At 42.2% G+C, this 288358-nt stretch overlaps 4 protein-coding genes and 1 non-coding gene across 12 annotated transcripts in view; 3 read left to right on the plus strand and 2 right to left on the minus strand.

Annotated features, from left to right (window-relative positions):
* The first annotated feature begins 8421 nt into the window (after nucleotides 1–8421).
* ADAMTSL2 (ADAMTS like 2) lies at nucleotides 8422–91802 on the plus strand. Of its 4 annotated transcripts, none has more exons than XM_033961067.1 (19): nucleotides 8422–8684; nucleotides 20896–21004; nucleotides 22649–22791; nucleotides 27396–27474; nucleotides 32546–32648; nucleotides 36399–36544; nucleotides 36649–36772; nucleotides 39253–39333; nucleotides 41136–41311; nucleotides 42289–42604; nucleotides 43991–44369; nucleotides 57407–57507; nucleotides 65738–65864; nucleotides 67830–68043; nucleotides 79583–79735; nucleotides 83847–84017; nucleotides 86602–86778; nucleotides 87769–87913; nucleotides 88582–91802. In XM_033961067.1, the coding sequence occupies exons 2-19, from the start codon at nucleotides 20897–20899 to the stop codon at nucleotides 88698–88700; spliced, it is 2862 nt and encodes a 953-aa protein (XP_033816958.1). In that variant the 5' UTR covers nucleotides 8422–8684; nucleotide 20896; the 3' UTR covers nucleotides 88701–91802. The 4 variants fall into 4 exon arrangements, with proteins under 4 accessions (XP_033816958.1, XP_033816960.1, XP_033816959.1 ...); XM_033961069.1 differs by having other exon boundaries at nucleotides 27396–27471; XM_033961068.1 differs by lacking the exon at nucleotides 8422–8684 and adding an exon at nucleotides 12408–12561.
* Nucleotides 91803–98180: 6378 nt separating this feature from the next.
* Nucleotides 98181–172406, minus strand: FAM163B (family with sequence similarity 163 member B). 3 transcript variants are annotated; one of them, XM_033960018.1, is made up of 3 exons: nucleotides 171876–172406; nucleotides 101509–101624; nucleotides 98181–99910 (listed from the first exon to the last, which is right to left on the minus strand). In XM_033960018.1, exons 2-3 carry the CDS (start codon nucleotides 101599–101601, stop codon nucleotides 99542–99544), a joined length of 462 nt encoding a protein of 153 aa, XP_033815909.1. In that variant the 5' UTR covers nucleotides 101602–101624; nucleotides 171876–172406; the 3' UTR covers nucleotides 98181–99541. The 3 variants fall into 3 exon arrangements, with proteins under 3 accessions (XP_033815909.1, XP_033815911.1, XP_033815912.1); XM_033960020.1 differs by lacking the exon at nucleotides 171876–172406 and adding an exon at nucleotides 117091–117240; XM_033960021.1 differs by lacking the exons at nucleotides 98181–99910; nucleotides 101509–101624; nucleotides 171876–172406 and adding exons at nucleotides 115264–116880; nucleotides 117091–117287.
* A 31194-nt stretch (nucleotides 172407–203600) lies between these two features.
* On the plus strand, nucleotides 203601–259354 carry DBH (dopamine beta-hydroxylase). The gene is made up of 12 exons (XM_033961990.1): nucleotides 203601–203936; nucleotides 205274–205420; nucleotides 207914–208171; nucleotides 214611–214787; nucleotides 214881–214980; nucleotides 217213–217379; nucleotides 226433–226576; nucleotides 229641–229679; nucleotides 235328–235387; nucleotides 236296–236423; nucleotides 241879–242038; nucleotides 258692–259354. The coding sequence occupies exons 1-12, from the start codon at nucleotides 203601–203603 to the stop codon at nucleotides 258833–258835; spliced, it is 1860 nt and encodes a 619-aa protein (XP_033817881.1). The 3' UTR covers nucleotides 258836–259354.
* On the plus strand, nucleotides 255138–255244 carry LOC117368777. Its single transcript, XR_004541024.1, has one exon. It is a non-coding gene; the product is annotated as a U6 spliceosomal RNA (small nuclear RNA).
* A 17350-nt stretch (nucleotides 259355–276704) lies between the features above and the next one.
* SARDH (sarcosine dehydrogenase) overlaps nucleotides 276705–288358 on the minus strand; it is a 117964-nt gene continuing 106310 nt past the window's right edge. For all 3 annotated transcript variants that reach the window (XM_033962032.1, XM_033962031.1, XM_033962030.1), the window contains 4 exons: nucleotides 287901–288063; nucleotides 287109–287277; nucleotides 280219–280354; nucleotides 276705–277284 (listed from right to left, as the gene is read on the minus strand). In XM_033962032.1, coding sequence (XP_033817923.1) covers nucleotides 277159–277284; nucleotides 280219–280354; nucleotides 287109–287277; nucleotides 287901–288063 — 594 coding nt within the window. In that variant the 3' untranslated portion in view covers nucleotides 276705–277158. The remainder of the gene's footprint in view (nucleotides 277285–280218; nucleotides 280355–287108; nucleotides 287278–287900; nucleotides 288064–288358) is intronic.

Raw genomic sequence — 288358 nt, forward strand, 5'->3', positions numbered from 1 at the left:
CAGTTGTTAAAAGCTGATAACAAACTGGCGTACTTGACCCCCATAAACTCTCGCCAACCAGCCTCATGTAGTAGCGGCTGCAGTCAGGAGGGGGAAGTTAGAACTAAATCATGAGCATTGCAGTCATCAATTTAGCCCTTATGACTTACTAAGGTTCTAATTGTGCCGGTCAATCTGGAAGGATTATTTCATTGAAATTTATTTTATTCTTTGGTATTTTAAATATGCTCATTTTTAAAATAAAGTAAAAATATAAAAGATGAACAAAAATGTATTCATAAAAGGATTTGTTCTGTAAAATTTGGACTCAGTCAAAAGGCTGCACATAGGGCTCCTTTTACAAAGGTGCGCTATCGTTTTTATCGCACGCACTGGATTAGTGCGTGCTATAGCGCGCGCTTGTCGAAAATCTACCACCTGCTCAAAAGGAGGCGGTAGCGGCTAGTGCACGTGGCAATTTAGAGCATGCTATTCCGCACGTTAAGCCCCTAGCGCACCTTCGTATAAGGAACCCTTAAAGACCTAGAAGGCTATAAGTTCCCCACCCCTGGTTTAGGGTGGTAGTTCCCAATTCTTTCCTGGAGGCACATCTTGCCAGTTGGGGTTTCAGGAATGAATATGCATGAGTTAAATTTGCATACAATGGAGATCCAATATATGGAAAACTTTTCATTTTAGGAATCCTGAAAACCCTATTGGCAATGGGTTTTGAGTAACCAAGAACTGACTGAGATATATACCATTCTTCTAGGGATGATTCTGGGAATGAACCAGAGGAGCTAAATTCTAAGGATTATATGAACTGTTTTGCACATTTTTTTGCCCAACAGCAGGCCTCTTACCTCACCCTGCTTGTACCTTAATAAAACCATTCCAGAATCTTATGTTCTTCTGCTTTTTTATCGCTTGTATTTAACTAAAATAAAATCATATGGAATTTGCTGACTGTCCTCCCCCTCCTTTTTACTAAGCCATGGTAGAGGTTTCTACCGTGATCCGCAGCACTACATGCTCCAACACTCATACTCTCCTTTTTACAAAACTATGTTAAGCTTTTTTATCGCCGGCCACGGTGCTATTAGCTCTGATGCTCCTAGGAATTCTATAAGCGTCAGAGCTAATACTGCCGCGGCCGGCAATAAAAAAGCCTAAGGCAGCTTCATAAAAGAGAGGACAAATTCCTATGAGCATCAGAGCATTTAGCACTCCAGGCTGCAGTAGAAACCTCTACCACAGCTTAGTAAAAAGGGGTGGGGTGGGGTTAATGTGTTAGTTAATGTTTCTTTCAAAACTCACAGAAAGGTCTTAGAGCAACCTACATGAGGAAGATAGATTTCCAATGTAGTTTATATAGAGATAATTTTTTTTTTTTTTTTTTTTAATATGGTTTCACCCAAGGACTCCTTTGTATTACAGATATGAAGAGTCTCGTGAGGTAGAGAGTTCTTCTAAACCAGCAGTCTCAAACTCGCGGCCCATGGGCCGCATGCGGCCCTGCAGGTGCTATTTTGCGGCCCACGGTCTGGACACGATGATCAGCTGCTCCCTTGCTGCAGTTGATTGTTCCGGTCACAGCTGCGGCCGGCGGCGGCTCCTCGCGCCATCCACACCAGCATTTCTCTTCCCCTTTCCCTTCCTTGTGGAGCAGCAATGTGTCTGGCCGGCTCCCTTGCTCATTCGATCATTCCGTTCAAAGTCGCGGGTGGCGGCTCCTCGCTCTATCCACTCCTGCATCGGAAGCCTCTCTGATGTCACAACATCAGAGAGGCTTCTGATGCAGGCGCGGATCTCGCGAGGAGCTGCCACCCGCGGCTTTGAATGGAACGATCGACTGAGCAAGGGAGCTGGCCAGACATGCTGCTGCTCCACAAGGAAGGGAACAGAAGGGGAGGGGAAAGAGAAATGCTTCTGCTGCATAGGAAAGGGGGACCCTAGGGAAATGCTGCTGCTGCTGCACAGAGAAAGGGAGAGGGAGGGAAGGGGGGAAGAGAAATGCCTCTGCTGCACAGGAAAGGGGGAAGGGAAATGCTGCTGCTGCTGCTGCTGCACAGGGAAAGGGAGAGGGAGGGAAAGGGGAAGAGAAATGCTTCTGCTGCACAGGAAAGGGGGAAGGGAAATGCTGCTTCTGTTGCTGCTGCAACAGAAAGAGAGGGAAAGAAGGAGAAGGAAGACAAGGGAGAGGACAGGAACAAGAGATGCCAAGTTCATGGGAGGGAGGGAAGGAAAGGAGATACCAGACCATGGAGGGGGAGGAAGAGATGCCAGGGCATGGGAGAGGGAAGGAGACAGATGCCAGACCAGGGGAAAGGAAGGAGGGAGTGAGAGAAAGGAAGGAAAGAGATGTCAGACCATGGAAATAGGACAGAAGAGAGAGATAGGAAGGTAAGGTAAGACATGAAAACGTAGATTTTGAAAAGATGATGGAGACAGAAAGGGACTTAAATTGCTTGTATGCCAATGCGAGGAGCCTAAGGACCAAAATGGGTGAACTAGAAGTCACGGCCAAAAAAGAGGACCTAGACGTCATTGGAATCACGGAAACATGGTGGAATGAGGAAAACAAATGGGACACAGTACTGCCAGGCTACAAACTCTTTAGAAGAGACAGGACTCACAAGAAGGGTGGAGGAATAACACTATATATAAAGGACACTATTCACTCGACCAGAGTTGATACGGCAACAAAGGCGGAAGGACTGGAATCATTATGGGTTAAATTACCAGGAAGAAATGGTTCTGACATAAAATTGGGACTGTACTATCGCCCACCTGGACAAACAGAAGCAAACGACAAGGAGCTGGAAGCAGAATTGAGGCGAGAATGCAAGAACGGAAACGTGATGGTAATGGGGGACTTTAACTTCCCCGGGATAGACTGGAGTATTGGAAACTCAAACTGGGAAACAGAATTCCTGGAGGCTGTGAGGGACTGCTTCATGGAACAGCTCGTTAAGGAACCAACGAGAGGGAATGTCACTCTCGACCTAATCCTCAGCGGGTTAGGGGACCAGCAAACGAAGTGGAGGTAGTAGGTCCACTAGGAAACAGCGACCCCAACATGATCCAGTACAAATTAGAAATAGGATCATCAAAAGGGAAGAAAACCACAGCAGCAACGCTCAACTTCAAGAAAGGGAACTATGACGCTATGAGAGCAATGGTGAGAAAGAAACTCAGAAACAGCTCGAGAAAAACAGAGACCGTGGAGAAAGCCTGGTCCCTATTCAAGGACACGGTGCAAGAAGCACAGAATCTGTACATCCCCAGCTTTAGAAAAGGGTGCAAAAAAAATCAAACAAAAGACCCGGTATGGATAACCAATGAAGTGAAGAAGGCAATAGAAGACAAGAAAAAATCATTCCGAAAATGGAAAAAGAACCAAACCGGGGAAAACTGGAAGGAACACAGGAAACACCAAAAAGAATGTCACCAAAAAGAATGTCCGAGTAGTCAGGAGAGCGAAAAGAGAATACAAAGAGAGACTGGCCGGGGAAGCCAGAAATTTCAAATTGTTCTTCAGATACGTTAAAGGGAAGCAGCCGGCGAGAGAGGAAGTAGGACCGTTGGATGATGGAGACAGAAAGGGAGTGGTAAAAGAGGAAAAAGAGGTAACTGATAGGTTAAACAAGTTCTTCTCGTCAGTCTTCACAAACGAGGACACATCCAATGTTCCAGAACCCAAAGAGATCTTCGATGGAGACCAAGAAGAAAAACTGTCGACAATAGAAGTAAGACATGAGGATGTCCTCCAACAAATAGATAGACTGAAAAGGGACAAATCACCGGGCCCGGACGGAATCCACCCAAGGGTATTAAAAGAACTAAGAAACGAAATAACGGAAATACTCCAACGAGTTTGCAACCTATCCTTGAAAACTGGGGGGATCCCGGAGGACTGGAAAATAGCAAATGTTACACCTATCTTTAAAAAGGGATCGAGAGGTGACCTGGGAAACTACAGGCCGGTATGATTGACTTCAGTTCCAGGCAAGATGGTAGAAGCACTGATAAAAGACAGCATCTGTGAGCACATAGAAAAAAATGGACTAATGAAAGCGAGCCAACATGGCTTCTGCAAAGGAAGATCGTGCCAAACGAACTTACTGCACTTGTTTGAAGGGATAAATAGCAAGATGGACAAAGGGGAACCCATAGACATTGTTTATCTCAACTTCCAGAAGGCCTTTGACAAAGTACCCCATGAGCGACTACTCAGGAAGCTGTGGAACCACGGGGTGGAAGGGGTCGTACACAGATGGTTTAAACACTGGATGGAAGGCAGGAAGCAAAGGGTTGGAGTGAAGGGACACTACTCGGACTGGAGGAGGGTCACGAGCGGTGTTCTGCAGGGGTCGGTACTTAGACCGCTGCTGTTCAATGTATTTATAAATGACCTAGAAACAGGGACGAAGTGTGAAGTTATAAAATTTGCAGATGACACTAAACTCTGTAACAGGGTTAGAACTGTGGAGGAATGTGAAGACCTACAAAGGGACCTGAACAAACTGGAGGAGTGGGCGAACAAATGGCAGATGAACTTCAGTGTAGAGAAATGCAAGGTCGTGCATATAGGGAAAAACCCCCCCGATGATCAGCTACATTAGTACTAGGGAGGGGATTAGTACTAGGGGAAAATAACCTTGAAAAAGACTTGGGTGTGCTGGTGGATACAACAATGAAGTCAACAGCACAGTGCGCAGCAGCCTCAAAGAAAGCAAACAGAATGTTGGGTATTATTAAGAAGGGTATCACAACCAGAACGAAGGAAGTTATCATGCCGCTGTATCGTGCGATGGTGCACCCGCACCTGGAGTACTGTGTCCAATATTGGTCACCATACCTAAAGAAGGACATGGCGATACTTGAGAGGGTTCAGAGAAGGGCGACAAAAATGATAAAAGGTATGGAAAACCTTTCATATGCAGACAGTTTAGAAAGACTGGGGCTCTTCTCCTTGGAGAAGCGGAGACTCAGAGGAGACATGATAGCGACATACAAGATCATGAAAGGCATAGAGAAGATGGAGAGGGACAGATTCTTTAGGCTATTGGGAACCACAAGAACAAGGGGGCACTCGGAGAAATTGAAAGGGGACAGGTTCAGAACCAATGCTAGGAAGTTCTTTTTCACTCAGAGGGTGGTGGACACCTGGAATGCGCTTCCGGAGGATGTGATAGGACAGAGTACATTACGAGGTTTCAAGGAGGGATTGGATAAATTCCTGAAGGACTCGGGGATTGAGGGATACAGATAGGGATAGAGATAGGACCAAGAGGATTAATAGATAGAAGGGAAAAGGGGAATGAAGGGTTTCAGACAGAAATCACTGTATAGGTCATGGACCTGATGGGCCGCCGCGGGAGCGGGCTGCTGAGCGCGATGGACCTCTGGTCTGACCCAGCGGAGGCAACTTCTTATGTTCTTAAAGAAGAAAAATTGAATATTAAGTTAATGGCAAAGATGGATGCAAGGCAGAAAGTGAAGACGGAGAGAAAAACAGTCAGAGGACAAGAAGGCCCTGTAAACATAGTTAAAAGCACAGAAAAATAAAGTCACCAGCCAACAAAGGTAGGGAAAATGTGTCAATTTTGAGAAAGAAAAGATATCAAACTTTAAATGTGAGGGCTGCAGAAAAAATAGTTAATGTCTTATTAAAGAAATGACAATTTTGCATAAGGTAAAACTCTTTATAGCTTATATATCTTTCCTTTTAACTGTTAAAGGAAAGTTTTATAAACTATAAAGAGTTTTACCTCATGCAAAATTGTCATTTCTTTAATAAGACATTAACTATTTTTTCTGTGGCCCTCTAAGTTTCTACAAATCCAAAATGTGGCCCCACAAAGGGTTAGAGTTTGAGACCACTGTTCTAAACTAAGCTTAGTGCTTCCCAGAACTCGACCATCATCCCAATGATTAGGGGTGCACCACCTTCTCCTCCCCCAATAAAAATGAGCTGAGATTGCAGGGAACTTAGCAGTTATTGAGCTTGATGCTTGTCAGGCTAATGATTTTCATGTGCTTTTCTTTTATGCTTGCACCACGCTAAGAGACTGAAGCAACTCTCAGAACTGTCTATAAGCCTATTTTCAGGGGAGGGAAAAGAAGTAATTAGGGAGAAGACGTATGTGATGTTTTCTCCTCCTATAAAATGTTTTATGCCAAGCTACTTACGCACTACATACCAGCTTGAAGTGAATATTTTTTTATACTGTACAGAGTGAGAATTCCCCCCCCCCCAAGAGATCCAGTGTTCTTCACCCAGTTCAGATAAGAACCAGCTTTCCTGGCTGACAGAGAGCAGAGGGCAGCTCCTGTGATGAGTCTGTCAGAGCTGTGCAGTTGAACTGACTCTGGTGTCCCTATAAACAAAGGCTGCCCTCATCTTCCCCAGATCGTCCATGGCCCTGCGCGCCATTTCAGAAGAGCTTGGTTTAATTAAGAGTTTCTATTGAACATTTATAGTTTTTATTTTTATTTTTTAAAAAAAGATGAAATACAACTGAACGAGGCCAACTTCTGAGAAATGAGTAGAGGCTTCCTAATGTCTGCACAGAACTAATTCTTTGCCGGGAAGGGGTAAAACGCGGACCTCACGGATCTGACGGACCTCGCGGATCTAAACCCGCGCATCCTTAAAAATGTGAGGTCCGTGCCACTTGTAGTTAGTTTCTGGCTCTGACAGACCTCAGTGACAATTTAGCGCTGACGGATCCGTCTCAGCATAGGGAGGGAAAAGTATTAGGATCCGTCAGTGCTAAAATATCATCGAGGCCTGTCAGAGCTGCGGACCTCAGATTTTAAAATTTACTGGGGCTGCAAGAAACCAGTTTAAAGGATTCGTTTTAGAGCCACCCCAGCACTAGTCTCTGGCTCTGACAGACCTCGGTGACATTTTAGCGCTGATGGATCCTAATACTTTTCCCTCCCTATGCTGAGACGGATCCGTCAGCGCTAAATTGTCACCGAGGTCTGTCAGAGCCAGAAACTAACTACAAGCCACACGGACCTCAGATTTTTAAGGACGTGTGGGTTTAGATCCGCGAGGTCCGTCAGTTCCGTGAGGTCGGCGTTTTACCCCTTCCCTTCTTTGCCCTTAAAATCAGCGAAAAATGATTGGAAAGGAATGAGGCATTAGAATAGAACAAAGAAGCCTGGGGTGGATGAATTTGTTGAGGGCCCCTAGGCACACAAGTACACTGGGCCCCCCTGCCCCGCCCCACCCCACCATGCGCCCGGGCAGAAACAGGAAGCTGCGTCAGAGGGAAGCTTTGGGCTAGCAGCACCGCTTGCAAAATTACAGTTCCCGTTGCCTTTCTTGTCTTACTTTCCGTCGATGGGGGGGAGGCTGCGTTGCCGATCGATGCTGGAGGGGTCCATCGCTGTGTGGGAAAAACCAATGTTGATGCCCTCCTTCATCGGGCCCCCCTGACCATTTTGGGCCCTAGGCACATGCCTACTTGGCCTATTGGTTAATCCTGCCCTGATTACTACAGTACAGGGATTATTTTCAGGATCTCGGAAGACTGACAAGTAAATTCAACTCACCTGGGTCATTCAAGTTCACCAGAAAAGCTTAAACCAAACTCTCCTGGGTGTGCTGATTCCTTTCCAGTCCTGTTCTGTATATGAGGAAATTATTTTTGATGCATTGCTGGCGGGGAGAGTATTGGTATTAATTTTGTTATTTAAGAAAACTTAATGCCAGTTTTATGATACAGGAACAGCCACTAATTTTTGTTTAGTTTATAGGTCATCCTAAAGTCACATGTTCATACACAACAAGAGAAGGCAGGATTTGCTGTTATTTAATTTTATGTAAAAACAATTGATTAGGATTTTCCCAAAGAAGCCAGTCCATAGCGGTGTACAACAGCATAACCCGTAACAGTAATCAAAATAGTATAATAAAAATGTTCCCCCCTAGTCAAATTCCCTAATTGGAATTACCTAAGTAGAAAAATATATTACCAGAAGGCGTCGCTAAGGGATTAAGCGTACCAAATTTGCAAAGCGCACTAGCAACACGTTCTGGAAGTTAGGTGCAGGGATTTAGTGCGTCTAATAGTCGGGAGTCAGGAATCAAGAATGCAGTTGAATGTCTTTACAATCGTTGCCTTACTCTGGATCTTCAGCACGAACAAAATTTACAAGACTAGATAAAAAAAATCTCTTCAACGTGATAGACATTAGAACCAAAACATGTGCTTCTCCATAATCAAGAAAGAGAGTCGCTCACTGCAGAACACCTGCAGTACAATCTGCTCAGCCCGGATTTTTTTTTTTTTTTTTTGGGGGGGGGGGGAGGGGGGGAAGAGGAGGCGAAGGGGAAGGGAAAGGTGTCAAACTCTTCCTGTCCCTCTGACAGCTATAAAGAGCCCAGGAGTAGCCCGGGACATCACTGCGAGTCTGGCTGGGTGCAAGCCCGACCTCTGACTTTAAAAGGCAAAGAAAGAGAAAACGATCGGAGGAAGAGAGGCGGAGTGAGACAGGAGGAAAGAAAATTCAGAGTGAACGTGTGGTAGGAGCGAAACTGATAGGGGGGATCCGGATTAATGTAGAGAGATTCTGCGAGGACGCTTTAATAGCCTAAGAACTTTTATGCCAAGGAGTTTGTTGTTGTTTTTTTTTTAAACTGTGTCCAGCACCTGCACCCCAGAGGACAGTCACTGCGATTCCTCAAGGTAGGGGAAGTCTAGACTGAACAAGTCTACACATGTTCAGAGCAGTAATTGCAGTAAGAAGAAAGCGATCGTTGCATGCTGTGTCCATGATTGTTGCATGTTAAACCGAAGACCTTATTTTCAGTGAAGTCTTTACTTTTTCAAATTCAAGTTTTAGCCTTCGGTTTTATGCGATGTAAAGAAAAGTGCCAGGACGTGACATTAGCAGTGATTCCCAACCCTGTCCTGGAGGAACACCAGGCCAATCGGGTTTTCAGGCTAGCCCTAATGAATATGCATGAGAGAGATTTGCATATGATGGAAGTGATAGGCATGCAAATTTGCTTCATGCATATTCATTAGGGCTAGCCTGAAAACCCGATTGGCCTGGTGTTCCTCCAGGACAGGGTTGGGAACCACTGCATTATAGGACCGTGGAATCCCTTAATAGGACGGTAACATGCACGTTAAATATTTATCAGCAGGTGTATGACGTGCACTTTTAATGAATCACCATTGCTCTTTACTTTGATTTTCCAGACGAGGCAGTACTAGTGGACACGCTGCACTGGGGTTTCTTAGTCTAGACCGGGGGTAGGCAATTCCGGTCCTCGAGAGCCGGAGCCAGGTCAGGTTTTCAGGATATCCACAATGAATATGCATGAGGTAGATTTGCATCTCAAGGAGGCAGTGCATGCAAATCTATCTCGTACAGATTCATTGTGAATATCCTGAAAACCTGACCTGGCTTTCAGGATATCCACAATGAATATGCATGAGGTAGATTTGCATCTCAAGGAGGCAGTGCATGCAAATCTATCTCGTACAGATTCATTGTGAATATCCTGAAAACCTGACCTGGCTTTCAGGATATCCACAATGAATATGCATGAGGTAGATTTGCATCTCAAGGAGGCAGTGCATGCAAATCTATCTCGTACATATTCATTGTGGATATCCTGAAAACCTGACCCGGCTTTCAGGATATCCACGATGAATATGCATGAGGTAGATTTGCATCTCAAGGAGGCAGTGCATGCAAATCTATCTCGTACAGATTCATTGTGGATATCCTGAAAACCTGACCTGGCTCCGGCTCTCGAGGACCGGAATTGCCTAACCCTAATCTAGACTAGAGAGTTGCACAGGGACAGAAATCCCACCCATCTCCGCCCGTCCCCATCAGGATCCTCTCCGTCCCCACCCATCCCTGTCAGGATCCTCTCCATCCACGCAAGGAATTACCTCCATCCCCACCCGTCCCCATAAAAAGCAGCAATAACTTCTGACAGGATCATCAATTCCACAGTTTCTTTTGAGTTTGCGCTGCTGTTTTCCTTGTGGAATCTCTTTGGTGGAACCCTTTTTTTGTTTTCCGTTCAGGTGATTAACTTATAAACCCCCTCTTTTACTAAGGCTGACGTGTCCATTATATTATATGGATGAACCCAGCTTCCAAAGCCTTCCATCCCCGTGGGAGTCCTGTTGGCTAGAGGGGGTGCCCGTGGGAGTCCCGTGGGTTAGGGGGATTCCCGCGGGAACCCCGCTCCCGTGCAGACCTCTAATCTAGACCAAAAACCTAAATAACTCTGTGTCAGTAAAGGTTAAGGAGTTGTCTACTTTTAGTTCCCTATTTCTTGCCCTCCTCTGGAATGAACCTGGAAGATGGACCTTCTACACTACAATGCCCATCGCTTTGATTTTGTTAGAAAGGTGTTTTATAAAGTTCCCAGTATACATAAACATAGAATGTGGTCTAAATATTGGTCACCAGGTCAGCCTAGCAGATTAACTTGTGTTAGATGTCTACAAAACTCTTGAATAATACGTAAGGGCACCAACCCTATGACCTGTTACTAAAATCTACCAACTAATCTACAGCCCTAAGGGGAGGGAAGGAGGGAGCAGTCTCAGACATTTCTCAAAGGTGACTTCTAAAGGTCAGATAGGGTCAGTTTAGATCAGTGGTTCTCAACCCTATCCTGGAGGACCACCAGGCCAGTTGGGTTTTTGGGATAGCCCTAATGAATATGCATGAGAGAGATTTGCATATAATGGAGGTGAGAGGCATGCATATCTGCCCCATGCATATTCATTTGCAAAGAGCAAAACAGACAGAGAAGCCAGAATAATTTTGTTCTGTAAGTTGCTAAGTTAATTTTGCGTTTAAAAATCTATGCAATCTATATAGGGTTGAGAACTACTGATTTAGATGATTCTGAGAGAGAGAGAGACTGCTTTGACTCTTTAATCCTGAAACTTGCTATGGCTGGGCTGACTTGGGAGAGCTATATTAATACCATCAAACCCCTGGATGGTTGTAATTGGAGTGTCCTATTGTGGTGCCAAATCCCAGCACTGGTTCCTACCAAGCTAGAACCACAAAGCGGTAGGCAGAAAGTCTGTCCCAAATAATCTAAAATAAAACCATGGTTCATTAATTTAATGTAGTTTTTGAAAATGTTCACTACTACTACTATTTTTCATTTCTGTAGTGCTACTAGATGTACACAGCGCTGTACATTAAAACATTCAAGAGACAGTCCCTGCTCAGTAGAGCTTACAATCTAATCAAACAGACAAAGAGAACAAGTAGGGGGTTAGGGAGTCTCTCAGGCATGAGTGCTTTACAAGTGTATAGGGGTTAGGAGTTAAAAGTGGGATTTATTAGTCTGGATTTGAATACTGCCGGGGAAGGAGCTTGACGAGATGTTGCAGGTAACATAAGGATACCTTTTTTTTTTCTTTTCATTCTGCCATAATTATGTTTCTTTGTTAAGGTCCTGCTAACTCCTTGAACAAAATTATTTCTATAATCCTTTTCTCTTTTTTTTTAAAAATCCCGTTGATGTTAGATTTTAACCAAATTGCAAACAAACTTTTCCAGTGCTGTCTTTTGGCTTTATACCAGAAGTGTCTGGAAGGCTTAATCAAAACCAAGTGTTAGGATATAGTCTGAGACACCTGTCCCTGGAAGGCCAGCCAAGAGCTTTGAGCTTCCATATATCACTGAATTATTGCATTTTTAAGCTATAATTTAAAACTTTAAGCTCGGAGGATGTAGAGAATGACTGCTGGGCACTCAGGTCAACAACATCATTTATCAAGTAAGCAATTTGGTTCTTAATGCCCTAATTTTTTTAAAATACATTTTGTTTTCTGTAACTGGACAGAGCACAGGACTAGGCATGTTGCAGTGTGAGTCTGTTCTAAGATATTCAATAACAAGGGCCAGCAGGAATCTGAAACAGGATTTTATATAGTATATCAGACTTTTCAGCTTTTTACAGTATGAGATGAGTAACATTTACTTTGTAAAAAGATCAGTGAGAATGTATATTAAACAGAAAATAGACAGACAATAAGAGCACCCTACCAGTTACCTGAACTCCTTACACTGAACAGTGACACCTCCTGGCCTTACAATGGATTGCAGGCTTTAACTTATGGTTGTTGAATATCTCAATGGGTAAAACTAGGGCTGCCAACTGACTCCTGATTTTTTTTTTTTTTAGAACAGGCTGATCCATTTTTGGGTTTACTTTCCTGCGTACTTGGATTTGGAGTCTCTCTCTTTTTTTTTTTTTTCTTAAGAAATATAATAAGGAAGTTAGAACAAGTCCTTGCAGTAGTAGAGTCTTGTTCTAAAAATCTAGCAATGGCTGGCAACTTTACAGCAAACTTCTGGGAACTCACACAAGTTCTAACCTCTGCCCTCCCACTGACCTTCTATAGAAAACCTTGGACAGATTGATGTTTTTGTGTATGTCCCAGTTTATTCAACTGTAAATTTCAACGGCTTTTCTTGACTACTCTATTGGGAACGTCTTGCAAATCTGGAACTCAGTTTCTACTCCTGAGGTGGATGTCTGTATATTTCCGAACAGCCGTAAATAAAGTGAGAAATTGCTCATATTTTCCTAATTACTCTTAAACATTTTTAGCCCACCCTTTTATGAAGCTGCACTAGACTTTTTTAGCGCCAGCCGTGGTGGTATTAAGCTCCGACGCTCATAGGAATTCTATGAGTGTCGGAGCTTTTACCGCCGTGGTTGGCGATAAAAAGGGGGAAAGTTAAATAGGAAGTGATTTTCTAAAATTGTTTTGTGTGCGCTTCTGTAAAATCTGATATGCACAAATTTTCCATCTTGGGGTATCCAAGGACACCCCCACAATGAGTTGTACAAGTTGTCCGAGTGCTGTTTCTGAGATTTCCGATTCCTCTTTTCAGAGCTGGAGAAGCCTGAACGGCATCTGTTCTGCTTTTTCTCTCCTATCCAATGAGTTCTTCGACGTGGGAGAAGACTCATTCTGGTGAATTATTACTGTCAGCACAAATGAGATTACTATTGAACTCCGTTCTTCCTGATGGTCACAGCAGGGTTACAATGACTATAGTTGTAAACTCATATAGCAATGAGAAGCTTTTCATAATGGTTTTATCATAAGTAGTTATTTTCTCATTTGCATTTTTTTTTTTTTTAAATAGCAGCAATATGGCAATTTGCATAATGGTAGGAATCTTTTGAATTGGGGTACATTTCTTATTCTCTATCTTCTTACCCATGGGAGAAGCCGGATCCAGACCTCTCTGAGCTCTCCTTTGGATCTCTGACTGTGAAATCACCTACGTCTAGTTTAAGGCAAAAGACATAGGGAATACTAAAGACTAATATCCATACTACTACCGTACTATATTACTATTTATTATTTCATTAGCACTACCAGGCACACACAGCACAGTACATTAAACATGCAAGAGACACTCCCTGCTCAAAAGGGTTCATAGACAACGGCGCGAAAGACAAAAGCGCGCGCCGACAATTGAGCGCAGTGCGGAGGTGCGCGCCGCACAAAATTACAGTTTTTAGGGGCTCCAACGGGGGTTTTGTTGGGGAACTCCCCCAGTTTACTTAATAGACATCGCGCCGGCGTTATGGGGGGTTTGGGGGGTTGTAACCCTCCACATTTTACTGTAAACTGAACTTTTTCCCTAAAAACAGGGAAAAAGTTAAGTTTTCAGTAAAATGTGGGGGGTTACAACCTCCATACCCCCCACAACGCCCCCACAACGCGGCGCGATGTCTATTAAGTAAAGTGTGGGGGGGTTACCCCCCACGCCCCCCTGTCGGAGCCCTAAAAACTGTAATTTAGAGCGGTGCGCGCCTCCGCACTGTGCTCAATTGTCTGGGCGCGCCTTTGTCCCGGCGCGCTTTTGACCTGACACCGCTCAAAAGAGTTTACAATCTAATTAGGACAGACAAACAGGGCAGAAGGGTGAATCTATACTATACAGATAGGGAATGATGAGGTAGATACGGTAGGGGCCTAAAGAGGGAATGCTTTATAAGTGGGTTGGGGTTAGGATTTAAGGGGCTAGGACAGGGGTGTGCAACTCCGGTCCTCGAGGGCCAGAATACAGTCGAGTTTTCAGAATTTCCCCAATGAATATGCATTGAAAGCAGTGCATGCAAATAGATCTCATGCATATTCATTGGGGAAAATCCTGAAAACCCAACTGGATTCTGGCCCTCAAGGACCAGAGTTGCCCACTCCTGGGCTAGGATGATTCATAGTGACTGTTTCATTGTAGCCGTTTCAGCGCAGTCATTTCAGGATGATGAACTAGCCACAATGATCGTCCTATTCTAAATCTGGGTCTTAACAATTAAGTGTTTGGAGGGATGCCTCCCACAGCCCCCCCAAATTATACCCTCCCTCTCCTCCCATGTCTGAGCCCCCTTCAGCCATTGGCACCCTTGCCCAGCTTGTCCTCTTCTATCACCACCTCCTAGCTGCCATTTTGCTCTGCTCTTGTGGTGCAGGGCTGGGCGCTCAATGAATCCCATGCACTGTCCTGCTGAAGTTGTCACTGACAGTTCCTCAGCACCCCTCCCAGTGAATGGGGCTTTGTGCGGTCCTCGGTGCTGCATCCCTTTGGCTTTGGGCTGCCAGACTTCTGTCACTGCCCCACTGTATGGGATGATTCTGAACAGCCATTTCAGCGTGGCTGTGATGAAACATCCCATGATGAATCATCCCATTCCACCCCCTAAAGGCAGCTTCAAAAAAGTGGGCTTTCAGTCTGAATTTGAATACCACCAGAGATGGAGCCTGACAAACCAAGTCAGGAGGTTTGTTCCAGGCATAAGGCTCAGCAAGGTAGAAGGAACGCAGTCGGGAGTTGGCAGTAGAGGAGACGGGTACAGATAAGAGAGAGTTACCTGATGAATGGAGTTCCCAGTGTGGAGTATAGGGAAAGAGGAGAGATACTGAGGAACTGCAGAGTGAATACACTAGTAGGAAAATAAGAGGAGTTTTGAACTGTTTGCGGAAATGGACAGGGAGCCAGTGAAGTGATTTGAGGAGAGGGGCAATGAGAGCATAACAACACTGGTAGAATACAAGACATGCAGCAGCATTCTGAACAGACTGAAGGGGAGAGAGATGGCTTAGTGGAACACCTGTGAGCAGGGCCGCCATCAGGGCAGTACCACCAGTCCTGCATTCAGGGGCCCGGAGCTGACAGGGGGCCCGGGCTCCCCCAGGGTCCTAGGCCACAGTCTAGGGGAAGGGGCGGTCCGCCCCACGTGGACAGGAGAGAGCTGGACGGGGGACCGCGGAGTTCAATACATCTCGAGCCGCGAGGCTCGTCTTCTGTTCCTGCCTGCCCTGCCGCTCACATATAGCCGATCGCAAGTGTTCCCCGATGTCAGCGCTGACGTCGGAGGGAGGGCTTAAGCAAATCCTGCCCTCCGACGTCAGCGCTGACGTCGGAGAAAACTTCCGGTTGGCTATTTGTGCGCGGCAGGGCAGGCAGGAACAGAAGACGAGCCTCGCGGCTCGAGATGTATTGAACTCCGCGGGTCCCCCGTCCAGCTCTCTCCTGTCCACGTGGGGTGGACCGCCCCTCCCCCTAGACTGTGGCCTAGGACCCTGGGGGAGCCCGGGCCCCCTGTCAGCTCCGGGCAGGAAACAGAAGACAAGCCTCGCAGCTTGAGCTTCGTTTTGCTGAGAAAGTTGCAAAGATGGGCTGGGAGGCAAACGCGGAACACAAAAGGGGGGAGGGAGTGCGTTTTGGACACAAGGCATGAACTTGGGAGAGAGGAAGGGAGGGAAAGAGATGCTGAGGTGGGGGAGAGAATGGGTTTTTGGACACAGAAGGCATGGACTTGGGAGAGAGGAAGGGAGGGAAAGAGATGCTGAGGTGGGGGAGGGAATGGGTTTTTGGACACAGAAGGCATGGACTTGGGAGAGAGGAAGGGAGGGAAAGAGATGCTGAGGTGGGGAGGGAATGGGTTTTTGGACACAGAAGGCATGGACTTGGGAGAGAGGAAGGGAGGGAAAGAGATGCTGAGGTGGGGGAGGGAATGGGTTTTTGGACACAGAAGGCATGGACTTGGGAGAGAGGAAGGGAGGGAAAGAGATGGTTGTGTACACGGGGAATAGAAGAAAGGAGAATTTTTGGTCATAGGGAGGGAGTGAGGTACAAAAGTGGCATACCAGGGTGGGGGGTGCGGTCCGCCCCGCCCTAGGTTTACGTCCCAAGGGGGTGCACAACTGGTCACCCTCCAGTGTTCTCCCTAGGCCGGCAAACTGCGGCTCTTTAGTCACTTGAGTGCCACCGCCGCCATTGGGAACAGGCAGCGCCGAGTTCGCCCTGCTTCTCTTCCCCGCGGGGCCGGCCAACTCTCACCACTCGTGTCAATTCTGACGTCAGAGAGGACGTTCTGGGCCAGCCAATCGCTGCCTGGCTGACCTAGAACGTCCTCTCCGACGTTAGAATTGACGTCGGGTGGCGAGAGTTGGTCGGCCCCGTGGGGAAGAGAAGCAGGGCGAACTCGGCGCTAGCCTGTTCCCAATGGCGGCAGTGACAGCCTATTCCCCAGTGGCGGTGGCAGCATTTTCCCAATGGTGGTGGCATAGGGGAGGGCAGGGAGAAAGAAAGAATGGGGGGACAGGAAGCCAGAAAAAAAGAAAGGGGGCAGGGTGAAACAAAGAAAAATGGGGCACGGAAAGAGAGAGAGAGAAAGACAGACATACAGAACGAAAGAGGGTGTGGAGAGAGAAAGAAGGGGGCAGGGTAAGAGAGAGAAAAACAGACATACAGAAAGAAAGGGGGTATGGAGAGAGAGAAAAAGAAAGAAGAGGCAGGGTGAAACAAAGAAAAAGTTTGGGGAGGGAATGAGGTCTGGAGGAGAGGAAGCATACAGGAGGCTGAAAGAAGGGAAGAAATATTGGATGCGCAGTCAGAAGAATAAAGTGCAACCAGAGACTGATGAAATTACCAAAGGTAGGAAAAATGGTTTTATTTTCAATTTAGTGATCAAAATGTGTCTGCTTTGAGAATTTATATATGCTGTCTATATTTTGCACTATGGCCCCCTTTTACTAAACCGCAATAGCGTTTTTTAGCGCAGGGAGCCTATGAGCGTTGAGAGCAGCGTGGGGGCATTCAACGCAGCTCCCTGTGCTAAAAACCGCTATCGCGTTTTAGTAAAAAGGGAGGGGGAATATTTGTCTATTTTTGTATAGTTGTTACTGAGGTGACATTGCATAAAGTCATCTGCCTTGACCTCTTTGAAAACCCGCGGAATATAAATGATAATTAACATTTTCTCTGCGTACAGCGTGCTTTGTGTTTTTAAAATTTTATTGTTGGTAGATCATTTTGACTTGGCCACAAAGGTAAGGGGGAGGGAGGGAGGGGAACTGCTGAAAGACATCTAGTAATCCTTGAAGGCTTGACTGTGCAGGGAATTTAATCATGTTTTGTTATGTGACTGGCATTATTTAGACTTTAATTTCTATGAATGAATAGAATGAAAATGATATAAATTACTTGCTTGTTTTTATGTTCGTGTGCTGAAGGAAAGTGGAGAGAGAGTGGGCTGAGGACGCTGAAGGGAAATGGGGAAGAGAGAATGGGGAGAAGACGCTGATTTATAAATTGACAATTGCACAGAATATTGTTTCTTTTTTATATTCATCCATAGCTGCATGTTAATGATGTGCTCATATGCACTTATTTATCATCATAACATATACATCATCATTAACATGCAGCTGTGGATGTGTAAGGACAGGCTGAGGAGGATGGATGGGAAGGAAGGAAGGTGCACATATCAACATATCGTACATTTTTAACATGCATAATGCAGCTATAGGCAAGCAGAGGAGGATGGGATCATACAGATGTGTATGTTCAGATATGCGCTCAGATGTGTAGTTTTTTTCTGATATATTTATTAAGCTTACAGTATTTATAAAAACACATTTAATACTTGTTACAAAAAATATTGTGCAATTGTGATCTACTTCTGGCCTACAAAGGGCAAAAGAAATCCTTAACTGAGATTTTACATTCAAAAGTGAATTATAGCTACTAGCACTATTATTTATTAGTTATTTATTATGCAGATGTTTGTTAGTTTGTTATTAGTTCAGTATTAGACATATGTTAGTTTAGAATAGATAGGTATAGATTAGTTTAGTTTAGGTTAGGTTAGGGCCCTGCTGAAAGAGTCTACCTTGACGTGGTTGCAGGCTTACAAATCTTTTGGTCAAAGAGTGCGGCGACAGAGAAAAGTATGTGTGTATTCGGCCCATGGAAGAAGGGGGAGTCGGGGGGGGGGGGAAGGGGTGCGTGGGGGGCCCAATAGGATTGCTCAGTAAGGGGCCCAGAAATTTCTGATGGCAGCCCTGCCTGTGAGAAGCAAGTTGAAGTAATCCAGAGAAGAGGTGATGAGGTTCTTGGCAGGTGTGCTCAGAAAGGAACAGCTGGATTTTAGCGATGTTGTAGAGAAACAGCAGGTTTTGGTGGTCTGTTGGATATGCGAAGAGAGGGAAAGAGATGAATCAAAGATGACCCCGAGGTTGTGAGCTGTTGAAGGAAGATGAGAGCCTTATCCACAGAAATAGAGAACGGAGGAAGTGAAGAGGTGGAATTAGGAGTTCTGTCTTGGCTATGTTTAATTTTAGAGGGCAGCAAGACATCCAGGTAGCAATGTCAGACAGGCAGGCTGAGACTTAGGCCTGGATTCCTGTAGAAATAGCAGGTGTAGAGAGGTAGATCTGCAAATTGTCAGCATAGAGGTGATACTGGAAGCTATGGGAAGAGATTAGAGCACCAAAGGAAAAATTATAGATGGAGAAAAGAAGAGGTCCCAAAATAGAATCCCGAGGTACACTGACTGATAGCGGAATGGTGGAAGATCCTCTAGAGCTTATGTTAAAAGTGTGATGAGAAAGGATAAGAAGAGATAACAGAGCCCTGAAACCCAAGCAAGGACAGCATATTGATAAGTAGGCAGTGATCTACAGTGTCAAAAGCCTTATACAGTGGTGCCTCACACAACGAACTTAATTGGTTCCAGGAGCAAGTTTGTTATGCGAAAAGTTCGTTATGTGAAACGCGTTTTCCCATAACAATACATGTTAAAAAAAATAATTCGTTCTGTAGCATAAAATATGCTAAGATGACATAAAAAAAGATAAATTTTTTGTTATTTTTATTTAGATACATCTAAAAACATACATCTCCCTGTCCTTTTACTTCCACTATCTTCCTATCCCATCTCTATTCCCTTTTGTCCCTCTCCCCATGATCAATCATCTCACCACCTCTCTCTTCCCTCACCTTCAGGGTTCAAGATTGCTTCCACTCTTTTTCCTGTTGTTCTCTCTGCCTGTCACCCTATGATTTAGCATCCCTTCTGCCCTTGTCCAATATTTCCCCTTCTCTCCCTCCCTCTCATCCCCTGCTCCAACATACCGTATTTCGACTGCCCTTCCATCCCCAGGCCTGCCAACTTCCACTCATTTACTGCTTTCTCCCACCTCTGCCAAAGCCCACCCCCCCCCCCCCCGCAGTGATCGGCAACACCAGGCACCCCCCCTCAATCGGCGAAACAGGGCCCCCCCTCGATCGGCGAAACAGGGCCCCCCTCGATCGGCGAAACAGGGCCCCCCCCTCGATCGGCGAAACAGGGCCGGCGACTGCTTTCTCCCGCTGCTGTTGAAGTCTGTAAACAACTTTAACACAAGCCACGGGGCTCTAACAGTGCGTATGCTGCCAACGGCTTCCTTCCTCCTTCCTCTCCCCTCATGATGTAACTTCCCATTTGGTTGATGGAGGAGGAGGATGGTAGCCGGTAGCGTCACGCACACTGCGCGGAAGGATGCAGCTCGGGCGACTTCGTTGTGTGAAACGAAGTCCGTTGTACGAATCAAGACAAGAAGTTCGTTGTGCGCAGCGTTCGCTGTGCGAGGCGTCCGTTATGCGAGGCACCACTGTATAGATCAAGGAGGATGGAATAGAGACCTTTGGATTTGGCTAGGAACAGGTCATTGGAGACTTTAGGACAATTTCTATAGAATAAAGAGGGTGAAAGTCCAATTAAAGAGGGTCAAGGATAGCTTGAGGTGAAAGAAAGTCAAGACAATGGCAGTGAACAGTACATTCAAGCAACTTGGATAAGAAGGGGAGGAGGGAGACAGGGTGATAGTTGGAGGGGCAGGTAGGGTCCAGTGAGGGTTTTTGAGGAGCGGAATAACTACAGCATGTTTGAAGACATTGGGCATAGTCACACTGGCGAGCAATAGGTTGAGGATATGGCAAATAAAGGGGATCATGGTAGATTAGTAGACAGATGGGGATGGGATCAGAAAAACAAGTATTGAGTTTGCAGAAGGAAAGAAAATGTGCAATTTCCTCTTCAGTGATTTCAAAGAAGGAAGAAAAGGTGACAGGGGTCGACAAAAGGTAGGCTTAGCAGACCAGAGGAGGGAGAGGTGGAGGTGATTTGGTCGAGAACTCAAGGTTAATCATGTTATGGAATCTTGTTATGGAAGCACTCAGCCATAGTCTGGGGAAAAAGAGGAGGGGTGCTTTGAGTAGAGAGCTGAGTGTGGCGAAGAGAGCTCTGATGTTTTTTGGGTGTGTGAGTATGATTTACCCAATAACCTATTAGTTTGCTTAGTGTCCTTATCTGTGTCAAAATTTAAGGGCTTTGATAAGATTACCAACCCATGTATGAACATCCTGGAGAGTAGATTCTTTATCTTTGGATGGAACTTCATATTCAAAAGTTTGAGAGAAGATTGTAAGCCTGAAGTTAAACTATCTAGAGCTGTTCAGGGCATTAGAATTTGGGATAGAACTTGGTCCCAGAAACTATTAAAGTGGTGGCATATTTGACATCGGGTCTAAAATGTCAATCTCTCTATACAGAATGAAGTGGAGCTGGAGGAAACTTTCAGGATTGGGTCACAGTTCTGGCCTAAGGTGGATTCTTCCCCTTGCTGTCTTCATGGGAAGTCCTGCTTTCGTTACATCACAGGTGAGTCATTGCAGGTGCTTAGAAATGACGTCTGGGCTTCCTTGCCCTTTGTTTTAGGAAAGGAACATATAATATATGGGTGAGAATTATGGTACAGAAACAAATGACATGCTCTTAATGTGACTCTACTGACTAATCTCTCCACCAAAATTCCTGAGCAAATCACTATGAATGAAAGAAAAAGCCTCAAGCTAACGGTGAGCCTATAAAGGCTCACCACCACCTCCCACATCATCGGCACAAAAAAACTTTCATTCATGTGATTAATGCCAATTGTTAAATAAACCTTTATGTAATCGCGTGGAAATGTGAAGTATTTTGAATCAAGTTGGGCAGACTAGATGGACCATTCAGGTCTTTATCTGCCGTCATCTACTATGTTACCATGTTACTATGTAATGAACAAATGAGGATCTCTGTGAATACTCAATGCTTTTATTGTCACTTTTTTAAACTCCTATTAGTACTAACATTTCATGGCAACTCTGCCGCTTCCTCAGGGCAAACTGGCCTCCTCTGTATTGCCCAACACAGTTGTAGCTTAACCGCTCCTTCTTTCCTTGTTCCTTGTCCTTGGTGGAAAGATTAGTAAGTAGATTGATTTTTCTACCACTCCTCTGTTTTTTTGACTATGCTCTTAATGTGATGCACTGACTAGTACCCTGTGTTATACCCAGTTACATTCAGTGTCTCCACAGAACTTTTGCCACATTGTACAATGTGTACCTTTATGTGTGCAATTATCCTTCCTGCTGAATCCAGCCCACTCTTGTCACCCATTCATTAAAATTTTTTTTTAAATAAATTTTGGTGTCCAGAGCAATGGACTCTATCTGTTCCTTAAACAAATACATCGTGTACTATATGTTACATGCGTAGTGGAAGGGGTAAAATGAGGACCTTACGGACCTCACGGATCTAAACCCGCACGTCTTTAAGAATCTGAAGTCTGTGTCACTTTTAGTCTCAGCATATGTTATGGGTCTGACAGACCTCTATGACAATTTAGCTCCGACGGATCCTAATGCTTTTCCCTCCCTATGCTGAGACTAAAAGTGATTTATCAATATCTGTTCTACTTTATAATGAGCAATCTATTAACAGTTTGTGTTGGTGGATCAGTATTTTCCTGTTCCACTTGCTGTTCTCATTCAAATTTTTGTTGTTGAATCAGCTTGCTTTTAATGACCCTCAGGGTTAGTCTATTTTGTATTCTGGTTCTACTTTGTAGGTTGCTTTTCTGTTTGAAAATAAAAATTGATTACACATAAATGGCATGGACCTCAGATTTTTAAGGACGTGTGGGTTTAGATCTGCGAGGTCCGCATTTTACCCCTTCCCCTTTCGTAGGGACAGATGTTCTAAAGAGGTATTCCTAATTTTGTGTCTATGGGGGAAGGAAGAATGCTAAGTACTTCAGGTTTGTAGTCCCTTAAAAAAAAAAAAGGATTCAGATATGAGCAGAAGCACCATTGTAAAAGCTTCTAGCTGTGTAAATATCCCACTTTCTTAATTGTTCAATCGAAGCATGCATCGATTTTCATTTCCCCTTATAAAGTATGGGCCAAACAGGTGCTTGGTGTCGGAACTCATTCTAACAGTAAGCCTATATTCATCTCTCTTCGAATCTGACATCCTGGGCAGGATACTGCACAGAATTCTAATAGCCTGGAGCAGGGGTCAGAAGTGACTGCACACTGGTGGGGAGAGTGGACCAAGTGGACTGCCTGTACAAGGACTTGTGGAGGGGGAGTGAAGTCCCAGGAGAGGCACTGCCTCCAGCAAAGGTACTGTCAAGATGCTGAAGAATCTGACACTGAGCAGGGAAAACTTGAAGCTTGTAGACCACAAGGCAGTTTTGAAGTCTTGTTAGTGTCTAGTGTCTTGTTAGTGTCTAGAGAGAATTCTGACGCAGTGAACCATTAATCTTTTTTAGCTACGCCTTCTAATCGGGACCCATTTGAACTGAAGCAATTAAATCGAACATTGATTTGTCTAATAAATGTTTTAGTCTCTGTACTTCATTTCCAGTTAAAACTTTACAGGCAATTCTATAAATGGGCTCCTCAGTCCAGGTGCCCCAATGCTATGTACTTGGATTCTATAAATAACGCCTAAACCTTAGGCACTGAGTAGTGTGGCGTTTGGACTTGATTCTATAAAAGTTAGGCACATTTTATGGAATCGCACCTAAATAGTCTTAGGCATTGATAGGTGTTCTAACCTTAGGTGCACCATATCTATGCCAGGGTTTTCTTGGCCTAAATGAGTAGGCCTAAGTCCAGAACACATGCCCACGATCTGCCCCTAACCATGTCTACATTCTGTTAGGCGCAAATGAATCTACTGTCTAATTAAGAACAATTTACATCAATTATGAGGTGCTAATTTTTAATTATTGGTGCTGATTAAGCCTTCTAAATAAGATAGGTGCCTACATCAGCTAGGCGTGCCGATTTATAGAATCGAGGCCTAAGTGTCGAATCTATAATGGTAGAAAACAAGAGAATGTGGTATTATAGTACCAAGATTCCATTACAGAATGCTAGCATAAGGTCGGCATTGGTGTGCCTGTGTGTTGGCTTTCCCTCATATGCTATGCCAATGGCAAGTGGAAGTTTGGTGCCTCTAGTACAGTGGTTCTTAACCTTGTTGGAGGTACTGAACCCCACCAGTTTCATATGCGTGTTCACCGAACCCTTCTTTATTCCCTTAGTGTTGCCGGAGCTAGACTAGAATTACTCAACTTGGCATTGCAAATCATGTAATTAGGACGCTGACTCCCATCACGTTCCGTTATACATGTGAATCCATATTGTACATATTCGTCCGACCACTTTCGTATTTTGCTCGACATAGTTAGTAAGGGATTAAAATATTAAGATAGGTATCACACGACGTACCATCACAACAGTTACAATTGGACTACTGTGCGCATCAAATCCCCTGCAGCACAGATAGGCCAAGCAATGTTGCGTGATCACCTGCAGCCAATTATGGACAAGCGGGGTGTATCATCACGAATCATAAGCGCTTCGGTCACGTTCAATCATCTATCAGTTAAATCACAAATTTTGATCAGGAATTGATTGATGTATATAAGGCGTTAGTTACAGATTGATAGATCAAGAAACCGAGTACACGATCAGTCTTGGTCAAAATCACTGAATAACTGATAGATGATTGAACGTGACCGAAGCGCTATATGAGTCAGAGGTGTGTTTTGACCTCCGCCGAACCCGCGAGACTGACTCACCGAACCCCTGGGGTTCGGTCGAACCCAGGTTAAGAACCACTGCTCTAGTATCAAATGATGTTTAGATTAGTTTATTTAAGTTTTTAATATACCGCCCTTCCCAAATAAAATCAGAAGGGTGTACAATAAAAACTGAATAAAATGTTAAACGGAAAGGAGCTCCAAATTAAGTAGGAGAGAGAGGAAAGGAGAAATAAAAAGGTCAGGTTTCAGTTCCAGATCCATTATTCTATAAACTACTGCCGTAGCTCTATAAATGGTGCTCAAAATTGTATATGCAAATTTGGGCATGAAGTTTAATTGATACAAGCCAATTAGTGCAGATAATTGGGAGCTGATAATCAATTATCAGCACCAATTGACATTAATTAAAATTCACACCCACATTTTTAGGCTCCAGAATCAGCCCATAAATTTTATGCACGGATCTGAAAAGAGTGTGTGGCCATTGGAGGGGCATGGGCAGATCAGGCTGTTGGGATTCTTGTGGACCTGGAAGACACACCCATGACCCACCCATGTTCCACCCACATGTATGCTCTCCTTGCAGTTAGGTACTAGATTCTATAAGAGGCATCTAAAGTTAGGCACTTTAATTCAATTATGAGCTTTAACAAGCTCATAATTGAAAAAAAAATTTGAATTGGCCAATAGGTGTCTACCTGATTCTGTAAAAGGTAGATGCCTAAATGGGTGTGTTTTGGGATGGAGACAAACATAGAACATAAGAAATGCCTCCGCTGGGTCAGACCTGAGGTCCATCGTGCCCAGCAGTCCGCTCACGCGGCGGCCCAACAGGTCCAGGACTCTATCTATATCCCTCTATCCCCTTTTCCAGCAGGAATTTGTCCAATCCTTTCTTAAACCCCAGTACTGTTCGCTGCCCTATAACGTCCTCTGGAAGCGCATTCCAGGTGTCCACCACACGTTGTGTAAAGAAGAACTTCCTAGCATTCGTTTTGAATCTGTCCCCTTTCAACTTTTCCGAATGCCCTCTAAGCGTGAAACCCTGGCCTACACTATTTGTTTATTCAATTTTCTATACTGTTCTCCCAGGGGAGCTCAGAACGGTTTACATGAGTTTGTTCAGGTACTTAAGCATTTCTCCCTGTCTGTCCCGGCGGGCTCACAATCTATCTAATGTACCTGGGGCAATGGGGGGGATTAAGTGACTTGCCCAGGGTCACAAGGAGCAGTGTGGGTTTAAACCCACAAATTCAGGGTACTGAAGCTGTAGCTCTAACCATGTTAGTGTGCTTAGGTTCCACCTAATGGAGTCTCCGTCAAAGCCTTCCCCAGCCCATCCTCAACTGAATGTTCATGTACGGGACACAGACGGTGCCCAGTACTGGCCTTATTAGTTCCTTCAGTATATACCTATTATTTTCTGATTAGAGATTCTCTGTGTTCATCTCACGCTTGTTTGAACTCTCCACCACCTCCCTCGAGAGCGTATTCCAAGCATCAACCACCCTCTCCATAAAGAAGCTTCAGCATGATCTAGCAAAAAAGTAATAGCTATGAGCACTTGAGCTTCATTTGTGTAGGAAGAATGACTGGATATTTGTGCATCAGGAGTGTTTGGGAGTAATTATGTATGTGTGATTGAATAGGGAGTAAACAGCATATATGTGATTATGTTGCAGTAGATATTTTTTTAATTTTCTTTTATTAAAGTTTCAATTTTTCATGATCACAAAAATCATACAGATTAAACAGTTACAAAAAAGGAAAAAAAAAAAAAAAATCAAACTATACAATATGAAAAAAATTTCCCTTTGTTCTGTTAGTTGGCTCACAATATGAGGGAAAGAGCTTTTAAAGAAGTTGGAATTTAGTAATTATTAAATCATTGTTAGGCAAGCAGACAAGCAAACCTGAAGATCACCTAGGACCTTTATATTACGAGCCTTCTTCTATGTTAACAGGGTTACTAGCATTTATCACATCTTGACAATTGTGAAGACTCAAAGAATACATATCTAGCTCCCTGAAAATTTATCAAGCATTTACAAGGAAATCTAAGTGCAAGAGTAGCTCCCAATTTTAGAACCTGAGGACGCAAAATCAAAAATGGTTTCCTTTTTTTTTTGGGTCACTCTGGATACATCTGGGTACATTCTGATCTTATGATTCAAACTCTTTATCTTTAAATTAAAAAAAAAATATTTTCAACAACCAATCTGTCAGATTCTAAAGCTAATTGAACCAAAAGTGTAGCTACCGATATCTGCTCAACAGTAGATATGATTTTATTTGCCAGTGTCCATGGAAGGGGGGTCCACCCCGGGTGCAGGCATCTGTCCTCTTCTGTGCCCCCCTCCTTCTTCTCCCCCCCCCCCCAATTGCCACGCTTCATGGCCTGGATGTCCAGATTGTAGATTTTTAAAAAAAATAAAAAATTTCTAGACTTATGGTCATATTTTCTTGCTGCCAATTTTGGACGTCATGTTTTGAAAATGCCATGATGGGTCACAGGGCTAGAAAGAGGAAAAGAGACGGGTGAGGTGGAGAAAGGGAGGCTACTCACATCCGGCAGGGAAGAGGAAAGGATATGAGTGTCTCTCTTCTCCAAACTGAAGAGATAGCCTTTTTCATGGGAGAGCCACAGCTTAATTTCTGGGGGAACAGCCTGAAATGCAGTTCCACCGGTTCTTTTCAGATTCCAGAGAAGCAGTGATGTGTAGCTCCTCTCTTACAAGCAGCCTACAAAGAAGAGGCGGGAAGGGGGATGAGCCTGGAAAAAATGGAGCGGAGAATGGTTATTCTACAGTGCTCCATAATCCAGACCCTCCTCCTTTTTTCCTAGTACCTGGCCCTCCTGCATCCTCCCCCAGTTTGACTTCCTGTTTGTCTACAAATTAAACCCTAGGGAAAGCAGTTCATGCCTTGTATCATTTCTGTCGCTCTGTCTGAACCTTTTCTACTTCTCCTATGTAATTGTTTTTTTCAGATAGGGTGATCAGAAGTGTTTGTGAGGGGTTTTGTGATTTAGTGGTGGTTTTTCTTTGTGGTTATAGTGAGAGATAAGTTTGCATTCCTCCATGTAACAGGAGGAATAAGCAGTGGGTTTTGGAATCTATGAAATGTAACAGAAGTTTCAACCATCTCTAACTTCTATTTTTTTTTTTTCAGGAGAAAGTCGGTCAATGGGGCTGGAAACAAAACCTGCTCTGGCACACCCAAGAGATATCAACTTTGCAAAACTGAGGTGGTAATATTTTATTCACCTTGTAAAAGTGTTAATAATGGATCTGTTGGTTGTTTAGTCTTGTACTTAAAAGTAAGGATACTTTTCACTAGTACCCAGGCATATCAGAGGACCAAAGCTTGAAAAATAGGCCAAAGAATACAAACTGCAGAAAACAAAGGTAAAAAAAAAAGCGGTAATGGTATATAACAAATAGCCTCATTGAAATTCTATGAGCATCGGAGCAGTTACCGCCACTGCCAGCGCTAAAACCCACGCTATGCGTTCGTAAAAGAGGGGGATAGTTATCTCTTCATGCCTATATTTTATTTTCATAAGATCTGCTAAAACCGAAAAAAGTAAAAATTGCAATTCATAAAAACAACACAAATGTAAACTAAACTAAACTAAACCTTAAGTTTGAATACCGCATCATCTCCATAAAGATAGAGCTCGGCACGGTTTACAGGTAAATTCAATAAATGAGGGAAGGGCATAATAAGAAATTAGAGGTTATGAAGAGGATAGCTAACTTTACATTTTAAATAGATAGCTTTACATTTTGGAGATAAGCCAGGTTTTCAGATGCTTTGGGAATAATTGGAATGAGCCTAGGTTCAGCAGCTGGGCAGGGAAGTTATTCCAAATCTCAGTGAATTTGAAGAAAAGGGATTTCCCTAATTTACCTGCATACATGACACCTTTTAAAGAGGGGAAAGATAGTTTAAGTTTGTAGGTAAACATTCCAAAGAGTAAAACACAAAAAAAAATCTTAAGCCACCAGACATGACTATGTTTCGCCTTCTGCCTACATTGGGGTGTATTTAATTTGTTTGCATGTATTATAGGTTTTTATTAAAATGACAATGATCACAAAACACATTTGTAGCATATAAATGGTGTATAAAATCCTTAACATTTATAAAAGGATACCATCACACGAGTTACCTTTATTGGTGTTGGAGGGGAGGGGGAGAAAAATGTCCATGAAACTTGGCGAGGTAAACTAAGGCAGCAACAACCCAACCATTTTCACATCAGGCAGCAGTGCACCAAGGGGATAATTTTGATCACCCTCCATATGGATTTTCCCAAACATGTAGACAATGTCTTTATTCCCTATACCCTTGTTTGACTTTTGCACTTCTCTCAAAGCAATTTGCTTTCCATTCCCCCACCTTCTAAAATTCAGCACGGAGACCACATGCACCCTATCTATGGAACCAGTTACTGATTAGCCTTGGAGCTGAAGCTTGCTATAGGAAATTCGGAGTGGATCTCAAAACCTGGTATTTTGCCCAGGCAGGCTTTTGACAAGGTCTAGGCATTTCACATAAAGCTGGAGATGGGTCCTCTCAAGGTTTGTCTCCTTGGATTGCGTCTACAAATTCTTCTTTTGCCATTCTCTGTTTATTTAATTCTGTGGCTTTTTTAAATCTTTCTTTATTGTTATGTACTGACCATTAACCCTTTTGTACACAATGTGCACCACTTTGTCATCATCGGCGAAAGGTGGTTACCGTATTTCCCCAACTATAGGCTGCAGAAAATGCCGAGTTACATTTTAAAACTGATAGATAAGCTGCCCCATGTTACTAGTCGTGGCTTATCTAACAGTTGCTAGTCGAAATGAGGCGGGCCGTGGCTTATCTAGAGGCACTGAACTTTTAAAAAAAAAATCATCCCCCCCGTACCTTTTTAAATCCCCCCCTTAAATCCCTCCCTTGCTGGACGGCTGCCTCCTCCAATCTCGCGGCCAGTGGTGCAGGGCAGGAGTAATCTTTTTGGCATCCAGCCTGGCCCTGCGCTGCTTCCTGAATGGCTGCCATCAGTTCTCGCAGGACTCGTGAGACTCAAGGGACTCACGAGAACTTATGGCAGTCATTCAAGAAGTGGCATGGGGCCAGGCCGGATGCCAAAAAGATCACTCCTACCCTGCTAAGCAACGGCAGCAGTCCTGAGCTGTAAACCCCCTTTCCTCCAGCCCCGAACCAGCAGCAGCGGTAGTGTTCCTGAACTGTGAATCCCCTTTCCCTCCAGCCCCGAAGCAGCGGAATGGTCCTGAGCCATGAACTCACCCTCCCTCTCTCTCCAGCCCCAAAGAACCAGCAGCAGTGATCCTGAGCCGCAAACCCCCTCCCTCCCTTTCCCGAAGCGTTAGCCAGTAAGCAGAGGCAGCACTGAAAACAGGCTGCTCGTGGCTAGCCCCAGCAAGGCCTAGCCTCTGACATATCACTTCTGACACGACAGAGGAAAGGCCGTGCCAACATTCAAATTTCCATGATGACTTCAGATGTTACAGCCAGTGCTAGTAGAGCAGCAAGTTGGTTCCTGAAGTAGCCTGGTGCTCAGTGTAGTGAACCATAGAGATGGGGACTCAGGCCCATACCCTACTCTAAATACTACCCTCCCACTCCTGAGAATTTCTCATTAGTGCAGTCTTTACTGAATCTGTTTATTAGGACTCATTCATAATCCACAAGGTCTTATCATAGGACCTACAGGGACCCCTGAGGAAGACATTATTGTCGAAACACAGACTGTGTTGGGCCCATAGTTCCCAGTGGATTGGTTCCTAGATATTTTTTTGTGGATTACTAAGTTGAACTTTTAATAAAGCCTACATCTGGAACATCAACTCTCCACAGAGTCTTGTTTCTGTTGGATTCCTTTTCTGTGGCATAACCAGGGTCAATTCTTTGCTTGCACAGTGTAGTGAACGATAGAGATGGGGACTCGGGCCCATACCCCACTCTAAATACTACCCTTGTAGTGGAACATGTGAGCCTTCCATACATACCCTGTCGTAATCCCTCTCTACTGACATATGGGTGTCACTGGCAGGCATAAGGGCTATTGGTGTTGTGTACAGTGTATTCTGGGTGGGTTTTGGAGGGCTATGGTGAGATGTGTACCTGGAACCTTTTATGTGAGGTTCACTGCAGTGCCCCCTAGGATGCTCCACTGCGCTGCTGGGGTGTCTGTGTGACCAGTCTACTAAACGTTCTGGCCCTCCCACATCTCAATGGCTTGTTCTGTGTGTGTTTTTCAAAACTGATTCAAAAAGATAGAGGCACTGAGCATAATAATATCTATGCTCAAAAAAATAAGATAAGACATTTTGCTGTTTTGAAAATGGGCATGTTTAGTACTGAACTTTTGAGTGTATTTTGCTAAATGTCTAAACTCTGATTTGGCTGTCATCAAAAATGCCCCTCCAGCTCCAGTAGTACACAAACTTAGACAGCTCCAAAAAAGATATAACTATGTACATGTACTGGAATATTTTGCATATCCACCCCACACATATACATTGCACCTATGGCCTGTGCACAGTGAATATATATAGTAAGAGGGTCATAATCGAAAGGGACATCTAAGTCCGCTTATGTCCATCTTACAAATCGTCCAAAGTAAAAAAAAACAACTTAAGATACATTTTCGAAAGATACGTCCAACTTTTTTTTTGTTTTAAAAATTATCTAATTATATGTCCTGCTGATCTGATCGTCCAAGCCACTAAATCGTCTATCTTTATACCACATTTTCGTCCAACTTTCTGTCCAAGTCCAAAATGCCTAGAACAAGCCCTGTTGGACGTGGGAGGGGTCTGCAAAGTGATGGACTGCACACCCAGACATGGCACCTAAATAGTGTGGTACCTTACAGGGCACTGCTGTGAACTTCACTAAAAGGGTGCCATGTCTTCTCCTCCCTACAGCTCCCTTATAGGTTATGGTGAGCCCCCCAAACCACCTCCAGAATCCCCTAGACCCACTTATCTACCGCCCCAATAGCCCTTATGGCTGCAGGAGCCACTTATATGCCAGTACAAAAGGGTTTTAGGGGTGTATAGGGGAGTGCACATGTTTAAGTATCAATGCAGTGATTACAGGGGCTTATGAGAATGGGTCCTCCTCTCCATAAGTCCCTAACCCATCCCTAAGACGACTTAAGCTGCCTCTGGGCTGGACGACTAGGCTTTCCTATGCCAGGCGGCTAGGTGATGATGACCTGGAGGCTGAATTTTAAAGTTATGATTAAAATTTTTATGGGAGGGTTGGTGAACACTGGGGTAGTATGTGGGGGTCTGTTTTATGTGTTTGCAGTACCTATCTGGTGACTTTAGGTGGATTTTTGTGACTTAGACCATGTTTTACATGGTCTAAGTCACAACGTCCAAGTGCCGTCTAGGCTCTGTTGTAAAACTTTCGGTTATACATGCTGTATGACTAAGTCTAAGCCGGCCCATGTCCACCCAACTCTCGCCCTCGACATGCCTCCCGAAACGCCCTGTTTAACTTTGGTCGTTCAGTGGCACTATGAAGGCCTAGGTCATTTAGAAATACGTCCAAAACCCATTTTTATTATTGGCACTTGGACGTTTTTGAGAAATGTTCGTCCAAGTGCCGACTTAGGCCGGTTTTTGGACGTTTTTCTCTTTCGATTATGAGCCCCTAAGTATATACCAGTTTGTCAGCATGCATTCTTATACACACACAAATTCAGCCACACTGTTTCCCCATTTACACCATGCATTACACATGAGAAATGTTTTTAAAAGTTATTCCTCAACTGTCTGCAAATACTTCACAAGTTAACAGTGGAAAGCTTTTTCAATTATTTTTGAAGATCTATATTTCCCTATTGGAACACTTCTAGTAACTGTGGATGAACACTGACCACACACTGGGCCTCTGGTTATGATATGAATGTATCTGAATGTGACAATAGCAAACATTTCTTGATCATAGGACCATTCCTATAGAATTTTTAAAAGTATGAATTGCACAAAGCAGTGCTCTTATAGTTTAATAGTTTTTTTTATTTATTGTCCGCTTTTATACAAAGCGGAGCACAGAAAAACATACATAATAAAATATAAAAACATAGTCCTAACAAACTGGGATATTGCACAAAATTTTTAAATGTTTTGATGTGGTTAAAATTGTATTATAAATAGTTTGGTTTGCATTTTGGTTCAGGATCCTTTTTTCTTTCATTGCATTCTGTTCCTATTGCTATTAACTGTGTTTATTACATGTGTGAATTAATTTTATTAATCAATTATTATCATGTTTAATTTTATTTAAAGGAATGTCCCAGGAATGGAAGGAGCTTTCGAGAAGAACAATGTTCATCATTCAATTCCCATATTTACAATGGGAGAAGCTATCAGTGGAAGTCATTGTATCCTGGTAACAAGCCATCATTTAGCATTTCTTTCTTGGAAAATGTGTAGCTAGGCAGTTGTCTTTGATATTTTTCCCTTTTGGAAGGGATCATCTGTGTCATGCTAAAATGACTCATGGGGAAGCCTGGGACACTCCTATTGCAGTGACATTGTGAAACTGTTGACCAGATATGGTCAGATCCCAACAGGTCTTGAAGGCACATTTAACAATTCTGATTTTCTAGATCACCTCTATAAAGAATATTCATGAGAGATTTGCCTGCATAGTCTACAAGGCCTGCAAATCTCTTGTCATGCCTATTCATTATGGATAAAAAAAACCCATCTAGTTAGGTATGCTTCAGTAGAGAAATTCAAATGTAGAAACCTCATGCAAAATATCAGAATGGGGCTCCCAGAGTAGGGCTGATATTATTAGAAGATATGGGAGCAGCCATAAGTGGGCTTCCTCCTTCCCCGGGCTACTTGGACAAAATCTACACCTCTGGTATGCTTCTAGGAGCATGTTCTATGTCATGTGATATTTCCATGAAAAGAATACCACATGGATACCGCTGTAACTATGTATCTGATAATTGCAGAATTGTGGAATTTATTGCATGAGTTGATAAAACTGATGTTAAAGTTTGATATAATAGAGGGTGTGTGTTATCGTAGCTTAAAGGACAAAGAAGTCAAAGTAATAATGTATAACTGGATGAGACTTCTCAGTATACAAATAAGCAACATATGTCTGGCTTATAAAGTAAGTAAAGTGTTCACATACACTCAGAATTGTGAAATTTGACCAAGAGCGTTAACGCCTATAGCCAAACCCACCGCCCCATCACTGTGTATGACTTATTTTGAAAAAGAGCTTGAAAAAGAACATACTGTTCAAATGCTCAACTAATTTTCAATGGCAAAAAGAGAGAAAGAAATTCCCACTTAGCTTTCAACTGTGTCAGCAGGTCCCGACATGGACCATGTTTTGAAATTCTTCCTCAAGGGACCCAGAGGGTGACGTAAACTGCTCAAAATGCCAAGGAAATAAGGGTAGTGTGATACGGGCAAAACACCTTGTAATCATATATATAACATACAAGGTGTTTTGCCCGTATCACACTACCCTTATTTCCTTGGCATTTTGAGCAGTTTACGTCACCCTCTGGGTCCCTTGAGGAAGAATTTCAAAACATGGTCCATGTCGGGACCTGCTGACACAGTTGAAAGCTAAGTGGGAATTTCTTTCTCTCTTTTTGCCATTGAAAATTAGTTGAGCATTTGAACAGTATGTTCTTTTTCAAGCTTTTTTTCAAAATAAGTCATACACAGTGATGGGGCGGTGGGTTTGGCTATAGGCGCTAACGCTCTTGGTAAAATTTCACAATTCTGAGTGTATGTGAACACTTTACTTACTTTATAAGCCAGACATATATTTTGCTTATTTGTATACTGAGACGTCTCATCCAGTTATATATTCCACTTCTCATAACATATCAGTGTGGATTACAATTAAAACTAATGTCCTCAGCCACCGAAAGGTGCTCTCCTGAGTCCCATTGGCTTGGTAGTACTACTCTGAAGCAATTAGTTTGATACTATATTTTATTCCATAGCTGAGATTAATGTTTTTATAAACAGAATTTTGATGGGGAAATTTCATCAATGTGTGTTATTGTTAAGATGGGTTATTTCACCACAAGTCGTACTATTAACACAGGGGCCAATTTTATCCAATGAGACCTTCTGCTAAAATAGCATGACTTGTGGTGAAATAACCCAACTTAACAATAGCACACATTGATGAATTCACCCCCTTAGTGCTTCTTAGGCAATGGTCTTAACATCATTCTGTCCCCCAAAAGACGGCTGATTCCTACCACCTCCTCTTTGTTTACTGCCTAGATCAGTGTTTTTAAATCTTTTTACACCCGTGGACTGGCAGAAATAAAAGAATTATTTTGTGGACCGGCAAACTACTAGGACTAAAATTTAAAAAGCCCGTTTCCACCCCATCTCCGCGAGCTCGGTCCCCGCAAACCATCTGATCCCATCCGCACAAGTCTCAGTTATGATTTTATATTGAATGTATTTTATTAAAGTATAAAAAGAAACAATATTCTGTACAATTGTCATTTTATAAATACAAATAATACAGAGCAAGGATCGACAAAACCTCGTCTCCCCTCCCCTTCACATATATCCCCTCTACTATCAAGAAAACGGAACAAGCCAAATTATTACAGAATGCTACACAGAAATATCATGCTAACAGAATACTGCAGTCACACATGACAGGAATAGTTTTAGGGGAGTGCAACTAGGGCAACTGCCCCCTGGTCAGAGAGCGACTTAAGCCAGCTGGAAGCTAAAGAAGCAATGCCTGGGCTTTGCAGTCCCCAGTTATGTCTAACACCAGCTCTAGCAGGATATATATTTCAAATCAGATATATTCTAATCACAAAATAGAAATAAAATTATTTTTTTCTACCTTTAGTTGTCTCTAGTTTCTGCTTTCATCTTCTTTTCACTCTCTTCCTTCCAGCGTCTGCCCTCTCTGTCTCTTCAATCCAGCATCTACCCCTTCCATCCACTGTCTGTCCTCTCCCCCTTCCATATGGTATCTGTTTTCTTTCTATACCCCTCTCCCCTTTCCATCCAGCCTGCGCCCCCTCTCTTCTTTTTACATGATTCATTCCAGTTTCACTGCTCTCTTCATTTTTATCTCTCCTACACCAGATCTACCATCGTTGTCCTTCTCTGCTTATTTTTCTGCTGACCCCTTCCTATCATCAATCTCTCTACTTTCTCATGCCTGTCTGTCCCCTTCCCCTCCTTTAATCTCCCTGCCAGCTGTTTCCTTCCTTTTTTCATTCTCCCTTCCCTCATCCTCCTGTCCAGCAGTAACTCTCTTTCCTTCCTCCCCTCCCAGCAGCATCTCTCCTTCTCCCTCTCCAGTAGCAGCTGTCCCTTTTTTTTCTCTTGCCCAGCAGCTTCCCAGACTCCTTTCCCTCCACCCCTCCCAGCAGCATCTCTCCTCCCTCTCCAGTAGCAGCTGTCCCTTTTTTTCCCTTGCCCAGCAGCTTCCCAGACTCCTTTCCCTCCTCCCCTCCCAGCAGTATCTCTCCTTTTCCCTCTCCGGTAGCAGCTGTCCCTTTTTTTCCCCTTGCCCAGCAGCTTCCCATACTTCAATAGTGGCTTTCTCCCCTCCCAGCAGCTCTCCTTACTTCCCAGCGCAGCGATTCAGGAAGGCAGCCTTGGGTCCTTTGTTGGGTCGCGCCGCCTCTGAGGAAAGAGGAAGTTGCATCATCAGAGGCAGCCGCGACTCAGCAAAAGCCCCGAGGCTGCCTTAGTGAATCGCTGCGCTGGGAAGTAAAGGAGAGCTGCAGAGAGGGGAGAAAGCCACTGTCGGAGGCTCCCCAAGATCTCTCTGTCCCAGCGTGGTCTTCAGCTGTTGATCTTGCCGGCCCTGCGCGGACCGGCAAGAAATTGAATTGAGTCAATCTCGCCGGCCCTGCGCGGACCGGCAAAAATTTCCTGCGGACCGGCGGTTGAAGAACAGTGGCCTAGATCTCTGCCAGGCAAAGAAAAGATCGTCCTCAATTGGATCCGAGCCTTTGCTTAGATCGGGCCCAACTGAGCATTTACTAGTATTTCATGAAATTTACTTCTATCTACCATAACACACAATTTAAAATTGTTGGTCTGCTGGCATCTTGGAAACCGATTTTGGGTCTCTATGTGCTGGTTCTGATTGTTCTTCTTGCCCTAGATGATTTTATGCACATATCAAGCAAGCCCTGTGACCTGCACTGCACCACTGCAGATGGCCAGAGACAGTTAATGGTCCAGGCACGGGATGGAACGTCTTGCAAATACAGCGATTACCGAGGTGTCTGTGTATCTGGAAAATGTGAGGTTGTTGAGACATTTACAGTATGAATCTTAACAGCAACATTCAAATGCCTCCAGATTGGACTTTGTCCACTCACCAGTGTTTTACCTACTGTTTTTCTCCCCAGCCCATCGGCTGTGATGGCATTCTGTTCTCCACTCATGCACTGGATAAATGTGGGGTTTGTCAGGGTGATGGGAGCAGTTGTATTCACATAACAGGAACCTACAGGAAAGGGGCATCTCATCTTGGTAAGGTTTCAGATTGTTTGTCTTTCATTCAGCTTACAACTAATGGTGGAACACCATGCTGAAAATTGAAGGCAAGAGCAGCTGAAAGCACCCTTATTTATTCAATTTTCTATACCATTATCCCAGGGGAGCTCAGAACGGTTTATATTAATTTATTCAGGTACTCAAACATTTTTTCCTGTCTGTCCCAGCGGGCTTACAATCTACCTGGGGCAATGGGAGGATTAAGTGATTTACCCAGGGTCACAAGGAGCAGCATGGGTTTGAACCCACAACCCCAGGGTGCTGAGGCTGTAGCTTTAACCACTGCGCCACACACACCCTTAACTGACCAACAAGATTTTTAGACCTGGCTATGAATCCTAATGCTTGAATCCTAGTGCCAGGTATGTTTTGTTTTCTAGTGAGTGTAGTGATGAAATTTTTGGGGTGAGGATTTTAGTGGAACACCACCGAGATAATTACTTTTGCATTCCTACATGCCTGTGCCTACTTGTTAACAAGTTTATGTTGATACTTGAGGAGCCCTGGTAAGACTAGTATTTTGGGCCAGAGGTGAACAGGATAGGAGGTGATGAATCATGATCCCATTAAACTCACTATATTATAAGAACAATAAAGACCCTTTTTGACCTCCTTGTGAATTAGTTTTCTTGAACCTGCCAGGAATTTTAAGAGCAAGTTTAATTTTATTTAATGTAAATTTCGACTGGAAGAATACAGAAAATATAACTTTTGATGCATATATTTCTGTGTGTTTAAAATGTTACTGCTATGTTCTGTTAATGATGCATCACTTCCTGTTTTGTAGATATTGTGTGGCCATAGAAATAAGTAAAATCATTGCTTTTTAGCATACAGCTAACCATAGATGCAGTTATCCTCATTCATGCTTGAAGTTAACCTTTTAATTGGCAGATGGTGGAAATGGCTGCTTTACGTAACAAGAGCAACAGTGCCAACTAATAGGCATTTGGAGATGCAGATGTCCCATAAGAGCCATAGAAACACATGTTGCTTCTAAGCAACGATGCCAAATAAAGGGTTAAGTCTGATGTCCTGGAAAGGGAGAATATCAGAACTGTATTACATAGAAAATCCCCTTCAGTTAAGTTTTACAGGGATCTTACCAATAGGTGGCAGTAATCCAAACACATGTTCCTTAATTGTAGGCAAGGTATTGCACCAGTAGCAGGGCAGGATTAACCCACTGCGGCAAACAAGTATGTTGGGCCCCTTTGAAATATAAATGTGTTTTAAATCTCCAACATATAAGGGCGCCCCAGTGGCATAGCGAGGGAAGGAGGTGCTCGGGGAGGTGGCACTCCCTGCACCCTCCTCGCCGCTCCGTCTGGGTTCCCCCCTGCTCCTTCCTGACTCCACACTCGCACTCTCCCTTCCCCCTGTACCTCTGTAAATCTTCGCCAGCATGAGTGACTTCTCCAGCATGTTGCTCACATTGGCATTGGGTTTCTCTCTAACATCACTTCCTGGCCCGCGACCTGGAAGTGATTCAGAAGGGAACCAGGCTGTTATGAGCAACAGGCAGGAGAAATTGCTTGCACTGGTGAAAATCTACAGAGGTATGGGGTGAAAAGGATGGCGTGAGCATAGTGTGGTGGGGCAGAGAGGTACCGGTGCCCCTCCTCCGAGTTGGCGCCTGGGGCGATCTACCCCCCCACCCTTAATACGCCACTGGTTCTGACTGCAGAAGTTGACCAGCAGAGGAGGAAACAGCAAGTAAGCACTGCTCTCGTATTCCTCCTGCTGACCAGAGGACAATGAACAGAGAGGGAAAATAGACTGACCTCTACAGGCAAAGGTTGTTCTGCTTTCTCACCTGCAATTCTTTCTGCCAGTAGCTGACATATCAGGGCAAAAATATAGCTTGGAAGCTATTAAATTAGTCCAAGCAATAGAGGATCAGTGGTCACACTTAAAAGAAAAAAAACCCCTCTATAAATAGCAAATAAATCTATTGCATACCAGTCAACACCTTTGTAGAGGAGGAAAAGGATCTGAGAAACTGACACAGACATTCAATTCAACTTTTGTCTGAGATTCACCAGTTTCAGTCTCTTTCATTGATCCTGAAAAAAGACTTCCTTTCACATTATCTGAACTGGTATACTGTGATTTCCAATCCTGAATGTCTGGAATCCTTTTGCTCCTCTCCAAAGTGATTGCTGGTATGCAATAGGCTTATTTGTTGTTTTAGAGCTATTGAATTAGAACATCTCAAAGGGCCCCTCAAACATTTGGGACCTAGGCACAAGCCTAGTTTGTCTGATTTATTCTTGCCTTGACCTGTAGGGCAATTCAGTTTCTCCAAGATCAGACTTATGAAAGCCCCCTCTTTCTTTCTTTCTTTTTTTTAACATGCATAGGATGTGCGACTGTACCATTAAACTGCTCTGCCCACAGTTATTCTTTCTAGCTGTTACAAGGTTTTCATTTCATTAATGTGTAGTTTTTCATAGGCTATTCTCTGGTTACACACATTCCTGCTGGTGCGAGAAATATCCAGATAGTAGAACGGAAGAAATCTGCTGATGTTCTAGGTATGTATGACCCGTGATTGTAGCCTAAAATGCTATATCCAGTTTTTAGCCATCTGTTGTCCATTTATTCAGCTGTTAAGTGGAAGAAGCGACTAGTGTTTAGGCCAGCAGGTTGCAAACCTGCAGAGGCCAGGGTTCAAATCCTGTTTCACCGACACACTGTCACCCTCCATTGCCTCGGATACAAACACAGGGCTCGATGTAATGAAGTGCAGTAAACTCTGTGTAGAGCTTAGTGCCAGGCTATCTGAACTTTCTGTCTGCATAGAACTTCAGATCTATCTGATAAATTTCTACGGAACCTGAAGGTAACTCATAATGAGCTACCAATGAAAATGAATGAGCTAAATCCAGATAAACAGCTTTTCAGCTATTGCATATCTAGGTCTGGCATTTGGCCAGGGTGTGGGTGAGAACAATAATAAAGGTGATTGTTGTGGGGCCTCATGCCACTGGGGGCTTTCAAGCCTGCTCAGAACTGACGGATGTACAGCCTGCTGTCAGACTTTGAGACCCCCTTACAAATGTTCAGCTCTGGGTACTAGCATGCTTAACATGGGCCCTTTATGGAAAAGTCGGTCAACTGGCTGTAATTTTTTAAACAAATCTGAGACAGTTCTTTGAGGGATATAATTTGCATAACCGTTTATCAAATTAATCATACATACATCTATCTGTAGTAAGTAAAGGTGTTCCTGAGGGCAAAATTGGGACAGAGTTGAAACTTGGATTTAAAAATCCCAAAATATTCATATACTGTATGCAAGTAAATGTGTGTGTAAAACTATATGAAGAAAGTTGTGTATACTACCTAGGTATAACTGTATACAGGGTCTTTTTTAATGGAATAATTTTCAGAGAGAAAGTATGTATCTGCTTTGTGCCTTTTGATTGCATAAATTAAGCAAGCTTTTGCCAAACTAACCTCAAAATGTATTGGGGGCTAGAACTAGGGTTATCGGATGTCCGATTTTCTCTTTACTTTTCAAAACACAGCATTTGTCTGGGTTTTGGAAAGCCCTGACTAGCTCCGGCTGCATCTTGAGGGCCTCTGAGCATGTGTGGATGATGTCACACACATCTGCGCATGCTCCAGGCCCTCCAGATGTGGCTAGAGCTCATCCAGAAGAAGAAAGGAAGCTTTGTGGGAGCAGGGCTTGGGGGTGGAACTGGGCGGGCCTGGAAGCAGAACTGGGCGGGGCTGGGGCAGAACAGGGTGTGGCCATGTGTCCAGGGTTTCCCGGAGAAAAATATGGTAACCCTAGCTAGAACAAGCAGCTTTGACATGTTGCTTATAGTGAAATGAAGTGAATAGATTATAAGGCCTTCATTTACACAAACAACACTATTCAAGATACTGGTTTATACGACTGCAGTCTAGGGCAGACGTGGGCAACTCTGGTCTTCGAGGGCCGGAATCCAATCGGGTGTTCAGGATTTCCCCAATGAAGTTGCCCATGTCTGGTGTAGAAGAGTAGTCTAATGGTTAGCACAATGGGCTGAGAACCTAGGAAACGAGGATTAATGCCCACTGTGACTCTATGTGATCCTGGGCAAGTCACTTAACACTCCAGTGCCCCAGGTACAATAATGTAGATATTTAGCCCACTAGAGAGAGAGTGCCCACATATAATAAATGTGAACCATTTTGGTTGTACCACAGAGAGGCAGAGCCATTTATACTGTATATCAAATACATGACCCTTTATCTGACTCTCCGATGAGGCTTTGAGCAGTTGCTTTGTTTTTTTTCCATCGGAAAGCCATACTAAAGTACCAGCTCTTCTGCTGCATTCTATTAGCTATTACAGATGAAGATGGTGTCTTCTTTTTCAATGGGAACTACAAGATGGACAGCCCAAAGAACTTCAACATTGCAGGCACCGTGTTTAAGTACAGAAGACCCATGGATGTCTATGAGACTGGCATTGAGTACATTGTAGCTCAAGGACCAACCAGCCAGGGCCTTAAAGTGATGGTATGTTTTACATGGAAGCCTGCAACCTAAACTAGAGAGTTTGATTCTTGTGTGTGTGTTAAGACAGGGCCAGTGTTGGGGTGAGGGGCAATGGCCCTGGGTCCTCGTGCTAGGGTTACCAGATTTTCGGGAATGAAAATTTGGACCTAAGGCTCCGCCCCCCCCAGGGCCCGCCCTGTTTTGCCCGAGTCACACCCTGTTTTGTCTCCAGCCCCGCCCCCTCAACCTGGTCGCTTGTCGGGAGGGCGTCTGTGCATGTGATGATGTCGCATCTGTGCATGCGATGGGCATTTGTGCATGCGATGATGTTGCACGCATGCACGTGCCATCACCGCATTGCATCCGCTCATGCGCAGATGCCGTCGCAACATTACTGCTACCTGGCAAGCTCTTCAAAACCCGGGCAAAGTGCCGGGTTTTGAAAAGCCGTCCGGACCCCCGGACATGTCCTCAAAGGACGTCCGGGGAAAGCCATCAACCCTACCTGAACCTGAGGAAGATAAGGTCTAATGACAGGCTTTGGAGCCCCCTCCCAAGTTCCTGTCTTGGGCACATCTAACAGCAGTTCTATGTTTAGGCCATGCTAATTATCAGTAGTTGGAATAAGGAGCTAGGAATATGAAACTGTCAATTCTCACTATCTGTTCTTTGTTTCTCTAACTAAACAAGTCTATTTTGAGTCCTGGATCCATTATTTGTAGGAGGCTCTTGTATGCTGCTGATTTCTTTCTGTTTTGTTTGCTTTTTGAGACTGGTGATGTGTGCCACAGCTACAAGGCAGAGACAGGCACAGGATGAAATGAGGTATAATTTCAGCTAATCCAGTGTTATCACTGGCTAACCTTTTCCTATAACAGGTTAATTACAACTTTTGTTTAGGAGGGTACCTATTTAAAATAGTCCAGTTCAGGTGGAATTCATTCATTGATCTATTACATAGAAAGAACAAAAAAAACTCTGAATTTGTCTTGTCTTAGGTATGGAACCAAAATGGTAAGACTCCCTCCATTACATTTGAATACACAATTCTGAGGAAGCCCCACACTAAGTACACCCCACCAATCCATTACACCTTTTCTGAAAGTGAAGAGAGCAAGGAGCTTGAAGACTTCATGCTGCAGAACACCACATTTTTTGGAAAGATCTCAAAAGGGACAGCAGTTCCAGAGAATCAGGGGTTAAGAGGGAAGGGCAGCTCGGAAGACATTGACTTGAGCGATGGCCAAGAAACCAATGAGGTATACGAGAAGACCGAAGAAATGGACTGTGAGACAAAAAGCAAAACTTTCAAAGGTATACTTGAATTTTGTACATTTGTGTTCAAATCTGTTTTTATTATTAATGAAGACAGCAAATACAGCCAATATATTCCAAAACGAACAATAATCAACGAATCACAATTTTCCAAGAGAATACCACCCACCCGAACCCGTCCCATCCAACCAAAACCTAAAACTCCTCTCCCCCACCCAATAGGTCAGTAAAGAAGGCGACCAAAATGTCTCAGACACTCCAGAGGCCCAGACTCTTGTGGCCCCTGGGCTATCCTAATAGTTTGTTCACTATTAGAGGAAAAAAAAAAAGGAAAACGCAGCATCTGATCCCGAGCACTAGCTCTACATGCAGCAGACTCCTTAAGAGAGAGTATTCAGAACGAGGCTACGACCTCGAGGGGATAGGGAAGTCAAATACCACAAATGAGCAAAAAACGATTAGGTCTGCGAGGGCAGCCCATTGTCTCACAGGCCTCCCACAAGGCCAAAGTATGCACCAAAGATCTCCAGCCCCCAAATGACGGCGGTTCGGATATAGTCCAAGATTGTAAGATACATTTGCGGGCAAAGAGACACCTTACGGCACCAGAGGGGACTCCTCTTGGGCAGACCTCTGAAAGCTCCTGGCAGGTCAAGAGCCAATTGCTCCACTGTACCGGAGAGGGCACATGAGAATAGGCATTGCATATAGTGCATTATAGACGCCCAAAAGGAACGAATAGTCCAGCAATCCCAGAAAGAGTGAACAAAAGTATTAGGTTCCCTGCCACACTTCAGACAGAAGCGAGGGAACGCCCCCAATTTTTTGTAACAGCACCTGGGTGCAATAAGCTCAATAAAGCACTCGAGCATAGCACTCCCTGAACACCGCTCTCGTTATCAACCTTAGGATCCCGCTCAGAGCACTGACATGAATTTTGTACATTTAATACATGCAAGGTTTTACTATATTGAGTATTTCAGATGATCTTGAAGATCCTAAAAACGTCAGGTTCTTTCCTACATATACACAAATCATCTACTTTTTAAAAATTATTATTATTGTTCTTCACACTGTAACACTTTAGTAGTGATTTTTGTTTGGTTGCAGCAGGATTCTCTGTCAAAGTCTTATTTTCCAAGTAGATTACTATGAAGAAACATTTGTCACCTGCATCTTTCAGGGTCTGATGGACTGTACCCTTGTCCTTGAGATGAGGCATTATGCTGTATGTCTTAAGTAGCAGCTTTTACATGGAACTTGGAAGTCAGAAATGAGAAGCCAGACAATGCAGTTTAGTGCTTTATAGTTCAGACTGTACCTAATAGCGATGCCACTTACTATTACGAATAAATAAAGAGAACCGAGTACTTCCAGTCCTTATCCATAGAAACTATTGTTTAGCCTCTATTTTCTTGAAAACAGGTTGCAACATAACTAGCAATGCGTACGTCATAACAGGAGAAGATCAGAGCTCCAAACCCAAGCTTGTCCCACAGGAATCTGAGTCAAACACTATTTTGAAGAAATTGGCAGACAAGACTTCTGACTCAAAAGAGCTGTCTGTGAACGTGACCGTAAAGACCCTCTTCTCCTCAGGAGAGACTCTCAATTCCTTGGAGTCCCATGCAGACAGTCTGTACCTGGACTATGATGAAAATGAGGGATTTGAATCATACAGCATCAATGGGACATTTCTTGAGATGACTAGTGACAAAATGATCAATACATCAGCAGAGACGCAGGTTTTCAGTGCTACTGCCTCCCCTTCCAACTTCTCAGTCAACAAGACGAACAGAGCAAGGTATACCTCTATCTATTCTTTCTCTGTTAATATTATGTAGTTCAATTTTGTTAGATTAATCAACTCCATATGTAATGAAATCACTCAAGGGGCAATTCTATAACTGGGTGCCTCAAATTTAGGCACCACAATGGGGCATGCTGGGTGCCAGTTTTATAATAGCACTTAGTTGTGCATAAGTGTTATTGAATACTACTATTTAACACTGTACACAGTGCTGTACATTTTGACAATTATAGGCAGTCCCTGCTCAGAAGAGCTTACAATCTAACTTGGACAGACAGACAGACATTACATATAGGGGTGGGGATGCAGAACCCAAGATGAAAGGAGTTAGGAGTTGAAAGCACTCAAAGAGGTAGGCTTTTAACTGGGCCTTGAACACTGCCAGAGACGGCGCCCATAAGTTAGTGGCAATCATTTATGCCAGTCAATGGCTGGTGTAAGTGGGCATGTCTAGGTGCACTAGGGCTGTCAAAAAAAACCCTAAAGTTGGGAAAACTGCAAATTGAAGTTTTTCCCATGAATTTGGTTGTGCGTGATCAGAAAATAGCTTTAAAAAAATGTTTTAAAGCCCATTGAAAAGATAGGCTGCTAATCTTTTCATAAACAAACTGACCTCGTAACAATCCAATTGCTGATTACATAAAGCTCCGTTTTTCTTAATTTGCTGTTATGTTGGCTTAATGGAGCAGATTTCTTGGTATTACAGCTGTAACTTATGTTTTCACACTCAGCAATGATACATTGATAAAAAGACATTTTATGCAAAAAAATCTAGCAGTGTTTTATTAAATGAACCTTCAATATCACCACTTTATTGTGGAAAATAACAGAAATTTAACATACTTTGCTAATAGCTAAACATGGCTTCAAAGCTGTTGAACACACCAGTGCAAAGGAGGCAAAACACTTCAAGCCTTCTTTCGATATATTAAGGGGAAACGACCTGCGAAGGAAGCGGTGGGATCGTTGGATGACCATGGAATAAAGGGAGTACTAAAGGACAAAGCCATTGCCGACAAACTGAACACATTTTTTTGCATCTGTATTTGCTGAAGAGGATATATACAATATACCAGAAGCTGACAGGCTATATGCAGGAAACAAAGACGGGAAACTGACAGAGCTGACGGTCAGTCTAGAAGAGGTATGCAGGCAGATTGATAGGCTTAAAAACGATAAATCCCTGGGACCGGATGGCATCTAGTCAAGGGTAATCAAGGAATTGAAAGGGGTTATAGTTGAACTGCTTCAACTAATAGCCAATCTGTCGATCAAATCAGGAAGGATTCCGGAAGATTGGAAAGTGGCGAATATTACGCCGATCTTCAAGAAAAGGGGGGGGGGGGGGGGTGGATCCAGGAAACTATAGACCTGTGAGTCTAACCTCAGTACCGGGAAAGATGATAGAGGTGCTGATAAAGGACCGCATCATTGATCACCTTGATAGACACAATCTGAGGACCAGCCAGCCCGGCTTTAGCAAAGGAAGATCTTGCATGACGAACTTACTGCACTTCTTCGAGGGAGTAAATAGGCAGATAGACAAGGGTGACCCAATCGACATTGTAAATCTGGATTTTCAAAAGGTGTTCGACAAGCATGAACGACTGCTTCGAAAAATTGCAAGCCATGGAATTGAGGGTGAAATACTCACGTGCATTATAAACTGATTAGTGGATAGGAAACAGAGTGGGGGTAAATGGACAATACTCGGAATGGAAAAGTGTCACGAGTGGAGTGCCGCAGGGTTCGGTGCTCGGGCCCGTTCTCTTCAACATATTTATAAATGACCTGGAAATTGGTATGACGAGCAAAGTGATTAAATTTGTGGACGATACAAAGTTATTCAGAGTAGTGAAGATACAGAAAGATTGCGAAGACCTGCAACGTGACATAAACATGCTCGAGGAATGGGCCATAACATGGCAAATAAAGTTTAACGTGGATAAGTGCAAGGTGATGCATGTCTGTAACAAATCTTATACATGAATACAGGATATCCGGTGCAGTACTTGGAGAGATCCCCCAGGAAAGAGACTTGGGAGTACTGGTAGACAAGTCAATGACCCCGTCCGCACAATGTGTGGTGGTGGTGAAAAGGGCAAACAGAATGCTAGAAATGATTAAGAAGGGGATCACAAACAGATCAGACAAGGTTATCATGCCGCTGTACCGGACCATGGTATGCCCCCACCTGGAATACTGCGCCCAGCACTGGTTGCCCTACGTGAAGAAGGACATTGTACTACTCGATAGGGTCCAGAGAAGACCGACTAAAATGGTTAAGGGGCTGGAGGAGTTGCCGTACAGTGAGAGATTATAGAAACTGGGCCTCTTCTCCCTTGAAAAGAGGAGACAGAGGGAACATGATCGAAATATTCAAGATAATGAAGGGAATAGACTTGGTAGATAAAGACAGGTTGTTCACCCTCTCCAAGGTAGGGAGAACAAGAAGGCACTCTCTAAAGTTGAAAGGGGATAGATTCCATTCGAACGTAAGGAAGTTCTTCACCCAGAGAGTGGTAGAAATCTGGAACGCTCTTCTGGAGGCTGTTATAGGGGAAAACACCCTCCAGGGATTCAAGATAAGGTTGGACAAGTTCCTGTTGAATCGGAACGTGCGCAGGTAAGGTTAGACTCAATCAGGGCACCGGTCTTTGACCTAAGGGCCACCGCATGAGCGGACTGCTGGGCATGATGGACCATTGGTCTGAACCAGCAGCAGCAGCAATTCTTATGAACAGTTTTGTTGGAGCAAGACAGTTTTCAAGCAGGTAAACCAAAGCATATCACTAGGAGACCTGGTTGGACCTGAATCGCATTTCTTGTTTCACAGTATTACCAATGAACGGTTGGCAAAGTCAGTGGACAGGTGGTCTAAAGATCCAAATTTCCATACTGCTGAACAGTTTGTCAACACAGTGAAGGTGGTTAACGACACAGCTGAGTGAGGCGTTAAACTGATAACTGTACAGCCAGTGACAAAGTCAGTTAGGGTTACCAGATTTTCCATCTGGAAAATCCAGACCCCCTAGACCTGCCCCCAGGCCCGCCCAGTCCCACTCATCCCTGCCCCCCCCTCCCCCGCTGCCTGTTCTCATCGGGCAGTACATCTGCGCATGTGCGGATGAGACGCAATGATGTCATGCCCGCGTGTGCGTGATGTCATCGTGTCATATCCATACATGCGCGGATGCCCTCCTACGCAAAGGAAAGCTTTTCAAAACCCGGACAAAGTGCCATTAGTGTGGGCAGTCTAGATGGGCCGTGGCACTTTTCTGCCGTCATGTTCTATGTTTCTATGTCTTAGAATGCCTAAGGTTGAAGTAGGCGTGGTTAATGCCGGAAATGACTGTAGGCATTCTAGGGCACCTCCATAGACTCGATTCTCATCAAAGGTAGGAGCCAGAAATGTAGGCCTTTAAAAACCCTGGCCCACATTTCTGGTGTTTACCTTTGACAAAAGCTGCAATTCTGTAAACTGTGCCGTTGCATGATTGACCCAAAATCAGTGGCCATTTTTAGGCAGCTGCCTATAACAGTGTCATTTACAAATCCAGCCCAAAATGTCTTTTTATCAATATATCACTGCAGAGTGTGAAAACATAAGCTATAGCCATAATACCAAGAAATTTGCTCCATAAAGCAAAAATGTAATGTAATGTAATTTATTTCTTATATACCGCTACATCCGTTAGGTTCTAAGCGGTTTACAGAAAATATATATTAAGATTAGAAATAAGAAAGGTACTTGAAAAATTCCCTTACTGTCCCGAAGGCTCACAATCTAACTAAAGTACCTGGAGGGTAATAGAGAAGTGAAAAGTAGAGTTAGAGGAAAAATAAAAATAAAATAAACATTTTAACAAGACAGCATTGATCTAAATACTTTGGAAGGTAGAAGAGAGGAGAGAAAGGAATAGAAGCAGAAGGGGGAGCCGTTGAACAGTAGAATTCTGGAGAAATTTAAATGATAGAAATAGAACAAAACAAAGACAAAAGGCAAAACAATAGATAAGATTAAAGATAAATCATAAGCTGGAAAGAAAAATAAAATAAAACTTTGTCTTCAATCCACGGTTTCAGCGTCAGTGATGAAGTGGAGCAAGTAAGTTTAGGATGAGCGATTGACGTTTCCAGAAAGGGCTTCTTCAGGGAAGAGACTTGGCAGACAGTCCCAGGATGCCTATGTCTCCTCCCCTGCGATGTTCTCCCGAATAATCGCGAATTAAAAAACAAAACAAAACGGAGCATTATGTAATTAGTGGCTTTGAACAACCCCAAGATGGGCTTTAAATAATGTTTGTAATGTATTTTCTGACCAAGCACAATCAAATTCATGGGAAAAACATCAATTTGCAGTTTTTCCATCTTTAGGGTTTTCTGGACAATATGTTGAGGCATAGTATTGTATAAGTTGTGCGCATTGTTTGGTGAAGTTCATGGACCACCCATGCTCTGCCCGTATGTAAAATCCCTTGTAGTCACATGTTATAGCACTTAGGCATTCTTATGGAATGCCACCTAGTGCATATCTGTGTTGTTACTGCTGATTGGTTGGTACCAATAATGCGCACAAGTGCTATTCTAGGTGTCCATTTATACAATTGCTTCCACAATGTTCTACCGTGGACGGGTTGTGATACTATGTATACATTTCACTCACATCCTTTTTATAATGTATATTTAGAACCCATCAGTGGTTGAGCTTTGTTTAAATATAATCCTTTGTCATATCTGGGTTGTACTAGTATTGGAAAATAAGCTATGACATGTACGAGGGCCATTTTTAAAGTAAGAATCATTTGCATATATTAACAAGCTAAATAGGTGCATTGGACTGGAACATTACTGGGAACATGTCCAGACTTGTCTGTAACCCTGCCTATCGGTGCCAAGCTTTTCAGTGCATCAGATGTAATTTCATAGAGGTATTTCATTAACCATGCCTATCATCAATCCCTCCAATTGTGAGGTGCGATCGGTGATTCATTTTTTTTAAATGCAAAGAACATTCGCCTAGCTGAAATTCATTGACAGCTAATTGAAGGGTATGGCGAAGGTGTAATGAATGAGGCAAATGTACGGAAATGGTGTTGGTTGTTTAATGAAGGGAGACCAAATGTGCACGATGAAGCAAGATCCAGACGACCGTTTGTCATCACCGAAGAACTGGAAACTGCAATGGTGTTTTGGAACTGGAAAGGCATTCTCCTGATTGATTTTCTGCCTCAAGGAGAATCCATAAATGCACAAAGGTACTGCAAAACCTTTAAAAGTTAGGGCAAGCTATACAGAACTGACGGCAAGGTCTGCTCACTAAGGGAGTGTGTTCGCTGCATGATAGCATGCATCCTCATGTTACTTGAAACACAGCAGAAGTGTTGCAGAAGTTCTCCTAGGACAAGCAGGATGAATCAGCCACATATGGCTGTTGTCCCAACAGCTCCCAATTTGCGGATAAGCTCTCCAATAGCTCAGAGAGATTTTTTTTTTTTTCTCTGAGCCCGTGCAGTGCCCGGGCCCCACTTGGCATGCCCGAGCCCTACCCATTTTCCCCTGCTTCCTCCTAATCCCCAGTCTTTAGTTTCCGCCCGTTCCCATTGGTCAGATTTTCTACAGCTCTCCATTACAACTTTTCTACTCATCACCTTGAAGATGCCTGAATCATCTAAAGAAACAACTGGGATGCAGGAGGAGGATGAAAACACTCGATCCTCATGAATTGTGCGCCCACTGATTGGATCCGGCGCTCGAGGTTTCCGTGTTGCTTGCATTGTGCGCACATGTCACCACGTGCACGCAAGCTAAGAAAGAGGGCACTGAGAGACTTCATGAAGAGAAGTGAGGCCCAAGAATCTTCCTCCAGCAGCCATCCTCATCGGAATGCAGCAGCAGGGGATCCACAAGCTACAGTGGCAAGGAGCCTCCAGGATGCCCTGGCTCAGCTAATCCCCCGCCTGCACTCGGCCCGCTAGAGAAATATCTCCAGGAGTCCCTGCATGTTGCCGCTTACAGCCAGCCTCTGCAGGGCAGCCGATAGGAATCTCACCAGACCGAGAGATCTCTCCAGGAGTCACTGCATGCTGCCGCGTAAAGCCAGCCTCTGCGGCCAGCAGATCGGGGTTTTCGCCCTCCAGACTGAGAGATCTCCCCCGGAGTTTTTGCATGCTGCTGCATAAAGCCAGCCTCTGCAAACAGCAGATTGGGGTTTTCAACCTCCAGACAGCATGCTGCCGCGTACAGCCAGCCTCTGCAGGGAGCCGATCGTGGTTCCCCCTCCAGCCTCAAAGGTAAGTTCTATCTGCTTGTTTTTGGGAAAACCTCTGATAATCTTTTGCAGCCCCGAGGGCTCTGCCCCACCCTCCTCCCAATCTGAATTTAAGGAGAAAGAAACTCCCATGCTTCTTTCCCTCGGAGGGGACCTGCAGACCTCTCCCACCAGTAGGAGACATGCTGCCCCAGAGTTCAGCTTGTAAAGGACATAAATGCACAAAGGTACTGCAAAACCTTTAAAAGTTACGGCAAGCTTTGCAGAACTGACGGCAAGGTCTGCTCACTAAGGGAGTGTGTCCGCTGCATGATAGCATGCATCCTCATGTCACTTGAAACACGGCAGAAGTGTTGCAGAAGTTTCAGTGCTTCATCGTGCACATTTGTTCTCCCTTCGTTAAACCAACACCATTTCCATACATTTGCCTCATTCATTACACCTTCCTATACACTTCAATTAGCTGTCGATGGATTTCAGCTAGGCAAATGTTCTTTACATTTGAAAAAGGAATCATCGATCGCACCTCACAATTGGAGGGATTGATGATAGCCACGGTTAATGAAATACCTCTGCGAAACTGTGGGCTCCTTTTACTAAGGTGCATTAGGGCCTTAACGCGCAGAATAGCGAGCGTTAAATTGCCATGCGCGCTAGACCTTAACGCCAGCATTGGGCTGGTGTTATTCTGGAAGCATACTGCGCGGTTTAGTGCACGGTAATTTTGTGCGTGTGCTAAAAACGCTAGTGCACCTTAGTAAAAGGAGACCTATGTCTGCTGCACTGAAAAGCTTGGCACTGATAGGCTGGGTTACAGACAAGCCTCGACATATTCCCGCTAATGTTCACATCCAAAGTGCCTACTTAGGTTGTTAATATACGCAAATGATTCTTACTTTAAAAATGTCCCTTGTATTTTGTCAGCAAAGGAGAGGCTCACTATTGGAGATGTCATTTTGAATGAGGAAGAACTTTCTCCATATGCAAAAATTGCCTTCTAACCAGAAATTTTTTAGATGCATTTTTGAAAACAAGATGGTGAATTATTCTGTGGAATGTGACATTCATGTTCTGCCACTGTTTAAACATGTATTTGATATATTTGACAAGATAAACTCGGATATGTGAAAACTCAATAATGTTCCAATACACACTTTCACAAGAAAGCTGCAAGAAATGTCATATACAATGTAAACAGTGCTGCTTTGGTTTAAATAGGATGTGTTTCAAAAAAAATGGAGGAAAAGCCTCAGACTGAAGCCCTCCCACCACCACAATGGTGGTCCAAGGTGGTTGGGTGATAACCTCACTGGCAAAAAACCTCCATTGCACTCCCAAAGTATAAAAACCTTAAGCAGGGCTGTCTATGCAAGGTGATAGAAGAAAGATGCTTTCAACTTATCTTCTTCTATCACCTTGAATAGACAGCCCTGCTTAAGGTTTTTATACTTTGGGAGTGCAATGGAGGTTTTTTGCCAATGAGGTTATCACCCAACCACCTTGGACCACCATTGTGGTGGTGGGAGGGCTTCAGTCTGAGGCTTTTCCTCCATTTTTTTTGAAACACATCCTATTTAAACCAAAGCAGCACTGTTTACGTTGTATATGACATTTCTTGCATCTTTCTTGTGAAAGTGTGTTTTGGTATATTTGACGCCATGCAAAATGACTGAAGATTGTGTTTTCCCAATCCCAAAGGGCTAATTGCTTTGATTTGAGTACAAAGAAGTGAAATAACTCCAAGTCACAGAAGAAGTGGTGGAGATCTCTGTTTCACAGCTCTGTGCTATAATCATTAGATTAGAATGTCAGCCTGGAATCTTTTGGGGGGAGGGGAAGAACAGTCATATCTTACAAATCATATCAGGTATGAAATGAAACGCAGTTTACCATGTCTTACTTCTCTGTCATAACAATACTCCTGATAACTGATTATAAAATGTTGAGTTGAGCTGGACTAGGTTTTATTTGGGACACAGAGAAGCCCTTGTCTGTGTATTATCAGCATTAAATCCCAGTGTTCACTTGTACCTCGTTCTTGGCTATAAAGCTCGTTTCTTCAATCTGGGCAGCCAAAACAGCATCTACAAAGCATATTTTCCCCTTCTTTCATAGCTCCAGCAAAGCCACAAAGGGTGTGACATACTGTCTAAGTATGGGGTGCTGTTCTTTGTAATGTTGCTTGCATCAGAAAGATGAACATGCGGAACATAAAAAAAAAAAATTCCAGACAGAATGCCCCATGACCTGGAACTTACCCATAACAACAAAAATCATATGTTCTGGTTGTTTTTAGAAGAACTCAACTGCTGTTTATTTTCAAATAACAATCCCTTCAAAAATGCCAAAATAAGAATTGTTATGTCTGCTTTGACATAGTCCTGACAGCAACTGTTCCCCTAGCAGGAGACATCTCTGGAATGGCCTTGAAAATGTTTTGGGTTTTTATTTTTTTGTGCAAGAATCTTGCTGAGATGAGAAGCTCTGCCCTCTCTATAAAATAAATAGAAGTTTACTGTCTTGCTGTTATGACAATATAAAAATGAAGTAATCATTCTGACTGCTAACCAGAGCTTCTGCTGCCTAGAAATTGTGCCAGCTGTGTATTTTGCCAAGCCAGAGGCAGCTGGGTATCAGGATATAACGATATAATTTTCATTTGATTTACCTAGGACAGGGTTCATCTCTTGTTGGTTCCTTCAAAACTGATCATTTGGTCAGATCTTTGTATATTTCTAGCTGGATAGCACGTGCCTAGAGGAGGTGACAGTCCTTTATCTGAGCTACAGACACACCCAGAACAAGCGAGTCTGTCCTGGATTTCCAAATTAGAGAATGACACGGGGAAAAATTTTCCCCCGTCCCCACGGGAGCTCATTTTCCCGTCCCATCCCAGCAAGCTTTTTTCCTGTCCCTACCCCATTCCTGCAAACTCCGTCCTCATCTGCACAAGCCTCAAGCACTTTAAAATCATAAGCTTCGAGGCTTGTGTGGTTAAGGCAGAGCTTACAGGAATGGGACAGGGACGGCGAGAAAACTCGAGGGGGCGGAGAAATTGAGTTCCTGCGGGGACGGGGGACAAATATGTCACCGTGTCGTTCTCTATTCCAAATATCATCTTGTTGAAAAGCCCCTGCGGCATTTTGACAAAACCAAGGCAGACTCACTAGTTGGGAAGGGGTAAAACGTGGACCTGACGGACCTGGCGGATCTAAACCCGTACGGCCTTAAAAATCTGAGGTCCGTGTCGGTCCGTGTCCGTGTCGCTTGTAGTTTCTGTGGCTGACAGACCTTGATGAGATTTTAGCGCTGACGGATCCATCTCAGCATAGGGAGGGAAAAGTGTTAGGATCCGTCAGTGCTAAAAAATCTCTTCGAGGTCTGTCAGAGCCAGAGACTAGTGCTGGAGCGGCAGAGCAGAAGCCAAGAGAGCGGGGAAAAGAAGTCTCCAAACTCCAGCACTAGTCTCTGGCTCTGACAGACCTCGAAGAGATTTTTTAGCGCTGACGGATCCTAACACTTTTCCCTCCCTATGCTGAGACGGATCCGTCAGCGCTAAAATCTCATTAAGGTCTGTCAGCGACAGAAACTACAAGCGACACGGACACGGACCGACACGGACCTCAGATTTTTAAGGCCGTACAGGTTTAGAACCGCCAGGTCCATCAGGTCCATGAGGTCCGCGTTTTACTCCTTCCCTCACTAGTTGAGTATGACCTAGAGGACAGGTGGTAAGCCTGGCCTGAGCAGTGTGAAGCATCTTGATTTATTTCTGAGCAGTCTCTGCTCCAGCCACTCTTTATTGCCAAGAGCAAGTCGCTGTAACTGCTATCAGAGAGAGACTATGTTCCAGACACAGGGGCCAAGGGACTAGGTTGTTTGATTGTACTTGCCAACATAGGCAGCTGTAAAGTTCAGGACAATATTTGGAACAAATAAGCAAAATTCCCTATTCATTTCTGTGCATTCTACATTTATCTTATTGTACTGTCTGTCTGCAATATTTTTAGACTCTGATAGATTACTTCTTTCTCGGAGCATCTGTCTGCCTGAAGCATGCAAATTTCAATACTATAAAAAGATGCCCAGAAATTAACCAAGTGCTCACTTCATTCCTTCTCGCTCTATGGTGAACAATCCTAAATGTCCCTCAGGGGTATTCTTTATGGAACTGCAGAGATGCTACATGAAATGGGATTTTTTTTTTTTTTAATAGCATCAAAATTATAAATGTATTCAAATTTAAGACCTGCATTATTTTTATAGTAAAGGTGCAGTGTCCTTTGTTGTACAGGAATATGATACTATAACTGTGCCATCAACTGACACAAGAGTTTTCAGTTGTCTGTTTTTAATCTGTAAAGCCTGGCTTTTGCTTTACTGTTTTACAAATGCAAAACCATATAGTACAGGAATACGGTGTAGACTGATAGGTGTTGAAATACCTTATATAAAAATAACCAAACTAAGAAAATTGTCTTGAAGATTTTTAAGCTGTAGAAATCTAATATTAGAGGTGTCTGGTATTTAATATGCTACAGTCGCTCTATTACTCATGCTATAAGCAGGTCTTCTGTATGACTGATTCATTTAGGACATCAAATCCATCAAATGAGCTTGGTGCGTTTATCAAACCAGGAAATTTAAAACATAAAAATACTTCAGAGATTAGTTTTCAGCTAAAGCCAGACCATATAAATGAGTGTGTTGCTAAGGAGAAAAGACATTTAAAGGAAAGCCCATTTTTCTTACTAGTAAATGAAAAGCAGCTTTGACTGATGGGCTTTATGTATAGTGGTTTGGACCAAGCATGTTCAGAGAATTTTATTCATGATACAGGAAAATAGGAACAGAAATATTAAGAATGGTAATATTTTATATCAAGCAGCACTTTCCAACACTTCAAACCTCCTTAATATTTGTCATGTCTCCAGAACGCTTCTCTCATCCATAACCTATGATAGAAGCCCCCTGAAAGAAGTTAGCTGTAAGCAGTAACAAGAAAATCCAGATGACTCAACCTACATTGGACAATTTTTGTCTCGTCTTCTTTTTCCAATGCATTCTAGAACTTTCCTCTTGTTTCAGAGAAACTCCCTCAAATGTTTGGATTTGAAAAACCTAGGTCAGAGAAGGACCACCTGGGCTTTCTGTGCCTCTCTTAATTGTGGTGCAATTTGGGCTCAGATACCCTGTTACACAGAACATTCTTCTACAATATCATGAAATATTCCTAGGACTGCACCTTGATTAATCACATTAAAATTTTTACCCCTCCCCCCTTTAATGAAGCCATGTTAGGCTCTTTTATCACCGGCCACAGCGGAATTAGCGCTGATGCTCATAGCAATTCTATGAACGTCAGAGCTAATACCTCCATGCCAGCGATGATAAAGCTTAATGCAGCTTTGTAAAAGGGGGGGGGGGAATAATTGCATAAAGCATCCCCCCTCACATTTCCTTCTATACTCGTACAGTGGCAAATATAGACAGCAGAAGTAAATTCTCAGAACCGACATGTTTTAATTACTAAAATGAAAATAAATCATTTTTCATATCTTTGTTGCTTGGTGATTTTAAAGACTGAACAAAATGATTAGAAAAATAAAATCACCAGGTAACAAAGGTAAGAAAAATGATTTTCATTTTAGTAATTAAAACATATCGGTTCTGAGAATTTACTTCTGCTGTCTATATTTGCCACTGTACGAGTATAGAAGGAAATGTGAGGGGGGGAGGAATGCTTTATGTGATTAAACATTTTAATTGTGATTAATCATGATTAATTGATGTGCAGCCCTAAATATTTCAAATGTATATAGAAAGTAGTAATGCATGAATTAAAATTGCCACTCATATAATTTCTTTTCTAAATGTTTGATTGCATGCCATAATCCAACATGAGAATTCCTTAGAGCAGCCATGGTATTACAAGTCATGATAATGGAGATCAATTGCTACACATAATGTGTGATGTCATTTATGACATCATAGTTAATGTGACCCAAGTAGACTAAGAATGCATGATATTTGCAACTCCCCAAGAACAACGGCTGCTGCCAAAAAGTTAGACTGGGCAGGGAGGGTGGAGAACCTTCTAAGAAATAGTACAAAAAATAGCAAATTAGCAGTCCAATAACACTGCCAATTTTCTGCACAATAGGTGGCATTGGTGCTTACTTTTTACTTTGCCAGGACCCCACCAGAAAGGTCAAGTAGAATTTTCTGATCACAGGCCAGTAGAACACCTTTTATTACTATCCATGCTCATAGGAATTATTGGATTGCCCTGCTAGGACAGTATCGATTAATTTGTAGAGGCTGTGATTGTTGTTTTGATAAAAGTCCAGATGGATCTCTTTTCATATGTGCCAGTGTAGTGATATAAGGCTCCTGGCTATAATACTCTGAAGTATATAGTAGAGATACTGCACCTTTAATACCTGTCTGCTGAGGTCAAGTATTTGTGCAGACAGTGAAAAACAAAGTTGTTATATTCTGAATTGTTTCTATATGTGGGTATTTTTATCCCATTCTCTCTGTTTCTAGACAGTGGAAGCTCTGCTTCTAACCAAGCTGGGGATTCTACTTGGGGAACAGGACAGGTATGTTGTAAAGAAACAAACACAAATCAATCAATCCATAAATCAATACATGAAAAGCAAGTTGTAACTTGATAAACCTGCTGGATTAGAGCTTTATCTATAAAAGTCTTTTTGTCGGTTTTGCTTTTGCTTTCTTCCTGTTTCCCGGTTGGTAGAAATCGAATGAAGATAAGGAAGGGCCAGGGTGTGAGTCCAGCCGATATGTACAGATGGAAACTTTCCTCTCATGAGCCCTGTAGTGCCACCTGCACCACAGGTAAGCATGATGGCATAACCCAATGAATAAAAGAACTCACATTCTACACACTCGGTGCTGCCTGAATTCTCTGGGTGGGTCCTTCACCAATTACCTCACTCCTGAAGAATGGCCTGGTATTCAAGTACTGGTGCCTTTTTTGCTAGATAAAAATGCACTGTACGTTAAAAAATCCAGAAGTACAGCATAGGTCCAAATGCTGCTCCTGGGAATGTCTCTGCCCATCATAGGTAAAACTATGCCTAAAATGGTATCAGGTACTTACTTTTACCTCCATATATACTGGGGAATTTTATAATGAATCATTGTTATGCATAAACCTGTCTTTAATGCATGTAAGTGGCTTTTAAAAGTATTCCCTTGCGGCATTAAATTACACAGACGTTCTGATTTTGACTGGAATGAGTTTCTGGATCTGAAAGAGGATTTTTCTTTCTTTTGGAGCAGACATGAGTCATTGGGGGTGAAGGAGACTGGTTCACTTGCTTTTCTTTATCTGGAACCTCACAACAGAGAATATATTAATGTAAAGAAGGATAACTGAGTAAATGGTGTTACCCTCTTTGCTGTTTGGTTCCTTCCTAATAAACCTTCAGAAGGTCTGATTCCTTGCACAGTTCTGAATAAGTCCAGTCTTTGCTAAAGGGATTAATTCCCTGCAACATCTGGAAAGGAGAACATTCCATTAAGGGGTCTTGTTTGCTGAGTATGCAGAGAGAGGGAGGTGGTGTGTGTGTTTTGTTTTTTTCTTTTTTTTCCCCTTTTGTTTGCTAAAGCGATACTTCATTCTTTCCTTTTTTTACCATAAGATCTGAGTGATGGCCAGCTTAAAAGGTTTGTACAATTTTGTGATGCATTTAAATACTCTATAACATATTTGAAAGAAATTGGGCTTGCAGAAAGCTTTGCGGGACATTTATCTCCCGAGGGCTAAAATATTTTAAAGATTTTTGGCTGCACAATAAAATAGTTAAGAAATGCTATATTCTTAAAAGGCCTCAGTTTATTTGATCTAATTTTAGAAATAGGTTTTGTAGTTCCCAAATAAAAAAAAGGGGGGTAGGCAAACACCAGCCTCCTTGTTCCTCATGGTTGTAATTTGTAAACTGAAGTACACCCAGTCCCAAGCTAAACTATCCCACTACATCCTGCTGAGAAGAAACCTTTCATTGCCCTCTTCTTCCAGTAGAGGTCATGGACAGAGAATACTCGGGACCTAACCCCAGGCTCCCCTGAACTTCAAGCACATTCCTTCTATGAATCACTCCTGACCCTCATCAGAGAGAATAGCCATTCTATAATTGTTACAGATTTACTGAGCCATGTGAAACATTTCAGGATCTAAAGCTGCCTTACCAGATGTGACTATAATTCTGGAAACAATGGCTGTGTAGATGAACCTAGTTTTTAAGGACAGAGGCCCCGATTCTCAAAAGCTTTCCATGCCAGTCAGACTCATTAAAACAGTCTTACTGGTACAGAAGCTCAGTTTGTGATGCTAGTACAGACCCTCATAGCAGCCACAAAAAGCCATATGCAATTACAAGGAGCTCATTAGTATTCTTGCGACGTATTAAAGGGAATGCTCCCCCCCATCCTTTAAGGAGATATTTTTTGCCAGCTCTGTGGGTAGCCGGGCACTTCCAATATTTTGGGACCTCACGTGACCAGGGCAAGCGTGCGGTCCAGGCATCTCTTCCCCTTCTATCCCTCTGCCTCCCAACCCCTCTCCTTCCCAGTCTAATTTCAATCTTTTTCAGAGGGGCCCCAGCACAGCAGCCATTATCACAAGCTTTTGGCACTGCCTCAAAGCTTTCCCTCTGCTGTGATCTGCCCCCACTCTGACACAACTTCCTATTTTCACGTGGGCAGATCACAGCAGAGGTAAAGCTTCGGGGCAGCACCGGCAGCTTGTGAGCATGGCTGCCATGTTGGGGCCCCTTACAAACAAGAAGATTGAAAGGAAACTGGGAAGGTGAGGGGAAGGGAGAGAGAGGGATCGAAGGTGGGGAGGGATGAGAGCAAGGGGAAACACAGACAGGAGGTAGGGAAGGAGAGAGAGATGCAAAAGGATGGGTGAGGAGAGAGATGCCAGGCTGTGGGAAGGAGAGGAGAAAGATGTCAGATCATGGGAGGAGAGAGGAGATGATGCACAGGGATGGAGGGGAATGGGAGAGAAAGGGAATAGGTGGTGCACAGGATGGAGGGGACGGGGAGAGAGAGAGAGGTAAGAGAGGGTGCACGGGGATGAAGGGGAAGGGGAGAGAGGTAAGAGAGGGTGCATAGGGATGGGGGGAAGGGGAGACAGAGGGAAGAGAGGGTGCACGGGGATGGAGGGGAAGGGGAGAGAGAGGGAAGACAGTGTGCAGGGATGGAGGGGAAGGGGAGAGAGAGGGAAGTGAGGGTTCACAGGAATAGAGAGGAAGGGGGAGAGGGAAATGAGGGTACACAGGGATAGAGGGGAAGGGGGAGGAAGGGAAAGGGAAGAGAGGGTATACAGGGATGGAGGGAAAGGGGAGAAAGGGAAGAGAGGTTGCACAGGAATGGAGGGAAAGGGGGAGAAAGGGAAGAGAGGTTGCACAGGGATGGAGAGAAAGGGGAAGAGAGGGTGTACAGGGATGGAGGGGAAGGGGGAGAGAGGAAAGAGTAGACAGATTTTGAGAAGAAAGCAGAAAAATGGAAAAAAGTTGAATGTTAAAAATTAAGGCCAAAGATGGATGTAGAGCTGAAAATGAAGGAGAGAAAAATAGCAAATGGATAAGAGGGCTCTGAAAGCACAGTTAAGGGTACAGACAGAAGGAAGTTCAACCAGAGACTGGGAAAAGGTAATTAGAAAAATAAAATCACCAGCCAACAAAAGTAGAGAATATGATTTTATTTTCAATTTAGTGATTGAAATGTGTAAGTTTTGAGAATTTATATCTTCTATCTCTATTTATCTCTATCTATCTTCTATTTATATTTTCTATCTATATTTCTATTTCTCTTGTGTTGTACTGCATGAAGAGTCTGGCATCTTAGGGTTTTGTCTGTGTATATTAGTACTTTTAAGTTGTGGCCCTGTATTTGTATAGGGATTATCTGTGCTCTGCATGTGTGACCAAGACCAGGTGTTCTGGTAGGAATGAATGTTGGGAAGCATACAGTGTAGTTTAATTTTGTGGTTAACCATTATGTATTGTTAATAAGATAATATTGTGTGTATATAAGATAAATGAATGGAAAAAATGGCGTTACAATTAGTATTATTATTATGGAGACGAAGTCAGGGCCAGAGCATGGGTGAGGTTTGGGGCTGGGCCAGTGGCGTACCTAGCATATGTGATACCCGGGGCCCATCATTTTTTGACACCCCCCCCCATCTGTATGAAAAACATGATTTTTAGTAACAATCCACACGTCATACATGAATACCTAGGAAAAGGCAGCATCTTACATACTGCAGTGAGCAGTACATCAATAAACCCATTGTAAAACTAAACAAGCCAGACTAGTACAGATCAATCCTACACAGTCAATCCTAACAGAAAACCATGTCTTTTTGAACACACAGAACACAGAAAACACCTTCGCCTAGTATGTAATCACAAACTAACCCCTCCCTCTTTTACAAAACTGTAGTGTGGTTTATAGCGATGGTAGTAACTGCTCAGATACCAATGCTAAAAAATGCTCTACAGTTTTGTAAATGGGGAGATAGAATAAAAATACGTAGACAAAGGTTAAACTGAAGCACCAAGAAGCTAGACTCTGCATACAATGCAACACCACAGAAACAGCGATGCATCTCACCTAAAGCACACAAATAAATAAATAAATATAATTTTTTTCTACCTTGTCTTTTCTGGTTTCTGCTTTCCTCATCTTTATGTCACTCTCTTCCTTTCATCCACTGTCTACCCTCTCTCTGCCCCTTCTATATGGCATGGTTTCTGCTTTCCTCATCTTTATGTCACTCTCTTCCTTTCATCCACTGTCTACCCTCTCTCTGCCCCTTCTATATGGCATCTTCTCTTTTTCTAGTTCTAGAAACTTTATGCATCCCCCTATTTCTAGAAACTTTGTGCATCTTCTCTCTTTCCCGTTCTAGAAACTTTATGCATCCCCCTTCCATTTCTCCCTTTACCCCCATTAGTCTGGCATCCATCTTCTTCCCTTCCCTCCTCCAATGGTCTGGCATTTCTCCTCTCCTCTTCTTCCCTTCCCTCTTCCACACCCAAATGGTCTGGCATTTCACTCTCTCCTCTCCTTTCCCCCCACTTCCATCAACATCGGTCCCTTTCTCTTCCTCCACCACACTTCCATACCACCCTAACCCCCTTTCTCACCCTTCACCATGATTCCATACCACCCGGACCCCCCTTTCTCACTTTCCACACCCTTCCATAACACCCTGACCCCCTTTCTCACCCTTCACCATGTTTCCATACCACCCTGAACCCCCTTTCTCACCCTCCACACCCTTCCATAACACCCTGACCCCCCTTTCTCTCCCTTCACCACCCTACTATGCTCCTTTCTTTCTCCATTTCAAGTTTCAAGTTTATTTGTTATTTGATTAATCGCCTATTACAAATACTAAGCGATGCACACATAATAAAATAAATTTCTAAAATGTACATAAAATAGATAGTAACGTTAACAAGGGTATAAAATCAGCAAAACAAACTAATTAAAACAAAACAAGCAAACAATAGGATAGGAGGGAAAGAAATACAATTTTAGATAGGAAAGAATCAACAATTAAAGGTAAAACCAAGTAGGAATGGGAGGACATCCCAAATCAGCAAGGTCCTGCGATGACTGCTTCTGCTCCAGATGGAAGAGGTAAATGACGTCGTAGGGGGCTGGGCCGGCAGACGCAGGGAATTGCAGCAAGATCCCGGGATGACTGCGGCTGCCGGTCCGCCCCTCCCCCCCCCCCCCCCGACGTCACTTACCTCTTCTGGAACAGAGGCGGTAGACGGCGCAGTCATTGCGGGACCTTAGTTCACTTCAGCGCGGCTGCCAACTCTACTCTGTTATAAGTACGGCAGCCGCGCTGAGGTGCTGTTTGAAGCAGCGCGGGAGGTTCCGTATCCAGCCGGCTGTGCACCCCCTTGGAGCGTGCACCCGGGGTGGACTGCCCCCCCCCTTGGTACGCCACTGGGCTGGGCTTTTGAGAACCCCTAATCATTTTGAAAAGTTGGCTCCTATGACATACACAACAGCTTTGCCCCCCCCCCAAAAAAAAAAAAACAAAAAAAAAAAAACACACAGCTAAGCATGCAGCCCCTGTACTCCCTGCTGTCTCATCTTGATCATGGCTCTGGAGCTGCAATTAGTTGAGTGGCAGGGGAAGCCCTGAAACCTCCGATCAGCGGCTTCAGGGAATCCTGTCAGCTCAGCTGATCATGGCTCTGGAGCTGCGATCAACTTGAGCTAGCAGGAGAGAGGACAGCAGCAGGAAAATGGAGCTGAAAATAGAGCCGATGGGGGGAGGGGGTGGGGAGAGAAACTATGCCTAGCGATGTGCTCTTTTGGGACTATTGTGATGAGCATCACCCTATAAATACCTGTTGGAAGTGATTTATTTATTATTACCATGTTGTCGGAGCTTTGAGCACTGGGGCCTTAGATTCTAGTTGCTTTCTCCTTAGGAAGGAGCTAGGCTGTGACATATTCCGATGCTGGAATTGCACAGTGTGCTGTAATCCATTGCCAAGGCTCGTGCTTGCATTTGTGAATGCAGGCCAGGCAGACAGACAACACAGGGATTCTTATTACCTGCAGTCACATCAATCTATTGGTTTCAGACCTTGGCCTCATATTGGACATAGCAATATTTATTCTGGCCAGAGATGGCAAGAAGCTGAGCTGTGCAACATTTCGCATTCTTGGACTTCACTGTGGGAGAAGGAACAGATGATTCTTGAAGGTTTTGTTGGGATACTTTAGAAATGTCATAATAGCCACAGACCATTGCAGTATTAATTTGTTTTTTTTGGGGGGGAGGGGTCTTCCCCTCTGATGTTAATTAATCCCATATTTCAGAGGCATCTAATGTGCGGCCTAGGGGCCAAAAGCATTCACTTGAGAATTTTAGTAAATTTAACAAAAAAACAAACCAAAGCCCTAATTAACTGGCACATGTGATTTTTAGTGGATATGAACTCAGAATGTCAGAAAAGATTCACAGATTTTGATGAGTATAAGCCATTCTATAAAAGGCTGAAATATTTATGCATCTTGCACACATGTAGATTTCTGATCATGTGGCCTGCTTTGGGGGGGAGGGGGAGACCTGGAAAGGCTAAAGTGGCTAGGACTCTTCAGGTCGGAGAGGAAATGGCTGAGGGGAGCTATGATAGAGGCAGGGCTGGATTAAAGAGTAGTCCAAGTAGGCCTGTGCCACGGGCCCAAAGAATTCAGGGACCCCGGTGTGCAGCTCCAATGATATCACGTCATCTACTGGATCCGGCATACACAGGAACAGGGACATACGATTAATCATGGTAACAAGAAAAAATGTTGCCAGAATTATCATGGCAAAAAGAGCATTTACCGTGTATTTTACCGTGTGGTATGCTTTCCAGTTCTGCTGCCCCTGCCACATGTATCACCTCTGCCTGAAGCAAATGGACTGCCTCCTTTGCCGTCCTTCCACTTCTCACAAGGCTACCATTATTGCTCCCCGCCCTCCAATGTCGCCTCTGAAGAGCACCATCATTAGTTTCATCTACCAGCATACATTGTGAGTAGAAAGGCGTGCCATTTTGGGGTAGACAGTGCGAGCAAGTAGTGGTGGACAGTGACGGACATTTGGTGAGCTTGTACAGCAGTGAGCAGGACCCCCAGTGCACGAGGACAAGCCAGGAGGAACAGTGAGAACCATAATGAGTCTCTCTGCGCTCAGGAGAACCATGTCTTTTGTTTTGTGTTCTTCCTTCCCCCTCTCGTGCAGGTCTGACATTTCCTTCCTTCCTCCCTCCTCCCCGCGGCCTTCCTAAGGCAGCGGCAGCAGTGTTGTAAACAGCCAGCCTAACAGGGCCTTTCCTCTGTGGCTTCTGCTTCTTTAGGAGGGCTAGGAAAAGAAGATGATGTTGGACATGCAGAGAGGGTGGACCACCAGTAAATAAATAAATGGGGATGTGGATAGGGGGGAAGGGGTGTAGTGCTGGGCAGGGAGTGGAGTATAAAGCGGGGCAGGGAGCCCAGTGTACTTGTGTGTCTGAGGCCCACCGAAGGATTAAACCTGTCTTGGATAGAGGTCTATAAAATCCTGAGTGGAGTAGAACAGGTAGATGTGAATTGCTTGCTTGCTGTTTCCAAAAATATTAGGACTAGGGGGCATGCTTGATGAAGCTACTAAGTTATAGATTTAAAACAAACCGGAGAAAATATTTCTTCACTCAACATGTAATTAAACTCTGGAATTCGTTCCCAGAGAATGTGGTGAAGGCAGTTAGTTCAGCAGAGTTTAAAAAAGGTTTGAATAATTTTCTAAAACAAAGTCCATATGCCATTATGAGATGGCTTGGGGAAATTCACTGCTTATTCCTAGGAAAAGCAGCATAATATCTGTTTTACTCCTTGGGATCTTACCAGGTATTTGTGACCTTGTTTGGCCATTGTTGGAAACGAGATACTGGGCTTGATAGACCTTTGGTCTGTCCCAGTATGGCAATTCGTATGTTATATTCTTAAAACTAAAAAAAAACAAAACCTAACTTTTCCCCCTCTTTTTACAAAAACCACAAAAGAGTTTTTTTTAGCATCAGCCTGTTCCTATAAGCATCGGGAGCAGCACAGAGCACTTAGTGTGCCAGCCGGCGCTAAAAACCGCTTTCGCGATTTTGTAAAAGGGGGGTTGGATACTTCTGCCATATGGTCTTAAGTATTCTTATTTAAAATATTTTAATTTACTTTTTATGGGGTCAGTACTTAGACGTGATTTATCTTTTATGTTTAATATTCAGTGGCCATATTTGTTTGGGTGGGATCAATGAATATATGATCCTAAATTTTAAACTGTTCAGTGAATACTCAAGAGCATGTATGAGCACAAGCAACACTGATGTATATAATTTTGATAGATGAACACTCTCTCTTGCCAAAACAAGTGTTTTCATACTCCTAACAAAGCCAGATTGTTTGGCCTGCAGGGCCAAGAACATTCTAAAACAACTCCAACCAAAAAATAATTTCTTTTCTCTCTCTCTCTCTCTCTCTCCCTTTTTCCTTCCAATAGGCGTGATGTCTACATATGCAATGTGTGTGCGTTATGATGGGGTTGAGGTAGAAGATTCATACTGTGATGCTTTGACCCGCCCTGAACCTGTCCAGGAATTCTGCATTGGACGGGAATGCCAGCCAAGGTATCTGATGAAGTAACCTTTCGTTCATGGAGCCCTCGAACAATAGATTCACAGATTGCCACCTGGTTGTGTTTCTGGACCACTTTTAAAGGCAGCTGCCTTGGGGGTGTAAGCATGCTAGCACAGGAACAATTTATTGTACCAAAATACATTAGCACCATAACCAGAAGGCAATTTTGGGGTGGGTTGTTGGGTAAATTAGGTGGGCACATATTACTGCTTCCTCATCCTCCCCCACCCCCCCCAAAAAAAAAAAAAATCCAACTGGCAGGGATCCCTAAGTCTTGCCAGCTGAAGACTCAGCAGCTTGCCAACCCCAGCATCCCACACATGCTCAGTTCTTACACATGAACTTAGCATGCGTGAAAATGGTATGTCTGTGGTGGCAGCATTGGTGTCATCGCACTGATGCTATCCACTGAGGTTATGTGAAGGGGATGGGTGGACTTCTGAGCTTTCAGCTGGTGGGACTTGGGAGTCCCTACCAGCTATGTGAATGGCATGCTGATGATGATTGGGCCTGAGGTAAAAATGAATGCACCCAGGCCCACGTATGGCTATGCCTAGGATTACCAGATTTTCCAAACAGAAAATTCAGACCCATGGCCCTGCCCCCCCTTGACCTGCACGAGCAATGAGCGATGTCGGATGGCTTTTGCGCATGCATTGGTGTGATGAAATGATGTCATACGCATGCCGTCCCGACGTCGCTCATTGCCAGAAGCTTTTCAAAACCCGGACATAGTGGCGGGTTTTGAAAAGCCGTCCAGATCCCCGGACATGTCCAGGGAAATCCGGACGTCTGGCATCATTTTTCACTCAAGCACTCCTGAATGCGTCCCTATCCTACTGTAAGCTTCTTCAGTGAAGAATGTTGTATCTTCATGTGAACAGATTCCACATGACTCCCTGCGTGGCATTTGCTTTCACCCTACTCTCCCATGCATCTTTTGTGTTCTTCTCTTCCTTTCTTCATCCTGTGATTAGTCGACCTTGTTCTCTGTCACTGATCTAGCAAAAGGTATGATTGAGCTATGATAGTACATTCCCTACTTGTGGGCAAAATCCTACTTTTAAACGACACCCTCTTCTGTAACTGGGGCAATAGAGGGTTACGTGGCTTGCCCGTGGTCACAAGGAGCCGAGTTGAGAATCAAACCCAGGTTCTCAGCTCACTGCACTAACCATTAAGCTAATCCTTCACAATGAACTGTGCTACTATGTCAATGTATATTGTTAGTAAATTAGGACCCTTATAAAATGGGTCCTTTGCTACATAATGGATGGCAGCACTTTTAAGTAAGACTATCCCTTCCATTATAAACCATTTGGAAACAAGAAAATGCCTACTGTATCTAGTGGGGTAGCGAGGGTGAGAGGCGCAGGGTGATGGGCCCCCCACCCATCCACTCCTTCCCCGCCCCCCTCCTGCTTGTACACCCCTTCCATTCCACCGTCCCTATTTAATGTTCCCAGCGTTTGCAGCAACCCCAACCTGCTTCTTTTGCCAGCGTTTGCTCTTCCTCTGACGTCACTTCCTAGCCATGGGTCCAGGAAGTGAAGTCAGAGGAAGATCCAACGCTGGCTTGAGCAGAAAGTTAGGGTTGCTGCCCGCGCAGGGAATGTTAGAGGTATGTGGGAAGGGGCGCACGCGCAATGATGGGGAAGGAGCAGGGAGGCGGAGAGGAAGACAGATACCGGCACACCCATCAAGACGGCGCCTGAGGCGAGCCGCCCCCCTGTCTCCCCTTACTACGTCACTCACTGTATCTAAATAAAACATGTGTTAACTCAGCTCCTTTATGTATCTGTTCTATAGATGAACATAAGCTTTGCTTTCCAGCTTAGTCAATGTATATTGCTTTTCATAAGGCTATTTTATTTTTTTTTTTTAAATAAAAGGTGTAATATTAGTGATTTAGTACCCAAGCCACATCATGTATCTCTAAATTTTGTTTCTCCTAGGTGGGAGACAAGCAGTTGGAGCGAGTGCTCCCGGACCTGTGGCGAAGGATACCAACTTCGCATTGTTCGCTGCTGGAAGATGATCTCGCCAGGGTTTGACAGCTCTGTGTACAACGACTTATGTGAAGCTGCAGATATCATCAAGCCTGAAGAACGCAAAATCTGCAAAAACCCTGCTTGTGGTCCACAGTGGGAAATGTCAGAGTGGTCAGAGGTAGGCAAGGTGTACTGAGAATATTTATATTTTGTATATATTTCCATAGGGCAGGACAGCTATTCCTTGCCTGCCATTGAGGCATTAACATGACATATCTTACTTATGCAGGGTCCTGACTGCTAAATGGCATCTACATGGAACTGTACAGCCCAAGATTTTCAATGAACAAATTGAGATATCCCTAGACATGGACATCAGAGAGAAAGGGAGCTGTTGAGAATAGTGAGGACCTATTGGGGATAGAAACTGTAGCTGGTTCTTTTATTACTGGCGGTGAAATGCCATAGGAATTGCTTTCCAGCTGGGAATGAATGTTTATTAGAAGCTTCTACACTTCCCCCTCCGCATTTGCGGTGATAGGGGAATGGCAAGGCAGCGAATAGAGAAAACCCGCAATAACTTTTTGTATGTTATTCGGGGGTTTCTGTTAAAAAAAAAATCTCCAAAAGACACAAAACCGCGAATAACCTAACCTGTTCCAGTAAAGAAAGTGCAGCTGGGAGCAGCGATTTTTCTCTGTGCAATGCCGGGAGCAGCGATTTCCTGTGATGTAAATTTGGGGGCGGGGCCTTCAATCGAAAAACCACGAATAACCATAACCACGGACCGCGAATACTGAGAGGGAAGTATATACTGCTACTAATGACTGGGTGGTCAATTCAAAGTGGTTTGCATGAATTTCAGTACATGTGTTGCAATACATGAGTTAATTATATGTGTATTTTACCTATATATATCATCTACGTAGCCTATAATATTATTATAGTTTCTGTATGTCATATATTCATCTTTCTTTGTATTAGTTGTGAATTCATCCTTTCGTGTTCCAAGTGGGTAGTAGCCTGCTGTTTCCTCCATGTTGTTATTCCCCCTAATTGTTCCTGTATTTGCTAAAGTGTTCTGTGAAGAGTATCATCTTTATTCCTTTCTTGAACTTTTTGGTGTCCTTTTCTAGTTATAGTTCCCTTGGAAGGGAGTTCCACCACATTGGGGCCATCACCGAGAACATTCTTTTCCTGACACTTTTGAAGGAGGGTTATTTCCAGTAGGTATTCTAGGTTTGAGGGTAGGGAGCTAGTTGGTTTATGGTTGTTGATTCTGTTTGCTCTAGAGCTCTTGTGCAACTCATATTAATTCAGTTTGCCTTTCTTATTAAGTAGAAAAAGGATTTTTAGAGGCGACTGAATGGTTCTGGGAGAACCCTGTTGGACTTGTCCTGCAGAATGTTCAGTAACTAGCAGCTCCTACTTTTGTAGTTCTGACCTGGCAGTGTTTACACATCTTCAAGACTAGTTTTCATCCTTGTCTGACTACATTTTGAATCATCTTTTCCTCCCTTAAATTGAATTGAAACATAACACAAATTGGGAATACAATTCAAAACAGTAATCAATGTGTGCGGGTAAATACACAGTAGAAGCCTTGTTAGGATAACTAGTGGCTGGCTAATGTTGATATTCTTCTTAAAAATATAGGAAGTAGGGGCTTAGTGGCCATGCTGTGCACTGTTATGTAGCAGTACCTGGGTTAGATTTCTATCTTAAGTCCTCTCTTTGAGTTGCCCAAAGCTTGGGATGCTGGAGAGGCATTTTCAGCCTGTGAGGGAAGGAGTCTTATCATGCAATAGCGACACTTAGGGGCCAAATTTAGGGCCCTGGGATGGCTCCCAGAAGAGGGTTGCAATAAAACCTCATGGGGAATACGGCAGTATAGAAAAAAGAATGAGGTAGAACAAATGAAGAGCATTAGATGTTCAAAGTATTTTATTGAAGAGACTCGACATGGCTTCCATCACGACCCCCGGCCATGTCAAAGTCTCTTCAATAAAGTACTTAATTTAAACATCTGGTGCTGTTTGTTTGTTGTACCTCACTCCCAAGAAGAGGAAAGTCATTGTGACTTCTCTATAAAATATGAGAAGATATAAAATGGGAGACAAATCTCCAAGTAATTGTGAGTGAAACTCAAGACAATGTTGTCTGATAGAAAAGTTGGTTCCAACTGAGCTAGAAATCCACTGAGCTAGAAATCCTAAGAAGCTTTTTTTTTTTTTTTTTTTTTTAAGGCTGATGTAGAAGTGAAGAAAGAAGAGTAGGGTCCCTAGTGGACCATGGGAAACTGTTACAATGCTTAGACGCAATTGGTATCAGAGGCGAGGTGCTAGACTGGTTCCGAGGTTTCCTTACGTCCTGCACTTATCAAGTATGCTTTAACTACAATCTATCTGAAACCTGGAGTAATCCATCTGGTGTTCCGCAGGGGTCTCCACTAACCCCACTGCTTTTCAATGTTTACATGTCATCACTAAGTGCGCAATTGTCCCAACTGGGTATAAAATTATTCAGTTATGCAGATGACTTCATGATCATTATCCAATTCATGACCTCTCTCTCCGAAGTCACTCCTATGGCAACAGAAGTACTAAATGTGATGGAACAATGGATGACTGAATTTAGATTGAAACTAAACTCAGAAAAAAAAATTTTTTTCATAGCCTCACCACTCCCACTTTACACCAAAACATCGCTGCGCATCAACAAACTCAGTTACCCTATCCAATCTACTATGAAGGTACTGGGTGTAATACTAGACCAGGGCCTAACCATGAAAGACCAGGTGGACTCTTTGGTCAGAAAGGGTTTTTTTTTTTAACTCTCTGGAAGCTTTGGTCCATTAGAGCATATTTTGATGCTTCATCATTCAGAATTCTGGTACAATCCCTTATACTGAGTCAACTTGATTATTGTAATATAGCCTATCTGGCAATTTCCCAGAAGAACTTGCAACGATTACAACTGGTGCAAAATGCAGTGATCAGGCTGATTTTGGGTTTGAAGAAGTTCAACCATATAACTCCTTCCTACCGACTCCTGCATTGGCTGCCGATGAAGTTTCAAACTCACGGCCCGGGGGCGACATACTATTTTGAGGCTCTCAGTATGTTTATCATAATCACAAAAATAAAATAAAACAGTTTCTTGATGATATGTTTCTTTAGCTATAAATTACAATATTATTATTAAGACTTAGCCAAAAGGAAAGATTTATAAAAGTATAAATAGTTTTACCTCACGCAAGATTGTTATTTCTTTAATGAAACGTTAACTATTTTTTCTGAGGCCCTCCAAGTACCGACAAATCCAAAATGTGGCCCTGCAAAGGGTTTGTGTTTGAGACCACAGTGTTCTAGATGTAACGCAATCAGAAAAACATTTAAAGTTAATCTAAGCTGAATTGTGTGAAACTAGGTACAGTTGGCATTAATTACAAAAGCCTGATTCAGAGAGGTCCACCGAGCTCAAAATCAAGTCAATGTGCTGGAACAGCACTTGCATGTTTGTCTACATTACAAAAGTATTGTGCAATCCATCTGCCTCTGACATGCACAAAAATTTAAGCACATTTAAAGGAATCCCAGTCTTCAGCCAGCACTCGGATATAGCCAGCAAAACCATCTTTGCTGAAGGCCGGTGTAATGCTGTTGAGAAATCTATGTAATTTGGCTACTGGCTTCCTTTACTCCATGTCTGATGCAGTTTCTTTTCAGGAAAATCATTTAGATGCATACAAATAAATGTGAACAAACAAAGTCCTAGAAAACAACAGGTCAGGCAGTCTACAAAATCCAAAATGGTGGTCAAAACAGCAGTTAGCCAAAATGTAGTAACCAAGGATAATTGTAGTGTAGACATATAAAACATATATTAAAACCCTCAGAAATATGAGTCTTTGTCCATTACAACAATAACTCCATTTTTGTCAGCTGCTTTTATTATAATGCTTTCATTCTGTCTCAAACTACTGATGGCTGCCTTTTCTTCCTTAGTGATATTGTCATAAATCCTTTTATTATTCTGGCTTTCGAGCAGTGCTATCTCTTTGAGTATAACTGTTTCATATGCCAGTATCAGTGGGTTGGCATTATTAGGTGGCAGCCATTTTTCACAAGATATATCAGTATTGCTGACTGTTTTAGATGAGAAATAATCAATGATCTTTAATTTATGGACAAACTTGAATAAGTCCACCCTGACATTAAAGGCGTTATATGAGGGAGTGGGTATAAAGGAGAGACATTAACTATTGTGGTTTTTGTTTCAGTTAATGTCTGAGATAACAAACACCCTATTTTAAAAAATTTTTTTTTTTTTTTACCACTTCTGGGCATTGTGGGCCAAATTCTATAAACGGTGTCCCGATTGTAGGTGGCCAACTGCTGCCTAACCAGCCAATCGGGACGCACATTTAAAAAACAAAACAAAAGATAAACACTTCCCGAGGCAGGCCGCCTACATTGTAGGTGCCTCTGGGAGCCTAGGGAGTTATGTAGGCCCACCTAAGCTCGCCTAAGGCTAGGTGTGTCTGTGCCTTGGCCCGGACGTAGCTTTAGGCGGCCCTATGTGCCTCCTTAGGCCTGAGGTAGATGCCTACAATGTAGGCCAGCAGGAGGGATGCTCAGGCCCTCCTGTCAGACCCCCCCCTCCGTACATCAACGGCAGGAGGGATGCCCAGTTCCTCCTGCTGGAACCTCCCCACCCCCGCCCCCATAAGCCTCCCCCCCGACTCCCTCCACCTTCCCGGAATCCCCCTACCTTCCTGCCTCCAGCCAGCTGGCCTGCCTTTTCCCGTGTGCGATTCTCAAAAGCCTTTTAGGCAGCTTCTGAGACTGGGCGTCCTATACAGAATCCAGCCCTGTATCTCCTCTTGTTTTTGAAACCGTTTTCTTAATCCTCCCCTTCTGCCCATACCCCTCATTCTGTTGTAGCTGAACTTCCTTTGATTGTTTATATGGGGGCTATTACTAAATAAATGTTCATTGCATCTTATGATTATCAGAATATGCAAAGAAAAGGAGCAGAAAATTTTGAGAGGAACTGGTGTTTTTGAAAGAGAACTATGAGGACTACAAGAAAAACTGTGAGCGGTTTGAAAGAGATTTACGACTTACGACATGTGAGGAATTTTGTAGGGATGACTTAGATTATAAAAATGGTAATGTATGCCCATGGTATTAAAATATGAATAAACAAAGAAATCGTGCAGCCTTTAAGAGAAATAATGAAGTATAGAAAAATAAATATCAAACAGATTTGAGAAACACTTTGAAAGTAGAGAAGCAGACACAATAGATTTCAGCTAAATAAACAAGCTAGTCCTGCTACACTAAGAGAGAAAAAAAAGATTTAGGAGTAACTCTGAGGTATTTGATGTGTCAGCTTCTCTTTATCCACTCCCCTGTGGGATAAGCAGGTTTTTCAGTTAGGACAACTAGGGAAACACAGATCCACTACGAATACCCCCCCCCCCACCCATATAAACAACCAAAGAGAATTTGGTTATGACAGATTGAGGGGTATGAGCAGAAGGGGAGGACTATGAAAACTGTTTTCAAAACAAGATGAGATACAATGCCCAGAAGTGGTAAACAAAAATAGGATAAGATATAATACAATAAAGGTCTCTCCTTTGTACCCACTCCCTCATGTAATGCCTTTAATGTCAGGGTGGACTTATTCAAGTTTGTCCATAAATTAAAGATCATTGCTTATTTCTCATCTAAAACAGTGAGCAATACCGATATATCTTGTGAAAAATGGCTGCCACCTAATAATGCCAATCCATTGATACGAAGTCAAAAATAAACACAGGGAAAGAGGTATATACAGTATATATACCACAAAATCAGAAATGGGGAGTGAAAGATATTTGTGTGTGATCAAAAACACTACCCTAAATTAACCATTGATTGTTGTTTAACAATGCTATACATATGTGAAGATTAGCTCAGAGACATGGAGGGGTCTTATGGAAGGAAAAAAAAAACCCCTTGTTCCGCTTCACCACCCAATCATTGCTACATCTTTCATACTTTTAAGCATATATTAGTGCCAAATTAATGTCAAATCAATACCAAATTAGTGAAAAAGTTTCAAAAACTCTTAACTTAAAGCTTGGTTTCAACGTGAACACGTTTCGTGCTTCTGCTTCAGGAAACCAAACGGTTTAGAATCCAGCCGCTCTGAACAGAATGTTTGGGCGGCAGGAGGTGATGAATCTTTAAAGCAGCTCATATACAGAAAGGACGCTCCCACATATTTCTTAATGCCACTGATACTTTTATATGAAACTCTGATACTCAGAGACAGGATGAAAGCAATCTATGTACTCTGTTTAGAAGTAAGATAAGCGGAATAATAAATTTTAAATAAACCTGGAAACTTGGAAAATATATATGTATTTTTATTGTCTGTACTACAATAAATTATCCTTGGTTACTGAATTTTGGCCAAACTACTGTTTTGACCATTATCAACATTTAATACATGATTATTTATTAAATTTTTGATATCTCTGTTCTCTTCAGTTCCAAGAGCACAGCTCTTAAAAGCTAGTTATGTAGAATTATTTTTTTATAATTATTTCTTTATTAGATTTCAAATTTTACATGATCATAACAAATCATAATATAATAACTGCAATGGAAAAATACAAATACAAAAATAAATAACAAGAAAATGACATTAACTTGTACAGTTAGATAGTCCACAATAGTAACGTGGGGCGGTGATAATAACGGAATTTACATACTTAAATTTCTAAGGAAAAGAAAAAGATGAGTGTCTTACTCTGGGTTGACATTTCATTCTTACAAAGTTATGCCTGAAGATTTAATGGGGTACTGGTAGGAACAACCTCTCTGCCAGCTATAAATTGAATTAATTGTGATACTTCAAAAAATATATATTTAACACCCTGGAGATTAAACAAGCATTTGCAAGGATATCTAAGAGTAAAAGTAGCCGCCAGCTTTATGACCCTACGTCATAGAAGCAAAAATTGCTTTCTCTTTTTTGGAGTAATCCTCGATACATCGGAAAACATTCCAATTTCTTATTCATAAACAATTTATCCTGATGTTTAAAAAAAATTTTTAACAACCACTCTCTGAGTCCAATGTAAACTGGACTGGGGAATGTGTGATGCAGTGGTTAAAGCTACAGCCTCAGCACCCTGAGGTTGTGAGTTCAACCCCATGCTGCTCCCTGTAACCCTGGGCAAGTCACTGAATTCCCTTTGTCCCAGGTACATTAGAGAGACAGGGACAAATGCTTGAGTACCTGAATAAATTAATGGAAACCGTACTGAGCTCTCCTGGGAGAACTGTATAGAAAATTGAATGAATGAATGAATTGTGAAGAGTTTCAGCCTCTGATAACCAGAGCTGGTATTGTGACATCATAATGCTTCTTTCCACCAATAAGAGCCAACCTCAACTGTGATGTCACAATGGCTTGATTGTCCTATACTTGGCTCACTTTACTCCATTTTGATTTCTAGAGTGATGCAGTGATTAAAGCACCAGCCTCAGCACCCTGAGGTTGTGGGTTCAACCCATGCTGCTCCTGGGCAAGTCGCTTAATCCCCCCCCATTGCCCCAGATACATTAGATAGATTGTGAGCCCGCTGGGACAGACAGGGAAAAATGCCTGAGTACCTGAATAAATTCATGTAAACCGTTCTGAGCTCCCCTGGGAGAATGGTATAGAAAAGTGAATTAAATAAATAAATAAATAAGAGTGGCCAAAGCCACCAGTTCAATCTCTGATTTTTCCAAACTGTCCATACAGAGATCTTGCTGCCCCTTCCCGGGTTTCTTCTTTTCAACTGGTAGATAATAAACTTTAGATATTAGGGGATAAGAAGATTCTGGAACTTTTAGAACCTCAGATAAATATCTCTTGAACATCTCAAGCGGTGTAATGGTAATTACTTTAGGAAAATTAATTAATCTGATATTCTGCCGTCTTGACATAGTTTCCAATATCTCAAGTTTAAAATTAATATTGTCACTATCTCTCACCATTAGTTGGCATTGGTTTTGTAATGTCCCAGTTTTAGTCTCTCGGTCTGTGTAATTTACTTCCAAATTTTCCACTCTGTCTTTTAATTTAGAAGACTCTGACAACACTCCAGCACAATGGGAAGTTAAGGTTTGTATCTGGGTTCCCAAAGATACTTGTAGTGAGGAAATAGCTTCCCATATAGAGTCCAGGTCAATAGTCGGTGGCAGAAGATACTGATGACCATGGTAGGACAGCTTCAATTGCCAGTGATGGTTCCTACTAGATATTATTTTTACTACTGATAAAGAGTGACAGTAACCTGTCATGGGAGAGATTGAAGAACCGCAACAGACTCTACCCCTCTACCAGCTGAATATTTGTGCAGACTGCAGCAGTGTGAACTGGCACAGGTTTTCACCTCTCTGCTGGCTAAAGGCTTGATGGCCAAACAGAGACTGAGATAGAGACATGGCAGGGACATAAAATAGCAGCACTCTGGAAGCAGCAGTAATAGAAGTCCTTCCTTCTGCATTTTAAAAAAAATCTTAAATCATTTTAAAGCCAAAAATAAGTGCAACATATATTTTACAAAGCAATAGATTCTAAATCACTCAGGGCTCCTTTTATCAAGCTGCGCTAGCGGGTTTAGTGCGCGTGACTTTTAATCACACGCTAACCCCCACGCTGGCCAAAAAACTACCGCCTGCTCAAGGCAGGTGTTAGCGGCTAGCGCGGCCGGCGGTTTAACGCACGCTATTGCACGCGTTAAACCGCTAGCGCGGCTTGATAAAAGGAGCCCTCAGTTTTACAGTACCTTAATATAGTTCCAGGCAGAATGGGTCCTGCACTCCCCCTCCTGTCTTCATAGCCGCACCGGATCGCAGCTGGGCTGGATACGTAGCCTGCGATGTCTGTGCCACACAGCCATCTCTTTCTCCCCGGTCTGCAGGTTGGGCTGCTCGTTTCTCCTCATTCCCTGCGTTGTCATGCCCAGGAAGGGAGTGTAACCGACCTGGAGCTCTTCGTTCTTCCAGAGAAAGACTGACTGCCTCAAGGGAGGACATGGAGTCCTCCGTTTGGCTCTCACCTCCAGCCAAGGACTTTTCTTCTGGCTTTGCAGTCAGCCCCTGCTCCACAAAGGCGTCCATGGGACCAGACAAACATTGGGCAGACCCGGGTTCAACAGGTAAGACCCGGGTCTTAGCCTTCCTCTTTACCATTAATAGGTAAAACTTTTTCTCCCGTGGCGTCCTGTCGAGCGCTTCAGGCAGCCATCTTGGATCAGTCTCTGCCTTCTTCCCCCCCCCCCGTAGTTATGTAGAATTATACCTCCTGTGCACCGCCTTGGTGACCCTCTTTATAAAGGTGGTTAATAAATTCCAATAAAGAAATAATACAGAACGGGTTCAATTAAACAATATCAACTGCAACTTGTTAGATATTTATTGCCAAGATCTGGGTTGTTGTAGCCCAGTGGTGTAACGAAGGAGGTTGGTAACCAGGATGGTGGTATCTGGCATCCCTCTCTTCCCCACCACGAGTGGCCCCTGCTCCCTTGTACCTCTTCAAATATTCACCAGCACAAGCCGTATCTTCCACCTGCTGCTCATACCAGCCTCAGGAGCTGGGGCCAGCACAAGCATCAACTAGAAGATACTGTTCGTGCTGGGAAACATTTAAAGAGGTACCGAGGGGAAGGGGGGTGCATAGAGGACATAAGAACATAAGAAACGCCTTCACCGGATCAGACCGAGGTCCATCTAGTCCGGCGATCCGTACAAGCGGCGGCCCATTTAGGTACTCCTTTATGGAGACCCGGATTTACCGTATTCCTCAATATGATATGCAAGAAGGTATGCATCCAACTTGCGCTTGAATCCCAGTACAGTAGTCTCCTCCACAACCTCCCCCGGGAGTGCATTCCAAGTATCCACCACGCACTGTGTGAAAGAAAACTTCCTGACATTTGTCCTGAACCTGCTGCCACTCAGTTTCAGGCTATGACCTCTTGTCCGTGTCACATGTGAAAATGTCAGTAATGCTGCTTCTTGGTCTATTTTATCAAATCCTTTTAATATTTTGAAAGTCTCAATCAAATCCCCTCTCAGTCTTCTCTTCTCAAGGGTAAACAGTCCCAGTTTCCTAACTCGATCTTTGTAGCTCAAATGTTCCATTCCTTTAATAAGTTTCGTGGCTCGCCTCTGCACTTTTTCCAGCAGAGTTATATCCTTTTTAAGGTATGGAGACCAGTGTTGGACACAGTATTCTAAGTGCGGTCTGACCATTGTTCTATAAAGTGGCAATATGACATCTTCCGATCTACTCGTAATCCCCTTCTTAATTATGCCCAACATCCTATTTGCTTTCTTCGCCGCCGCCGCACATTGTGCCGATGGCTTTAGGGTACTGTCAATCAGTACCCCCAAATCCCTTTCCTGTTCGCTTTTTGCTAACTTAACCCCCAACATCTTATACTCATGTTTCTTGTTTTTCTTTCCTAGATGCATCACCTTGCATTTGTTTATGTTAAAGTTCATCTGCCACTTTATCGCCCATGTTTCTAGCTGGTTCAGATCTTTCTGGAGGTCCTCGCAGTCCCTTTGGGAGCCAACCGCCCGACATAGTTTTGTATCATCAGCAAACTTTATTATATTGCATGTTGTTTCCTCTTCCAGGTCGTTTATAAAAATATTGAACCAGATAGGCCCAAGAACAGAGCCCTGGGGCACGCCGCTGGTCACTTTCTCCCAGTCCGAGAATTTCCCATTTATGCTAACCCTTTGCCTTCTGTTTTCAAGCCATTTGCCGATCCATCTGTGTACTTCACCTCCTATTCCATGGCTTAGTAGTTTCTTCATAAGCCTTGCATGAGGGACTTTGTCAAACGCTTTCTGAAAGTCCAAGGCAGTCTGCCCCTCCCTGCCCTTGTTATGCCACTGGCTGGACCAACCATCCATGAAGCGCAGGTTCCTATTTCTCACAGTAGCCAATCCAGGTAATGAATACCTGGTAAGAAATCGCAGAAAAGATCCCTTTCCTTGTTCTTTGGGCCCAGAGATGAACAATGGCTTTCCCTAATCCATATGGCTAATAAATGTATATGGGCTTTTCCTCTAGGAACTAGTCTAAACACAGCTATGCTTAAAGCCTTGGTCCTATCCCTCAGCAACCAAATATTACAGCTTAATTTTGTATTGTGTGATAAAACATTTTCTCTGCTTTGTTTTAGATTTGTTACTTTTTTTTAGCTTTAGAGAGTGTCTCCTACTTATTACTACAGTTTGGAAAAGTTAAACAACCATGTTTTGCGTACCTGTCCCATCTCTTATGCTGCTTTGTCTTTCTGGGTATTATTTTTATCAAATCACAATCAAATACTGTATTTTAAAACATTTTTATTTGAAATGTGCATAACTAATAAAATTCACACCTTGAACCGACATTTTAGCAATGATTGATATTTGTGTTATTCCTAATGCTAAAAGCAGAAAAATATAACCAACCCGTCAATATTCAAAATGATTTAAGAAGGTAGGAGAAGCTCCTGTTTGCTTAAATCATGCTCTACGGGCTGGCCATATTCAGCAACAATATCAGCTTTGAAGTGGGCTAGAAGGGCATTCCGAGGGTGAACTTGGGGAAGAGCCGGCAGCCCACTGTCTGCTTGTAATTTGATTGCTTTTCTTCAATAGTGCTCTGCAAAGTGTGGTGAAAAGAGCCTTGTGATGAGGGATGTACGATGCTCTGAAGATGAAATGTGTGATCTAGACACAAAGCCATCCACAGAGAAGAATTGCACAGGTTCACCCTGTGACCGACAGTGGACTGCCTCAGACTGGGGACCTGTGAGTAATTTTACAGGGAGTAATGGGCAATACCATGCAGAAATGTAGTCACTGTGCATTATAAAGCAGAAGCCTGAAGCTAAGAACCTCAAGAAGGAATTCAGATGGGTTCTTTAATCCTTTTATCTATTCCTTGCCTAGTGATTTCCATCTCCACCTCTTCCTTTGGGCTCCCAACTCAGTTGTGAACTGGGATTAGCAGCCAACACCATGACCACCTTCTGCAAATAATAGTCCTGCCAGAATTTAGCGCAAAAAAAATTTCAAAATTCTGCGCACAAAATTTGTAAATTCTGCAAGTTTATATGACATTTAAACAATATTTTCGCTAAATTATTTTCTAGAATTTCAGTACAATTTAGTATTTTAATTACATTATACTAGAGAAAACAAAGAGCCTTCTCAATTTGCTTGCTTACCCCCCATTTACAAAACCATGATAGCAGTTTTTAGCGCAAGCCAACACACTGAATGCTCTACGCTGCTCCCAACATTCATAGAGTTCCTATGAGCATTGGGAGCAGTGCAGAGCATTCAGCATGCCGGCCTATGCTAAAAACTGCTATCATGGTTTTGTAAAAGGTGGGGTTAGTGACTTTTTCTAGCAGAAGGTATCGAATTGAACAATGTAAAACTTGTCTCCACATCTCTGGAGTTGGAGACACCATTTATACAACTTGAAGGGCAGACTACATTGTGAACCAACCAACCACGCCCCCCTCCCTCAGATACCTTCTCTCACCCTGCTCCCCCCCATCATGGCAGCATCTCTCTCCCTGCTTCCCCCATCATGCCAGCATCTTCCTTCCCATTTGTTCTTAGCCAGCACTCCCTATCCTTCCTGAGCCAGCAACTCTCTTGCCCCTGCCTCCACAGCCAACGTCTTTCTCATCCCTGACTCCCCTAGCCAGCATTTTTCTTACCCCTGACCCCACCAACCAGCATCTCTTTAATTCCCAACTCCCCCCAGCCAGCATCTCTCTCTCATCCCTGACTCCCCCAGCCATCATCTATCTCTCTTACTCCGACTCCCCCAGCCAGCATCTCTCTCTCATCCCCGACTCCCCCAGCCATCATCTATCTCTCTTACCCCAACTCCCCCAGCCAGCATCTCTCTCCCCTCATTGTCCTCAATCCAACATTCCTCCACTACATCTGTGACGCTGATTCTAGTTAATGGCAACTTGCTGCCGGCTCTGCAGGCTTCCTTCTACCGCAGTCCCGCCAAAGAAAGAGGAAGTGACATCATTGCAAGGGTAGGATCACGGTAGAGGGAAGCCTGCAGAGCCCATGCAGGCTGCCTGAAAATGTTTCTGGCAGTGATATAGGCCACAGCACAGGAATGCAAACCCATCAGACACAAAAATCTGTGCAGACATCAGGTAATTCTACACAAACTATGCAGTAGCGTAGAATTCTGCCAGGAGTAAAATACTTGGGGTTTGTTTAAACCTATTTTAACATAACATTCTGCAGTATACCTTCTGGGTTTAATGTTGACAACAGTCAAGAAGACTGGTCACAAAATACATATAATAGCCTAGTTCATCAAAAATCTATGTTAATATCAAGTTTTATCTAACAAAAATTTCCTAAATAAGAACGGTATGTTTAATTTGACATCTAAAATATTTGTAAATATACGTTACATAGCAACAATTTCTTTATCATCTTATATGGGCTGACTGTTAGTTTTCTGGCCTCCTTATAGAACTCAGCTTTAATTATCTGACACTTTTGTGGGGGAGGGGGTGGGACATTACCTGGAAAGAACATTTGTGACCCAAAATGTTGAGAATGGACAATTGCTTATGGTCAAAAAAGGAAAGAAAAGAAGGGGGACACTTATTTTACATATCAAGGGGAACCACATTTATTTTTCATATCAAGGACTTGCTTTTAGACTTTGGAAAAACTGCTAATAAAACCATGAACCAACTTCCAGTTACAAAGACATCTCCTGTGCCTCTTTTTGTTGCTCCATGAAAAAAAAGTTACGTTTGAACTTCTCTAATGTTTATATTTTTTCACATAAAAGGATGGGGGTTTGGATTTTTGTATTAAAAATTGTTTGCTCTAACAGAATTCATTAAAACCTTATTTTTCTTTGTTTTTGGTGACTTTAGTCACTTTTTCCCTAAAGCTGGCCACACTTTTCAAAAGTCAGCAAGCTAAGGAGTTAGCTAAGCGGAGTTGCAGGCCAAAAATCATCCCCTTAGTATGGTCAGGGAAGAGAACGATGCACAAACATTTGAGGTCATTATTCAAAAACACTTATGCAGTTCCTTTTGAAACTTTGGTTGTTTGCTATTTTTGGTCAGTTGGTTGCTGGGGGACTGCTAATATTTACTACTTCTGCTTCAGTGCTGTTAGACATATGTGGAGCTGTACACAGACACCTAAGAGACAAATCCCTGCTTAAAGTTATAAAAAGAGCTCAAGCCTTACAGCTGAGCGAAGGGAGTTTCAAAGATGTGAATTAAGGTAACAGAAAGCAGTGTCTCTGGAAAAATCAAGCCAGAGCAAGTACTGCAGACTGGAAAGAATAAAGAGTGAGAGCCAGGATGTATGGGGAAAGAAGATCTGTCAGAGATGCTACATCTTTGCCAATAAAGAGATTAAAAAAAAAAAAAAAAGCAGCACTGAGGTGCAATACCTTTAAACATGAATAAGAATTTTGAATTTGAGACAGGCCAAAGGGGTTAACATAATCAGTGCAGGTGAACTACAGACCGGTGAGTCTGACCTCAGTTCCGGGGAAAATGGCGGAAGCACTGATAAAAGACAGCATCAATGAGCATTTTGAAAGAAATAAACTTCTAATCACAAGCCAACATGGTTTTTGCAAGGGGAGATCGTGCCTAACAAACTTACTGCACTTCTTCAAAGGAATTGACAAATGGATGGACAAAGGGGACCCCATAGACATCGTATATTTAGATTTCCAAAAAGCCTTTGACAAGGTACCCCATGAATGCCTACTTCGGAAACTGAAGAACCATGGGGGTGGAAGGAGACATACACAGACTGCTGGGCACGATGGACCTCTGGTCTGATTCAGCAGAGGCACTTCTTATGTATTGAGAAGTAGCTTAACAGCATCAACTGAATTAGCTGGAGGCACTTAAGGGGATACAAGGGGGAAACTGTTGTAAAGGGACTTGCAGCAATCCAGTTGTCAAAAGCAACACTAGACTAGGGTTACCAGATTTTAGTTAAATAAAATTGAGACCCATAGCCCCGCCCCAGCCCTGACCAGTTCCACCCCGTCATGCACATGTCACACTCCAGGCCCGCCCCCTCAACCTGTTCTCATTGGTCGGGAGGGCATCCCTGCATGCGCAGATGCCCTCCCAATGTGGTCCCAAAGAAGCAGCTTTTCAAAACCCAAAGTGCTGGGTTTTGAAAAGACATCCAAACGCCCGGCCATGCCCTCTAAAAAGAGGACATGTCCGGGTAAATCCAGACATCTGGTAACCCTACACTAGAATGAGTAACTCCTAAATGAGCTTGAGGGGGAGAACAGATCTGTCTGAATGTATACAATGGAGAGTAACAAACTACATTATCAATTTGTCACGCAGCAAAATTTTGAAGAGATAGCTCGGTGGAAGACTTGTGAGGAACAGGGTGCAGTAATCAAAGCAGGCAATAAGAGCATGGATAAGGTTTTTGGAAGGGACAAATTTTGGTGATATAGAGAAAACAGCATGTTGGATATGTGCAGAGAAAGAGGGAGAGGAGTCAAAGATGACCCCAAGTTCATATGGGGGAGTGAAAATCCTGCTCTTCGCTTTTTCTTTCAAGTTCGTGTATACCAGCAAAGAACAGCTGAAGGGCTGCTTTTACATTTTCTTTTTCAGTACACAGACCCCACAGTTGATGGCAGTTTGCTGATGAAAAGCAAATAAATGAACCCTGGTGTAAGCACAGGGGCGGGGAGGGGGGGGGGGGGAAGTAGGGCAAATGAGTCATACTCAATGTGATGGACAGTGTATAAGTACCATTTTATTTCACATCACTTTTTTTTAAGATTCATCAAATAATAATAATAAATTGTAGTTTCATATCCTACGGACTTGTTTTTCATAATTACCTTCTCTTATTCCAGTGCTCTGGAAGCTGTGGGCAGGGGAAAATGGTCCGACATGTCTACTGTAAGACAAGTGATGGGCGTGTGGTACCCGAGTCTCAATGTAACCTGGAAACAAAGCCCCATGCTATACACCCCTGTGGAGACAGGAACTGCCCTCCAGACTGGCTGGTGCAAGACTGGGAGAGGGTAAGGCTTATTGCACCCAACATATGACTTGCTGTACTGGGGTAGACCAAAGGTTCATCGAATAGAATGACAAAGTGGATTTCCCCAAGTCCATCTTAATAATGACTTATGGACTTTTGCTTTAGGAAATTATCCAAACCTTTTATAAACCCTGCTAAGCTAACTGCTTTCACCACATTCTCTGGCAACATATTCCAGAGTTTAATTGCATGTTGAGTGAAGAAATATTTTCTCTGGGTTTTTTTTTAAAATCTGCTACTTAGTAGCTTCATTGTATGCCCCCCCTAGTCCTAGTATTTTTGGAAAGAGTAAGCAAGCATTCATATGTACCTGTTCCACTTCACTCAGTATTTTATAGGCTTCTATCGTATCTTCCCTGAGCCTTGTTTTCTTCAGGCTCCACTACTGTCTAACTGGAATACACTGGACTGGCCCAAGGGGGTATCTGATGCTGCAGGCTATGTGCCACCACCACTAAGGGCAGCTCATAGCTGAAGGTCACCCCTTCCTCCCTGCAGTATCCAGTATTTCTCTTCCCCCCTCCCCATCCCATGAGATGTTCAGTGGTTTACTTCCCTTCCCTCAGGGACGACAGTACAGCAGTTATTTATAGATAGGGCTACCAGATTTTCCAACCACAGATGCCCTCCTGCCCAACAGTGATTTGTTGGAAGCTTTTCCTCAGACAAAAGGAGGACATGTCTGGGGTAATCCAGATGTCTGGTAACCCTATTTTTAGAAGATGCATCGTGGCTGGTATAAGGCCTTAAGCATCTGATCTTCTGACTCCCTCAACTCTGAACTTCCTGCTTTATAGAGGGAAGGAGCCAACAGCCTTGAGCATGCGTGGATGCTCAAGGCCTTGTGCTGGCTGTGATACATCTTCTATAGATGTTGACTGCCATATTGCTGCCCTGGAGGAAGGGTGGTAACATGCCGAACATCTCAGGTTGGAAAGAAGGATGCTGAAAACCAAGGTGGTGCTGCCATAGGCAGCTGGCTAGTGAATGGGCTGGTCCTGGAAAAACACCATCATTTATTAGCTGTGGTTTTATAAATCAAAGTATTGTATTACAAAAACTGGCACAAGCTCTGGTATAATAAAATGAAAGGAAGATATGTTACAAAAATTCTAAGATCTAGCAGACTTCAGTAAAGGTCTCTGAAGAAAAAACTCAAGGAGTAGGAATTTTCATTGGGTTCTGCAGGGAAGGAAGCTCAAAAGGAATGGAAGAAAATACTTTTCTCACTGGGAAGATAGTGGATACCCAGCACAGAGTTCACACAAGGTTCTAGGACCAAAGTAGTGGCAACATTCAACCATCTATGGCAGGGATGTCAAAGTCCCTCCTCGAGGGCCGCAATCCAGTCGGGTTTTCAGGATTTTCCCAATGAATATACATGAGATCTATTAGCATAGTGGTTCCCAACCCTGTCCTGGAGGACCACCAGACCAATCGGGTTTTCAGGCTAGCCCTAATGAATATGCATGGAGCAGATTTGCATGGCTGTTACTTCCATTATATGCAAATCTCTCTCATGCATATTCATTAGGGCTAGCCTGAAAACCTGATTGGCCTGGTGGTCCTTCAGGACAGGGTTGGGAACCACTGTATTAGCATACAATGAAAGCAGTGCATGCAAAAAGATCTTATGCATATTCATTGGGGAAATCCTGAAAACCCGACTGGATTGCGGCTCTCGAGGAGGGACTTTGACACTTCTGAGCTATGGAATATATTATAAAGGGGAATGTAGGACAATAACACTTTTCAAATAGCAACTTCCCAGTAAGTTTTCTTTTACATTGGTTGAACCATAAGACTACATGGACTTTCACCTGCATTGGTGATGAAAACACTGCATGTACTTTTCAATGGAGTAAAAAAGTGGTGGTGGTGGTGGTAGTGGGGCAGTAAAGCAGTGTTTCCGAAGTTGGTCCTGGAGTATCTCTTGCCAGTCAGGCTTTCAGGATATCCACAATGGATATGTATGATATTGATTTACATGCACTGCCTCCATTGTATACAAATGTCTTGCATGCATATTCATTGTGGATATCCTGAAAGCCTGACTGGCAAGGAGTGATTCCAGGGCCAACTTTGGAAACACTGGGGCAATGTATGCATGCAGAGGGGAAGAAAGATTTTAGACCTGGGGATTTACCCAGGTAACTTCAGTGGAAGATGGAAGAAATCACAGCCTAAGAACTATAACAAGAAAGTAGACACACACAAATAGGTAGACCAACTGGTCTTCTACTAACATCTTCTTTTATACTTGGACATACTGAAATCAAATGGAATTTCTCATGTTTAAAAAGTGATTCATGTGTTTGAGCCACTACTTGCTAAAACCTCACCAGATTATCCTGCTCACCTTCTAACTAAATAAAACGAGCCTCGTTTAGATCCTCATGTGTTTAAGTGTTCTTTCCTCCATTTCTTTAATGCGTTGTAATAAAGTAAAGTCATGAGAAAGACTGTCATTTAAGAAGCATTAAAATAAATCCTGTGTTGTAATTAGTCAATCTCTCTCATTTGCCTGTCCAAAATGCATCTTGAAACATCTTTTTCCTTCTTAGTGTAATACCACTTGTGGCAGAGGTGTGAAACAGAGGATTGTCCTGTGTGTTGAGATTGCAAATTGGAAAGTGAAGACTCTTAATCCTGCAGACTGTGATGCCACCAGTAAGGCCTTGGAAGAAACCACCTGCTTTGAGAGACCTTGTTTTAAGTGGTACACAACGCCATGGTCTGAGGTGAGGGGGAGAGGTTCTCTGTTCCACTGACCAAAGTGGTGTGTGACATTTTGGGTACAAGGATTCCAACTAATGCTGAATGCGTGATTGCCCTGATTGTTATGAGGCAGACTCATGGATAAAGAAAATCTAGCTCCATTGGTAGCACCTTGGAGCCCAAGGTCCTCACAGTCATTGAAAGGTTGATTTTTTTTTTTTTAAGTTTTGCTGTGTTCTAGTAATTGGAACCAATATGCCAGTCATTGTGCTGTGACTTATTTTCCCCCCTCCCCCCCATGCTAGCTCTCACCTTAACAGCTATCAATAGGGATTGGAGGGGGAGGGAGGCAGAAATGCAGTGAAGATTTACTAGCTGGATCTGCCAAAAGGCATTTATGTTCCATTATAGCTAACACTGAACATTTACTTCTTTCTTGGCATCAAGTATAGGCCCAGTGGTCAATCCCATGAAATAGGGAAGGACTTGTAGCAGAATGAACAAAAGGTTTTAATAGCACTGGCACAGCGTAATCCACTCTGGATCTTCCAGAGCTGTTGCTGTTATTGACCAATGGCCAGAAATGAATCGGATTTGGTAAACTGTGCCAAGGCAGCCACTGGGTGCATTGATGGCCTTTGCTGTTTATGAAACCTGCTGTGACCAGTTGGAACTGCATGCAGAGATGAAGGCAAATTTTCAGTTTCTTCAGGCTGCGATGCAGAATTGTCATATGGAGTGGGGGTTTTTTAGGAAGCGAAAAAGTTAATCCTTCAGTCTGTCTAAGGACTTGACTTTTGGAAGCATAGTGTTTTGAGTCAAAGTATTCAGCTTGATTTCTTCTGTAAACTAACTTGGACCTGCTCCATCCTACACACTACATTATGCTAGTCTCCTGCCATAAATTTCTATAGATTAAACCAGCACCACACTTATGACCTGGAGGTTTGATTCCAAGTCATATTCATACATCTTGACATCTCCTGTTCTAACATGAATTCTCTCTTGTCCAGTGCTCAAAAACCTGTGGTGTGGGTGTGAGAATGCGTGATGTGAAATGCTACCAGGGACAGGACATTGTACGTGGATGTGACCCACTGGTGAAACCTGTGAGTAAACAGACCTGCGACCTGCTGCCCTGTCCCACTGAGCCACCAGGTGAGAACCATGAAACATGACTCTTGAGTACAGATTACTGGACAATTCTAGAGCTTTATGCATATTATCAAAAGAATAAGGAAGAAGAAAGGAAAGAGCTCAATGTATGTATATACAGACAGTCGCCGAGTTACTATATACTGTATATATGTATGTATACACAGTCCCCGAGTTACAGACACCCGACTTAAATATGACTCATACTTAAGGACGTGGTTGCGGCTTCATTTAATTTTATTGAGTAGTATTTCCAATGGCATAGACTCCTACATTTCTCCTGCAGCAGATTCAGGAATGATGCATGGCCACATTAAGAAAATAACACTGGTAGGGGCAGTTTGCCCTTTTGTCAGCTGGGAGCAGAGCTAAACAGCAAGAATCTTAAAATCTACAAGTTTTGAGTTACATACAAATGTACAAGTTTTGAGTTACATACAGCTTTAAAAATGTAACTCGTTCTTAACCTGACTGCCTGTATCTCTAGGGATTATGGTGGTAACTACATGAGTGCTTTTAGGAAGATGTGAAATAAGGGGAGGGTATGACACAGGGTAACAACTTGCATTACTGAGAGAAAATACTTGGATGATCCTTGAAGCTGCAGCTTTACGAAGCAAGTACTCTGCCTTCTACCAGTTGACTGCCAATCTCCATTTGTTTGTCTCTAGATGACAGCTGTCAGGACCAGCCTGGTACCAACTGTGCTCTGGCAATCAAGGTGAATCTCTGCAGTCACTGGTATTACAGCAAAGCATGCTGCAGATCCTGCAGGACCACGTACTCCTAATGCAAACACAAAACTTACTCCCAGCCTCACCGTCGCTAAAGGAAGTAAGGGTAGTCTGCCTTCCTGCCAGGCATAAATCAGAGCGAAAAATAAATGCTCATTTATATTCTCCTGGCCCAAATCAACTATGCAAGTTATAGGAATCCAGGGAAATTCCATCAACATCTATGCTACTTTAGCATATGATGGGTGTACAGAAATAAGTTACTGAATAAAAATAAAAATGAATGGACCTATGATTTTACTGGACTAACTTAATGTGTTTCTAGGCTAGCTTTCAAAAGCCAAAACTCCTTTCCTCAGATCGGAACAGAAAAAGCAAAAAAAACGACAACAGTAGAAAACAAATTGGTCATAAAAAGCATTCAAGAGGAGATATTTCAATCGCTCCCTCCTCTTCAGACTAGCAGAGGGTGACAGGTAGTAGAACTTTATGGCTCCTAATGAATTAGAAAGTCCAGAACTATGGGCTCCTTTTACTAAGCTGCGTTAGGGCCTTAATGCGCGGAATGGCGCGCGCTACATTGCCGCACGCTAGACCTTAACGCCAGCATTGAGCTGGCGTTATTCTAGAAGCGTAGCGCGTGGTAATTTTGTGCGTGCGCTAAAAACGCTAGCGCACCTTAGTAAAAGGAGCCCTATGACTTGGTCTTTGTTCTTTCAAAGTATCTATCATTTAAACTTCAAAATTTGTATATTCCTGAATTGTTTTGACAAAATGTCTGAATTCTGATCATAAGATCACTAAGGCTATAATCTGGACCCTAGAATTGCTTATCGAGATGTCACTGTGGTGTCACTTGGTCTACTGTGTGGCATATGATCTTATGTCTATGCATGTTGATTCTTGCATTTAATATCTGGTCTATTTCACCTCTGTAGCATCCTACTTCACATTTTCTGAAGAAATTCTATTTGCTCTCCTCTCCTGTCTGTTGTCCTTCCTCTGTAGGTGAGAGTTGGGGTTCAGAGATATGTCCTACATATTTTGCAAGGTTTTTAAGTTATTGCCAGAAGTTTGCCCTTTTTTTTTTTAAAGAACTAATTTTTGTTTCAGATGAGATAGTTGTGAGAAGGCTAGTAGCAATGCAGCAAGAAATATTTCTGTCAATGACTCATCCTCCAGGTGTAGTAGCTGGAGGACTTATAATAATAATAATTAATTTTCTTATATACCGCCCCACCAGCAGTTCTGGGCGGTTCACAACAGTAAGACTGAAATTTCAGTTAGTTGTTTTTTTCAAAATTGTATTACTATCATAACTATTACATCATTAAATACATAATCAGATAAAAATACAGTTAATATAAAACATAATAAAAAGTACATCTGAAATGCGGAACCTAAAAAGAACACATCTTAAAGTCTCAACAATCTTATTTATCGAATAGATGTGTTTTCAATAATTTCCTAAATATAGGATAAGAATTGGCTTGAACAGACAGTGTTGTCAGCTCTGGCCTGAATGTCACTATGGGTACAGACAGTGAGGCTCATTTTCAAAGTACTTAGACACACAAAGTGCCATAGAAACCTACAGTATTTTGTGTGTCTAAGTGCTTTGAAAATGAGCCTCCGGGGGTTTATTTTCTTTGTACTGCAGTTGGTACTCATTGGGTGTTAAATGATGTAAGCTTCCTACTGGGTGTTAAGTGATGTAAGCTTCCTACAGATGATGATTGGGTTTGTGTTCTTTGAAGGATTGAGTCAGGAAATGTTCATTACTCTTTCTTGGATCAGAACTTCTAAATTATGGACTTTTTTTTGTATGTGAAGGGTGAAGCTGTATTTGTCAGTCAGGTTTCTATATATAGCAAATTTGTAGATAGTAGTCCACTTTGATAGGCCATGAAATTGCTACTGCCTGTCACCTTCTGATCAACACTGTTCTGTGCCCCCTCCCCCTTTCCCACTTTCATTGGAGTGCTTTTTATGATTCACTTATGTTTGAAGTATTGTTGTATATTGCTCATTCTGAGCAGAAGAAAGGAAAATTAATGTTTCTTGACTAGTTTTCAGGAGGTAAAGTAATTTTGCTAGTTTGCTTCATTTCTGTCCATTGACCCGGAAGGAATGTGTAGTTAGTTTTACCTAGGAGGCTGTAAAAGGGTCTACAGCTACCACAAATCTCATACAAGAATCATTTCATTTTTACAATAGTTTTTCAGTATATTTTAAAGGGTGGAGTATTATTGAAATTCCAGGCAGTGTGTGCCATCCTAGAGACATATGCAGGCTCATGACTTAAGCTATATTAGAAATACATTTTTTATAGAATGTAGTTCTCTATGTAACTGTCAAATGTCCCAGCAAAGGAAATAAAGGTGTTGGTTCTTTCTTTTTTTTTTAATTTCTTAGGCTATTTAACGACAATGAATACATTCTTTAGAAGAAGGCATGGGATTTCCTGAGAAGGATACGTCAAGTGACTTGTCCTCTCCAGGAAACAGGTGCCAGGGTCCCTGACCTGGATTAAAGTGATTTGTAAAATGTAGGTGTATACTTTAAGAGAATTATTATGTAATCAAATGTTAATTTCATACTGGTCAATATTCAAAAGCACTTATGCAGTCAGCATTGGGTGTTAATAATAAAACATGTATGCAGTTGTTTTTCTTTAATTCAGGCCCTGATAGCTTTTACTTACTTGAATTTAGGGATGCTAATTATGCAGTCTCCCTTTAAAGATTTAAGTTTAGGTAAGATTGTTGAAGCTGCAGTTCTAAATGGATAAGGCGTCTGAACATCAAGCAAAAAGGGTTTGAATACTGGCCCCATGATTTTTTATTTTAAAATGTAGGGCTCCTTTTACTAAACCGTAGCAGAACTTTTTACCGCAGGTCGGCGAGGTAAATGCTCCGCCGATCATTCAATTCCTATGAGCGTCATAGCTTTTACCTCGCTGGCCCACGGTAAAAAGCTCTACCACAGTTTAATAAAAGCCAGCGGTAATGTTGACATTTTACTTACTATATACAGATCATCTGTACCTGGAGTGGAAAGGACGGACCTAGGCTCTTATTTTAGTAAATCTAAGGAGTTTTTACACCCACAGCTCTGATTTCTATTCATATTTTAATAAAATGCTCATATTTATGGTAGCTGTTGATTTCTCATTGGTTTGAATGCTTAATTTTTTGGCTCATAAGGCCACAGGGACTCTTCAAAAGAGAAAAGTAAAACTATTACTATTCAGGAGCAAAGGTGGCCAGACAGACTTAGGTCTGCAATAGCAGCTTATAGATGTGACTGGCCAGCTTAGGAGTTAAGAATGAAAAGTAGCACTAGCTATCTAACTTGTTCTTCCCCCCCCAACCCCTCCCATAACTAAATTTTGGACCTGGCTAGAATCCAGCTGGATAAAATTTAGCTACCTATTAATACTTACTTATTTATCCACCCTTCTCTGCAGCCTGATTAATTTTCAAAGGCTTTGATCAAACAGGCTAAGTCTTTGCTAGCTACTTTAAATATTTCACTCATAAGCTGACAATTTACAAAGTATCTTACCTGTGTTAATCATCTGCCTGAATCAGGGGAAGAAAAGTACAATTATGTCATACTCCTAGTGGAAACCAAAAGAAACTCTGTGGAGTGATGATGTTCCTTAAATGGACTTTATTTGAAAATGTCAGTTCCAAAAGTACACTAAAATCATCCGCATAAAAGCCTTAAAGGACATAGTCTGCTTGGGATTCAGGACCCAAAATGGTCCGCGTTTCGACAAAAAGTCTTCAGGGGGTCCTATAAATAATGAGGAGTACGTTAAGAATATATTCACAGAATTCTAACTGAATTGGTGATAGTAGGGTATGTGTGTATTTGAGGGCCAGGAGGAGTTACAGTGCTTTATTTCCCCTGACCCAAACAGATGCCATTTTCAAATTTTAACATGTATTTCTCTAGTAAAACTCTATCTGCACAAACAAATAACCATACACAAGGTAATTTTAAAAGCCTGCGTGGTATTTAAATATGCAAACAGTGATTTTAGAAAGCTATTTACACATGTAAAAGCCACAGTCTGGACATTTTTGGAAGGAGGCAAACTTTTCTGGGCAGGCCAGAGAGAATGCATGTTATTTTCAATTTTACATAGGCAATACAAGTTTACGTTCATTAGGAAACTGGCATTTATATCTGCTCTTTTGAACCTGGGATAAGCCCTAGTGAAGGAGGAGGCAGTCTTGCTTGTCTCTCTGATGTTAAAATAAAAATCTGTGAGGGGGGTTTCATAATAGAGTAAAAGTTCTTTAGCTTGATTTTCATACTCAGCCAAGCCTAAATGTCAAGTTTTGTAAAAATCCAGAACTTACCATGTGATGCCTTCTTGTTTTTGGACAAGCTTGTAAAATGATTGCCCCCAGTAAACTTGCTGCACAAGATACAGTACAAGCACCCCCTAGATCCGCTTATATATATTTTACAAAAGGCTTTCTATTTGATTTAGCCTTTTGTAAAACAGCCAGGAAATTCTGTACTGTCTGTCTTGGGTGTCCTTTTTTCTTTAAGCACAAACAAAAAAAAGGAAGAACCAACAAAATCTGCAGTAAAAGGGTCGAAGACAAAACAAAGCAGGGAGAACTGCAGTAACATGTACAATGATACAGGCAAAGTTTATTAAAATAATTGTGGTTAAAAACAGCACCTTAAAATTAAACCACGGGACCCAACACGGTCTGTGTTTCGGTACACGCCTTCTTTCGAAATCTGTCAGCCCATGTACAAGCTGCTCTTCGACGTTCATCTTTACACATGCTTCAGCATGCTTTTTGCGGTTCAATTTGACTCCTTTCCAACCTAGGACCCCTGAAGAAGGCATGTAGAAACATAGAAAAAGGCGGCAGAAAAGGGCTATAGCCCACCAAGTCTGCCCATTCCAAGTATCCGCCCCCCTTAATTCACTCCCTTAAAGATCCCACGTGAGTATCCCATTTTTTCTTAAAAAATGTTGGGTCCCGTGATTTGACTTTAAGGTGCTGTTTTTAACCGCAATTATTTTTAATAAACTTTGCCTGTATTATTGTACATGTTACTGCAGTTCTCCTTGCTTTGCTTTGCCTTTTTCTTTAAGCTCCATATTGCACAAGATTTCTAATTTTACTAAGTTTCAAAGACAAAAGTGTTTATGTATCTTTACCTTATGAACTGGTGTAAAACCTGTGCCTTCAAAATACATGAGGCCTCTTTTCCTGTTGGAAAATTGTCCCCTAATCAATAACATCCAAGAAATTTTACATAATTTTTATGTGACAAACATGCTACAATTTCTTTTCAGTAAATTTGAGTATTTTGCTTTACATACCAACAAGTTTAGAATATAGCTGGGTACTGGTATGTGTGTGTGTACACTTTATGGAAAAAGAGGATGGTGGAAATACAAAGAAAAAGAATATTCTGTTACCTGTCAGATTTGCGCATTCAAAGCAGGGCTCTTCATGACATAGCCTACTACTACTACTACTTATCGCTTATATAGCGCTGAAAGGTGCACGCAGCGCTGAACACCCTGCTCGGAAGAGCTTACAATCTAATTTGGACAGACAGACATGATATATAGGGTTGGGGATGCAGAACCCAAGGTGAGAGGAGTTAGGAGTCGAAAGCACTCTCAAAGAGGTGGGCTTTTAACTGGGCCTTGAACACTGCTAGAGACGGAGCCTGCCATAGGGATTCAGGCAACCTCTAGATCAGGGATCTCAAAGTCCCTCCTTGAGGGCCGCAATCCAGTCAGGGTTTCAGGATTTCCCCAATGAATATGCATTGAAAGCAGTGCATGCACATAGATCTCAAGCATATTCATTGGGGAAATCCTGAAAACCCGACTGGATTGTGGCCCTCAAGGAGGGACTTTGAAACCCCTGCTCTAGATAGATATGTTTGATCATGTGACTACCATAAATTAATGGTAAGGCAAGGCATAGCGTTTGACCTCTTGGGATCCAGGCAAAGCAAAGAGGACTCAGAGCAGTAGCTCCATTCAGTCTTCCATATTCCACCAGCCTTTCAGGGTCAGGATTTTCTCAATGAATATGCTGAAGAGAGAATTCATGCACTGCTTCCAATATATGCAAATCTCTCTCATGCATATTTATTTTGAATATCCTGAAAACTTGACTGGAGTCTGAAGAACTAATAATAAGTCCTTGAATGCCTGCTTTGTGAATACAATATACATCTTACACCTTGCGCATGAAAACAAGGGTCAAGAACTTTATTCTTTTTGCTTTGTTCTGTTTCTCAGCAAGTCCAGAAATTTTATAAAACACGTCAACAATGAGCAATACATTAATTTACATGAAACTGTTGCTTATTTCCAAGGTATGCAAGGAAAAAAACAACACTCTCCACAGTCCCCAATAAAACAAGCCCCAGAAAAGCAGGCATTCCCAAACTAAACATACTTGCACAATAAAATGACAATTTCAAAGTCTGAGCATTTTAAAAGTCGTTATAGAACTGCACAAATTATGTCTGTAAAAACAGCAGACAACTGATAAGTGCCTTCACAAGCACCACCCCATTATATCATCCCATCCAAGTAATTAAAGACCCCTTTTAACAAAGCAGCAGCAGTGAGTCCTGGCACAGTAAATGCAATGTAGCCCATAGGAACTGAATAGGCTGCAGTGCATTTGCTGCCCCGGATTTGCTGCGGCTTTGTAAAAGGGGCCCTAAGTTATAACAGACCAACTAATCTAAAAGTACATGACAAATTATACGTAATTGACCTGTACCTGAACTACCTTCCACAAAATAAAAAATAGTAAACTATTTAATGCTAAAGCAAAAAATATACAAATTTCACAAATGAGCATTTATAACCAACCCAAGGTCAAAGATGACGATGCTTCTCTTACCTCCTATCTCCCACCCAAAAACGATAGATACAAAAAGTTTTAGAAAGGATGCCTAACTACCTGTTCTTGGCATGGAGAGCAGTTATTTATTAATAAATTTATTTATGTATAAACTTATATGCGGCATGATCCAGTTCATGCCTTCTTTATAAATGGCTTCAGCTATTCAAAATAGAGTCATAATGATGATTCCTATGAATATTTTTTTTTTTACTATGATGGGCAGTGAGTCATGCCCAATAAATGCAGCTGTTTCACTTGGTGCTGAGCATAGTACTCTCATTTGCTGCTTTAATCTTGTTATAAGTCCCAATTTTTCTATAAATGCATATTTAAAACACTCTTTAAATATTTACCCACCAACATTATTTTGTGCAAAAATCTTTTCAAAAAACGATTCCCCCCTTTTTTTACAAAACCATGAAAGCGGTTTTTAGCGCCTGCCAGCACGCTGAATGCTCTGTGCTGCTCCCGATGCTCATACAAACTAGAGAATGACACGGTGACAAAATTCATCACCGTCCCCGTGGATAACCGTGGGAAATAATCCCATGTCATTTTCTAGTGTCTATTTCAACCTCAGTCCTTCTACACCAGCATTCTTCAAAGCAAAGCTTGCGGGTCAGTGGTTGTGGCCATTCATACTCTGATTCTTATTTGAGCCAAGTATAGGATAATGAAGCCATTGTGACATCACTGATGAGGTTGGCTCTTAGGCACTGGTGGAATGAGGCTTTATGATGTCACAATCCCAGCTCTGGAATGTTGCTGCTCAATCTCAGCATTCTTCAGTGCAAGGCTTGAGGGTCAGTGGATGGGCCCATTCATTCTCTGATTCTTCCCTCTCTCCTTAAAGAATGACATGAAGATGGTTTCCCGCGGTTATCCGCGGGGACGGGAACGGTGATGAATTTTGTCACCGTGTCATTCTCTAATAAGAACTCTATGAGTATCAGAGCAGCGCAGATAATTCAGCGCACTGGCTGGCACTAAAAAACGCTTTCCCAGTTTTGTAAAAGGTGGGGAAGGTATATATAAATATGGCTTATTGACAACACATACAATTCCATAAAAAAGTCAATGCAATCGTGTTTTGAGCCACAGTTCTGCATTAGACATGGCTGTGTAGCGTTGTAAAGTTTCATAAGCATCAAAAAAATTAATAAAACAAAAAAAATTTTCTTTCAGAGAAAGCACACTTGTGTTCTCTTCACATAACCTGCTGGGCCACATAACCTGCAAGAAACAAGGTTTCTTGGTTTTTCTTTTTAAGGAATTTCTGTGATGCCTATGACATTTTACAACACTATACAGCGGTGGTCTCAAACTCGCGGCCCGCCAGGTACTATTTTGAGGCCCCCGGTATGTTTATCATAATCACAAAAGTAAAATAAAACAGTTTCTTGATCATATATCTCTTTAGCTATAAATTACAATATTATTATTAAGACTTAACCAAAAGGAAAGATTTATAAACTATAAAGAGTTCTACCTCATGCAAAATTGTCATTTCTTTAATAAGACATTAACTATTTTTTCTGAGGCCCTCCAAGTACCTACAAATCCAAAATGTGGCCCTGCAAAGGGTTTGAGTTTGAGACCACTGCTATACAGCCATGTAGGAGTGAAGGGTCACTACTCCGACTGGAGGAGGGTCACGAGTGGTGTCCCGCAGGGCTCGGTGCTCGGGCCGCTGCTATTTAATATCTTCATAAATGATCTAGAAACAGGAACGAAGTGCGAGATAATAAAATTTGCGGACGACACCAAACTATTTAATGGAGCTCGGACTACAGAGGACTGCGAAAAGTTGCAAAGGGACTTGAACAAATTAGAAGAATGGGCGGCGAAATGGCAGATGAAGTTCAACATTGAAAAATGTAAAGTATTACATGTGGGGAGCAGAAACTCGAGGTACAACTATACAATGGGAGGGATGTTATTGAATAAGAGTACCCAGGAAAGGGACTTGGGGGTAATGGTGGACATGACAATGAAGCCGTCGGTACAGTGTGCAGCGGCTGCTAAGAGAGCGAATAGAATGCTTGGTATAATCAAAAAGGGTATTACAGCCAGAACGAAAGAAGTTATCCTGCCGTTGTATCGGGCGATGGTGCGCCCGCATTTGGAGTACTGCGTCCAATATTGGTCGCCGTATCTTAAGAAGGATATGGCATTAGTCGAGAGGGTTCAAAGGAGAGCAACACGTCTGATAATAGGTATGGAAAACCTGTCATATTCTGAGAGATTGGAGAAGCTGGGTCTCTTTTCCCTGGAGAAGAGGAGACTTAGAGGGGATATGATAGAGACTTATAAGATCATGAAGGGCATAGAGAGAGTAGAGAGGGACAGATTCTTCGAACTTTCGAAAAATAAGAGAACAAGAGGGCATTCGGAAAAGTTGAAAGGGGACAGATTCAAAACAAATGCTAGGAAGTTCTTCTTTACCCAACGTGTGGTGGACACCTGGAATGCGCTTCCAGAGGACGTTATAAGGCAGAGTACGGTACTGGGGTTCAAGAAAGGATTGGACAAATTTCTACTGGAAATGGGGATAGAGGGGTATAGATAGAAGATTACTGCACAGGTCCTGGACCTGTTGGGCCGCCGCGTGAGCGGACTGCTGGGCACGATGGACCTCGGGTCTGACCCAGCAGAGGCATTTCTTATGTTCTTATGTTCTTATGTTCCAATGCCGAGCTATGACTCAAAGCATGATTGTTTTGGCTTTTTTAATGGAATTATTTGTGTTACCAATAAGTCATATTTATATATACCGGTAGTTTAAAAAAAAAAAGATTTTTGCACAAAATAATGCTGGTGAATAAATAATTAAAGTGTTTTAAACAGTGTGTTAGAGGTTTTTGTAATATTTCACTTCATTAAGACAAGAGAGATTTCTTTATAAATGGACCAGCATCTATAGCAATAACTAACGTCAACAGGGTTATAAAGCATTCTGGGAGAAACTAGATGCTTAGAAGGTTACCATACCCTTCATTATCCACAGAAGGTGTTACAGTGCATGTGGATCCTTTCCAGTACCTCCTTTTGGCATTGCAACAATCATGTCTGGGAAACTCAAATGAAAGGCAAAGCACCTCCCAAGCAATCAGTCTTTTACTGGACCAACACAAACATGTTAAAATATTATCGGCTGCTGGAACCAACAGCAACTTTGCATAAATTTCCATGTTGGTCTAAGTATGAAGTCATCCAAACCTGAAAAGAATCCACTTTCATTAGGATGAATGAAACTACTTGCCCTATGAAGTCCTGGCCTAGCACAGTGCTGCAAGAGGCAGAAGCAGGCATAAAAGGGAAAAATGAAATATTCCCCAATTATTTTCTGCTCTTGCAGGGGGAGGGGATGCAAGAAATTTGGATGTAGACAAGCAATGTAGAAAGGATGAATGGGAAAATATACTCTCGACCATACCCATTACAGTATGTTAGCATAGTAAAAGTGTCACATTCGCCTTTATGTCAGAAATCCTCAAAATTAGCCAAGCTAGAGTATATTAGAACTGAATTAATACTAAACAAATCTTTCTGTAACGGGGATAATGGATGTCTTAGCATGCTGACATGGACTTCGGCCTTTAATGACAAGACAAGAAGCACCTCCAGAGTGCAGAATTTGGACAATGTGAAACCAGCCAGTTCCATCCTGTGCTGGAAGCTTACAAATAACATCCCCCATCCCTGGACCAAATCATCCTTGTTTTGCATATAAAAAAGTGCACAGTATTAAAACTTCCCTCCAACATTTATATAAAAAAACTGTTCCCCCCCCCATTTCTGTATCCTGACTTCCATGAAGCCTGAACTCTCAGCACACCCTCTAACAGATTTAGTTAGCAATCTCTAGCTAATGTATAAATACATTCCAAAATTTTTCAACACATTTAATTAATTTGCTTTTTGCTCCCTGCTAATAAAAGCTGTGAGAAAGGATACCAAAGCAGTCCAGGTGTGACTCAGACATCCGTGCTTATGCTGCGGCTGCGAGAAAAGGCCTCTCGCATGGCCGACAGGCGGTTGGGGTTCAGCACCTGCAGATTGTTGGGGTTCACTGGCAGTTCAAGCTCCTCCTGGCTGATGGCCTTGTAGTTGATACGCTCACCCCCATTGTGCATCTCCTCTGGTTGCTGCACGAAGAAGGAGGGCTCACGGTGAGAGCAGCTGGGGCAGCGTGAGAGCTTCTTGCTGTACGGTGATGTGTATATAGACGGCCCATTGCTCAGTACTGCATTCTGGTTGCAGTGGCCCAGGGGAAAACGAGAGTGAAGTGCAAAATCAGGCTCTTCTTCATCCTCCTCGGACTCCTCCTTCTTACAGCAATAATACTGAGGTTGGAGAAAAGAGAAGGAAGTGAGATTCACCCCTAAACCACATTAGCGGCTGCTGCGCGGCAACAGCCCTGAAGCCCTTTAAATCTCTATGGGCTTCGGAGCCGCTAGTGCGGCTTTGTAAAAGAGGTGGTCAGTGTTGACATGCAAGTGAGCCCAGCCACCTTACCATTTCCCCCCAGCTAGGTGTACAGGCTTGACGGATGCACAACAATAAAGGGACATTTTCCTCAGCATCAAAAATTGTAAAAATGTCAAAACCTTAGCCCACAGATCAAACCAACTCATGCCTCAGCTCACATGTCAGTATCTATGAATAACAGAGGAGACTTAGAGGAGACATGATAGAAATCTTCAAGATCATGAAGGGTATAGAAAAAAATAGACAGGGACAGATTTTTCAAATTATGGGGAACCACAAGTACAAGGGGGCACTCAGAAAAATTGAAAGGGGAGAGGTTTAGAACAAACGCCAGGAAGTTCTTTTTCACACAGAGGGTGGTGGATACATGGAACGCGCTACTGGAGGATGTGATAAGCAGGAGCACGCTACAGGGCTTCAAAGAAGCTTTGGATAGGTACTTGGAGGACAAAGGGATTGAGGGGTACAGATAAGAGTAGAGGTAGATTATAGGGACAGGATTAGAAGAGGTAAGTTATAAAATTAGTCAGGGACCACTGTTCAGGCAATAGGCCTGATGGGCCGCCGCAGGAGCGGACCGCTGGGCAAGATGGACCTATGGTCTGCCTCAGCGAAGGCAACTCTTATGTTCAAGCCTTCTGCAAAGCAATGTACATATCTGCCTACTCTTTTACAGTTAACTGTGTGACTGAGGGCTTTTTTTTTTCCTAAGAAAATGGCACCTAGGGCCAGTTTAAAAAACAGTGAAGAATGAACTGTACTATTGCTAAAAAATGTGGCACAACAATCTCCTTTAATTAAAAAATGGTCTCCATTGGAAATACATTTGCAATCATTCCCCAGTCATCTCAATGCATAATAATCTCTTTTGCTTTACGTTTTGATAACATATATATATGGTATGTATTGAACGTCGTATTCTGTACCTGGAATCTCAAAGACATTATTGTTATGGTTACTTCTGATATATTGTATTTATTTTTTGAAAAATCGATAAAATTTCATGGAAAAAACCCCCCGAACTGTACATTAACTTTGTCTCTGGTGTGTATGGCAAAGCCATTAAAAACAGCAAATTTAGCACATGTACTAGGATTTAGTTTCTGATCTGCTGTAGAGCTGCCAAGCTGCCAGAAGAGAGCTTTTAAGAATGTCCTGAATCTTTGATAACCTCCATCCTTGTGCATTCTGTAATCTGCAGCTCTAATTTCAATGGGTGGGATCAAGGACTAAAACTATATTCACGCACTGGGGATGCAAGTTCAAAACCAAGACTTATGTCCCAAACCCCCTCCCCCCAAAAAAAAGCAAACTTGCTCCTAGAACTGGGTATCTTGGTAGCTCTGCACCCGTGCCTCATCGCCCACATAAACTGTTGCTGCCCAAATGCCATGGTTCTTTTGGTCACCACCCTCCCATCTCCTATGCACTTATACTACAAGCCATAACATACCTGAAGTCTACAATAGCAGAGTACCGCTATTATACAGAGCAGAATAACAGTCGCTAATATTCCACCTGTGATGACCACGGTCCCGGCTGTCATTCGACCTCTTCTCCATTAACCACCTGCAAGAAAGCAGAATGAAAGTTAGGATTACTGCACCAAACCATGCCAGTACATCCAAGGTAATCCTTTCAAAACCTTACTCAGATTAGGTTAACAGTAAGCAACACAGCCCTTTATGAATGTCACCTAGAACAATGCTAGGACAAGTGATGACAGAAGCACTAGGTTTTAGTTTGGGGGGGGGGAGGTTGACACAGTGGCAATGTCACACCGACAGTTTGTGACATTTGAAGATACTAAAGTGTGAAGGGTTTCCATCTTATGTTAGGATTTCTTAGAAGTGGGGAATCTTTAGTAGGGAGACAATGGGAAAATATGATGGGATTTGACCACAAAAAGAGAAATGAAGTCTTTTCTGAGGAAATAAGTCTTAGACAACTGGATCCCTCTAGTTACAAACTCCTATGTCGCTTGTTGGAACTTATAAAATCAATAGTCTACATGCATTTTTTAAAAATCTTACAAATATACAAGTGAAGCATCAGCGATATAAAAAAAATTTGGAAGAAAAACAGATATAATAAGAGAGGAAAGATAATTTCATCTTATCCGAATAAAGTCCTCAATTGTGCGGACAGAGGAATGCAAAGAAAATTAAGAAAGTCCAAATCTAATACAAATCGACAGACAGAAGGAAACAACATTTAAGGGCTGATTCTGCAAATGCCCTACCACCACCAAACTTCATTGTTTTAATTGGTGCACTAATTGCACCAATTAAAATCTTGTTAAACAATATAGGCGCCCGCAGGCAGCTACAAAAAGGGCACCGGAATTGAGTCTATGGAGGTGCCTAAGGTCATAGCGAGTGTGGTCTGGGGCGGAAATGACCTCAGGCACCATTAGACGTGATTCTCCATCAAAGGTAGGTGTTGGTAATATAGGCCTTTAAAACCCTACCCTACATTACCGACGCCTACCTTTAACGGGAGCCACGGTTCTACAAATATGATCGATATTGTTTTTGTAGGCGGCTGCCGATTATGGCGCTGTTTGCAGAATCAGCCCTTTAGTGTCCTGACCATGCCATTACTGACTGAAGGCTTACACAGACGACAAAAACAAAAACTGTGGATACAGATGTTCTGCAGATAATTTATTAAACACTGACATATAAAACCATGAAAATTCAATTTAAAAAGTACAATGATAAAAAATACTGTGATAAAAAGCCAACCGGAACCTACACGCCTTCCTCAGGGGTCCAATGGTTTGCAACCTCACATATAAAGAATTGGACTGAAAACAGTCTATTGTCTTTAGATATGTGAGCAAAGAACATCGCAGACAAGCTGAAGTAGCAAAAAAAAATGCTTGTCTGCGGTGTTCTTTGCTCACATGTTTAAAGACAATAGACGGTTTTCAGTCCAATTCTTTATAAGTGAGGTTGCAAACCATTGGACCCCTGAGGAAGGCGTGTTCGCTGAAACACGGACCGTGTAGGGTCCGGTTGGATTTTTATCACAGTATTTTTTATCATTGTACTTTTTTAATTGAACTTTCATGGTTTTATATGTCAGTGTTTAATAAATTATCTCCAGAACATCTGTATCCACAGTTTTTGTTTTTATCGGTGGATTGTTTTCACTGTGGATCATTGGATCTCCCCATTTTTCTTTGTTGTCTTACATAGACGACATCCTGATGTCTTAGGGATAATATCAGGTTAAAGGACAGTGGGTAAATGGTAAGATGGGATATAGCAGATCAGATATCACGAAAGCAGAACAAGAGGAATAAAAGAAGTAGATGACAGTATTTCTCCAAATAGCTGTGATACGGTCATTGTAATTGCTACATATTAAAACAATGGGCTTAACTCACAGTAATTGGCAGATGGTGAAACGTCTGCTTTACGTAACTTGATATTGAACAAGAGCAACAGGCATTTGGAGATACAGATCTCCCATAAGAGCCATAGAAGACACATGTTGTTTCTGAGCAGCAATGCCAAATAAAGGGTTAAGTAACACGTGACTGATTCATCTTTCATACATTCATTTAAGCCCTAGTCAAACATCTAGCTGTGATGAATTCCACAAGTTAAGTCTGAACCAGGTGAAGAAATGTTCCCCAGTTGCTCCTTCTATGCCTGCCATCTGGTGGTTTCATCAGAGGCCAATTACCGTTACCCATACCTTTCATTAATTTTCTGCACCTTAGGGAAGAAAACTAACATTCACAAGATACAGGATGAGTCGGCATACATTGTCACAAGCTCCCGTAGTGCATACGCCAACAAGGGGGGGGGGGGGGAAGGGGTTGACGAATTTCAAAAAATTGTTAAAACATCACCTCTTTTGTGAAATGAAGTATGGCTGACAGGATGCGTGAAGGAGTGGGAGGAGAGAGACGTTATCTGTGATCAATATTGCTTATGGCCCCAGCTATATTCTTTGTGTTAAATTGCCTTGCTTTAGATTGCTTTATGTATGATTTTATGCATGTCTGTTCTACTTATTATACATGTTTGCTTTGTGCTTCGCTTTGTATAAAGCAAATAATAAATAAATACAATACAATCCCTATCTGCTTTGTATATACATTTCTGAATATATTTAATTGTGGATTTTCAGTCTGTCCACATTTCTAGGCACTCAGCTAGCGACAACCTTCAGCCTGAGTAACAGATCCATTTACTAGGGCTTATAAAGACAATATTCTTGAGAGATATGCTAAATATATCTAAATTGCAATTACACAGAGAAATACATGCCTAGATATAGGGCATATGGTTGCTACCACGTGTATAATCTCTACCGTATGTCATACAGTTTAGGGAATGCTATTTTATAACAGGTCATTATCTCCCCCTAGTGTCTAACCTAGAACATGTCAATTCAGAACACCAGCTGCCTCCATGGAAGCCAAGTTCTTATACTATTGGGCATTCCTTGTACAGACACAATAGTAGCGATTTGTGCTACAAGATTACAAACAGATTTGGACCCTTCTTCCAAACAGCCTTTTAGTTATAGTGCCACCAGTTTATCAGATCTGGCAAAAGCTTGTCCATGGTGGCCTGTACAGACAGGACCGATTCATCTTGCATCTGTTGTATCTATTAGTCTATGGATACTTTTCACACTTTCTCTGCCTGCATCTAGAGTAGAGAGCTGCACGGGAACGGGGATGACGGGAATCCCGCGGGACCCGCGGGGATCCCGCGGGTTCCCCCTTTGGGTCACGGGGATCCCGTGGGGACGCCCCCTAGGGTCGCGGGGATCCCGTGGGGACGCCTCCGAGGGTCGCGGGGTTCCTGCGGGGTTGGATCGCAGCGGGGTTGGTCGAGCCGCGAGAAAAGTCTCCTCCTCCTTACCTGCCCTGTCGCAGCACACATCCGAATGGAAATCTTCCCGATGTCAGCGCTGACGTCGGAGGGAGGGCTTAAGCAAAGCCCTCCCTTCCTCCGACGTCAGCGCTGACATCAGGAAGACTTCCGGTCGGCTGTATGCGGCAGGGCAGGTAGGAAGAAGGCAATGGCGTACGAAAGAGGGGGGAGGGGGCGGATCGCCCCGGAGAATGTGCACAGCCGGTCAGATCCCCCGATCAACCGACAACAGGCCCGGCCGACAAATCTCCCTGCCCTGTAGCCGCGAATCTAAATTACCTCTTACAGCAGCTTCACTACTCCAGCTGCTGTAAGAAGGTAATTTAGATTCGCGGCTACAGGACAGGGAGATTTGTCCGACCGGGCCTGTTCTGTTGTCGGTCGGGTGCAAAAGCGCCACAAAGGTGGAGGCAGGGAGGGAGGAAAGGTGGAGTGGAGAAGAAAAGACGCTTAAGGGGGGAGAAGGCCGCTGAAAGTACTGGGGAAGACAAAGGGGTGGAAAAGAACGCTGAAAGGACATGGGGTAAACGGGAGAAAGGGGGGGAAGGACCCTGAAAGCACTGGGGAAGACAAAGGGGTGGAGAATGCCACTGAAAGGACATGGGGAAGACAGAGGGGGGAGAAGGCCGCTGAAAGGACATGGGGAAGGCAGAGAGGGGAGAAGGATGCTGCCTGACAGGACATGGGAAAGATGGTGGGGGAGAAGGACACTGAAAGGAAATGGGGAAGAGGGAATGGGAAGAAGACGCTGGCAGGAAAGAAGACAGAGATGCCAGACTATGGGGGGAGCGGAGGGAAAAAGATGGGTGCCAGACCAATTTGGGAGGGGGGAGAAAGGGAGAGGCACAGTAACAGAGCAAATGGAAGACACAGAGAGAAGAGAGACAGTGGATGGAAGGAATTGAATGAGAACATGAAGAAAGCAGAAACCAGGCAATAAAGGTAGGAAAAAAATTATTATTATTTTTTTTTTTTTGCTTAAGGATAAAGTAGTATATTAGTTGTGTTGATAAAAATTTATAAACATTAGAGGCTCTGGTAGAAACCCGTTTACAAAGTATGTATTCTTCCCAATTAATATTTCCAAATTAATAAAGTCTTTTTGCTTATTTTTAAATGGGTTTCTACCAGAGCCTTTAATTCAGTAGCATAATTAAATGAAATAACTATTTCTGTAGTTTATAGGGACAGGCGGGGACGTAGGGGATTCCTCGCGGGGACGGGTGGGGACGTAGGGGATTCCTCGCGGGGACGGGTGGGGACGGAGGGATTCCTCGCGGGGACGGGTGGGGACGGGTGGGAGTCCTCACGGGGACGGGTGGGGACGGGTGGGACTTTGGCGGGGACGGGTGGGATTTCTGTCCCCGCGCAACTCTCTAATCTAGAGATCATGTGTTTGTCTTACTAACATGCATATGAGCTTAAAAAACAAAACACATCTAATGGATCAAAAAGCATTTTGAATTTGATGCACAAGCTTCCAGTGTAAATCTCAGAAGCAGTCAAACTTTATCTAGAGCAGTGGTTCTTAACCTTGTTGGAGGTACTGAACCCCACCAGTTTCATATGCGTGTTCACTGAACCCTTCTTTATTGGAAAAATAAAATATGATTTTTATAAATTCAAAACATAGGTATACAGTGAGGGAAAAAATAATATCAATTTTGAAAACAAAAAAGTTCTCCTATATTTCGAATAATAATGCAATTAGGACGCTGACTCCCATCACATTCCGACCACTTTCGTATTTTGCTCGACATAGTTAGTAAGGGATTAAAATATTAAGATAGGTATCACACGACGTACCATCACAACAGTTACAATTCGACTACTGTGCGCATCAAATCCCCTACACCACAGATAGGCCAAGCGATGTTGCGTGATCACCTGCAGCCAATTATGGACAAGCGGGGCGTATCATCACGAATCATAAGCGCTTCGGTCACGTTCAATCATCTATCAGTTAAATCACAAATTTTGATCAGGAATTGATTGATGTATATAAGGCGTTAGTTACAGATTGATAGATCAAGAAACCGAGTACACGATCAGTCTTGATCAAAATCACTGAATCACTGATAGATGATTGAACGTGACCGAAGCGCTATATGAGTCAGAGGTGTGTTTTGACCTCCGCCGAACCCGAGAAACTGACTCACCGAACCCCTGGGGTTCGGTCGAATCCAGGTTAAGAACCACTGTGCTAGAGATTAGGGAATGGAGAGAGAATGATGTCAGAGACAACTAAAGAGAATGGGACTCATTTTTGAAAAATGCAGATGTCCACAAAATGGCATAAATCGACATTTGGACGTCCTAATTGCCAGGACATCCAAGTGCCGATCTTTGAAACCATCTGCTGTGCATCCAAAACTAAAAGGGATTGAATAAAGCGTTATCACTACTGAGAGAGTAGTGATACGCTTTATTCAACACCGTAGCCCACAGATCAGGCAAAAATTGCTGCGAACATTCATTTATCACCACCATCTTAGGGACTCCTGATGAAGACGTTTTGATCGAAACACCGACTGTGTCGGGTCCCTTTATTTACCTGAGGTGGTTTATTTGTGCGCAACAAATTGTTTATTGAAATAAATATTGCCTGCATCTTTGTACAGTGTTCGGCAGTTTTCTCTTTTGTTTTGGTTCCACTGTTTCTTTACTGCAGACCCGTTGGATCTTTCTCTTTTTTGTCCGATAAGTCTATGTAGCCAGTCTATTATAATGCAGACCTCCTCCCATGTCTAAAATGTGCTGATTTGGGCGTTTCTAACTAGAGAGTTGCGCGGGGACAGAAATCCCACCCGTCCCCACCCGTCCCCGCCAAAGTCCCACCCGTCCCCACCCATCCCCGTGAGGACTCCCACCCATCCCCACCCGTCCCCACGAGGAATCCCTCCGTCCCCACCCGTCCCCGTGAGGAATCCCCTCCGTCCCCGCCCGTCCCCGCGAGGAATCCCCTACATCCCCACCTGTCCCTATAAACTACAGAAATAGTTATTTCATTTAATTATGCTACTGAATTAAAGGCTCTGGTAGAAACCCATTTAAAAATAAGCAAAAAGACTTTATTAATTTGGAAATATTAATTGGGAAGAATACATACTTTGTAAACGGGTTTCTACCAGAGCCTCTAATGTTTATAAATTTTTATCAACACAACTAATATACTACTTTATCCTTAAGCAAAAAAAAAAAAAATAATAATAATTTTTTTCCTACCTTTATTGCCTGGTTTCTGCTTTCTTCATGTTCTCATTCAATTCCTTCCATCCACTGTCTCTCTTCTCTCTGTGTCTTCCATTTGCTCTGTTACTGTGCCTCTCCCTTTCTCCCCCCTCCCAAATTGGTCTGGCACCCATCTTTTTCCCTCCGTCCTCCCAACTGGCACCTCTGTCTTCTTCCCTACCAGCGTCTTCTTCCCATTCCCTCTTCCCCATTTCCTTTCAGTGTCCTTCTCCCCCACCATCTTCCCCATGTCCTGTCAGGCAGCATCCTTCTCCCCTCTCTGCCTTCCTCATGTCCTTTCAGCGGCCTTCTCCCCCCTCTGTCTTCCCCATGTCCTTTCAGTGGCATTCTCCACCCCTTTGTCTTCCCCAGTGCTTTCAGGGTCCTTCCCCCCCTCATCTCCCGTTTACCCCATGTCCTTTCAGCGTTCTTTTCCACCCCTTTGTCTTCCCCAGTGCTTTCAGCGGCCTTCTCCCCCCTTAAGCGTCTTTTCTTCTCCACTCCACCTTTCCTCCCTCCCTGCCCCTTACCTTTGTGGCGTTTCCGCACCCGACCGACAACAGAACAGGCCCGGTCGGACAAATCTCCCTGTCCTGTAGCCGCAAATCTAAATTACCTTCTTACAGCAGCTGGAGTAGTGAAGCTGCTGTAAGAGGTAATTTAGATTTGCGGCTACAGGGCAGGGAGATTTGTCGGCCGGGCCTGTTGTCAGTCGATCGGGGGACCTGACCGGCTATGCACATTCTTCGGGGCGGACCGCCCCCTCCCCCCTCTTTCGTTCGCCATTGCCTTCTCCCTACCTGCCCTGCCGCACACAGCCGACCGGAAGTCTTCCTGATGTCAGCGCTGACGTCGGAGGAAGGGAGGGCTTTGCTTAAGCCCTCCCTCCGACGTCAGCGCTGACATCGGGAAGATTTCCGTTCGGCTGTGTGCTGCGACAGGGCAGGTAAGGAGAAGGGGACTACCCTCGCGGCTCGACCAACCCCGCTGCGATCCAACCCCGCAGGAACCCCGCGACCCTCGGAGGCGTCCCCACGGGATCCCCGCGACCCTAGGGGGCGTCCCCACGGGATCCCCGTGACCCAAAGGGGGAACCCGTGGGATCCCCGCGGGTCCCGCGGGATTCCCGTCATCCCCGTTCCCGTGCAGCTCTCTATTTCTAACCTGAACGTTTTTGTGGTCGAAAAAGGTGAATAACTTTAGGCGTCCTTTAGGAATTTTCAGTGCTGCTGTATGCCCAGAGTGAAAAGGGGTGTTTTTGAAGGAGTGGTTAGGGTGGGAGGTAGGCAGGATGTGGGCTGACCTAGACTTGGTCTCCTGCAGTGATAATTAAAAGTTCAACAAGACTTCCTAGACTGAACTTATACGTTGTGACTTAGGCAATTTAAAAACAGGTACAAGTGCCCAGAAGGTATCAAAAGTGACCAAACAATCACTGCAAGGACAAAGTACAGACCCCCAAACACTCCACCAGTGATCACTGTCTCCCCCACCACCACCATAAAAAATCAAAATAGAAAAGTACATACCTGCCTCCAGAACATCAGCACCTGGCATAGGAAAGCCTAGTAGAGCTGCACAGAGATGTCTTATGTAGTCTGGGGGGTGGGCTAGTGAACCATAGAGAGGAGGACCCAGGCCCATAAGCCACTCTAACTGCTGCATTCATGGTGTGCACCCATCAAACCCTACTGTACTACCATATAGGTGGCACCTGCAGCCATAAGAGCTATTGGGGTGGTAGACAGGTGGGTATAGTAGGTTTTCGGGTGTTTTGGAGGGCTCTCCATAACCTATAAGGGAGCTGTGGTGAGATATTTATGTGGCACCCTTTTTATGAAGTTCACAGCAATGCCCTGTAGGAAGGGAAGGTAGGACATGGAAAAGTAGATTTTGAGAATGAAGCAGAAAAATTGAATGTTAAGTTAATGCCAAAGATGGATGCAACTATGTTTCCACTGTGGCAGGGACAAAGTAACTAAGGAGTCAGAAAAACGATTTAGTAAATAAACAAAGCAGACTGACTCTATATGTTAACACAACCCCAGAGCAGAACCTGCTATGCAAAAATATGGCTCAGAAAAATGTAACTCTAAAGAGGGAGAGGCAACCCCCTCTTAAGAAAAGAGTTTTATCTTTTAATCATTGCTTAATAAATGCAAAAGCAAGTCCCACTCAGGGATGTGAGTTGTAAAAAACTGAATAAATATCTTAATGTGAATCTGTGTATTTTCAAAAATTTTCAAACAATTTCAATGCTTGCATTCAGGTTGACACTGGACACTTTTATAATCAAGAGGTTGAAAATTAAAAGTACTTATCAGGGTCCCGACGCGGCCCCGTTTCAGTATCTGCCTCAGGAGACCCCGTCTGATGAATACTAGATATGGTAACAACCTTGAAAAAATTCAAAAAGTGTCTGAAATGCAAAGACAGACAAGTTAAAATGCAATAGATGTGGACTGAAACATTCAAAAGCCCCAACCCATGCACATTTCATAAAAACTTACGGCTAACCATAAGGACAGGAGCAAAATGCAGTACATACCGTTCTAGAAATGAAACATCTCTGTGCAACACAGAACGCCGGCATCCGCCGCGGTATTTAAACCGGCAAAAAGGTGGGAAACCGGACGTGCAGAACGTCATGACGTCACAACAATGCTGAATCGGACAAAAAACTTCAAAAATACTTCACGAGTACCAGACATGATTAGAGGAACGCTGCCCACTCGATCTCATTATTGAGACCATTTGGATGAAGAGTGTTGAGATCGTAGATCCATTTCTGTTCCTTTCTCCATAATGCACGAGCTATATCTCCCCCCCCCCCGAGTGTTACTGTAATGATCCAAAACTGTAAATCTCAGATCTGTTATGGCATGATGTGACATTTGCCAATGTTGTACAAGGGGGGCTTCCTGCACTGCGGTGCGTATACGACTCATATGTTCGCCAATCCGATGTTTCAAGCTGCGGATAGTGTTCCCCACATAAACAAGCTGGCACGGACAAGATATAGCATAAATGACATGATGAGAATCACAGTTAGTAGCGTGCTGAGTATACTTGCGCCGGGAAGGCAGTGACATTTGTTGAATAGTGACACTGAACTGACAATATTTACAATGGCCACATGGTGAGTGCTGACCTCTAATATAATTTGAAGCCGCGGAACTCAAAAATTGTGAGTGAGTAAGTTGTTGTTTGAAGTTGAGAGGTTTGGAAAAAGCAAATCTTGGAGCTTCTTGAAAAACCTCATGATACTGTAAGATAGGCCAATGCTGTTTAATAATCTTCTTGATTTGAAAGGCATGAGTCGAATAAGGCAAAACACACACCAATGGGTTGACATCAATTTTTTGTTGTGGTTGCAACAGTAACAATCTATTAGCATATAACCCACGTTTGTAGGCTTTCTTAAGCACAGACGGAGGATAGCCTTTTGCTAGAAATCTATGTTTCAGTTCATCCGCCTTATACACATATTCCTCCACCGTGGAACACAGTCTACGAAGACGTAAAAATTGTCCCGTGGGTATGTTGTTTCTCAAGTGTTTGGGATGAAAGCTATCATATTGCAACAAGTTGTTTCTATCCGTAGGTTTGCGAAAAATTGAAGTCTTAAACTGTCCATTAATAAGTGTGATGAAAATGTCCAAAAAAGCGACCTGATGAAAGTCCATGGTCATAGTAAATTGTAAATTGGAGTCGCGGTTATTGAGCCATTCACAAAAACACATTAAGTCCTCAGATGTACCAATCTTAGGAATAAAATAAATAACTGGAATACGTGGATGTTTGCAATGTAAATACCTAAATTCCTTATCAGTAATAACTCTTGATTCCAAAGCCTGTAGTAACACATGAGAAATGACATCTTGAATGGATTGTGTAGGATCATTTTGTAACAGAGTATAGTATGTGGAGTCACTTAATTGTCGTTGTGCCTCTCTAACGTAATCACTAGTGTCCTGAATAACTATTCCTCCACCTTTATCTGCTGAATGGATGACAATGTCAGTGTCTGATGCTAAAGACTTAACTGCTGCTTGCTGTTGTCTAGATAAGTTAAATCGTGTATGAACAGGACCAATTTCCAGTTGTTCTATGTCTCTTAATATCAAATCTTCAAAAGTCTGAATGTGTGGGTCGACTACCCCAGGAGGACACCACGAGGATTTCATATGTAATGCTGGACAAGCATTTGGAGATGAATCCACAGGACAAACAGAAATATCTTCTGAAAAGAAGAACTTTTTAAGCTTACAAGATCTTATAAATTTAAACATGGCCACCCTGGTGTCAAAGGGTACCGTTGGCCCCGTCTTATGTTCTAGATTCCACCAGTATGATTCAGTTTTTGTCTTCTCTCCAAAACATACCCACTCATGCCATATTACTGACTTTTGACATCTCGGCCTTATATACTAATATTCCTCAGAAAGAGGCCCTTGAGGTTATTAGAGTGGAGTTATTAGCTCAAGGTTTGTCTGTTACCAGGGTACAGTTGTTGCTTGATTTGGCTCAAATTGCTCTCAGCATGAACTATTTTCAGTTCGATTTGGAATTTTATCAACAAATTAAGGGCACAGCCATGGGGTCTAAAATGGCCCCTTCTATAGCCTGCCTTTATGTTTCCCAGTTTGAAAGTAAGTTTCTGTATCCTTCTGAGTATTGGAAGTTTTTTCTGTTTTGGAAGAGATATATTGATGACGTGTTGGCTGTTTGGATTGGTACATCTGAGGACTTAATGTGTTTTTGTGAATGGCTCAATAGCCGCGACTCCAATTTACAATTTACTATGACCATGGACTTTCATCAGGTCGCTTTTTTGGACATTTTCATCACACTTATTAATGGACAGTTTAAGACTTCAATTTTTCGCAAACCTACGGATAGAAACAACTTGTTGCAATATGATAGCTTTCATCCCAAACACTTGAGAAACAACATACCCACGGGACAATTTTTACGTCTTCGTAGACTGTGTTCCACGGTGGAGGAATATGTGTATAAGGCGGATGAACTGAAACATAGATTTCTAGCAAAAGGCTATCCTCCGTCTGTGCTTAAGAAAGCCTACAAACGTGGGTTATATGCTAATAGATTGTTACTGTTGCAACCACAACAAAAAATTGATGTCAACCCATTGGTGTGTGTTTTGCCTTATTCGACTCATGCCTTTCAAATCAAGAAGATTATTAAACAGCATTGGCCTATCTTACAGTATCATGAGGTTTTTCAAGAAGCTCCAAGATTTGCTTTTTCCAAACCTCTCAACTTCAAACAACAACTTACTCACTCACAATTTTTGAGTTCCGCGGCTTCAAATTATATTAGAGGTCAGCACTCACCATGTGGCCATTGTAAATATTGTCAGTTCAGTGTCACTATTCAACAAATGTCACTGCCTTCCCGGCGCAAGTATACTCAGCACGCTACTAACTGTGATTCTCATCATGTCATTTATGCTATATCTTGTCCGTGCCAGCTTGTTTATGTGGGGAACACTATCCGCAGCTTGAAACATCGGATTGGCGAACATATGAGTCGTATACGCACCGCAGTGCAGGAAGCCCCCCTTGTACAACATTGGCAAATGTCACATCATGCCATAACAGATCTGAGATTTACAGTTTTGGATCATTACAGTAACACTCGGGGGGGGAGATATAGCTCGTGCATTATGGAGAAAGGAACAGAAATGGATCTACGATCTCAACACTCTTCATCCAAATGGTCTCAATAATGAGATCGAGTGGGCAGCGTTCCTCTAATCATGTCTGGTACTCGTGAAGTATTTTTGAAGTTTTTTGTCCGATTCAGCATTGTTGTGACGTCATGACGTTCTGCACGTCCGGTTTCCCACCTTTTTGCCGGTTTAAATACCGCGGCGGATGCCGGCGTTCTGTGTTGCACAGAGATGTTTCATTTCTAGAACGGTATGTACTGCATTTTGCTCCTGTCCTTATGGTTAGCCGTAAGTTTTTATGAAATGTGCATGGGTTGGGGCTTTTGAATGTTTCAGTCCACATCTATTGCATTTTAACTTGTCTGTCTTTGCATTTCAGACACTTTTTGAATTTTTTCAAGGTTGTTACCATATCTAGTATTCATCAGACGGGGTCTCCTGAGGCAGATACTGAAACGGGGCCGCGTCGGGACCCTGATAAGTACTTTTAATTTTCAACCTCTTGATTATAAAAGTGTCCAGTGTCAACCTGAATGCAAGCATTGAAATTGTTTGAAAATTTTTGAAAATACACAGATTCACATTAAGATATTTATTCAGTTTTTTACAACTCACATCCCTGAGTGGGACTTGCTTTTGCATTTATTAAGCAATGATTAAAAGATAAAACTCTTTTCTTAAGAGGGGGTTGCCTCTCCCTCTTTAGAGTTACATTTTTCTGAGCCATATTTTTGCATAGCAGGTTCTGCTCTGGGGTTGTGTTAACATATAGAGTCAGTCTGCTTTGTTTATTTATTTAAAGATGGATGCAAGGCAGAAAGTGAAGGAGAGAAAAACAGTCAATGGACAAGAAGGCCCTGAAAACATAGTTAAAAGCACAGAAAAATAAAGTCACCAGACAGCAAAGGTAGGGAAAATGATTTTATTTTCCATATAGTGATAGAAATGTCAGAATTTATATCTGCTGTGTATATTGTGTGTATATAAAAAATGAATGGAAAAAAATTGCATTACAATTAGTAAAGGGGGCGGGATCTGGGGAAGAGCTTGGGTGAGTCTAGGGTGGAGCTTGGGAGGTCTGTGGTTGGGGTATTCATATCTGCTGTGTATATTGTGTGTATATGAAAAATGAATGGAAAAAAATTGCATTACAATTAGTAAAGGGGGCAGGATCTGGGGAAGAGCTTGGGTGGGTCTAAGGTGGAGCTTGGGAGGTCTGTGGTTGGGGTACTAAGTTGATATTTGTTAGACTTCACTTCTGGCACGCCCTACTGGCATTTCAGGGCCTGTCTGGAAGGCCTCTGCGCATGCGTGGATGTCGACGTGATTATGTCACGCATTCGTATGATGTCATCATGGTGAGGTCCATGCATTTCTGGCAGAGTGAATTCATGGGCGGACAAGGCCGAAGCAGCCTGTTTAAAGTGCTACCGACCCAACGCTGCTTAGGGAGGGATGTAGGGCTCTTTCGCGGTTGGCGGGATTGGAGGGAAGGATAGGGGTTCAACTGCATGGCGGGGACAGGTGCTTGCTTAAGTATAAGCCCCTTTAAGTATAATTTCTTAATTGCTCATGTCTAAAAAGTATAGAAAATGTCTGTTATTTCCATAAAACTTTGCTTTTGTGACCAGGATAGTCAAATTTTTCAATTTACCAATTTATAATGTGAAAACGCTGAATTTTTATCTTTTCATTCTTATAAAGTCATGAAAAGCAACATATTAATCACAATTAACATGTATTTATATTGACGTTATACAAAGATGACCACAGAAGATTTAGAAGTGAGTAGTTTTTCAGGATTTGCGATTATATTGTAAGTCACTTTCACGAATCAGCCCCCAGATGTAGTCTCCCATCATGTTGAAGAATGGTGTTACTTGATAATTAGTTTGGATGCAGTCTTGTTGAGGACCTGATAATATAATACTGTGACTTTGTATTTTCCTCTAATTGACGTATATCTTCTTTTAAAATGTTTATTTTATTATGTATGGAAATTTGTGAACTGCCTTGGATGAAGGTGGATTAAAAAATATTTTAAATTAAAAAAAAAAAAGTTCTCATTATATTGTCCTTGATAACGGCATTCGAAGTCCAGTATATCCTGGTAGAAGTATTTACCTTGCTCCTCCGAGTATGCTCCCATGGTCTCCTTGAATGTTTCAAGGTGAGCATCAAGGACATGAACTTTTAAGAGACTTCTCTGCGCCTAATAAAACCACCTTGGAGACCCATTAGGAATGCCACTAATTTGAAGTCTCCAATGACCTCTCAGCTGTACTCATCATACTTTAAGGTGCCTAGTAAGGTCTTGATGCTGTTGTAATCCTCTTTGAGGTGCACTGAGTGAGCCAGTGAAAGAGATGGGTATTTGTACCCGTTATGGAACAGGATGGCTTTGATGATCCTGGATAAGATGTCAATGAAGAGATGCCACTCTTTCAGGTTACAGATGATTCCAATTGTCTCAGACTGATTACATTGTGGCAGAAGCAGAGCCCATCTTGATGGGTGAAGAAGGTGGAAAAAGCTTGGTGACACTTCTTCTGATCTGTGACTTGCACACTTTCATCCAACAAGTTCTATTTCTTGAGCCTAGATGTCAAAAGCGCAGTGTTAGACTTGGTGAAGCCAAGATCTTTGATCAAGTCATTGAGGTCTTTTTGGTTTGGATAGTATGGATTTCTCTCATCAGCTGCACTGCTGATATTGTAAACTGGATCTGCAATATCTCCCTCACTCTCTAACTTGCTGCTCTCTTCTGAAGATAGCTGCTCTCTCTCAGCGGGAGTGGGTATGGGGAGCTCAGGGCAAAGTAGCACCCGGGCAATGAATGAAGGAATGTCCGAATATGTGATTGCAGATGCATGCTTGCCAGTTTGACATTTGGAAGGACCCACCAAGCAGAAGTAGCAGTTGCTTGAGTGGTCCATGGGTTCCCACCAAATTCTTGGGATAGCAAACTTCATGGCTCTCTTTTCCCCTCTGTATCCCTCTGTAGAACAAAATATAATTGTAGTAATTAAAACAATAAATTTATTTTACCTACGACTAATTTGTTTGAGATTCTCACAACATGTTTCATATATGATATATTTTCAAATATTGAAAATTTTTAAATGTATAGATTTTTAAAAATTAAACATTCTAAGAAATTTTATAGCAGAAAATTTTGCCATTCTATGGAGAAACAAAATTGTCTTACCTTCCAGAGTTTTTTGGGGCAGTGCTTGCATTTTAAGTGAAGTGCCCAAGATTTGTCTTGATCCCCAACAGGCATGCCGAAATATGTCTTGTAGGCATCATACATCTTAGCAGATGCTTCTGAGTACTTTTTCCCTCTTGTCTTGATAAATAGGCCACATTTATTGTCTTGATAAATAGGCCGCATACAAAAAGTAAAAGGGCCCCCCCCCCCTAAGTTTACTCAGGTAGAGATCAATCTGGAATGTTCTGCAAAAAAAAAAAAGAAAATATCAATGACCTGGTCATAAAAGCAAAGGGCTCCTTTTATCAAGCCGCGCTAGCGGGGTTAACGCGCGTGACTTTTCATCACGCGCTGGCCTAAAAACTACCGCCTGCTCAAGAGGAGGCGGTAGTGGCTAGTGCGGCCGGCGGTTTAATGCGCGCTATTACGTGCGTTAAACCGCTAGTGCGGCTCGATAAAAGGAGCCCAAAGTTTGAGGGGAACGATAGCCATTTTCCATACTTTGGGGGCAAAGGGAATTAACAAAGAACACTTATTAACCAGGAAAAAAACCCAATAAACTTTTATTGCACAATGTAACCATAGTAGATAGAGGTGAAGAGATGCTCCTGCTAATCTTGTGAAGGATTTTATCATTTTCAGAGGCTGTTTCTGTAACACTTTCATCATACTAAAAAATCACCAGTATGCAAGGAGAATAGCAGTATGTGAGCACCCATCTGCAAAGTAGTGGCTGTCCAAACTGCCTTTATGTTTGTTCTTAATTTCATGCACCACGGAGTCCTACATTCATACAATGTACACAAATAGTAAGAAATATAACCAGAGAACGAAGTACTTTGGAGCTCCCTAGAGGATGCAAACGAGGCTCTTGCAAAAAGAACACAGATATTCAGTTTGGTTCACAACAAACCACCTAGTACAGACTAGGGTTACCAGATTTTCCATTTGGAAAATTCGGACCCCTAGACCTGCCCCCAGTTCCACCCATCCCCGCCCCGTTATGCCCCAGTCCCGCCCCCCCCCCCCAATCAAGCAGGAGCGCATCCGTGCATGCGGCATATGACATCATCGCGTGACATCCTCGCATGCGCTCCTGCCTGACAGTGATTTGTTCCAAGCCGGGCTTTGAAAAGCTGTCTGGAGAAATCCGGATGCCTGGTGACCCTAGTACAGACTCTAGTGGTAACCTTTAAAGGCCACATGATTAGAATCTGCTTCAGGGTTTACTCATTACATGCTTATTGTAGCCCCTCTCTCCACCATCAGTCTTTCTGTATCCTGTCTTATTCCTCTTCTCTCTGTTCTTTTCAACCTTTCTCTCTTTTCAATATGACAATGAGATCCATTACAGAGTGGCCCTATGTGTATGGTAAAGATAACCTTAGCTTAAATTAATGTATAAACCTACCCAGTCACAAAATCAAAAGGCTCATGGCATCTTATAGACTAACAGATAAGTCCATTTCTTGAGATGTTTCTGTTCACCAAAGCTTTGACAATTTGTGAGTCTATGAAAGGTGCATCAGTTTACAAAACACTTAATAATTTGAGGTTTGAGAAAATGAGGACAGAGCTTTCAGGGATGGAGCAGGGACAGGAACAGTCTACAGCAGTAAAAATGCTTCCAAGGCTAAAATGACCATCCCTTTGGAAATATTACCAGTCTGAACAAAACATTCATCTAAGCTTTTAATCTCAGTATAAAAGTACTCTGGCCACTCACTCATCTTGTGACAAGGCAGCGTCTTGGCTTGTCCTTGAAGAGACAAAAATGAAAATGGATATTACTTTCTAGGAAACATGAGTTTGACATTTAAAAAGATTTGTATAGAGCAAAACGAAAAGCAGCCTCTCTGTGTGTAAATTCTGCACCGTTAATCCTTTCAAAGTGGTTGCTGTTATTGATCAAAACAAAAGAAACTGTGGAATCTGATGTTATTGATACAGGCTTTATTAACATGAGAAGATAATCCACAATTCTTTATAAAAATAACATTCATCCACAACTTGTATCAATTAAGAGGATCCAACACGGTCCATGTTTCGACCTTTAATGTCTTCCTCAGGGGTCCCGATTGGTCTCTCCAAAGAATTAGTGGATGTAGTAACCTATGCCCAGTGCAGGTGAATATTTACTTCGAGCAAACAGTGTTCGCAAATTAATTGGCTAACAAGCTCTTAACCATCAATAATTGGGCTCAATAAGCAATTATTGATGTTAATTGGCATTCATTAAAATCTGCACATGCTTCTGGCTGCATGCTATTCTATAAGGAAGGGCACCTAAATCCCATAGCGTTGTATTCCAAAAGGGGGTGTGGTCATGGGACAGGCATATCAGGTCATTCTCTAAGTATGCATGTAACTTTTCAGCACACCGGTAAGCATGCCTTACTTGGGTGCTAACATTTATACCAGGTTTCAGAAGGCATAAGTCTGGCACTCATAGTTAGGCATAAGAATTGGCACTATGCGCCATTCTTTATAGAATAGCGATTAGTGCTGATTTTTTTTCTGTGCCCACTTTTGAGAGCTATTTGTTGTATTCCTTCCAAAATGTGTTATCTAGGTGTTAAGACTCATTATTTGGCAAGACATCAAACCTTGTAGTCAAAATATAGTTGGGTTTTTGCTAGGTACTAATGACCTGGATTGGCCACAACGAGGACGGGCTACTGGGCTAGATGGACCATTGGTCTGACCCAGGCTATTCTTATGTTCTATTGTTCACTCTGGGAATTTTGGGGCATTGACTCAGACCTTAATTATAGTAGTATTTGACTACTGCAATATTTTGTGCCTAGGGCTGCTTCAGACAACCCTTAAATGCTTTAACTATTCCCCCCCATAAAAAAAATTATAATTGATTTAACTACATCTTCCCAAGTTTATAAACCCCTCCATTGACTTTCTATTCTGACAGGATCAGGCACATTCAGGGTGGTAAGGCTGTAGGCTTGACGGACTATTCAGTTGTAATTTTATTTCAAATTTTCACTCTGTTGTTGAAAGTTTTGCATTATTTACCACCCAGGCAATTCTCATTAAGATTAACTAGGCCTGTTGGTACTTTGGAATAGCTAAGTCTTTTAAAGCAAGCCTTGACCTACATGTGTATTTTTCCAGAACAGGTTCATTAAATACTGAATTTCAGGCAGAAGCAGACTTACTAAGGTAGTAAACCAGGAAGAGAAAGTCATACACTGTTCTGTGTTGGGTGGTATTTTGCTTCTTTGATATTGTTTTGATGTACATCTACCTGCTTTACTACTGTGTAAGTTGTAAACCACCTAGAATGGTAGGTAGCTGGTATGCATATCACAAGAGACTCCTGAGAAAATTGAAGTGTCTTGGGATTAGTGGCAAAGTTCAGTTGTGGATTAGGAATTGATTATCGGACAGAAAACAGAGGGTAGGGTTAAAAGGTCATTTTTCTCAATGGAGGAGAGTAAACAGTGGAGTGCCGCAGGGGTCTGTATTGGAACCGGTGCTATTTAACTTATGTATAAATGATCTGGAAATTGGAACGATGAATGAGGTGATTAAATTTGCAGATGACACTAAACTGTTCAAAGTTGTTGAAACACATGTGGATTGTGAAAAATTGCAGGCAGACCTTAGGAAATTGGGCGTCCAAATGGCAGACCTTAGGAAATTGGGCGTCCAAATGACAGATGAAATTTAATGTGGACAAATGCCAAGTGATGCACATTGGGAAGAATAACTTGATTCACAGTTACCAGATGCTAGGGTCCACCTTGGTGGTTAGGCTACTCAATAACTCCCTAAACCAAGGCCACCTGCCAGAAACAATAGGAAAAATAGCATGCATCCCGATACCAAATTCACCAAAGGCAGATCTCTTTTCAGCTTCAAATTACAGACCCATCGCTGACATACCCATTCTAACAAAAATCATTGAGACCCATGTGAGCAAACAACTCACAATCTACATGGAACAACACTCATGCCTCCACCCGTCCCAATTTGGATTCCGTCAACAACACAGCACAGAGCTCCTCCTCCTCACCTTAATCACAAAAACTAAAGAACTACTCAGCACAGGACGCCAAGCAATACTCTTCCAATCTGACATTTCAGCAGCCTTCGATTCATTGAACCACCACCTACTACTAACAAAACTGTCAGAAATAGGCATACCAGGCACAGTGCTAAAATGGTTCTCAGATTTCCTACAAAACAGAGAATATATCATCAATAAGAATGGAGAGACCTCCAACCCCTGGAAAGCCTTCTGTGGTGTACCACAAGGCTCCCCACTCTCCCCCATCCTATTCAACCTTTTCATGAGCTCTCTTGGATACATCAAATTTGAAGACAAAAGCATAATGTCCTATGCAGATGACATTTTTTTCCTTATTCCCATAACCAAAAATCAATTGGACATCTCCAACAAAATTTCACACAATATTGAAAGAATCCAAAACTAGCCAACAACCAACAAACTGAAACTGAACACAACAAAAAACAAAGTTCTGTACTTCCACACAGTCCAACAGACAGCACCAACAAGCAGCACCCTTCAATCGGGCAAAACCCCCTCCATAGATAAATCCTCCAAAATCCTAGGTTGCATACTAGACTCCACTCTTACCATGGAACCTTAAATATCTAGTCTCCGAAAGAAATCCCTCTTCACCCTGAGACAACTAAGACCACTTTGCCCAACACCACTTTGCCCTAATCGTACAATTGTTGATACTACCGCAACTGGACTACTGCAACTCCATGGGAATCAACACTACTCTAATTCACAAAATGCAACTCATTCAAAACACTGCTGTAAGACTAATCTTCAACCTGAGAAAATATGATTCAGTCACAGCCTTCACCAAACAACTACACTGGCTACCCATCCCATCACGAATAATTTTCAAAATATCTTGCATCATTCACCACATACTTTATGGAAACTCAGCAGCCCCACTCATCCAGCTCTTCTAAGTGGCATGGTCTACTTCTCGTAGAACCCTCAACAGGATGCTACTAAATCTCCCATTCACCTAAGATCTTCACTACAAATGAGTTTTCCATTCCATGCTCACCTTTCTAGGAGTAAAAACTTGGAACGGCCTTACAGAAATGACCAGAACTGAACCTAGCCACATCTTCTTCTGAAGAAAACTGAAAACCCTCCTGTTCGACACCTAACCTCCTGTATCCTCTCGCCTTAAGCCTGTATAGGTATGAGCGACACACAAATGGAAGATTAGATTAGATAAATGTTTTTTTAAATTTATTAAAGATTCCTCTTTCCTCAACTCTACTGGTAAACTATTCCATAAGACTGGAACCAAATTTTAAAAAAGCACAATTTCTAGCTGATGCCAAATTAGCCTTGGAAATTTGGGGTATAGCTGCCCTATTGTTATTCAGTGATCTTAATAAATAAAGAGGTGAATACAATAATATTAAAGTTGAAAGATATGGAGGCTAAGAACATAAAAATAGCCTTACTGGGTCAGACCAATGGTCCATCAAGCCCAGAAGCCCATTTTCATGGTGGTCAATCCAGGTTACCAGTACCTGGCAAAAACCCAAAGAGCAGCAAGATTCCATACTACTGATCCAGGGCAAGCAGTGGCTTCCCCCATGTCTTTCCTAATAACAGACTAAGGACTTTTCCTCCAGGCTGCAACTCAAACAATACTTTATGACCTAACATCAATATCTTGAATTTAATTCTAAATTCAATAGGCAACTAATGGAATTTTAAATACAAAGGAGTTACATGATCCCTAATGTGTAAATTACCCAATAGCTGAATAGCAGCATTCTGCAAAGTTTGCAAACGTTTTAATTGTCCTGTCAATATCCCTGCATATATTAAAATTACCTTAATCCAGTTTAGATAGCACAAAAGCATGTATTAATGTATGCAAAGAATCATCATCTAAAAAATTTTGAATGGTTCTAATCTGCCTCAATGCTCCAAACCCTTTTCCAATCACTGTGGCGTTAGATGTCGTAAAGTGCCTCCTTAGCCGCGATTCACATGAAAGGTAGGTACTGCAAATGTAGGTCTTGAAAACCCGGGGCTAAATTTCTGGTGCCTTTCACGAAGCTGGGATTCTATAAAAGGCCCTACTGTGTGATTGACATGCGATCAACGGTCATTATTTAGGCAGCTGCTGCCAAGGGCACCGCTTATAGAATCCGGGCCTTTGTGCCAATTATTAACCACAAGACTTTGCTTGCTGAAATCTGGTGTAAATCCTGGTGCCAAATATCAAAAGAAAGCTGTGGAACGGATATTCTTGATGTAGGTTTTTATTCAGTCCAACATTTCAAAACTACACGCTCATCTACAAAGAAAGACAAAGATGTGAACCCAATATGGTCTGTGTTTCCTCAGGGGTCCTATAAAATGTCAAAGTACATATGTATATGTAAACATTTTGGTGACTAAATTGCACGTGCTGATCCATTATTCTATAACATTGTGCACAACACTTTGGAATGCCCATGACCTGTTCATGCCCCTCCTAAGGTTACACTCCCTTTTGGGTTGTACATTATGGATTTTAGGTACTCAACGTTATAAAAGAGCATGCATCCAGATGCATGTTCAAATCCCAATATTGGTGCCAATTAACGTCAATATTTGGCTGTTAGCATCCAGTTATTTGATGGTTGAGAGCTTGTTAGCCAGAAGCATGCCCAAATCTGGGTGCTATATATAGAATCCAGGGGTTAGTTTCTTTCTGAAGTGGGGAATAAACATATATCAACTTGCCACACCCTTGTACCACCCCAAAAATGTCCAGACTATGTTCCCTTGCCATTTGCATACACTTGGGTTTGGACATGCCTATCCCAGCTTCATAAAATGTGGGCTTAGACATTTATGCACACATTCCACAAATAGGAAGATAAAAAAAAGAAAGCTGTAGTGAAAAACTCATTAATGTGCCTTAGTTGGTGGTGGGAGCACGAAGCGACTGGAATCCAATGAACAAAGCGCCCTACAAGGAGAAACAAAAGTCGACAAATAACTAGAAGCTCCTAAATAAATAGCCTTACATGCCAAGCACAAAAGTTTAAACATTATACAATATGAAATATCAATAAGGCTTGTAAATGAGAGCCTTAATCAACAGGCACCAAAGGCTGCTGAAAAAAATGCTCTAATTCCTAAGGCCAAGTACTTACTCTAATAATTTACAGTGAGAATATGGTCAGTTTAACATAGAAACGTGATGGAAGATAAGGGCCAAATGGCCCATTCAGATTGCCCATCCACACCATCCACTATCTCCCCCTCTACCTAAGAGATTCCACGTTCCTTTCTCATGCTTTCTTGAATTCAGACACAGTCTTTGTCTTCGCTATCTCGACCAGGAGACTTCCACGCATCTATCACCCTTTCTGTAAAAAAGCATTTGTTTAGATTATCAGTGAGCCTACCACCTCTTAACTTCATCCTATGCCCTCTCATTCCGGAACTTCTTTTCACATGAAAGAGGCTCGCCTCATGCGCATTTATGCCACGTAGGTATTTAAACCTCTCTATCATATCTCCCCTCTCCCCCCCTTTCCTCCAAAGTAGAAATACTGAGTTCTTTAAGTCTGTCCCCATATGCCTTATAATGGTGGTATCCAAACACAGTAAGAAGTCTCTCAATATAATGTTTTATCTTTAGAATTGCAAGGATACCATGTGAGCCTAATCTCTCCCCATTAGAACAGTCCTGTAGCTCTCGTTTTAAGGGGTATAATAACTCTGCTCTTCACCTAGAAGTGGAGCACCCTTTACATGACACTGAAGAAATCCAGCAATTATTTTATTCGTCACTTGAAAATTCTAAGGGCTTCTTCCAGCATTTATAGTGAATCAGTAACATTTTGAGCTGAGATTTCTCTAGATTGCCACTAAAGGATTTATATGAAAAAAAAAAATAAAAAATAACAACAACCAGTCAGATTTCCTTTTCTTTTTGCACATTTCAGTTAATGTTGGAATTGTCTCATGGTGCTCATCAAGGCAAGAAACAGACAAGATCTCATATTGAACTGCAAGGGCTGCGCAAGGTTCACCTGACTAGCTTTCATACATAAATGAGGGGAAATGAGCAAAGATATCCCACAATAAAGTAACTGCCACACATGGAATACTTCACTGGAAAAATAGGAATTCATATCTGCAACCTATATTAGTGTAATTTACTACTGGGATATTGCCTGGTTACCAATACCATGGATACAACCAAGCAGTGCAGAGCTTTCAAACTAAGCCTAAAATAGAAAGATTCTACTCCCAAACAAGGTAAACGCTTTACATATTTCTGTGCAGAGAAAGGGATATTGCTTTTTCCTGCCCAAGACTTTCCATCGTCGATTGTTTTATTCCTCATTGAGGCAGGCAACATTTGAATGTTTCTTCTTTAATCCATAGTCTGCAAAAGGAAAACCCGCTGGGGAACATGGACATAGGAGTTCTGTGGGAAAAGGAGAGGAGGAGAAGAAAAAACATAGATAGAAACATAGAAAGGAGAGAAAAATAAAGGCAGGTAAAGACCACATGGACTATCCAGTAAGCCCACCCATGGCATCTACTATCCTTTCTTCTCCCTTAGAAATCCTATGTATTGTATATGTCCCAAGCTTTCATCTCCACTACCTCCACTCGGAGGCCATTCCATGAATTCACCACCCTTTCCAAGAATAGTAACATAGTAAATGACAGCAGATAAAGAGCTGAATTGTCCATCCAGTCTGCCCAACACTCACACTCACCCTCACCATACATTCATGTTTAAATTGCCTTTTTAAATTTTAGCCAGATTGTTAGCGTTGTCATTTCCCTCCCTATCTTTCTTCCCCTATTCGTTCTCCTTTACTATTATATATTGTATTTCTTCCCCATTTTTCCTTTAGGGTCTGTTTTTGTCTATTGTTCGGTGTATAGTAATGAGGTTGTCCCCCCTGAATTGACAAATGTCTTTATATGTTTTTAGACTTGTACATCGCTTTGTATTACGATTAAGCAATTCATCAAATTTTAATAAAACTTGAAACTTTTCTTTAATATTTCTGGGCAATGACCATAAAGGTCCGCCCGGTATCGCCATTAGGTTCCCACCACCTGAGTTGCCATTGAAGCTCACTCCAACCTATCCTAACCTATCACTGAAGATTCTATCAAAGCCCTCCCCAGTCTATCCTAAACCAAATCACCATAAACATGACACACACCGTGTAGGACGGCCCAGTACCGGCCTTAGTTTTATACCATTCATTTTCTAATTAGAGATCCTCAGTGTTCATCCCACGCTTTGTTGAATTTCATCACTGTTTTCAGCTCCACCACCTCCCTAGGGAAGGCTGTGAAAAAGAATTTCTTAGCATTACTCTTAAGTCTGTCACCCCACAACCTCAATTCAATACTTTTACCATTTTCCTTTCTCTGGAAAAGATTTGTTTCTATATTAATACCTTTCAAGTATTTAAATGTCTGTATCATATTTCCTCTGTCCCTCCTCTCTTCTAGAATATACATATTCAGGTCTTCCAATCTCTTCTTGTATATCTTTTGGCACAAGCCCCATACCATTTTTGTCGATTTCTCTGGACCACTTCAAGTCATTTTATGTCCTTAGCCAGATACAGCCTCCAAAACTGAACACAGAATTCCAGGTGGCGCCTCACCAATGACCTGTACAGGGGCATTAATACCTCATTTCCTCTGCTGGTTATGCCTCTTTCTATACAGCCCAGCATCCTTCTGGCTACAACCACTGCTTTATCGCACTATTTCATTGCCTTCAGATCCTCAGACACTATCACCCCAAGGTCCCTCTCCCCGTCTGTGCATATCAGCCTCTCAGCACATAAGGTTCCATCGGATTTCTAATCCCCAAATGCATCCTATGCCTCCCCCCTTCCCTATTCCAGAGTTTCATTTCACCAAAGAGAGACTTGCTTGCTATGCATTTATGCCATAAAGGTATCTCTATAATATCTCCACTCTCCTTCCTTTCTTCCAAAGTGCAACACACCTTCTAATTATTATATCCTCATTAACCCATACTATCAGAACTTCTTCATCATAAGTAATTTTCTAAGTCTTCTGGTATACTGTAATTGTCTGGTATATTATGATAAGTATTTCTTTTCATATATCATTTTCTCCATCTTCCATTATGTCTCTGTTCATACATTATTCTATGCTCGGGATATGGCCTCAGCGGCTACTTCTGTACAGAATAAATCTGTTGAAAGTACAGAATTTCAATGTAGCTAGCCTCCTCATTGGCCTGATCCCCCTGCCTCCTATTCAGATCTATTTCTTTATCATTTTATAAATACTTTAAATATTTTGAATAACTTATTAAATAGTTTAATGTAGAACTTAGCTTAAAGTGCTTGAGATATTAAAACGGGACTCCGACATGGAACCACGTTTCGCTAGTCTGCTTCAAGGAGATACCATAGAAAAGTATAACAAAAGAAAAATGAGTGGTTAAAATATCAAATAGTCACCAGTAGTATCTCTTCACTAGCTATTCTTACCATCAGTCAGACTCGCTGCCAGTCTCAATTCTCTTCAAACATGGCGGCGGCGGCTGTCTTATCATAATATACCAGACAATTACAGTATACCAGAAGACTTAGAAGATTACTTATGATAAAGAAGTTCAGATAGTATGGGATAATGAGGATATAATAATTAGAAGGTGTGTTGCGTTTTTCCTCATGAAAGTAGAGAAGAGTAATTGCCAAATATTGAATGTATAGTTTTCTTCCAAAGTGTACATGAGAGCCCAAAGACAGAAAAAGGCAGAGTAGATAGTTTACATGGGGATAACATATACAAGCCCATCCCAAGCCAGGAAGCTCATTAGTTGGGAGATAATTATGGTGTAGCACAATCCAAGAGATCTGTATCTTGGACACATTAGTGTCAGGTATGAATCCAACAGACCAGAAAAAAAGAGGCTCTGTGTATTTTCCAGCCACTACTGGCAGGTTTAAGCATGGGGCTGAACGCCAATTCCATCCAGACTCGGTGCAGGCAATTAGATTTCGGATAACTACAGATTGGAAACCATTGCTCAGTCTCTGGTATCCTGGGAGCAAAATTGTTCTGATGACTTTGTTCTGTGTCTTGATAAATTACCCGCCAAGGCCATTTCAGAAATCAGCAGGGTCTCACTTGAGATCTCTATTGAATTAAACAGGTATCCATGAGCTCAGCACCAATATTTCAGCTAATTGTTACTATTCTGCTTGAACAAGCTGCTCTGTTCCTGATCCTTTCCCAACGTGCACAGAAAAGAAAGCACAGAGGAGAGAAGACAAAAGAAACAAAACTAATACTTTAGATCATATTCTACCAGTTCAATTTGTGACTTATATAGACTGTTTTCAGAGAAGACGGAGATAAAAGCTGCTGGCTGGTTAGTCCCTTGAGTTACCTTTGTTTCATATTTTGAAATAAACTGCATTGCATGTACAGAGAAGGCATGTATAAAAATCCAAGTACAGAAATTCTAAGTGTTCCTTAAATATATATGTGATATAGGCAGCATTCATTATGGGCTCCTTTTATCAAGCAGCAGTAGAGAGTTTTGCCATGGGCTGGCGAGGTTAATGCTCCAACGCTCACAGGAATTAAAAGAGCGTTGTTAATTGATTTCCTGACCTTAGCGGGGGGTGAGGGGTAAAGAAGATTGGGGAAAGCAGTGGTATACCAACCTGCAAAAAAGAGTCTGCAAAGAAAGTGCCATGCCTTTAGTGGCTCTCATAAGTCATCCACAATTTGGTACTTGTGTGCCGGGAACTTTTTAATTTGTTTTCCTTTTCTACCTCCACTGAATGCAAATCTCTCTCATGTATATTCACCAGAGTTCTCTTGAAAATCTTACCTTGTGGTGGCTCTTGAGGACTGGGAATGAAGACCACAGACCTAGTTGAAAACATCCCTGCACAAACCAGTTCATCTTCCAATTTTACAGCAGATGGTTCCTCTCATTTCACGTAGTTAAAACCAGAGATCTATAAATAGGACAGGGCCTACTCTGCTGTGGACATGAGGGCTCTCAGAATTTTATGCCAGTTCGTTCCAACATCATGCGGTTCTCGTTAGAGTGACATTGAGAAAACTGGACCCCTGAGGAAGGAGTGTTTTTTAAAACACGGACCGTGTCGGGTTCCGTCTTCTCACAAATGACGACCACCTGTTGGATTACTATAATTTATTCATTTCAATAAAGTTCCTGTGCTTTGTACATCATTATTAAACAAGAATTATAGAGGATGAAGTTTTACCTAATTTCTTTTCATGTTCCGTGAATATTTTAACCAAGTACTGGAGGGATGAATAGGTATATAAAATGAAGGATTGGATTGGAATTCTGCAGTTCTCTTTTTTGCTTCTGTTGACTGACCTTCACTGCAGACCTGTTGGACTTCTTTGCTTTTTGCTATCTACTCTGCTATGTCACAAACAGAATCTAACAAGTGTGATAGGTACAGACAATCACACTGTTCCTTTCACTTCCAAGCTCACATATCTTAGAGAATGGTGGCAACTCCACCCCTTAATGAGCAAAAGCATTTACAACCTTGTTTGTCCATTTTTAAGTGCTCTTTTACTAAACCAGTACACCTACTTTGATAGTTTATTTCAAAGTATCTTGTGGTTCTTTTATTGCCTGAGATTTCAAAGCTTGTGGTATGCTGCATTTTTATTCATATGCTTGAATAATTTTTGCTGTTCCCTGAGCACCTATGGCGATAATGTATGTGTTAAAAGTTTTAAATAAAATATAGGTTCTTTCTTCAGAGGACCAGGAGAACTTCTTGCAGTGCTATGCAGGCTGAGAGAAGAAAGGTCAAAGCACAGCTGTTCTCCCTGACCAAGTCCACAGTGACTTTGCTACCACAGTGTAGGCCAGAGTTAGTGATTGAATTATTCTATCAGCCTGATGGTTTTGCAGCTATATGAAGAACTTTATGAAACTAACCTGACAAGTGAAGGTGTGTAGAAAAAAATTATTCCTGCAACCTCCGAAAACCTTGGAAATTGTTCAAAGTGAAGAAACACTTAACGCAGGCTCAGTATCAGACTTGAAAAATACACTTGGCATTGGGGAGGGAGTAATTCTCCAGGGCCCCAGCTGTTCACAGAAGCAGAGAGAGTATAATGCAGTCTTAAGCAGAAAGAGATAGTGAAACACACCCCCTAGGTGAAATTCTTAAAGCTGGCCAGAGACCAACACAAACAGTGCTTTAGAATTGCATTCATAATACCCCAAAGCCTGGAATGTTATCTAATCTAAAAAATGGGTATAAAATGCAGACAAACAAAAAGCATGTTTGAGAGAACAAAAAGACCTGATAGCCCAACCAATCACAACACATGCGCAATTCATTACAAGCCGATCATGGTGCCAAAATCAGCTATTCAAGGGAACGCATGCCGAAAATATGCTGTCAGTAAGAATGTTGTCACAGGCATGGCTTTCAGCTCCTTGCCATAGGTGCTGCGTATAAGGGGGGAAGGGAATGAGGACTTCTCGTATACTGCCTTTTTTGTGGCTTTGGCCTTTCAAAGTTGACATTCAAAGCAGTGGGCACGGGAGGATTGAGTGACTTGCTCAGGGTCACATGGCAACGCACTGGGATTTGATCTCACAACCTCTACCAGTGAGCCACATCTTCCCATTATATAGAAGGCTAAGCCTCCCCAGCTCCAAGCACTAATTTACCCTCCCTGCCCGAGTTGGGAGCCAGGAAAAACAAATAGGAAGGGTGATCTTCCTTTCCCTGCCACTGTCTCCCTAACTCTGGAGTCTGCAAAGAAAACTAAGTCATGTGTAGGGCCTGTTGCTGCTAGCTGTGCTCGTCTCTCACCCTCTCCACCTTCTCCCATGATATAAGTTCCTATTTGGGGGATGAAGGAGGAGAAGAGCTGGTAGCAGTGCACACAGGGGTCTGACCCCGCAGATGACTGATTTTTTTTTTTTTTTTTTTTTTTGCAGCTTCCAGAGTTGGGGAGAACATCCTTCCCATTATGGACTCAGGCAGGCATTGGCCCAACAAGAGGTATCAGTGAGTTAGTGAAGAAGGAGTGGAGAGAGACAGAGATGGTGTGATTGTGGGGTCAGGGGATGAGATGGAGACTCGTGGGAGTAAAGAGAGAGGACTATTGGGAGGGAGAGACAGAACGGCAATGCACCACAAGGATTTTGTCTTGAACCACCCCCACCCTACCCCAGCATTACCCTAAATTTTGCTTCCCCAAACATCTGAATCACCAAATGCCTATGCTTCTTGCTAATTTAATTCATAAGTTTTTGGCAAGACAAATAATAAAAATAGATTATTAGCAGTAGTCATGGATGGGCCAGGCCCCACCCACTTTGGGCTAAGGCCAGGGTCCACTCACTTTGGGCTCATATCCACCCTAAATTTGTGCTCTCTTGGAATGGCTAGTGAGGATCCCCAAACCCTCCTCCTGGCTTAACCTTTGCAACCTGGGCAGCCAGTGGCAATACCCCTGAGCTGCAGGCGCCACCCTCCCCCCCCTTCCCATGCTGTTACACATGTGCAGGCATGAGCATCTGTGAGGACTGGCAATAACAGCAGCTCAGGGGCACTGCTGCTTGCGTTCCAGATTGCATAATTTCCAGCCAGGAGGTGGCCTTCAGCTGGTGGGGCTTGGGGACTATGCCACTGATTGATACTGTAGTTCTCAGTTGTCCCCAATTTCTTGCTCTGTTTTTCTGAGGTTTGGCAGGGAGCCAAAAGGCCAAATGATTTTTTTTGTATTTATTTATCAAGTTTCACTTACTTTATCAAGAATAAACCTTGTATAGAAAAGAGTGATGCAGTCTTATACATTTCAGAAAAACAAAAATATGAAGGAAATTGTAAATTAATCACTCACAAGCCCACAATAATAGATCCAAGATTACATAAAGCAGAAATTATAAAGGAACTACAAGATTAACCAGAAAAAATAAAGAGGGAATTATATTATCTAACTCCCTCAAGGCATGGATAGAAATGCAGTTAGATGGGAAGGTTTTAAAAATATATATTTCAAAATATATCACTATACATTTGCATGGGTATCTCAAACAGAAGATCCTCCCCTATAACTCCTGGTTTCAAAAGCGGAAAATGACGTCTTTGCTTTTGAGTGTCCCGCGAAACATCTAAGAATATCTGGATCTTAAAACCCAGAAACTCTTCATGTCTGTTTTCGAAGAACATTTTCAAAATCCACATCTTATCTGGCAAAAAGTGCCACCGAAGCCACTAATGTTGAAGATTTCGCTGCCTCTTTAACAGAGGTCTCCAAAATAGTTGAAATATCTAGCTGTTCTCCATTTTGATTTTGATTAGGAATTTGCTGATCTTGTGACCTTTTAATTGGTACATAATAAACCTGAGAAAAAGGAGGAATTGATTCCTCTGGAACTGAAAATACTTCCAGGTAATATCCTTTCAAGGCCGCATGATTTTAACAGAGATCATCAGCATGAGATTTACTAATTATTATCATTAATGAATTGTATTTTAAGTAAAAGTTTGTATTGTACTTTTAAGAAATATTCTGTACTTTTTAAACTCTTATATTTTGCTGATTGTCCAGCTTTCTTCAGTGTAAACTGCCTAGAAATCATCCGGTTATGGAGGTATAAAAGAATAAAGTTATGTTAATGGCAGAAGTGCTCTATTAGCAAAACAAAGAGCACTGTATGCTATCTCAGGATAATAAACAAAATTGTATTTTTAAATGTTATTTGAATTTAAATACGAGTCTCAAGTCATTACATCATATCAGTGATTCCATTTGTACATTTCACTGTGGACACTTCATGACATCTCTGATGCAGCCTTGTCAATCAGGCTGCAGTACTCGAAAGCCCAGGATCTTAGGTCAGTTGGTTTTCAAAGTGAAGTCCTCCTTTAGGCCCAGGGCTGCAGAGAGTTTCCAAGTTTCCAAGTTTATTACAAAAATTTGATTAATCGCCTATCACATTTCCTAGGCGATGTACAATCTCATTAAAAATCAGTTGGGGTGACAAATATAACAAACAATATAATTACAGACATTGCTATACATAATTTCTACATATCATTTCAAAGCTAAGGAAGGTTTTTTAGAGGGTTACAATCATTATTAATTTAATTTAATTACATTTAAGGAAAAAACAATAGGAGGGGTAACAAATAAAATTTATATTTAATATATAGAATAAAAGTGAAAAGTAAAAAAGTTTTAGGATATAAAATTTATACATTAAAAGCATCATTAAAAAGGAAGCTCTTAAGTTTGGATTTAAATTTATCTAGGTTCCTTTCCTCTCGAAGAAAAAGTGGGAGATCATTCCAAGATTGAGGAGCTGTTATTGAGAACATGGTGTGACGCCTTGTATTGATAACTTTCAGTGAGGGTATTGCCAATAAGTGTTGATCCTGCGATCTTAACTGTCTCGAAGTATGATAAGGAATTAAAACTCTAAATATAAAAGCGGGGGTTTTAAATAATAATGATTTAAATGTAAGCAGACATATTTTAAATAAGATTCGGTGCGTAACTGGGAGCCAATGTGCTTTTTTAAGAAGTGGAGAGACGTGATCAAATTTTTGGCTTTGTAAATTATTTTAACAGAGGCGTTCTGGATAATTTGCAGACGTCTAATTTCTTTCTGCGATATACCTTTAAATAAAGCACTACAATAATCAATTTTAGAAATTACTAATGAATGAATTAAAATATTCAGAGATTTTGCACATAAAAATTTTGCCACTGAACGAATTTGTCGGAGTCGATAGAAAGTAGATTTGACCACATGACTTATGTGATCATGATATGTTAATTTATTATCAAATATCACTCCGAGAATCCTAATATTGTGAGCCATGTGCAAAGGGATGCCCTTGATGGAGATGGGAGAAAGTAGTCTAGGGCAATCCTTCCATGGAAAAAGCATAGTGTTCGTTTTATTAATATTCAAGGCTAGTCTATTGGAATCTAGCCAGTATTGAATTTGATCAAGTTTCCCATTAATTGCTATTATTTCTTGTAAGTTGTTAGGATCAATTGGATGTATCAACTGAATGTCATCTGCGTATGCAAATATAGAAAATCCAATAGATTGACATAGAGTCATAAGTGGAGCAAGAAAAATGTTAAATAGTAAAGGTGAAAGTATTGATCCTTGAGGTATGCCGTAGGGAAGTGAAAAATAATCTGAAGATGAATTATTGAAAAAAACATTTGATGAACGGTTTTCAAAGTAAGACTTAAACCATAGCAATACTTGGTCTGTTATGCCAATAGCTTGTAACCTGTTTATTAAAAGAGTATGGTCAATTGTGTCAAATGCTGATGATAGGTCGAGTGAAATTAACAATACAGAGGTATGATGATCTAAATGATACAGAATGGATGAAGTCATTCCGATTAAAGAATGTTCTGTAGAGTGATTAAGCCTAAATCCTGTCTGATTTGGATGTAAAATATTAGTTTTATCAATGTATTCTGATATTTGATTAAAGACAATTTTTTCGGTAACTTTTTTTAAAAAAGGGATGTTAGCAATTGGTCTATAATTAGTTTTTTCCTCAGGGCCTATCTTTTGATCTTTTAAGACAGGTCGAATCGTGGATTTTTTCCAAGCTAAAGGCATAACTCCCTGTTTTAGACTCATATGAATTAAAGCTAGTATGTGTGGACCAAATATTGAGAAATATTTCTTGAGGATGAATGGAGGGATGGATTCTGTAAAGGATCCCTTAGGATTGACAGTTTTAATTATAATTTCAAGATCATTAAGACTGGGGAGATTAAAATTGGAACATTTTGAAGAAAATAATGAATTATCGGCTTCTTCCGAGATCAGACTAGTTTGTGATTGTAATGAAAATTTTTTCCTGATGTTATTAATTTTATCTATGAAACAGTCTGTTAATTGCTGTGCTGTTGGTAGTGTTTTAATATCTTGGAGTTGATTTTTTGACTTGTTAGTGATTGATTTTAAGATATTGTACAGCATGGACGTATTTTTCGCTTGCATAATTTGTCTGGAATAATGTGTTGTTTTAGCCCAGGAGGGCCACAGGTGGGACAGGCTGAAAACTCTGACACTGTCCACGCATCACCGTTGTGAAGCTTTTTCAGCTTTAATTAAATCAACTGGCTCCAACACGTAGGGTATTGCTGGCACATTTGAGCTTTTAAAGGCATCATCATCTGTGGCAGTGTCTCGTTTCATTAATTCCTTTCATCGCTGAGCCAGTTTCTGTAGATGAAGACAATCTGCTCTTCCCTCCCTGTGCTGATGGCACACTTGATCTCATTTCAGCAGAGGTCAATGATTTGCTATTTAACCAATTTGGAGAGGCAGGCTGAAAGACCATGAATTTTTAATATAATGAAAAACTTACATCCTAGCCTTTCTGAAGGGAGAAGGATGAAGGCGCTGACCTCAACTGAAAGGATGTCATTGGCTTCTCTCCAAAAAATACCATTACATTTGAAAAACTGTAAAAATGTTTGTATCTTTATCTAGAGCCCTGTCTGATGTCCAAATTCACACATATCACATAGTGCTTTCGGATTCAGGTTTTGTCTTCAGGTCCACATAAAATAATAAACATAAAGGCCCCGATTCTATAAAAGATGCCTACAGTTAAGTACCTAGATTTGTGCACCTAACTTACCCTCCCCCCCTTCCTTTTACAAAGCCACGCTAGTGGCTGACACTGTGGTAACTGCCCCGAAGCCCATAGAGCAGGGGTGTCCAACCTTTTGGCTTCCCTGGGCCGCATTGGCCGAAAAAAATGTTTTTGGGGCTGCGCAAATGCTGCAGCAAGACAGAGGAGGGAGCCGGCAAGACGGTAAACACCCGGGGGCAGCAGAGGAAAACACTGCATCGCCCTCGACCAGGGCTGCACAAAATACTTCACTGGGCCGCAGGTTAGACACCCCTGCCATAGAGATTTAAAGGGCTTCCGGGCTTTTGCTACATGGCAGCTGCTAGTGCGGCTTTGTAAAAGGGGGTAGGGGTTAATTTTTATTTTAATTCTTTATTGATTTTTAAAACTTATAAAAAATGCAACAATTATACATTCAAAAATATCAAACAACAGTACTTATATTCTTGCAAACAACTGAAACAAATTACTCTATCCCCTCCCCCCCTACCTGAATGTGTGTAGAATCTAAGGATTTAATCATTCTGCTGCTTAACAAATGCCTCCAATGGACTCCAAATCACTTTGAACCTCTTACTATTTCCAGATTGTTCCGCTATCATCCTTTCATATCTATAGTATAAACAAAGGACTTTTTTTACTACGCTGCGCTAGCGATTTTAGCGCACGCTTAGCACGCGAGCAATGCCACCATTGAGCTGGCATTAATTTTTACATGCAGCGCGGGGACAGCATGCGCTAATTTGCAGCGCGCGCTAAAAACGCTAGCGCACCTTAGTAAAAGGAGCCCAAAGTGTTTCCCACCAAAAATAATAATTCAACCTATCCCAATTTCTAGTTATTAATTGCATGGCCACCCCAGTCATAATAATAAGTGGTCTATTTTGATATTTGTCAATTGGACTATTAAAGGCTCCTTTTACTAAGGTACGCTAGCATTTTTTAGCACACTCTACACTGCCGCACGCGCTAACCCCACGCTATGCACCAAAAACTAACGCCAGCTCAATGGAGGCATTAGCATCTAGCATGTGCATTGCAGTGCGCGCTAAAATCGCTAGCGCACCTTAGTAAAAGGAGCCCTAAGTTTCAACAATGTCCCAAATAAAAACACTGATGTATTAAAAATAGCCCAATGTTGTTTATGTGATATAATCTTTGCATAGAAGAACACACGTCGGGATGCTGAGGAGCAAAACAAAAGGGGGGATCTGTTCTTGAAAAAGCCTTCGGGCGAAACTTGTTGAACCTTAAGGTCCTTCCCGAGGTTCAAAAAAAAAAGAATGAAGAAATAGCTAAAGCTAAGTACATAAGTTTTAAAGTTGTATAAGAAAAGCTTATTGATTGCACAAAACATAGAATATAGAGCACAAGCAATTAATAAAAACTAAGCACTTAAAAAAAACCAACAACTAAGGTCTGATGATGAATAAAAGCCAGAAAGAGAAACAAGCCTTCAAATAATCTGGCTGGTGGTTGGCTGGAACCGAAGACCATAGAGGTACTTAGAAATGTATTATCTGAAGAAAAAAAGATTGATTAGAAAGTAGGCACTTTGAAGTTTATTATATGCCGTTGTGGATTGATGGTGCCAAATAAAACCACATCATATGACAATGGAATAGAGACACCTAATACCAGGTTGATTTTACATCAAACTGACTTCCAGAAATTGAGTATCAACAGGCAATAAAATAAAAGATGATCTGGTGTCCCTCTCCAAGTTGACAGTGCCAGCATTTATTAGATTTTGAGTTATCCAATTTTTGTACAAGAACAGGGGTCCAAAATATTCTATATAACAAAATAAATCAAGTTTGTCTCATAGATGCTGACGCTGTACATCTTATTCTCCAAGTCCAAATCCGTGGCCATTGCATAGCAGAAATAAACTGCTTTGTTTCTATACTCCAAATGTCTCTTAAGCTTGTTTTAGGAGTTTTTTCCCCAAATATTCAGATATTAATTTATACCACTTGGCGGCCTGATACCCTTGAAAATCTGTCTTGAAACACAGACCAGGCAAACTATACTGACTTTTTAAATTGCGCCAGTCAGGGAACCCCTTCTGAATGGCCTGAGGGGTTAATATTTTAAATTGGTTTAATCAGCGCTGATAATTGAAAGTGCCATTAAAATCCAATTAAAAAATGATTTAAAACATTAATTTGCCAGTAGGCGCTCCGCCGAGGCATAGAGGTAGATTTTAGGCAGAATTTGGGCATGGCACCAGTAAAGGCCTTGAAAACTCTGACCTAAATGGCAGTGCACCTAAGGATTCAACGCCTACCGATACTTAAGTATGCTTACGCGCCACTAGGCGTGATTCTATAAATGGCACCTAGCCAATGATAGACAACCACGCTGAATGGCGCCTATGAGTTAGATAAGAACATAAGAACATAAGAAATGCCTTCACCGGATCAGACCGAGGTCCATCTTGTCCGGCGATCCGCGCACGCGGTGGCCCATTTAAGTACACCTTTTAGGGAGACCCGGATTTCCCGTATCCCTCAATATGGTTTTCAAGAAGATGTATATCCAACTTGCGCTTGAAACCCAGAACAGCAGTCTCCGCCACAACTTCCTCTGGGAGAGCATTCCAAGCGCCAACCACTCGCTGTGAGAAACAGAACTTCCTGACTTTTGTCCTGAACCTTCATTTTGGGGGACTAAAATGAAGTTGTGGAAGCTGGACTGCAAGGCTCACTTTTTCATGAAATTCTCTCCATTCCTTTGGCCCATCTCCATTCCTTTGGCTGCCACTCAGTTTCAGGCTGTGACCCCGTGTCCGTGTGACTTCCGAAAATGTTAACAATGCTTCTTCCTGGTCTATTTTATCAAATCCTTTTAATATTTTAAAAGTCTCTATCAAATCCCCTCGCAGTCTTCTCTTCTCTAGGGCGAACAGTCCCAGTTTTCTGAGACCTTCCTCGTAGCTCAAATTCTCCATACCTTTGACTAGTTTTGTGGCTCGTCAAAGGTATGGAGAATTTGAGCTACGAGGAACGTCTCAGAAAACTGGGACTGTTCACCCTAGAGAAGAGAAGACTGCGAGGGGATTTGATAGAGATGTCATTTATAGATTCAGGCTCAAAATGCCAAATACATATAGGGTAGTTCAGGTATGTATATACATGGGGCAACGTACACTGTTATGTGTGTAAGTTATAGTGTGGCTGAGAGCATTTCCACCAGCTTTCTAACTGGTGTAAGTGGTCATGCTTAAAATATAGGCACATATTTTTGTCCTGCTACACTAGTATTCTGTGAAGAAAAGCAGATATACACTTTTCCTTACAGAATGGGCTTCTAATAGGCATACTCTTATAGAATTACCTCTAGAGCAGTGTATTGCAAAACTATGTGCCCCAGCAAATTCCAGGCGCCCCCCGAAATGCCAGCAAGGAGGAGATGTGCCGGCTGACTGCTTACAAGACGTGCCTCTCGCTGCAAGAGGCGCATCCTGTAGTCAGTCAGTCAGCCTCTGCCCCTTCTCCTCACCTCTCCTTCTGCAGCACCCCCTACCGGGGGTAATAGGAGGCTCAGGGCCATGGCTGGAGGACATCCGTGGATGTCGACATGATGATGTCACAGAGACAGGAGCTCTAACCACTAGGCCACTCCTCCAGGAAATCTATTTTATTAAATATTGAAGATTCAATTAGGCTAACAATGTAAAGAATTTATTCTCAGGAAATCTTTCCAGCTTTATTTTAGGCACCTTCAAAGGATTTTAGGTTATAGATTGGGGAAAATTAACATCCTTGCCAGTGGCGTAGTAAGGATGGGCCGTGCCTGGGGCAGTGGTGCCCCTCCCCCGCCCTCTTCCACACACATACACACACCCTGCTGCGGTTCACGGAAGTTTCGCCCCCCACATTTCGCCCCCAGCAATTCGCCCCTCACATTTCGCCCCCGCACATTTCGCCCCCCGGATGTTTCACCCCCACACATTTCGCCCCCGCACATTTCGCCCCCCGGATGTTTCGCCCCCACACATTTCGCCCCCGCACATTTCGCCCCTGAGTGTCAGACTATTCCTCTCGCAGGCGATTTCTTTGCCGACACGACGGCAGGCTACAAATTCAAAGTGCACAGCTGGCTGTTCTCACTGCCTCTAATGTCGGCCCTGCAGCTCCGGACTTCCCCACACCTGCTCTCTCCCCCCCCCCCGATCACTATTATTTTAAATGTTATGGCAGCCACGGCGCTGTATCCATCGGAGGAGACTTCTAACCTCGGCCATGAAGTTGCTGTTGCAGGAAGAGTTCCGGGGCAGGCCGAGGTTAGAAGTCTCCTCCGATGGATACAGCGCCGTGGCTGCCATAACATTTAAAATAATAGTGATCGGGGGGGGGGGGGGGGGAGAGAGCAGGTGTGGGGAAGTCCGGAGCTGCAGGGCCGGCGTTAGAGGGAGTAAGAGCTGATGGTGCCACAGGGTCCCGCGTTGGGGGGGGGGGGGGGAGGAAGAAAGAAGATGGGGGTCATAATCCAACGCTACCTCGGCCTGAGGTGTGGGGAAGTCCGGAGCTGCAGGGCCGGCGTTAGAGGGAGTAAGAGCTGATGGTGCCACAGGGTCCCGCGTTGGGGGGGGGAGGGAGGAAGAAAGAAGATGGGGGTCATAATCCAACGCTACCTCGGCCTGAGGTGTGGGGAAGTCCGGAGCTGCAGGGCCGGCGTTAGAGGGAGTAAGAGCTGATGGTGCCACAGGGTCCCGCGTTGGGGGGGGAGGGAGGAAGAAAGAAGATGGGGGTCATAATCCAACGCTACCTCGGCCTGAGGTGTGGGGAAGTCCGGAGCTGCAGGGCCGGCGTTAGAGGGAGTAAGAGCTGATGGTGCCACAGGGTCCCGCGTTGGGGGGGGGGAGGGAGGAAGAAAGAAGATGGGGGTCATAATCCAACGCTACCTCGGCCTGAGGTGTGGGGAAGTCCGGAGCTGCAGGGCCGGCGTTAGAGGGAGTAAGAGCTGATGGTGCCACAGGGTCCCGCGTTGGGGGGGGGAGGGAGGAAGAAAGAAGATGGGGGTCATAATCCAACGCTACCTCGGCCTGAGGTGTGGGGAAGTCCGGAGCTGCAGGGCGTTGGGGGGGGGAGGGAGGAAGAAAGAAGATGGGGGTCATAATCCAACGCTACCTCGGCCTGCCCCGGAACTCTTCCTGCAGCCACCACCCGCCTAGGCAGGAACATGAAGTTGCTGTTGCAGGAAGAGTTCCGGGGCAGGCCGAGGTTAGAAGTCTCCTCCGATGGATACAGCGCCGCGGCTGCCATAACATTTAAAATAATAGTGATCGGGGGGGGGGAGAGTCGGGGGGGGGGGGGGAAGAGCAGGTGTGGGGAAGTCCGGAGCTGCAGGGCCGGCGTTAGAGGGAGTAAGAGCTGATGGTGCCACAGGGTCCCGCGTTGGGGGGGGGGGGGGGGAGGGAGGAAGAAAGAAGATGGGGGTCATAATCCAACGCTCAGGGGCGAAATGTGCGGGGGCGAAATGTGTGGGGGCAAAACATCCGGGGGGCGAAATGTGTGGGGGCGAAATGTGTGGGGGCGAAATGTGTCTGGGGGCGAAATGTGGGGGGCGAAATGTGAGGGGCGAATTGCTGGGGGCGAAATGTGGGGGGCGAACCTTCCGGATCCCCCCTGCTGCGCGCACGCCCCCCTTCCCTTTCCCTCTTTAACTTCTCTGGCATAAGCAGCATGCCGTCGGTGTCTGCTCGCCTTTTGACGTCACTTCCTAGGCATGGGTCCCGGAAGTGACGGCAGAGAGAGCGTCGATGCGGGCAGCAACCTCGCACCAGGGAAGTAAAAATGGTACTGGGGAAGGCAAGGAGAGGAGCAGGGTGCCGTGCCCTTAGGAAGACCGTGATCGGGGCGGACTGTCTCACCCCACATCCCCCTTACTAAGCCACTGACTCTTGCAATAGGAGTAGACCAACTGTTTGGAGCTAAGAAGGAATCTACGAGAAATGGAGCCCTTTTTTTTACTTCTCACTGATTCTATGAATCTCTCTCCATTGACCTTGTAATCAACAGGTTTGTTGAAGTGGTTTAGATTAGAAGATTGCCTAAAGCCTATTTTTTTTTTTTTTTTTACTGCTGTTTATGGAGCTTCAATCTGAAGGATTAGCTCAAACCTGTTCCTAGGTCTTTGAGGTAATTTTATTTTGTTTCATATGCTATTTTTGTTGTTGGGCTGTTTGATTCTGTTGAATGTGCTTTATCATCATTTTTGGGGGGGTGTTCCTTTCTGATTACTGCAATTTTGTATTGTACACCACTTTGTTTTTGACCGAGATTAAGCAGCATAGCAATATGAATAAACTATAACTAGTTGGGCCTAAAAGTAGTTATTTTTAAAGCCCTCTCTATTGAAATACTTGTTAATTATGTTAAATATTTGAAATAAAGGAGTTCATGTGTTATTATTGGGTGGAAAATGCCAAGGATTTCTATAAAAGTACTACTTAAAGAGAAACTGAAGATCTAGCAGTTCCTAGCATATTTAAAATATTTTACTTGCCTGTTAAAAGTGGTTTGGGACTGTTTCAGGCAAACTGCGATTATAGGAATTTGAGTGCCACCTTTTAATACTTTTAAAACCAATAGGAGGATATTTTTTTTCACTCAGAGAATAGTTAAGATCTGAAAAGCGTTGCCAGAGGATGTGGTAAGAGCGGTTAATGTAGCTGGTTTTAAAAAAGGTTTGGACAAGTTCCTGGAGGAAAAGTCCATAAACTGTTGTTGAGACAGACATGGGAAAAGCCACTAATTGCCCTGGATCAGTGGTATGGAATGCTACTGCTATTTGGGTTTTTGCCAGGTACTTGTGACTTGGATTAGCCTCTATGAAGACGGGATATTGGGCTTGATGGACCATTGGTCTGATCCAGTAAGGATATTCTTATCAATTTAATTTCTTCAGTGGTTTTGGTCTTCGAGTAATCATGGTACTACTAACAACTGTAATTGATATAGTGCATGTATGAAATTATTGGGACAACAATATCATCCATAGACACATTATCCATTTGAGATGGACCTGTTTTCCCTCCCCCTACCTTCCCTTATTTCATTGGGTGGGGGGAGGGGGGAGGGAGGAGGGAAATAAGATGCCAAAACTGCCTGGATCCAGGACAACAGTAATGCTCTGGGCAGTCCCCTAGCATTTGCTGTCCTCTTCCATTCTCCTATGACTGGTAGAGTCCTGTTTTCCCCAGATTCCAGCACCTTGCTTGCTTGCCTGAAAACCATGTCCAATAACATAAGTAACATTTTTCATGTTTTGCTTCTTGGCTGTATAGATTTCAGGAACATCCAGACTTATATTAGATGGCTTTCCCCTATCCATGCACTTGAATAACTGCAACAATCTTGAACAGCAAAGTTAAAAATGGGCTTCAAATTTTCACCCCACTGAGAGTTTTGGAAATTTATTAATAAAATAAATAAAATCGCTAAGGCATAATGAGGCAAACATAGGGACTGGAGCTCTACAAGATGCATGTGACCTCAAACCAAGAGCACATCTGTAACCTGACCCAGAAGCAAAGAGCTTGGCTATTGCACAATTAGTGCTGTTTCCTCAAGGACACAGACGGTGGCAACCAGCAAAATAAAGAGACTGCACCATCAGTTATTTTGTGAAACTCCTTATCAGCATTCAAAGCCCACAGGTTTTTTCATCCTTGCAGTGTATGCTTGGGTTACTTGGAGAACCAGAGACCAATCGTTTCAAGTGGATGAAGGAGTTTAATTTGATTACAGATGAGCGACTTCGGGAACAGCACAAGGTCACCCCTGCAAAGTTATTTTAATTTCAGCAACTGCTGCAATAGTCAACACAAAAATAAACAGATTCTTCAACCTTCATGAGCCCCTTATAAGTGCAGTTATGATTTCGTACGAATTTACCATTCCTGCACTCAAATCCCAAATTCTTTGTGTTTTGCACCTGTGCAACCAGTGATAGTGATGATGGTGGCTGCAGACCCATGGATTTCTCACACCCACACATCCCATGATGTGGCACAAGGCAAGGAGGAGAGGCACTGAAGGCAAATCCAGTGCATTTACCCGGTGCAACAGTCACAGTAATTCAGAGAGTACTGCAGCTGCACACAGTATACACAAAATCATCTTCTGGTTTGCAAAAAGCTGAGGAGCAGCGAGAAGGGGTTTTCCTCCCTGTTCTTGTAAGGATTTCTAGAGAGGATAGGAAGCATCTAATTCACAACAGTCAATGAAGGCAGAAAAGAGCAAAAGCCAGTCTGACAGCCAAAACAGAGGCTGATCTCTAGCTCTAAACTAGAGATCTCCCACACTGACAGGCCAGGCCAAGCCTCTACACTAGCTGTGCACTCTGAACTTTTCCAAACATCCTGACCTAACTGTAGACAATTTATTTTGTACCCATAGGCCTGAATGCACTAAAGATAGTCGGTAATACAGACTGGATCACTGTTGGCCGATTCCGAACTAGCGATCAATGCATTACCAAGTTTGCATGCAAATCATTTGTATGCAAACTCGACAGATCAATCACTCAGTGTGTGATTGACACATGCGCAGAACCCTAACAGCAGTGACAGGGAAAGCAACTTCCTGTCACTGCTGTTAGGGCACTATGACACCCCCCCCCCCCCATGGCAGCGAAAATGACAGAATGCCTACTCCCTCCTGCCAATGCAACTCCCCCCACCAACCCCCGTGGCAGCAATGCAGGAGGGATACCCACTTCCTCCTGCCAATGCAACTCCCCCCACCCACCCCCGTGGCAGCGATGCAGGAGGGATACCCACTCCCTCCTACCAATGCAATTCCCCCCTCCCACTGCAGTAATACGGCAAAACTTCCCTCTGCTGCGTCATCAGTAATGTCATCAGTGATGCAGCAAAGGGAAGGCCCCGGGTGGTAGGCCAGAAGTGGAATGCTCAATGTTTCTGCTGCTTTAGGAGACCTGGAGGAGACTTGAGACTCACTGAATCGGTGAGTCCAATTTTTCAAACAAACAAATTGATTTGCTGAAGTGAATCTGTGAATTGGGCAGCACTACCACCTTCCCCATGCACACAATCAAAAGAAAATCTACTGGTTCCATATTCAACTCTGTCTTCATAAAGGCTCCAAAGAGCATTAAGACATTTTTCCAGAATGTTTGAATCTTACTACAGACCTACTATAACTGGAAAAAAGAGCCATGCTCAGGATATCCTCTCTAACAAACTCCAAATCCCCTTGGCCACATACTGACATAGCCTGTGCATTGTCTTATATTGGATTTGCCTTTTAGGACACCAGTATAGAGCACTTGAGCCCATATCCATGAAAGGCCTTCCATTCCCCCTTCTCAGTGAGAAACCTAACCAGTTATGCTGCCAAGCCTTCACATGAGGTACCACTTTCCATTGCTCCAAAGCTTCCAACCTATGACAGACTTTTGATAAACAGATCCTTTCCATAAACAGATAAATCTTTCCACTTTTGGCATATTTTAGAAACATAGAAATATGATGGCAGATAAAGGCCAAACGGCCCATCCAGTCTGCCCATCCACAGTAACCATTATCCCTTCCTCTCTCTAAGAGACCCCCACGTGCCTACCCAGGCTTTCTTCAATTCAGACACAGTCTCTATTTCCACCACCTCTTCTGGGAGACTGTTCCATGCATCTTCCAGCCTTTCTATAAAAAAGTATTTCCTTAGATTACTCCTGAGCCTATCACCTGCATGATAAACTACTAAACCTGGATGAACTAAAAGAGACCTTTATATTCTGCCTCTCCTCCTCCGACTATGCCTGTGATTCAAGACTCCATTCTTGATAAGATCTACAAATTATATGTACCCTTCTGTTTGCCATCTTGGTGTTTCAGTATCTGCTTGAGGGGTGGGCAAAGAGAATCCCTCATGCATGCCAATACATTTATCCTGCTTTGCCCACTCTCCTACTTCCTAACGTAAGTTTTTTTCAAACCTGCACCAGGTGTCTCCTACCTTCCTTCTACAATTTTCAGTTTGAAATACAATAATTGTAAATAAATTTTTAAAAAAAAATCTTCCCATTTGGTGCATAAAGGTTCAGAATAGAGATCTCATCTTCAACTTTCCTGACCATCTATACCAGTGGTCTCAAACTCAAACCCTTTGCAGGGCCACATTTTGGATTTGTAGGTACTTGGAGGACCGCAGAAAAAATAGTTGTCTTGCATGAGGTAAAACTCTTTATAGTTTATAAATCTGCCCCTCCCCCCCCCCCGAAGGCTTGCATGTTCCCCCCTTCTTAGCAGTGTCCTCCAGCTTCCTCCCTGGCCTCCCGCTCTTACCTTCAGCTAATTACCACAGCCTGCGGAGAGGATCGCCGATGCTGTAGAGTTCCTTGCAGGCTGCCATTGGCCTCCGCAGCATGTTCCCTCTGCCACGGTCCTGCCCTTCATTTGACGTCAGGGGCAGGATTGTGGCAGAGGGAACGTGCTGTTGAGGAGGACGGCAGCCTGCAAGGATTGCTACAGCACCGGCAATTCTATTTGCAGGCAGCGGTAATTATCTGAAGGAAAGAGGAGGAGGCCAGAGGGGAAGCCAGAGGATGCTGCAAAGAGCGGGCAGCACTAGTACAGACCTCGGGTCGCAAAATAGTACCTGGTGGGCCGCGAGTTTGAGACCACTGATCTATATCATCCTCCCACAATCATCTATTTTTAAAACGTATATCTGCTTAAACCTAAGTGGGTTCAAAAAATACATTCATAGATCATAAAACAGACATGTTAACATTCTTCATTAAACAATAAAACCAAATAAAATCACACATTCTATATCCAGCATCTCATAGTAATCAATATCTTCATGTTTCAAGTTTATGTTTTTACGGGAGGAGAAAGAGTTTGTAAAATTTAAAAACGAATTAAAAACTTTCCTTTTTAGAGATGCATTTGCAAGTTAATCTTTTATTTTATTGCTTTGCTTATTTTATTCCCCTAAATGTCTTATTACCCTTTTGTATTTCCCTTTGATGTCTCCTCTTTACTTTACAAATTGTACTTCATCCCTCCTTTCCTTTTGTTAAACAATGTTAATTTTTAGTATAATAAGTTTATTTATTAATTGTATGGACTGTTTTGTTACCTAAGCTATGTAGCTTTTTAAATGTTCACCGATTAGAAACTTTGTCTAAAGCGGTTAATCAAGCCATCTAATAAACTTGAAACTTGAAACTTGATATACCACTTAAACATCCTAAGTGGTTTACATAGCAATTTAAAAGGGTTTTAACAATAGAATTAAAATATTAATTAAAAAAACAGGGGAAACTTTACATGATACAAAAGGAAGTGGGTGGGTTTACAATATTCAGTAAAATAAAAAATCCATGTTAACTGGCCTCATGTAAACTGTTTTCCTCAAAATATTTAAATAATTAATTGGCATAATACAAGAGAGAAGAGGCAGGAGAGTGGCATAGCTTACTGACAGGGCCACAAGATTTATTTATTCTCACACTAAGGGCTCCTTTTACTAACGTGCGTTAGGGCCTTAACGCGCAGAATTACAGCGCGCGCTAGACCTTAACGCTAGCATTGAGCTGGCGTTATTCTAGAAACATACCGCGTGGTAATTTTGTGCGTGCATTAAAAACGCTAGCGCACCTTAGTAAAAGGAAGCCCTAAATCACTTTTAAATCTTTAATGAAAAGAAAAACATATTTGCACAGTTTGTCAAACTCATCACAGAGCCAATGCAAATAAATTTGAGGACCAATCTGTACAAAATGGAAGAGAAGTGGGAGGGTACAGGGTGCTAGTTACATGGCTTCAGAAGATCAGTGAGCTCATGAGGAACCTTCTTCAAAATGTAACCAATAATTTATCTGTTGGAATTAAATCAAAGAGGAGAACTGGGGGACTAAAATGAAGTTGTGGAAGCTGGACTGCAAGGCTCACTTTTTCATGAAATACTCTCCATTCCTTTGGCCCATCTCTGGTCTCCTTACCCATGCATGCCTTTGAATCTAGGTGTCCTGTTTCACAACTGAACTTCTAGCCCAAACTTATCCCACCCCCTACCTATTTGTCTCTTATGACACATGAATGATCCAAATCTAAATATGGCATGGGACATTACTTGCAGCCATCAATACAAATATAAAATCGGGTGTTAAGATATTTAGTCAAAACCAAAAAACACCCTCCCAACTTATTGCACTATAGGTGTCAATTTTAACAATGGAGGTTTACTTCTAGCGGCGTTTACTAAGATAAGTGCTTTTTTTTATTTATAGATACTATCTTTTAGTGTTAAAATTTAAAATGTTTAAAAGGAAATTAAACACATAAAAATACTAAAAATATTTACAAAATATATATATATATATAAAAGACTCTTTACTGGAGTCTGGGCCGATGATTGAGATACTGACCTGCAACAATTACTAGCAGTCAACTGTTTGATTCCAAGGTCTCTGAGGCCCACCTCCACTGTTAAAATTGACACCTGAGGTACATTACTTGCAGCCCCCATAGACTTTCCCCAATTAAGACCTACTATGTAGGCTGCTAAGTGGAGTGGCCATAAGGACCATGGCCCAAATTTATATTTTTCTCAGAGCAGCATTATATACTAGAGAGCTAGGAAATAAGGTTGGAGATTGATTTGTTTGGCCCCTGAGGTGGATCCTAGCCTCCGGTAACTGTGATTTGGATTATTCTTCCTATGGTGCATCACTTCGTATTTGTCCACATTAAATTCATCTGCCATTTGGATGCCTAGTCTCCAATTTCCTAAGATCTTCCTGCAATTTTTCAGTCTGCAAGTATTTTAACAATTTTGAAGTGTTTAGTATCATCTGAAAATTTAATCACCTCACGTTCCAATCTCCAGATCACTTATGAATATGTTAAATAGCTCCAGTCCCAGTACAGATCACTGTGGCACTCCACTATTCACCCTCCTCCATTGAGAAAATGGCCATTTAGCCCTACTCTCTGTTTTCTGTCCCTAATACTTAGCAAAAAAAACTTTGTTCAGATACAAAGGAAACAACTATATAACCAGATAAATTATTACTCCATTGAAAAAAGAGCCAAACTGCTAAATGTAAAAACTTTTTGATATAAATATTTACCTACCTTCAGTCTGTTTTCCGACTTTTGGAACTATATTTAAAGACATATTTGATGAAAAAATTTTAGTGAAAACGAGAAGATAATAGAAGAAAACAAAAACAAAATAATTTAAATCTTTTTTTTTTAAAAAAAGAGAGATTAGATAGAAAGTAGGATGGTGGTTTTCTGGCCAATAATTGAAGATAAGAGCAAAAAACAAGCTGGATACTAACACCAGTAAATATCTATGCTCTAATTCTGAGGCCTTTTTCCACCTATAGGAAAATTAAAAAATTTAACAACTTAGAATTTTTTTGGGGTTAATTGGCTCTTTTTTCAATGGAGTAATAATTTATCTGGTTCTAATACTTAGCACCATATAAGAATGCAGAGACACCCCCCCAAAAAAAAAAAAAGTTGGACCTCTCAGAGCTAATAGGTCAGCTCTACGAGTATTTGATTTAAGTCTCCTTAAGATGTGAACTAGTGCAAGATGAGTTTGTGTAATACAAGCAAATGATAATACCATCCACAGGATGGAAAATGCTGGACAGGATAGGTAAGGGACACAGAGGCAAGATGGATGGTGGACAGGAGATCCTAGAAAGAGAGTTATGAAAAATAAACAACAAAAAAAGAGAGACACTGGGCACAAAGCAATGTTCAGATAGCATAGGTAGAAAAGATGCCAGCTTTGAGAAATGTAACTTAAGCATAGGCAACTTCCAGTCTTTAAAACCAATAGTGATCAATTAATATTTCAAACTATTCATGATCCTCAGAGGGCTAGACAACTCCAATGGTTCGTGTGAAACAGATCACAGAACCCGATCTTCCTTGGATCAACAACTTGTTTGTTTTTGTAAATTTTTTAACTTTGTAGCTTTTTCTGTTCCTTTTTTAATATATAAATTCATTTATTCACATCATAATACTTAGCTTAATAGTAGTAGCAAGTATTAAGGGAGCGCCTCTACCAACATGCTCATGTTTCAAAATAGCTTTCATCAGGGTCGAGGCTCCCATTGTTAAATTATCGTGCTTATGAGAAACTGCTCCTCTCCACAGAGAGAAATGTGCATCTCTGATCTCTTGCATTCCAGTTTCTATTTATATTAGCAGGACAGCTTTTCTGTATAGGTTTCAAAAGGTAATAAATAGAAATAAAACAAACAAAAAAAAGAAGATAAGATCCTTTTTTAAAATTTGAAAACCCCTCCCCAAAGGGAGGGAGTGTTGAGACAGACTTTACTACTTGGACTTTACAGTCTATGACCCTGAAATATCAAAGAGACAAGTTAATTTTCAGGTCTCTATTTGCCATCATTTACTATGTTACTATGTTATGTTACGTGCACATTTGGAGGCTGGAAAACATAAACGATTCCTCCTACAGAGGAGAAACATACACAAAAGGCACAGCATCTCTGTTAATCTGCTCTCATTTATGTACAAAATCCCAAGCCTTACCACTGCCACAAAATCATGTTGTCTTACAGCAAAAAATCACATAACACCTCACCTTGCTATGGATTTATCAATGAGAAGATTGACTTTTTTGCCTGGACACCCTCTACCCATGCAAAGTACAATTTTAAAACAATCACTCGCAGACTTTCTGTCATCTCAAGACTATACAGATTTGTTTTCCATGTTGTGCTCGGCTTAATTCAAATCAGTGTAGAATCTCAGATTATAAGAGAAAGATCCCACTTCAGAGAGTCACTGCAATAGAAAGCAGATAAACAGTCCTCCCAGCCTATTTATTTATTTTAAAAAAATTATATTATATATATTTTTTATATTATATATTTTATATTATTATATATATATATATATATAATATTTATATATTAACTATACGGTTTACAAAGATTACAATCGTACCAGATTAAGCACCACATATGAACACAATTGCAGGCCAACACTTGTAAAAAAAAGGAAAAGAAAAGAAAAAACAGACAGCTCAGAGGACTTTCAATTGTTGGCTAAGGTAAGCTCTGCCAGCCTTGGACTGGTAGTACAGCCTTGAGCTGATTTACAATCTGTGAAACATGGAGACCTGGATTCCAATAACATTTCTACCATCATTACTTATGTGGCTGGCCAGATCACTCAACCTGACAGGGCTCAAACTTTATTTAGAAATACTCTCAAGCAGAGACCACACAAGTTAACAAAAATGATGTGCCAATGCGGTTCCAGGCTCAATCAACTCACATTTTGATGTTGGATTTCTCTTGGTATCTCCCAAGCCACCTTGTGCCACAAATTATTGATCGAATTCAGATCCGGAGATTAGACAGGCCAGTCAATTCAATGTTCTGATGTTTCCAGTTGATCACCCATTTGGAGCGATGACAAGGTGCGTTGTCATCTTGGAACAAGAACTGGCCTAGAAACAGCTGCTGAGCCGATTGCACCATGCACTTTTGCAGTATTGTGACGTACTTGGTGCCACTGACCATTCCACTGATGATGTGCGCAGATGTCTGATGCCACTGGCAGCCATGCAGCCCCAGACCATGACTTTCAAAGATGCTTCACAGTAAAGTTGAGACACTCAGGCTTGAACTCCTTTCCAGGAGTAGGTGTGGGCCTGGTTACCAAGCAGCCAGAAGGTGCTTTCATAATTGAAAAGCACCTTTTCCCATATTTCACATGTCCAGTTTGAGTGCTTCCATGCCCATTTAATCCAGTCGCACCTTTGGACATCAGTGACTTAATGCAGGCTTTGCAGCCCTGCAAGCACCGGCACCGAACTGTTGATGAGCTGATACTGATATGACACTTCCCTGACCACTCACGTAGTAGCTGAAGTGAGGACAGTTTTTGATTGGTCAATGAAATGCATCGACGTGCATGTCGATGCATGTGGATTATCAGACCAAGATTTGTCTACCACTGAACCTGTCACTTTCTTCTTCTTTACTATTTATTTCATCATTTATTTAGCCTCCCAAAGGAGCCCAGAATACAATCTTTACTACCACACTCTCTTGAACAAATTTGACAGGCTGAAGTTAGGACCCAAAGTGGTGAACCGGATTAGAAACTGGTTGATGGACAGATACCAGAGGATGGTGGTTAATGGAATTCACTTGGAGGATGGAAAGGTGAGTAGTGGAGTCCCTCAAGAATCGATGCTAAGGCCGATCTTATTCAATATGTTTGTGAGTGACATCGCTGAAGAGTTAGAAGGAAAGATTTGCCCCTTTGCAGATGATACCAAGATTTGTAACAGAGTAGACACTAAGGAGGAAGTGGAAAACATGAAAAAGGGTCTGCTTAGAGGAATGGTCTAATATCTAGCAACTAAAATTCAATACATAAAAGTACAGAGTAATGCTTTTGGGGATTAGAAATTGGAAGGGGCCATATATGTGCTGGGAGATGAGAGGCTGATATGAACGGATAGGGATCTAAAGGCAAAGAAACAGTGTGACAATGTGGTGGCTGTTGCCAGAAGGATGCTGGGCTGTATAGAGAGAAGTGTAACCGGTAGAAGAAAGAAGGTGTTGATGCCCCTGTACAGGTCATTGGTGAGGCCCCACTTGGAGTATTGTGTTCAGTTTTGGAGACCATATCTGGCAAAGGACATAAGAAAACTTGATGCAGTCCAGAAAAAGACAACAAAAATTGTAGGTTTGTACCAAAACACGTATGAGAGACTGGAAGCCCTGAATATGTATACCCTAGAGCAGTGGTCTCAAACTCAAACCCTATGCGGGGCCACCTTTTGGATTTGTAGGTACTTGGAGGGCCGTAGAAAAAATAGTTAATGTCTTATTAAAGAAATGACAATTTTGCATGAGGTAAAACTCTTTATAGTTTATAAAACTTTCCTTTAACAGTTAAAAGGAAAGATATATAAACTATAAAGAGTTTTACGTCATGCAAAATTGTCATTTCTTTAATAAGACATTAACTATTTTTTCTGCAGCCCTCCAAGTACTCTATTTTTTTTGCAGCACTCACATTTAAAGTTTAATATCTTTTCTTTCTCAAAACTGGCACATTTCAATCACTATATTGAAAATAAAATCATTTTCCCTACCTTTGTTGTCTGGTGACTTTATTTTTCTGTGCTTTCAACTATGTTTCTAGGGCCTTCTTGTCCTTTGACTGTTTTTCTCTCTGTCTTCACTTTCTGCCTTGCATCCATCTTTGGTATTAACTTAATGTTTAATTTTTCTGCTTTCTTTTCAAAATCTACGTTTCCATGTCTTACCTTCCCTTCCTATCTCTCTCTTCTTCCATCCTATTTCCATGGTCTGGCATCTCTTTCCTTCCTTTCTCTCCCTCCCTCCTTCCTTCCTTTCCCCTGGTCTGGCATCTGTCTCCTTCCCTTCCCCCATGACCTGGCATCTCTCCCTAACCCTCCATGGTCTGATATCTCCTTTCCTTCCCTCCCTCCCATGAACTTGGCTTCTTCTCTTGTTCCTCTCCTCTCCCTTCTCCTTCCTTCCCTCTCGTTCCCCAATTGGGTGCAGCAGCAACAGAAGCAGCATTTCCCCCCACCCCACTTTCCTGTACAGCAGCAGCATTCCCTCCCCCTCCATTTCCCTGTGCAGTAGCATTTCCCTCCCCCACCCCACTTCCTTGTGCAGCAGCATCACCATTTCCCCCCAATCCCCCCTTCCCTTCACGTGGTCTGGCACAGAAAAATAAAAAAAACCCAACCAACAACCATCAAGGGAATTAAAAAAAAAAATACCCCATATCTTTTAAAATCTCTCCTGTCCCCGCTAGATAGCTCTCATACTCAGATTAGGAGTATGGATGCTAGGAGAAAGCGGCGGGCCGAAGCAGGAGCGTATAAGCTTGCTCCTCACATCTTTGCTCCTGACCTGAGCGAGAGCCGTCTAGCGAGGGAGGGATACCGCTGGACCACCAGTCTTTTTTAAAAAAAAGTACCAACGATATTTCATTCGGGGTGAAGTTTGTGTGCCTTGCTCCTGAGCAGGGGTTACTATTTATTTTGCTGGAGGGAGAATGCATTTTTGAAGTGCAAAGGAGGGCTGTGCAAGAGAGAAAGGAGGGGGGGAAGAGATCTGTGTCTTTCTCACGATTTCCAGATGATGTTGCTGGATTTCCTTCAGTGGTTTAAATCTGTCGCGGCGGCTGCTATCTTGATCCCCGCCTTCGTAAACTTCGGCCGTGTTTAAAAAAAAAGTACCAACGATAGCGGCAGTGTTGAGGGGAGGATTTAGAAAGGTGCATTTCTCTTTCCCCTCACCTTCTCTTCCTTTTGGAGCAGCAGCGTGTCTGGCCGGCTTGTTCCATTCAAAGTCGCGGATGGCGGCTCCTTGCGAGATCCGTGCCTGCGTCTGAAGCCTCTCTGATGTTGTGACGTCAGAGAGGCTTCCGATGCAGGAGTGGATAGCGCGAGGAGCCGCCAACCCGCGGCTTTGAACGGAACGAGCCAGCCAGACACGCTGCTGCTCCAAAAGGAAGAGAATAATCGCGTCCAGACCGCGGGCCGCAAATAAAATTTGGAGAGCCACATGCGGCCCGTGGACCGCGTGTTTGAGACCGCTGCCCTAGAGGAAAGAAGGGACAGGGAAGATATGAGTCAGATGTTCAAATACTTGGAAAGGTATTAACATAGAACAAAATCTTTTCCAGAAAAAGGAAAATGGTAAAACCAGAGGGCATATTCTGAGATTGAGGGGAGACTCAAGAATAATGTTAGGAAATTCTTTACAGAGAGGGTAGTTGATGCCTGGAATACACTCCCGAAGGAGGTGGTGGAGAGGAAAACAGTGAGAGTTCAAAAAAGCATGGGATGAACACAGAGATCTATAATTGGAAAATAATGGTATATATTGAAGTACTAAAGCCAGTACTGGGCAGACTTCCACAGTCTGTGTCCTGTATATGGCCATTCAGTTGAGGATGGGCTGGGATGGTTTAGATGGGCTGGAGTGAGCTTTGACGGAGATTCCAGTAGATGGAACCTATGCACAGAATTGAGCAGAACTCTGGGTTTCTGGCCCAGAAATATCTAAGAAAAAGAACAACTTAAATTAAATCATTAAATTACAGAGAGTGTATGTTTGGGCAGACTGGATGGACCATTCGGGTCTTAATCTGACATAATTTACTATGTTACTATGCCACACTGTGACTGCAGCCAACTTTGTTGGTGATCTGGCGACATGAAAATCCTTCCTTACTCATGACTGACACATGAGCACATTCCTCCAATATCAGATTCTGAATAGGGTTTCCATATGGCTCCAGGGAAAAAAAAAAAAAAGAGGACTGATTGAGATATCCGTTTTTTACTTCCACTGAAAGCAATGGAAATAAGGAGGATGGATAGGGACATCTTGTTTTTACTTCTATTGAAAGTAATGGAAATAAAACCCAGATGTCTCAATCCATCCTCCTTTTTCTGGAGCCATATGGCAACTCTTGTTCTGAGTCTTTTTCACTGTTGATGCAGAAAGTGTATTAAACCCAAAAGCCCACAATTCTTATAGCTGCCTTGTTACCTAGATCAGTGTTTCTCAACTCGGTCCTGGAGTACCCCCTTGCCAGTCAGGTTTTCAGAATATCCACAATGAATATGCATAAACTTGATTTGCATACACTGTCTCCATTATATGCAAATTTCTTCCATGCATATTCTTTGTGGATATCTTGAAAACCTGACTAGCAAGGGGGTACTCCAGGACTCCTTGACTGTGGTTTGACTGACTGACGAAAGCAGCTGCTTGATTGATCAGAAATAGCGCATGCTAATTGAACAGTCTCAATCCAGTTTTGAAGTATGATCTGTGAACGTCATCTATGTTCCAGTATCAACAAAATTGTAAAATTAGAAAAAAAAGTGATCTTAAAAAATTGACTCTAATAGCCTAATGTATCACTTATAATGTGGTATACAGACAAATCTATTGCTTCAACAAAGAAAATAACATAAAAAGGTCAAAACGTTGAAAGAATGCAAAATTCACAAGTGGTTCCAGACTTTTGCATACCACTGTAAAGCCAATTATTGATACTTATTGACAATTAAATACTGACATTATAAGCATAAGTTGATGAATTCTATAACTATGTGCACCACTGCACACCGTTTATAGAATTAGAGGGATAACAGGAAGAGTATTAATAAATCAGGCCCTAAAAGAGCTGCAGAAGACCTTGGAGGGGATGCCTTCCTGCTTGTGAACTTTGGAGGAAGAAGATCAGTGAGAGATCTATCAGTCGCTGACGCTTGGGTTTTTGGACTAGATCACAGATTTGAAGATTTGTCAAGGCCAGGAATGAACTTTAAAAAATACAAAAATTCACTGTTTCTTATTTCCTTCAACTGCCAGCTGAATTCTTTAGTTCGGCATTTAGGGCTGGTTCGATAGACTGTGGTTTCCTAAGCCAACTTTTGTATTAGCGCCACCCAGCACTGCAATCTCCTCCTCCCCCTCCCCTCCTTAATACAGTATCTCTCCTTCTCTCTCAAGTCTCCCTTTCCTGCTGAATCAGATGAGGCACTGGCTCAGAGTACTGATGATAAAGAGTGCCAAAATCCCATTCTGGCATCTACCCCTCTATAAATCTGAAGGTAGACTAGTCTGGGATTTTGACGTTCTTTATTGGGGTGGTGGACATAATTTGAGGTTGAGGGGTGGTAGATTCAAGAGCAATGTTAGGAAATTCTACTTTACGGATAGGGTGGTGGATGCCTAGAATGCGCTCCCGAGAGAGGTGGTGGAGAGGAAAACGGTGACTGAGTTCAAAGAAGCGTGGGATGAACACAGAAGATCTAGAATCAGAAAATAATATTAAATATTGAACTATGGCTAGTACTGGGCAGACTTGCACGGTATGTGTCTGTATATGGCCGTTTGGGGGAGGATGGGCTGGAGAGGGCTTCAATGCCTGGGAGGGTTTAGATGGGATGAAGTAGGTTTTGACGGAGATTTCGGCAGTTGGAACCCAAGCATAGTACCAGGTAGAGCTTTGGATTCTTGCCCAGAAATAGCTAAGAAGAAAAGATTTAAATTGAATCAGGTTGGGCAGACTGGATGGACCATTTGGGTCTTTATATGCCGTCATCTACTATGTTACTATGTTATTATCAGCGCCCTAGGCCAGGGCCTCACCTGATCCATAGGTAGAGCTAGCCCTAACTGCATTCTCAAATGTTGCTAGCCATTGCTCCAAGACCCTTTAAAGGTTATGTTGGAAAGCAAGCTAACAGAAATAGAGCACATACCATCATTTTTGGAAAGGGAATTTTTAAAAAATGTTTGCAACAAAAGACCAAGGCCATTGGGAATTATCAGGCATGCACACCTACAATACAAACCAGTGAGGTTAACCTTGATGGAAAGGAAACATCTCTTGATGGAAATTTTGGAAGTCTCAGAGGAAAATTTGCCTCCATTTTCTCATGTGTACTACTTACCTACTAAATCCTTACCTCAACAACAAGTAAAATCCACTGAACAAGTGATGAACATTTCAGAGATTCTGAAGACATCAGATGCAGAAGTAGCAACTCCTGCAACATTGATCATAACACTAGCCTCTTCCTTTAGACAAAGCGTGGTTATTGAGACTTTTTCTTTAAAAGTTTTTTGGATGTAAAATTCAAATGTTCCTTGATCTTTCAAGAGAAATACAAAAACGCCGACGTGAGTTTCTTCTTTTAAGATCTGGGGTCATCTCATTAGGAGCTACGTTTTACTTAAGGCACCCTTGTAAATGTATAATTTGTTACCATTCTATTAACAAATTCGAGCCTCAGCAAGTAACTGCATTCTTGGCTTTATCTCATTTGGATGGAGCTAAACCATGATGAGCTCTATAGAACAAAATTGCAACTCCAGTTCCAGCAATCTAGTCTATAGCACATCTTATGTTGTATAGAATTATATTTTTCCTTTTGATTCGCCTATAAGAACCTCTTGGACCTATATGGAGGACTTGAGTTAATTTGACCATTTTGTTATATTCTTTTTTGTTTTTTTTAAAGTGTGGGTGTTCCACATTTTGATATTGTAAAAGTTATTGGTTAAATATGCTTTCTGTAGAAGTTGTACTTGGTAAAATAAATTTTGAAAATCAATCAATAAATAATAAAAAAAAAAAAAAGGAAAGGAAACATCCCCAAGGGTAAGATGCAATCCTCTCCAATTAGAAACTTACAGGTCCTCTCCTGGCACCTAGCACATTCTCTTGGGGATGGACCAAAACCTATAAATAAATGAGCAAGTAAGATCATGAAGCTAATGGGCCTCATTTACTTCTTTTCTTAAAGTAAATTGCTTTTTGCAGTTTTCATACACCATACAACTGAATTACTCCTGAAATTAAGACTTTACATAATCTCTATGTAGAGACAAATAAGAAACACAGAAACAAAATATAATGCCAGGTAGCAACCAAAAGGCTCATCTAGACTCTGCTCATTTTCTCCTGTAGCTACAATAATAAAGCACAGTTACTTACCGTAACAGGTGTTATCCAGGGACAGCAGGCAGATATTCTTAACGTATGGGTGACGTCACCGACGGAGCCCCGGTACGGACCTTTTTAACTAGAAAGTTCTAGTTGGCCGCACCGCGCATGCGCTGGTGCCTTCCCGCCCGACGGAGGAGTGCGTGGTCTCCAGTTAAGATAAGCCAGCTAAGAAGCCAACCCGGGGAGGTGGGTGGGTCGTAAGAATATCTGCCTGCTGTCCCTGGATAACACCTGTTACGGTAAGTAACTGTGCTTTATCCCAGGACAAGCAGGCAGCATATTCTTAACGTATGGGTGACCTCCAAGCTAACAGAGAGGGAGGGGGGATGGTTGGCCATTAGGAAAATAAATTTTGTAACACAGATTGGCCGAAGTGTCCATCCCGCCTGGAGAAGGCATCTAGGCAGTAGTGAGTAGTGAATGTGTGAACTGAAGACCAAGTGGCCGCCTTGCAGATTTCCTCAATAGGCGTAGAGCGGAGGAAAGCCACAGAAGCAGCCATAGCTCGGACCCTGTGGGCCGTGACAGCTCCTTCCAGCGACAGGCCAGCCCGAGCATAACAGAACGCAATACAGGCAGCAAGCCAATTGGACAGCGTCCGTTTAGATACAGGGTGACCCAGACGGTTAGGATCGAAGGTCAGAAAGAGTTGAGGAGAGGAGCGGTGAGCCCTGGTACGGTCAAGGTAGTACGCCAGGGCACGCTTACAATCCAGCGTGTGAAGAGCCTGTTCCCCAGGATGAGAATGGGGTTTAGGGAAGAAGACAGGCAGTACGATGGACTGGTTGAGGTGAAAGGCTGAAACCACCTTAGGAAGGAATTTAGGATGGGTACGCAGAACCACCTTGTCATGGTGAAAAACAGTGAACGGTGGATCGGCGACCAGTGCGTGTAGCTCACTAACCCTCCTGGCAGAGGTGACGGCAATGAGGAAAAGCACCTTCCATGTGAGAAGTTTGAGCGAGGTAGTAGCAAGAGGCTCAAAAGGAGGTTTCATGAGGGCTGACAAAACCACATTGAGGTCCCAGACGACGGGGGGAGGCTGAAGAGGTGGTTTGATATTGAAAAGGCCTCTCATGAACCGGGAAACCAGAGGATGAGCTGTGAGGGGTTTTCCAAGAATAGGCTCATGAAACGCAGTGATGGCACAGAGGTGCACTCTGATTGAGGTCGACTTGAGGCCAGCGTCGGAGAGAGAGAGCAAATAGTCCAGTACAGTTTCCACCGCTAGGGAGGTGGGATTGTGATGATGAAGGAGACACCAAGCGGAGAACCGGGTCCACTTCTGGTGGTAACATTGGAGTGTGGAGGGTTTCCTGGAGGCATCCAAAATGCGACGGACCGGCTGAGACAGGTTTGCTGGAGAGGTCAGCCCGAGAGAAACCAAGCTGTCAGGTGGAGGGAAGACAGATTGGGATGTAGCAGAGACTGATGTTGCTGCGTAAGCAGAGAAGGAAATACAGGAAGAGGAATGGGCTCCCTGGAGCTGAGTTGAAGCAGGAGGGAGAACCAGTGTTGTCTGGGCCACCGAGGAGCGATGAGAATCATGGTGGCCCTGTCCTTGCGGAGCTTGAACAGGGTCCGCAACATCAGAGGAAGTGGAGGGAAGGCATAGAGGAACCGATCCGTCCAGTCGAGTAGGAAAGCATCCGGGGCCAGACGATGTGGAGAGAAGAGTCTGGAGCAGAACTGGGGCAGCTGATGGTTGTGAGGAGCTGCAAAGAGGTCCACCTGTGGAGTGCCCCATCGAGCAAAGATGGAGTGGAGAGTGGGAGGATCCAGGGTCCACTCGTGAGGTTGAAGGATGCGGCTGAGCCGGTCGGCCAGGGAGTTCTGTTCGCCCTGGATATAGACGGCTTTGAGATACAGATTGTGGGCTGTGGCCCAGGTCCAAATTCTGAGGGCCTCCTGACAAAGGGGACGAGATCCGGTGCCTCCTTGCTTGTTGATGTAGTACATGGCGACTTGGTTGTCCGTGCATAGGAGAAGAACCTGAGGATAGAGAAGGTGCTGGAAGGCCTTGAGAGCATAAAACATGGCTCTGAGTTCCAGGAAATTGATGTGATGTTGACGCTCCTGAGGGGTCCAGAGTCCCTGGGTGCGTAGATCCCCCATGTGAGCTCCCCATGCATAGGGGGAGGCATCTGTGGTGATGATCATGGAATGAGGGGGCGGATGAAGAAGGAGGCCCCTGGAAAGATTTGAGGAGTTCAACCACCATTGAAGAGATTGCTGAAGAGATGATGTTACAGAGATGGGATGAGAAAGAGGATCCCTGGTCTGTGACCATTGGTTGGCGAGGGTCCATTGTGGTATTCTCAGATGGAGTCGCGCCAGAGGAACCACATGGACCGTCGAGGCCATGTGACCCAGAAGAATCATCATCTTGCGAGCAGGGATGGATGGTTGGAGGAGTACCTGTCGACAGAGGTGAAGCAGTGTCCGGTGCCGGTCGGCAGGCAGGAACGCTCTCATGGAGTTGGTATCGAGAAGAGCTCCGATGAACTGAAGGCGCTGCGTGGGAAGCAGATGCGACTTGGGATAATTGATCTCGAACCCCAGGAGATGGAGGAAAGAGATGGTGTGGTGAGTGGATTGCAGCACAAGTGGAGCGGTTGTTGCTTTCACCAACCAATCGTCCAAGTAGGGGAACACTTGTAGGTTGTGGGACCTGAGAAAGGCCGCTACCACAATCAGGCACTTGGTGAACACCCTGGGCGATGATGCGAGACCAAAGGGCAGCACCTTGTATTGATAGTGGTGATTCTGAACCTGGAATCGGAGGTAGCGACGTGAAGCCTGATGGATTGGAATGTGGGTGTAGGCCTCCTTGAGGTCCAGGGAGCATAGCCAGTCGTGTTGAGAGAGAAGAGGATAAAGTGTGGCAAGGGAGAGCATTCTGAACTTCTCCTTGACCAAACACTTGTTGAGGTTCCTGAGGTCGAGGATAGGACGAAGATCTCCCGTTTTCTTGGGAACCAGGAAGTAGCGGGAGTAGAAACCCTGACCCCTCTGGTCTTGCGGAACTTCTTCGATGGCATTGAGGAGGAGAAGGGATTGGACCTCCCGAAGGAGGAGAGGAATTTGGGAGGAGTGAGAAGCAGACTCTACGGGAGGATGATCTATGGGTAGAGTGTGGAACCTTAGTGAGTATCCGTGACGGATGATGTTGAGAACCCACAGGTCTGACGTGATGGCCTCCCAGCGGTGGAGGAAGATGGTGAGGCGGCCTCCGATAGGCTGAGGAAGAGGCATGGAAGGTTGGAGACTGGCTATTCCCTGGAGAAAGGAGTCAAAAGGGCTGAGGGTTTTTAGTCGAAGGGAGAGGCTTGGTCGCCTGGTGGGACTGAGAACGAGCCTGAGTGTGTTGTTGTTGTTGGCGAGGCCGGCGGGATTGTTGCTGAGGAGGATTCAGCGGCCTGGCAGAGAATCGACGTTGATAAGAGGACTGAGGCCTGTATGGTCGTGCCGGTGGAGTCTTCTTTTTCGGCTTAATGAGGGTGTCCCATCTGGTCTCATGAGCCGAAAGTTTTTGTGTTGTGGTATCCAGAGATTCCCCAAAAAGTTCATCACCAAGGCAGGGCGCGTTGGCGAGACGGTCCTGGTGGTTCACATCAAGGTCAGACACCCTCAACCAGGCTAGGCGCCGCATGGCTACAGCTAGTGCAGAGGCTCGTGAAGTAAGCTCGAAGGAGTCGTAAATCGAGCGCACCATAAATTTTCTGAGCTGAAGGAGGCTGGAAATCTGCTGTTGAAAAAGAGGGATTTTACGCTCGGGTACATACTTTTCCAAAGCAGAAAGTTGTTGGACCAGGTGTTTCATATAAAATGAAAAATGAAACGAGTAATTGTTGGCCCTGTTAGCCAGCATGGCATTCTGGTACAGGCGCTTTCCAAATTTGTCCATAGTTTTTCCCTCTCTGCCAGGAGGGGTGGAGGCATACACACTAGATCCCTGAGATTTCTTTAGAGTGGACTCTACGAGGAGGCTCTCATGGGGCAATTGGGTTTTATCAAATCCCGGGATCGGGATGACCCGGTATAAACTGTCCAGTTTTTTAGGGGCACCTGGGACAGTCAGTGGGGTTTCCAAATTTTTATAAAATGTTTCCCGTAGGATATCATGTACGGGGAGTTTAAGAAATTCCTTGGGAGGTTGGTCGAAGTCCAAGGCTTCTAAAAATGCCTGTGACTTCTTGGAGTCGGACTCAAGTGGGATGGAGAGAGCCGCAGACATCTCCCGAAGGAATTTCGTGAAGGAGGATTGCTCGGGCTTGGAAGTGGTTTCAGCCATAGAGGGTTCCTCATCGGTAGAAGAGGCATCCTCTTCGGTACCGAGGGGGGATTGCTCCCACAGGTCTGGGTCCCTGACAGCCGGCTCAGTATGGCGTGTTTTAGAAAGGGACTTGCCAGATCGCATGGATACGGTGCCGGGGGATGAAGACCGGCGTCGATCCCTGTCCCTGGAGGAATGGTGCCCATCCCGGTCCCGAGATGACCGGCGTCGATCTGGGGCCTGAGTCGGGTCCTCTGCCGAGGGAGTCTGAAGTACAGGTTGAGCCGATAAGACCGGCATGGATGTGTTCAGCGGTACCGAAGGGGTGGATACCGGTGGGGCGGTACCGGGCTCAGTCTGGACTGGTACCGGAAGGAGCGGTGCCAGTATGGTTGGAAGGAGCTGTTGGAGTTGCTTCTGTAGCTGCTCCTGAAGTTTGTCCTGGAGGATGGCCGAGATCCGGTCCTCCAATGGGGGCACCGGTACCGCTTTAGATTTCTTCGGTACCATAGGTGCTGCTCGACGCTCCGGCGATGAGGAGGCCGATGACGAGGCACTCACCGTGATCGGAGCGGAGCGTTTACGGGATCGGCGGGACGTCGGAAGAACCGGTGTCACCGCTGTAACAGGAGGTCGCTCAAGGGAAGTGGAAGGCTTCTTAGCCGGCTTACCTGGCGCTATCGACCCCGAAGGAGGATCAGGCGGTGTCGATGTGGCCGGTGCCGATTTAGGCGGTGCCGTCGACGTCGGGGCCTGCTCCATGGTAGAACCGGTACCGAAAAGAATATTTTGCTGTATTTGCCGGTTCTTAAGTGTGCGTTTCTTGAGAGTTGCACAGCGGGTGCAGGTGTCAGCCCGATGCTCTGGACCCAAACACTGAAGGCACCAATTGTGTGGGTCAGTCAGAGAGATCGGGCGTGCACACCGCTGGCACTTCTTGAAGCCCGGTTGCGGGGGCATGAAGGGAAACACGGCCTCCGCGAAATCAAACCCGGAGGCTTGTATGATTACAACAGGCCCCGCCGGGGCCGGCTGCAAAAAAGCAAAGAAAAGACACGAGTTTTTTTTTTTTTTTTTTTGAAAAGGAAGGCAAAGTCAAAAGATAAAATATATAACAAAAAGGAATCAAAAAATCGCGAGCGGGAAGGCAAAAATAGAGTTTTCAACGGCCGTTGAAAGCACATGCGTCTTCTTCGCTCCGCGGAAACGAAGAAACTGGAGACCACGCACTCCTCCGTCGGGCGGGAAGGCACCAGCGCATGCGCGGTGCGGCCAACTAGAACTTTCTAGTTAAAAAGGTCCGTACCGGGGCTCCGTCGGTGACGTCACCCATACGTTAAGAATATGCTGCCTGCTTGTCCTGGGATAATAACTTTATTCTTATGTACCCGCCACACCATTCAGTTCTAGGCGGTTCACATCAAGAAAACCTATACAATCAGCGAATCATACATAAACATGTCATACACATTTCAGAAAATACAACAATGGCAGGCAGGACACAAACTTGTCAAACAGGTAAGTTTTCAACAATTTTCTAACATACCTCATCTGATTTTACCCTCCAATTCTACTCTATTTATTTATTTAACCCCCCCCACCCCTTTTACAAAACCGTAGCACAGTTTTTAGTGCCAGCCGCAGTGGTAACCGCACCGACACTCATAGGAATTCTATGAGCATCGGAGCTGTTACCGCCACGCTATGGTACAGATTAGTGCCATACAGTTCTAGACTTAGAATCCTCCGCCTCCAACACTGCCCATTGTAAGGTTTAGCCCCAAAATGTAAGGTTTTGGAGGGGTAATGTTGAAGCAAAGGCGGCCTTACAATCCGCCAGGTCCTGGGTTCGATACCCTCGCTCAAGATTCAGTAGGCAGTAAAATTAATGACAAAGACAGCTAAGAGTGATTGCATAAAGAATATATATTGTGAAAATAGGCTTAATATTACAGAAAGGCAATCTTTAGAAACATACATAAGCTTTACTGGGTTACAAATGGACAGACAGAAATAGACGTAAGCTTTACAAATACAGAGTGGATTCAGAGACTGCTTCTGTGCGCTTCTGAATGAAAGATAAAAGACAGCTTCCTGAATAGGTGTGAGGACAAAGAGAGAGCGGTAGGGAGGGGGGGGTGGAAACTCCAGAGAGTGAGAGGGGGTGTTACAGAGAGGAGGCTTTTATAGGTTGGAATCTTATTCTAAATATAGAAACTATTTGTTTCCCAGTATCTTTCTGTTTATAATTTGTAAACTGTTTGAAACAATGGTTAGTTTCATTGATAAGGAAGATGTGATACTTGCAGGCATGGTAGATGGGATTAGTCTCTGGCTTCTTTGTCCCATTCAAGTAGCCTATCTTCTTGATAAACAATCCAATCTGGCTGGATGTTTAATGTATGTGAATTTTCTGCAGGAGCATTTAGGGTCTATCTACATCAACATTCCAGAGTCAGATTGATATAATGTTCCATAGGCCTCTGATGACATTGGTTAAGCCAACCGAAAATGCTGAGGCTGACACCCATCTGCTGCTGCTGGTACATCGCTAGTCTGGCATCTCCACTGAAACCTGTCCACCTTGGGAGACCCTGCTGGTAGTGAAACTGACAACATAGCTTTCAGTTTCTCAGATGCGCACAATTTAATCCCGTTACCATTATTGTTTCCACTACTCGAAAGGGTCCAGAGAAGAGCAACTAAAATGGTTAAGGGGTTGGAGGAGTTGCTGTACAGTGAGAGATTAGAGAAGCTGAGCCTATTCTCTCTTGAAAAGAGGAGACTGAGAGAGGGCATGATCGAAACATTCAAGATAATGAAGGGAATAGACTTAGTAGATAAAGACAGGTTGTTCACCCTCTCCAAGGTAGAGAGAACGAGAGGGCACTCTCTAAAGTTAAAAGGGGATAGATTCCGTACAAATGTAAGGAAGTTCTTCTTCACCCAGAGAGTGGTAGAGAACTGGAATGCTCTTCCGGAATCTGTTATAGGGGAAAACACCCTCCAGGGATTCAAGACAAGGTTGGACATATTCCTGCTGAACCAGAATGAACGCAGGTAGTGCTGGTCTCGGTTAGGGCACTGGTCTTTGACCTGGGGGCCGCCGCGTGAGCAGACTGCTGGGCACGATGGACCACTGGTCTGACCCAGCAGCGGCAATTCTTATGTTCTTATAATTACCTGTGTGTGAATAGATGCGTTCTTATGTTAATCCTGAGTTTACCCAATTAAGATAATTTTGTAATATGAAGCCCGATTTACATGCAAAAAAAAATTTTCATCAATTTGTGCAATCAGATATCTAGGTATGCCTGTAAAAAAACTCCATGTACTTATATGCGTGGGGCACAATCAAAAGAAACATCCAAGTCCAATTTGGACATATGGTGCTAGACGCCCAAGGTCGGCAGAGGAAAAATGTCCATTCTGGAAAAATACAGCTAGAATATTTTTCCCCCTGAAAATCGTCTATCTGGACGTCCAGGCCATTGATCGTCCAGACCGTCAGTATGTTGATCTTTATACCACATTTTTAACCAAAAATTCATCTAAGTCCCAAACGCCCAGAACAAGACCATTTGGACATGGGAGGAGCCAGCATTGTGATGGACTGGCCACCCAGACATGGCAACAGAACAGTGGGGCACCTTACAGGACACTGCTGTGAACTTCATAAAAAGGGTGCCGGATAAACATCTCACCAGAACTCCCTTATGGGTTAAGGTAAGCCCCCCAAAACACACTATACCCACCTGTCTACAACTCCAATAGCCCTTATGGCTGCAGGTGCCACCTATATGGCAATACAGTAGTGTTTTTTTTTTTTTTTTGGTGGGCTCACATTTTCCACCAGGAATGTAGTGGTTAGAGTAGCTTATAGGCCTGGGTTCTCCTCTCTATGGTTCACTAGCCCACCCCTCAGGATACTTAAGACACCTGTATGCAGCTCTACTAGGCTTTCCTATAGCAGGTGCTGATGTTCCAGAGACAGGTATGTACGTTTTTATTCTGATATTTGTAGCAGTGTGAGAGGGTCAGTGATTACTGGGGGAGTGTGTGGGGGTCCTTACTTTGTCTCTGCAGTGGTTATCTCTGATCACTTTGGATACCTTTTTGGCACTTATACCTGCTTTTACATCGTCTAACTCACAACGTATAAGTTTCGTCCAGGAAGTCTTGTGAAACATTCAATTATCCCTGCAGAAAGACTAAGTCTAGGTCAGCCCACATCCCGCCCAAATACCGCCCTAACCACTCCTCCAGATACGCCCCTTTTAGCTCTGGACACAGAGGGATTCAGGGGCTCCAAAAGTCCCTGGATACGTCCAGAAAGTCAGTTTCATTATCGGCACTTGAACGACCTGTCATTTAGGTCATCCAAGTGCCGACTTGGCAGGTTTTTAGACCTGTTTAAGTTTCAATTATGAGCCCTATACTGTATGTAAATGTTTCTTGAGGTGTGGTTTTGGGTGGAGCAGTGGTAGTTTCAGTGTATTGACAGTTCTATCTTATAAATTGTAATGATTGGGTTAATCTCCACATCGTGGACAAACTTTTTAGTGATCATTCTGATTAATGTGTTCAGTAAGTGACAGTCATAATTTATAAGATAGAACAGTCAACCTATACTGTATTGATCAAAGTATTAAGACTCCTGAGGCTGGCCTTTGGGCCGAAACACCTAGTGTCGAGTCTTCATAGAATAAAGATATCGAGTACCACTTGGTTGCCTTCTCTGCTATAAAATTACCCATATCACATCCCTTGATCAAGAATATCCTTTCCACTGAAATGTAAACACACAGAGACAAATGATCTAAGTCTCTCAGTTAAAAAAACAAATCTGCATAGAACATACATAATATTTATGAAAAGTATGTGTTCAGTCCCTAGCAGCTTCTATTATGATAAATTGGCATTTTTACACATGAAACTAAGAATGCTTTCAAAGTCAAACTACATTATAAAATCCAATTAAGGAACAATACACAACTAAATGGTTGCTCATGGAAATTGTATGTATATGGCCTTTATTGAAAACAAAAAAAGAAAAAAAAAATCTACAGCACATAATCAGGCACTTATAAAAAATCATTTGTTATAATATAACACATAAACACTCAATGCAACTGAGAAGGGGTAGAAACATTTGTTATGTGAAACATATGAGGGGCTGGGAGGTTCTCTGTTTTGGGTATTATTGGCAAATCTTTTGGGTTCTTATTTTGAAGCCTGTCACATAACAAATGACACTTTTTTACCAGCAAACACCTCCTATACACACTTAGCTTACATAAATCACAAGAAGTTTTATTAAATGCAAAAGCAAACGCATAAAAAATGCAAAAATGTTGGAACTGCTGATATGGAAGCACTTTTGTAAGGCAAATTATCATAATTGTTTTTTTTCTGTTACTCCATTCTCCAATCCTTTCCTCCCTCCCCCTCCAGTGCAGTCTCTCGGTGCCAAGGGGCCTCTAGACTGCCAGTAACTGAACCAATATCATGTTTAGAAACATATCTATTGGGGGCAATGTCTCAAAATGAGTTAGGTTTACACATACCATGACCACATTGAATCTTACTCCTAAGTCACTCAAATTTCCTGTGAATGCTTTATGCAGCCTCCAGTACAGCAACTACAAATTTCTTTTCAGACCCTCAGTGTAGCTCTAGTATAGAATTTAAAAATCCAAGAGAAACAAGATAGTGAGTGCTATTATTTTAATCTGATGTCATAGATGAAGTAGACATTTATATGAGGGTTCTAAAGATTATCATCACTGCTGTCTGGATGACAAGATGCATGCAACCTTGAGATGACCTTGGCACTGTTGGGATTTCAGTGTACTACTACTGGGCTGGAGGCTTCTAATGATGAGTCATGTGCTGTGCCTGTCTAATACTGCAGTCAGTTTCAAATTATAAGAAGCAACGTTAGAAAACGGCTTCAGTTCTATATTATTATAAATATTTAGTACAATGAATGAAAGCTAATATCAAAAGCAATCATTTTGTTACACAAATGCAGGTGGGGGGGTATTTTTCAAAAGTATATTATCTTTAACAAACTATTTTGAGTTTCCAGTATGAAGTGGCACATCTTTAATACTTCAAACACTTGTCAGCATTAACATGGGATACAATTTGACCTTTGACCCCTCTCCCCAGTAATGTATTATGACATCGCAAACACGGATCTGTGATGTCACAAGAAGTCATCATCACTTTCAGAACAATGCAAGCATTACAAAAGTCAGTGTACAAAGCTTCTGTAAAAGCACAGTTGGAATGCCCGTTATTTAAAAAGACTAATGGGGAAGGGGTTTGTCAAAGCAACATATAATTAACAAACACAATATTGTGCACAATGTAAAGAAAAACAGCAAAGTACAAATACTCAGTGGAATAACTATTCCTTCTTATACATCAGTGTGGTTTCAGTCAAAAACAATTCCTCATGAAGTAGTAAATCAGTGCCACTAATTGCACAGCTCATATTTTAAAAAGTTCAATTATTTCCTGCCAGCCCCATATTCTGCCACTGCTGTTAAAACCTCACAGTATGCTTTACCACTCAAGCATTAATTACTGTGCTCCTGTCTAAACCTGGCTCAATGTGCCGTCTCCCTAAATCAGCACAGTGCAATGAGAAAGCATTCCCATAGGACACCGCTTCCTTAGAAAGTCCATGAAATTAATGACACTTTTATGTGGCTGATTACGGCTGGCAATTGTTTTCTATGATGAAGGTTTACAAAGACTTCCTCCCCTCGCTCCTCTAACCCCCTCCCCCCCCCCATTGCTACCATACTACCCACGCAACGCTGGAAGGGTCACAGCCACTGCACAGTGCATCGGAGAAAACAAGTTTAGCTTTGCAAGAAATGAACAGAAATATCACATTATAGTCGCTGCTGCCGTTGCTGAAACCATCACAAAACTAGTATTTACAGGAATAAGCTTTTTTGAGCTGACTTGCTATTAGGCTCTTTTTAGAGACACAATTCAGGATCTGAAAGGTGCATTAAATCTCACAGCGATAGGATCCCATTCCTAAATTACTTTGCCAGCAAATGCTGGGGATTAATACAATCCATCCTCCCTTCCCTGCTCCCACCACCATGACAATTTTGTTTTCCATGTATGCCGTCGAGATATGGCATAAACTTTGAAAGCATTAATAGCCTTCTTACCAGCTCATTTTCTCCGGTTGCAGGCCAGATGTGCTAAACTGTCAAAATGCAAGATTCAGGAACCTTCATTCCTGAATAAGTGAGAAGCACTTGAGAATATCACTTGTTTAATCCTACAGATGCACAGAGGAGGAGGATGTGAGGGTCACACTCATGTCACATTTCTTCATGTCTGTATCAGACATATAAAAACTGTTTTGTAGAGCTAATGTCATTGAAATAAGAGCCTTTACTGATAACTGTAATATAAATGCATCAAGCATGAGGCCAAATGAGATATACAGTATAAAGAGATGAATTAACACATGACCGCTGCCCGTTTTAATTCATTATGTTAATCAGGTTTTCCATTCCGCCTTTACTTATTCCAGGGGTGTCCAATGTCGGTCCTCGAGGGCCGCAATCCAGTCGGATTTTCAGGATTTCCCCAATGAATATGCATGAGATCTATTTGCATGCACTGCTTTCATTGTATGCTAATAGATCTCATACATATTCATTGGGGAAATCCTGAAAACCCGACTGGATTGCGGCCCTCGAGGACCGACATTGGACACCCCTGACTTATTCAGTCCAAAGTCGAATTATATTACAAGAGGTTGGGTCAGTTACCCAGGAAGTTACAATGGCCAATTTAACACGGACATTCAATAGGGTTGTTACTAGTACAGGTAGGTCATTACAACTATTAATACAGTTAGGTCATATCATGTGATTTAATTTGGACAGGAAAAAAAAATTTAACCAGCTTCATTCCTGTACACTTCATGAACTGACTTGGATCATTACTGCAGTTACATAGCATAGAACAAGCATCTGCATGCCTTCGAGCAATGATTTCTTTGCTATGATTAAAAAAAAAAACCCCAAAACCTGCAACACTTTATCCAGTTACTGGGAAAATATCTTCTTTGGGACTCATTTTAATTAGAATTCTCCATAGCCTCCTTCTCCAGTCTCTCCTATACACCGACACCCCATGTACTTGTACTGTATGTAGCACCATATTGAGAAGACCAGACAGATTTCAAAATAAAACCCAGTGCCTCTAGATTATAAAACTGCAGGATGTAAGGTTTCTTAAGTGTATCTGTACAGCGCTGTGTAGGTCTAGTGGCTTTCTAGAAAAACCTAAGGATTTAGCTCATGTCTTTCTCAGAAGTTCAGATATAATAGGTAGTTTTTTGTGCCGGTAGAGCTTACAATCTATTTGTACATGAGGCAATTAAATGATTTAACAATACTAACAGAAAGGTGAAAAGGTGAGTCAAAAATGTTGCTTTTATGGCTGCTTATGTGTCTATGCATGTTATTTATTTACAAGCCGCAAATAAAGCTAAATGCATTTAATTAACTTACATTTTCGTCTTACATTTACAAAATGTTCAAAGCAAAGTACAAGAGTTGACCAAATTACAAAGCACATACCCTATAACAAAAATCTGTCTACCTTTGGAGAACTTTAAGGGAAAGAGTTATATGATGCTAAAGTAGCAGAAACATCCTGGAAAATGACTTGTCAGTACACTTAACCTGCAGTCAAAGCACACACTTTTAGCTTGGAGATCTAAACTTCTAAAGCTTATGAAGACACAACACAGAATAATCCAGCATCCACCGTGTGCTTTTTGTTTTGGGCTAAAGTTCCCATCTGTAAAGCTAACAGTAGGTATTTGGAGGACCAGATCGTTACCACAAAGCAAAGCATGAGCAGATGGGCTTTAAGCTCTGAGACACTTGGAATGACTTGAAACTCTGCAATCCTAGCCGCTGATTTTTATTTTTTTTAATTGAAGCCCGGTTCAGATTTACTAAGAGGAAGCTCATCTGTCAAAGCCAAACAGCTGGCTAGAGATGCACAACTGTTTCCCAAATTCCTACCATACAAAAAGGTAGGTCAGCCTAAGGTAGTCCAATAAAAAGCCTATCTTCTCCTTTTTGGTTTTATTTCTACGATTTACTCCCAAACCCTCAACATCCATCGGGATATAGGTTGCGAGATACCCCCCCAGGGACCCCCGAAAAGGGTCGGCGCTTTTACCTTTAACCATTGGAAATGTGCTTCGAAGGACGCGGAGCCGAATCCCTCTCCCGGCCTGGGAATGAAGCCCTGCGCGCGGCTCCCGGGGGCGGGCCTGGGCTCGCGCTTCGTCCTCTTATTCGCCGCCACTGCGCCACGCGCCGGGACCATCGCCAGCCGGCATTCTCCCGAGGCTCCGGCGCCGGAGAGAGGAAGGACCAGCTACAGCCTTTTAGACTCTGCCTCCTCCTGCGGCGGCGACTAGCTTGGGGGAGGAAACGGGGGGCGGACCGGGACCACAGCACGTGCAGGCGAGCCGCAAAACTTGGGCCGATCCCCTCTTCTCACACCCACCGAGGAGCTGGAGTAAACAGGATGGCGCAGAACCCCCCCCCCCCTCACCTATGCGATGCTGCAGGCTCGGGGTGGGGCAGTTCCTGCATATCGCTAACGGCTCTGCTAGTCGCAGTTTCTACGACACGATTGAGAGGGGTTTGGGGGCATTTGCGAGTCTTTCTGATGTTTTAGCGGTTTTGGTGTCCCGCAGGATCTCTCGGAAAAATGCGAGAGCTGCAGCTCGGAGCCCCTCCCCCCCCCCCCACCCGCTTCTCTTCCTTTTCAGAACTGACGTCCCTCCCTTGGCTCTTCCCTCTCCATCAGTGACCTCAGTGGCTGCTTTATCTTATACCTTCATGAATTTCCCCCATCCCTTCCTAAAAGATTTCTGCCGTTTTGTGGTTCCGGAAGTGAGATGCAATGAGTAGTAGAGCATATTGCAGACGAGTGCTGTAGTTAGTTGATGGTAAGTGTGAATGTGTTGCTCCAGATCTGTTCAAGCCGTGAAAAATCCCAGTGAGGCTCAAACGGTAAATTAGACAAAGACCAGTAAGGTCTGTTGGATGTGCTAGTACTACAAAGATCCCTCTTGTGGCTCAGCAGTCAGAGTACTCGCCCTATAGTGTCCAGGGTTGAGCTAGTTCAAATCTCAACTCTACCGATGCAATCAATGTCTTCTTCTAAAAATAAATCATGGAAATGTTTGTGAGGGTTTGCAATGCAATGTCTTCATATTATGAAGAAAAAAACCCCCAAAGGCCTAGTCAATGATAAAGTCTGTTGGATTTTCCTATGCCTAAATTTAAAATTGTAATTTCCTAATTTCTACATTGCAAATATCAGAAGTGAACCTTCCCCCTTTACAGAAGATTTACTTCCTGAAGAGATCTTTAAAAGAAATGACTACAGATCAAGAAATCTCAGCGATCTTGGAATCATCAGAAATTGAGTTACCAGGATGGGCTACACTAATAGTTTCCTTGGTCTAGCGTCAGATTAGGCGTGCTTTCCGCTTCCACAATGATATTTCTTACAGTGAGTTTGAATATAGTTTTGTTTTTCTTCTTTCTCCCTCCTAATAGATTTCATAAGCCACCATATCAATAGAGCACATCAATATAAACATATTGCATGGAAAACATAGTACTTTTCTGCCCAAACAGTAATATGATTTACTCATTACACCAACTTTGACTTTCCTGCTTAAAAAGAACCCCTTTTTTTCTCAACAACCAGTGCTGCAATCAGCTCTTTCTTGAGAGCAAAGAAAGAACATCAAAAACATATCATTACTGCACTTCATCTCTCAGCGCTTCAAGAGAGAAAAACCAGATACAGACCTTAACATGCATTTTCCCTCATTGCAAAATGGAGCTCTTCAGCTTCACAAAGCTGACCTCATTGTGAGATCATCAAGCTGCACCTTCAAGGTAGTATGCCACAATTAAAAGATGTGCTGGGTGTTGAACTCACAACCTCTATAAGACCATCAAAGGACTTTAACTCATAGAGCTACATCATCTTCTACTCAGAAGGATCTCACTGCCCTTTCATATCATAGTTGACCGATCTACCTATGTATCATCTGATTAGCTATCATATCACAATCAACACAAAGAAAGCATTTCTGGCTCACCAGGATTGTTTATCTTCTCAAGCACCCACCTTTGCTCATTTTAACAGCTTCCTATTAGCTGTCATAAGAGTGTCTTCTAGATGGTGGACTTTGCCATTTTTATCAGCACATTTCCCTTTCCAGGCAAACTTATTTTCTCCTTCTCATAGCTAGGACATCCTAAGCTGTCATGGGAGGAAATTTCTCATCTGACAGAAAAATGCCATTTGTGGCTCACCAGGTTAATGTGCCTTGTTAAAGCTGCACCATTTAGGCGCCGTTAGCATGTGCTAAAGGTTAATGTGTGCATGTTATCGTATGGATGCATTAGTAGTTAGCGCATGCGTGGATTTAGCGCACCATTGTAAAACACAGCCTAAAACTCACCAATCAGCTCTTAATTTGTCTCAATCCATCTTCCTTTTTCTTCAGCCTGCCTTCTACCAGGAGCAGATTCTGGGACCTTAACAATTCTAGCACAGTAACAACTTGGACCTAGGAGTGGCTTACTATGCATACCTGTCACCCATCTCATCGAACTGCTGTTGTCTGATATTACACTTGCATGCTGCTTTCCTGGACCGTGCAATAAAAATCTTATACCGTTTTTCACCTTGTGCTTATTTATATCGAGTAGCAGCCGGGCATTAGTGTTTCCTTAATAAGCACCACTTCAGCTACTTAGTCACATTGACCTGTGTCTTATCTAGTGTTCCATGAGGCCCAGGCTGCAAAGGGGGGGGGGGGGTGGCAAACAGGGTAGCTGGCATGTCTCCTGCCTCACAGCCTGAAACCAGCATAATATTTGAGAACATAAGATTAGATGAGAGGTGGAGAGGATGAACCAGGTGCCTTAACTTGGTGGATTCTTTCAATCAGTTTCATACTCTTGAGATATGCTGAACTGCAGCCGATTTGGCATGCTTCGTTACGGAGCCGCAAGCATGCCAATGCTACTGCCCAAAGGATGCCTAAACAGAACAGTATAATCCAATTAGAATTGCTATGATTTTATGCTTGATTCTGTAGCACAGCGGTTAGCATGAAGGTTAGAGTGTGAGCCTGGTTTGGGTTTGACTCCCTCATGTCCTTCAGCTGACAAAATACTCATTTTAATAAAAATGATAAGCTACAAATCAATCACATCTAACGTTCGTCTCAAGCAGCACAATCTATTCCAAAAGTTGAGTTTGCATTTGATAATAACAGCAGTATTTGAATCCATGTCACATTTATTGAACCCGACTTAAGATTCTGGCTTTTGGGACAATTAAAGCAGTGCTTTAAGCCATTGAGCTACCAATCTTTTGTCTCAGCTAACTGTGAGATGATAGCTAAGCAGATTTTACCTTAGCAGATCACTAAACTATGATACGACGGGGAGTCAGAGAAACTGGGGTGGAAGGTGCTGTAGCTCAATGAGTACAAGCACTATACTGATCTTCCAGAGGTTGTGAGTTTAACTCCTATCCTGTCTTTTACATGTGGCATTCTACTTTGATGATGTCACAAATGAGGTCATCATTGTGCAGCTGCATACCTTCATTTGCAATGAACTAGAACTGTTTTTAAGCTTGACCAATTGAAGTTATGGGCTTTCTGTTTGCTTTGAAGAATGAGCTGATTGTAGCAATGTTTCATGACAAAGAGAGTGTTACAGTGGTACCTCGGTTTACGAGTGCACCGGTTTGCGAGTATTTTGCAAGACGAGCAAAACATTTGCAAAATCGGCACCTCGGAAACCAAGCATGCCTTGATTTGCGAGCAGCACCCCCCGCAATCCAGCACCCTCCCCCTGCGATCCGGCACCCTCCCCCCACGATCCGGCACCCCCCCTGCCGTGATCCAGCACATCCCCCCCCCCCGCTGCGATTGGGCACCCCCACCTCTTCTTACTGTCATCTGGGCACCGGCATGTCCTGTGTGTTGGTGCCGGTGCCCGAAGATCGGCCTCCTTTTCTTGCTGGGCCTTGAGCATCTGCGCATGCTCAAGGCCTGCGAGTTCATGCTCTCTCTGAGATTCTCGGAGATCTCGGAGAGAACGTGAACTTGCAGGCCTTGAAGTATACAATTCTGAAATAATGAAGAAAAAGGATATAACAGGAAAGTGAGATCCACCTCGTTCTGTCTCCTAGCAGAATTAACTGCCATTCACTACCTATAAGGAGTAGTATAATCAAATCAGAATTGCTATTATGGTATGGCTCATTGTCTAGCACAGTGGATTAGAGTGAAGGTTAGCATGTAAGCATGTCACATTTTTTCAATATGCACACTGATGTTCCCAGATCAACTCCCACTGAAACTAATATATTATAAATATTCTTTTAAACATGGTATACTTTGTTTTTATTATCCTTTTAATGATGGTATACTTTGGGTTAATTATGTTAAAGCTTACAGTCCTGAAATAATGATAACAAATCAGAAAAAAACCACCTTTTTATATATAATAACGTAGGGATGTCTATCTGGCGGGGGTTGTTGGGAACGCGTGCCTAGAAGGATGTACTAAGAATGGAATCAGTTCAACGATTGGCCACCAAGATGGTCTCAGGGCTCAATGATATCCCATATGAAGAACGTCTAGGTAAGTTGCACCTTTACTTTCGAGGAACGCAGGGAGAGGGGTGACATGATAGAGACGTTCAAATACGTTACTGGCCATATTGAGGTGGAAGAAGACATCTTCCTTACAGGCCCTACAGTGACAAGAGGGCATCCGCTAAAAATCAGGGGCGGGAAATTCCATAGTGACACTAGGAAGTACTTCTTCACCGAAAGGGTGGTTAACCGTTGGAATGATCTTCCACTTCAGGTAGTTGAGGCCAGAAACGTAACTGACTTTAAGAACAAATGGGATCAACACGTGGGCTCACTTCAAAGAAGAACTTAGAGGGAGGGTTATTTGAGTGGGCAGACTTGTTGGGCCGAAGGCCCTTTTCTGCCGTCATATTCTATGTTTCTATGTTTAAGATACGCAATTAGTGCATTAGAGAAATAAAAGTTAAAGTAGACCCCGTTGTTCAAAGTCCACTGCACGGATCATTAGGCTACTCATGCTTGCTTGCTGCTCTCTTAGGAATGGCCATAATACCTGGAGCTGTCATACAGCCTGTTATCCACTGTCACTTTTGCTTCTTAGGGCCTTAGGAGGGGGTCGGTAACCTTTGGGGGATTAAGGAGGGATCATGCCTTAATTTAAAAAAAAATTTTATTAGGTATTTACAGTATATACCGCCTATCAAGATTATTTAAGCGGTTTATAATCAGGTATTCAAGTGTTTTCCCTATCTGTCCCAGTGGACTCACAATCTTTCTAACGTATCTGGGGCAAGGGAGGATTGAGTGACTTGTCCAGGGTCATAAGAAGCAGCATGGGATTGGAACCCACAACCTCAGGGTGCTGAGGCTGTAGCTCTTAACCACTAGGCTACTTCCTTCCAGAGGTCATCTATGCAATCAAGGAGCATTTTTGTACCCTTGACTTAAACTTGACTTTGTACCCTTGACTTGAAACAGGTCTAAATAAAATTATACTTCTTTTTTTGCCTTGTTTCTTTCTGTTCCATCATCGCTGTCATATTATTCTTTTAGAAAGTTGCTGAAAACGTATTTATTTAATAAATTTGTTACTTGATAGATATTGTGAAATTCTATGTAATAGAATGACACTACTTGTACTCAAATTGTTGTACCATAAGATGTGTATGTTCGCTGTTTGTACAGTCCTCTTGATGTAAACCACCTAGGACTGATGTGGTGTGGCGGTATATTATAAATGGCGCTGTTGTTGGCAGCTGCCTCAAAAACGACCATCAACCCATGTGTCAATCACACGACGGTGCCATTTATAGGATTGTAGCTTCGGAAAAAGTAGGCCAGGGTTTTCAAGGTCTATATTTACAGTGCCTACCTTTTACATGAATTGCACCTACAGAGGCACTTTATGACACCTAACACCACTTCCGGCATTAGCTATGCCTATAGTGGCAGGCATCATATAGCACCTCTATAGGTGCAATGCAGGTGTTGTTTTTTAAGGTGCCAGTGGATGCCTACATTTTTCCTCTTATTGGCTCCTTGTGATTTTAGAGCGGTTGTGCAGGGCCTTATTTTGACCAAATTAGACTACTGTAATTCCCTCTACTTGGGCATGACAAACTCAAAGATTCTCCAATGGTTCACTTCATATTTTACAAACCGTACCGCTGTTGTCTCCTTTAATAACTACATTTCTTCTTCTATACAAAACAAATTTGGTATTCTGCAACGGTCTATTCTGTCCCCATTGCTCTTCAATATTTACCTGGCCCCTTTACTCACCCTCTGTCGGTGTATCGGCCTTACTGCTTACGCATACGCGGATGATATCCAGATTATTTGCCTTATCGATGCAAGCAGTTCAGAAGATATTAGACTTCTTAATTCTAAATTAGATAAAGTTTGTCAATGGCTCCATGGAAATATGCTGTCACTCAGTATATCAAAAAACTGAATGTCTTCTCTTTTCATGGAAAGATAACATTCAGCTTAGACATCCCATTACAATAAATAATACCCCTATTTCGTCTGTATCTTCTACTAAAATTCTGGGTGTAATAATAGATGATAAACTGACTTATCGCCAACAAATCAGTGCCGTAACAAAGAATTGCTTCATTAGACTAAGAATGATCCGATCCCTGGCGAATATCCTGGATCCCCATCTCTCAATATTTTAATTCATTCCCTCATCATATCCAAACTCGACTATTTTAATGCACTGTACAAGGGTATCTATCAAAAAGATATCCGCCCATTACAATTGATATAAAATACGGCCATAAAAATTATTGCAAAGAAGAAAAAATTTGATCATGTCACTCCACTGCTAAAATCCGCTCATTGGCTACCAATCCCATACCGTATCATTTATAAGATAGCGCTTCTCTCCTTTAAATCTTTAGACACTAAAGAACCGGTCTTTATTCATAAACTCCTTATCCAGCATGAACCTACATGAGTCTTAAGATCCTCCTCACAGTACCTCTTCCATATATCATCACTGAAAATTATTGGCTCATGGCAGGCTACTTCTTTCACAGTTACTGCTCCTACATTGTGGAACTCCTTTCCTCTGTATATCAGGGAGGAGAAAAATTTAGCCAAATTTAAGGGAAATTTAAAGATTTACCTCTTCCATGATGCATATGACTCCTAAAAAGATCTTAAATTTAGTCAAATTTCTTTGATAATTCTAACTGCCTCCCTTTCCCATTGTGGTCTCCCCTTTTTGTATTATTTTCTTTAAATTTGTAGTTCTCCCTCCTTTCCTACTTGTTTCTGTTAGTCAAATGTTTGTTCAGTGGAAATTGTCAAATTATGTCTCCCTCCTTTTAATATAACTTGTAAAATGCTTAGAAATCTTGATTTGCATTTAATCAAAATTTTAATAAACTTGAAACTTGATTACAACTGCTGATGAATTCAGCAGCTAGATTAATCAATGGCATCCCAAGAACGGCTCACATTACTCCAATTCTAAAACAACTGCATTGGCTACCCATAAAACAACGAGTGTAATACAAGGTGTTATCATTAGTGCACCAGGTGTTATATGGGATTTCCCCTGTCTGGTTTCTATCACTGTGGGAGGTTTACATGCCTGGAAGAGCTTTGAGATCAGTGGAAACCATGAAACTAATAGCTACCATAGAAAGAGTACGCTATGTGGCCATAAAACCTAAAATGTTTTTGGTAGCCGGAGTGAATTTATGGAACGCTCTAGTTGGACAATTAAGGCTATGCACAGACTGCCCTAAGTTTAAGAAATTATTAAAAACTCAGTTGTTCCTTAACGCCTATATGTAGAGGTTACATTAAGTTTCATAGGTTTCAATTCTTGGAAACTTTATTATGCAAGCTGTTTGTTATTGCTTGTATATATTGTAGGTTGCAGAAGATCCTGTATGGTGTATGTGGATTAGATGGTTGAAAGTTATTTAATATTATGAATGTTTACTGCTTGGAAACTTCTTAGAAATTAAGCAGTATACAAATTTTTTAAAATAAAAAGAAATAAATAACCCCCCCCCCCTTTTACTAAATCGCGATAGCAGTTATTAGCGCAGAGAGCCACACTAAATGCTCTGCGCTGCTCCAGACGTTCATAGGAACTCTATGAGCGTCGGGAGTAGCACGGAGCATTCAGGGAGGCTCCATGTGCTTAGAACTGCTATCATGGTTTAATAAAAGGGCGGGTAAGTTAGGAGTCTAACTTAAGGCACCATTTATAGAATTTGGGCCTTATTGTCGTACACACACACACACACACACACACACACACACACCTGTCTCACATATCCAGTATAAATACAATGAAACAAACTTTTGAAGTACTTGGGGTGCTGAGAAGTTCTCAGCCCAGCCAACTTCCTAAATTCTGAGTGTTATTTTGTCACTGTAGCTGAAAAGAGTGTTATTTTATTTTGCAAAGTGCCAATATGCAGAATCATAGCGCTAAGTTTTGACATTGTTTCAACCATGTCAACAAAAAGTGTGGAATTTTCAAGTGTTGAACTCCAAGCCTACTCTTGTAGAAGAAAACTCCAAAGGAAATCCATGAATGTATGATGCAAACATTGAGTGACAAATGCCCATCATACTCCACAGTGAAGAAGTGGCGTACAAACGTTCAGCATGGGGATTTTGAAACGGAAGATACAGCAAGGTCTGGGAGGCCTCAAACGGCGTCAACTCCTGAAATTGTTAACCATGCCCGTGACCTGATTTTGGCGGTTCATAGTCATTCGCATGCGAGACATCAGCGCGCCGACATTGCAGCGCCGACAATTCGGCGCAAGACACAGCGCGCCGGCAAAAAACTTACTTTAAAGAGCTCTGACTTGGGGTGTGAGTGGGGAACCCCCCCCAGTTTACTTCATAGTCTTCGCACTGCTGTTGGGTGGGGGTTTGGGAGGTTGGAACCCTCCATTATAGAGTAAACGTAACTTTTTCCCGATTTTTTCATAAAAAGTTACGTTTTCTCTATAATGTGGGGGTTGCGCCCCCCACAAACCCCCAACGGCAGCTCTTTAAAAGTAAGTTTTTTGCCGGCGCGCTGGTGTCTTGTGCCAAATTGTCAGCACTGCAATGTCGACGCGCTGATGTCTCGCACGCTTTTGTCCCATCACCGATTTTGGCAGATCAGTAAATATTGGCTAAAACAATTGCTGAGACACTATAGATATCCAGGAAGCGTGTAAGGTGTATAATCTACAAGCAGCTCGGTATACAGAAGCTGTCAGCCAAGTGGGTGCCCAAATGTGTGAATGCTGATGAGAAACAATGTCAGGTGGACACTTGCAAGTTGATTTTGCAGCATTTTCAGTGAGCTGGTACCAATGTTTTGGAATGGCGACACTCAGGTTCTCCAAGGCCAAATAAATTCAAGACCCAAAAGTCATCAGGAAAGTTCATGGTCACAGTGGTTTTGAATCAGGAAGGTGTGGTAATGATTGATTATGTTCCAAAGGGACAAACAGTTAATGCAGAATACTTGCTGTGCCGATTGAAGGAGGCACTGAAAGAAAAAAAGGAGAGGGAAGCTGCAGAAAGGACTTCTCACAAGGCTGGCAAAACAATGGATGTTTTGATGCAGTCGGGTTTCAGTGCATAGACCATCCACCCTACTCATCAGATCTTTCTCCATCAGACTATTTTCTGTTTCCAACCCTTAAAAAGAGTTTGAAAGGGTGACAATTTTCAAGTGATTCGGAGGTGATTGCAGCAGCGGAGCAGTATTTCAGTGACCAGACATGAGAGTATTTTTTGGAAGGGTTACAGAAGCGTCAGAAACGATATGCCATGTGTGTTGAACATAGGAGTGAATATGTGGAATAACTTGTAAGTTTCATGGCTCCTGAGAACATTTCAGCACCCCCTCGTGCTTGTCAGACATACTTCTTTGCACCATCTACATAAAACAGTTTTACTACTTCACCCACTCTAATCCGGTCCTGGATTTGCCCCATTGAATATCAATTTGTAGTTTTGTTTCCCATAACTCTCCCCAAGAAAATCAGAAGTACAAAACTGGGATTGGCTCAGTATGTTTTCTTGACCTAGGGTCAGGTGACAACACTAATATAAAAGGTATGGTTTTCTTCTCTTTCACACTCTCTCCCATGGACCATAAATCCTACCTCCCCTCCTCACCATGCAGAGTGGTACATGTTCATCTTTGTAAGTGAATCAAACTGCCGGGGGCTCACACTTGACAAAACGAAAACTTTTCAGCATAAAGACTTTTTCAACTATTTTTTTTAAAAAGGGGTAGGGTTGGGTACACTTGTATACTTGCTTTCAAGAATGTCTTATTGCAATTTACAATTGTATTCATTTCAGATGTCCCTTTTATTTGAATTGTACTTTGTACCTAGCTTATTAATAAAAACACCTAAACATAAAAAGGGGAGAGGGGGAGGAAGAAGCACAAAAATGGAGCAATAGGGCCAACAAATGGAGATATGATCAAAGTCTACAAAATCCTGAGTGGTGTAGAACGGGTACAAGCGGATCAATTTTTTTTTTTTTTTATTGCATAAAGATTTACAAAGACTGGAGGACACTCGATGAAGTTACAGACCAAGAGGAAGAAATATTTACAAAACGAATAGGAAGAAATATTTTTTCACTCAGGATGTGGTAAGAGCGGTTAATGTAGCTGGTTTTACAAAAGATTTAGACAAGTTCCTGGAGGAAAAGTCTGTTGAGACAGACATGAGAGAAGCCACTGCTTGCCCTGGATCGGTGGCATGGAATGCTGCTACTATTTGGGTTTTCGCCAGGTACTTGTGTCTTGGATTGGCCTCCATGAAGATGGGATACTGGGCTAGATGGACCATTGATATGACCCAATAAGGCCATTCTTATGTTCTTATGATATTCCTGGTACACTTTGCTCAAGTTCATGAATGGTAAAAAAAAAATCTTTTGTTGTAAGTTGACACAATTGAATCTGAATCTTGCTAAATCAGTATGGATCAGTAGAAGTTGCCACTGACATTTCCATCTATTGATGGGGTTCCGCCGAACCGTAAGGAGGTGGTTAGGGTTCTAGGTGTATCGTTAGACAGATAGACCAGTTATTGACAAACCAGATTTCTTCACTGGTGAAGGCATCTTTCTGTAGTTATGTTTTTTTGTGACAGATTCATTTTTTTTTTTTTTTTTTTTTAAATAGAAAGGATTTTATTACATTAATTAATGTATTATAGTGTCTCCGCTGTATTATTGTAATAGTCTTTATTGTGGCCTTCTAAAATACAAGTCACAACAGCATCAACTAGCCCATAATACTGCAGCTCGATTATTGACGCATTTAAAATCTTTAGAGCGTATTTCCCTTGTTTTGGCATCAGTTCATTTTCTGCCCACTGAATACCATATTCAATTTAAATCCTGTGGTATTCCAAGCTCTAATGGACTATTATACTTACGATCTCCAATTCAGGTTTATTAGCCTTCATGGGATCTTCGTTCATTACAGCAATTCCTCCTCCAGGGCCAGAAAGGGTTAAGTTGCAGCTAATTAGCCAGTGTGTGTCCCGAGATTATTGTTATCCACAGTTTAAGTTTATTGTTTGGTTTACATTGGTCCCTCAGTTTTCCTGCATCTCTCTTTCTGGCTCTTTGTTGCTTCTTAAACATTTCGCCCCTTTTCCCCAACAAACAGCGGAGTGTGAACAACAGGAGCGAGATTTCCAGATTAGGATCTGTTGGGCATTTCCTCAAGGGGACCTGCTGAGCTCAGTTGATGACATAGGGCTCCTTTTACAAACCGGCGCTAGCGGTTTAACGCACATAATAGCGCACGCTAAACCGCCGACCTCTTGAGCAGGCAGTAGTTTTTTGGCCAGCGCAGGGGTTAGCGCGTGATGAAAAGTCGTGCACGTTAAACCCGCTAGCGCGGCTTTGTAAAAGGAGCCCTTGGTGTAACTTTCTTGATATGGATACATTTTTATCTCTCCATATGCAAGTCCATATTTGCAGCAATATTTTGATGCCTGATTTGTAAAATATAATTGTTTACTATAGGGCTTTTACCATACCACTTCTAAATTAAGGGCGATCCAGATAGAGAATGACATGGTGACAGAATTCATCACCGTCCCCGTCCCCGCGGATAACCGTGGGAAATAATCCCATGTCATTTTCTAGTGTCTATTTCAACCTCGGTCCTTCTACACCAGCATTCTTCAAAGCAAAGCTTGAGGGTCAGTGGTTGTGGCCATTCACACTCTGATTCTTATGTGAGCCAAGGATAATGAAGCCATTGTGACATCACTGATGTGATTGGCTCTTAGGCACTGGTGGAATGAGGCATTATGACATCACAATATCTGCTCTGGATACCAGAGACTGTCATTCTGTAGTGTCTGTTTCAACCTCAGTCCTTCTACACCAGCATTCTTCAAAGCAAAGCTTGCGGGTCAGTGGTTGTGCCCAATTATACTCTGATTCTTCCCTCTCTCCTTAAAGAATGACATGAAGATGGTTTCCTGCGGTTATCCACGGGGACGGGAACGGTGATGAATTTTGTCACTGTGTCATTCTCTAGATCCAGATAGCAAGTATAATGGAAAGAGATAAGGTTGACACAAGGGAGGGAAATGATGTAGGGAAGGAGTCAGAATAATGAAAACTGGAAAGTTGGTATATATAACATGAAATGAAATGATCATTTATCCCTATATAAATAACTGGCAAAAATAGAGATTTATCCAGGCTTTACTGTGTTGTTAAACAGGAGCTTATATTGAAGTTGTCACTGTCTGAGCCATCTGCTCCCATCCAAAGCCTCCCCCAGGTAATTGTATAAAAGAAACAAAATAACACCATGAGAATGCTATTAAAGCTGGTGCATAAATTATAATAACCTGAGCGCTGTGAGGATATCAGCCGCATTCTGCCAGCTGTCTAATACTGCAGTGGGCGTGACAGCAGGAAGTGAAATTTTGTGGGTTGTTTTTAGTTATTTAAAGTTGTATAAATCAGTGTCGAGTACTGGTTGTGACAGCACTTTTGATCCCTGAATGCTTTCAGAATCATGTGTTACGATACCAGGAATATGCTTCTAGTGAAGTGGCATTATATTTCAGAGAATCAAGACTCAAAAGTCTCCAAGGGTTGTCTCTGTGAATTTTATCTTTTCTTTGCAGCCCTTTGAAAACATAAATTAAAATCACAACTGCAGACACACTAATCAATCTAATAGCTCTTGCCAGGGAAACAACTTTTATAGAGCAGTAGCAGAAAACTGTCTTTGACCAATGTATAATGGAAGCATAAACACCATCTGCCCCCCCCCCACCCCCACCCCCACACACACACCCCCCAACCTCTTCCAACACCAGGAGCTTTTGCTGCTTGTGAAAGAAAGAAGCTTCAGACAGTACAGTTGCAGCTAGCTCTGGTATCAGGTGTCAATGCTTCTTCATTTTTATTTTTATTTTTTTAATTCTTTATAATTTTTGGAAACAATAAACATTACAAGATACTTTGCTGAAGAAAAGTAATAATAATAATAGTTTATTTTTGTATACCGCCACACCATCAGTTCTTGGCGGTTTACACAATAAATTACAAAGTATTTAAAATACAGAGCCAGATAACAGTGTCTTATAAAAGGAAATAAAACGGAACAGATTTCAGCACAAACACAAATAGCGATAATCAGAATTAAAAGAAAGAAATGCTGATTCTGTTCTCAGAGCACAAATAAAAGAGGGTATGGGGAGCTTTTAAGACAAAAAAAAGAGGAGAAACAGGGGAAAAAAAAGAAAAGAATAGGGATTTTGTTTGTTTTTTTAACATTTTTGAACTCTTGCTATTTGGTGTGTTGCCATGAATATAGTTAAAAATCTAATAAAGAAATAATTTATTTTTTAAAAGCCAATACCCTCCTCCCTTACAAAACCATAGCACAGTTTTTAGCGCCAGCCACATTAGTAACAGTGCCGATGCTCATAGGAATTCAATGAGTGTTGGAGCTGTTATCACCACGGCCGGCGCTAAAAACCATGATATGGTTCTATATAAGGGGGGGGGGGAGTAAGTAAGTAAGTTATAGCATGAGTTATTTCCTGATACACAATATAGCAATCAAAATTATTGACATAAGCCAGGGGAATTTTTGTTATGTCCAAGAAATCTCTCAATTGGTCTGATGTAAAAAAAAAAAAAAAAAAAAGCTCCAGAATATTGAACTGAATACCTGCATGGATAGCACAAAATAAATGAAGCATCAAAGTCTCTAGTCTTTTACCTTGAAGCAGAAAAACCAAGTTAGATAGTTCTAAATCTAATAGATGCTGGCACTGTCATTTAGACATTGGGACACTGGATCATCCGTTGTTCTATTGTCCTTTGATACTCAACTTCTGGAAGTCAGTATGGGGACAGATTAACCTCATACTGGAATCAACAATCCCTTTGACATATGAGGCAATTATATGTGGAACATTGCTGCAAATCAAGCCTCCCATGGATTGCTACAAAGGCAGGCTTTTTCTAATTATGACAGGTATCGCTATGCAAATGATAACCCGCAATTGGAAAAATTGCAACCGCCTCAACTTTCTGTTTTTGTGGGCCAGTTTATGTTTAGGTTACAAATATGAAAAGATGAATACTGATATGTTGGGGCATAGCAATCTTTTTAATTTGATTTGGGGCCTGTTGACATCTTGTGTTACTTCAACATAGTTATCTTTTATTTTATTTTTATACATATCCAGGATGGGGTGGGTGGGGGGGGGTATCTTTTTGGTTTATTTCTTGATTAAATTGTTGGATGGGAGGGGAGGGATATTTTTTTTCTGCATTGTTATTGATGGAATTTAAGTGCTTACGTTGATTATTAATGTCTGTATAATTCCTGGCACTTTGTATTAGTTTTGAAAATTAATAAAGATTTTTTTTTTTAAAAAAAAGAAAAGCCTTCCTTCTCTCCTGTGTAGTCTTAGCAACATCAGGATAAACCCAAGCTTGCAGTTCCACTGTGACTGAAAAAAGTGAAGGTAGAAGTAAAGTACTCATTTAAATCTTGTTCCAAAACAAAAGAAACTCACAGCGTTGCTCTAGAAGTCTCCTCAGATATTGTCTCTTCAAGAAATGCTGCTGCTTCCCAGAAAAAACCATATTAAAATGTGTCATGTAAAATGTTTTTACACTGAGTACATCACTGAAATCCTTCCAATGAGAGAGAAAAAAATTTGTCCAGATTTAGTTGCTAATGTGCATACAGAGAAAGGGGCGTTTGATAGATTTTGGTTGATTTAATTATATAAAAGTCCATGTTTCATTTCTGTGGTGTTTCCAAAGGTTCATAAAAGACAGATGATAATCTTATTTTGCTTCAATCATGGGTGTCTGCCTTCTGAATGCAGAATGGCCTCTTCATCCTCTCCAGGTTCCCATCTGTGAGAGGGTCTACTTATATTTCAAAAGTGATCACTCAGTTCAATCTCATCACAGAATTGAGGAACTGCTCTAGAGAAACACCTTCAGAACATGATGGAATGTACTGCTGAAGGTTTTGTGACGGCCCCTGATTGCACAATGCAGAGCTCCTTTGCTTTCTGATGCCACATTCCAACTGATTTTCATAGTGTCCAACTAGGCATTTTAGTGCCTGAGATAGGTAATCCTGATTAAAGAATGACCCGGGGACAATTTTTTCCCTGCGGGAACTCAATTTCCCTATTCCGACCCCGCGAGTTTTGTCACTGTCCCCCCTGCCCCATTCCTGTAAGCTCTGCCTTAACCACAAAGGCCTCAAATACTTATGATTTTCAAGTGTTTGAGGCTTGTGCAGATGAGGACAGAACTTAGGCATTGGAGGACTGAGGCATTATGACATCACAATCTGAGTTCTAGAATATTGCTACTTATGATTTTAAAGTGTCTGAGGCTTGTGCAGATGAGGACAGAGTTTAGGCATTGGTGGACTGAGGCATTATGACATCACAATCTGAGCTCTATAATGCTGCTACTTATGATCTGAAAGTGTTTGAGGCTTGTGCAGATGAGGATGGAGATAACAGGAATGGAGCAGGGATAGGAATAGAACTCAACGGGACAGGAAAATGAGTTCCCATGGGGACAGGGAAAAATTTGTCCCCGTGTCATTCTTTAATCCTGATTTCTACCCTCCTATTTTTAACCTCATTCTTGCCCCTCTTCCCTCTACTCTGATCCACATGCTTTTCTCCTCTCTTCCTTCTTCCCCTTCACGTAGGGGCCCTTTTACCAAGCTACAGCATGCACTAACATGCTTATTGCAGCTTAAAAATGGCATACTACAGGACCGGTGGTGTACCTAGGGTATGTGACACCTGGGGCCAATCATATTTTAACACCCCCTCAATATTAAAAATATATTTATTTATTTATATAGGCTGTCCTCCCCAAAGAGCTCAGAACAGGTTACAGTTTAACATTCACAGTGTAACAATATAATATTACAACCTCTCCAACTCCATGATGGCACTGTGGTTTAAACAAAATAAACAAAAAAAGACATTTCCTCTCTCTGGGGTCCTTTTACTAAGGCGTGCTAACCAATTTAGCATGATAAATATTTAGTGCACGCTAAATGCTAAGACGCACATAGAATATAATGGGTGCCTTAGCATTTAGTGCGCGCTAAATCGGTTAGCGCGCCTTAGTAAAATGACCCCTCTTTTAGGTCCTAGCTCACTCTTGTTGTCTAACACCAACTCTGGGAGGATACACATTTCAAATCTGACATATTCTAATCACAAAATTGAAAATAAAATTATTTTTTTCTACCTTTTGTTGTCTTGTCACTTTATTATTTAAATCATGTTGATCCATAAGAACATAAGAAATGCCTCTACTGGGTCAGACCAGAGGTCCATCCTGCCCAGCAGCCCACTCACGCAGCGGCCCACCAGGTCTAAAACCTGTATAGTAACCCTCTATCTATACCCTCCTATCCCCTTTTCCTTCAGGCTCTGGTTTCTGGTTGTCTTCTGTTAACTCGCTCGCCAGGGTCTCCTGCCCATTTGATGTTTTCTTCTTTCTCCGTGCTCATCATCCATTTTCCATCTCTGTACCTTCCCTTCCATTGCCAAATACAACATTTCTGTTTCTTTCCCACTGTCTACCATCTCTCTCTCACTCTTCCTGCCTTGTGCCCTGGGTCAAACTTCTATTCCCCTCCATGTTGCATCTCCCTTCCTCTTCTCCAGCCCATGTCCAATGATTCTTCCTCTTTCCTCTCTCCCCCCTATGTTCAGTAGCTTTCCATTTTTCCCTCCTATACCCCTGTGCAGCATCCCTCCCATCTCCCTGTGTAGTACCTCTAGACCACCCACCATGAGATTTGTCATTCTTTTAGACCTCCAACGGCAGCAGCAGCAGCACCAAACGGGCTGTTTGCAGCATGCTCTGCCAGGGCTTCTCTCTGCCGTGTTATCAGTTAACTTGATGTCTAGACCCAGGAACTCTAGAAGCATACTGTTTCATCGCATTCATCCCTATGAATGGCAGAAATACAGAGAAGAAACATTGGCACTGTCCCTGCATTTCTCAGCTTGGCAGACTATTTCCTTTCCAAGATTTCAATCTTTTCTATTTCAGTTACTGCAGCTAGATAGCTTGCGTGCGCTATAAGCCAACAACTGGACATAAAGTTGATGTGAGTTGATTTGGTTGCAATAGTGCAAAATACAGTACATGGAGTTTCAATGTGAATGCAAGAGACAACAAGGCGGGTTGCAGGATTGCTTCTTGGTAATGCTTGAAGCAGGTCTACTCTGGATTTGTTGTGCTTCTTGTTAAACTTCTAGAAAGGATCCACCTTCCAAAGACTGCTGTCCTGAATTCCAGGCCTTCCTGCAGCCTGTAGGTCTTCTAGGCACTTGCAGTGTTTACTTGTTTCCTTGGCTTAATTGCAGTGATTATTCCAGATGGCTGCAAGTCATCTGAGAACACAGGAAATAGGTTTTATGTTGTGTACTGAAGTCTGACCTTTTTCTATTTGAATCCTACTCAAGATCAGAACTCTGAAAAAATTCAGACCATAAAAGTCACAGTCAGTATCAGTAATGTTCTACAATGCTGATGCTTATGCCATCTTATCTTTATTAAAACTTGATATACCGCTGGGTGGTCAAAAAGGCATCACAGCAGTGTACAGAAGCAAGGAAAAGCTTTACAGTGGCTAACAAAGTAATGCGCTATGGGCCAGATTCTATAAACGGCGCTGTTGTCAGCTGCCGCCTGAAAAAAAAGGCTGCCAATGGCACACCCATCGCGCAATGTTGAACATAAGAACATAAGAAGCGCCTTCTCCGGAACAGACCCTAGGTCCATCAAGTCCGGCGATCCGCACATGCGGAGGCCCCGCCAGGTGTACCCTGGCATAGTTTTGGTCCCCATATCGCTCTAAACTTCTCGTAAAGAGAAGTGCATCTAGCTTACCCTTACCCATGTCACTTCATGCCACTCATAAGGAGATGTACATCTAACTTACCCTTAAATCCTAGAATGGTGGATTCCGCAATTACCTCTTCTGGGAGAGCATTCCAGGTGTCCACCACTCGTTGCGTGAAGCAGAACTTCCAGATATTTGTCTTGAACTTGTTCCCCCTTAGCTTCAGCCCATGTCCTCTTGTCCGTGCCACATTGGACATTGTAAATAATGTTTTTTCCTGCTCTATTTTGTCGATTCCTTTCAGTATTTTGAATGTCTCGATCATATCCCCTCGTAGTCTCCTTTTCTCAAGGGAGAACAACCACAGTCTCTTAAGTCTTTCCTATTGACATTTCTAGAATTGCAGCATCATGAAAGGTAGGCGCTTGAAATGTAGTTTAGGGTTTTAAAGGCCTACATTTCTGGTGCCCACCTTATTTATTTATTTTGATTTCTATCCCGTTCTCCCAGAAGCTCAGAACGGGTTACAAGTAGACATTCACAATCGTTTGAAGACAGACTAGTCATGACAACAAATAGGTTACAGTAGACAATAACAGAGCTTATTCTAGAGACCAGACTGGTCATAGTGAAGAGTACTAGGAGAAGTCTATTGAGGAGGCAGTTTTTAATGGCCCGATTGGCGGAAGAGAAAGGTCATTAGTGTGCGGAAGGTCATTAGTGAGTCTAGCAACCTGATCTGTGTGTTTAGTCGGTTCCATAGCTGAGGTAGGAAATGGCTGTAGGATCTTTTGTACGCCGTACTCATTCGGAGGGATCTCTCTGCGGGAATGTTGAGTCTTTGTTCTGCTTTGGAGCGGAGGGGGCAGTTAGGGGTGTAGAGGCGTAGCTTGGATGCCATGTAGGCTGGGGTTTTTTTTCGGTAGAATCTCTTGTGTGTTATGACCAGGGCTTTGAAGATGCATCGCTTTTTGACTGCTAACCAATGATCTGCATAGAGCACTGGAGTAATGGGGTCATGGTAGCTGAGGTAGTAAAGGAGTTCTGGCCTTTTTGGAGGCGTTTTAGATCTCTTGCAGCCACAAAAGCACTTTAAGATGCCTAATGCCACTTCTAGTATTTACTATGGCTACAGTGATGTTAGACATTCTAAAGCACCTCCTTAGATGGGAGAATTATATTACATTAGTGACTTCTATCCCGCCCGTACCTTGCAGTTCTAGGCGGATTACAAAAGAAGCTAACTGAAGAGGTGAGGATATCTGGATAAATTTTTTGAATAGTAGGGTTTTGATTTCTTTTCGAAATGATTTGAAGTCACTCGTTGTTGTCAGCAAGTTGGAGATGGAGTGGTCAAATTTCGCTGCTTGCGTCGCTAGTAGGTTGTCAAACATCTTCTTGCGCTGAGTGCCTTTGAATGGGGGTTAGGTAAATGGGGTCTGAGTTCTCCTTTGTCTAGTAGTAAGGTTCCGATTTAGGCGGTTGTTTAGGTAAGTGGGGGCAGTGCCATTTATTGCTTTGAATAATAGACAGTATAATTTGAATTGAATTCGTGCTTGTATAGGTAACCAGTGCGAGTCTAGGTAGGCAGTGGTGATGTGGTCACATTTACTTAGCGAGTAGATCAGTCTGAGAGCTGTGTTTTGTACAGTCTGTAACACTGCACAACAAAGTTTTTGCTTCCTGAACACTGCTGGGTGTTTCTTATAGAATTTTGGGTGCTGATCATGAATATTACATCAAAAATTACCCATCACGTACCATTTCAGAGAAATCTTCAATTTTGTCGTGATTTTTTCTTATATTTGGATGCAAACAATTTTTTCTCCCATAAGTGTCTTATCAACAACGGTTTGTGCCGCCTGGGTATGTCCATGCATAAAATCTAGCCAGGTTGGAAGCTGTTTTATGGAAGATGACATCCTGGGCATGTCTGGGCAGGTCTGAACGAGCTTGCGCTGTCTCACCATGCTATAATGGTGGCTTCCATACACCGATCCTGCTCATTTGGTTAATATAGATAGTCCGTGTGTGTATATAGTATCAGTATAGTAAAGTATAGTAGTATAGTAGCTGTAGCAATATAACAGTAAGTAAGCTTGATGCTATAGATGTTTTGGTGTCGGGCAATATGTCTCGTCGGTGTCGTAACAGCCGCGACACATTCTGCTATATCTGTGGGGAATATACACTTACGCCTCAGAGACGTTCGATGACTGCCCTTGTAAAGAAAGCCTATCATCTGTATTTTGGCTGCAAAATAGGTGATCAAGACAAGCAATGGGCGCCTCACATTTGCTGTGCGACATGTGCTGTTAGTCTGAGAGCCTGGCTCAGAGGTACTCGAAAGACGATGCCATTTGCTGTTCCGATGATATGGCGAGAACAGAAAGACCATGTGACGGACTGTTATTTCTGTTTGACTAATGTGTCTGGTTTCTCTGCCAAAAACAAGAAGTCAATTGAATATCCTAATCTGCCTTCAGCAATGAGACCCATGCCACATGATGACAGTCTTCCAGTTCCGAAACCACCAGAGGATTGGACCTTAGACGAACCAGATGAAGAAACTGCAGTGCAGGGTTCTAACAGTGACATTGACCCGGATTTTGAACCATCCTCATCAGGCGATCCACATCTGATAACACAGTCCGAATTGAACGATTTGGTCAGAGATTTGGGTCTGTCAAAAGCAAAAGCTGAGCTGCTAGGTTCGAGACTGCAGGAATGGTGTTTGCTATCACCAGGTACGAAAATTTCTGTGTTTCGAGACCGGCATCATGATATAACCAAATTTTTTGCACAAGTCGACAGTCTCTGTTTCTGTTGTGACATTGAAGGATTGTTCTCGGTCTTTGGTTGTGATCACAACCCGGAAGAGTGGCGTCTTTTCATTGATTCGTCAATGTTAAGCCTGAAAGCTGTTCTGTTGCACAATGGCAACGTTTATCCTTCAGTACCTGTTGGCTATGCAGCACATATGAAAGAAACATATGAGAATATGGAAATGTTACTAAAGTATGTCCAGTATACCAGGTATAACTGGAATATCTGTGGAGACCTCAAAGTCGTTGCTCTGTTACTAGGACTGCAGCTTGGCTATACAAAGTACTGCTGTTTCATCTGCGAATGGGACAGCCGAGACAGAGAGTCGCACTATTCTAGAAAGAACTGGCCACTCCGTAAAAAGTTAGTTCCAGGACAGAAAAATGTAGCACATGAATCGCTTGTTGACCCGACAAAGATATTTTTGCCTCCTCTTCACATTAAACTGGGACTCATGAAGAATTTTGTGAAAGCAATGAACAAGGAAGGGGAAGGTTTTCGTTATTTAAGACAGATGTTCCCAAGAATAACTGATGCCAAGATCAAAGAGGGTATTTTTGTTGGCCCCCAGATCAGACATGTTATGAGTGACAAGCGATTTGAAGATCTGTTAGTTGGGCCGGAAAAAATTGGCTGGAAAGCCTTGAAAGACGTTGTTGACAATTTTCTGGGCAATTACAGAGCCCCAAACTACATTCAGCTGGTAGACAAACTTCTCAAAGCATACAAGAGAATGAAGTGCAATATGTCACTCAAGATTCATTTCCTCCATTCACACTTGGACTTCTTCCCCGCAAATCTCGGTGCTGTGAGTGACGAGCACGGTGAAAGGTTTCATCAAGACATAGCTACGATGGAGAAACGATACCAGGGCAATTGGAATCCGTCAATGCTTGCCGACTATTGTTGGATGCTACAACGTGATGCACCAGACACTGAATATAAAAGAAACTCGGGAGCAAAACACTTTTAATTCTGTTTCATTTAGTCGCTTGTGCGAAACGTAAACTTGACTATATATTTTATTGTCAGTAAACATAAAAATGTCTATTTCTCATAGTTCTTACGTGATGCAGTAAAACCAAAACCATATTTGAGCATACCAAGTTGGTACCTGTCATAATCACCAAAAACTTTTCAGGAATCAAGACTTAACCAAAAAATTGTTGTGCAGTGTAATTGTTTTATCATGTTTGCTGGGCATGGTAGATAGAGGATGTTGCAATAGTCCACTAGACCCAGGACTAGGGATTAGACTATGAGTCTATATTGCTCTTTGTCGAAGAATTTTCTTATTTTTCCTAAATTGCGCATGATTAAAAATGCTTTCTGGGTAGTCTTGTTGATTTGGATCTGCATTGTGCAGCATCTGTCTGTCATCACTCCTAGGAGTTTAAGAGTGGACTGTATAGGGTATTTGGTGGCATTTATTTCTAATTCTATAATGGTGGCTGTTTTGGAGGTATGAAAATGCAAAGAAGAACACAAGTCTCTGGATGTCCAGGAGAAATAATTTATTCAAAACAATCACATTAAAATCAAGGGTAAAGCAACCTCAAGACAAAATAGGTACAAATCGTGTCACTGATGGAACATACTCACAAAGGTGAGATTTGGACCCTACATGGTCCGTGTTTCGTTGAGTAAATCAGCCTTCATCAGGGGTCCTCAAAAAAACAAAGGGCTCCTTGTACCAAGCTGCGGTAGCATTTTTAGCACACGCTGCATATTAGCACGCGCTAACCTCCGTGCTACGTGGAAAAACTAATGCCAGCTCTATGGAGGCATTAGCTTCTAGCGCGTGCACTAAAACCGCTAGCGCAGCTTAGTAAAAGGAGCCCAAAATGACATCAAAATAAAATCAAAACCAAATAATGACATAAACAGTAGACAAATAAAAATGTGTGGTGAGAATAAGGATGGTGGAAATAAAGATAGTGAGGTGCTGAAATAGTGGTGCATTTTTGAAAAAGCCGAAAAGAGGGAAGATCCGTACGGACGGAACCAATGTGAAAAACGCATAGACAACTGTGATGTGAGAGCGAGATATTTAAAAGCGGAAAACGTCCATCTTAGCTATGGTGATGTGAAGGAAAGAGGCAATAATCTTGACTGACCTAGTTGTTGGACACAAATGTGTAGTACCTAAATCCTCAGATAAACCTGCAAGGAAAAAATCATGAATAAAGGACTTAGAGGAGATTCTACCAATCTAAAAAAAAAAAGTGATATGCATGGCACATTCATGCATAAAATATCCGTAAAAGCACACTAGACCAGTGTTCTTCAACCACTGGTCCATGGACCGGTGCCGGTCCACAGAAATTTCCTGCTGGTCCACAGGCCCAAAACAGTGTTCTTCAACCACCGGTCCACGGTGCGATCGATGCGGCGTTATCTTCAAGCCAGCTCCCTTTTCCTCACTGATTCAGTGCACAAAGCCAAGGGCAGTGGTTTCTACGCGCGTCCTGTGCCTGAACCGGAAGCCTTCTCTCTGACGTTGCTTTGTGCGCTGCATCAGTGAGGAAGAGGGAGTCGGCCTGAAGATAATACCGGGGCAGCATAAAATGACCAGGCAGGAGCAGGCCAGAAGGTAAGGCATAGCATGGAGGGAGGGAGACAACAAAGGTAGGGGGGAATGATTTTAATTTTGAATTTAGTGATTGAATTATGTCAATTTTGATAATTTACATCCACTGTCAGTGTGCTTTGTGTAGTTTAATTTTGTGGTTAACCATTATGTGTTGTTAAAAAGAATATATTGTGTATCTTTGAAAAATGAATGGAAAAAATGGTGTTACAATTAGTACTATTATGGGGGCAGGGTCTGGGGTGGAGATTGGGTAGAAATTGGCGGGGTCTGGCCCACGACTTAGCCCAGTGTTCTTCAACCGCCAGTCCACGGACCGATGCCGGTCCACAGAATAATTATTTTATTTCTGTCAGTCCATAGCTGTAAAAAGGTTGAAAAACACTGCACTAGACGATATAAAACCAATGAAAGCACATATACGTATGTATAAAAATAATAATATTCTCAAAACAGAACTAAGGGCTCCTTTTACAAAGGTGCGCTAGCGTTTTTAGCGCACGCACTGGATTAGTGCGCGCTAGCTGAAATACTACCGCCTGCTCAAGAGGAGGCAGTAGCGGCTAGCGCACGCGACATGTTAGCGCACGCTATTCCACGCGTTAAGGCCCTAATGCACCTTCGTAAAAGGAGCCCTAAGTATAAACAACCTTATGACTTAGAAGAAAAATAAATAGAAATAGAGGTCAAAGGTAAACGCAATGGCTTTAAAATCAATTTTTAATTGGTTTTAAAAGATGCGGTCAATTACTGCTCTGTATATCGCCAATTAAAACAATTACCGGTAAGTTAGGCGGCAGTAGGACACCAATTGCCACCTAATTTAAAGCACCGCTACTAGAATCGGAATTCTATGAGCGGCAGAGCAGTTACCGCTGCTGCCGGCTCTAAAACTCGTGTGTTAGTAAAAGAGCGGGGTATGTTTCTATTTCCTGCTCTACAGTGTGTCTGCATACCACATGTTCAAATTTGAGATCTGCTTTCTCTTTGGGCACCTGTGCCCACATGTCATTGAAGTCTAGCATTTTGTGTGCACAGTGCTCTGTTCAGAATGCGTACTTCTTGAAGTGTTCTAATCAGAATGACGAGCCTCCTCTTTAAACGAGATGCTAGGTCACATTTTAGCAGCATGAGAAGCTGCAATTGCATGGTACCGTGCTGGAGACATTATTAAGAAAGTGGTTGTGACGTTTCTGGAAAGAAAGGGGGTAATTCTGTAACACAAGCACTGCATTTACATGCCCCCATGCGAATGTAAATATTTATAGTATTAGCATATACTAATGCTCGTGCCAATATGACACCTACGTACTTTTCTGAAAATACACACTCAGGGCTCCTTTTACTAAGGTGCGCTAGCGTTTTTAGCGCAGGCAGGAAATTACTGCGCGCTACACCAGCTCAATGCTGGTGTTAAGGTCTAGCGCGCGCGGCAATGTAGCGCACGCTATTCCGTGCGTTAAAACCCTAGCGCACCTTAGTAAAAGGAGCCCTTAATTTACATAGCGGCACAGCATATTCTCGCTTAGCCAACATGCCTCAGTGACATTATGTCATTGTCACTGAGAGGCGGGCGTCTCTTTCTCTTTCCTGGCATCACATTTAGTTAAAAGGCAGCAGCGCTAGGTAAGATTCTTGAGCACAATAAGTTTTAAACTTTTTTTTGTCTGTTTCCTCTTTCAAAACATGATTCAATATTCTTCTACTTGATCCCTTATCCACTTATTCTGTGTTATCCAACTTTTCGATTATCCAGCAACTTGTTGGTTCTGTTTACATTGGATAATCGAGACTCTACTGTATTTGCAAAGGGGGCTTATTAGGGTGGGAGGAAGGGGCTTCCACTTACACATGTATCTGACAAAACACTATGAATTATGTGCTTATCTGCTGCTCTTGCACTTACACCAGCTTTATTTCTGGCATAAGTGCAGCACCTAAATGTTAGGAGCATTAATACTCAGTTATACTAGTATTCCTTAAAGGAACATAGGTGCCTACTTTTCTTTACACAATAGACTCTTCCTGTGTGTCCACCAGATTTCTAATCGGGGATGCTCGGTTATATAAGGGGCCGCAGAAAAGTTCTCAACCCAACCAACAGTCTCCATCGAGGGCTATACACTTCATCCAGTGATTTTCCACTTTTTTTGTTCTGTCGGAAAAATACAGAACGAAAAAGTGGAAAAATTGCTGGACTAAGTGTATAGCCCTCAATGGAGATTGCCCCAACTCTGTTGGTTGGGCTAAGAACTTTTCAGCGGCCCCTGGCAAAGTTGCCCTCACAGTGTTCAGCCTTGATGCCTTTTCTGGATGGTAGCTAGTGAGCTAGTCTTTCCTTATCTATCTCAGCTTTAGCTACAGGCACATTGGCACAGGCTTCTAAGAGTTCCTGTCTCCTACGTGCTGTCTCTCATCTCTCCCCCTGGTTGTAATATGCCTTTTCCTTAATGTGGTCTCTGACTCAGAGCTGGCATAACTTGATCAGCACAAAGCTAAATCTGATAAGCGTATTGAAGCCTAGTCCAGAGAAGCCCAGTGACTGCGTACTGTGAATATTAGAGGCCCTGGGGCATCAGACCTGCTTGGTCCACAGTCACCCAGTCTTCAGCAAGAGCAGATGGGAAGCTTTCTGCTCTTGATCTAATTTACAGTGGTGGTAGAGATGCATTTCACTGTGACTGGAAGTGTGCTGCCTCCAACAAAACTTCATTTAGCACATCTCAGCCATTAAAACCAGTTACCTATAACTGTCTTGGCCACAGACACCTTAGCTCAATAAAGTACACACAGTTGCTTATGTGACTTTAATGATAATGGCTGTAATAAAACATTATTATGTCCTTGTGTGGAATATAATGTAACTATTTATGGGAAACTTAGGGTGGGGATATGGCCTATTTTCAGAGCCCTGAACTGTGACTGAATAGAAACCTTGTCACATTGCCTCTTTGTGTAACCTTGGATAAGTCATTTTGCATCAGCGCTTGGATCAATTTACTCAAATATAAATATTTAATAATAATAACATTAATAATAATTTTCTTCTTTCCATGTGGCTCAAGTGCTAGGAATGCTCAGCCAAAGCATCTGCCCCATTCATGGCTTCATGCATCTTTCTGACTTGTTGTTTTTAGGTGCCATTGACTCGTGTTCGAGTCCTAGTGACTTGATGAATTGCGGATCTAAAAAGAAATCGGTTTTGTGCTAGTCCGGAAAGGTTCTCCAGCATCATCCCCATGGTTGTTTTCAACGTGTCCAGCCATCTGATTGTAGATCGCCCTCTTCACCTGGTTCTTTTGATCTTCCCAAACATGATGTCCTTCTCCAATGATCTCTTTCTTCTGATGGTGTGACCAAAATAAGACAGTCGTAACTTCATCATTTGGGCTTTGAGTGACATAGATGGTTTGATCTCTTCTAGAATCAATTTGTTAGTTCTTCTGGCAGTCCACAGCATGCCTATAATCCTTCTCCAGCATCAAAGCTCAAATGAGTCAATCTTCTTTCTGTCTTGGTTCCATAGTGTCCAGTTTTCGCATCCATAACTGACCACCGAGAAAATGAGTGCATGGACAAGTCTGATCTTCGTTGGAGTATTACCTCTTGCCTTTGAATAATTTGTCGAGAGCCTTCATTGAAGAGCAACCAAATGCTATTCTGTGGAGTATTTCCTCCCTGATAGTTGCTTCTTTGTTTACAAGGAGCCCAGGAGATTGAAATCTTTTACAACTTCTGTTCTATCATCTTCAAACTCAAAATCTTCATCATTTTCTGTGTTCATGATAAACATTTGTCTTGTTTATGTTCAGTTCTAATCCCATGTTATGACTTTCGGATTTGACTTTTCTCAGTAGATATAGCATGTCTTCTTTGCCACTGGTGATGAGCATTGTATCATCTGCATAACGCAGGTTGTTTATATTTCAGCCACCAACTTTGAAACCGACACTCTCTTCTTCCAAATTTGCTTTTCTGAAGATGTACAGGTTGAACAGGTAAGGTGACAAGACGCATCCTTGCCTGACGCCACGTTTTATTGGAAACTTACTTACTGGCTTACTGAATTGCAAAACACTTTTGATATGCTTTGAATAGAATGTATTTATAAATCCATGCTGTTGTTAGTATTATTTGAGTGTGTGTTCTACTTCTGGAAGAAAGAATTTGTGATCTTTAGAAGGTAAGACACAGCATTAGGCTGCAATTCTATACACTGGCGCTTCAGTCTAGGCATCCCAGTGCCCTGCATTAGTACTAATTTTATAATGGCATCTTGGTGCAAACTGTATGTTGGCATTTGCATGCTGGTATAAGTTGACATTTGCATGCCCAAGTTTAGGCACGTTCTCTTACATTTTGTCAATGGCAAATGTAATTTGGTGCACCTAGCTATGCCAAGTGATACACATATCTAAAATTAAAGGCAATTGTTAAATTACGTGATAACCGGAGCAGAGCTAGCAAAATGCAACATATGTACTTTTATGGTGCCTGTTGGATAGTTTATCCACACACAGTGCAGCGTTCTGCCTTTAGTCATGTGGTAGCCACGAGATCAGAAACACGGAACCTCCATTGCAAGATTTCACCAGTGAAGAACAACGTGCAGTAGGGTACTTTGTTTGGGCAGAGGGAGTGAAATCTGTGGAAATTCACCATCGGATATTGACTCAGTATGGACATAGCAACATGAATCAACAAAAAATAAGTGGGTAAAAAGTTTTAAAGCAGGAAGAGCAGGTGTAACCAGCAAAGGTCGCTCTGGCCACCCATCAACTTCGCGCACACAAGAGCACATTGACAGAGCAGATGCCTTGATTAGAGAAGACTGACGGATAACGATGTTTTTGGGGCAGTCAAAAAGCTTCTTCTCTGCTGGAATGCAGAAGCTAGTTGAATGATACAACAAATGTGTCATCTTGTGTGGGGATTATGTAGAAAAGTGATATGTTCAATTGTTCACAGTTGATTCTATTAAAGCCGTTAAATGTAATTTGCCTTTACATTTGATCTGCTCTCATAGTTTATTATATTCTGTAAGCTAATATGTACCTGGGAGATATGCCCATAGTCTACCCATGTTCTACCTATGTATACGCCCCCTTGTAGTTAGGCAATATGGTACATAGGATCTACCTTATAGAAAAGAGCCTAGTGCACATAGGCACCTGTCATTTAATGGTATCCTTGATGAACCTACCTCTAGGCACTACTTTATAGAATTGTCCCAGGTGACTCTTTGGGCCAAATTCTATAAATGGTGTCCCAAAAGTATGCAGCAGTAGGCATCCTATCACTGTCTAACCAGCCAATCATGATAAATGTTTAAAAAAAAAAAATCCCAAGGCAGGCTGCTTACATTGTAGGCATTTTCATGAGCCTAGGGGGGATGTGTAGGGCCACTTAAGCTTGCGCAAGGCACGGGCATGGTTTCGCCTGGAAGTGGCCTTAGGTGAGCTTAGGCAGCCCAAGGCGTTTCACTAGGGCCACGATAGACGCCTGAAAATGCTGGCCTACATTTCAAGTAGACATGGCCGCTGAGCCAATCGTGGCAAATAAATCTTCCAATCACGGCAAAGGAATCTTCCTGCTGCGATTGGTTTAGCAGCTGCAGAAGGGCACCCCCCTCCCCCCCCCCACCGCAAAGTCAACAGGCAGAAGGGATGAACGAAAGAGGTAGATGACAAGATCTGTTCTCTATAGGCGAAAAGGTGAACAGAAATAAATGGTCAGAATGAATGGACACATTAGTCTTTTTCTACTTTTAATTATGGTGTTACTATTTATTATGAGACTTTTTCCAGCTGTGCAGGCAAAGAACAGGAGTAGCCTGAGGAAAGTACCAGTACATACAAAGCAGCAGAATATGAAACCTCATTTCTGAGAAGAAACAAGGGCTCCTGGTCCAGAGTTCTGGAAAATGGGTGGGTCCAGAATATCAAACCACTTCCACTGCAAACAGATAAAAGGATGAGGAATTTGGTGAACAGGGATACTGGGAAGAAGAAAGCAAAATGATGCACTCGCAGCTCGTATCTAGTGGCAGTCTGAGAGCTGGAGAGATGATCACAGTGTGCTGACTGAAAACATGGTAAAGGAGCCTGCTAGAGACATAAGAACACAGGTCAGGATCAAGGAAGTAATTTGGAAAGGAAAAACTTTTGGCAAGGGCCAGATTGTCCAACTGATGCCCTAAACACAGCCCAACAATGCTACCCCTCAGCCCTTCCACTGCTTTACTGAAAAGACATTAAGACAAATGCTGAGAAATATCATTATTATACAAATTTAAACCAAATATATATTTCTAATGATTAGAAAAATATTGAAATTCATGTTGGATAATGGGTGTGTCAGACAGCAGTGAAAGAGTTAAATACATGATAGCTAGGGGGAAAACTCTATGTTCTCCCTTCCCTTGGTGCCCTAAGCACCTGCTTATTTTGCTTAATGGTTAATCCAGGGCTGTTTGGACTTGCCATTTCTTACTAGGGAAGGAAGCCAGAACTGTAGTAGAAATTTCTTATATCATGCCAGCTGCCCAAACTGAGGGCCAGATTCTCTAAGCTCTGACAACATGGTAAAAAAAAAACAAAAAACCATACTGTGCTGGAGCGATTTTTGTTATATTGGTGATTCTCAACACAATAGCATGCAAATTATATGTATGAGTATGCTATGTGTGCAGAAAATTGCCAGTAAAGGGAGGGGAGGAGCTATGCTCAGAAGAAAAATCACCAGCACAGCTCTTCCTCCTGCTTGCGCCCCCCCAAAAAAAAAAAAAAAAAAAAGTCCAGCCAAACAGTCTCTGCTCTCCCTGCCTAACCTGGAAGCAGGGAGAGCAGGGGCTGCTTTTTTTAATGGGCATAGCTGTTGTGCGTGTATAGCATATAAGAACTGCGCCTATAAACCCCCCCCCCCCCCGATAGCAAGATTCCTCCCAACAGCCCACCACCACACAAGCCTGCCGCCCATAAAAAAAAGCCTGCTGATCTTCTGCATGGGGTGGAAAGGGCATCCTTGGCGGCTGGCTATTTGCAGGGGGGGGGGGGGCACTAGACTATCAGGCTTTTTGAGGCTACATTTATATGGAATTGGGACTGGTGGCAGGTCTGAGAGCTGTTTTATTTTCTGTCAATGCCTGAGCCAATCAGCGCTCAGGCACTGACAGGAAAGTAAGGCTATGACAGCTCAGACCCTAATGGTAAATATCAGCCACGATTCCTCATAAATGGAGGAGCGTTCCTTTTTAAGAATCACTTGGAGAGGTCATTTTAATATTAATGACCTCATTAGACTACAATTTTAATATTAATGACATCATTGTATTACATTTGCATAGTACAATTGGAGGCTACTAGAAAGCATGGAAAACCCCCACAGTGAGCCGTTTTAATAATCGGATGGTAAAATCTGTACATTTAATGATGATAATTGTGCCATCGTTAAATGCACGGTGACTTTAGAGAATCGGCTTCTGAGTCTCCTTAAAGAATCAGAGCTCTAAGTTCTACAAAGTTGGAGCCAAAGCCCATTCATCTCAACACAAGACTGCCACAGCAGGAGATCAATGTACCACAGCAACTTATCAGCAGCTAAGGGACAAGCAGTGAGGCCATGGCAACACAGAGACTTACAACTTGCAGGTAAATAGCTTGAGCCTTTCAGATCAGTCACTCCTAAAGATTTAAAAGATGATACAATCCGTTTAGTTGACTTCAATTCTCATTGACAGTGTCCATGTGCAATTAAAGGCAATTAGGCAGAGGCAGAATGAAAAGTGTTTGACCAGGGGGACAAACAATCAGATTTTCCAACATCTAAATGCAATTAAAGAGTATTACTGCCCCAACCTGCCCAGGAGGGCTAGTACATAAATTGTAAAACCCAAGAGTGTGCTGTCGCACTGTGCTCCTCCCAAGCATGCAGATGACTAGACAGAAGCCCTGCACCTTCCCCCGTTTCAGGCTCCGTGAAATGGTCTCCATTTATTTCACCATGGTGGCTGTCTTCCTTCTGATCCTTCTGCTGGCCCTGCAAGGAACGACTCCCACAGAGAACAGTTTCCCCTATAAGGTACCTCTAGACCCCGAGAACACCCTGATGTTGTCCTGGAATGTCACGTACCCAGAGGAGATGGTGTACTTCCAAATTTTGGTCAAGAAACTGAAATTTGGGGTGCTTTTTGGGATGTCAGATTGGGGAGAGTTTGAAGATGCAGATCTAGCTGTGCTTTGGAGCGATGGACATAATTCCTATTTCGCGGTAAGATCATGCTTTCATATTGTCTTACGGCTGTCATTTGGGTAATAGGCAGTGTCTTATCTAAATGATGCAACGATCATGCCTGGACCCGGAGAGAAAAATTGGAAACCATATATCAGGAATCTCTCTCTGAGTGCTAGAACCTATGTGTGATCCAATAACAGGGGATATGGGATTCATGGATTTCTGATTTCCAGTCTCAGCTCTGCTGCATTGTTTAACTTTCCTATGCATCATTCTCTTCTCAGACTGGTCACTGTGATTTAAATCCATTATGTGTACTAATATTGGTTTCTCTTTTCTTCACAAAGCTATTATTTAATCTAGCTTTATAACACGTGAGTTTCCATTCTAGGAATGGCTGCCATATGATTTATCCAATGTACAGAAAATAATAAGAACATTTTACTGCACACCTCTGCTTCATTTCTGTGCAATCCTTGTTATGAAAGAAGCATGCTTGCAGCTCTTGCTGTTATCCCCAATGCATATTAGGTGCGGTGTGTGACCATGGAGTTGAGAGTTACTCCAGTTGCCATAGAGGGCACAGAAAGAGAAAATGAACAGAAAATGTGTGTTCAGAGCTCAGTGTGACTGTTAGTTCTGTGTATATTAGCAGAGCTCAGTATTAGAAAATGACACGGGGACAAATTCGTCCCCGTCCCCACAGGAACTCAATTTCCGCGTCCCATCCCCGCAGGTTATGTCCCTGTCCCTCCTCCTGCCCCATTTCTGTAAGCTCTGTCTTACTACTGCTATTATGAATTATTTCTATAGTGCTACCAGACGCACACAGCGCTGCACAGAGTCACAAAGAAGAAGAAAACAGTCCCTGCTCGAAAGAGCTTACAATCTAAACAGCCAAGACACACATGGATACAGTTAAGGAGAACGGTTAATCAGCTGGCTGGGTTGGAGGGCAGAGGAGTAGGGTTAAGGATTGAAGGCTATATCAAAAAGGTGGGTTTTCATCTGCTTTTAAACAAGGGAAGGGGCTTGACGGACAAACTCTGGTGCCTTAACTGCCCAAGCCTCGAACACTTATGATTTTAAAGTGTTGAGGCTTGTGCAGATGAGGACAGAGTTTGCAGGAATGGGGCAGGGACAGGAAAAGAACTCACGGGGACAGGATGGAGAAATGAGTTCTCCCGGGGATGGGGAAAAATTTGTCCCCGTGTTATTATGGCTAATATAAACAGGGAGGAAACTGTCTGTATGTGAGCACAACTCAGTGTGCCTAATACACCCAGAGGGTTGTGTAGCATTGACTTCTCTTTTGAGTGCTATATCTAAGGAGTCTAGCAGCAGTCACTCTCTTTCTGTACTGCTGTATTTAGGATGCATGGAGTGATCAAAAGGGACAGCTGCACATGGATTCCCAACAGGACTATCAACTTCTGAAAGCTCACAACACACCTGAGGGCTTCTACCTGCTTTTCAAAAGGCCCTTCAACACCTGTGATCCCAAAGACTACCTCATTGAGGTACAGTATAGAACACAGCCCGATTATAATTCATACTTTGACTGAATACTGAAGTAATGGTAGCTGGCCTTATCTGGCATAGGCCTTGTCTTATAAAGGGTATTTCCTCTTCTCTGTGTTTAGCTTTGCTCTTAAGAAATAAGACCGTATATCTCAAGTAACATTTTGAAGTTTTGAAGTGGTGGAGGTTGCTTGTCCATCACTTCATTACCTTTGTTAGCATTAGACATTAGGAATTCTTGAGTATTTCTCACCTCTAAGTCATACCTACAGTCCATCTTAAGTACGAGGCAATCAGAACTACAACATTGTTAGCTGTGTTGGTTTCAGCCACTAGAGGGGGCTCAGCACTTAATTCTTTGTAACAAATGCTGAACTAAGCATTCTACCGTATTTCCCCCCAAATAAGACCGGGTCTTATATTATTTTGTGCTTCAAAAGATGCATTAGGGATTTTTGTCAGGGAATGTCTTATTTTTTCATGTACAGGGGGCATTTAGGGTGGAGTCGGGGAGTATCGGGGTGGAGTCGGGGAGTGTTTGGTGGGTTCAAGGTATGATGGGGCCAACGGCAGGAGGGAGTGGACATCCCTCCTGCCTTGAACTGTGTCGGGAGGGTTCTCCATTGCAGCAGGAGGAATTGGGCACTCCTCCTGCTGTGGACTTTTGGCAGTGGGGCTTCTGGGGTCAATCTTACCTGGGACGTATTTTTGGGGTAGGGGTATATTACATACATCTTGAAAAATCATTCTAGGACTTATTTTCTGGTTAGGTCTTATTTTTGGGTAAAAATTGTATTACCCAGTCATTTTCACATACAGCATCACATATGGTGCCTAAAAAATTTGCAGAAAGAGAGGTAGAATTAAATATCATTTGCAGAGACATAAAAGAACACATGGTACCAAAACACAAGAGCTCACAAAAACAGGAAATAAACATTAATTTAATAACCTCTAGTTAAATATCATGACACAAGCCTCAAGCTGATGAAAGTTATATACATTTAAATAGCTGGAAGAAAGGAAGATGAGGTATTCTTATATTCTGAATTTTTAATGGATTTTCAGACATGAATATCGATTGATTTAGTTTTATCTGTTCTTTCATGGTAAAATATACTTTGATGTGAGGTATTGATTTACCATATTGCAATGGTAAGTCAGGCCATGATTAATTGTGAGATTCAAAAATTGAATTGCACAAGTCAAAATAGGAAGTTGTGTTAGGGAGTGGCTAGACATAGCAGAGGGAAGGCATCTGAGTCAACTGTAGACAGTGTGGGAATTTCTGCCTTTTCCAATGACCCTATGAAGAGCCACGCCTGTTAAGGACAAGTAAATGTGGGGAGGTGGCTGAAGTGATTCCAGACTGTGGGATAAACAAGGGGAGAGAAAGCAATGCTGGGCCAGAGGGAAGTTAAAAATGTGGTCAGAGTTTAAAAATATAATCATAGTCAGTGGTGTATTAAGGTGGGGGAAGGGGGATGGACTGCCCTGGGTGCTGTCTTGCTAGGGGTGCCAGCACCTCTCTGCCCCCCCATGTCATGCTTGGGCCATCCCTACCCCCCACCCCCGTACCTCTTTAAATGTTTGCCAGCGCGAGCAACTTCTCCGGCCTGCTTCCCTCTGAAATCTCATCTGGGTTGCGGGGCCAGGAAGTGACATCAGAGGGAAAGCCAACGCCGGTGCAAGCAGAATGCCGGAGAAACTGCTCATGCTGGTGAAGATTTCATGAAGTAGGGAGGAGGGGAAGGGAGGGCACGAGTGTGATGTGGGGGGTGGGGGTGAGGAAGGAGCAGGAATGGGGCACAGAAGGAGTGGGGTGTACAGAGGAGGGGGCGGGGGGCACTACCACCCCAGGCATCTTCTATCCTTGCGACACCACTGATTAATTGAATTGATAGTATACTAAATGCCCACCCCCCTAGTTTTAAACGCTACTTTTGAGATGCATTCTATGGTTAATATATATCATTTTAAATAGAGGATATTGGACTTACATTTAGTATTTTATCTTTATTTTTAGTACCATGGATTCTTTTTTTTTTTTTTTTTTGTATCTGTATCAATTCAGAATTTAAACATTGACTTGATACCCCTATGTCATTAGACTTCGTCCAGACTTAGTCATTAAACTTGGTCCTATGGTCCAGACTAGGGATTACAAGTCCCTAAATGCAGCAAGGCAAAACCAGGAGTGACACCGGTTATCCCCCTTAATATGGAATTAGCCACCCTAAGAATAGCAGAAGTTGACGCCTCTGATGCAAAAGAGTAAAATCAGGACCAATCCAGACTTTATTCATCCAGTCCTTGATGGTTTGGAGTTCTAGTACAGGAGGGGGAAGATCACCTCTTCCCCTAGCCAGGCCATCTTTTTGTGAGACAGGCCTGGAGAACTTAACTGATGCAACAAAGGAAACCGATATACAGGGAAAGCAAGACTGTGTGTAACAAAAAAGCCCCGCATACTTGTTTATTTCTCTTTACAGGATGGCACTGTTCATCTCATCTATGGGTTCCTAGAGAAACCATTTCATACCCTTGAGGCAATTAATGTCTCTTCAATTCGCAAGGGGCTCCAAAGAGTACAGCTGTTGAAACCCAACATCATCCTTCCAAACCTCCCTGCAGATGTGAGGACCATGGCAATAACAGCACCCCATGTGATCATACCCAGCAAAGAGACTACTTACTGGTGCTATATTGTGGAGCTGCCCAGCAACTTCCCAAAACACCACATTGTCATGGTAAGTACCTCAGACTATCCTCTATAAAGTTAATAGCATTTGATAAGATATGCCCATCCATCTCTATGTATTTGTCATCAATGTAAACAAAAAGTCATTTTGAACTACAGATCAGACAGAGACACGTGATTAGAAAGTGCAGGCCAGAAGTCAGGACTTTACATGCATTGAATATTGTATGTCAATTAATATTTGCTAAAAAAATTAATAAAGGCAGAGCAAATATCAGACTAGGCCTTTCTCTGCATCCCCAATGAGAGACATCAGAGATACGCAATTGACAATTCAACTATTTCTGTACATCTAGATTGCAAAGTATAATACAAATAGATTGTAAAGGAAACAATAGCGCCTGATAATTGAACCAATATGTCTGTTCTCCTGTTTTATGAAGGTTTACAGCTTAGACAGGGCCGATTTTAGACATGCTGGGGCTCAGGGCAGAAATTAAGGAGGGGACCCTGATCCCCTCTCCTCTCTGCACCCTCTCCCTGATATTCCCACCTATTACTACAACCCATAAAACAACTTTAAATGACTTCTTTAAACACAAAACACAGACAGACCTTTACCAAATACGGAACAAGAGATCACAAATAGAAACTGAACTGGGAACCCCAAGAAATTAAACTCAGCAAGTATTACAACATTGGAGAAATAAAAACAGATATGCACTTCTTTCTGTACTGAATATACAGGGATTCCAGGCCAAGGTCCACCAAAAATTAGACACTTCCCTTGCTCTGCCTGGTGGAAATCCCAAAACCCAGACCACCTCCTCCAACCAGGCAGCCAGAAATCTCCAAGCTCGGCAGCTAGCAGTAGTGCCTTTGAGCTGCCATCAGCTGTAGAGCTTGAAGAGTTCTGGCCGCCAGACTAGAGGAAGAGGTCTTCAGCCACCAGGGCTTTGGGAAGCCCACCAACTTAGGTATTTATATTTTGCATTTGGGTTGGAGGCATAGGGCATGGCTGTCCATATGTCTTTTCTTCTCTCTCCTGTCTTGCTTCATTCCATCACTACTCCTGTCTTTCATAGACTAATCTTTCCTTTTTAGCTCTTCCTACCCCCTTTTTTAACTTTTCTGCCTGTCCATCCATTCAAATTTCATCCTTGTCGTCCTTTTCTACTTTTCAGCCACTTACCAAATTTCTGTCTCCCTTTCTTATGCTTTAACTCTCCCATTTCCCATCTCATGCCTTCTCCAGCCTCTTATTCCCTTATATCTTGCATCTATACCTCTGTTCTTTCTACCCTCCTCTCATTCATTTCCTTGTCACCCTTTTAGTCTCTCCCACGTGATCCCACAATTTTCAGTATATCCCCTCCCTCCATTCTTGTTCCTTAATAGCTCAATGTCAATCTACAAAGATGTTTTTCTTCAAGCCTAATGTGACTTTTAGTACACTGCCCTATATCAAATTAAAATGAAATGCCATGGCTCCAATAGAAGAAGTTGATATGCCAAGGGTTTCCAGCCAGGCAGAATTAACATAAATCAAGGGGCCAGTTTTTCTAATCTGATAGGGCTGTGTACATCTAGCACAGCTACAGAAAAATAACTGTCTTAACTAAAGCAGTACTATATATGCATGCCTTCTATTTTCATTGTATTTCCTAAAACAAACACTGAAATAGTAACTGACAATCATCCTAACCTTCCAGATAGGAAAACTGCCCTACTGCCATAACCTTTGCTTATTTTGGCAAAATGAGAACATTTTCCTAGAAATCTTTTCCTTCTTTTACCAAACTATGACCCCCCTTTTTATCATAGAAACATGATGGCAGATAAAGGCCAAATGGCCCATCCACTCTGCCTATCCACAGCAACCACTATCTCTTCCTCTCTCCATGAGATCCCACGTGCCTATCCCAGGCTTTCTTAAGATCAGACATAGTCTCTGTCTCCACCACCTCTACCACCCTTTCTGTAAAAAAGTATTTCCTTAGACTACTCCTGAGCCTATCACCTCTTAACTTCATCCCATGCCCTCTCATTCCAGAGCTTTCTTTCAAATGAGACTCGACTCATGCGCATTTACATCACGTAGGTATTTAAACGTCTCTCAAGAAAAAATAGATAATAGAAGTAATAAATAAATCAAAATAAAAAATAATTCTATTAGTCAAGTAGTGGGGCTGCCCAATGAAACGCACATTTAATAATAAGTCGAGAAAAAGCCTCAACTGCATTCAAAGTAAGAAGGCAATCCGATTGGATTTCTAGCCATTTAAATTATATATCACAGGCAAAAAACTTCACAATAGAAAAATGTAACTTTCAAAATGGACTGTACATCCATCACTGTGCACAGAAAAATAACCCAGAAAAAATACAAAAACTTAACTTCACATGCTGATGTTGTTTCAAGAACGCTTTGATCTACCAAACCGTTGTTACTCGTATCACGCTTATACATACGTTCAGTCCACACCACCGATGATAAAGAAATACATTCCAACAAAAAAACAACAACAAAAAAAAAAACAAGTTTGTCTCCGACACTGTACATCTCATCCTCCAAGACCAAATTCGTGGCCATTGAGACGCATTAATTTGATGCTTAATCTCAATGCTCCAAATGTCTCTCAGACCTGTATTTGGTTTTTTCTTAATAAGTCCAGTTAATAATTTATACCGCTGAGCGGCCTGGTGACCCAAGAAGTCTGTCTGAAAACATAGGAACTCCAGACTATATTGATTATTAAGGTTTTTCCAGTCAGGGAACCTCGCCTGAATGGCATGCTTCAGTTGCAACCATCTAAAACTTTCTGATTTAGTAAGGCCATATTTGTGTTGCAACTGTGAAAATTCAAGCATTTTACCATTAGAAATAACATCCTCTAATATATATGTATTCCTGCTATCATCCAATGCTTCCAGACAAGTCTTTCTCCGCCAATTTGAATCTTGGAGTTCACCCAAATAGATTGATTTGTAGATTTGTGAATTGGAATATTTGTTAAATTACTTACGTACCGTAATGTTTTCCATGTATCAGCTAATATGCTATTATCTTTACTATAACTAGGCATTTTGATATTGAGCACATGACAAAGGCGTAATGGAGACATGAGTTGCCATTCTAGCCATAACCAATCTGGAAGTTTTTCCATGAGCTCTGGGAGGACCCAATACATACCTTGGCGCAAAATATAGGCTTGATGATATCTATAAAAATTGGGAAAATTTACCCCTCCTTCTGAAATTGGTCTTTGTAAAGATACCAAGGCCACTCTAGGAGTTTTACCCAGCCAAATAAATTTTATAAGAATACTATTTAACTTTTTATAAAAGGACCCCTGAAAATAAACCGGCAACATACCCAACTGATAACAAACCACAGGCAAGATTCTTCCCCACCATGAAAGATGTAAAGGATTCCATTGCTCACACAATTCTGTAACCTTCTGTATTAATAATTTTTCATTTATTTTTATTGTTTCCTCCAACGTATTTTTAATCCAAATGCCTAAATATTTTATTCCATCTTCCCTCCAAAGAAAGGGAAATGAGTCAAACAATCCTTTTGTACAATGGACATTGAGTGGAAAAATTTCAGATTTACTCCAATTTATCTTGTAATCTGAAAATTTTCCAAATTTTTCAATCATTTTAAGTAAGCTAGGAATGGTTGTCTCAGGATTTCTCAAATAGAGCAATATATCATCCGCGTAAGCCGAGACCTTATATTCCCGATCTTTATGAGGTATACCCTGAATCTCGTCTGCTTGCTGAATAGCCAATAACAAGGGTTCCAATACAATATCAAAAAGCAGAGGAGACAAGGGACAACCTTGTCTAATTCCCCTCTGTAATCTAAAACCTTCTGAAAAATTATTATTAATATACAATTTAGCCACAGGGGAGCTATACAATGTTTGAACCATTTGTATAAATCCTGAACCAATACCAAACCATTCCAACGCTTGATACATGAAGGTCCATTCAACATGTTACATAGAGCTTTATGGACCCCTGTTCGTTTACAAAAATTGGATAGCTCTAAGTCTAATGAATGTTGGCACTGTCATCTTGAAGCAGGGACTTTAGATCATTTATTATTCTATTGTCCATTCATTATGAATTTTTGGAAATCAATTTGGGACCAAATTAACTGTTTATTAGATAACCCTGTGGCATTATCGTATGATACTGTGCTGTTTGGTATGGCAATGAGAGCAAAAAGTTAGATATCTACAAATAATAACAAATTATTACTTATAATGACTGGGGTTGCTATTTAACAAATTACATATAATTGGAAAAATTGGAGTAGATTAAATTATAATTTTTGGTGGAACTCCTTATGTCATATTTATAAAATGGAGAGACTTATTGCAATACAACAGGGTTGTTTCAGGAAATTTCAAGATATTTGGGAGCCATTAACAAAGTATTGTAATGATTAGAAAAATCTTGTTTCCCTTAAATTTACAAGTTCAATTATGGGGGGGGAGGGAGGGAGGGTATTTTTATTGTTACATGTTGTATAAGTATTGATTATATGATAGATAAGGGTGGGGAGGGGGGAGATAAGAGAATATCATATGTATCATTGTTGATTATTAAGTGATATATTTATGGTTATTTGTATGGATATGTTATCACACTTATTATAAGTTTAAAAATGAATAAAGATAAAAAAAAAAAAAAGAAATACATTCCAACAAGGATCTTATTTTGCCAACAGAGGGCTGCGTCAGGGAAAGTTTTCAATACTCTTGTTACATTCCAGCTCCGTGCACTGCTGGCTCCAAACTGAGGTCAAGATTTAAGCTCCCAGGTCATCATGACGTCACTTCTGGGAAATCCCGGGAAGTGTTAGTATTTAAAGGCATAAGTCAGTATTTCAAAGCCTAGATATGTAAATGCTGACACTAGGCCCCACCATTGAGAACGCGAGCCACTAGCATTGTATTTGTATTTATTTATTTATATCCCACCCTTGAATATCTGTGTCAAAGTTCAATGATTTAAACTTAGCCGGCCTAGCCGATTTTCATCAGCTGGCTGGCTAACGGTAATGGCCAAAGATAGAACTACTTCTTAAGTGGGCTATCTGACTGCATGCCTTAGCCAGTCAGCCAGCCGATAAAAATCGGCAGTGACCAGCTATGTCACGCGATATATCCAGTCACCAGTCTAGCTAGATAACCAGCATGAGATAGCCATCTATCTCCTGATAAATATTGGCAGTCCCCAGCCAGTTACGACCCGCTGAATATCAGGGGCAGTGGTGTGACGGGAGTGGGAGGTACCCGGGGCGGTGGCGCCTCCCCACACCCTCCTCTTCGCTCCTTCCATGCCAACCCCTCCCCCACTCCTTCTACACCCCCACACCACACTCACACCCTCCCCACCCCGTACTTCTTTACATCTTCGCCACCTTTTCTGGCCTGCTGCTCGCGCTGGCATAGGCTCTCCCTCTGATATCACTTCCTGGCTCCGCAACCCTGAAGTGTTTTCAGAGGGAGCCAGGCCAGCACAAGCAGCAGGCTAGAATAGTTGCTAGCACTGGTGAAGACTTTAAAGAGGTACGAGGATGGGGAAGGGAGGGCTTGGGGGGGGGGCGGGGTGGTGCCAGCACCCAGGGCAGTCTGCCCCCCACCACCACCTTATTACAACACTGATCAGGAGGTTAGATATGTATGTCTGTCATTTTGGAAACTTACATGTCTATAAGCTCCCAATTAAATACAGAGGCAGTAATCATTTGGCACTATCGATTGATGGGGAAACACTAGAGGACAAAGATGATGACCTCCTCTAATCCCATCTGTAAAGTATGCCCGAAACAAGCACTTTTACAAAACCTATAGGTACCCAGGAGCAGCTATAAATCCCAAAATTATTCTCTTTGATCACAGACATACATTCCACTTTTGTGGGGAATGCATGTATCCACACCTCTTTGCCATATGCACATAGTTCAGGTTTACATAGAAACATAGAGTATGACGGCAGAAAAGGGCCGATGGCCCAACCAGTCTGCCCACTCAAGAACCCTCCCTCCTTCGAGAATCCATCTTTTAAGCATTCCTCTGGAGTGACCCCACCTGTCTGTCCCATCGTCCCTTGAAGTCGAGCGTGGTACTGGCCTCGACTACCTGACGTGGAAGACCATTCCATCGATTAATTACCCTTTTGGTGAAGAAATACTTCCTGGTGTCCCCATGAAATCTTCCCTCCCCTGAGTGTATATCCCAACTTTCTAAAATGGGGTTTTCCATATTTAATCTTGGTATATGTTTAAATGTAAGTATTCACTGGTGTAAATTACAAATAGTGCTTCTAAAATAAGTGCCAAAAGTTAGCTGTAGTTTTACATTTTAGGTTATTGGAAGAGGGTTAAATGGGTCGTAGTACCCATCTTTGCTGGTGATTATATTGCTTGCTTGATGATGGTGAGGACAATTATTGCTTGTTCTTTGCAGTATGAGCCAACGATCACTAAAGGTAATGAAGCGATTGTTCATCACATTGAGCTCTTCCAGTGTGCTCCAGAATATGACATCTACCCCCATTACAGTGGGCCCTGTGATTCCAAGATGAAACCAGAACGGCTGAACTTCTGCAGACATGTCCTGGCAGCCTGGGCTATGGGCGCTCAGGTACGTACTGCAGACTGACAGACACCATTACCCTGTCCCTACTCTGGGGTTGGCCATGCCATCTTTTACACACTCTCCTCCTTCTACTTGTAGGAATTTCCCTACCCAGAAGATGTTGGCCTGGCTTTTGGGGGAGCTGGATCCAGGTCTTTACGTCTTGAGGTTCATTATCACAATCCGCTCCAGCTAGAAGGTAAGATAATCTCAGCATGCAGGAGGGTGGAAACCTACAGAAAGAAATGGGCTGAAAACAGTTTACTTATTCTTTTCTCGTTAATAATTTGGGCCTTCTTTTTTTTAAAATTTTTATTTATAAAATTTTCATTCTTACAATAAATGAATAGCATAATATTTAGTTTATAATAATTATAGTTGTATGTACAATATCATATCATTAATTGGAGCAAATCTGAATTTGGGCCTTCTTAATTAGTATACATCTAGAAATCATAAATAGTAGAAATTACTATCACGCTGACTTGCTTAGTGACTGTTTGAACTACCAGTGCTCTGGGCATGAAGTGTCAGAATAGATGTTCACAATACAATGGGGATAAGCACTAAGGCCGGGATTCTCTAACTGGCAACATTGTCGGTGGCCACTTTAAAAGCGGCTGCAGTTCGCGTGCCAGTCACGCAATGGCACCAGTTAGAGAATCACACCTCTGAAAAAGATAGGCACCGGAAATGTAGGCCAGAGTTTTCCAGGTCTACATTTCCGGTGCCTACCTTTGAATTGAATCATGCTCTGTAGGCGCTTACGGCACCTAATGCCTATAGTGGTGTTAGGCACTGTAAAGCGCCTTGATGGCACGATTCCAGCACCGCTAGGCACCTTGAAAATCAGTGAAAAACATTGTTTAAACATTTTTCTCTGAGCTTGGGCACGTACTGTGCCTATAAAACCAGCGCCGTTTAGAGAATCCGGGCCTAAATCCCGTTTAAGTCTACAAAATGTAAATAATGTAATCTATAGCCTACTTTTCCAAGAAAATAAGGCTTCTGAATATATATATATACTGTATATATATATGGTCGACTCCACCTAAGTGCACACCGGTTAAGCACACGCTTCTGTTATCTGCACTCTACCACCATGGTCCTGTTTTTTTTTTTACAATGGACATAAACTCTGGATATTTGCAATTCGGATAAGCACACAATCCGCTTAAGCGCATTGATGTATAGGTCCAACCTCTATTCTTTCACGTTACGTTCACTTCGATTAAATGCGATCAGGTTTTGACTGGGAACGGCTAGGCTTCACACAGCAGCTTAAGCGCTGAGACATCTGGGAAAGTGAGTGCTCTGTTTTCACTCAAGCTGTAGGTCCTGTACTTTAGGCTCCAGAAGCCCACGTGCCATATTTAAACTGAGCCGGCTTAACTACAGCCTCCCCCTCCCCCCCCCCCCACTCCTATTAAGCGCACACTACGTTTAAGAGCACACGGCGACCCGGTCCGAAGGGTGTGCACTTAAGTGGAGTCAACTGTATATATAATTTAATTTCCATATTTATATCCCACTTAACCACAAAGTTCCAAGTTAGTTATATACCTATATATGAATATATACATACTGTGTTTCCCTGTCTTATATTAATTTTGGGCCCAAAAAGGCACTAGATCTTATTTTGGGGGAAAGTCTTTTTTTTTTTTTTCATGTACTGTACAATGATCATCTCTCCCTTCCTCTCCTCCACCTCAATTCTTCCTATTTCCTTTCTCTCCCCCACATTTTCAGCATCTTTCCTCCCTTCCCATCCCTTGTGCAGCAGAACCCTTGCAGCTTGTATCCCTCCCTCCCCTGCCCCCCGCCGCCGCAGTGCACCCACCCACCAACCCTTCCATCTCTCCCGCTGACCGCGAGACTGAAATACTGTACCTTGTAACAAACGGCAGCGCCGCAGCAATGTAGACAGGCTGCTTCACGGCCTTCTCCTGCTTGTGCTGCATTGCTGATGACATCATCAGTGATGCAGCATAGGAACGCCCAGGCAGTATTGATAGGTGCCCAGTTGACTCAACACATAAATTAGGACAGCTGTTTTGCTGTCCATAGGAGCCAACTTTTCAAAATTGTTGGGGGTACTAAACCCAATGGAAATTACAACTCCCTGGACATAGTCAAGGAGTTTGTTGAATATTGGGGGTACTCAAGCACCCACAGAGCTGGCACCTATGTTGCTGTCCTAACTTTATGTTGTTACTTAGCCATGTCTCCAGTATGCCCCTAGACTAACTGGTTATGGCACAGCTGGTTAGCGGGAATATTCAGTGGTGTTAACCAGTTAAGTACTGCTGAATATCAAGGACTGGATAGCTTAACAGGGTTTAACTAGGCAACAGCCTTTTGAATTCTGATCCTGTTGTTTCCATCCCTGCCTGTCAAAGTCTAATGGTAACGAGTTCTTTCCCTTTGCTAGGACGTCGTGATTCCTCTGGGATTCTCCTTCATTACACCCCCACCTTGCGAAAGTATGATGCTGGCATCATGGAGTTAGGCTTGGTGTACACCCCAGTGATGGCGATTCCACCACAACAGAAGGAATTTGTGCTGTCGGGTTACTGTACTGAGAAATGCACTCAGATGGTGAGTGTGGCAGAAATGCCCAGCCAGTTTGGCTCTGGAGAGAAGCTAAGACGCATCCCAGAATATGGCCCTTCCAAGTCCTAATACAGTCTTAGTGCCAGGGTATATATAAGGAGATGCCTCAATGCATGTTAAATCAAGGTTGATAACGAGATTAATGTAAACATTCTCTTTAAGAGTAGCTCATATTGACAGACACACACTGAAGGACTATGCCCTCAAAACATCCAGCACCAGGTTCCATTATAAAAGAAGGATGGTTGGAGTCTTGCTCAAATCCCATTGGATTCCATTTTCTTGAAGGGGGGGGGGGGTGGAACAGTCTCCCGGAACAGGTGGTGGAGACAGAGACGGTGTCTGAATTCAAAAGGGCCTGGGATAGGCACGTGGGATCTCTCGGAGAGAGAAAGAGATAATGGTTACTGCGGATGGGCAGACTAGATGGGCCATTTAGCCTTTATCTGCCATCATGTTTCTATTTGCATTGCTAACTGGTCAAAGATAGAATTGCTTTTTCTGCGATCCGCCATACAACCTGGTTAACTTTACAGGCACTGGCTCTTCCCTGACTCTGCCTCATACTTCCCTGACAGAGTGCTGCTGTGGTCATACCTGCTGGTTTTATTGTTGAGCTACTGGAGCTACTTAGCATCTCCAGGAAGGAGGAAGGAGGCAATATGCTTTATAGGTTAAAGAGATCCCTTCAAGGATCCTAAAAAAATATTTAGATAAGAATTAACTTTCCTTCCTCCATTGATTTCTTCACATCCAGCAGAGCTGAAAGTGTATATTAAGAACAGGGAGGGGGCTTTGAACTATCAGTTTCCTTATGCACGGATAAAAGCCTCAGTGTGACTGAGAGATGTAATAATTATCGAGGAGTATGAGCTGAGCCCTGGCAGCCCGGCTTATCCTGCTGGAGTGAGTGGGCAGGCAAGGGAGTTATTTTTGGATGTTTCAGCAGCACTGACATTTAACTACAGTATTATCATATTCTTCCTCCCCTTCTGTTAATATATAACCATCATTTCCATTTGACAATAATAGCGACAGTTCTAGTGGCCATTAATAATGTGCAGGCGATAACAGGGCAGCTGCCGGTGCAGAAGAACCAGGAGAGAAGAGTAGGGGAAAATTAAGGCCTCCTCTCTTCTTACAAGCCTCTTGTTTTCTTTCATATATAATAGGAAACCTGCAGTTATGTAAAATGCTTGAAATACCTGTAAGTTAATCACTTTGAGTGTGGTTGTATAACTACCAAATAGCAGTATTCAAATCCCCCAATCACTTTTTATATTTTTTTAAATGGTTTAATTTCTGTAGACAGTTCTAAACCAGATTATTGGCTTTAACATAATGGTGTTTTTAATAATCATCAGGGAAGCCTAATGCAAAAGACAACAGTAGGAACAATAAAGGTGCCTGTAATAGGGAGAGGGTGGTAGATGCCTGGAATGCCCTCCTGAGGAAACTGGTGGAGAGGAAAACGGTGATGGAATTCAAAAAAGCGTGGGATAAACATAGAGGATCTCTAATTAGAAAACAAAGAGCTAAGGCCGGTACTGGACTGACTTGCATGGTGTGTGTCCCATATGTGATGATTTGGTGTAGGATTGGGCTGGGGAGGGTATCAATGTGGAACTCCACTAACTTGGAACATGAGAATGATACTGGCCAGACTTTATGGTAGATATCTTGCAAACAACGGGATGGTTGGATAGGCTAGAGTGAGCTTGAATGGCAACTTCAGCATTTGGAACCTAGGACAATACCAAGTGGATTTTACAGTCTATGACCCAAAAATATCAAAGGAGAGACAAGTTAATTTAATCATGTATTTTTAATGGGTTTAACTAATAGGCAGACTGCATGGACCGTTCAGGTATTTACCTGCCGTCATTTACTATGTTACTATGTTATCTGACAGAAACCCAAAAAGTAGCAACATTCCAGAGCTTAGATTGTGATGTCATAATGCCTCATTCCACCAGTGCCTAAGAGCCAACCTCAGCAGTGATGTCACAATGGCTTGATTAGATGGCAGCTTCAGCATTTGGAACCTAGGACACTACCAGGTGGACTTTACAGTCTATGACCCAGAAATATCAAAGAAGAGACAAGTTAATTTAATCATGTATTTTTAATGGGCATAACTAATGGGCAGACTGGATGGACCGTTCAGGTCTTTATCTGCCGTCATTTACTATGTTACTATTTATTAGTGTTACCAGAGGCTGGACAGCCAGCATTCTACTTGTATGGCTGCTGGATGGCTGACATTGCAAATGTATGGCTGCTGCCAGGACCAAGTGTGCATTTTCCCTGCTTGCACTTCCCAGGTATCATCCATGGCCAGGGGTCTTTGCCTTCGCTGGTTACTGCATGTGTATGGTCCAGGTATGCATGTGTTTTCATATCTAGGACCCACTTTCAAGTTGTTTCCACCCCCTGTATGAGCCAACAGGATTTTCACGCATACCGTATTTTGCTAATATCCACATGTATCGCTTATACATTTCAATCTCAACATTTTACCTGGTGGCGGGGGGAGGGAGCAGACATGTCACTTTTACTTGGCACATACATGTACAGCAATGTCTTATAAAACATATCCCATTTTCTACATGTTTTCACTAACAAGTTGCGATTCACACATACACAACCTTTGTAAAATGGCACTGCAAGTGACTTGACCAAAAGCATGCAGTGAGTAGCAAAAGTGTGGCTAGAGTCTAGGTTCCTATGACTATGCTGTCATGAGTTTTGGGACTACAGTGAATATCAGCCAAGAAGTGAAGATAATAAAATGCATTAGGTCTTAAGAGAAATTCATTGAAAGAGAGGAGGGGACTGCAGGGATAATTTTATAAAAGGGAATCTATTTTATGCTTTATCTTATAAGGGCTTAATAAAGACAATTTAAACAAACTCATAGGAACACATTAAGCAGAACATATATTTATAGAAGGAATATCAGAATTTACAATCTGAATTATGTATTAAAGTTATCCATACTATCCCCCCTTTTATCAAGCCATGTTAGGGTTTTTTATTGCAGGCTGCAGAGGTAGAAGCTCCAATGCTCAAAGAAATCTATGGGTGTCGGAGTTTTTACTGCCAAGGCCTGTGATAAAAAAAATGTAATACAGCTTGATAAAAAGAGGGGGGAGGGAGTATGTTCTTAACTCTCATTCATCGGTCCAATTTAAAATTACAAAACCAATATACGGTATATTTATTTGAAAGAAACTTTTTTTTTCTGCAAAAATCCATTCTCTACCGGGTTTTCAAGATTTATTCAATAATAAAAAACTACTACTTACCATTTCTATAGTGCTACCGGACACATGCAGCACTGTACATTAACACGCAAGAGACATTCCACTTCAATACAATCATGTTTCAGGATATACTCTGCACCAGGAAATTTCACTAGTATGAATCAAACATCATACATGGTATCATTCATAAATGTTAAAAAGCGGCAGTCCTAGTAGAGATCCCGGGGGAGCCCCTCATGTCACTGGTTATTCCTAATGCTTTACTGCATGAAAACAAAATGATGGCCATCCAAGATGGCTGCTGACTAGACGTGCTTGGTAACACGCATCTAGACCGAGCTGTGCCCCGCTAACAATTTACCTTTCTAGGCGGCTTGTGCTGCCTGGGGAACTCTTTCTTTTGACCGCGATGCTGAAAAGAAGAGGCAGGAGTGCTGTTGGTGCCTTGCAGTACTCTGGAGTGCCGCTTTTCGGCACCACTGAGGAGCTGGTTCACCGGATGCAGGGAGCTGCAGCGAAACCGCTAGAGACAAGCCCGCTGAGGATGCCGGGTGTTGGCGAAACCGGAACGAATCCTCTTGGGCCTGACACCACCTTGAGTCCCGAGGTTAGAGCCCCACCTCCGCAGCCCCGGACTGCCAGTTCTCCCAGGGGCGAGGAAGCCCCAGAGGATGGGGTGTCCCTCTCTCCAGAGGCAAACAGTCTAACATTGGGGAGTCTGATAGGTGATTACCCTGTTCAGGGAAACTGAAGAGAAGTCTGGGGCAGTTCCAGCTTTAGGAGGTGGTTCAATCCAGAGGGAACAAGGCCAGGAAACTTCAACAGATGGTGAGCACTTTTATCCTCAAATACAAGCTTCCTTTTGGGAAAGGCCTCCTGAGGTGACATTAGAGTCCCTATGGGACTTGGTAGCCAATTTTGGCAAGGCAATTAGTCCCAATTTCCAGAGAATAGAAAAAAAAATTGTCCCAGCATTCAGAAGAGCTGGAAATAATCAAATCTGACTTGACTGTCTCTAAAATCTCAGTTCAAAAAGTTGAACAAGATATAAAGTCCGCTAAACAATTACAGGAGTCTTTAATTAAGGACAATTTGAATCTTAGAAGGAAAGTGGAGACACTTGAAAACTACTCTCGAAATAATAATCTGAGACTAATAAATTTTCCAAGAGTACAAACGGTGACCCCTAGAGAGATGCTTCGAAGATATTTGATGGAAATTTTAGAAGTCCCAGAGGAAAATTTGCCTCCATTTTCTCAGATGTACTACTTACCTACTAAATCCTTATCTCAACAAGTAAAATCCACCGAACAAGAGATGAACATTTCAGAGATTCTGGAGACATCAGATGCAGAAGTAGCAACTCCTGCATCATTGATCTTAACACTAGCTCTTCCTCTAGACAAAGCGTGGTTATTGAGACTTTTCTTCAAAAATAAACATAAAGAATTTCTAGGATGTAAAATTCAAATGTTCCCTGATCTTTCAAGAGAAATACAAAAACGCCGATCTTTTAAGATCTGGGGGTCATCTCATTAGGAGCTATGTTTTACTTAAGGCACCCTTGTAAATGTATAATTTGCTACCATTCTATTAAGTATGTTTTCTTCGAGCTTCAGCAAGTAACTGCATTCTTGGCTTTATCTCATTTGGATGGAGATAAATCATGAGCTTTATAGAACAAAATTGCAACTCCAGTTCTAGCGGTCTAGTCTATAGCACATCAATTATACTTTTCCTTTTGATTCGCCTATAAGAACCTCTTGGACCCACATGGAAGACTTGAGCTTATTTGACCATTTTGTTATATTCCTTATTTTTTCTTTTTAAAGTGTGGGTGTTTCACACTTTGATATTGTAAAAGTTAGTGGTTAAATACGCTTTCTGTACAAGTTGTATTTGGTAAAAATTTTGAAAATCAATCAATAAATAATAATAAAGAAAATAAAATGATGGTAGGGTGTTTTCTGTAACCAATCATATGATCTAAAATTTCCAATCACAACCCGTTAAACCAAAGTAAACTATTCAGGTTCATCATTCAACCCAAGCAATAGATTGTAATGTAAAAATCTAGCATTGCTCATGGTAATTCAATTGGTGATCATGATCACCTCCAAAAATGTATTCAGGAACCTGATCAATAATTCCCTAAATAAAGTCAGTAAACAGTATGGTGAGCTTCTATAATGATTAACAAAAAGGAAAGAGATATTAGTCTTCAATTGGCTCCTGTGTATATTCAAATGGAGCGGAATAGGGTGTTTCATTCTGCCAACATAACTGGTTAATCTCGTAGTTCTGATTTTATGTCCAAAGGTAGGTGCTGACCATGCCAAACCCTCCAGAATAGATTGATACTAAATACAATTGCCATAGGTATTATGACATCCTGTGACAGGTTTCTGAGAAACCTTTCTCTTCAACAGCTCTCCCACATTCTTCCCTTGCTGTGAAAAACAATTAAAGGCTGAAAAAAAATAATTGATAGAACATGCCAAAACTTCCATACAGCTGTCACCACTTCCCTCATTCCTAGGATGATACACAAATTTGCTGAGCAATTTCTTCCCACTGATGGTATTGAACTGAAGTAAATATTCATTCCTGCATATTTAGCACCGTTATAAGTTCTTCTTACTACTAAGTTTGGATATCCAAAATTGAGATTTACGATCTGCAGCCTGGATTTCGAATTCTGCCAGGAAACAGCAAATCCTTCTCATGCTTAAAAATTGATTAATTGACAAACTGGATTTAAGCCTATGTGGATGAAAACTATGATACCACACATAATTGTTTCGATTCCCTTGCTTATGATATAAAGATGTAAAATATCATCCACCTCATTTGGCAATATGACTATCCAAAAAATCAGTCATAGTCAACTGTAACGTGTTATACAAACATTTAAATAATATACAAAATGTTCTAGTGCAAATTGAGAACCAGGCCATATAAAAACCATAGCATCATGAGAACATTTCCCAAAAATAATGGGGCTTTATACTAAACCGTAGAAGAGCTTCATAACGCGGGTCATTCAATTCCTGGCCTGCGGTGAGAAGTTCTTCTGCAGTTTAGTAAAACTCAGCATATATGTATATAATCAGGTGACATACAGTATAAACAAATCGATCTTCAAATGTGGCTACTGAGGTTGAACAGATGCCCCCATAGCTATACCATGTATCTGCAAGAAAAAAGTTCCTCCGAATATAAAATAATTCTTAGTATAAAAGAAATTCAGCTAATTGTAATGCCCAACCCAATAATGTTTCATGAATTAAATCTAACATTTCCCACCGGGGATTGTGAGTATAAAGGGAAGCAATATCCATTGTTACTAACCAAGCATCATTCAGAATATATGGACAGTTATTGAAATATATGAAATGTATCCTTTATTATATTTAAAAAAAATCTAACTTGCATTGCAAGCAGATTAATAATAAAAAAAATCCCAAAATGTTGAGAGTGGTTCCAAAATAGATCTGTGAATAGAAACAATGGTAAAAAAAATAAATAAATAAAAGGTACTAGAGGATGCTGTTCAACCAAAAATTCAGCTTCAGTTTTTTAATGTCAAGAATTCACAAGTTCTTGCAATGGCCCATCCAGTCTGCTCATCCACTTCTTCAATTTACTTAAGAGGTCTAGGGGTAGGATCCTCGGATAATAAAAAACCCCTCCTTTATAAAGCCGCCCCAGTAACTGCCCTGAAGCCCATAGGGATTTAAATGGCTTCGGGGCTTTTGCCGCGCAGCTTTGTAAAAGAGGGAGATAATTAAATAACTGTCAATTAACTTCTTTCAAATTAACTGAGTGATGCAAAAGTGCAACGCTACTACCTTTATCCATATGGCTAATTAATAGATCTGGGATAGAACAAAGTGGATGTAGAGCTGTTCACTGATCAGGTGCCAAGTTGGCACAACCCTTATCAAAATGCTGAGAAGATTCCAAGGGCTTCTTTTACTAAGGTGCGCTGGAGGTTTTAGCATGCACTTAGCGCTAAACGCTAACGCCTCCATACAGCTTGCATTAGTATTTTTCATTTAGCGCAAGGTTAGCGTGTGCTAATCTTTAGCGCGTGCTAAAAATGCTAACGCACCTTAGTAAAAGAAGCCCCAAGTTCTACAAGGGGCCGCTGAAAGGTTCTCAGCCCTTCCAAGAAGAGACTCACACTTGTAAGTTTAATGGCTTTTCATTTCAATGATATGAAATACAACCAAAAGTGTGGAATAACGTGTAATTTTCATGGCTCCACTTCATTCTCTTCTTGGATGGGCTGAGAACTTTTCAGCAGCCCTTCATATAACTCTTTTAGGAGTATATTTTTAATATCTTATAAAGGCAACATAGGTGCCCATGTGCCTTTAAGCACCAAGAATCAATCCCAACAGTACAGAGATTATCCTCTGAATGCCTCACCGCTCCATGAATGTGAAATTATTGCTGTGCTAGTCAAAACAGAAGCCAAAACAAAGCATCCCATGTTGTCTCCGGAACAAGAGTTCTACTGTGATAGCTCCCAGAGAGGAAGAAGCAGTAATGAGGATGAGGGAAAGAGTCACCACAGGAAGATAGTGAGGTAGGAAATAAGAGCCATTCAGCCAGCCTCCTTTAGAATATGCCAGAGCCAAAAATTTTATGTGTTTTGTTGCTGGCTATTCTGATCTGCAAGGCAGTCAATGGACAAAAAGATACCCTGAGCCTCCTTTTCCTTTCAAGCTCACATTCTCAGGCCCCAGTGCTCAAGAGCTTTCTGTACTGGTAAGACTCATTCAATCAGTCTTACTGGCATGGAAACTTGAGAACCCTATGCAAATGCATTACAAGGAGCTCATTAGCATTATAATGAACATTCTGTGTAATACTCAAACAGGAACGCCCACTTTTTATGGGTAACATTTTCCGGCAGATCAGATGAGCCAGCAGGGAGAGCAGCAGCGGCAGGAGAAGGAGCAGAGAAAAAACAAAACCTAAAGAGCTGCAAGGAGGGAGGGACGGGGAGGAAGGAGCTGTGCCTAATCCTTTGCTTTTCTGAGCAGGGGCCAGGCACAGTTCCTCCCCTTTTACCAGGATTCTCCACACAAATAGCATGCATATAATTTGCATGTTATTGTGTTGGAGAATTGTGCATCCTGCTTTCACAGACTGATTGAAAAGGATGACAAGGTGTATCCCCTTCACCCTCAACCTGGCACCTCGGGTGGTTGTCCATGTTGACTCTTTCTGATGGCGCTCCTGTTTGGTCTCTGAAATACATCTCAAATAATCTTGCCTGGGGATACTCTAAAAATTACAGCTAATAAGTGCTCTGGGTATAGTCTACTTAAAAATACCTTGGTTTTACTTCCTTCCATGTTTCATTTAGAAACAATTGTGGATGGCAATGCAAAAGCTGACTTGATTCTTTCCCCCCACCCCCAGTAACAGGCAAAATACACCTATGAAAGGAAACAAGTGGTAATATATTCCTGAGCATGGAATTTTTTTTAAAGTGTATAAGATGGCCATAACATTTAGGCCCTCTTTTACTAAGGTGCGCTAAGCATTTTAATGCGCGCTAAATCAACACGTGTGCTAACGTGTCCATAGGGTAACATGCATGCGTTAGCATTTAGCGCGTGCTAAAAAGCATAACGCACCTTAGTAAAAGAGGGGGTTAGTCAGAAAGGAGAAAGTTGAAGTAGAGAAACACAAACACTTGTTTCTTTATTTTCCAAAGCCGAAGTCTGAAGATTTTCTAAATATCTGCTGTTCTAGGCTCTGCCACCAGATGGAATCCATATTTTTGCATCCCAACTGCACACTCACCTGACAGGAAAGAAAGTGGTAACGGTTTTGATCCGAAATGGAAAAGAAATTGGAATTGTGAATCAGGATAACCACTACAGCCCACACTTTCAAGTAGGTACAGGGATAAGTTTAATTCATGAGTATATGTGTTTTGTGGGAAGAGGTGTGGACCAGAACTGGGTGAAGGCTGGAAAACAACTTGCACGTATCGTGAAGCCCAACTGAAATTAGTTATCAAATTCCACTGGATCATACAGGTGAAAAATTGGGTTTCAGACCAAGAAATTAAACACATAGAAACATGACAGCAGATAAAGGCCAAATGGCCCATCCACAGCATCCACTATCTCCTCCTTTCACTAAGAGATCCCACGTGCCTGTTCCACGCTTTCTTGAATACAGACCTAGTCTTTGTCTCCACCATCTCTACCAGAAGACTATTCCACACATCTACCACGCTTTCTGTATATAAAAAAAATTCCTTAGATTACTTCTGCAGCCTCTCATTCTAGAGCTTCCTTTCAAATGAAAGAGACTTGCCTTGTGCACATTTATGCCATGTAGGTACTTAAATGTCTCTATCATATCTCCCCTCTTCCACCTTTCTTCCACACAAGCATCCAAATTAAAAACATCCACATGCATACCATTTAGATGTGTAGGGGAAGGGAGGTCAGCATTCTGGCCATATAGACATGCTCTTCTGAGCTCCTTCTGAGCTTTTTGGGGACAACAGGATACAAAATGAATTAAATAAATAAATAAATAACAGAGTAATGGGGCATGTGGGTGGTTACCAAAAGCAACAGCTTTGTAGAGGCAGAAAGAGCAACTTCAGTCAAAGCAGAATAATAGATCCAGACAGCCACACAAAGGGCTCCTTTTATCAAACCGCGCCAGCGGGGTTAGCGCGCGTGACTTTTAATCACACGCTAACCCCCGCGCTGTCCAAAAAACTACCGCCTGCTCGAGGCAGGCATTAGCGGCTAGCACTGCCGGCGGTTTAACGCGGGCTATTACGTGCGTTAAACCTCTAGCGTGGCTTGCTAAAAGGAGCCCAAACTCATAGAACTATCAATAAGCACTTTTACTTCCAGGAAGGGTAGGCAATTTTCAAATAGCACATTTAACTGATGAAGAGCTTTTGGAAATTGCTCTCATTATTCACGTGTGAGTATACACACACACACATACATCAACGTGAAAGCATGATGTCTTACGGGGGGAGGGGGGTGTAGATTAGGGGATTGAAAGTTAATTGAGAGGAGGCAGAGAATAAAGGTTTGCCTAGGGCGCCCCAATAATCTGGTACCAGTTTGGGGGAGGATAAATAAAGTCTAATAAGGGAACACATGCTGAATTTTGAGGCCTTTTTACTAAGGCTTAACATGCACTAAATGCTAAGAAGCCCATTTTATTTTGTTTTTTAAATTTGCATTGATGAAGTTTACTTAACTGATGCAGAAATAGAAGATTAGATTAGAAATAAAGAAATAAAATATACCACGTAACATCCATTCAAATTGATGGAAAATTATAGGCAGACATTTTTTCCCCCAAATTCTAGTTTTAGTAAAAGGGTCCTTGTGAGGTTACTGAATAACCAAAAACAGCATTCAAGTTCCCTTATCCACCCTAGGGTTAACACCATCATTCACTTTAATTTCTACAATGTCTGAAGTCAATTATCTTTAAACGTATTTGTATTTTGGAAATGACCGACACACTGCTACAACCCAGATGTAGCACATCCAGTCTTAGTAATTCAAGAAGGATTTTCTGCATTTTGTATATTGGTTTATTTATTAGGATTTATTTATCTCTTTTTTGAAGGAATTTACTTAAGGCAGTGTACAGCAAAAATAAGCCAAACAGAAGCTATAGACAATTACAGCAGTAAAACAATTCAAATTGCAATACAAACTATGGCATAGTAAGGTATATTACAATGTCAACAAAATACGCAATTAATCATTTTAATAGGCAGCATAGGGTGTAAGCAAGGATTGAACATAGATGTGTTGGAGGACACACATGCAAAAATGTTTTTATTTGCACTAAGGGCTCCTTTTACTAAGCCGCGTTAGGGCTTTAACATGTGGAATAGCGCGCGATACATTGCCGCGCGCGTTAGACCTTAACGCCAGCACTTAGCTGGTGTTCGTTCTAGAAGCGTAGCGCGCGGTGTAGCGCGTGGTAATTTCCTACGTGCGCTAAAAACGCAAGTGCAGCTTAGTAAAAGAAGCCCTAAATCTACATAAATAATAATGCTGCCATCCATCAGACTTTACAAAGGTAGATGATATATAAGGACAGAGCCCCAGGCTTAAAATGAGGCTACTGCATTAAAAAGAGCTTGCTGGAAGGCTCACTGCATTTACTGCTAATTTCTCTCTGCTAGCCTTAGCCTTTCACCAGGTCTTAGAACTAATGAGGGAAGCAGAGTGTAGGAAAGAGTGACAGCGCTGACAAAGATTCACCAGTACTGCCAGTTTTTCTAAGTACCATATCAGTTCCCCAAGAGAATCAGCTCCGGGCCTGTAAAACTGTATGGCAAGTTATGAGCAGTTCCTCTCCAACTTTTTCCATTCTACCCCATCTGGAATACTGTGTACAATTCTGGAGGCTGCATTATCAAAAAGATGTGCGGAGAGTTGAGTCGGTTCAGCGAATGGCCACCAGGATGGTCTCAGGACTCAAGGATTTCCCGTATGAAGAACGACTAGGTAAGTTGCAGCTGTACTCACTCGAGGAAAGCAGAGAGAGGGGAGACATGATCGAGACGTTCAAATATGTCACGGGCCAAATCGAGGTGGAAGAGGATCTCTTTTTCCTTAAAGGACCCACGGCAACAAGAGGGCATCCGTTGAAAATCAGGGGTGGGAAATTTCATGGCGACACCAGAAAATATTTCTTCACCGAAAGGGTGGTTGATCGCTGGAATAATCTTCCACAACAGGTAATTGAGGCCAGCAGCGTGCCAGATTTTAAGAAAAGATGGGATTGGCATATGGGATCTCTTCATGGAGGTAGTTAGGGGGTGGGCCATTAGTGTGGGCAGACTAGATGGGCCGTGGCCCTTTTCTGCCGTCATTTTCTATGTTTCTATGCTTCTATGTACTTCCACTTAAACTATTGGTTCTGTTGATAGAGAATTCTGTTTTGTCACCCTCAGGAGATTCGCATGCTAAGAAAAATGGTTGATGTTCTCCCGGTGAGTATACTCTGGGGTAAGGTCAACTAGTTAACTCAATTCTGTCCATTTCCATATGACTGTGCATGTCATCTGGACATAGGGACACTGGATCATCTGTTCTATTGTCCTTTGATACTTAACTTTTGGAGGTCAATATGGGGTACGATTAACAACATATTGGAATCATCAATTACACTGTTGTATGAGGCGGTCATATGTGGAAAGTTATTACATGTTAAACCCCCTATGGATCGTTATAAATGCCGCCTATTTCTTGTCATGACCGGGATAGCCATGCAGATGGTAACCTGAAATTGGAAGAACTATGACCACCTAAATTTTCCTTTCTGGTGGGCAAATTTGTGTTCCAGCTATAGATATGAAAAAATGAATTCCGATAGTTTGGGGCACAGTAATTTATTTAAGCTGGTTTTGGGGCAGTTGACATCATATATTACCTCACTATAGTAGGTCTTTGATTATGAGTCAGTTTTGGTTTATTTTTGTACACATCCAGGAAAGGGTTGGGGGAGGGGCTATTTCTGTCCTAATTTGACTTTTGAGTATGTCCATCTGGAGTGGGAGGATATTTTTAATCTGAATAGGGTAAGGTTATTGGGATAGTCTTTGTTTCTGTGTTTTACTGAATAATCATTGGGTGGGGGGTGGGAGAAAATGGTTGGTTATACATATTTGTAAGTTGAATGTGCTTTTATTAACTTATTATATGATATATATTTGTGTATTGCACTTTTGAAGTTTAGGAAATCAATAAAGAATTAAAAAAAAAAAAAAAAAGAGTACCAATAGAATTGAACCCCCCCAAAAAACTAGTTAACTCTATTCTGTCCATTTCCATATGACTGCGCTTGAAACAGATTTCCCCCTACCTTCCTCTTGCTCTCTTTGGTTGCTGTATATTAAATAGTGTGAGACAGTATGTAAGCCATAGTTACAAAGATCCCTGAAAAGCCCATTCCTAAAGCACCCAATCTATACACTAAGGGGCTCATTTTCAAAAAAGAAAGATATCCAAAAACAGCATGATGTGGTACTTGGTCGTCTTCCTGGAAAAGACGTCCAAGTGCCAATTTTCAAAGCCAACTTTCTGGACATCTTGTTAGGCTTCTTAGCCACTGTGTCTTCAGAGTTCGAGGGGGCATGCATGTTAGAGGCATGTTATGGGTAGGCTTTGAGCATGCTTAGCACTTGGGCATCTTGCAGTGATAAACATTCCCCAAAATGTCCAGAACAGAACATAGACGTCTGGAGCTAGACCAAGTGTCTAAATGCCAAAAAGATACCCAAACTGACCAGATGATCACTGGAGGGATTAAGTAATGATCCCCTCTCCCCCAAACCCACACACCCTGCGGTCACTGATCCCCTACCACCCCCCAAAGATCTGAATGAAACAGTATATACCTATCTCTAGAACAGCAACATTTGGTATGGGAAAGCCTAATAGAGTAGCACACAGGTGTCTTAAGTATCCTAGTGGATGTGCTAGTGAACCATAACCCACTCTAACCACTACATTACTAAACTGCTATATAGGTGCCACTTGCAGCCATAAGGGCTATTGGGGTGGTAGACAGGTATGTATAGTTGGAGGTTTTGGTGGAGGTTTGGATGGTTCACTATAAAAGAGGGTTATGATGAGATGTACATAAGAACATACGAATTGCCATACTGGGACAGACTGAAGGTCCATGAAGCCCAGTATCCTGTTTCCAACAGTGGCCAACCCAGGTCCCAAGTATCTAGCTAGATCTCAAGTAATTAAACAGATTTTATATTGCTTATCCTGTTAGGGTAGCTCCTTACAATCTTAAGAATAAGCAGTGGCTTCCCCCAAGCCATCTCAATAGTGGCCTATGGTCTTCCCTTTTAGGGAATTATCCAAACCTTTTTTAAACCCCACTAAGCTAACTGATTTTACCATATTCTCTGGCAACAAAATTCCAGAGTTTAATTACATAGCCAATGGGAGTCGATCATTAAGGGTGTGACGTGGTCATATTTCTTTGCATTGTGGATTAACTTAACGGCTGTATTTTGAATAATTTATAGTCTTCTTTTTTCCTTTTGTGAGATATTAAGTAAAAGAGAGTTACAATAATCCATTTTTGCTATAATCAAGGAATTAATTGTTATGTTTATGGATTTAGGCTCGAGAAATTTTGAGATTGATCGTATCAAGCGTAATTTAAGAACATAAGAACATAAGAAGTTGCCTCCGCTGAGGCAGACCAGAGGTCCATCTCGCCCAGCGGTCCGCTCTAGCGGCGGCCCATCAGGCCCACTGCCTGAACAGTGGTCTCTGACTAATTTTACAAATTACCTCTAATCCTATCCCTCTAACCTTACCTCTACTCTTATCTGTACCCCTCAATCCCTTTGTCCTCCAGGTACCTGTCCAGACCCTCCTTTAAGCCCTGTAGCGTGCTTATGCCTATCACATCCTCCGGTAGCGCGTTCCATGTATCCACCACCCTCTGGGTGAAAAAGAACTTCCTGGCATTGTTTTGACTATGTGACTAATATGGTCATGAAATTGTAATTTGTCGTCAACAATAACCTCTAAAATTTTTAGTGTAGACACAGTCTCTAGGGGGATGTTAATAAAGACAAATGGAGAGTTCTGGGTTAGTTTCAAAAGTATTGTTTGAATAAACTTATCTTTCGGTTTGTGGTCAATGTAGGGACTTCTGATGCCAACATGTTTCGCGAAAAATCACTTTTTCAAGGCAGGGTCCCTGACAAGAGACATAGCTAGATATTAGGGCACACATCAATAATATATTTGATTTTAAATAGCAGGTTCAATCTATATACCAGTATTTATAAAACATAAGACTTACCTAACTCTAGTAACGCCATCCAAATTGACCACACATTTTCTTATCCAATAAAGATGGCGGCGGTTTGCTTCATTAACTATTTATCTACCTCCAGCGAGTCAGCTGTGAGTGACGTGATGACGCGAACACTCACCCTAATAAGCTGATCCGAAAGAGGAACACAACGTAAAACTAGCCTATCAGCCCTAGAGAACCAATTATAAATAAACAATACTAGAAAAATGAGAGATATGTTATAGTATTAAATCCAAAGCTCCTAGACAGTAAATATCTTTAATCAAATAATATTGGCATATAGTACAATACCATTCTGGGTTTGAAAACTTCCCTAGATTTGCCTTTACTGGGACAAATGGTTATCTAACGTAAACCTTATGTCAGTGATATGGATGGAGATTATTCTCATGAACAATGTGGGTACTGTCAATGGTGCCATCTTACATTGACTGGAAAAGAGTGGATTGATCCCCAAACTAAAATTAAAATCAAAGTGAGATTGAACACGACTTGTAAATCCGCACGGGTTATATATATTTTAGTATGCCCTTGTGGGCTGGTTTATGTAGGGCGTACTAAGCACCAAATACAAACTAGACTTACTGAACACAAATCTAGAATTACCATGCAGAATATAAAGACCCCTATAGTACAACACTGGCTTACGAAAAAACATGAAATCTCTGACATGAAATAGAGAGTGATTGAGAGTATAGGAGAAGGGGGTGGGGACTTTGAACAACATTTAAATTTTAGAGAACAACGTTGGATTTACTACTTATATACAGTGACTCCTTATGGCCTCAATGAGGAATTGGAATGGGGTTCCCTTATTTAATACTATAACATATCTCTCATTTTTCTAGTATTGTTTATTTATAATTGGTTCTCTAGGGCTGATAGGCTAGTCTTACGCTGTGTCCCTCTTTCGGATCAGCGTATTAGGGTGAGTGTTCGCGTCATCACGTCACTCACAGCTGACTCGCTGGAGGTAGATAAATAGTTAATGAAGCAAACCGCCACCATCTTTATTGGATAAAAAAATGTGTGGTCAATTTGGATGGCGTTACTAGTGTCTTACGTCTTATAAATACTGGTATGTAGATTGAACCTGCTATTTAAAATCAAATATATTATTGATGTGTGCCCTAATATCTGGCTATGTCTCTTGTCAGGGACCCTGCCTTGAAAAAGCGATTTTTCGTGAAACATGTTGGCATCAGAAGTCCCTACATTGACCACAAACTGAAAGATAAGTTTATTCAAACAATACTTTTGAAACTATTTATTACTAAATATTTAAGTAAATTCAAGTATCTTATTAAACAAGGATGCTACTAAAATTTAAAAATTTCAAATAAGTTTAAAAGATTGATCCAGGGAAGATTTTGCACATCAAGCTTAACGTTGTGATACAGTTTGAATGTGGAGTGGTGCATCTGAGGATCAAAAGCATTCAGTGGGGATAGATTCTGTAATTTGAGTCTATTAATGTTATAGATATATACATAAATATTGAATGCTGGTTTACAATGTAGTGCCTTTGTATGGTCTGAGCTTTAACAAACATCTTTGAAGGAAATTAATTAGGTAAATCTGACTCCTTGCTCCATCGCTTGGTTTTGTTCTTCCTTTTTTCTGTATCGTGCCTGGGTTCTGTTCCAGTATTTCCTGAACTGAGTTGAGCAGACATTACATACCTAGTTCTCTCTATCACACTTTAGCATGTAATGTTATAGAGCATATTTTATACTTGAAAAAGGGCTCTTATGGTTATCTCTATTTTATATACCATCCAGTGGCATAGTATGGGAGGTGCAGGGGAGGGGGGTGGTCTGCATCGGGCACAGTCTTTCTAAGGGCGCAGCACTCTCCTCCTTTCCACCCCCTGCTCTTTTCCTTGCCACCCCTTGCCTTCCTCATACCTTTTTTACTTCCCCAGCACAAGGTTGCTGCCCGTGTTCGCATCGGCACGCCCTCTGATGTCACTTCCGGACCGGTGCCTAGGAAGTAATGTCAAAGGGCAAGCGGACACCAACATGGGCATGCTGCTCATTCCGGAGAAGTTAAAAAGGGAAGGGGGCACATGTGCAGCAGGGGGGCAGGGAAGAAGGTGGGGGAGGGGCACCACCACCCTGGGTGCCGCTCACCCTTACTACGCCATTGATACCATCTTTCCTACATGGATATCAAAGTGATTTACAATACTCTAAGTATCTTCCCTATCTGTCCTGGTGGGCTCACGATCTAATTATAGTACCTGGGGTAATGGAAGGTGAAGTGATTTGCCTAGGGTCACAAGGAGTGGCACAGGGATCAAACTAGCAACCTCAGAGTGCTGAGGCAGCAGCTCTAATCACTGGGCCATTCCTCCACTCTCATTATAAAATTGTGTCTGAAAAAGCACAAATAAGTATCCACACCGACAAGTTAGGCATGTCATGGCATGTGCAAAATTAACCCACTTGGAGAAATTGCTCCTGAGAGGCAAGTTCTGTTTCCAAGAGCTTGGTGAGGGTGGCAGGGGGAGGATGTGGGGGTGTGGGCAAGAAGAGAATGGAGGTGTACTCTGTGTGTGTGCATTTTATCAAAAACAAAAGTACATTTCGAAGGCAGATGCAAATTTGTACATGAAGACTGGTACACTACTGGAGCTGGTTCTGGAATCCTAAATTGCCTTTATAAAACTGGCTTAACATAGGCACCCTTCTATAACATTATCCCTTTAGTGTATTCAGCAATTATTTCCAACATTAAATTGTTCCGGTTTAAATATAAACAGTTTGTATTTTGTCCAATTCACAGGGAGATTTGCTCATCACATCCTGCACATATAACACAGAAGACAGGGACAAAGCCACTGTAGTAAGTTATTAATTACTAGTCTTTAAGCCTGTTACATTAACGGGTGCTAGAATAGATGTGTGTGTCTGTCTTTCTTTCTTTCTCTCTCTCCTTGGCCGCTTTTTGTCTGTCTGTCTTTGTTTCTTTCTTTCTGTTTCTCTCTTTCCTCGGCTGTCCACCACCACCCCTTGCCTGCTCCCCCTGTCCAGCAGTAGCCCTTCTCCCTTCGTTTTACCCCCCTGTCCAGCAACACCTCTTCCCTGCTCCCCCTGTCCAGCAGTAGGTATTTTCCCTTCCTTTTACCCCCCCCTGTCCAGCAACACCTCTTCCCTGCTCCCCCTGTCCAGCAGTAGGCCTTCTCCCTTCATTTTACCTCCCCCCCCCCTGTCCAGCAGCACCTCTTACCTGATCCCCCTGTCCAGCAGTAGGCCTTCTTCTTTCCCTGCTTCCCCTGTCTAGCATCCGCTAGCCCGGGCAGCCTCGGGGCTTTTGCTAGGCCGGCCCACCTCGCATTATCAAAGTGGGCCGACCTAGCAAATGCCCCGCAGCTGCTGTGTTTGCTGGTTGGGGGAGGGGTGTGAGAAGAGGCGTCACGGCAGCGCAGGAATCAAACTGCCGCTGAAATCACTGTCGCAAGCCGCCCCATGCACCGCAAATGGAATTCGGCACAGAGGGACACAGCACGGTGGCAGGGATCACAAAACCTTAAGTGCGCATGCGCGCTTAGGGTTTTATTATAGAGGATTCTGTAATTATTCAGTCAGCTGTAATGATCTCTGTTCTTAGTATCTAGATCTTAATATGCTGCAGGCTGTCCCCTGTGAACAGTATGTTGACTCTTCTCCATTGTATTTTGACCCATGCACATTCCAAGTTGAGAGATATTATTCCCTGATCAACCACCCTTCCTTCTCATTCTTGTGTTACAGGGTGGATTCAGTATACTTGAAGAAATGTGTGTGAATTATGTGCATTACTATCCTCTGACAAGACTTGAGCTCTGTAAGAGCACCACAGAGCTCAGCTATCTGCAGAAGTATTTCCATCTCATTAATATGTGAGTGCAAATCTCCCAGTCTAGTGCTCCAATTGTATTGCTTGTGAAACTGACACAGTTCTAGATATCTATGAAAAACGAGAGGCAAAACTAAGGGCGAGACCGATAGGTCTACTTTTCTCTGGCTCAATGTAAAATAGGGGAGTCAAAGTCCCTCCTCGAGGGCCGCAATCCAGTTGGGTTTTCAGGATTTCCCCCAATGAATATGCATGAGGTCTATTAGCATACGCTGACAGCATTGCATGCAAATAGACCTCATGCAGATTCATTGGGGAAATCCTGAAAACCCGACTGGATTGCAGCCCTCGAGGAGGGACTTTGACACTCCTAGTGTAAAAGGAAAGCAAAGTTCTGCTTATGGACAATAAAGGGGTATTAAGTGATCTATAGTTCCTCAGGCATGAAGAAAAGATGCAAGGGAGACCAACAGATTTTGCAGGTATCTAACTTTGTCTATATTGTGGGACCAGTGACTGTCTTTGTAGGTGACATAATGCATGATAATTAAGAGACAGCTGCACCCTTTTCTCATCATGTCCCTGTTAAGTAAGACCATTGAAGGGCAGGGTGATCATCATCTAATATAATAAAATGGTAAGCCGCACATGCGCACTTCCTATGCGTGCACCGGTTTTCTGTGAGCTGTAGCGACACATAGGAAGTGCGCATGCGCGGCTTACAATTCTTTGAAAGACGCGGCGGTGGCTACTCTCACGTTCCCCGCCTGCGTCGGACTTCCGACGCAGGTGGGGATCATGAGAGGAGCCACCGCCGCATCTTTCAACTAAAAAAAAAAAAAAGACAAGGCGGATGTCGGCCCGATGGCTGGAGTTCACTGCTGAGTCCGGTGAGGAGTGCTTCCCTCAACAGGAACCGTCAGGTCGAATTCAAATACTCCCGGCAGGTCGGGTGGGGGCGGAGCAGGCTCGCACGCCTGGCGGGGACCAGGCAGGAACTAGACTCCCTGCAGGAGCCAGCCTGATGGCTGGAGATCACCAGACTGGACAGGGGTAGCATGTAAGGGGGTGCTGCAGTACAGGAGGAGCAGGGAAGAGGTGATTCTGGACAGGGGGGAGGTAACAGGAAGGGAGGCCTACTGCTGGATAGGGGAAGCAGGGAAGGGAGGGGGGGAGGTAAAAGGAAGGGAGAAGATCTACTGCTGGACAATGGATGCTGCTGGACAGGGGGAGACTTAAAAAGAAGGGAGAAGGGCTACTGCTGCACAGGGGGAATAGGGAAGGCGTGCTGCTGGACAGGGGGGAGGTAAAAGGAAGGGAGAAGGGCTCCTGCAAAGGAGAAGAGCTACTGCTGGATATGGGGAGCTGGAAATGGGGTGATGCTGAACAGGGGGAGATAAAAGGAGAAGGGCTACTGCTATATAGGGGGGAGCAGGGAATGGGTGGGGGTGCTGCTGGACAGGGAGGAGGTAAAAGTAAGGGAGAAGGGCTGCTAGCACCCGTTAATGTAACGGGCTAAACAACTAGTTTATTATAATGTGTTAATTTGGTGTTCCTGATATGATGACTAATTTTACAAAGTTACTTCAAGATTTCTGGAATAATAATAGGGGAAAGAATTTAGGGCTCCCTTTACTAAACTGCGATAGCGTTTTTAGCGTACGCAGAATTTTAGTGGCGTTAGCGTCTAGCACACGGGGCAATTCTGCGCGCGCTAAAACTGCTATCGCAGCTTAGTAAAAGTTGCCCTTAATATCTTTTGGTTATGACCTTGGACAAAGAGAATGGTTTGGACTGTAAAACTTGCATGCACAAAGCAGAAAAAGTGCACAGACTAGCAAGATTCATATTCCTGACAAAATTGCTTAGAGGTTAACAGTCAGAAGAGCAACTGCTCTTTAACTTTGAATATCTAGCTTAAAAGAGATCATTTTAGAAGGCTTGTAAAGTGTGTACCTATGGAAAAGCCTGCTATTTCCATAAGTAGATCTGCCACATGCACAGTTTCAAAAGAAGCAAGCTGCATGCATCATTTGGGCAAGATTAGTAAATATTCATTATTCAGTATTCCAACTTTGCAAATATAAAATATGCATATTTAAGAAAAAGCAAAAAATATGTGTCAGCTAACTGCTTGTTTGGACTTGGGGTTTGTACAAATAATTATTGAGGGGGTATTTGTGCTTATCTCTCTGATATTTCACATCCTCTCAACATTTTTTAACTTGGCTCCTTTATTGGCTCCTCCGACCTAAGAGAATGACACGGGGAAAAATTTGATCCCATCCCTGCAGGAATTCAATTTCCCCGTCCCATCCCCATGAGTTTTGTCGCTGTCGCTGTCCCTGCCCCATTTCTGTAAGCTCTGCCTTAACCACACAAGCCTCGAACACTTATGATTTCAAAGTGTTTGAGGCTTGTGCAGATGAGGACGGAGCTTAGGCATTGGTGGAATGAGGCATTATGACATCACAATCTGAGCTCTAAAATGTTGCTACTTATGATTTTAAAGTGTTTGAGGCTTGTGCAGATGAGGACGGAGCTTAGGCATTGGTGGAATGAGGCATTATGACATCACAATCCGAGCTCTAAAATGTTGCTACTTATGATTTTAAAGTGTTTGAGGCTTGTGCAGATGAGCATGGAGCTTTCAGAAATGGGACAGGGACAGGAAAAGAACTCGCAGGGACAGTACGGATAATGAGTTCCCGTAGGGATGGGGAAAAGTTTGTCCCTGTGTCATTCTCTAACATCCAGTTTTGTACAATTTGTGTTAAGTGCTGGCAGTTACATACATCAGGCTGTAAAATCAGTATTTACATGTGAAAGCACTGGCACTCGTACATGTTCAAAGTCCTTAATGATGACACTCTTCTTCTGAACATCTAAAATGGCTGTTCTCCCTGAATGTGCAGCATTTGCATTTGTATTTCCTTGCATCCTTATAAATATTTTACAAAAGACTCTCTATTCGGTAAACCTTTGTAAAATACTTGGGAAACTGTAAGCATCCTGATTTGGGCTTCTGATTTCCTACCTAGATGCTTTTTGCAAATAAAATTGGAATATAAACAACAAACTATAGCTATTCATGTAGGATGGAATTCATCGATGTGTGCTACTGTTAAAATGGGTTATTTTAGAATAAGTTGGAGAACGGGTACAAGTGGATCGATTTTTCACTCCGTGAAAAATTACAAAGACTAGGGGACACTCGATGAAGTAACAGGGAAATACTTTTAAAAACCAATTGGAGGAATTTTTTTTTCACTCAGAGAATAGTTAAGCTCTAGAACGCGTGGCCAGAGGATGTGTTAAGAGTGGATAGCGTAGCTGGTTGTAAGAAAGGTTTGGACAAGTTTTCTGGAGGAAAAGTCTATAGTCTGTTATTGAGAAAGACACGGGGGAAGCCACTGCTTGTCCTGTATTGGTAGCATGGAATATTGCTACGCCTTGGTTTTTGGCCACCGTGAGAATGGGCTACTGGGTTTGATGGACCATTGGTCTGACCCAGTAAGGCTATTCTTATGTTCTTATTTTAGCACAGGTTCTCATGGCCTAAGATGGGCAATATGCTAAAATATGAGGGAGTGCTGAAAAGTTCTCATCCCAACCACCTTCCCAAATTCTGAGCATTATTTTGCCACTGAGTGCCAATTTGCAGAATCTTAATGCTGTGTTTTGACATTGTGTCAGATCATTGTTGATTGAACCATGTCCACGAAAAGTGTGGAGTTTTCAAGCATGGAAGAAAACTCCAAAGGAAATCTGTGAATATACCTCGTATGATGCAAACATCAAGTGAAGAAGTGATGTGCAAACTTTCAGCGTGGAGATTGAGACCAAAGATGCAGCAAGGTCTGGGAGAACTCATATGGTATCAACTCCTGAAATTGTTGACCATGTCCATGACCTGATTTTGGCAGATTGATAAATATCAGCTAAAACAATTGCTGAGACACACAAAGATATCCAGGGAATGTGCTGGGTGTATAATCCATGAGCAGCTGGGTAGGTAGAAGCTGTCAGCCAAGTGGATATCCAAATGTTTGAATGCTGATAAGAAACGATGTTAAGTGGACACTTCCAAGTTGATTATACAGCATTTTCAGCTATGACTAATTACTGTTGATGAAACACGGTTACACTACTATGATCCTGAGACAAAACAACAGTCAATGCAATGGTGGCACTCAGGTTTTCCAAGGCCAAGGAAATTCAAGACCCAAAAGTCAGCAGGAAAGGTCATGACTGACAATCTTCCAAGAGGCCAAGCAGTTAATGCAGAATAGTACTGTCACTTGCTGGGCCGATTCAAGGAGGTATTGAAAGAAAAAGGGAGAGGGAAGCTGCAGAAAGGAGTTCTTTTTGCAAAACAATGCACTTGCTCACAAGGCTAGCAAAACAATGCATGTTTTGATGTAGTTGGGGTTTCAGTGCATAGACCATCCACCCTACTCACCAGATCTTGTTTCATTTGACTATTTTCTGTTTCCAAACCTGAAAAAGAGTTTGAAAGGGTGACAATTTGTGAGTGATTCAGAGGTGACTGCTGCAGCATAGCAGTATTTCAGTGACCAGACATCAAAGTATTTTTGGAAGGGTTACAGAAGCTTCATACACAATGTACCAAGTGTGTACCAAGTATGTTGAACGTAGGGGCATCCCTCCTGCCATTTGTGGGTCACCGCCTGTCGGGGGGGGCATGTTTATCAGGGGTCATTGGGGAGGGCCAGCGGTGGGAGATTTTTTTAAAAAAAATTTATGGGACAGATATATAGCATAATACACGCAAAATATCTGTGCCGAAGAAAAAAAAACCCAGCAGAAGCCTTGACAGTAGTAGCATGTTTCAATCGCTCACTGAGCGATTGAGTCAGTGGGTTTGCATGCAAATGATTTGCACCTCTGTGCAAATCATTTGCATGCAAACTTAATAGTGAATCAATCGCTGTTGGAAAATCAGCCAGAGAATCGGCCAACAGCGATTGAGTCGCTATTGTTAGTGAATCTAGCCCTAGATCCTCCACTGTCCCAGTTACAGTAGACAGATTTTGAGTTCACTGGGACAAATAGGGAAAATGCTTGAATACCCGTTCTCCTTTGGGAGGATGGGCTAAAAAAAAAAATTCTCTATATGACATGAACAAATGTATCTGTAGAATCACTGAAGGTTTATTTCACTGTATTATTGCAGTTGTTGCTGTGGCTGGCTTCAGACATGTTTTTGAATAATAGGTTCGAATGTGTAATTAGGAACAGAAAGATGTTCAACTTCAGGTTCGAGAGACCCAATCTTGTCTAAGTGCCTCACTGTAATTCTATGAAATAGCTACATTTTTTAGGAAATCAAATATTATGGAATATTAATAGAAATATCAAGAAAACATCATAATGTATCTTCCCAACAGTATGTGTGCTAAAGAGCAGTGTCATACATGGTTAGTACAGATGAACCCAAAAATACATAAACACAGTTTCCTATCTGTTCTGCTCAGGTTTGATGATAATGAGGTCTGCACATGTCCCCAGGCATCTGTCACCCAACAGTTTTCCTCTGTTCATTGGACCACCTTCAGCAAAGATGTCTTGAAGGCCCTCTACAGCTCTGCACCCATCTCCATGCACTGCAACCAGTCCTCTGCAGTCCGATTCTCTGTAAGTTTTCACATCACAACATGACTTAGGTGTTTGGAGTGTGGGAATGAACTTATTGTACATGGAAGTAGATAAGAGATGCTTAGATTCACATCTGTGTTCATAAAATAGGAACTAGTGGAAGAGGATCTAGAATCAGAAAATAATATTAAATATTGAACTAAGGCCAATACTGGGTAGACTTGCACGGTCTGTGTCTGTATATGGCCGTTTGGGGGAGGAAAGGCTGGGGAGGGCTTAAATGGCTGGGAGGGTGTAGATGGGCTGGAGTAGGTTTTGACGGAGATTTCTGCAGTTGGAACTCAAGCACAGTACCGAGCAGAGCTTTGGATTCTTGCCCAGAAATAGCTAAGAAGAAAAAATTTAAATTGAATCAGGTTGGGCAGACTGGATGGACCATTCGGGTCTTTATCTGCCATCATCTACTATGTTACTATGCTAAACTTTTAAGCTAATATCCATTCATGTTTTATTATATTTATGCTTGAAATCTTGTATTGCAATCTGCCTTGTATGCTTCTTAGAATGAAAAGATGTAAGGTAACATCTTAAAATGTAGGGACTAATTGCCCTTAAGTTACTATGGAGGCATTTTAATTTTCAGCAGGACTTTATCTGTCAAAACATAAGAACATATGAATTGCCGCTGCTGGGTCAGACCAGTGGTCCATCGTGCCCAGCAGTCCGCTCCCGCGGTGGCCCCCCAGGTCAAAGGCCAGCACCCTAACCGAGACCAGCCCTACCTATGTACGTTCTAGCTCCACAGAGCTATACTCCAAAATGATCTGGAGATCACAGTATTCACATTTTCTGCTCCCAACATGGCTGAGCACTTTCACACATACTTTTATACATTTGTACATTTGTACATTAAGGCCTAGATTTACTAAACTTACCAATCTGGATCGTTGTTGGGCGACCGATTCATAACAGATTGTACATGCAAATGATCTGAACGGACGCGCACCCTACAGCGATCCCACAGATTGCTATAAGAGTGATTGAAATGCACTAGCTCTTCGTCCTTCACTACATAGTGGGCAGGGTTTATTGGCGGGTATGGAATATGCCACCCGCAAAGCACAAGCAAGCTCAAAAGAAAGGGGGAGAGGTGGCTGCAGTTTACTTTTGCTAGCCCGAGTTGGAAATTTTTTAAAAGTAATGATTTGTGACCGATGTAGTGAAGCCAGATTATCGAACAGAACATGCTGTACACCTGCGGGTTAAAACCACGGGCTCGCAATACGCTTTTTACAGAATATATAAAAAAATGAATTCTTATGCATATGTAAAGTTTTATTTTTAATTTTGATGGTTGTTTTATATGGGCTTGTAACCTCGATACTGATATTTCAGGGTGGAACAGGGAAAGAGAGTTGGCAAGGATAGTAAGCGACTGGTCCTCAGCAGTCGCTTCTTTTCTGATCGTCAAACCCAATCGGGGTTTCTTCTTCTGCTTAGTGAATCGATCGCTTCCAACTTTTGCATGCCGTTTGCCCTCATTTGCATGGGCGGTTTGGATCAGGTAGGAGATTGATCGGGCAGAAGTTTAGTAAATCGGATCGGGGTTTGGGGAACAAACGCAGATCGTCAGGACGGAAGGTTATTTTTGATTTGAGGTATACTTATTTTTTAATATTTTTTGGTATAAAAATGTTTTTGGATTTCTTGGATATCGAATACAGGGATTTTTTTTAAGTATAGACTCCTTTTCTTATTTAGCTGCAGCTGCTATGTCATGAAATGGGATCATGGGAGAGAGATTGCTGGAAGCTATCTCACAGTAATTGTGAGGGTTGTAGAGGAATCCTTTCCTCGGAGCTCAGCACTTCCGGCTCCTGGGGAAGCAACACTGACACCCTCCCCTCTCTCAAAGCATTGGGCTGTCTGATCTCCCTGTTCACACGCAGGATGTACTGGTTCACTAAACGAGAGGTTAGAGCAGTGTCTCTCAAACTTTCTTGAGCTGAGGCATACTAAAGGTAGTGGCTACGGCTTGAGGCACCCAGAAGTGCGCGGACGTTGCCATGATGACATCACTGATATGTGTGACATCATCACGTCGACATCCATGCATGGGCAGAGGCCCTCCAGATGGGCCCGGAGATACCAGTAGGGGGTGCCAGCAGGGAAGATGGCCAGAGAGAAGGAGAGGCACTGGCGCCAGCTGATTGCCAACGGCAGTGTTTCTCAACTACATCAAGCTAAGTACCCCCTAAGTCTAACAAATACCAACTGAGTACCCCAACCACAGACCTCCCTAGGCCCACCCAAGCTCTGCCCCAGATCCCAACCCCTTTACTAATTGTAATGCAATTTTTTCCATTCATTTTACATATACACACAATATACACAACAGATATAAAGTCTCAAAACTGACACATTCCAATCACTATATTGAAAATAAAATCATTTTACCTACCGGCGATCCTCTGCAGGCTGCTGTAATTAGCTTTAAAGGTGAGACCAGGAGGTCAGGGGGAGAAACATGCAGGCCTTCGGCGAATCGGGCAGCGCTGGCACTTTACCGCGTAGGGAAGTCAGCTGGCAGGCGCCTCTCTTCCTTCCTCCGCCGCGGCACACTTGGAATCTCAGTTTGAGATACACTGGGTTAGAGGAATCCTAAGTATGATCATTCCCTTCCTCTGCCTTCCCATGATGATATACTGGATCTTACTGCAATGGAGCTCCTAGAGCTAGGAGCTAGGAGTCCATCTCATTTATTTCTCCCTCCTACTATCATAACCTTCACCACCCCTCGATTCCCCCATTCCATCTTTTATTTGCCCTTATTTATTCATCCATTATTTATATTCTGCAATGCACTGAGGCAGGTTATAATTAAATATACAAAAGACTATACAAATATTTGTCCCTCTTTATCATACCTGGCTTCAGAGAACTAACATCCCTTCAATGCTTCTGTCAAAACTCTATGCAGAACGTAAGCCCTGCTATGTTCTACAATCATAGTCACTGTGATCCTAACTCATTTATCATTCTGCAAAACAGGAGTTGTCAAATGCACTCTCTCTAAAATAAATAAATAAATGGGCTATAAGGGGAGGAGCCTATAAAGCAGAGTTAATTACCATTCCCAGCTCATTTAGAAGATTTCATTGATTTGCAGACAGAAACTAATTGGTATCCTGCTACAACTGGTATTTTACAAGCATAATTATAAAGCATTTATTCTCTAGACTAAAAATAAGTAAAAACTAAATAAAAAGATGTCATAATTTTCACCTACAAAAAACCCCCTGACAGACATATCAAAACTACAGCATCACAGTACCCCTGATAGGGTGTTAAGAAGCAACCAGGTCAGGCGTCTTCCTTTTCTGATAAAGAATTCTATCATGGTTTTAGTGATTCATTTAAATGGCTTGAGTTTGTCTAAAGTAGGGCCGACCAGTAGATCGCAAAGGCAACCCGAGTCGATCACTTTGCCTTTGCAATCTTGTTCTTCCTGCCTCCCCGAGCCAGGCCTGGTGCGTACAAGCACCAGACCCACAAGTCTTCACCTCCAATGTCAATTCTGGTGTCAGAGAGGAAGTTCTGGGCCAGCCAATCGCTGCCTGGCTGGCATGGAACTTCCTTTCCAAAGTTAGAATTGATGTTGGAAATGAAGGCTTGTGGACCCGGCGCTTGTACGTGCCAGGCCTGGCTTGAGGAAGCAGGGAGAAATCAGTGTAGTAGCTTGGGGGGGCAAGGAGAGAGAAAGAAAGAGAGATAGAAAGAAAAGGAGAGGGGGCAAAAAGAAAGAAAGGTATAAATAAATAAATATTGGATTTACAGAAGAAGGAAGTGCAACCAGAGACTCATGAAATCACCAAACAAAAAGGTAGGAAAAATGATTTTATTTTCAATTTAGTGATCAAAATGTGTCCGTTTTGAGAATTTATATCTGCTGTCTATATTTTGCACTATGGCCCCTTTTTATTAAACCACGATAGTGGTTTTTAGCGCATGGAGCCTATGAGCGTCGGAAGCTGCAAGGGGCATTCAGCGCAGCTCCCTGCGCTAAAAACCGCTATCACGGTTTAGTAAAAGGGGAGGGGGTATATTTGTCTATTATTGTATAGTTGTTACTGAGGTGACATTGCATATTTTAAAGTCATTTGCCTTGACCTCTGAAAAAAACCCCGAATACAAATGATAATTAACATTTTCTCTGCATACAGTGTGCTTTGTGTTTTTTAAAAATTTTATTGTTGGTAGATCATTTTGACTTGGTCATTTTAACAGTAGCTCGCAAGCCAAAATAGTGTGGGCACCCCTGGTCTAAAAGAGTCCCATTGATGACTATCCAGTGCATAATCTTCAAGGATCAATATTCACAGGCTATTCTTGTCATGGGGTCTACAAACTCAATATCAATAATAAATTGCCCCCTCTAATTATGTATATCAATAAATATCCAAGTGATCCTCAGTGGCTGTTCATTCATGCATCATAATATGCATGAGCCATTATCTTCATCGGATCATTTATGCATATATTATTTCTAATTTAATTTTTTATCTTTTAATTTATATAAATATGTATAAATATCTTTATCACTTATCTTAGGATTTAGTAAATGCCTCTCCCAACACAATCATGCTTCACTCAGTCTTCCTCGGGGTCGAGACTTTTTTTCTTATTTTGTTTCCCACCATTGTGCTGCCATCAGCTTTTTCACTGCGCACTGAAACGGCTAACGCACCTTAGTAAAAGGACCCCATTATCATGTATTCAGTTTATTTGATATATTGCTCATCAAGACAAGTTGTGAGTAATTTATATTTATTTATTTATCTATCAAACTTATATCCTACACTATCCACTATATCATTATTTTGCTGTTTCTGGTATTATCTGCTAAAAGACACACCTTTCCTGATGGTATATTCACAATATTATTTACAAAAACAGACCACAAGGCCTGATCTTTGCAGAAATCCCTCTTCCCTCAGAGTGAACTTAGTTTACCACTGTATCTTCCCACCTATTCAGTTTCTAGCCTAGTCAACCACTTTAGAGTCCATACCTAGGACATTCATTTTGTTTACAAGTTGCCCTCATAGTAAGTCACCAAGAAGGTATTGAATGATGCAGTGTAGGATCTGAATAAATATTGTCACCTCAGATCAATCATGGCCATTCCTCCTACCATCCAGGATTTTGTATTCCCATTCTACTGCAAATAATAAGATCTCTGCATGTTGAAAACAAAACTTTAGAAGCACCTGAAGCTTGCCCACCTGCCAAGACTGACTGGTTATAAGGTCATTCCACTGAATAACAAAGAACGTCCAGAAAACAATGTATGATGCTCCTCAACAGGGCCACTGCAAGAGTATTGGGTGCCTTACGTAAAGCTTTAGCCTTATATACTCCCTTCAATTAATTTTGAGGCCCTTAGTCCTCTCCACCTTGATAATTGTTTATTGTTTATTCAAAGTATTTGATTAAACGCTTATCCAGCAGTACAAAGCGTTGAATAAAAAATTAAAAAATTACAGGAAGACAGACATGTCTGCAATGTAAAACATATATATATTAAATTATTGGACAAACCAGGACTAAACAGACAAACTCAAGTCTTTAAAACAATAGGAGAAAGGGGCGGAAATACAATTTTTATAGAAAGAATATATAAAAGGAAAATACAATAGGAGAAGGGAAATAAAATCAATACCACCCCTACTACAATAATTACATTACATTACATTAGGGATTTCTATTCCGCCATTACCTTGCGGTTCAAGGCGGCTTACAAAAGATTTATAAACAGGGTTACAATGGGAGAATAATTGATTTGCTAGAGTGGTAAAGAGTAGATCGTTTGATATTTCTATTGGTATTTAAGAACAGGAGGCTTAACAGAAGATTTATAAACTGGGGTTTCAATGTAGAATTCTTTCAAACACATTGAATTGGAAACAATATAAGAGGTTTAGGCAAGCTCATAAGAACATAAGAACTGCCATCTCCGGATCAGACCCATGGTCCATCGAGTCCGGCGATCCGCACACGCGGAGGCCCAGTCAGGTATACACCTGATGTAGTTTTAGTCACCCATATCCCTCTATGCCTCTCGTAAGGAGATGTGCATCTAATTTGCCTTTGAATCCCAGCACAGTGGATTCCTTAATAACCTCCTTTGGGAGAGCATTCCAGGCGTCTACCACTCGCTGCGTAAAATAGAACTTCCTGACATTTGTCCTGGACTTGTCCCCCCTTAGCTTCAAACCATGTCCTCTTGTCTGTGTCGCGTTGGACAATGTAAATAATTTATTTTCCTGCTCTATTTTATCGATGCCTTTCAGCATTTTGAACGTCTCGATCATGTCCCCTTGCAGCCTCCTCTTCGCAAGGGATAACAGTCCCAGTTTCTTGAGTCGTTCCTCATATTCCAAGTTCTCCATACCTCTTATTAACTTCGTTGCTCGTCTCTGCACCCTCTCCAACAGTTTTATATCCTTCTTTAGGTTGGGAGACCAATGTTGGACACAATATTCCAAGTGTGGTCTGACCATTGCTCTATAAAGCGGCATTATGACTTTCTCCGATCTACTCGTGATTCCTTTCTTTATCATGCCTAACATTCTGTTTGCTTTCTTTGCCACTGCCACGCATTGTGCCGACGGCTTCAGGGTCCTATCTATCAGTACACCCAGGTCCTTTTCTTGTTCGCTCTTACCCAGAGTTGCGCCTGACATTTTATACTCGTGTTCCTTATTCTTACTACCTAAATGCATTACTTTGCATTTCTCCACGTTGAACTTCATCTGCCATTGCTCTGCCCATTTCTCTAACTGATACAAGTCGCTCTGGAGTTCCTCGCTATCCTCCTGCGATCTGATTGCCCGGCATAGCTTTGTGTCGTCTGCAAACTTAATGATCTCACTGGATATTCCGTCTTCCAGGTCATTGATATAAATATTAATAGGATCGGCCCAAGCACTGAGCCCTGGGGCACACCACTAGTCACTTTCTCCCAGTCTGAGAACTTCCCATTTATGCCCACTCTCTGCTTTCTGTTTTCCAACCATTTGCCTATCCACCTTTGTATATCTCCCTCTATTCCATGGCTTTGTAGTTTCCTGAGAAGCCTTTCATGCGGAACTTTGTCGAATGCTTTCTGGAAGTCCAAATATATTATGTCCACCGGCATTCCACTATCAATTTGCTTGTTCACAGTCTTGAAAAATTGAAGTAAATTCGTTAAACATGATTTCCCTTTCCTGAACCCATGTTGACTGGGTTTCATCAAGTCGTGTGTATCTAGGTGTCGGACTATGCTATCCTTGATCAGTGCTTCAACCATCTTTCCAGGGACAGACGTAAGACTCACAGGTCTGTAGTTGCCTGGTTCCCCTCTCGATCCTTTTTTGAAAATTGGCGTGACATTCGCTATCTTCCAGTCCTCTGGTATCTGTCCAGTTCTGATTGTCAGATTGGCAAGTTTTTGCAATAGCTCTCCGATTTCAACCTTCAATTCCTTTAAAACTCTCGGGTGAATTCCATCCGGTCCAGGGGATTTGTCACTTTTAAGTTTGTCGATCTGATAGTATATCTGGTCCAACTCCACTTCAACTGTGGTGAGGCTGTCTTCTATTATTCCACTAAACACTTTCACTGCTTCTGGTATTTTAGCGGTATCCTCCTCCGTAAAGACGGACGCAAAGAAGGAATTTAGTTTGTCTGCAATTTGTTTATCTTCCTTGATGTACCCTTTTCTTCCCTGGTCGTCCAGGGGTCCCACCGCCTCTTTTGCGGGTTTTTTCCCTTTCACGTATCTAAAGAAGGGTTTGAAGTTTTTGGCTTCTTGCGCTATTTTTTCCTCATAGTCCTTTTTGGCATCCCTCACCGCCTTGTGACATTTCTTTTGATCATCTTTATGTATTTTCCATGCTTCGGTTGTTTTCATGTGTTTCCATTTTTTGAAAGAGTCCTTCTTTTCTTTTATGGCTTCCCTTACCTGTCTGGTAAGCCATGCCGGTTCTCCCTTACCTTTTGTTCTCCCCTCTTTGGAGATCCTCGGAATGTGGAGATTTTGTGCTTCTGTGATAGTATTTTTCAGTAGGGACCATGCCTGGTCTACCGTTTCAAGTTTGTCCACCTTTTTCTTGAGTCGTTGTTTCACCATGGCTCTCATGCGATCGTATTTGCCCTTTTTAAAGTTAAAGGTTTTGGTTAAGGTTTTGGCACGTTTTCTATTCCCGATGTCAAGCTTAAAGTTTATCACTCCTGGAGGAACAGTCTAAAACTTGTTATTATCTCTGCATATGAGCAATAAGGTTTGGATCTACTTCTTGGAATTGGCCACAATCTTGTACAAATACATAATTGGAAACCATACTTTGAAATATTAATCTTTGCTTTGTATGCAGATATGTATAATGACTAATGATGGCAATTTCCCACCCTTCCTGAAGGTAACAGTACATACTGATAGTTCTTTGAATTTGTCTGACTATTAAGGGAAAAGGGAGGGTGGGGGGGAAGGGATTGGAACTTATATACTGTCTTTATGTAGTTAAACAACCACATTCAAAGTGGCTACTATGGCCAGTCCAAGTAGAGCAGCAAGCAGGTTCCCACCTCCCATCCCCCAAAGGTCTGGGCTAATCAGAGCCTTAGGCCCCTCCCTAGCACATCCCAGGATGCGCCAGGAAGGGGAAGACCCACCATTTTGTAAGAGGCAGGCCTACCAGCTGGAGTGGATAGGCGTCCTTCCAGCCGGACTTTGTGAATAAAGTAGGGAGAGGTGGGGGTCATTGGGGGCATGGGGGAAGTTATCAGGGGGTTGGGCAACAGCAGGAGGGAATGGGTATTTCTCCTGCTGCAGGGTGGAGGGGTGGGTAGTAGTGTTGGGAGATTGTGCAATGTGGTGGGAAAGAGTGGGCATCTCTCCTGCTGCGGGGTGGGGAGCTCATTTTAATATTAATGGCCTCGTTGTACTACATTTGCATGGCAGTATCGGAAACTGCTAGGAAATTCGGAAATGACCATGGTAAGCCACGGTAAGTTTTGATAATCTAACGCTAAAATACACTAAACCAGCTAGAACCGGTTTAGCAAGCACGTTAAAGGCACATTTTAGTTTTGAGAATCTTCCCCTTATTAATTTAAAGAAAGAAAATCTGAAGTTGAATGGAATCATCTATCCTATTGTATCTACTATAAAAATCTTAGAAGCTGATGCAGTTGTCCGAAAAGCTTTAATATACTCTGGAAACTAAGTTCTATAAAATCTTATTTTGATAACCTCCCTTTCCAATTACTGGTTCAATCTTTAATCCTTAGTATTCTAAACTATTGCAATATTGTACGAGTTTGGCAGGCCAACACAAACATTTTCATAAATTACAGCTGTGCATTTAATTTTTAATTTGCATAAATCAGATCATGTGACACTGTATTTTCGCAGATTGCACTGGCTCCCTATTGCAGCCAGAGTGCTGTTTAAGTTTGGCTGCATATTTTATAAAGCATTGTATGGCCTTGGTTCCTAACTACTTGGCCAATCCCATTTCTATTCACTATTCCAGGCTATTCTTTATGTAGTTCCTCTTTTTTGCACACCAGGAGTCTAATTTTCGAACGTTGGTATTGACTTCAACATCATATATACACTTCAGAGAACTGTTAAAAGCTTACTTGTATTCTAAGTTTATGTCAAATTGATGTGTATAGTTAAAAACTATCCCCCCCTTTTACTAAACTGCGATAGCGGTTATTAGCGCAGGGAGCCGGGCTGAATGCTCCGCGCTGTTCCAGATGCTCAAAGGAACTCTATGAGCATCGGGAACAACACAGAGCATTTAGCGTGACTCACTGCACTAATAACCGCTATTGCGGAATAGTAAAAGTGGGGTTTGTTATTCATTGAATATGTTCAGTTTTCTTTTTTGTTAATGGTATTGTGATATATTAATAATTATGTTATATGCAACCCTAACTAGTACACTTGTGGTGGAAAGTGTGAGCCCACCAAAACCCACTGTATCCACATATAGGTGACACCTGCAGGTATAAAGGCTATTGAGGTGGTAGACAGGAGGGTACAGTAGGTTTTAGGGGAGTTTTGGAGAGCTCATCATATACTGTATGGGAGTTATGGTGAGATGTGTACCTGGCACCCTTTATGTGAAGTTCACAGCAGCACCCCCTAAGGTACCCCACTCTTCTGCAGGTATATTTGTGTGGACAATGCAGTATAAATGGTGGCCCCCACCTATGTCCAAATGACTTGGTTTTGATTTAGAATTTTTGTTTTTGAAAATGACCCCAAAAGTTAGATGTCATAAGGGCCAAAACGTCTAAATAGGTCCATTTCATTAAAAAAAAAAAAAGGTTGGGCGTCTTATAGATTCAAAAATAGTCACTTTCTCCACCCGATAGCTGGACATGTTTTGGGAAACGTCCATAGTCACACTTAGCTGTCCTATCAAAAATGCCCCTCTTTATCTATCATTCCAGCTTGGCTGAAAGATTAGAGAAACTGGGCCTCTTCTCCCTCGAAAAGAGGAGATTGAGAGGGGACATGATTGAAACATTCAAGGTACTTAAGGGGATAGACTTAGTAGATAAGGACAAGTTGCTCACCCTCTCCAAAGTAGGGAGAACGAGAGGGCACTCTCTAAAGTTGAAAGGGGATAGATTCTGTACAAACGTAAGGAAGTTCTTCTTCATCCAGAGAGCGGTGGAAAACTGGAACGCTCTTCTGGAGGCTGTTATAGGGGAAAACACCCTTCAGGGATTCAAGACAAAGTTATACAAGTTCCTGCTGAACCAGAACATACGCAGGTAGGGCTAGTCTCAGTTAGGGCACTGGTCTTTGACCTGAGGGCCGCCGCATGAGCGGACTGCTGGGCACGATGGACCACTGGTCTGACCCAGCAGCGGCAATTCTTATGTTGTTATGACAAACAGGACAAATAGAGGGTCAGGGAATTTCTCAGAGAGGAGATGAGTAGGAGTTGGGAATTAAAAGCAGCCTTGAAAAAGTGGGCTTTCAGCCTAGATTTGAATACTGCCAGAGACGGAGCTTGATATACAGATTCAGGTAGTCTGTACCAGGCATACGGTGTAGGAAGATAGAAGGGATGGAGTCTGGAGTTGGCAGTAGAGGAGAAGGCTATGGATAAGAGAGACATATCCTATGAACAGAGTTCCTGAGGAGGAGTATAAGTAGAGATAAAGGGGAGAGTATGGTGTAGTAGTTAAAGCTACAGTCTCAGCACCCTGGGGTTGTGGGTTCAAACCCATGCTGTTCCTTGTGACCCTGGGCAAGTCACTTAATCCCCCCTCCCCATTGCCCCAGGTGCGTGTGATAGATTCTGAACTCACCAGGACAGGCAGGGAAAAATGCTAGAGTACCTGAATAAACTCATGTAAACCATTCTGAGCTCTCCTGGGAGAATAGTATAGAAATCTGAATAAATACGAGAGGAGAGATACCGAGGAGGTGCAGAGTAAATACACTTGTAAGTCAACAAGAGGAGTTTGAACTGTAAGTGGACATGGATAGGGAGCCAATGAAGTGACGTGAGGAGAGGGGTCATGTGATCATAGTGACACTGGTAGAATATAAGTCATACAGCAGAAGTTTGAATAGATTGAAGGGGAGAGAGATGGTTTAATGGAAGATCTGTAAGAAGCCGGTCGCAGTAATCTAGACAAGAATGTGGATAAAGGTTTTGGTAGTGTGTTCAGAAAGGAAAGGTCGGATTTTGGTAATATTATAGAGAAAGAAACAACAGGCTTTAGCGGTCACAAAAGGTCACTTACTCCAAAAGTGCAAATTGTTTACTCTGATAGTTCCATCTTTGTTTCTATACCACTTTTCCATAGCTTTTCAAGAGTTTTTATGTAATCTCAAGTGAAATGTTTTCCTACAAAGAAGGGCCAAATAATCTTTTGGAACAAACATTAGTAATACATTCTCCGCCTTCTTGTACACAGAAAGTGAAAACATGCCAGCTTGGTCTCTCTGACTCAGAGGTAGACTCAAGATGAAACAGGTCTCTGCTTCACTGGGCCTTCCCAGCAAACAAAAAAAAATTATCACTCAGGAGGAAAGCAAATCAAAATAGGAATGATCTGCAAAAATGTTCCAACAGACCCTCTTATGGATAATGATACAGATGACATTACTCACTAAACAAGAATGATTGGTTCATATTGGCAAAAATTGGACTAATGAACCAATCAGACATTTGTGTGGGTGAGGAATGTTTTTATGATACACTGAAAGCATTTGTCCAGGCAAAGGGAAAGAACATTACAAAAACACAGTGGACTTGATGTTCAGTCTGCCCTGTGGTGGAGGGGGGCGGGGGGAGGGAGGGAGAATTATATGTAAGGCACCAAAGTAAGGCACTAGGGTGATGCGCTTTAAGGGCTAGATTCTCTAACCTTGTTTCCATGCCCGATCCATACAGGCCCGACCAATTCACAAAAGAAAAAAATTTAAATGAGGATGATGTCAGTGGTTCAAATTAATTTCTCAATTCTTGAATAAAAAACCAAAAAATAGTCTTAGAGACATATGGAGCATCGAGATAAAAGAGTACATTTCTGTATTTCGATGGCCACGAATTTGGACTTGGAGGTTGTAATGTACAGCATCAGCATCTAAGAGACAAACATGGTTATTTTTATTACATAGGATTTTTTGGACCCCAGTTAGATTACAAAAAATAGATAATTCTAAGTCTAATAGATGATGGCATTGTCATATTAATATTGGGACTCTTAATCATATGTTATATTTTTGTCCACTGATACTTAATTTCTGGAGATCAATTTGGGGACAGATAAATATTATTCATGAATCATCTATTCCTTTATCTTATGAAACCATAATTTGTGGTACGTTGCTACAGGTAAAGCCTGTTTTGGATAAATACAAGAGCTTTCTTTTATTGATCATGACAGGAATAGCCATCCAAATGATCACAAGGAACTGGAAATGTTATGACAGACTTAACTACACATTCTGGTGGGCAAGTATGTGTAATATATATAAATATGAAAGAATGAATGTGGGTGCTCGCTTCGGCAGCACATATACTAAAATTGGAACGATACAGAAAAAATTGAAACGATACAGAACGATACGCATATACTAAAATTGGAACGATACAGAAAAGATTAGCATGGCCCCTGCGCAAGGATGACACGCAAATTCGTGAAGCGTTCCATATTTAAAAAAAAAAAAAAAAAAAAAAAGAATGAATGTGGAATGCTTGGGTCTTAGCAATACATTTAATAAAGTATGGAGCCCATTGACTGCATTTGTTAGCATACAATAATAGAGATATATTTTTTATTTCTTAGATTTCCTTACACATCCAGGGTGGGGGGAGGGGAAGGGGAAAGTATTTGGAAGAGTTTAAAAATATTTAAATATAATATTGTAATAAATAATATGATTTAATATATTAATAATTGGGAGGAGCGGGAAAATGGATGTTTTCTTTAATAATGTGTGTAATATGGTGTATTTTATGCAATCTGTTAAAGTTATATTAATTGTAATACACTGTCAAAGCTTGAAAATTAATAAAGAATTAAAAACAATAAAAATAAAAATGAGGGTGATCGGAGGAACGCCCCCCCTAGTGTGCAATCCCGACACATGCGCAGACCATCTGTAGATGGTCTGCGCATGCGTCTAATAGCTGTGACTTTTTTTTTTGGTTTAACTTTTACTAGCACAGCGAGCCTAAACAAAAAAATAGCCAAGAATGATTAATGGTAAAAACCACTGAACACAAACAGGCCAGGCCGACGATCGTTTCGTGGCCGGTAACCACTGCTTCAGGGCCTTAGCACCAAATCCAGGCTATCGGTACACAGATCCTAATTTTAAACTTGTGTGAAAGTTTTTTTTCCTATGATACTTGGGTGGAAGAGTGTGGGTACACCTCTCAGTTTGACTGAGGCTTTTCTTTCGCCTAAATAATAAGCTAGCTTTCTTTGCTTGTGTGGTGCTTTTGTCTTGGAGTGATATTTTTGGATTACACTTCCCTCCATTCCTCCCTGTTTTTTTACAGTGGTTAAAACTACAGCCTCAACACCCTGAGGTTTCTGGGTTCAAACCCACACTGCTCCTTGTGATCCTTGGCAAGTCACTTAAACCCTCATTGCCCCAGGTACATTAGATAGATTGTGAGCCCACCAGGACAAACAGGGAGTACCTGAATAAATTCATGTAAACCGTTCTGCACTCCTCTGGGAGAATGGTATAGAAAATTGAATGAATAAATAGATAAAATACGCATGTAACCAATAGTGTCAATTAGTGCTTGATAAGGCTAATTGTTGATTCTTATCACCAATTTAGTCAATTTCTTTATGCACATATCTGTATCTAACCCTGGGCAACCTATATAGAATTAGGGATATGTTTACATTCAGCAGCTGTTTAAATGGTGCCTCTGAATATATACTATATACTAGTCTTTAAGCCTGTTACATTAACGGGTGCTAGAATAGATGTGTCTGTCTGTCTTTCTCTCTCTCTCCTTGGCCGCTTTCTGTCTGTCTGTCTTTCTTTCTGTCTCTCTCTCTCTCCTTGGCTGCTGTCTTTCTGTCTGTCTGTCTCTCTCCTCGGCTGTCAACCACCATCCCTTCCCTGCTCCTCCTGTCCAGCAGTAGCCCTTCTCCCTTCCTTTTACCTCTCTACTGTCCAACAGCACCCCTTCCTGCTCCCCCTGTCCAGCAGCAGACCTTCTCCCTTCCTTTTGCCTCTCTACTGTCCAACAGCACCCCTTCCCTGCTCCCTTTATCCAGCAGCAGCCCTTCTCCCTTCCTTTTACCTCTCCACTGTCCAGCAGCACCCCTTCCCTGCTCCTCCTGTCCAGCAGCAGCCCTTCTCCCTTCCTTTTACCTCCCCACTGTCCAGCAGAAACCCTTCCCTACTCCCCTTGTCCAGCAGCAGCCCTTCTCTCTTCCTTATACCTCACCACAGTACAGCAGTACAACCCTTCCCTGCTCCCCCTGTCCAGCAGTAGCTCTTCTGTGTGTGTCTTCCACTCCCACCTACCTGTCTTTCAGTGTGTGTGTCTCTATTTCTGTCTGTCTGTCAATGTCCCTGCCCACTGCCTGTCTGTTTATGTTGCCCCTTCTCCCACCTACCTTTTTTTTTTTAATCACGGGCAACTGGCACACAGTAACCGCTGCTGGATTTAGTAAACCGCCACGTGCACACTTGTTGTAAACCGCTGAACATGCACACGCCAAACCCGCACTAACATTTCTCTGCCGGCCACGGAGCTACTGATCACAGAGACAGGGAACACGCAGGTAGGAGTGCGCATGCGCGCTTAGGGTTTTATTATTAGTGATGAGCAGTGACCTAGCCACCACTCATTAAGTTAGTGAAATAGCAGACCTATCTTATGCAAGTAAGTTATCCACAAAGTGGTGGAATTTTGCTGCTTTCCTGCTCCAGCTTGTTGCTCATATATACTGATACATGCTGGCACATACAGATTTATGTGGTAGCATTTATCCATATAACTTCTGTGGATATTTTTTTTAAGGCTGTTTATGCAACCAGTGTTGCCATGGGTAACATAAGCAGCTTTGAATATCAGGACCTTTTGTTTTAAGGGGAAGTTTTCAAACCGCCCACACTGAGACAAAATCTGCAGGTGCTTTTACCAGCGATCGTCAAAGAACAAACACACCCATACTTTCACGTTTAAGTATCAACAGATGTTTGCACCTGCTTTTGGCACAGCACAGGCACTCTTTCTACTACTACTGCTACTATTAATTATTTCTATAGCACTGCCAGACGCACGCAGTGCTGCACAGTCACAAACAAAAAGAAAACAGTCCCTGCTTGAAAGAGCTTACAATCTAAACAGCCAAGACAGACAAACAGGATGTCATGGATACAGTTAAGGGGAACGGTTAATCAGCTGACTGGGTTGGAGGGCAGAGGGGAGAACAGGACAATCAAGTTATTGTGGCATCACTGATGAGGTTGGCTTTTATTGGTGGAATGAGGCATTATGACATCACAATCTTTGCTTCCCAAAGACTGAAACTCTTCACACTACTACTACTATGAATTATTTCTATAGTGCTACCAGATGCACACAGCGCTGCACAGAGTCACAAAGAAGAAGAAAACAGTCCCTGCTCGAAAGAGCTTACAATCTAAACAGCCAAGACATACAAACAGGATGTCATGGATACAGTTAAGGAGAACGGTTAATCAGCTGGCTGGGTTGGAGGGCAGAGGAGTAGGGTTAAGGATTGAAGGCTATATCCAAAAGGTGGGTTTTCAGTCTGCTTTTAAACAAGGGAAGGGGCTTAGCGGACAAACTCAGGTAATTTATTTTTGTGAAAAATAACAGTACAGTTGAAAATGCCAGCCACAGGGGTGGAGTTACATGTCTACTTTTAGCAGTTTCATATAGGAAATTTAACTGCACGATTCTCTATTTACCTGCGATAAAATTATCCTCCTAAAGTATTATTACCGAGTTTCCAGGCATACTTTTAATAACTCTTCAATAAATGGCACCAGTAGACAGATAATAAAAGTGATTTCCAAATGTCAGTAAAGAAAAAGCAAAAACAAGTCCCAGCCAGACTTAATGTGCTCTTTCTCTCTCTCTCCCCCCCCCCCCCCTACAGGGTGAGTGGGAGAAGCAGCCACTGCCTAAAATCAGCAAACATCTGCCAGAACCTTTCTCCCACTGCCAACGCTCTGCCAGCAACTCTGCTTCAACTCCCATCATCCTCAAGGCAGAGAGACAACATGCAAGACACATAATATAGTTCCCTATAATAATGTAAACAAGTTCAATAATCTGGTTTGGCCCAGTCTTCATTTGTTGAGTCTTGTGATGCCCCAGCTGAGGAAATGAAGAGAAATAAACCATAAAGGGGTTCTTTTTTTTTTTTCCTCTCTCCAGCTGCATACATACGCCTGCTTCCAACTGTTGTTACATGAACAAGAAAGGCTTTACCAATTTCCTTGCTAAATGTCCTTATTCTGGTTGGAGACAATTATCCACAATGCCCTGTATCTAGAAATACTGTACCTTCATTTCTTTTTATTTTATTTCTTCATTAGAGAAGATTTTCTTCTCCTTTTCTATCCATTTTGGTTTCCTTTATAGTGGTCTCAGACAAGTATTGATATTTAATTACTTGAATGAAAACTTTTTTCCTTTGAATTTTTCAGCGATGTATTTGTCTTTTCAATTTCAGGTGTGAACCTGTGTATTTTCTTTAGTTGTTTATCCCCATTTCTGCAGCAGTATTTCTGGTATCTGCTCACTGAAAATGCCAAATTTTGCACATTCATGTAAATAATAGTGCAGAGCCACCAGATCCATGTGAATTTCCATACTTTTTGTCTAATGTACTGAAGAGTTTTTCTCATTCTATGTCTATGGGGAAAATGCATAATAAAAGGTTCCTTTTTATATATACTGTTGGCCAATTTTTGGGGGGATGACGGATTGAGAATTGACTCCTAAAAAAGTTTGAGGAGTTGGCACTTAGAAATTAAAATGTAATGCAAAATAGTGCTGAGTCATACTTTTTGGGATGTAGAATAGAGAATGACACGGTGACAAAATTCGTCACCGTTCCTGTCCCCGCGGATAACCGCGGGAAATAATCCCATGTCATTTTCTAGTGTCTATTTCAACCTCAGTCCTTCTACACCAGCATTCTTCAAAGCAAAGCTTGAGGGTCAGTGGTTGTGGCCATTCATACTCTGATTCTTCCCTCTCTCCTTAAAGAATGACATGAAGATGGTTTCCCGCGGTTATCCACGGGGACGGGAACGGTGATGAATTTTGTCACCGTGTCATTCTCTAATGTAGAAATCCAAAGAAGAAGTACATAATTTGGGAGCTGATGTGAATTAGAGAATGACACAGGGACAAATTTGTCCCCATCCCCGCAGGAACTCAATTTCTCCGTTCCCGCAAGTTTTGTTGCTGTCCCTGTCCCTGTCCCATTCCTGTAACTTCAGCCTTAAATGCACAAATCTCGAACAGTTATGATTTTAAAGTGTTCGAGGTTTGTGCATATGAGGACAGAACTTAGGCATTATGACATCACAATCTGAGCTCTAGAATGTTGCTTCTTATGATTTTAAAGTGTTTGAGGCTTGTGCAGATGAGGACGGAGCTTAAGCATTGGTGGAATGAGGCATTATGACTTCACAATCTGAGCTCTAGAATGTTGTTACTTATGATTTTAAAGTGTTTGAGGCTTGTGCAGATGAGGACAGAGCTTGCAGGAATGGGGCAGGGATAGGAAAAGAACTTGCAGGGATGGTACAGAAAAATGAATTCCCATGGGGATAGAGAAAAATTTGTCCCCGTGTCATTCTCTAATGTGTATCAATCTATAAGATACCTTTGGGGGGATAGTCTCCCATGATCCAGTACAACAAGGTGATATTTAGAACTAACATGAAGCTCTGGTGCATATGGACATCCAGAGCAATTATAAAAAGGTGATTTTGCTTCTGTATAGATCTCAGCTCTACTACTACTACTACTACTACTACTACTACTATTTATTATTTCTAAAGCACTACTAGACACATAAAGTGCTCTACATTAAAAATGTAAGAGACAGTCCCTGCTCAAAGAGCTTACAATCTAATTATGACAGACATACAGGACAAAGATGAATTTATACATGATATTTAGGTAGGAATTACACAGGACTTAAGAGATGGCGAGGGAAAGACAACAGATACGGGTGATTGGCAGGGTAGGACTTAAATGCAGCTGCAAAAAAGTGGGATTTCAGCTTGAACTTGAAGACTACTAGAGATGGGGCTCGACACCATGAATCAGGCAGGTTGTTCCAGGCATACAGCGCAGCAAGGTAGAAGGGACGGAGCTGGGAGTTGGCAATAGAGGAGAAGGGTACCGACAAGAGAGACTCGCCCAACAAACGGAGTTGCTGGGGCAGAGTATAGGGAAAGACAAGAGAAGAGAGATAGATACTAAGAAGCTATAGAATGAATACACTTGTAGTCAGTAAGAGGAGTTTGAACTGTATGTGGAAATGAATAGGGAGCCAGTGAAGCGACTTGAGGAGAGGGGTAACATGAGCATAACAATGAGGGGTGTAGCAGAATTCTGAACAGATTGAAGGGGAGAGAGATGGCTTAGCGGAAGACCCTCTAAAGGCCATATCCCCAAAAGAATTAAGCTAGATGTGATCCAGAATAAGTCAAAAGGTTAGAGGGCGGGGAGGAGGAGGGTCTATGATATGAAACATGGAGAGGCATTTTCGATTTGACATATAAATCCAAGTTTAGGACTTTTGGTGGAATAACGTCCAAAAATCTAATAGCAAACATGACCATTTTCAAACCAGGACAACGTCTCGTTTTGTTTTGAAAATAGCCATTTCCTAGATGTGTTTGTCCTAAGTACGTCTAAATCACACAAAAACTAGCCATTGGGATGTAGAAGGGGCCAGAAATCATAGTAGACGGGCCACACTGACATCTCAGCAGAGCAGTGAGGCACCTTAGCAGACACTGCAGTGAACTTCACATACAAGATCCTAGGTACACATCTCACCATAACTCCCTTACATCATTTGATGAGCCCTCCAAAACTCACCCTAAACCTACTGTACCCAACTGTACCCCCATTGCCCCAGGTACATTACAGGGAAAATGCTTGAGTACCTGAATACATTCATGTAAACTGTTCTGAGCTCCCCTGGGAGAGCAATATAGAAAATTGAATAAATTAATAGTGTGAAAAGTTTCTGTCTCTGGTAACCACAATGCCTCATTCTAACAATAAGAGCCAAACTCATCAGTGATGTCACAATGGCTTGATTGTCCTATGCTTGGCTCACTTTTACTACACTTTGATTTCTTGAGTGGCACAGTGGTTATAGCTACAGCTTCAGCACCCTGAGGGTTGTCAGTTCAAACCCACGCTTCTCCTTGTGACCCTGGGCAAGCCACTTAATCCCCCCATTGCCCCAGGTACATTAGATAGATTGTGAGCCCACCAGGACAGACAGGAAAAAATGCTTTGAGTTCCTGAATAAATTCATGTAAACCGTTCTGAGCTCCCTAGAGAGAACAGTATAGAAAATTGAACAAATCAATACAACTGCATACCACCCTTATGCCCTCAGGCATCACATATATATGGTGGTACAGTAGGTTTGGTTTTAGAGGGTTCACTCTTTCCACCATAAGTATAATAGTTAGAGTAGAATATGGGTCTGGGTCCATTCTCTGCAGTCCATTAGTCCATTGACCACTAGGCTAGAGTCCTGCTTGCTGCTTTAATAGGACTGCTCATAACATCTCCAGTTGTCATACAGGTGGGTATATACTGTTTATTTCACATCTTTGGAGGGTAGGAGGGGATCAGTGACCACTTAGGGAATATGAGGTGCCATCTAGTCAGTTTGGTCACCTTTCTTTGCACTTATTCATTATTGAAACAGGTCTAGCCTCAAGTAATGTAATGTAATGTAATTTATTTCTTATATACCGCTAATCCGTTAGGTTCTAAGCGGTTCACAGAAAATATAAATTAGTATGCATTAAAATTATAAGTTAATTAGGTACTTAGAAATTCCCTTACTGTCCCGAAGGCTCACAATCTAACTAAAGCACCTTGAGAGTAATAAATAAGAGAAAGATAGGGATAGAGGAAAAGATAAGAAAATAAACATTCTGACAGGTTGAAGAGAGGAGAGACAGGAAAAGATGCAGGAACCGTTAAACAATAGAATTCTGGGGAAATTCAAATGATAAAAATAAAACAAAACAATTGGCAAAACAATAAATGAGATTAAAATAATTCATAAACTGGAAAGAAAAATAAAAATAAAATCAAAAACATAGTCTTCAATCCACGTGATGGAGTGGACCAAGTCAGTAAGTAAGCAAGGAGGCTGCTTCAGAATAGGTTGATGGCGACTGTAGGAATTTCTCTGCTGCGAAAAGTCGCCTGGCGCTGGCGCTGGTGCCGTTGGGGACCCCTGCCCTGCTGCTGCCACTGAGGCAATGTATCTAAGTTTTGCCCTGGATGTTTTCTGCAATGTTCCATTGTTGCAGAAAAACATCCCAATCATAAGTTTGTGCTAATCCCGCACAAAACATGCCCCTTTGAGATTTTAGACACACTGAAGACAAAGAGAAAAGAAAATTGTCTAAAAATGTGTTTCGAAAATGGCAATTTGGATGTTTTAGCAAATAAAGAGGCTCGTTTACAAAGCACTTAGACACACAAGGTCAAAAATGACCCCCAAAACATCCAAATGGCTACAGCCTTGGCACCCTGAGGTTGTGGGTTCAAACCCATGCTGCTCCTTGTGCCCCCGGGCAAGTCACTTAATGCCCCCATTGCCCCAGGTACATTAGATAGATTGTGAGCCCACCAGCACAGACAGGGAAAAATGCTTGAGCACCTGAATAAATTCATGTAAAGCGTTCTGAGCTTCCCCTGGGAGAACGGTATAGAAAATTGAATAAATAAATAACTTAATTAGTAAATCAGTTGCAATAATTGGGAGATAGGCGCCTGTTTTAGGTGCGATTCTACAAAAAGATAAGCACCTAACACTAAAGTAGGCGTGTTTAGGAGTGGAGAAAGACTTAGGTGCAATTCTCTAAAAGACTTAAATGTCTATAATATAGGCTTTTAAAATCCTGGCCTACATTACAGGCGCCTAAGTGTTAAGTCAGGCACCGCTAAGCGCGATTCTGTAATGGGTGCATAAAGCGTGATTGACATGCAATGGGGACATTCTTTAGGCACCGTTCAATTTTAGGCAAAAATGACAGAATCTGGCTCTTAAGGACCAAGTTATCTGTTAAAACGCTATTTTACTGTTAACCTGATTATTAGTAACTAGGTATCACTGCATAACATGGAACCTGTGTTATAATAACATGAGCTAGTGGTAAAATAACCTGTCTTAACTGTGTAGCCTGCTTTGATAACTCGCCTCTCCACTTAAACAGCAAACTGCAACCTAATAATAGGATTTTCCTTGAAACAGTATAAAAAAATATACATATGTAACTGCACTGCAGAACCATGTAACAGACAAATGATGTCAGTATAATCCAAAATACCACAACAGACAGCATAGAAAACTTTCAAACAACATAGACATGATGTCAGCATAATACTAATGAAAAACCTAATAAGCACGCACTAGAACATTCAAATAACACAGATATGATACTAATGGTTTTCTAAAATACAGCTTAGCATGTAGCCAAAGCACCAAGTGCAGATATTAAAGATGAGGACAAAGTCAGTTGGCATAAATAGATGTCTGGCTAAATTCAAAGCAAATTCTTTGTACTGTTAAACAAAATACAGTACAGCAGTGATTCCCAACCCTATCCTGGAGGAACACCAGGCCAATCGGGTTTTCAGGCTAGCCCTAATGAATATGCATGAGAGAGATTTGCATATGATGGAAGTGATAGGCATGCAAATTTGCTTCATGCATATTCATTAGGGCTAGCCTGAAAACCCAATTGGCCTGGTGTTCCTCCAGGACAGGGTTGGGAACCACTGCAGTACAGTCTCGATTATCCAATGTAAACAGGACTGACCCATTGTCAACAATAGTAACCCCTTTAAAAATGTACAGTAAACATTATGTATAAAGAACAGGCATAGGGTATCTGTATGTAAATTATTGCTTATTAACACTAATCAGCAAAAAAAAAAAAATTGCAGAGAAGCATGGTCTCAGATCAAAAACTTTTCCTTCAAAAAACAGGGACCCAGGCACAAAAATTGCTGCACATACTGAAAAAAACATAGGCCTCCTTTTACGAAACTGCGATAGTAGTTTCTAGCGCGGATAGCCGCGCTGAATTGGCCGTGTTGCTCCCGACGCTCATTGAGTTCCTAGGAGCGTCAGGAGCAGCGCGGGCCATTCAGCGCGGCTCCCCGCGCTAGAAACTGCTCTCGCAGCTTCGTAAAAGAGGGGGATAGTGTCAGTTTGAAAACATGGCTTTCTTACAGCATGTGAAGCCAGAAAACAGGAAGAGAAGCCATGCGCTTCTTAATACTGAAACACATCACCAGGGGTCTGTTGGATATGCCAGATGGTCAGATTAGCAAAGGGCAGATAACTGAGACCTACAGTATAAGGCAGTGGTCTAACTTGTTACATGAACAAGAAAGGCTTTACCAATTTCCTTGCTAAATGTCCTTATTCTGGTTGGAGACAATTACCCACAATGCCCTGTATCTAGAAATACTGTACCTTCATTTCTTTTTATTTTATTTCCTCATTAGAGAAGATTTTCTTCTCCTTTTCTATCCATTTTGGTTCCCTTTATAGTGGTCTCAGACAAGTATTGATATTTAATTACTTGAATGAAAACTTTTTTCCTTTGAATTTTTCAGCGATGTATTTGTCTTTTCAGTTTCAGGTGTGAACCTGTGTATTTTCTTTAGTTGTTTATCCCCATTTCTGCAGCAGTATTTCTGGTATCTGCTCACTGAAAATGCCAAATTTTGCACATTCATGTAAATAAGTTCCAGTATACTATATGTAGCAAGCTAGTCCAATTGCAGAATGTGTATAGTCAGTGGCACTATAGAATAAGGACTTTATCCTGTTTGTAGCAACCACCCTCCAATCCTTTTACAGTGAGAATCTAATGCTGTGAGGGACATGAGATTTCAAGTCCTCACAGCTTCATAACCCCTGCCGATTTTTCCACTATTTTACCCAGTCATATTAATGGCAGATCCTAGCAAGTACTGGTAATAAGTAATAAAGGATCACAACCTTGATGAGTTTCCACAAAATCCCTTGACATTTTGGGCCTAGCATATTGCTGATTTGGCCACCTGATATGCCTTTCTGCCTCACAGATGACATTTTTTTTTTATATGCTGTGAAATTGTAATGCATGCTTTCTCTCTGTTCACCTGCTGAGCCCTTCTAAATTGGACAGTTAAACATAAGCTAAACTTTTTATGGCCCTAACAAGATTCCTCCTGCTTCTAATCAATTGAAACTATCTCTCTTGGAATAAGGTGCCATAAACTTTCATTCACAATTGCCATAGGAGGCTTTAAAAAAAAATTTATTTTTTTAAATTTGTTTTGTTTAATAAGCAGCTCCTCTCTCATCTCTTCCCACACTCCCCTTGGGCACTCCGTGCATCAGATAAGTCTCTATTATCTGTACCCTTTCGCCTCTATAGCCAACACCAAAATTTCTACCTTGCCTCATCATATGCTTGGAACAAATTGCCTGACTCGATAGGTCCGTCTCCGTCTCTGGTAATATCCAAATCCAGACTCAAAGCCCACTTCTTTGAAGATGCTTTCAGTTCCAAACTCCAATCTACCTTCTAAGCACCAATATCTGTCTTATCATTCCTTCTGTAATTCCCCCACCTGAGTAAAGTGTATTGATGCACCTTCTTGTCCAGTTTGTATGTCTTGACTAGACTGTAAGCTCTTTTGAGCAGGGATTGTCTCTTCTGTGTTTTGATGTACAACGCTGCATAGGTATAGTAGTGCTAAAGAAATGATTAGTAGTAGTAAGAGCCTACCTTTACAGGACATAACTCGAAGAGTTATGGAATTATATCAAAACTGTAATTAGTTATGAAACTAAAAAAAAAAAAACCACACTCCAGAAGAGAAAGAAAGCCAAGGAATCACCTTGGAGCTCAGAAGAAACCAGAAAAGTGGCAAAAGAAAGAAGTCAAGCAAAATGTTCCAGTGACAGAGAAAAAGTATCACAAATGAACTGAGTGTTTCAACATCATTATTCGGAAAGACAATGAACAATATCTCAAGGACATTTACCAGAAAACTGAATTGGAACATGTAAACAAAAATCCAGATTAGCGTTAACAAGGGAAGAAGTAAGTGACGTCGGAGGGATTGGACCAACAGACGCAGTCATCGCGGGACCTTACAGCAACTCTCTTTCCGAACTTGATGTTGAAACACTCAGTTCATTTGTCCACCCCCCTCCGAAGTCACTTATTCTGGTTGGTTGATGTCGATGCCAGGGGGAGGGCGGTGTTGCCGATCTCCCGGGGGGGCAGCACTACTGATCTTTCCCGGTGTGTGTGTGTGTGTGTGTGGGGGGGGGGGGGGGCAACGCTGTGATCTTTCCCAGGGGGTCCGCATTGCCAAGGAAAAAAAAAAAACACCCGAGTCCTCTGTTTCATCGGGCCCCCTGACAACTTTGGGCCCTAGGCACATGCCTACTGGGCCTATTCATTAATCTGGCCCTGGTGGCTACATAGGGCCTCCGGCCAAGCAAGGCTATATGGATGGAGTTAAGCCACTGCCTCAAAGTGTATTGCAGGCCATTGCACCAATAATGCAATAATATTTCACATGTGAAGATCTTTCTCCTCTTTTCAAACAGAATGCAGAGACTTTCTCTAGTGTGATTATCTAATGCTGGTGATAATGAAGGCAAATTCCCTGAAATCTACAACACAACATGATGCAAAGAATAGAAACTTCTATTAGCATGGGGCAGGGGGAAGAGTTCTTAGAAATAAATCTGTAACATGTTTTGTCACAAGAGCAACACTAAAAGCAAAAAAATAAATAACTTCTGATGGAATGTTCAGCTTTGTTCTGGATATTTACACAGTACAACTTATATTGTAACCCATCTTGGGCAGGGAAATACTGCTCCAGGCTTATCCACTGCTTGGTTTCTGACTGCATATGTAACTCACAGTGAGCATAGATTTGGAAAACACAAGTAATCAAATCTAAAATACAAAGCCAAGTTCATTGGGTGCCCTAAGCTGGGAAGAAGTAGAGGTAAAATATCGACATAACGTAAGCCTGGACTCCCTTGAGTTTCTTGGATCCCTAGGTAACTTTTATGCCCTGGACTGGTTCTGTTTATTGTTTCAGAATGCTTTTCCTGCTTTTCAGAATTGCATCACTGTTCAATGTCAAAAAAATGATGAGTTCCTAAGCCCATCCATAACGCCATACAAGAAAAGCCAAGGAAGAGTTAATGCAGGAAGAATTGAGTGAAACAGTTCAGGGAGGTGCAGAGTAGCATGGTAGAATCCTGTGGTCTGAATGGTCCCAATAATAGAGTTATGAGAAATAGAAAGAGCTCTACTGTTCTAGTATAGAGACATCTTTGTCTCAGTTACTTAATAAAGGATTAAAGTTCTCCTAGTACTTATGGAGGTGACAACAGGGCTGTCTGCAGCAGGAAGACAGACCTGGATGCTAAGGAAAGTAATGCATAAAGAATGGAAAGTTTAGAGCTAGTGTTTGTATTTTTAAACTGGTCTTCTGAGAAGGTGTCGTAAAGTGCTCTTGACTCTTTGGCTGTTTTGAAATTCATATTTCCTCTGAGGTCTTTGGACTTTCTAATGCACCCAGAGAAATTCCTTATGCGATATGAATTCTATACATGGCGCATAAATTTGAGAGTCGATAAAAATTTGTGCCAAGAGCTATTCTATAAACAGCACTCGGAGCTGGGATCTAGGGCCAATTTTGGGCGTGAGGATTTTACACCAAGTAAAACTGATATAAATTCTCACGTCTAACTTATTCTGTAAAACTGTGTACGAAATCCAGGAACACTCCTGATCTGACGTTACCCCTCCCATTGTTGTATTGTCTTTTTGGATATGCATATAAAATTTATGCGCGGATCATGGTACCTATCAATTTTAGTTAATACCAATCGGCACCCAATTATTGATGTTAATTGGCTCATTTAGCAATTAAATCGGGTTCATGCCCATATCTGCATGTACAATTTTAAGTGACATATATAGAATTAAGGTGACAGTGTGTTTCAAGATGTTTAAAAGTGATCTCTGTCAGATTAGACTTTCCATGTCAACAATACTTGAGTATCGGAATTCATGTAAATTCTTCTGAGCTCCCCTGGGAGAACAGTATAGAAAACTGAATGAAGAAATAAATAAACAAGACATATAAAACAATCTGTGTCAGGCCATGAAGTGAGATTGGCTGAGTTGGGGTTGACTCATTCTCTGGGGCTTTGCATATTAAGGCTCTTCTTCCTCTTCTTTGTCTCCTGGTAGGGCACTATATTCAGTTAGTGATACAGAGTGCAGCCAGGCAGTGAATGGAGAAAATACAGCTGCAGAGATAAATATCTGTACCAGACATAATTCCCTGAGACATTGATTCTACTTTGATGTACTTCATTACAGATTGTAATAACAGAGTCTGCACTGTCTGCAGTAGTGGGTAGATTATAAATCAGAATCTACCAACCCACCATAGATCAGAGGCTGTAGCACTATGAACATGATGAATGGAGAACTGTCACGCATCCTAGTCTTAGATTTTCTTCAGAAAAAAGTTCATAAACTACACTTAATTATGGGAAAGTCACTTCTTATTCCTGGGAGTAAGCAACAAGGAATGCATGTACTCTTTGAGCTGTGAAACTGTATTTTTGACTTTTTCACTGAAAAGACTATCTCCCAGGCAGGGTGCATCCGCCAGTCTGTCATGGAGGTTTTTTCCAAGGTCCGACGCCTTAAGCCATGCTGTGCGCCAAGATGCAATCGCTACTGCTGCAGCTTGAGACAGCATATCATACACATCATAGTTTTAATGAGGTAGTAAGTTGACTCTTCCTTCCAAAAAAAGGGATTAAGGGAGTTAAGTTTTTCAGTCACTCTTTGATTTTTAAGCTATCTCAACTGTGGAATGACCTTCCACTTCTTTTAAGGAGTTCCGGCTCACTTCAACCTTTTCGCAAATCCTTAAAAACTACTTTATTTGCTAAACACTTTGAAAATTAACTTTACCAAACTTAGTCTTATTCTGTTTTGGTTTTTTATTCGATAACTTAACTATTGTAAACCGAGTCGAGCTTTCCTTGAATGATGACTCGGTATATAAAGTAAAGCATTAGATTAGACTCTTGAAGTGCAACGTGTAAATTTGGCACTTCGTCTGGTGAGGCCGTCTCCAATTGTTGTAGGATGGAGTGTTGAAAATGGAGTATTTAGAGCTGATGAGCTATTATCTTGGAAGAAAGTATTGCGCCTTAGTAAACCTTGTACCCCATGGCATCGAGTAGACGATATTCTGTCACTGGGGGAGAATTGCATTGTGTTTTTGTTCCTTTAGCTTTTTTAAGTGCTGACTCCGAGACCATGGAATAGTGGGGCAGTTGTTGAGGATCATGCCCAGGTGCCTTTTGAACATTGTACTTTAATTCTAAGGTTTGCGCCAGTTCTCAAGCTGAAGATCCTGTAGTACTTGGTGTACTGGCAGTGCAATAAACTCCTTTGAACTGAAGAATAGCTTGAAAATCTTTCTTTCCTACTGATGTAGAAGCTTGGTGAAAACTAAGGGGGTCTTTTACTAAGGCACATTAGGCGATTTAGTGCACGCTAAATATTAGCAGACGCTAAATGATAATGCGCCCATTATATTCTATACACTTAGCGCGCCTTAGTAAAAGACCCCTCTAAGTAAGGTGGACACGCCTGCTCTGGTTGCTGAGGTAGATATTTGAGGAGGATCCTGGTCAGCAGGATCAAGCCACCCTGTGGACAAGGCTGTATCATGTGGTAGAGAAGCACAAATAGAAGTACAAGGACTTCAGTGAAGGTTCTGGTGGGTTTGGGACTGACTCAGGGAGGAAAGTGTCTGGTGTGGGAGGGTGCTCCATATACTCATGACATTGTTGAACCTCTAACTGAGGGGTTAGTGCAGGGGTGGGCAACTCCGGTCCTCAAGGGCCAGAATCCAATCGGTTTTTCAGGATTTCCCCCAATGAATATGCATGAGATCTATTTGCATGCACTGCTTTCAATACATATTCATTGGAGAAATCCCGAAAACCCAATTGGATTCTGGCCCTCGGGGACCGGAGTTGCCCATGTCTTTGATAGTGGAACAGGGGAAGGCTGCTGTAGTAATGCAGCACTATCCTGCATAAATCATTATAACAGTGAGAAAAAAAATGGATATTGTGGAAACAGAATCCTGCTCTGGGGTACAAGTTGCTGGCACTTGCTGGTATAGGGCAGGGGAAGGCAATTCCGGTCCTCGAGAGCCAGAGCCAGGTCAGGTTTTCAAGATATCCACAATGAATATGTATGAGATGGATTTATATGCACTGCCTCCTTGAGATGAAAATCTATCTCATGCATATTTATTGTGGATATCCTGAAAACCTGACCTGGTTCCGGCTCTTGAGGACCGGAATTGCCTACCCCTGGTATAGGGTCCTGCTCTAAGGATACCTAGGAGGCAAGCCGTTTAGTCTTAGAGCAGGGGTCTCAAAGTCACTCCTTGAGGGCCGCAATCCAGTCGGGTTTTTAGGATTTCCCCAATGAATATGCATGAGATCTATGTGCACGCACTGCTTTCAATGCATATTCATTGGGGAAATCCTGAAAACCTGACTGGATTGCGGCCCTCAAGGAGGGACTTTGAGATCCCTGTCTTAGAGGGAGATTTAAAGGATTTAGTAGGTTTATTTAAACCCTCAGGTTTACTTACATCTTCTTGTATTATAGCAATAGAATCTTATGGGGAAGAAATTGCTACAACCAATGTTATTAGAAAGTGTTGCTTGGGGATTGGAGTAGCATCCGTTATAAACAAACAGGATCTTTGATTATCTCATCAGATTTGAAAGCTGATGGAGAGTGAATCAGGAACCCAAGGCCCAGGTTCTGTTTATTGTGTTACTAAAGGTTTGGGTTGTTTTGTCCCTAGGCAGTAGACATGTAGGCATAAGAACATAACAAAAGCACTGGCATACTGGGGCAGACCAAAGTCCCATCAAGACCAGTATCCTCTTTGCAACAGTGGACAATCCAGGTCAAAAGTACTTGGCAAGAACCAAAGAAAAACAGATTTTATGCTGCTCATCCTAGAAATAGGCAGTGAATTTTCCCAAGCCAATCTTTATAATGGTGTATGGACGTTTAGGAAATTGTCCAAACCATTTTCAAACCTGTTAAGCTAACTGCTTTTACCACATTCTTCTGGCAACGAATTTCAGAGTTTAATTACCGAGTAAAGAAATATTTTCTGCAATTTGTTTTACATTTATATAGTAACATAGTACATGACAGCAGATAAAGACTTGAATGGTCCATCCAGTCTGCCCACTAGTCACACTCATTATATAGTATATTCATGGCTAAATTGTCTTTTCTTTAATTTTTCCGGGCAATAGATCTTAGAAGTCTGCCTGGTACTGTCATAAGGTTCCCACTGCTGGAATTGCCATTGAAGCCCACTCCAGCCCATCCTAACCATCCTGTCACTGGAGCTCATCCTAAACCAAATCACAATATATGCAGGATTGCCCAATACCATTAGTTTGTTTTATACCATTCATTTTCTAATTAGAGATCCTCTGTGTTCATTCTACACTTTTTGAATTCCGTCACCATTTTCATCTCCACCACCTCCTTCAGGAGGGCATTCCAGGCATCTACCACGCGCTCCGTGAAAAAAATTTTTCTAACATTGTTCTTAAGCCTGCCACCCTGCAACCTCAATTCATGACCTCTAGTTTTACCATTTTCCTTTCTCTGGCAAAGATTTGTTTCTATATTAATACCTTTCAAGTATTTAAACATCTGTACCATATCGCCCCTCTCCCTCCTTGTTACATACTGGCAGACCTAACAATACTGGATGCAGAGAGGTGTGAAACACATGAATTTCAGCTCAGTTAGCATCTGACACATTTCTAGATTTTCCAAAGAACCACTGTGGAAACATGTCATATTTTTGACACCAAACTTGGGCAAGGTGTTAAAAATTCTAAGATGTCAAAAACTTCCTTCAGTATCTCTAAAACATTCAAAGTTGCTCCTTTTCAAAGTTTATTACAAAACAGTCAGCACAATCTCATTGTGAAGTGAGGCATACAACCTGGTACCTGATTGATGGCTAGGTGTATGCATTAGTAATTCGTGCCTGCAAGATCATCTTTATGAGACTTCAGCCAGCATTTAATCAATAGAAAACAATGTGCTGTAGCCAGTGATATCTAGAACACTGTCTCAGAGCATTGTATGACTCTTCATAACTATCAAGACCCCAGTGGAGACTTGAATCAGAACCAGCCAAGGAATTTTATCATAGGAGTTCTAACCTTCAGATCAGCTAGTGACCTGAAGCAAGCCAAAGTCACAGAGGGGAAACTGTTCCAGACAGGACCAAAGCCACACCTGTAAGCAGAAACAGGAGGGGACGACCACAAAGCAAATAAGGGAGACAACGCAGGAGCAGAAAAGGATACAGTGAAAGAAACAGTAGAGACTGCTAAGCACAGAAAGTCCAAGAAGGTAACACAAAGGGAACTCAAATGTATGTATACGAATGTTAGAAGTCTTAGAAACAAAATGGGAGAATTAGAGACAATAGCAAGACACGATGAACTGGAAATCATTGGCATAACAGAAACATGGTGGAATGATGAAAACAAATGGGACACAGTACTACAGGGATACAAACTATACAGAGGAGATAGAGTAGGGAAGAAAGGTGGAGGTATTGCCCTATATGTTCAGGAAGGAGTAGAATCTGTTAGAGAGGCTACAACAGAAAGGAAAGAGGAGCTGGAGTCCCTCTGGATCAAGATTCCTAGACACAATGGTGCAGACACAAATATTGGCCTTTACTATCGACCCCTAGGACAGACGGAGGAGACAAACACAGAAATGATAGACGAAATCAAACAAGAATGTAAGAGAGGTAATGTAATAATCACGTGAGACTTCAGTTTCCCAGGGATAGACTGGAACCTGTGAACCTTGAACTGCGGCAAGGAGGCCAAGTTCCTGGAAATGCTAGGGGACTGGTGGGAAATGGTGGGAGAACTGACGAGAGGAAACGCCACCTTGGACTTGGTCCTAAATGGCATTACGGGACCGACAAAAGAAGTAGAAGTCACGGTCCCGCTGGGGACGAGCGATCACAACATGATCAACTTTAAACTTGATATCGGGAAAGGGAAATGTACCAAAACCTTAACCACGACCTTAAACTTAAAAGTGACAAACCCTGTGGACCGGATGGAATTCACCCAAGAGTCTTAAAAGAACTGAAGGATGAAATCGGAGAACTATTGCAAAAACCTGTCAATTAGAACTGGACAGATACCAGACGACTGGAAGATAATGAATGTCACACCTATTTTCAAAAAAGGATCAAGAGGAGAACGGGGCAACTACAGACCTGTGAGTCTTATGTCTGTCCCTGGAAAGATGGTTGAAGCACTGATTAAAGATAGCATAGTCGGGCACTTGGATACACACGACCTGATGAGAGTCAGTCAACATGGCTTCAGGAAAGGGAAATCATGTTTGACGAATTTACTTCAATTTTTTTGAGACCGTGAACAAACAAATTGATAGTGGAGAATCGGTGGACATAATATACTTGGACTTCCAGAAAGCGTTCGACAAGGTTCCACATAAGAGACTTCTCAGGAAACTACAAAGTCATGGAATAGAGGGAGATATGCTAAGATGGATAGGCAAATGGCTGGAGAACAGAAAGCAGAGAGTGGGCATAAATGGGAAGTTCTCAGACTGGGAGAAAGTGGCTAGCAGTGTACCCCAGGGCTCGGTACTTGGGCCCATCTTATTTAATATTTTCATCAATGACCTAGAAGAAGGAACATCCAGTGAGATCATCAAGTTTGCAGACGACACAAAACTATGCCAGGAAATCAAATCGCAGAAGGATAGTGAGGAACTCCAGAGTGACTTGTGTCAGTTAGAGAAATGGGTGGAGAAATGGCAGATGAAGTTTAATGTGGAAAAGTGCAAGGTAATGCATTTAGGCAGAAAGAACAAGGAACACGAGTACAGAATGTCAGGTGCAACTCTGGGTAAGAGCGAACAAGAAGAGGACCTAGGTGTACTGATAGATAGGACTTTGAAATCGTCGGCACAATGCGCGGCAGCGGCAAAGAAAGCAAATAGAATGTTAGGCATGATAAAGAAAGGAATCACGAGTAGATCGGAGAAAGTTATAATGCCGCTATATAGAGCAATGGTCAGACCAGACTTGGAATACTATGTCCAACATTGGTCTCCCAACCTAAAGAAGGATATAAAGCTGCTGGAGAGGGTGCAGAGACGAGCAACGAAGCTAATAGAAGGTATGGAGAACTTGGAATACGAGAAATGACTTAAAGAGACTGGGATTGTTCTCCCTTGAGAAGAGGAGACTGCGAGGGGATATGATCGAGACTTTCAAAATACCGAAAGGAATCGACAAAATAGAGCAGGAGAAAAAGTTATTTACAATGTACAATGTGACACGGACAAGAGGACATGGACTGAAGCTGAGGGCGGGACAAGTCCAGCACAAATATCAGGAAGTTCTGCTTCACGCAGCGAGTGGTGGACACCTGGAATGCCCTCCCTGAGGAGGTTATTGCGGAATCGACCGTTCTAGAATTTAAAAGCAAAACTAGATGCACATCTCCTTATGAGAGGCATGGATGGATATGGGTGACTAAAAATACGCCAGATGTACACCTGGCTGGGCCACCGCGTGTGCGAATCGCCGGACTTGATGGACCGAAGGTCTGATCCAGAGATGGCAATTCTTATGTTCAGAATTGGATTGGGCTCAGTAAAAAAGGAGATTTCAGATGCAAAGAGCTATTTGCTCTGCTCCAGACTTAGCCATTGTCTGCTTTCTAACCCCCATTCCATGTCTCAGTTATGGTATTCTGCCACTTCTTGTTCCAGCCCTGTAACCTACCTGCTGACTCTAGTTCCAGGACTTCAGCCCTGGTACAATTCTAGTTCTTGTTACCTGCAAATTCCAGGTCTAGTCTTTGTCTAACCATCTGCAATTCCTTGGGCTTTTAGGTGCTTCCCAGCCTGTGTCAGGCTCAGCCCGAGTACCTACACCCGTGGTTTGGTCTTTGAGGATAATATCCATCCCTGCCTGCCTCTGCCATTCTATGAGCATATGTGGCTGGTCCAACTCCAGTTCTGCCCTAAATCTTGCTACCTTAAAGTTCCAGGTTTGGGTTTCTGTCTACCCAATTCTTCTGACTTTTAAGGTGCTTCCCAATCTGTGCCTGACCCAGCCTGAACACTCACACCAGGACTTGGCCCTTTCCTTCCTGCCCCCGTCTTTAAGTAGCTGTTAAAAACAATGGCCAATGTTTTGGTTTAATTAAGGCAAAATATGCAATGTGTACCTGGGAGTGCAGTTACTGGTAGTTGAAGAAAAGGTACAAGGATGAACTAGCAAGGGCAAGAACTTTATATTGACTGCTCATCTTCCTTCTGACAAATCGGGAATAAAGAGATGAGCCTCTGATGGTGTGAATTTGCAAGCTGGTAAATCTAAGTCAAAGGAAAACCAAACAAACAAAAAATTCTGTTTCTTTAATCTAACACTGGTTATCAATAAGGTCTCTAGAATTAGGATTGCCAAGCTGGTGTAGGAAGCAATTCCTTTTTTCTGATCTTATTTTGTAATTTTGCACACAACAGTTGTTCCACCTCAGATTATAGGGGTCCCCATAACATCACTCCTCAAGCTAGATTGTGAAACACTGTTTTTGCATTTTCCAAGGTATCAGCATCACACTGCAATGCACTGGCTTGCATTTGTAAAGGATTCCAAAAATTAAGAGGGCTTACTGTAACTGATTTGAAAAGAAGAGTTTTATTTCTTTTTAAAAGAGAATTCATTTAAATTTTTTATTAATGAAACAATATCTCTAATCGGGGCTGAATTCTGAGCTGCCTAAAAATTCTATTTTATGTGAAGTTCTGATTGAAAGCTCATAATCAGCCCTAGAGTGTAGGGTATCTAATCTGTGCTAGATTGCTGTGTTTTCCTCTCAATGCTGCTGTATTCCAGAAGTCCCCTTACCTATACTGTAGGAGTCTGGGTCTCAAAGCAGGGCATTCTTATCTTGTCTTTGTCCTGCCTTTCAATGGTAGATCCTGCATTTCTTTTTCCAGAGAAAATGGAGATAATCTCCATCTGGTTGTAAGCTGAAAACCTGTTTCACAAATAAAGTGTTTCAGAATCTGGTTATTGTCTGCCCCTCGCATTTTTATGGAAACGGATGCCGGTCCTGCCTTCCTGATTTCTTCAATAGATTCCTTTCACTCTTTTGTTATCAGCATCAAATGGTGACTTCAAGTGAGCTGTTGCAGGATATAATACTCCCATCCTTTCCAGAGCAAACTCTCCATTTCTGACAAAGTCCAAGGAAACCTATAAAGACATGAAGTGGTATCATAGCTATGCACACAAAGCCTTACCTATATATTATTGTACCTCATCATTTTAGTGCATTATTAGTTTGACTTTATTTTTATTATTGTATTATTTTGCAGTAAACCACTTTGGATTAAACTGTTTAAGAGGGAAGTATACAAGTACAGTGTATACATTAAACTTAAAAATCAATTAATTCTTAGTGTTTAGTAAGGGCCTCCTCATGTCCAGTTAAGGAGAAAATTAGGTATTCAATCTTGCTGAGACTTTTCATGCACTGTCCCTAAATCAGACTACCAATGTAGCGCTATCTATGGCAGGAGGAAATGGAATTAAGATTCTTAAAAGCCTAAGAATCGCTAGTAATCTACCTCTTGCACAGATTTCCATAGAAACAAGGACCCATGGACCAGATGGGAGGGACCAGATATCAGGGCTTGGGCCAGAGTGTGGTGGCGAGGCTAGGCTCAGGAAAAGATAAACAGACAAAACAGCATGAAATAGGAACAGAAGGCTGATTGAACAAAAAGTAAAAAAAAAAAAAAAGAAGTAGAAAACACCAATGAAAAGAAAAAGCTAGATAAATACCAAAGGGCAGGCCCATCAGATGGCTTGCTAGACCAGCAAAAGTATGCTAGAGCTGACTTAAAAAAAAAAAAATAGATGGTGGACACATCCTTTGCCGGTCCAATGGGCTTCCTCTAGGGACAGACACCTCTTTCTACTGTCTCCATTCATAGGACCTAGGGGATAGATCAAGGCTCTGCAGAAATTGTGGCCCACTAACAAGTTAGCAGTCTCCAGGCTATGGCCGCCTGCTTGGTTTTGAGCCCCAGCATACCTGACAAAAGGCTAATGATAAATCTTTTCTTCCAGCTTGCTGCTGTAGGGCCTGGTGTTGCCACTGGCAGACAAACAGACCAGTGACTTACAGTAAGAGGGGGGGAGGATAGGAAACTCTTATTATCGTCCCCCCGATCCCATAATGCCCATTGCCACCTAAAATCTAAATCCATCTATGGCCTCTGCTCGCATCAGTTTCACTTATAACCTAGCACAATAAGCGAACGCTTTTCAATCAGCCAACAGCTTAGGTCAGATGGTATTTTTGCATTATGATTTCTGTTATCAACTGAAATGCATTGCATTAGAAGGCAGGTCTATCTTGTTAGATGTATACAAATGATATCCATTTTGCATCGGGGATGCTTGCTAAGAAAATCTGGCTAAGTTTATTCACTGGACTCAGACAACTGAAACATGGAGGATCGTGAATAAATTTATTAAAATTTAATTCTCATAAAACTGAAATCATATGTATTACAGAACCTACAAAACTGGGAATAGAGAAATAGCTGCTGTACCTGAATGGAATCTTCCTTGATTCACCAATGAAAAAGCATGAGCTAAAGCTAAATTACATAATATTTTTTACCTCCTTTAGTTACTACAGGGAATAAACTATCTCATGCTCCAGGCAAAGTCCTATAGTATAGTAAAGGATGAAATATCTCTGGCCAAAAACTATTCTCTCCTGCACAATACTGATACCAAGGAACTCCTCATGCAAAGCTCAAGGATCGACAGAGTGGTCTGTAAGATGTTATGCATCCTCTCTCATCCCACTAGCAGTATGGGTATTCCTGGACAGGAAACATAATCCTTGTGTTGTCTTGGCACTATTAAATCAGACGTCACAGAATCCTTCAGCAGTACATTCTGTTGCCTCTAGGTGTGCTGTGCTGAAAGTTGTCATTTATGGTTTACATCAGGGGTGCCCAATAGGTTGATTGCGATCGACCGGTAGCTCGCCAAGGCAAAGTGAGTCGATCACCCAGGACTCACTTTGCCTTGGCGATCTGTTGGGCTGATCAGTCTTCCTCTCCCCAACGTCAATTCTGCCGTCAGAGAGGAAGTTTGGGCCAGCCAATCGCTGCCTGGCTGGGTGGAACTTCCTCTCTGATGGCAGAATTGACGTTGGGGAGAAGAATGCTGGTCGGCCCGAAGCAGGGAGAGCTTGGGGCGTCGTCGGCGTCGTCTTTGGGGGCCTTTTATCCATTGGTGGCGGTTTGGGTCCTGTTCCCCGATGGCAGCGTCAGCGTCAGTGGCAGTGGCTTGGGGAAGGGCAGGGAGAAAGAAAGAAAGGGGGCAGGCAGGGAGACAGAAGGAAAGAAGAGAAACAGAAAAAAAGAAAGGGGGCATGAACAGAGAAAGAAAGAAAGGTCAGGGAGAGAGGAAGAAAAAGTTGGGGGAGGGAATGAGGTGTGGAAGAGAGGAAGCAAACAGGCTGAAAGAAGGGAAGAAAGATTGGATGCACAGTCAAAAGAAGAAAGTGCAACCAGAGACTCATGAAATCACCAGACAAGGTAGGAAAAATGATTTTATTTTAAATTTAGTGATCAAAATGTGTCTGAATTTATATCTGCTGTCTATATTTTACAATATGGACCCCTTTTCCTAAACCGCAATAGTGTTTTTTAGCGCAGGGAGCCTATGAGCATCGAGAGCAACGCTGGGCATTCAGCGCAGCCCCCTGCGCTAAAAACTGCTATTGTGGTTTAGTAAAAAGGGAGGGGGGTGGGTATTTGTCTATTTTTGTATGGTTGCTACTGAGGTGACAGTGCATAGAGTCATCTGCTTAGACCTCTTTGAAAAAACCCCGGAATAGGAATGATAATTAACATTTTCTATGCGTACAGTGTGCGTTGTGTTTTTTTTTTTATTTTATTGTTGGTAGATCATTTTGACTTGGTCATTTTAAAAGTAGCTCGTGAGTCAAAAAAGTGTGGGCACCCCTGGTTTACATCTTTCTAAACAGGAAGGAGGACAGGAAGAAGGAAATAAAACTTGAGGGGACTTTCCAGAAATCTAGCTATCCTGCAAAGTGGCTTAGATCTCTTGGAGAGCAGTGGTAAATCTGTAGATACTCACAGGGCCTCTGCTGGGATTCCTCAGGTACCCGTATGCAATGGTTTTATCAATGGCAAATCCATAGTCTGCCCGGCGGATGTGACCAATTGCCTGACCATTCCACCAAATGGCCTCCAGTCCAAACATCGGCACCTTCCTTCAAGACAGAAAGCAGAAGTTGGAATTTTAAAGAACAGCAATAAGAAAGGTTCAGGAAGAGAACCTCACTCTTCCAGAATACAATACACTAGCACAACTGTGGGATAGAGATTGAAAGAGGTTTAAGTGGGCAGGAGAGGTTCATACCCACTTATTCTTATATCACGCCCTCTCTAAAGGACATCACATAATATGATACCCGCCACGAGCCTCCACACTCTGGAATGCTCTCCCTAAAGGATTTTGCTTAAAATAAAACTTTCTCTACTTCAAGAAGCAGGTGAAAGCTTGACTGTTCAACCAGGCCTTTAATGGAAAACGTAACTAACTTGCTAGTTATACACACAAGGAGTGAAAACCGCTGTACATACTATAGGAGGACATGTTTATTCACTCCTACACTAGCTGAAATAATTTCCAAGCACCGTTTTGATTTCATGCCCAGTTTTCTTCAAATTAGTCTGTTATGTTTTAACTTCTGCTAGTCTAGCTTGTATATCTACTGTATACGCTCTTTCTTTGCTTACACCCTAGGCTGTCTATTAAAATGTTTTATCACGTATTGTGTCGACACTATGCCATACCTTTTTTATTGTAATTTAAATACTTTTACTGCTGTAATTTATTTATACCCCGCCTACAATTAAGTGGCTTACGTCTGACTTATTCTTGCTGTACAATGCCTTGAGTGAATTCCTTCACAAAAGGAGGTAAATAAATCCTAATCAATAAATCAATAATTTAATTAATTCAACCTTGCTCAGTGGGCCATCCCTAGATAATGAGGGCAGTGCCCCAACCACCATGAGGTTGTCCAGTTAGTGCTGGGGAACAGTTAGGGAGAAGCTGGCAGCTATGCGGGCAATGGTCTTATTCAATGCAGATGCTTGAAAGCTAAACGGGCAGACAGCACCACACTTAAGGCAGTTCTATATTTGTTTGGATAGCTATGTGTGTGCTGGCACCTGCATAACTTATGGGTTATGGCACTGAATATCCGAGCTACTTTCAGTCTGTAGTATTCAACAGCTTTATTTTTTTTTTTTTCCATTATTTTTTATTTTCTTATTTTTCATAAAGTGTACATAATAATAAATTACAATTGATAAATGCATATTATCACTTTTATATCTAATACATTATATTTCTGAATTTGATTTTCCCCCTCACCCTCCCCCCTCCCTTTCATTACTTTAATATAATATTTTAATTTTCAAATTTTTATAAAAAATATACAACATATTAGAATACAATTGATATATATTCAATAACTTTTTTCTATCTAATACAATATAATCAAAACAATTTTTGTCCCATTTCCCTCCCCTTACCCTTTTATTACCTTTTATTCATACGTTACATTTTGTATAATATATATTATAACATACTTTGTATAAATTGATTTTTCTTACCCCCCCTTTATGTGTGTCATAAAAAAAAAAAATCTTTAAAAGAAGAAAAGAAGAAGAAAACATCATATTATTTATTCATTACAGTATTTTGTCAATGGCCCCCATATTTTTATAAATTTATTATATGTCCCCTTTTGTATTGCTATTGTTCTTTCCATTTTAAAAATATGGCATATTGTATTCCACCAAAATGTGTAATTTAGGTTGTTGTAATTTTTCCAATTATTAGTTATATGTTGAATGGCAACCCCTGTCATAATTAATAGAAGCTTATTATTTTCTGGTGAAATTTGACTTTTTTTTCTCATCATTGTTCCAAATAAAATTGTATCATATGATATTGCAATATGATTTTCCATTAATTTATTAATTTGTGGCCAAATTGAATTCCAAAAAATTTTAATATAAGGACAATGATATAATAAATGATCTAATGTCCCTGGTTCTAGATTACAGTGCCAGCATCTATTAGACTTAGAACTGTCTAATTTTTGCAAACGAGTAGGGGTCCAAAAAGCTCTATGTAATAAAAAGAACCATGTTTGTCTCATAGACGCTGACACTGTACATCCCATTCTCCAAGACCAAATTAGTGGCCATTGAGATGCATTAATTTGATGTCCAATCTCAATGCTCCAAATGTCTCTTAGACCATTTTTTGGTTTTTTATTTAGATATCCAGATATTAATTTATACCACAATGCGGCTTGATGTCCTAGGAAGTCTGCTTTAAAGCATAAGAACTTTAAACTATATTGATTGTTTAATGATTTCCATTCAGGGAACCCAACCTGAATGGCCTGCTTCAATTGCAACCATTTAAAACTTTGTGTTTTATTAAGACCAAATCTATGTTGCAATTGTGAAAAATCCAGCAGTTTACCTTCTGAAATAACATCGTCTAGAGATCTAATGCCTGCAATAATCCAGTTCTTCCAAAGGATTTGAGTTCCGCCAATTTTGATCTTGGAGTTTATCCATATGGATTGATTAGTTGATTTGTATATTGGGATGGGTGTTAATTTATCAATAAATCTCAATGTTTTCCAAGTATCCATTATTATTTTATTTTCTTTGTATCTTTTAGGTATTCAACAGCTTTAAAACTGCTCACTGAATTGTAACTTTTCCCCTTTTTCCCTCACGACTCATGTTAGTTTTACCCTATACTGTCAATGTCACTTTGTACGCCAGCACCAGATATTTATTTGTATATTTCTTTTATTATATTGTACATCGCTTAGTAAATTAAATAAGCGATTCATTAAATACGAATAAAAACTTGGAAACTTGCTACAAGCTAAATAGGGGGGAGGGGAGGTGATTCAATACCTCTTTATATTCACACATATAATTATTACTTCAAACACTGTTTGTTATCTTACTTTTGTTGGATTATTGCATTGTTGGATTACTGTATTACTACTCTCTGTCAGTACATTAGGCTAAACCAGGGGTAGGCAATTCCGGTCCTCGAGAGCCGAAGCCAGGTCATGTTTTCAGGATATTCATAAAGAGATAGATTTGCATCTCAAGAAGGCAGTGCATGCAAATCCATCTCATACATATTCCTTGTGGATATCCTGAAAACCTGGTCTGGCCTCGAGGACCGGAATTGCCTATCTCTGGGCTAAACCTAAGTTTTCCGAATGGTATAGAGATTTTAAAGCATCTGATATGAGAAAGTTTGCCACTCTCTGCCAATCTGCACTTCCACGTCTCCCGTATACTTAATTTCCAATCAATGTACTGGATGGACTCCATTCCAGACCTGATTTTTTTTAATCACTAGATGATCATGCTATTGCCTGATCTACATCTCTATCTCAAGTGTATTTGATAAGGTTGATCCCATACAACCAAAAGCTTACTTTTCCTATTGGTGCCATTCTTGGTTTCATCTTGGCCTCGGGTTTTTTTAGGAGACAGGCTCATAAGGCTGAACATGTATGACAGAGGACTAAATCTTTGACTGATTTATTGATTTGTACAGAATGTTACACTGTATATCATGGGGCAATTAAAGAAGCAAAGAAACAATATTATTTCTCCCTAATTGCTACTTGTCAGAACCCTCCTCGTGAACAGAGTCTGGATCCTGATGCCACATCCATTTTCTTTGTGTCTAAGATGCAGACCCTGGTCACCCAACAACTTGCCTGCAAAAACATTATCTTCATCTCTAGAACCCAGCCAATCATTCCAAGAAATGGGTAATTCAGGAGATGCATCTCTTGAGACTCATACACAGACTTTGTTTAATTTTATACCTACTCTTTATTTAGATAAAAGTCCCACTTTCCTTACACTCCTCTATGTCATCTTTATACCCCATGAAAGTGGGGCTTCTTAAAGATCCTTTATTGGGTATTAAAAGACTCAATACTATATACCATTAACTGCAGTCTTCATTCCGGTCAATTTCCATCCAGCCTTCACCCTAAAGAGTTTATGAGTTATTGTCCTATTTCAAATCTCTCATTCATTTCCAAGATCTTAAAGAAAGTGGTTCTGCTTCAATTGTAAACTTTTCTGTTAAAACTGTATGCTTCCCACCCTCAACAATTCAGTTTCTGCCTGCATCATTGTACTGAAACTTGTCTGCTATCTCTTTTAAATGAAACTAGGCAGCATCTGGATGCAGGAATAGATATGCTGCTGCTTTTGCTTGATCTGTCAGGAGTGTTCGACCTTGCCAATCATCATCCCCTTCTAGCTGCACTGGCACCTCTTGGGATTGTCAATACTGTGTTAGATTGTTTAGCTTCATTTCTTTCTGGTCATCCTTTTCAGGTTACCATTAACAATTCTCTCTGCCCCTTTCCCTCTGACTATGGGTTCTGGATTGACCCCTATTCTTTTTAATATTTTCCTGATTCCCCTGGCATTTCTTATTCAATCCCTAGGATTAAGTTCATATTTCTTTGCAGATCACATACAAATCTTGTACTACACTGACAATCTATCCTCTGATTTTGCCTCACTTAATAATTCCTCAGTCTGTTCTGAACCCCTCCAAGTGTTGAACTTTGTGGCTGACTGATTCCTTTCCTACCTCCATGTTTTTGCCTCTCTATATTGGAGAGGCAATACTGTAGTGAAGTCAATTCAAAATCCTAGGCATCATTTTAGATTCTAAGGCCTTGATGCACAAAAGGTTTCCTTGCAAGCAAGACTGGTTTTAACCAGTCTTAATTGCAAGAAACTTTTTCTCTTAATGCAGAAAAGGCTTCTCTGTGGCTGCTACCAATCATCGTAGCAGCCACCAAGAACCCTATGCATATGCAATACAAGCTGATTAATATTCTAATGAGCACTCCATGTAATGCACATCAGGGAAATGCATTGTTTCCCCTGCAAACTTTAACTGCAGGGTCTGAGCTGTCATAGCCTTACTTTCCTGTCAGTGCCTGAATGCTGATTGGCTCAGGCACTGACAGGAAAGTAAGACTTGACAGCTCAGACCCGCCCCTGCTGCAATTAAAAAAATGATCCATTCTTCCCTCAGGGCTCCCCAGCAGTCCATGGCTCCCCTGTCCCCCCTTCTGTGAGCATCACTAGTAAAAGAAAAATTGCTCCCACCATGGTATTTTTACTGTGGTATCTGGAACTTTGTGCATTGGAGCCCGAGACCTTCTTTGAGGACCACATTTCTGCAGTTTAATCTTGCTTTTTTACACTTTGGCAAATAGCAATCCATACTTTGATCTATGCTCTCATCACCAGTAGACTTGATTACTGTAACTCATTACTAAATGAGGTATGTAAATCAACCATACATTACTTCCAACTGATGCAATTCTTCTGTTCGATCATCCCTAGCCTTTCATGTTACTCCACTTTTCTTCAACATTACTGGCTGCTGGTAAATTATTGTATTGTTCAAGCTTTTGGTTGGCACATTAAAGGCACTGAATGTGGGACTACATATGCACCTAAGTTTGATTCATCATGATCAACTTTGGACATGCCACAACAGATTATTAACAATTCCTCTGCCTTCTCAAGTGCAATGGGAGTCTACATAGTAAAATAGTAGATGACGGCAGATAAAGACCGGAATGGTCCAATCTACTAGAGATTCTGTGTTTTGTATCCTAGTCCCTTTCCTATGGAATTCAATTTCTTAACATATATAGTTGGAGTCTACACTATCAAGATTTAAGTCTGCTTTAAAAATGTATTTCTTCAGCAAGTTCTTGCTGAGGTTTAAATGAGTCCTGCAGTACAGGTGGGATGGGGGAGGGGGGGGAGACAGTGGCACTTTCCTATTTTTCTTTCTGTAAACTCTATTATTATATGTACATTGTGTGATATCAAACCCATGAACAAAGAATACAGTTGTTCCAAAGGACTTTCTGCAGTCCAGGTTTTCTGCTCCCATTCCTATACATCCTACTGCTGCTAAGCATTTATATAGTTATACACGGTGTATTGCAGTACTTTATAGACCAGTGAATCTCAAACTGTGTGCCTTGGCGTGATTCCGGGTGTGCCACCAGGGACTGAAGGACACATCAGTGTCACTTCCAGCGTCAAAGCCTCTTCTCCTCTCTTCCCCCACATGAACTTCTTCTTGTTTTCTGAGCTTGGGGACGTGTCTGGAGGGCCTCTGAGCAATGCGCACCAGTTGATGCGATGACGTGTACATGCATGCGACACCATTGCGTCGATATCTGTGCATGTTCGTAGGCCCTCCAGACACGGCTCCGAGCTCAGGTATAATGAGATGAGGTTCATGTAGGGCAGGCTGGGGGTGGAGTGGGGTGGGGTTGTGGGTGTGCCACAGTAAAACATCTGCTCCGTTAGTGTGCCGGAGCAAAAAAAAAAAAAAAGTTTGCGGGACACTGGTTATAGAAGAGATATTTTGATTCCTATTTATTTGCTCAAAAACCATTTCTCTTGCCCTTTAGCAACAGTTAGGGCTGAAGGAAAAGGGGATTGAAGGGTACAATTAGAGGGTTACTATATAGTACAAAATGCTTTAGAACATTAGATCACTTACAGGTCATTGACCTGGGGGGCCGCCGCAGGAGCGGACTGCTGGGCATGATGGACCTGTGGTCTGACTCGGCAGAGGCCATGCTTATGTTCTTATATCCTTTTGTTACTGGAGGTAATTCCTTCTCTGCTTTTGAACTGTTACCTTATATTTCCTGATCCCTGTTTATCACATAATCAGCCTCTATTTCTATCTGCAGTAATGTTTAAACTTCATGCTGCTATACTGTAAGAATTACGATAATTTTGTACTCCTTATCATCTTTCTTCCCCTTTACGAGTTACAGCTGAGAACATTTATAGCAGTATACTGGAATACAAGGGCAATAACAGACTCACTCCTCAACTGTGAATCCAACCAGGCGTTTATGGATCCCTTCTGCCTTCTGCTTCTCCATAGCTTCCCGCCCCAGAAAAGGGGTGCCGGTCTTAAGTTTACATGTGAAGGCCAGTCCTGCCTCTAGGGGAGTATCATCAGGACGAAGGTCTGCATGCCAGTGTCTGTACCCTGGGGGGGGGGATACCCACATGTTTCAACTCCTCAAACAATTGTTTCATCAAACATATGTCTATCAGAACTTGAAATCTGGAATTGGGTGATTTTTTTTTCTTCAAAAGGACAGTAAATAAAACCTAATAAATAAATATGATCTTAAACCAAACAAGCCTGAGCCCCCATATGTTAAGAGATGGGACAAAAATGTTAAATTTCAAAAGAAGTACCCCAAGTTTAAAAGAAAAGGAAATGGAGTAAAGCTTCCTTACATAAATTGGGGCAGACAGATATGCTGAGCTTTCCTTCCTGATTTTTTTACCCAACCAGAGCTCAAGGACATCTCATATACTATAAAAAGATCCCACTTATGTTGCTGGAGCACTGGAAACTGGTTACCAGTTGCTCTTGGTGTTGTCTACTGGATACATCCCCCTCCGATCATTCAGGAATCAATCCTGGTGGAAACCACCTTCTACTCCATAAACCAACAGAAAAGATGAAAGTCCTAAAGGAACGGCCTTGTCAAAAGCCACTTTAAAAGCAGGAGAATTTAGAAGTAAGGAATAGGCGTTGATACCCTGCTAATCCAGCCCAAATATGCTCCGAGTGAGAAAGTCCCTTAAAAACAGACTTACCTTTTTCAATGCTGAGAGAATCAATAGCTCGGTACCCAGCATTGGTGATGTTGTGCTTGGTGCCTGCTTTCATCACCGCCTGGTACACGGGCACACAGGCCTCCCTGGGTATGTGCAGCTCCCAACCCATCTCACCTACAAATGAGAGCCTAATGGCACGCACCTGTGAATGACAAGGCAGGTCCAACATGAGCTTGATCTTTATTGCAATCATAATCACTGTTCCTTCTAAGCAGAACAGGAGTCCTCCAACTGCACTGCTGCCAGTGGAGGGTGGTATTTAAATATTGTGTTTACAATATTTGGGGACAAGCACATTTCCTGGAGTCTTGCAGAACTTGTCTGTCCCTCATTATCAAACATGTAGTAATGAAACAGCACCTCCTACTGGCACAACTGTAGGTGGAGGACTCCCACTCAGCTTAGAGCAGCAGTCTCAAATGCAAACCCTTTGCAGG

Source organism: Geotrypetes seraphini, chromosome 10, assembly GCF_902459505.1.
Source record: "Geotrypetes seraphini chromosome 10, aGeoSer1.1, whole genome shotgun sequence".
NCBI classification, from domain to species: Eukaryota; Metazoa; Chordata; class Amphibia; order Gymnophiona; family Dermophiidae; genus Geotrypetes; species Geotrypetes seraphini.

Bases quoted from the DNA above. Each gene is read 5' to 3' on its own strand.
- DBH (XM_033961990.1), top strand. From the start codon at position 203,601: ATGACTAGACAGAAGCCCTGCACCTTCCCCCGTTTCAGGCTCCGTGAA. The intron at 217,380-226,432 runs GTGAGTGTGGCA...CTGCTGTTCTAG, and splicing joins CTGAGAAATGCACTCAGATG to GCTCTGCCACCAGATGGAAT. The intron at 226,577-229,640 runs GTAGGTACAGGG...TGTCACCCTCAG, and splicing joins ACTACAGCCCACACTTTCAA to GAGATTCGCATGCTAAGAAA.
- FAM163B (XM_033960018.1), bottom strand. From the start codon at position 101,601: ATGACAGCCGGGACCGTGGTCATCACAGGTGGAATATTAGCGACTGTT. The intron at 99,911-101,508 runs GTATGTTATGGC...CTCCAACCTCAG, and splicing joins TCTGCTATTGTAGACTTCAG to TATTATTGCTGTAAGAAGGA.
- ADAMTSL2 (XM_033961067.1), top strand. From the start codon at position 20,897: ATGAAGTGGAGCTGGAGGAAACTTTCAGGATTGGGTCACAGTTCTGGC. The intron at 44,370-57,406 runs GTATACCTCTAT...CCCGGTTGGTAG, and splicing joins AACAAGACGAACAGAGCAAG to AAATCGAATGAAGATAAGGA. The intron at 87,914-88,581 runs GTGAGAACCATG...GTTTGTCTCTAG, and splicing joins CTGTCCCACTGAGCCACCAG to ATGACAGCTGTCAGGACCAG.